The sequence below is a fragment of the Erigeron canadensis genome, chromosome 9, assembly GCF_010389155.1.
Source record: "Erigeron canadensis isolate Cc75 chromosome 9, C_canadensis_v1, whole genome shotgun sequence".
In the NCBI taxonomy this organism is placed as follows: domain Eukaryota; kingdom Viridiplantae; phylum Streptophyta; class Magnoliopsida; order Asterales; family Asteraceae; genus Erigeron; species Erigeron canadensis.
The window spans coordinates 2,341,340-2,623,809 of record NC_057769.1 but is presented as its reverse complement, the minus strand read 5'-3'; the positions used below and the strand labels follow the sequence as shown (position 1 = coordinate 2,623,809).

Below are 282,470 nucleotides of genomic sequence, written 5' to 3'. Positions count from 1 at the left end.
TGTAAATGTATTTAATAAGATAAACCACTTGGTGACATGCGGACTCCATGGGAAAGTAGCCTAACAAATTATTGGCACGACCGGGTTCTATCATCGTCCTAGATCGGATTTAATTTTCATGTTGTGGTATCCGTTGAGGTGTTTGTATAGGTACGAATGCAATATCTATATCTATAATCATATATAAAGCATATTGTCTACCTTTTTCTAGGATTTTTAAGACTTAAACTTTAAGTTAAAGCACGATCTTAGCCGTTCATTTTTAGCATGATAGATCAAGACCATATATTCTCATTTTGTACTAAGGACAATATGGTCATTTGACATACTTTTAAATATAACAAAAAATTGTATGTCAAGAACATGACAAAGAGTTTATTAATATCTATGGTCCATGTGATCCTTTAATATTTTTCTCCCCCTTTCTCTTTCTCTTCATTTTCCTCTATCTAGATTTCAAAAAATTCGCCAGAATTGTAACACTCACCGATCACACATCTCAAAGTCTGGAGTCAAAAACATGAGTAAAAATAGGAACTATCCGCTGATATGCACGGACAATATTTTTAGTAAAAGATTAAGGACTCCTCTTGCTTATCCTTATCTAGTACTCTAATAAAGTTTAATTCAAAATCAGTTAATCAAAACAAAATCAAATTACTTTTAATAAAATCAAATTATTTATTCATATTACTGCAGCGGTGTAAAAAATACTCATGCCCAAATAACTTGACATGACCCTCATGAGTTTTGGTCAAATGTTTTAGTGAGAAATCAAATATATGTTCCAAAAATAGATCTCCTTTTAACATGATTTTAGTTATGTTCCAAGTAATGAGCTCATATTTTTAATGTTTCAGTTCTTTCGTATCAATCTACTCTAAAATTATATTTTGTTCTGATATATGAATATCTTTTCATTTTTATTTATTTTTTTAAACAAGCTAGTAATTAGTAGTTAGTAGTTAGCATTCAAGACACCACAGTTACATCTAATTGGACAGTATGCGGTGCTCGAACCATGCATGTCTGGGATGAAACCCAGGACTCTCGAAAACCTCCTAATAATCCACTCTTACAAATGTAGTAAGTGAGATTCGAACCCTGATAGATTTCCCAAAGGTCTTGGGCCACCAACCCATTGGCTATCTTTTCATATTGGTATAGTTAGGCGTTGTGCGAGAACTCATTTTATGCTGGTCTTATGGTGTTATGTTTTCTGCTTCAACTACATTGATGTTTTGTAACTACTACTGTTTGTTACGAGTTTGTTCTTGTACACGCTTACAAGGAACAGGCTTGCTTATGTTTTTCTGTCGTCATGTGGTATACACTGCTGCTGCAATTTGGTATTGAATCTTGAAATGAAAACAAATATGGTAGGCCATGGTCTTGTGCAAGTCTTAATATCATCATTGATAATATGCTACTTGAAACTGTGATATACAAATAGAAAAGCTTGAAAGTAAAAACTTCTGCACACAAGTTATGAATTTAAGATACATCGGAATATGATTGCTTCTAAGTTCTGAGCTGTTGTTATATTAGCCGAATCTCAAGGCCGCTTACAATAAGGCCGGACATGGTTCCTTCATAAGTTATGAATTTCAAATACATAGGAATATCATACATTCTACGTCCCGAATTTGAGTTAAATTTCCACACAAGAACCTCCATCCATCCATCATCCCTTGCTTTTGGAGACCCATCAGTATCAGGTAAGTTCCATGGGCTTGGAGGTCTAAAACAGATAAGTCTCATCTCTTTGTTTTTCCACTGTAAAACATTCCTTACTCTCACAGGACAATGCAACCCATGACATGTTTCTGAAAGTTTATATACAAGGTAACACATGTAATCTAAACCTGGTAACAACATTTGACATGGAATTTTGCTCTTAACACTAAAAATTTGTCGCTTTGAAAGCTCAATTCCCTTTTGAAATCTGCATGAACAATAATATCTCACGTGAGTACATAATTCTTAAAGACCGAGTAATGTTAATAAGATCTTGAAAATCCCATGAGCCGAGAGGTAAAACTTTTGTGATTTTTAAAGACCAGGGTATGTGAAATGTGTAAGTGTAGCAAGTGAGCATGAAAAAGACATAGGTTGATGTATCAATATGAAATGATCTATGACTTTACCTATCTTAGGTATTGCCATGTTAATAAAAGTTACAAATTAAACATTTAAATTTGATAAACATAAATAAACCTTCCTAAATTTTACATAATCCCCCCTAAAATACACATGTTTTACCTAAGATAAGTACTGCATGCTTTACCTAAGCTTTTTCCATATCATTACAAACTTTTACATTATTAATAAGGTAGTTTAGAATAACTGGAATTCAATTATATATGAAAGCTAGTTTATGACAAACTAGATTCAACATAAATGGATGAGGTAGATAGAAAATCCATTAGTTTAATAGGGGAGACACCAATGATCCTTGGTTCAAGTAGTTGAGGTGAGACACCCAATGACTCAATAATGGGGAGGTCATGGGTTCAAGTACCACATAGAACAAAAAATTATGGGGTATTCATGTTGGGTCAGGAGGTTTTCTCCCACCTATGGTGGTTTCCTTATGTAGCGTGGAAATGATCGGGTGAGCCCGTCAGTAATCAATATTTACCGTATAAAAAAAAAGATATATGGAATTTGTTCAACAAGCAAACCTGGAATCGGCTAGATATATCGTACGAAAAGGGTTTAGGCTTCTGTTTTCGAATGAATAAGAATAAAATGGATCGTATGGATCCTTTTCTGAAAGCATATAACATATCTTTTCGTAAAAATAATGTACTCCTACTAGCACGTACTCCTGTTCACCAAAATTGAGATACTTGATCAGCAAATCACAAAGACCTAAAATTATTCTCTATATAAATAACATCAAAAGATGTGAAAAAAAGGATATTTTAAACCTCGTTAGGTTTCTTGATTTCTTCACATTTTCGAGATTCCTGATATTTCTCGATCTCTTTAGACCCATCTTGTTCATATTCCTGTATAAATTACCTCGTTATACACTTATTATTAAAATTGAAGCCAAATATTGTATTATTTGATTGTCTAAAGAATATGATTACAAGAGAAAATATATAGAAAACAAAGTAACAACTAGCACCCTCTACTAATGACACATGTTTAAACCTAGCTCAACTTAGTTTAACAATATGTATAATCATAGTTTAATATTCCCCCGCAAGCTAAGGCCGGGGAACGACCTGCAGCTTGGAACGAAGAAAATTAAAACAATCAGTAGCAAGTGGTTATTGTAGGATATGAACTTGTACCGTGGCCTAATTTATCTACCATGTTCCAAAATGTGTGTATATATAGGGTAAAGTTCATGTGAGAACTATTCACATATGAACAGAGATAATCATAAATATAATTTGACAGTTCATATGTGAACGAATATGCTCACATATATGAACATCAAGTTATAATATAGAAGTTCTCATGGTTCTTCCAATTCAAATGGTTCTCACATGAACCTTTTCCTATATATATATAAATAAAAAATCAAGAATGGAAACAGAAACTTAGTTACTCCGGAACTTGCATTGTCTATGGTCCGAAACTCTATGCCTTCAATATAAACGCTATTTCCGCAATAGCTTCGTGAAAAGCTCTCCAGTAATACTTCGAATTCAGTATCTTCCTTGTAATTCAAGATTTGGCCCAATTCAATCATCATCCATCCGTCTTCTCTCCATGTGGCAAAATCTGAATGTAAATTATCGCTCCCCCTCTTGTACTTAAGGTTCACATACATCCGTTTAGCTAGACATTTTCCTGGTTCACGAAACTTAAAGACTAGATGAACCCCATAGTTATCACCTGGAAGTAAAAGTTGAGGTTTTATCTTGATTTGGACCTTGAGATTCGATATATCCAACATTTTCGCTACTACCTGAAACCTGCAGATGGTACAAAATTTTAAATTCTGTGACAGCCCTTTTTTCCCCGCGTACAAGCTTCTATTTACGAATTTTATAATTCTTTTAACCCAAAAAAATGTAGTATGTATTTTATCTAAAATTCTAAATTACTTCATTTTGTGCAAGCTTCTATCTAAGAATTTGATAGCTCTCAAATCTCAATGTAAAATCTAACAATTATCTAGATTACTTGATTGATTGTTGTCTTTATTCATGGCCAACAATTACGGACATCTATGGTGTGTTTGTTTTGGGTCAATGGCTTCAAAATGTATGTAACTATACAAAAATGCCTATAATATGTATGAACCTATAATTCTGTTGATTGTAGGTGTATACCTATCCTACTTTTAAGATTGTATGTATCCAGGTATGTGTGGCATAAATATATGCTACCACGTCTAGTGTCAGGTTAAATATTTGAAAGTTGGGGTAATTTTAACAACTGACCATTCAATGTAATGAATCGTTTTCTGACGAGTATTGGGACTTCAGTTGCCTAATACTCATTCATCGGAGACTTTTGTTTTGGGTCATGTGCTGCTGTGACAGTGGGTCACTCAGAGAATTTTTTATTCTCTTTCTAATCTTTGTTTGTTGATGATTAACAGCTGATGTTTCAGTGACACGTTCAGGATTTTCCTTTGTTTGAAGTGCAATGAAGTCCAGTTTGCTCCTACTGACATCAGCTGATCTCTGCTGGATCAACTGATCATTGCTGGATCAAGCATTTTTCAGCCTTTCGAGTTTAACAGCATGATCACAGATCTCTGCTGGATCAATTTGATCTTTATCAACTGCGGCTGCTGATCTATGAATCTTATGAGAAGATTTTGGAACAGGCTTGAGTCCTTCAGCGACCTCAAGATCAATTTCTTTGATCAAGGGGTCTGATCCTCTTCATCCTCTGCTCCTTCTGAGATAATTATAGGTGTTCTTTATTTTCTGGGAGCAGCAGCCTCCCTTGAATACTCGACATCATTTATTTTTCCATACAAAAAAAAAATATTACTTTTTTGGTTAAAAGTATCAGAGGGTCCTGGACCACCTCTCAGAGCGAGATGAGGGTTGATCATCATTTGCTGGATTTGTGTGGTAAATTTGTGAAAAAGTTTTTCATAATGATTAAGTGAAGAGCACCTTCAAACACTTTCTCACTTGAACTGATGGTCTGCGTTGTGGAGTACGTTTGAGTCATGTCCTTTTGGGAAGGCTCATCACTTGAATCCTGGTTCGTGATGAAAAAGGGACTGTGTGACCACTGACTTGTATGATCAGTTTAGGGAGGATTAAGATTGATGTATAGGCAACTAGAAGACTATCAAAGTTGCAAGACGATTGTCTTATGTGGGTGCTGGTGAATTGTCTGGAGTTACAATTCATAACTTGGGGAGATCTACTGCGTTTTGAATCTCTCCCCCAGAATTGCATTAGTTTGAGGTTGTAGATTGCTCACTGATGCACTTTCCAGGAATGTTGGCTGATTTCATTATTTTTACTCTTATCAAGGGAACAGATGCTCTTAAAGCAAGAAAGTGCCTTAAGGTGTTGGGTTTTATCTTGATTTAAGTAGGTTCAATTTTTTAAAATTTCAAGGAAAGACAACACGTAGGTATACTTTTCAATGGATAATTCTTAGTAAACCACTACAATATGGTGTCCAAGTGAGGGAAGCAAGATTTTAGGGCGTACACGATAACAAACGCATTCAGCTTGAGGTTGAGCTGCTAATGAATGATCGTGAGTTAAATAATGGTCAAGAAGGTAGAGCCAGATAGAAAGAGCATCAAGGTCAAGTTGCTTTGAACGCACAAAGGATGAAAGAAGCGGTGCTTACGTGGTTCAGGAAAACAAGTGTTGATGTAGCGGCTAGTGGCGTGTGCAGAAGGAGAGCTCAAAGTAAAAATGTTGTTAAGCACGTGGATTGCAAGTCAAGGATCGTCAGAGACGTACCCCACAACCACGAAGTTTTGTCAAACACCCCCCCCCCCCCCCCCCCCCACACACACACACACCCCCACCCCCACCCCCACACCCACACACAAAAGTAGAAACCGCATGAAACCATTCACTGAATTATACAGGGGTAAGATGCTAGTGTTGATAATCGTCGATGTCAGCTTAAAATAAGTATGCCAGTTTTAATTCTAAGTGTACCTTACCAAGAACTAATTACTTCCAGATACATGCAACAAATACCGATAAAGAAAAGGAGAAAGAGATTTGAACCTTGATTCCGTAGTTGATCGCCACTTGCGTTGCCAACGGTTAGTGTATGAAAGTTTTTTTGCTGATATCATCACATTTCTTTTTCCGTTGCTCCCCAAAGAAAACCACTGTTATACAACAAAGAAATTAAACCTAATCTTTATAGTAAAGCCAGTGCATGCATGATTTATGCGCAATCCTTTTTAGCAAACATTTTTGACAATTAATCTGTATTTAGTTTTATTGGTTTATATAGTACCGCTTTGCCTTCTTGAAATAAGAATCCATCACGTAGCATGTTGTAAAAATCCTCAAACAATAATATAGTTTTGGGTACCACAGAAGCACCTGACAAATAATCTAATTTTTCATAGTCCATGGGGAATTTGGGCCACCAGATCTCATAATCCTCCTGTATTTTAACAATTAAAACAATAGTTTAATAAATTTCGCTTTTATGTCATTCCTGATTAACAAATACTTTATATAGAATATTACCTTAGTACAAATCTAGAAAATTAAGAACGAATAACAGGTTGCAAATTAATCATAAATATATATATATATATATATATATCCTTTCTACATGTAACACATCTTACCAAATAATATTATCAAAAATCTGTGTGTTTGTGATGATGTAACATTGTCTCGATCTGAAGGCAAAGCCCAAATGACATAAACTATAAACAACGAACTTACTTGGTATTTCAATGCCAATGAAAGTCTTTCAACCAGCTTATTAGAATCTGGCCGATAATAATGATCATCATGAAGGCAATCAAAGGTGATGGCAGAATATTCATCGTATGATCGTCGCACAATTTTATCCTTTAAACCCTCAAGTATCCTCTCGTCGAGAGTATGTTCTTTATACCAGCTTTTAGCCAAATAGACAAAAGACTTGGAGTACTGACCCTCAAATTCCTCTGCGCACGCCACTTTCCCTAATAACATCTCCAATAAAACCACACCTAATGAATACACATCAGAATATGCATCTAAAAAACCCAACTTTTTGGACTTTGGGTCTAAGTAGCTCAATGATCCATATGAATTATCATCATCGATATGTTCAACTTTCTTTTGTTCCAAAGCATATGAGAACTCCTCAAAATTAGAAAGTTTAGCCCTCCAATCGCCGTCAAGTAGAATGCTACTACTTTTGATGTCTCCATGTATTATCGGAGTATCTTTTGTAATGCTAGTCGTGTGAAGATATATCAAGACATTTGCAACATTGAGGCCTATCTTGAGGCGTTTCATCCATGTAAGATCAGTAGCATTTTCCAAATGCTTATCGAGTGTTTTGTTAGACTCGTGCTTATAAACAATTATTTTTTCACCCATTTTGTTACAATACCCTACAAGACCAACTATATTCTCGTGCTTACGTTCAGATAGAACTTTCAACTCTCTCATAAATTGAGAGTTTCCTTCATCCGACCCGCTATCAAATCTCTTTGCAACAATGGGGGTATTTCCATTAGCATTTGCAAGTGGAATTTCTCCTTCATATAGTCTCCAGAATCTTCCTTTTCCAGTGCAGTTGCAATCACTGAAGTTTTGTGTCCCCAGTTTTATGGCTTCAAGTGAAATTTGGAGGTTGTCCGTGTTGTTATTCTGTGAATCACAATATGTACTGTCAGCTTAATGTATAACTCAAATGATATAATATATCCACTTCATATGAAACAACTATCTCCATAAAATGATGAATGCAAATGGTATTTGCTGGCTTATATTTTTTGTCGTTCAATTCAGATCTTCGTACAACCTCTTTAAAAAAAGAGTTTCAGATTTCAAACATCTAAATGTGAAAGAAAAGACAAACAGTCTGAATCTTGAAACCTCGGAACTAGATTTAAGAGGTTATTAAGGGTTTTTTTTTTACAAAACCAAACAAGGCCTTTGATTCATCCAACAAAAAAACTATTCATTCCAATGATCAAATTATCATGATAAGAAGGAATTTCTTTATAATGAAAACAATAACTTACTTGAAGGTTCAAAGATTTCTCAAGTTCTTTGATGATGACTTCCATTGTTGGACGGTCAACTTGAGCTTTTTCTACACATTGACTTGCTATTTTTAAAAATGTGTATAACGAATCCAGATTGAGCCCATCATTTAGCCCGAAAATATTTTCATCAGCTTCCTTCAAATGTGGATCTACCATTTTCTCTATAGTTCTATCATTAACGCATTGTCGTGCTACTGATGGAAGGCCCTTTGTATTGTACATGTCATCATATGCCAAGTTTCCAGAAAATATTTCACACAAAACTACTCCGAAAGAGTAAATGTCAGAGCTAGTTTTCAAGTTACCAGTTTTCTCATATTCTGGATCCATGTACACTTGGGTACCACCAATATTATGACTAATAAAGGTGCTACGTTGGTCATATGTAGGGTGTAACTTAGAGAGCCCAAAGTCTGCAATCTTTGTCTCCCACTTATCATCCAATAAAATATTTGCACTCTTTATATCCCTGTGTATTATGCATTCTTTGTCTTCTATAACTTTGTGAAGGTATTCTAACCCATATGCAATATCAATGCATATTTTTATACGTTGAGCCCAACTAAGATTAGTAATCTTATCACTATTTCCCAAATAATCTTCCAGGCTTCCATTAGAAGCATATTCATAAATTAGAATCATTTCTTGTTCTTCGTTTGAGAAGCCAATAAGAGAAACTATATTTGGATGCTTACATTTACTAAGCAGTTCAATTTCAGCTAAAAACCCTTGTTTAGCTTGCCCGTCTACCCTATGAAAGAGACGTTTAATAGCTACAGTGCTATATTTCTTTGGCAATTCAGGTTTATTCTCATCTTTTGTGGTTGTTGATGAAGTTATGCCGTCAAAATGGCCAAGTTTTACTTTGTACACCGTACCATATCCACCCGATCCAATGCAGTATGTGTCAGAAAAATTTTCTGTCGCTAATCGTATATCATTCAATCGAATTCTTAAGTGATCCAAATTTTTTACCTGCAAATTTACGTGTTACAAGAAAATCAAAGTGATGCACCATGTGTTAAAGAGTAAGCCCAAAATTAGGTTTGGGGTAAATGTTAATGGGGGTGATTAAAATGTTTTAAATGTTGTTTATTATTGCTTTTCTTTTTTAACAACAAGCTAATCTATTAAATTACATGTAAATCTGGGCCGGACCCAGGACTCTTGAAAAACTCTCCCCAATAATCCATCTCTACAATTGTAAGAAGTGGAACTCAAAACCTGGTGGATTTCCCCAAGGTCAAAGACCATACCAATGAGCCACGAACCTCATTGGCTTATTTTTGCTCTATTAGTATAGAGATAGTTAAGAATACATTTTCACTTAGTAACCCAAGTATTTTCAAGAAAAGATTCCTTAACATTAACTACTTTACATCAATTAACTACACTACTCGCTGTTATCACCACCACCACCATCAGTCGCCACTACATCGCCGCCGCCGCCGCATTTACAGAATACCTATCTATAGTTTCATTATAAAGATATCTCATCCCATGTTGAAATGCTGATCAATCATCCTAAACATTAACCTAAAAATTCTCCAAAAACTACATGAATGTGACACTTAGATTCCACTAAATCTCTTTCTTAACTTTATCCTTTAATTTTCTACATGTCATTAGGAGGATTTTAGACAGATAAATTAAAAAGATGAATTATTAAACAATATGTAACTTATAAAAGTCAAACCACCAATAAACTATTTGTGATCTTTAAAAAAATCTCAAATAATTAGATAGATAGATAGATAATGGGAGAAATTAGAATTATCATCTTCAATGACATGTTGAAGATAATTATAGATAAGTGTAATGTAATTATTGTTTTGGAAACTCGAGTTCCAGAAAAGCCCTTTTTACCATGTCGTAACCCGAAATGCAGATAAAATATACATCAGATAATTAATATTTACCACAATAAATCTTAATAAAATCAAACCATTACCTTCAAGTGGCTGGACAAAGTACGTTCTGGATGTTCCTATAATATCATCAATCACCAAAGTGGGAATTAGCTTAGCAAAAATATATGTTATTAAGTAGAGTGTGGTACCATTTCTTATATGAGATGGCAAAAATATCTCGTAATCCATCCTTCCTGCTACTCTCTCTCTCACAAGGTAAATCATAATATAGAGAGGGGAAGATAATTGGGGGGGGGGGAGAGAGAGAGAGAGAATGGGACAAAGGATACTCCCTCCATTTTTTTTTTTTTTAGTGAACTGGATTATAAAACCATATAAAAATAATGTGGACATATAAAAAGCTGGTGAAAAAAAATAAATTAGAAGTTATAAATAAGGGAAAGAAAAAATAAACCTTAATGAGAAAAACTATTTTTCTTTGATTTATATTTTAATTATCTTGTATTGTAGAATTGGAAAGTAAATATATATTAGAGTAAATGTAATAAACTATGCACAAATATTTATGTTATATCCCTTTATCCCATTATAATTGTATAAAGTTTTTTTCTTTCAATTTTGACGGTAAAAATCTTTGTTTGTGTTATATATTAATTGATAAAAGTTATATCAATGAAAACTACATTCAAAACTCAATCAATTCATATATGTTATATTAATTGTTATTATATAACATAAACAAAAACATTTACGGTAAAAGTTGAAAAAAAAATGTCAAAAAATCAAACTAGGACACTTAATATGGAACGGATGGAGTATTATAAACTACTTGGAATTTCAATGTATGTAATGAGCTTGTTTTGTCCATTTGATATAGTGATGCCTACTTGGCACCTACATGGCTTCTATATGACAGTTAGATCAAATGAACAAAATAACGAAGTACATACAATAAACACTTAGAATAGTTAATTGCAAAACATAAATATTCGTCTATAGCTCATTACTTTCAAAGTTTCAGGACACTAAATCGCTAATCCTTAATAATAATTATAAAAGGTAAAGAAAAAAAGAAAAAAAAAAGAGAGAATTAATGGACTTACAAGACTTAGATCATGTTTGTATTGAAGTTCCAATGTTCGCTCAAGTCGTTGTAGAACTTTTTTTGTATCTGGACGTTGTGACCTTTGTTCCTTCAAACAAAAATACGCCGTCTCGGAGAAAATGTTTAATGATTCCAAGTTCATTTGTTTCCGTAGCTCGGGATCAATCTTCCCATCCAGTGTGTTCTCTTCGTAACCGGCTCGGGCCATTCGAGCAAAATACCAATTATCATTGTGCTCTGGAGTGCTTACAACGGATGATGCTACCATTCCAAACAGGACTTCAAACAGAACAACACCAAAGGAAAAAACATCAGACTTATTAGTCAAACCTCTAGTGGTTTCATATGCTGGATCCATATATAATAATGAGCCTTTATATTTATCCGTAAGGTAAAGCTGATTCCTTTTATCTCTAACAGCGAATCCAAAACCATGTAACTTGGGTTCCCAGTGGTGATCAAGTAATATTTTGGAGCTTTTGATGTTACCATGTATCACACTATGATTCTCATGTGCATCATAATGAAGATAAGTCAACGCACGTGCTATCCCCACGCATATATGCAGTCTCCGCATCCAACTCATCGTTGAAGTACTACTTAAATGTTTGTCTAGACTTTCATTCGCCTCGTACTTGTTTATGATCATTACATTTAATGTATCATCAACATTCTCAACGATTTTAAAAATAGGAACGATATTTTTATGCCGGAGATCTTTTAGAATAATAAGCTCGTAGAAAGCAATGGGTTGTTGGATACATGTCCGTACAACAATATCGACTAGTAATTTTCTTGATGATCGCGTGATGAGTCGTGCTTTGTAAATTTTGGAGGAAGAAGTTTGTGAAACAAGATTTTCATCAGAAAAGATGTTGGTGTGAGATTGTATCTCAACTAGTGAGATTCTAATACGGCGCATATAATCATCTAGAGACATAAGAGATGTGTCGATGTTGGAAGATGAATAAGACATGATGTTTGTAAGTATTGATGATATGTAACAATTTGAAGTTTATTAGAAGAGCACAATACAGGGTTTGGAGGATATACAATGATTGAAGGTAGGAAGGAAGAATATATCATCGAATCAACACAACCACAAGCACGACATAAATGTTCTCTCTTTCACACTCTTTTCCTGCTTGTAAACAAAAATGAAAGTTTTTGATGACTTTTTATAAATTTAGAAGTCAATTGTTTGAATTCCGATAACAAGTAATAAATTCGAAAACAAAAATGATATTTTGTATCTCATATTATTTTATTGGATTTTCTTATTGAGTATTGCTATATACACCCTTAGTTAAAATATTTTTTTACCTACTATAAATTTTAGACGTGTTAATATGAAAAATACAAATTTTTAAAGAAAATGCACAACTTATAACCCATTGATCTAAAAAAAAAACCCACGCAAGCCCCATGGGTGGCTCAACAGTACTATAGAACTAGGCGATCGCTTTAGGTCCCAAAAATACAGAGGCCTCAATATTTTGTATACTAAACTTAATGTTTGAATTTTGGATAGTACCATTAATATAATTTGCATTACATTAACACTTTTACTGGTTTTTGCATCAACATTTGTATCTTTTCATTAGTAGTAGCTTAATAACATAAGTCGATCTACTTTTTTTTTTGTTTACTTTGATCTATATGCTAATGAACTAGACCCCCAAAACTGACTTTGCTTAAGGCCTCTAAAAAACTTAAGTCGCCACTAACAAGCCCATATGAGTTTAACCCCGTTTTTAAGTAAAAACCTTCCATGATTAATTGACAATTGAATAAGTCATCATTTTTACAAGTTTGACACGGGCTTACTTTGAATTCTGAGATGCTTAATCTATACAACTTATCAGTTAAAGACTACACAAAATAATTCAACTAGAATTATTATATGCCCCATTGCCCCTGCTTAATTGACTTCAACATGCTTTGGAGCTCAACTTGAATATGTTCATAAAATAATAATGACATCCAGCTAACTCATTGTCTAGGAATATAAATACTTTCACAAACATATTATGATCCTAAATATATGTACAATGTACATGTTTAACTTGACTCATTCTACATAAATACATCACACCAACACAAATAAAGTAAAACAAGCAAATGAAAGTGACGAAGTTTGTTAATGACAGTTTGTATGAATCCTGGCTAATATACCAAATAATCGTTACATACACCAGTACGTAGCTGTGAAGCCAATATACCAAATAACAAGCCAACTAATCCGGATTGACTTAAACAACTTTTTCCTGAACTGTACATATAACTTTGAATGTATGAAACAATAACGAGCTCATAGCTTTAGTGTAATATTAACGCTATATGTATATAAAGTGGGAATTCATTACTATTCCAATTTGGGAAAAATAATATATACATTCTCAAAGTAACCCAATTACAACAAATAAGATTTGACATACAAATAGAACCCAGAAGTAGAAACTTGAGTTAATTGCATTTTTGGTTCATGTGGTTAGTATGCTTTTGCAGGTTTGAGACCTTTTCAGGTTCCCAAAAATAGGGACCAACAATGCCAAGAAACCTGAAAAAGTCTCAAACCTGTAAAAGCATACAAACCACAGGGACCAAAAATGCAATTAACTCTAGAAACTTAAAAATATTTGCACCTATTAAGATGCAATGTAAAAAAATGCTTGAAATTAGAAACTTATCAGTATTGTGACAGTCTACATGGGGATGGGCAGAATACACGGACAGATGCTCTTACATTGGCCGAATCTCGAGACTGCTTACAATAAGGCCGGACATGGTTCCTTCATAAGTTATGAATTTCAGATACATAGGAATATGATTGCTTCTCAGCTCACATTTTGAGTTGAATTTCCACACAAAAACCTCCATCCATCCATCGTCCCTTTCTTTTGGAACCCCAATCGTATCAGGTGAATTCCATGGGCTTGAAGGTCTAAAGCAAATAAGTCCAACCTCTTTGTTTTTCCACTGTAAAACATTCCTTACTCTCACAGGACAATGCAACCCATTACATGTTTCTGACAGCTTATATACAAGATAACACATGTAATCTTTAGCTGGGGACAACGTTTGGCTCTCTATCTTGCCCTTAATACAAAATACTTGTCGCTTTGAAAGCTCAATTTCCCCTTGAAATCTGCATCAACAATAAATCATGTAAGTACACAATTATTAAAAACCGAGTACTGTTCGTAAGATCTTAGAAACCATATCAGTGGAGTGGTAAAAGTTTTATAATTAGTACATACCAAGTATTTGAAATGCATAAGTGTAAGTGAGAACCACAAAGACAAAGTTTGATGTATCTGATACGAATCAAGCTGAAAAGAGAAGCTCGGCCTAATTGGTCAAGGTTTTTAAGGGCCGGATACTATTTTTAGTTATTGCTCCGTATTATTATTATTATAATTAATAATATTTCAGTGACTTGATGAACAAATTAGGTTAGGGATGAACAAATTTGGTTAGGAGTCTGTTATTTAAATAAGGGCATTAGGCCACCGTGTTTAGGTATGGAGAAATATGATTAATTGTACTTAGGAACTTAGGGCCGTTGGGGCATTAATCCAGATTATCTTGTCTTGTTCTTTCTTTATTTTCTGTATATTCTTATCAGTTCTACTGGTATTATCATTCTGTTGCTATTTTCAGGTCTGGTTTATATCAGTATTGTTAATGAAATGCACATGCTTTGCTGATTTTGTTCCTTCAATTTGTTTATATTGATTATTACAAGTTTCACATCATTACTAAGGTAGTACAAATTAACAGAAATTCAGTTATGAAAGACAGTTTACTACAAAACTATATTCAGTATATATGGGATATGTAAATGGAGAAACCCATTAGTTAAATAGGTAAGACGAAATGAAGATTGTTCAATAAGCAAACCTCGACTCAGCTAAATATTTCAAATGAAAAGGCTTTTCTTTCGAAGACTTGTAGGGAGCTTCCATTTCTGAAAGCATTAAACATATCTTTTCACACTGTATTTCTTTTAGCAAGAGCCCCTGTTTACCAAACGTTGAGATACTTGAATACTTAATCAGCAAATCATACGAGAGTAAGTTAAGTATACATTCTATAAACATCATAAGATATAGAAAAGGATATTTTAAACCTCGTTAGCATTTCCCGGGCACTTCATTATTTCCTTAGATTCAACTAGAGAGTGTTGTACTTCCTTCGGCTTCTTGATTTCTTCATATACTCGAGTTTCCTGATATTTCTCAATCTCTTTAGACCCATCTTGTTCATATACCTGTATAAATTACCTTGTTAAAACTTAAAATGTTGGACATGAACTTGTACTTGAATTATCTACCACGTTCCCAAACAAAAAACAAAAAGAAAAAATATTGGAAATAAAAACTTAGTTATAGTCTGAAACTTGCATTTTCTATGGTCCGAAACTCTATGCCTTCAATATAGACGCTACTTCCACAGAAGCTTCGCGAAAAGCTCTCCAGTAAAACTTCGAATTCAGTATCTTCCTTGTAATTTAAGATTTGGCCCAATTCAATCATCATCCACCCGTCTTCTCTCCATGTGGCGAAATCCGAATGTAGATTGTCACTCCCCCTCTTGTACTTTAGGTTCACATACATGTGTTTAGCTAGACAATTTCCTGGCTCACGAAACTTAAAGACTAGATGAACCCCATAGTTATCTCCAGGAAGTAAAAGTTGAGGTTTTATCTTGATTTGGACCTTCAGATTCGATACATCCAACATTTTTGCTACTACCTGAAACCTGCATATGGCACAAATTTTGAATTATGTACCTGTTTTTTCCCCACGTAAAAGCTTCTATTTATAAACTTGATACTTCCTTCCACCCAAAAAAAATGTAGTATGTCTTTCATTTCATCATCGTTAACAAGTTAGGACATCTCCACTTATAAAATCTATATGATGTGATTGTTAATGCTGGAGAAAGAGGGAGCAAATGGTGTTTAGTTAAAAGGCTATATAAACAAATAGCTAGGGATACAAGGGTGGTTCGATTAGCATTAAGGTTTGTTGGTTTTCTTCTAATAGATCAATGATTTTAGAAACCACCAACAACTGCCAGGACTATCAAAAAATCACCCACTACTCTGTGCGACTGTCACAAACCTTCATAAACCACCAAGTTTCATCAAAAACTAACCACACATACAAAAAGCGAAACCACTTGAAACCATTTATTGAATTACAGGGGTATAATGCTAGTGGTAATAATTGTTTAGCTAAAAAAATTCACCAATTTTTATTCTAAGGTTACCTTATCAAGAAAAACTTCCTAACCTTATGAAAATGCATATAAAGGAAGAGGAGAAACATAAAGGAACCTCGATTTTCGATTCGATCGCCACTTGCGTGTCTGTATTGGTGTCAATTTCTGACCACACGGAATCTCCATTGAAAATTTTCCATTTTTGATTATGTAATGAGAAGATCTTGCCTTTGGCACTACTCTTATTTTACACGATCCATGGTTGATGTATGAAAATCTCTTTGCTGATATCATTACATTTCTTTTTCCATCGCTCCACAAAGAAAACCACTATCATACAGCAAAGAAATCAAGCTAAATCTTAATATTAAAAGGAGGTGCATGCACTATCCCTTTTAGCAAACATTTTAGCTTTTAATATGTATTTAGTTAAAGTAATTGAGACAAGTTTAGTGGCATTCATGGTTAGCTTAGTACACTCTTAAAAGAACTAGCAAGTGGGTTAAGAAATGTAGATGAATGGATCCGGATTGATCCATCAGTGGCAGAACCAGGATTTAAATTGACCCGAAGCACATATTTTTATCACTAGCATTGTATCGTCATAAAGTAACCATAATGACTAGATTGTAATGATTTTCAGCAATTTAAACATTTGTTGGTAGTTTTCTCATTTAGTTGTCCGATTTACAAATATTATTGTTAGGAAATACTTTTAAAGTTTAGAGTTAGTTACATTTCACATATCACTTTGACCAGCAGTACTAATTTTTGGGATTATTACCAATGAATGTAACTAATTATGATCAAATGTATATGTTATGTAAATAACTCGAAAAATGTCTGTGTCACGTAATGAACTTTCAAATCTAGGTTATTGGATGTACCCGAGTATATGTGGCAACCATATAAGCTGTCACTCGTAAGTTTTTGATTAATTAGGTACATCCAATAACCGAGATTTGAAAGTTCATTACATGGCATAGACATTTTACGAGTTATTTACATTACTTAAACAATTGGTCATAGTTACATACATCCATAAGTAATAATCCCTAAAGAAAAACAGTATTTTTCAAAAAGAATTACACTACATCGATCTAGACCGCCTCCTAACTACAAAGTAGTTCCGCCTATGATCCATATAATAATGGATCAAGAGCCAATCCATTCACATGGAGCCCAACTCTCCAAGGGCAAGCAACCCATGTAGTTAAACATGCATAATGCAAAATTTTGATAAGGAAATAGATACGTGAGAAAATAGAGTCAGGGGCTCGACCCTCACCCCATGCAAAGGTCAGAGGTCATTTTTTATCATTTAGATTGAACCTCTAAACTCTCTACCTAGGTATAGAAAATCTGTTTGTTTCTCAACCTTCCCCATACCCGTCGAGGTATTGGGACCAAAATCCATGGAAGATGGCATTGGGTGTTTACTAATACGAACCCATTCCATAATAAGCTCGCATCATGCCATAAGCTAAGTGTAGAACTCATTCCCAAAAGCTAGCTCAAAGAAGGAGAGGAGACCTTGACTTATAAACCACCAACCAATCCCATACTTGGCCGATGTGAGATCATATCAATACCCCACCCTTTGAAGAGTCAACGTCCTCGTTGGTCACGGCTATGTTGGTTACGGTTGATACCCTTCTCCTTGGGTCTAAGCCACCACTCCGAGTGTTGGAACATCGAAAGGTAGGGCTGGCTCTGATACCAATTGATACGAACTCATCCCATAATAGGCTCGCATGATGCCATAAGCTTAGTGTAGAACTCACTCCCAAGCTAGCTCAAAGGAGGAGGGGCACCTTGACTTATAAACGATCAACCAATCCCATACTTCGCCGATGTTGGATCATATCATTTACTTACTTACATTTCTCTATGTGAGAAGATGAAACTAGTCAAACAAAATAAATGCATATAATTTTTCTATTGTCTCCTAATCGATCATCTTTATACTATATAACAATAATAATGAAATAATGAAATGCCTTGTCCGTTTAACTTTTTCGTCTTTAATCTATATCCAAATATTATATTATAATAATGATCTTATTAAAAAAAGATATCTTATAGAATATATATCATTATAGCTATAGTACCAATTTGCCTTCTTGAAAGAGGAATCCATCGCATAGCATGTCGTAAACATCCTTAAACCTTCCCGAAATAATGGGAACACCTGACATATATAATAGTTTTTCATAGTCCATGGGGAGTTTGGGCCTCCATATCTCATAATCCCCCTATATTTCAAACAATTAAACCATTACTTGAATATGTATTGCCTTTATTTTGGTACTAACTAATGAATACTTTATTTTTAAAAAATAAGTAAATACCTAACTAAAAACAGCTTTTAGATTAATCACAAATAATGAATTGCATTTCGATTTTTGTACATTTTGGGATTTTCTGTGTGTTTGTTTATCTGTTTGGAAAAGAACAACGCAGCCAATATCCATTTTTACACATCTTTTCTTAGATAATTTTAAAAGGTGTATATATTTTGTTAACTTATTTGCATTTAGTAACATGGTACCGACGTAATGCGACGACGATGACGACGGTCCGCTAGTGGCGGTGACTAGTGGTGGTGGTGGTAGCTTCGAGTGATGTAGGTTGATGTAAATGTAGTTAATGTAAAGGTAGTAGTTGAGATATTTTAAAAGATAAGACTTTAAAGTATAAATTCGTTGATAAAGGTTTAGGGTGTAAATTAGTTAATTAAAGGTAAATTGGTTAATTTTTCCTTCAAGAGGTTATTAAGGGCAATTAAGTCATTTCCAATGTCTCAAAATTTTTTTTAACTATTTCCAAAAAAGGAAGAGGGTTAGAATTTTTATAAGCTAGTATAGATAAATGAATGCAAAATGTTTACATTTTTGAATTCTAGATAACTAACATTGTCATTGTACAGATTATATGTATGTACGCACTTATAAATGTGGAGATCAATGTTTGACACATGAATTCATTTTCTCAACCTAAAGAAAGTGTGAAGATATTGAGTGCCAATAATTGATCTAATTTTTTAGAAATGTATACAAACATAATATTTATAGATATATGCACTTATAGTAGTATACTTTATTAATTGATTGATCATAAAATCTGGAATTTACTATACAGTTGTAGATCATATCTGGATAGGAATGAAATTGACAAAAGATAATTACTAATTTTGTAGAAGTATGAAAACAATGCACTTACTTGGTATGCCAATGCCAACGTAAGTTGTTCAACCAACTCACTAGCACCTGCCCGAGAATGACCATAATCTTCAAAGCATTTGAAGGTGATGGCAGAATATACATCTAATGATCGTGGCACAATTTGTTCCTTTATACCCTCAAATATCCTCTCATCCACTTTGGCCAAAGAAAATTCCTCAATTTCCTCTACACAAGTCAGTCTCCCTAACATCATTTCCAATAAAACCACACCCAATGAATACAAATCTGACCATTTATCAAAAAAACCCCACTTTTTGTACCGTGGGTCTAAGTAGCTCAGTGAGCCATATGCATTATCATCATCAATATGTTTAAGCATCTTGCGTTCCATATCATATGAAAACTCCTCGAAATTAGAAAGTTTAGCCCTCCAATCAACATCAAGTAGAATGCTACTACTTTTGATGTCTCTATGTAGTATCCGAGTATCTTTTGTAATGCCACCTGTGTGTAGATATTCCAATCCCCTTGCAACATCAAGGCCTATCTTGAGGCGTTTCATCCATGTAAGATCAGGATTGTCCAAATGCTTATCGAGTGTTCCGTTAGACGCATGCTCACAAACAATGATTTTTTCACCCATTTCCTTACAATACCCTACGAGACCAACGATATTCTTGTGCTTACACTCAAAAAGAATTTTCAGCTCTCTCATGAATTGAGAGTTTCCTTCATCCGACGCAAATCTCTTTGCAACAATGGGGGTACGAACAGTAGAACTTTCAAATAAAATTTCTCCTCCATATAGCCTCCAGAATCTTCCTTTCCCAATGCAGTTGTAGTCATTGAAATTTTGTGTGCCTAGTTTTATGGCTTCAAGTGAAATTTGGAGGTTGTCGTTCCCATAATTCTGTGAATCACAACAATCTAAGCTATAATGTATAACTCTAATGATTTAGATATCCACTTCAAAGTTTCTTTAATTATCCAAGACATGTCTTTATGTTTCACTAATTATCTATTGTCATATAAAAATAGTAGGTTCATGTGGTGAATAGAATATTCCCTTTGAAAGATCAAATCATGATGAAAAGAAAAAAAGGTAAAATGAAAAAATTACTTACTTGAAGGTTCAACGATTTCTCAAGTTCTTTGATGACGAAATCAATTGTTGGACGTTCAACCTGAGCTTTGGCCACACATTGACTTGCTATTTTTGAAAATGTGTACAATGAATCCTGATTGAGCCCATCATTTGGCCCAGAATTATCTCCATAAGCTTCCTTCAACTGTGGATCTACCAACTTCTCTATAGTTTTGTCATTAACACATTGACGTGCCATTAATGGAAGGCCCGTTGTATTGTACATTTTGTCATATGCCAAGTTACCAGACATTATTTCAAACAAAACTACTCCAAAAGAGTAGATATCTGATTGAGTTTTCAACTTACCTGTTTCCAGATATTCTGGATCCAAGTAAACTTGGGTACCGCCAATATTACCACTGATGAGGGTGCTATGTTGGTTATATGTTGGGTGTAGCTTGGAGAGCCCAAAATCTGCAATCTTTGCCTCCCACTTATCATTCAATAGAATGTTTGCACTCTTTATATCTCTGTGAATCATGCATTCTTTGTCTTCTGTAGCTTTGTGAAGGTATTCTAATCCATATGCAATATCAATGCATATTTTTATACGTTGAGCCCAAGTAAGATTAGTAATCTTATCACTGTTTCCCAAATAATCTTCGAGGCTTCCATTAGAAGCATATTCGTAAATTAGAATCATCTCTTGCTCTTCGTTACAAAAGCCAATAAGAGAAACTATATTTGGATGCTTACATTTGCTAAGAAGTTCAATTTCCGCTAAGAACCCTTGTTCTGCTTGCCCGTCTACCCTACGAAATAGACGTTTAATAGCTATTGTGTTACGCTTCTCTGGAAATTCAGCTTGACTCTCGCCTTTTGTGGCTGTTGACGAACATATGCCGTCAAAAGAGCCAGGTTTTGATTTGTACACTGCACCATATCCACCGGATCCAATACGATATGCATCAGAAAAATTGTCTGTCGACAGCTGTATATCACTCAATCGAAATCTTAAGTGATCCAAAATATTCACCTGCAAAATTATGTGTTAAAAATAAAAGCAAAGTTATGCACATTGTGTTACTTTAATATACCCACGTATTTAGAATCATAAGTCTTGCACAGACTAGGCCCAAAATTAGGTATGCGTGTAAATGTTGATTGAAATTAACATGATTTAAAATGTTGTTCATTTACCCCTTAGGTATAAAGATAATTAACAGTACATGTCTTATTTATCATAAAATCATAACAAACCTCAACATATTATCAAGGGAGGGAAAAGGGCAAAGAGAATTGAAGTGGAAAATATATACATCCTGAGTAATTACCATGTTGTAACCCGATATGCGGTAAAAATATACATCCTAAGTTATTATTAACGACAATCATTTTAACCTTAATGAAATCAAACCATTACCTTCAAGCGGTTGGATAAAACAAGACTTTGATCATGCTTGTATTGAAGTTCCAATGCTCGCTCAAGTCGTTGGAGAACTTTGTTCATATCTGGCCGTTGTGACCGCTCCTCCTTTAAGCAAAAATAAGCTGTCTCGGAGAAGATGTTAAACGATTCCAGGTTCATTTGTTCTTGGAGATCGAAATGGATCATATCATCCAGTGTCTTCTCTTCATAACTAGCTCGGGCCATTCGAGCAAAATACCAATTATCATAGTGATCTGGAGTGGGAACAAATGATGCTACCATTCCAAACAGGACTTCAAACAGAACAACACCAAAAGAGAAGACATCTGACTTATTTGTCAAACCTCCCGTGGTTTCAAATGCTGGATCCATATATAATAATGAGCCATTGTATATATCTGTAAGGTACAGATGATTTCTTCTAGCTCTAACAGCAAAGCCAAAACCATGTAACTTGGGTTCCCAGTGGTGATCAAGTAAAATTTTAGAGCTCTTGATGTTACCGTGTATCACACTATGATTCGCTTCGGCATCATGATGAAGATAACACAATGCACGTGCTATACCAACACATATATGCAGTCTCTGCATCCAACTGAGTGTTGAGCTATTACTTAGATGTTTGTCTAGGCTCTCATTCACCTCGTGCTTGTTTATGATCACTAGAGTATCAGCCGTCCCACATATTTTAAAAGTAGGAACAACATTTTCATGCTTGAGATCTTTTAGCATAATAATCTCGTTGTTTGCAATGTGTCGTCGCATAGATATCCGTACAACAATGTTGATGAATTCTCGTGACGATTGCATGAGTTGTCCTTTGTATATATTTGTGGAAGAAGTTTGTGAGAGAAGATTTTTATCATCGAAATTGTTGGTGGCTGATTTTAACTCTTCAAATGGGATCCAAATACTGTCAAAATACTCTTCTCGGGACATAACAGATGTGCAGAGGTTGAAAGATATAGAAGAGTACATGATATAGTAGTTATAGAAGAGCACAGAAGATATAGAATATGAATGATTGAAGATTTGAAGGTAGAAAGGAAGGAAGAGGAAATAACTAAATCACAACCACAACGACATAAATATGAATCCTAATTACAAACAAAGATGCTTTCTCTTTCATAAACTCTTTTCACACTTCTAAACAAAAAAAAAAAAAAAGTTTTTGTTGACTTTTTAATACAGTTAGGAAACAAGTGTTGAATGCCGATAACAATTAACAAATTCGAATAAAAATAATATTTTGTATCATATATTATGTTATTCAAGAGTTTTTTTATTCTAAGGGTCCTATATTGACTGCACCATCAAATTAATGAAAAATTCGAAGGTTCCTAACTAAAAATCACAAACTCTTTACACGCTTGTAAACAAATGAAGAATGTTTTTGTTGACTTATTTATACTTCTAGAAGAATACAATTATTGAATGACAACAATTGATAAATTCGAAAGGAAATGATATTGTATCTTATATTGTGTTTATAAAGGAACCTTGAGTCTGCAGTTGGTTGCCACTTGCGTACCCAATGATCTGTGTATGCAAATAATCTTGCTGATACCCTCACATTTCCTTTTCTTTTACTCCCCAATGAAAACCACTGTTACACAACCAACAAATCAAACCCAATCTGTATCAAAAAGAGGTAAATGCATGACTTCCGGGCTATCCGTTTAATTAGCCAAGTTTTAAAATACTTAAGTCAACTGGTACTTAGTTTAACTATGTGTATAAAACCATCTGTAACAGGTCAGGGTTCACCTAGGTGAAAAACAACGGGTCGGTGGATTGTGGCCTATAAGTGGTGGGTCGGTGGTCATGACTTCGATAGTGGCTATTACTAAGCAGCGCATCTCATCTACAAGTACTAGTTGGGCTGCATCTATATATATTTTATTAGATAGTCTTATTACTGAAATGATAACTTGTAGCATATATAATTCAATACCGTGTTTTTTTGTGGTTTTATCATAATTAGTTTTTACTACCGAGTCATTAAGCCCGAAAGGAGCGGGAGAAGGAAAAGGGCGAACCTCTAGCCACATCGGCGAGTTCGCCCTGGGTTCGCCCGGAACACCGCACCGGATGGGCGAACCGGCGACCCACACAGCTCATCCTCTTTTCGTTTGACTAGCTCGCATACGAATACCTTTTCCGATCCCCCATGCAATGTAAGCCTTTTTTTAATATGGAGGTTTTAAAATAAGAGTTTTGTTAATGACCGCACTTTCAATATTAATTAATTTGATGCATTAAAATTCAAATTGTTTTGCGAAAATTCAGGACACGGTTATTGATATATAAAGTACTACATTTTATGCATGTAATAAGCTGTTAATGACAACCCTCATTATCATTTTCCAAATAAATAAAATCATTAGAAATGCCACATGGCCTCAAGTCGCTTCACTCTTAAAAATCTACCTATTTTCCCGGGGTTACAAAGGACAACTCTTTCTACGCCATATCCACATGGCACAAGTCGCGTCTCTCTCCCCCGTCACCACTATTCTTTCATTAAAAAAAGAAAAAATAAAAAAATATAAATAAAAAAACCCACCAAAACACCCTCACTCCAACGTTTCTCTTCAATTGCCCAAAATATCCCATGGTTCATTCTAGAACCCATCTGAAATCAACCATTCATTTAAAAGATGTAAACCTACACAAAATTAGAAAGAAGAGTTTGTGACTCACTTTATTAGTTTCAGATTCTGTAACTTTTTTTTCTTGTTTGGGCGTCGGTGGTGGGGCGCTGGGATCTGAGTGGCGCCAGTGGTCGGAAGAGAGGATGTAGAGGTGAGTCAGGTGACAGGGGAGTGGCCGGAGGTGGGGTTGGCGGTTGCTGGTGGTGTAGTTGTGGCAACTGGTGGTGGGGTACCCGGATTTTCGTTGTGACCGGTGGTGGAGACTATCAAAATATTCATTTCTTTGAAAGTTCAATCTTGATCTGTGTAAAGGAAATGGCAGGGATTTATAAATTCATTGAATTTGCTTTTCCTTGGGTCAATTGTTTAAAGTATTGGCATTGGAGCTTAAATTTCATTTTTCGCCACTTACTTTCTAACTAATTACTTTATCTAATATTATATTATAAAGCATATTCCTTATTTTTACATTTAAGTTTTAATAGTTACTTTTTTAAAATGTTCATATATCAATTATATATTTACCTAACATTTTTTCTCTCTCCTCAAATCTCAACCAATCATTTTTTTTTTCGCTCCTTCATAAATCATTTATTCCTACAATTCATTCAAAATCTTTTATCTCAGAAACCATACATCGATAAATTATAAAAATTATATGGGTGTTCTTGAAATTTTATGCTCTTTCATTAGAGATGTCATTCGATATCTTTTCTGTGAATTTTTAAATCCGAAGACGGAGCCCGTACGGTTAAGGCATTTGACTATCACACTCTATGACCTATCACCCTTCACCCCCACCATCTCACTACCGTAACGCGCAGGTACTTACTCTCGTGTTACCTCATTCACTACTTATTCAACCATCATTCCATTATTTTGATCAACTCACTCGCCACTCACTACAATTTTTAATTTATTTAAAAATTAAAATTTCATTCAACTAAAATTACATAACAATATTAAAACATAAAACAATACATAAAAAGAAAAAGTGAGTGTGAGATTGTTACACACATAACTTAAGTGAAAACCTCTCGCATACTATTTATTAAATATCTTTTTTAAAATGAATAAATGAATGGGTCCGTAAGATCATTTCGAAGCCGAAGATGTGTCTACTCGTCTCATGTCTTCGGTAAGGCGTCTCGGTCACTCCTCGGATGGACAACTGGATCCCCTATATGAATTGGGCTGATTGCATGGCCGCTATCGTGAATAATCATGTCGTGCATTATCACACACGCATACACCAAGTTCCTTATTATTTTCAGTGAGCGTTGTCGAAACGGTCGAGCAAGGGACCCCATTTTTGCTTAAGAACACCAAGTACCCGCTCAACATCCTTGCAAGCCGACTCTTGTACCTTTATGAACATTTTTTCTCTTGAATCGATAAGATATTTGTATGCTTTAGCAAATGTAGACCACGGAAGATATATGCCATCAACTTAATAGTAACCACATATATACGTATGGCCATTTATAGTGAATGGGCAATAAGGAGTTGTATGTGCCCATACGTTCGGGGAGGAACACGGGAGATTGTTGCAACACATTGATGTCGTTTAGGAAACCCCAAGGACCAAAGAATGTGTGTCATATCCAAGGTTGTAGAACTCGTGGATCGGGATCGGTGAGGTGGGGAGACGAGAGATTTTAAAAAATCGGGAAGATATCGGATTGAGTGAATTGTAAATAATAATAATAATAACTTATGGAAATATATGTAATAAAAATTTAGAGTATATTAAAAACTCATATATTTTATACTTTTGCATAACTTATTTAAAAAATTGACAAATATAAATAAATATAAATGTGAATATAAAGGCTAGTAGCTTGTGAAAAAATATATATATATAAATATATTATATATATATATATATTGACTTTGGCCCGATCCAAGCCGATATTTGACCAATATTTCGAGATTTGACCCGATCCAACGATTTCTCCAATGTTGACCAACGTTGACCCGATCCGGCTATCCCATCTCCTTGATTGCCCAATCCCGAGATGGAATCCGATATCTCGACCAATACAACCGATATTTACAACACCGGCCATATCCATAAATACTGAGACGTTGTCGCTTCCAACATAATAATGAGTGTTCATGATCACCCTTTTTATCTTGACCCCTTAACTCCATTGGACACATTTCCAAGCAAGATGTATACAATCTAGACTACCGAGTATCATAGGCAAGTGATGTCTCTCTTTGTGTGCTTCTAACAAACATAGAATATCATATCTTGTTGGTCTACGCAGGTATTCGCTACTACTGTATGTCTGAACAACAGCGTCACAAAAAAATTGAAGGCATTCACGTGATGTTACTGGTTGCGAGCTGCCTAATTGCATATGTGCATTTTTGCCCGGGGTAAAACTTTTTGCCAACTGGGCATCATACGAATCCTGGGAATACTCGTATCTGGACTCAAGATCTTGCATGATCTTTAAAAATAAACGTTTAGGCATACGATAGCTATCTTCAACAAAATCTTCGTCGATTTTGGTTTCTTCACAGAAGTAGTCATGATGCAACCTTTGTGAAGCGGACCAAAGGTTACGGTTCACGACTTTACGCCTCGAATGTGTCGTAGAACTTTCGACGTTAGCCTCAATCGTGTCCGTAAACACCTCTAGACCACTATCATTGGACCATTCAAACGGTTCATATATGAATATAGTAGAACCAACACGTTTTTTCTTTTTTTATGTGTGGTATGTTGTTGGTTTGATATAGATTTGTGTAAATTTGGAAAAGAAAGTGTGTGTATTTGTTGTGTTTGAATTGTAGTGTGTGTGTGTGTGAGTTTAGTTGTATATATATGTAGGAAAGAAAGAACATTAAAAAAAGGAATAAAGAGTTGTAAAGGGTCAAACTATCCATTCTTTTTATCTTTGGTGAAGAAAGAAGCGCAATCAAATGGCTCAAGAACAAATAATCAAACAAAGACAAAAACCATAAAGGTTCAAAAACAAAGTTCTTTAAATTTTTATAAATCTCATAACTGTGTTACAATGAAAAAGTATTTAAAGGAAAACAAATTTTAGATAAACTAGGAAACATATAATATAAAATAAACACTAAAAATAGATAAACTTAAAAATATATTAAAGCTTCACCACCAAGAAAACACATCCCCATAATATCCGCATCAGCCTCGTTCCCCATAATATCAAGTTCTTTTTTGAAAAATTTGGATGATGTAAATGATTTATATATAAGGTAGTATTGATAAAAATGATATCCAGCTGGTTGTTCGGGCATATATACATGACAGTTTTGTATGAATCATGGTTATCTCTACAGCCAATCTGCTTAAAAATTGGCCCTTTGCATATCATTGACAGTGTAGACGATCCTACACTTCCCCGTTCTCCCAAAAGACTTTTCACAATGTGTACGAGACTTACACATCAATAGATGATCGACAACCTTCCAAGTGAACATCTATTGGTTGACATGTGTTCTCATCTCTCTCTCACTATATAAAACAACACATTGCCTTACCATTTTTTGGTTGGTGTGTTCCATATTGTTATATACTTTGTGTGTGTTTTTAGTTTACATAAGTTGTATAAAGTTAAGTTTTTTGCATGTCGAAAACTTAACTATATAATATTTTCTTCTATGTTCTTGTATGTTCAAGATTAAATTACTCGATTGTATATTCACTGTTTAATCAATATTACTTATGATCAAACTTGTTTACAATATTGTGTCTTTACTTTAAGTAATTTACATTAGTTGTTTAATCTTGGGAATTTCATGTAAAACTTGTATATACGTGGTCCCAAAACAAAAGTCACTTGTAAATGTACTAATTTATATGCAAATCTGTTGGCCGGGAATTATTTCTATCAAAAACAAAAATCAATTGTGCATGCAGTTCTAAGGAAAAGGAACACCGATCGATTTGACTAACTTTTTCCTTAATTATATTGTACCTAACTTAAGATGTAACCTTAACATTAGATCTATGAAACAACCCGTATTAGGATTTTGAGCTCAAAGCTTTAGTATAAGATTAATGCCAAACCTTTTAATATACTATTCCATCTTGCGAGAAAGAACATGAACCTTCACAAGGTAACGGTCATTTTAATTGCAACAATTAAGATCGATGTACCGTACAAATAAAAAAGCCCGAAAGGAGAAACTTAGTACATTTGCAATTATTAAGATGTGACATATAAATAGAGAAACCTGAAGTAGAAACTTGATATTATGACGACTCCACGCACGGATGGGTTTTCTGAATACACATACTCTTACATTGATCGAATTTCGAGGCCGCATACAATAAGACCGGACATGGTTCCTTCATAAGTTATGAACTTCAAATTCATAGGGATATGATCATTTTTAAGCTCGGAATTTGAGTTGAATTTCCACACGATGACCTCCATACATCCGTCATCCCTCTCTCTTGGAGCCCCATTAGAATCTGGTAAATTCCATGGGATTGGGGGTCTGAAACAAATGCGTCCAATCTCTTGATTTTTCCACTGTAAACCATGTCTTACTTTCACCGGACAATGCAACCCGTTACATTTTTCTGAAAGCTTAAATACAAGGTAACACATGTAGTCTGTGTCTGGTGACAACCTTTGACTTTCAATCATCCCCTTAATACCAAATACTTGTCGAAATCTGCATGTACAATACATCTTGTGAGTAAAGACCAAGTAAGATCTTGCTTGGCGCAGCATTGTTATTATAATTAATGCTACAAGTGTATCAAGTAAGAACGACAATGAAGAGGCTAGGATTGATGTATTAGTGATGCAATTTATATGTTTTGCTGATTCTGTTTTCTCAATTCTATGTTATCTACATCAATAACAGGAATATATTGAAGTACGAAATGAAGTTTATAACAGTCTATTTCCTTACAGAACCTCTCTATTCGACATTAGTGGGAAATGTAAACGGAGATGTCCCTTAGTTGGATAGAGAAGAAGTAATGAAATTCGTTCGAGAATTAAGCAAACCTCGACTGGGCTGAAGGCATGATAAACGATATGGATCCGCCTTCATTTCTGCAAGTATAAAACTCTTGTAACAGAGAATTGAATGGATCTGCTTTTATTTTTGAAAGCATGAAAGATATCTTTTCATTCTGCATGACCCCCTGTTCACCAAAAAGTTGAGATAATTTATAAGCAAACCCCAAAAGAATTAATTAAGTATATATCCTCTTTGTAAACATAGTACGTAAGAGATCATAAAACATATTTTCAACCTTGTCAACGTTTTCAGGGCCATTCGGTATTTCCTTTGGATCAATTGGAGATTGTTGCACCTTACACATGTTTGAGCACCTTTGAATCAATCGGACTTCCTTTAATTTCTTGATATCTTCATATTTTTGAGTTTCTTCCCATTTCACGATATCTTTAAGCCCAAGTCCAACTTGTTGATATTCCTGTAGATAATTAATTTACATTGTTATTTACTTGCAATGTAGTAGAGCATGAGAACATATATACCCGATTCATATACCCTTATTCTACGACATAAAACATATGAATGAATAATCAAAGCAGAAAATTATTCTACAAACTTGCTTAATTAGACTATGGCGTTGTCTTACTAACGGCTTCTAGCTAGGCATCAAGTTTCGGTCAAGGCAATTAATTATGAGTCGGTTTTTTAGAGGAAACTTATGGTGCTGTCTTGCTAATGGCTTATCGGTACCACATGCTTCCAGATTTGATGCATTGTTTCTAATATCGCTTATTTTCTTAGGATCACAGTGGTGATGCATGTACCCTATCGTGACCTTTTAACTTATCATTCCAAACAAATTAAATATTGAAAAATGCTACTCGTAGTTCTTAAGACTTCACTTAAAACTAGTGCATAAAAAATTTGTACATTTCCATATCAAAAGCCTACCTATGAATTTTATAGTAAGTGTCCAAGTATTTAATGCATCTTAATAAAAGCTCTTAAGGTTTCGTTTAACAAAATCCTAAAATATTTAATCAAGAATGTGTATGTTAGAATATGAACACATAAAACATACAAGATCACGAGTAAACGCAACGGAAGAAATCGAAACATATATGCAATCACATTAATTAACAAAGAGACAATTGAGACGTGTACCTTATATGCAAAGATCCAATTGAGATAATAATAATAAGATTAATATTAATACTTAGGGTTTAAAGCAAAACCCCTCCACGATCGCACACTAGACACCCCGAATAATGTATGCTAGTACCCCGATCACGAACCTAAACAACCCTTTGTTTAAAACCCTAAACTTAAAGTCGAAAACCGAAAACCCTTCTTGGAGAGGGGGTTCAGTCGAACCAAAGAGAAGAGGGAGAGAAGAGAGGATTTTTAATGTGAATGAATGAATGAAAACCTTGGAATTAACCCTTGTATTTATAGGGCAATATTAGGTTAACAATAACTTGGAAACTAAGCAAACATCAAGGCTATGGAAAGCCTTGATGAGCCGTCCCATGTCATGGACCTAGGTCCAAGTCCACTTTTCAATTTTCACATTTTAATCCTCTTTTTTAATCAATTAAATATAATTAATCATTTAATTATGTTTAATTAACTATTTCGTGATCAAACTAATTAATATATTACTTTAATATATCAATTGTTATTATCGAGTTACCGTGTCATTTCGTGTGACCCCGTAGGCTTAAATTATTCCAGGACATGCGACTTATAATAATATGATCATATGCCAACAGTATCTAGCAAAGGCAGGAAAAGTAGATTTAATATAGAATATAGAAAAACTTACGGAATGAAAAGGCCCCCTTTTGAAAGTTCGCTTTGAGACCCCAAGCGGCTTGAGCTGCCCCTGTGCATTGTCTATGGTCTGAAACTCAATGCCTTCAATGTACACAGTTCTTCCACAATAAGCTCGTGAGAAACTTTCTAGGAAAACCTCAAAGTCAATATCTTGCTTGTAATTCAAGATTTGACACAATTCAATCATCATCCATCCGTCTTCTCTCCATGTGGCAAAATCCGTATGTAAATTATTGCTCTCCCACTTGTACTTTAGGTTGACATACATGTGTTTAGCTAGACATTTTTTTGGCTTAAGAAGTTTGAAGACTAGATAAACACCATAGTTTTCGCCCGCAAGTAAAAGTTGAGGTTTTATCTTGATTCGGATCTTCAGATTTGAAATATCTAACATCTGTGCTACTATCTGAAACCTGCACGCGCGTAGCTTTAATTCATAGCTAATTCGCAACAAAATGATAATTCTTTCTACCAGAAAAAGTATAATGTTTAGTAATTTCTTTTATTCTCCTGTGGAGGAGAGCTCAAAGTCACAATTTTTATACCTGTCAGCATAATATTGTACACGTACTATTCTAAGTGCGAACAAAGAAAGAAAACACACGTTTTAAGTGACTACTTTAATGATATTTGTAATTGTGCTACCGGGACTAGGGTTCCCTCCATTACCCCTTTTATCCAATTCAAAATACATTTAGGGTGTGTTTGTTTCGTACCGAATGAAATCATTCAGTGATAAATGATGATTCGCTTAGCATCCCATTTGTTTGTTTCCCACATCTGGATGGAATGACGGTGTTGAATGAAAAATAAATGATACAAAATGGTTCACCTTTAAAACACCTTCCTAACCATTCAGTAGTTACATTTGTCTTTAATGTCCTTTTCTATCCTTCGGCCCACGCCACTTGCCTACTATGGACTTTTCTTTATTGTAATTTCACAATTAAGATTTTATCCTCTCATATCTACATGGTTCTTTTTTATTTATTTATTTAATCCTCCACATATCGGTTTTTCTTATTTCGAATTGTTCTAATATCATTTAATTTTATGATAAACATTAAGGATTTTTTTTTTATTAATATGACAATATATAATTTGATTATTCTTTTTTTTTCCTGCAGAGCTACTTGTTTGTAAGCAAAGTGTCATGTTTATTGTTGAATCTTATAATCTTTGTATACTGTAATTTAAGTTGTATTATTTATGTTATCTGATTAAAGGGTAATACAGTAATTTTACATTATTCAGAGTGATCATCAAAAACTTTTATCAAACAATATTTTATCATTGAGAACCATATTCATTTAGATTATTATTGAATCATTCAGTACTTTGATTCATTCAGCACTAAATCATTCTGATTTATCAGCCTTAGTAACTTATGTGGCACCAATATCACTTCTCTATGTAGACACCTCATTTTCATGTTCGGGTTTCAAAACTCACAAACAAGTTCTCATATTTGTATCTTCTTATCATTTTTTATACTTTCCTTGTAATTTGTTATTGTAAAATCTGGTCAAAATCTTGGTGACCACATTATTGTTCTTTGTAAAAAAGTTTGAGGTATTTTTTACTGGGTTCATTCTATCGTTTGTGATATGATATTGTGTTTCTGGAAAAAAAATGTGAATCTAGAAAGAGACTAGGCGAAGAATTTAATGTATCGATTCGCTTGACCAACCCAAGCCTTCGAGCCTATTATTATTTAAAAAAACTATACCTGAAGGTGATTAATTAGTCATTCTAGGGAGGCAAATTAATAATCACGGTTGAATATGATATATTGGTGGAGATTAATTTACAAATTAAGAGAATGGGTACCTTGATTCCGAAATTGATTGCCACTTGTGTATTGAACGATCAGTGTATGAAAATAATCTTGCTGATATCATCACATTTCTTTTTCCTTTACTCCTCAATGAAAACCACTGTTAACAACGAACAAACAAATTAAATTAACCCAATCTCTTTTTGAGGTACATCCATAAGTTTAGGGGAGTGATATTCTTATAACATACTTATGCCATCTACAACAAATATACAAACTTTATTACACAGGGTTAGAGTCGGTCCTGAGTAATTGGATGCTCGATAATCAAAATATGCCCATTAAAATTTCTTAATATCAACAACTTATTTTTGAGAGTTAAACCTAATCAACTTACATAACTTGTTTCAATGTATATTAGATTTAAATGACTTGCCAAGAAAAAAAGTTTATTGAGGTCTTACATATTTTCATTATTTACAAACATACTAAATTGCTAACATATTCTCTTTCACCACCGTACAAATTTTTATTAGTTGTTTAAGAATTTTTATACCTTTAACACATGTATTTTTATGTACTAAGATTTTGATGAATTTTAGTGTCTTTCATATTAAAAATATCCCTTTTAATTAAGTTATACCTGATAACAAAAAATATACTTTAGTTGTAAATATTATATTCCATTGATGAGTTTAATATGTTCTTTCACACGGAATTATGATTAAACCCAAAGGTAACAATATATCTATTTATTTTGGAAACAGTCTATTTTTTATATCAAACAAGGGAGAAGAACTACAAAAGTACAAAGTCAAGGAGTTATATTCGATCATGTACTAAAAAAGAGGGACTTAATGAAAAAAGGTCATAAAGTGTGTCAGGCAACTAGTGGCAAATAGGCAGCCACACACAAAAAGTAATATTTGCAAATTGCAAACTATCATCTTCTTCGCTGCCTCACTGGCTCACTCGGATTAAAAGACAATTTCTCAAATCTCCATTAAAACACAAGCCTGAAAGTTTTTTATTTATTTCTATATTAAGTTAGTAATTTTCAACCTGCAGTCAAGTGTATTTTTGATCTGCTCGCATATATATGCATTAGGTAGATCAGAAAATGTTGCCCTTTACTTGTTTGCTGCTCAGGTTCGTCGCCCGCTTCGCCCGATACCAGGGCCGGCCCTGCACAGGGTATAACTGCATAATGCAGAGATTGTTGTAGATTGCCAAATTGTGTTGTAGAAATATCATTTCCCATAAGTTTATGTCCAAAAATTATAATCTTATTAGTACACTTTTACTGAACTTGAAATTGGCCGGGTTAAGAAATGTAAATCGATTGCTCCATGTAATTAAACATGCATAATGCAAAACTTTGATGAAGTAAATGGATTCGTGAGAAGGTGAAATTAGCCTAACTAAATAGATGTTTATGTCTAGTTTGCCTCCTACTACTAATTAGGGGTGTGCACGGGGTTGAAAACCGGCCCGACCCGGCCCGAACCGTCATGACCCGTAACCCGAAAATGCTTGAAAAGTGGAACCGAAACCCGGCCCGTTGAACCTCCGGTCGGGCCGGGCCCGGGTTTTAGCGGGTCGGGTTCGGGTTTTAAGGGTTGACCCGAAAATGGACTTTACTTGTTGGGCTTCTTTGATCTACATGTATTTCTGATGATGGATATACATAAAATCAGAAACAATTATTGCTAGAAATGCAATACATATTACAGAAATGTGTTTTTGGTGGTTTTTTGTGAAGTGGGTTAACTAGTGAAGTAGTGTTTTTCGTAACTAGAGAGAAAGGAGAAATTGGATTTTGTGAAATGTATGTTATGTGCTGGGGTGGAAGTCACGTTCCTTTTAAAAGTGGAGTAGGTGTAGGTTGATTATTTTCTTTTTTTTAATGACAAGTAGATATAGATAGCTAGATAAAGGTTGTAAATAAATATAATAGATTAATTAATTGATATTGGAAATTGCAAATAAAAATGTGCAGGAAGTCATATGACTCTTTTACACATTCAAACAAAATTATTTTATTGACTTTATGTAATTCTCTGAATATTAGTTTCTCTCTCACTTATAAAGTGTATATACTTTGCCTTTTTTTGCTCCAATAAATTTTTCCCCACCCGACCTCCACACGGCCCGCCAATATCATCACCAAATTATAAATCTTTTGCACTTATATAGATTTTCCTTTTCCTGATCTAATATCACAGACATACCAACTATATATCTATACAAACATAAATAAAAGCTCTGGTAATGTTTCCTGATTTCATGACTTTCTTCTATCCTAAAATCTTTTCTTTTTTTCCCTTTCTCTTCTTCTTCGTGGCATAGCATTAAAACCCCCCAAAAAAAACTTATTTTCAAGTTTTGTTGGGTTAGCCGGGTCAAACCGGCAACCCACGGTTTTGACCCGGCCGAACCGAGAACCGAGAAGCACTTAATTTGTGAACCGTGAACCGACCCGTTTGGGTGCCGGGCGGGTCCGGCACGGGCGGGTCACGGGTTTCGGTCTAAAAGCTCATCCCTACTACTAATCATCTTCATCTTTATACTATAATACGTACTATATGAAATATGATAATGAAATGAAACCTCAGTACAAAAAAAATGTCATTTATTCACACTTCCTTTTAAGAAGTGTGAAAAAATTCCTTAATTTGTTCACTCTTAAAAATGTTTAAAAAGTATACACATTTAAGAGTGTGAAGAAATTTTATGAATTATAATTTTTTTCACACTTATATATATGGAAAGAAAAAATTCACACCAAAAAGTATGAACAAATGTTAAACATATTCACATTTAAAAGTGTAAAAGTTAAATTATGATACCTAAATTCTTCACACCTCTCTTGTGTGAAGAAATATAGTGTTACAAATTAATCCTCATATTTTTAAGTGTGAACAATAAATATACTTTTACACACCAACTTTTTTTTTCCACATATATAACTGTGAAAAAATTATAATTTTTCAAAATTCTTCACAATTTTAAAAATAAATACTTTTTAAACTTTTTTAAGTGTGAATAAATTAAACAATTTTTTCACACTTGTTTTAAGTAGGTGTGTATAAATGATATTTTTTTTTGTAGTGCGTGTTGTCCCTTCAACTTTTCGCAAGTAATCTATGGCCAAATATTAATGTTATTGATAAATTGACACTTGGTTAACATATTTAGAGATAGTACCGCTTTGCCTTCTTGAAAAAAGAATCCATCACATAGCATGTCGTAAAAATCCTTAAACCTTCCACGTTTAACGTCTTCACCTGAGATATCATATAGTTTTTCGTAGTCCTTAGGGAGTCTGGGCTCCCATATCTCGCAATCTTCCTGTATTTTAAACAATCAAAACATTAGTTGTTGAATAAATTTCACATTATTATTTCGGTACTAATTTACAAATAAATCAAATTATGTATACTAGCTAGTTGTTTTTATTTTTTGGTATACATGACAAAATTGAAAGTTACGATTAACTAGTCTAAAACCAATACATATCAAAAAGGTTAAATTAATCGAGTTTTAGTGAAACTTAATTGATCTAATTATTGTAATTAGGATTGAAATTAATAATTTAATTGGATGTCGTGTAATCGATCTATTAAAAAGAAAGGTTGTTTAATTCCTTAAAGTAGAGATTGATAAAATTTGGAGTACACTATATGTATATTTGTTGATCCAATTAATTTGGTACGAATGCAATTAATGAAACGAGTTGAAACTACCAATTTGTAAAAGTACGTACGAAAACAACATCACTTACTTGATATTCCAGTGCCAACATAAGTTTTTTAACCGCCTCACTAGCATCTGGTCGATAATTACCATTATATTCAAGGCATTTAAAGGTGATGGCAGAATATGCATCCAATGATCGTGACACAATTTGTTCCTTTAATCCCGCAAATATCTTCTCGTCCAGAGTACCTTTTTCATACCACCTTTTAGCCAAATGGACTAAAGACTTGGACGAGTGACCCTCGAATTCCTGTGCACACGCCAATCTCCCCAACAACATCTCCAATAAAACCACACCAAATGAATACATGTCAGACCATTCAATTAAAAAACCGTACTCTTTGTATTGGGGGTCTAAGTAGCTCAGTGAGCCATATGGGTCATCCATATGTTCAACTTCCTTGCGTTCTATAACATCTGAAAACTTCTCCAAATTACAAAGTTTAGCCCTCCAATCACCGTCAAGTAGAATGCTACCGCTTTTGATGTCTCTATGTACCATCGGATTGTCTTTTCTAATGCCACCGGTGTGAAGATATTCCAATCCCCTTGCAACATCGAGGCTTATTTTGAGGCGTTTCATCCATGTAAGGTCAGGAGCATTGTCCAAATGCTTATCGAGTGTTCCATTAAACGCATGCTCATAAACGATTAGTTTTTCACCCATTTCATTGCAATACCCCACAAGACCAACGATATTCTTGTGCTTACGCTCAAAAAGAAATTTCACTTCTCTCATAAATTGAGAGTTTCCTTCATCCGAATAGCTATCAAACCTCTTTGCAATAACGGGGGTACGTCCATTATTAGCATTTGCAAGGCAAATTTCTCCTTCATACAACCTCCAGGATCTTCCTTTTCCAGTGCAGTTGCACTCACTGAAGTTTTGTGTACCCACTTTTATGGCTTCAAGTGAAATTTGGAGGTTGTCCTTCCTGTTATTCTGCGAATCACACAACATGCTCGGCTTCAGTTTGTTTCTCTAATTTGTGTTAATACTTCACTTATAACTTTCAATTAATTTTCATATAATTAATAGTAGCTAGGTTCATGGGGTGAACAAACTAGCTATTCCCTCAAAGGATAAATAATGAGTATGATCATCATGAAATGAAAAAAAAGTTAAAATGAAAACAGTTACTTACTTCAAGGTTTAAAGAGTCCTCAAGCTCTTTAAGGATGAACTCCATTTTTGGGCGATCAGCTTGAGCTTCTGCTACACATTGACTTGCTATTTCTGAAAATTTATAAAACGAATCACTATTGAGTCCGTCATTTAGCACAAAAGTATTTTCAACGGATTCCTTCATCTGTGGATCTACCAATTCCTCTATAGTTCTCTCATTTAAGCATCTCCGTACTACTGATGGAAGCCCCATTGTATTGTAGATATTATCATATGCCAACTTTCCCGACATTATTTCACACAAAACTACTCCGAAAGAGTAAATATCTGAGCTAGTTTTCAACTTTCCAGTTTTCTCATATTCTGGATCTAAGTACACTTGGGTACCACCAATATTACTACTCATGAGGGTGCTACGTTGGTTATATGTAGGGTGTAGCTTCGAGAGCCCAAAGTCTGCTATCTTTGCCTCCCACTTATCGTCCAACAAAATGTTTGCACTCTTTATATCTCTATGTATTATGCATTCTTTGTCTTCTGTAATTTTATGAAGGTATTCTAATCCATATGCAATATTAATGCATATTTTTATACGTTTAGCCCAAGTTAGATTAGTAATCTTATCATTTCTTCCCAAATAATCTTCGAGGCTTCCATTAGAAGCATATTCATAAATCAATATCATCTCACGTTCTTCGTTACAAAAGCCAATAAGAGAAACTATATTTGGATGCTTACACTTGCTAAGCAGTTCTATTTCAGCAAGGAATCCTTTTTCTGCTATTCCATCTACCCTTTTAGAAATACGTTTAATAGCTACAGTGCTACGTTTTTTAGTTAATTCGACTCTTTTCTCTCCTTTGTTCACGGTTGGTGAACTATTGCCATCAAAATGGTCAATTTCTGCTTTGTATACCGTTGCAAATCCACCTGACCCGATGCAATATTCGCTGGAAAAATTGTTGGTGGCCAACTTTATGTCTCTCAAACTAACTTTTATGTGATCGAAAGTTTTCACCTGTAATAAGAATGCTAGCTAGGTTAGTCTTGCAACTTTTTCTTCTCCCCTATAAGTTATAAATCATCGAACTTATTTTTTTAATTCTTCCTTAGTCAACGAACGGATTCATTTTGTCTAATGCGTCAACTACACTTAATTTTTTGTCCTAATTAGATTGTCCAGTGAGGCAGTGACCAAATTAAATGATCCAACTGGTAACTTATTTATTAATTTATTTATTTTTAACTACATGCAGAGTGATATAATCGGTCCATTTGTGTCATTTAGTATAATTTCTTTTTCTAGAATATATACCCTTGTGTTTTCAAACAAATTTGTGAAATTCACAAATTCATACAAGGCTATTTTGAAGATTTTGAAAAAGAAATTTTTCCACGACATACATTTTTATAATATTTTACATTTGAATGGATTGAACTCTAAAAACATGTGATCCAATACAAAAATTAGGAGTTCTCACGGTTATTACAAAAGTTTTGGTTCTTGAAATAAGGAAACTAGGAAAGTATAATATATTGGGGGTTGGTAATATAAATTTGTTCGATACCTAAGCTTTGGCATGTAATATTCACATACTAATTTTTTTAATCTATAAAATTTATGGGGCCTAAATATTTATTTATTAATAAAAAATAATAAAATTTTAGTATGTGAGGGTTCTACACCTGAACTTAGGTGTCGGATAGTCTTAGAGAGATAGGGGGAGGGAGAATGAGAATATGTTACTATTAGATACCTAAACTTGGATATATAATCTCTCATATCTTAATTTTTTAATTTATAGAAAACATGAGGCTCAATCATTTATATTTATATATATTATATAATAACTATCAAAAGAATGAATAGGTGAGAAGTTTTATACCTAGGTTTAGGTATCTAACAGCCATATATTCACTTTCCTAATATATATATATATATATATATATATATATATATATATATATATATATATATATATTTAACGTATGCTCACACGATACAGTGGCAATGACGGTAGGGGCTACTGGTGGTGGTGGCGTAGACGTGTAATAACGGAGTCGATGGCGACAATGGTGGGGTAATTATTAAAATATATGTTTTTGATGTAAAAGGAGGTAGCATAGTTATTTTATAGAATGAGAGATATATATTGTAATTATTTCATTAAGGATATTAAATGAAAAGGAAGAAAGGAAAAGGGGGGGGGGGGGCTCTTTTTATCTTTACTATCTTCTAAACAAAAATAACCCCCAATTTAAAGTTTACACGGGAGAAATGTTTAAAATACATTTACTGATTATATTACACTATCATTTATTTATCTTTTAAAATCTCTTCATTCACCCTTTACATCAATTATCTACACCACTTAACATACTGTCAATAGTAATCCCTCACCACCACACCATCGCATTACACGAATACCGTGTTATTAAGTATTATATATATAGGGAAGTGAAAGTGATGTTGTTACACATCCAAGTTGGGTAAAGTCCCTCTTACATGCTCAATTTTTAATCCATAAAAATACATAGGGAACAATTATTTATTCATTATACATTAAACATTTAAAAATTAGGATGTGAGTTTTATTTCACCCAACTTAGGTGTGTGATATCACTACCCTCACTTTTCCTATATGTGTGTGTGTATATGGGGAAAGTAAACATGTGACCCGTTTGACTTTATGTGTAAATTGACTAAAAGTTTTATTTAGTAACATAATTTAATGCTATTTTATGACTTATTGACGTGTTATATGCTAGACGGGGTCATCTGGACCGCTTAATTGATAATACGATACTTGTCGATGCTTAAATTACTTAGGAAAGAGAAGCGAGTCAACCTATGGGTCAAACCCATGACCCATAACCCACAAGACTAACCAAACCCTATCATCCCAAACCCTTACGTCACCTTCACCATCCATTCATTTCATATCTTATCTTTCTCTCTCTAGCTTGTTGCAAGACACACACACTCCATTTTTCTCTCTCACTAAATTCTTGGAAATTTATTGTAATTTGAGGCAAACTTTATACAAGAAACATCAATCTCATCATCATTTTAACAAAATATCAAAAATTAGGAGTTAAAGGTGCAATAAAACTTCCCAAACTGGGTCATTTTCGGGTTGAGCATCTTGTGGAGGTTTTGAAAGGTATATTCTAACTCAGCTATATCATTTCAAGTTAATAATATTGTTTCTAGGTCAAATGAAAGAGTTCTTGTTCGATTTGGTTTCAAAATGAATTTTTAGGTTAAAATTAGGGTTCTAGGTTCTTGATTTTGATTTTGGTCGACTTACACCTCGATTGATGTTATGAAACGAGAGGTTATGTTGGGTTGTGTTTATTGTCGTGTAAGTACGTGTCAAAATGAGTTTCAAAGCTTCCTTAGTGGATTTTAGGTTCAAAAGTAAAGAAAGAAATGGGTTTGGGTCGTTTTTTGTGCTCCTAAACTGCTGGTGCACGACTTGCTAAGCTTCCACTGTCTGGTACGGTCCTCACTAGCGTTTGTTATGCTGCCTTGCAAATGCATAGGCATCTGGTATGCCAGCTTACACCGTAAGAGACAGTGGGTGCTGGTGTGTGGCGTCTAAGAGGGTATGGCCATCGTTTATTACGGTGGTCTCTAAATGACTTTTCCCTCCCTTACGCTTAAAGCTCCTGTTTTATGTTGGAGCTGGGTGCATGAGACGTTGGAAATGACTAAACCAAGGCACCATCCAAGACGATGGAACCCAACGTCCATGACGTTGGGCCAACCCAGCCCCACTGTTCTTTACGCCAGCACCTAGCATCTGGGACGCTGCCATGCTTTGTGTGGTTTTCTGTTTTGGCTAGTTCTTGTTCAAATTTCATAGCATCGAGCCAAGCTTTCTTTTGGGTCCTCCCTTAGCTTCTATGGTGTCTTTTTCAAGTCGTACAATATGTTTAAAGTTAAGAGTTCACTTGTGATGTTCATATGAAAATAAAGGGGAACCGAATTGTTGTATATTAATATATATGTAAACATATTGATAGGTGGTGGCCACGAGACGATTGTTGAACACTTATAATCCAATCTTAACTCGGTTATAACTTCTTATTTCCAATCAAGGTGAATTCCGTAGCTCTCTACTCGATTGAGATTTAGGCTGAAAAGTGTACATACTTAATTGATTGTTTGATTGATTGATTTATGGATTGATTTATTGTTTGATTGATTTCGCACACAATTATGAGTTTATATTCTGATTGGGATAGTAGTTCATACATGTAAGTTGATTATGTCTTCAAAGGGTTATATATGTGGTAGGTAGGCTGCAGGTGACCCTATAGATAAACATCTATGATTCATTGAAAATAGAATCGTGCCGAAGTATATGTACGTGTAGCTTTGGTTGATTTGATGGATACTTGGACTTGTGGTTGAGATGATTGGTTACACATTGTTACACTTGACGAGTTGCCACACATTTGAAGTATTGTGATACTTGACGCTTATTATTGAAACGCTAGACGTCCCATTTAGGGAGCCAAGTACTTCCAAGTACTTGATGCCAAGTATTGGCCACACTCGATGACTTGATGCATGACCCCAAACATATAGATATATATTCCCTTTGTCGCATATTAAGTGTCATAGTTTGACTTCTTAACCTTTTTTTCTTTTAACTTTGACATCAATACTTTTGTTTATGTTGTATAATACTTGATGTAACATATATGAATTGATTGAGTTTTAAATGTACTTTTCATTGATATAACTTTCATCAACTAACATATAACAGAAACAAAGATAATTACGGTCAAAATCGAAAGAAAAAGACATGACCAGTCAAAATAGGAGAAATAAAATGAGACGAAGGGAGTATATGTTTGATGATTTTGAGATGCCACGTTGATCTGGTCGACGACATCGTGAGTATCTTTGCATTGATGGTGTAATAAGACTCATACGGCACATGCCTTGATTTTGACATCACATGTGCATATTCATTACACGCATTTGCATTATTTTCGTATACTCTTTGAATTGATTGACGTGTGATACTTAAAGGCTACTTGTAAGTGATTACTTGCCTTTACTTTGGACATCTTGTGATTATTGATGATGGTTCATTGTGAACCATTACTACGAACTCACCAACCTAGTGTTGACTTATTTAGTACACTTTTCAGGTAATCAGGTGAACCAAGGACGTGAAGTTTGATTGATGCTTGCTGTAACACCCCATAATATATTATTATATTCATAAATCATAATATTAGGGAAGGAAAGGAAAGTTTCTCGTCACAGGAAGGAAGTTATGGAGGCGTTTAAGTTTATTCAGAACCCGGTTCCCACTGATTCGCCTAGAAAGAAGATGAAAGTGCTTCTAAGTTATCGTAAGTCTTTGATGGATCAGTTTGGGGAAGACTTTGTAGCGATGGGTGAAAGCAGTGACGATGAAGATGACGAGTAGTTTGTTTTAGTTGTGTTTCGTGTTGCTTTGTGTATTTTCAATAAATTTTCGTTATTAGGAACGTAATGTTTTCTTACTTAGTGTTGTATTTTTTTTTAAAAAATTAAATGTTTTTTTTTTTTTAATTTTTAATGTGTTTTTTTAAATAAATGTGTGTTTTAATGTTAAATATATAGTTTGGTTAAATATATTTAGAGAAAAATAAATGGTAAATTAATTGATGACGTGGCGAAGAAGTCATGAAGAAACTTGTCTTATTAGCAAAGAGAGTCTTGAGTGGTGTGATGCTGACGTGGCAGTAAAGAAGTCCTGAGGACGGGGCTCTTATAAAATCTAACGAGCTGATTTATTTAATCAAGCGTCTGTTTTATTTTCATCTATAAAATCTAACTAGCTGATCTGGGTAAATCTTTTTACCTAAAAACTAATTATATACTGAAAAACAAATCTAACAGGTTTCATAGACAAAGTTAAGTTTATTATTTTAGTATGTCGGTTACCTTCAACTGGTTAGATGATGTACCTTCTCCAGCCATTGAATGTTCCTGTAATATAATATCAATAATCACAAAATTCAGAATTATTAGTTTAATAATTAAAATTATACGTTACTATGACAAATATATGCTCGTAGTTGATAAAACTAAAAAGTGAAAACAATTAAGTATTTGACGGCCGGATCGATTGATATTGGTCTTACCGGACTTTCATGTTTGCGCTGAAGTTCCCATGCTCGCTGAAGTCTTTGGAGAACTTTTTTCATATCTGGACGTTCTGACCGTTGTTCCTTTAAGCAAAAATAACTTATTTCAGAGAAGATGTTCAATGATTCCAAGTTCATTTGTTTTTGCAGATCAGGGTCAATCTTCTCATCCAGCGTCTTCTCCTCATAATGGACTCGGGCCATTCGAGCAAAATACCAGTTATCTTTGTGATCTGAAGTAGTTGGAACATATGCTTCCATTCCAAACAGGACTTCAAACAGAACAACACCGAAGGAAAAGACATCTGACTTATTAGTCAAACCTCTAGTGGTTTCATATGCTGGATCCATATATAATAATGAGCCGTTGTATTTATCTGTAAGGTACACCTGATTCCTTTTAGCTATGACAGCATATCGAAAACCATGTAACTTGGGTTCCCAGTCGTGAGCAAGTAAAATTTTGGAGCTCTTGATGTTACCGTGTATCACAATATGATCCTCGGTTGCATCATAATGAAGGTAACACAATGCACGTGCAACCCCAACACATATATGCAGTCTCCGCATCCAACTCAGCGTTGAGCTATTGCTTAGATGTTTCTCCATACTTTCATTCGCCTCGTGCATGTTTATCATCATTCCAGTACTACCATCAACCGTCTCAGAGACTTTGTAAATTGGAAGAATATTTTTATGCCTGAAAACATTTAGCATTACAACCTCGTTGACTGCAATGTGTGGCTGCATAAATGTCCGTACAACTATATTGACATATTCTCCTGCGGAATTCTTGACTCGCCCTTTGTAAATTTTTGAGGAAGAAGTTTGTGAGACGAGATTTTCATCAGCGAAGTTGTTGGTGGCTGATTCCACCTCTTCATATGGAATTGATGTTGGGATAACAAATGAGTCGATGTCGGAATATGAAGAAGACATGATGTCTGTATTGATAAGTAGTAAACTACATAAATAATAGACTATATGTGAAATTTAAAGGAGCACAAACATTAAAGGGGATCGGGAGATCGTAATTGGGTTTAATCTTGATGTTTGGTTTTATTTATTACGAAACGGGTACCCGCGCAATACGGCGGCCGGTGATGGTGACGTTAACGTGTAGTTATTAATGTAAAGATAGTTAATGTAAAAGAGTAATGTAGTCTAGGGTAATATAGGTATTTCATGGTGTGAGTTTTAAGCAAGGGCGGATCTAGTATATAACAAGGTAGGTCCTAGGACCTACCTAAATTTTGAAAAAGTTTTAGAGATAATGTGGTAATTTTTCTAGGACCTACACATAAAATTGGTCAGGACCTACCTTCACATCTTATTTTGTATACGAGGATAACATTTTGTTAATATGTTACTGGAAATAATATATGAAATGAAGAAATAAAATTTTTCCGGCCGGCTACGTATTGAGGAAGACGAAGATGGTAGATAGCATAGTTGTTAGACTCTTACGAATCGAGTCGGTTTATACCAAAAACGAGGTGACTCGCTGGGTGACTCTTTTTTCTCCCGACTCTTACGAGTCGCGATGTAAATTGTCAACGAGTCAATATGAGTCACAAATTTATGTTTGTTTTAATTCGATAATATGATTATATACCATATATCATATTTATGCTTACATTATTTTGTATGTTATATATGTGTTTTTGATCATTTTCGTACGAATTTGGAGATAAACCGTAAAGTTATGACTCAAAAGTATCAAATATGTGATATTTTGGTAATATATTAAGATACTCAACTTATTATTTGTTTATAAATACGTCACATATATATAAATTATACAATATTATGTAGTATATAAAAATGTGTTAAGTCTGGGATTCGCTGAAGAAGACTTGCTCGCTGACACATGTCGTCAGCAAGCCTTTAGCAAGTCATCAGCAGATGAAGAGATGTCTTCAGCAAGTTGAATACTCCAACATGGTGGTCATGGCGGGAAGAATTTAAATCAAATGAAGACAAAAAGGTCACATGGTGGTTAACCAACCGTAATATGCCTTGAATGGCAAAGATACATGTTGGGACCAAAGCAAGGGTTCTCTCTCTCTTGCCCGATTTGGTATAGAAGACAAGGGCACATGATTCAAGTACCATGAGCCAATTGGATGTCGACAACCACTATCAAGTCACAATCAAAGCAGGCTGTGTTGCCCCAAATCTACTCCTATATAAAGCAACACAGCCACATTGTATCAAGTGTGTTAGTCACCTTGAAAGTGTGTTTCACTTGTAATTGCTCAAGTTTTTAGTGTGTCTAGACTTAGCAATTATCTTTGTTCTTTTGTATTCTTGTAAGTCAAGTGTATAAGATCAACCATGTATTCATCGTTTAATCAATGATACATATGATTATCCTTGCATTGATGTATTACAATTGAACTTAACATTGTTCTTGTTATTTACTTGTTTGCTTACTTTCTTGTCTAGTTTAATTAAAACATAAGTTGTGCATTCGTGGACCATCAAAATATCCTGACTCTTACGAGTCGAGTCACGTTTCGAGTCACGAGTCAAAAATCAAGTTTTTGAGTCGAGTCAAAAGTTAGGAAAATGATAATGGTACCATTTCTTTTAATTAATTTACCAATATCATGTATTAAAAGTTTGTACAGTATGCTTTAAAAACTGTACAGTATGGTAAATTAATCAAAAGAGATGATACGGATATGACTTCTCCAAAAGTTATTAGTAGACAACTATGGCAGATAGTTGTGTGATTCGGTACTTGTGTGGTCAAAGTTGTTCAATATCTTATACTTTTTCTATTATAATTTTTCATTATACCCCTAAGCTAATTATATCTTTCCAGAACAATTATATAAGTTTTACAAATTACAATTTACACCCTTTACTATTTCATGACTATTATATTTAAACCATTGTGTTTTTATTGTTTAGTACGAGCATGGTACCCGCACGTTGCGGCGAATATCATTGACAGGGCGTCAGGGTCGAGGGGTGATGTGGGTCTTATGGAGACGTTCTATGTCGGTGATGGTGTTGAACGAAGGTGGAGGTGATGGTTGGGTTTTGAGGACAGCGGTGGAGGTGTGTGTGTATTTTTGTGGCAGAAAGAAAACAATAGGGAGAATAAATGTAGAGAATAAGGGAAGGAATACGGAGGGGTAAAAGGGTAAAATCGCATGTCTCAAATCATGTAAACTTTCAACAAGGGGTGATAATTTTTAATAGGGAGTATAGATATTATGTTTTGCAATCTGTTTTTGTTGTTTGGACAAAAACTTTTATTAGAAAATTATGTGTTTAGCATATACAAACAAATTGGGTCTAAATAAAAGGGTAATTGTTAATCCTCTTAATCAGATGATAATATGTGGAAAAAAATCAGGAGGCAAGATTAGGAAAGAGAATTAGTGGATATCACATGTCACCTTTTTAATGTTTTAGAAGAATTATTAGGCTATTTGGTTTGGAGGATTTATCATTTTCCATTTAATATATGGTAAATGATAAATCCTCCTAACTAAATAACCTAAAAATCCTCCTAACATTTTAAGAAGGTGACATGTGATATCCACTAACTCTTTTTCCTAACTTTGCCGTCTGATTTTTTCACATGTCATCATCCAATAGTTAAGAGGATTTTTAGGCTATTTAGTTAGGAGGATTAATCACTTCTTTGATATATATCCCATAGGCTTTCTAGCTCTATTTAGTTAAATTATTTGATTCGTTATCCGTATTCATTTGTTGTAAATATATGTTATTAGACAACTCATTATTTATTTGATTTGTATAACAAAAATTACTATTTTGGCCCAATTTCTATGCCCAACTTATTTTTACTTTCTCGGGACAATCAATGCATTATTAACAATAAAAACTTTCGTATTATCGAACACAGGCTACTTATATTTGCATATGTGTTCTTATATGTTGCTCCAACTATATTATTTTTCTCATTTGCCTCAACAATGTAGTCAAGTCAAAAATCAAGGATCTATCTAAGTTGGAATCCTAGATCCACCACTAGTTTTAAAGATAGTTATATTAATAAAGGGTATTTTCGTCTTTTTAAAGAAAGTTTAAGGTGAAAAAAAAAAGGATTTGTTTTATAAAGGTAATATATATAGATTACTAAATTAAAACCCGTTACGGTTTTCAAGAGAAATTGTATACAATGTTTGATATTATTAGTGTTTATTACTTTATTCTATTAACGTTAAATATTTTGCATAGAATTGAATAGTACGAAATGAAGTTATAATACGAAGGATTGAGTAAGAAGCGGTATTAGAATGTTATTAAGAATCCAATGATGAAAAAATATCTATATATAACTAAGAGAGAATATTTTAGGACTTATGTAACATTCATTTTCTTTTGACAAGTAAGTTTTTCTTTGTATCATTTTATTGTTAATTTTCTCTATTTAATTAAAAAATCTTAAAAATTAGTTACCATCAAATCACAATTTGAATTGTTACCTAAAATTTAGGTAACAATATAATCATATGTATTTTGAAGTTCTAATAGTCAAATGATTATACATAAGCCATCGGAAAAATATGATCATTAGATTAGATTTGTTTTGAATTAAATATTAGTTGACAATATGATTAAATTTGTTACCAAATTTATTTATTCATTTATACCGGCAGAATAAAATTATAACTTTTAAATTCATTAAATTTTTTAATTTATATATAATTCTCTTCAATTTGTGTTTTCTTTATACAGTTATATTATACTATTTTTATTTTATAACTATTATCTCTTATATAAATAAAACAAAATTGTCATGACATCAATATTTATTAAGAAAAACTTATTTGGCATTATTAGACTCTTTCTTATTAATTATTTATTTTTTATCTAACTAAATTATGACATCATCTTTAAATTTTAATTTTTAGTCTCTTAATTTGAAAGTTTTAAAACTATTAAGCCTAATTTAAAATTATCGGCGGTGGCACCTTATGTCTATAGGGGTCAAAGGATATTCGTTCCACAATTTTTTAATTTATGTACTACAACATACAAGTTTTACAACTGACTGTATAAACTAGTAATGCATATTTAGATATTTTTATTTATGTTATCGGTCCGACGCGGACATCGTCTGAGCTTAATCTAGTATTTTTATATATCTAAATCTAAATAAATAAATAAACATGAGTAGAATTAAAAATCGAAAAATAATCTAGCTAGATTACATGAATGGTTCTTAGAAAACATATAATTTGTTTTAGACCGATTGATTATCGTAAAACAAGTATTAAATTAAAACAAATAAAACAAGATTTTGACCCTTGGATCATGATAAAATTGATGCATGAATATTCACGAAACAGAAATATATATATTGACAGATAATGATTTTCATGATACACGGTGATTTTCAGTAAAAAAAACATATTATTTATTTGTCTTATTTTAATAACTAGAACCTATATGTGTACGATCTCTATCAGATAAAGTGATATAGGCAATCTATATGAGTAATAAAAAAAAAAATGATGGACGCATTTCAAAATAAAAAATTTAATTATTTGTGAAAAGAAAAATAATACAAGTAAGTTTGTTTTAAACATGACAACAATTCAACAAACACAGCTATGTTTGCCAAAAAAAATTCATGATGACTTCACGCGCTAATTGATTAGATTTCATGTAAGAATTAATGTATTACTCATTTACTCGTACCATTTAGTTACACTTTGCCCTCATTGAGTTATCTCACGACTGTGTCAGTCCAATAAGCGTAGAGGTTTTTTTTTTTTAAGTGAGGTTTCCCACCTTTTTTTTTTTTACTTTAATTTTATATATATTTAAATATTATAAAAAACTTAATAAATCATAAACTCTTGTCATAAAAGAAATAGTTCTAAAAAAAATATTTTAAAAAAGTCATAAAACCAAAAGATGAAACTAAAAATAAAAACGATAATAAAATATATTTAGTTAAGGTGACTTTCAAACATTAAAAAAACTATAGGATTAAAACTAAAAATTGATAATAATAATACAACTTAATAATAACGAGCATAATACCCGCACGTATAGGCGGAATTTGGTTTTAGGAGTGACAATTTGTTATAAGGGTAGATACGGTAATTCAATGGTGTAGTGTACGGAGAACCATTTTGAGAACCATATATAGTGAAAGGGGTTTTTTGAAAGAAAAAAAAAATATGCTTAATTTTTTAAGACATACCATAAATAAAACTTCAAAATGCTTTATAAGGGAGCATAGATAATAATAATAATAATGATAATAATAATAATAATAATAATAACAACACCCGCCTTACCTTTCTTCTTCATTTTAAATACCCATTTTTTACTTTTATACGGCCACCATCACTCATAAATACATATACAGTATATATAAATACAATATACACACACATACACACATGTATATATATAAGGGAAAAATAATTATAATACAAGCATTTAAAAAAGTACAAAAAGTACAAGATTTTTCCTCCTTCCTTCCATCTCCGACCAGCACCACCACAACCATGCATGATCATCTCCGATCACCACCATGATCCTCCAGCGACGACGACCATCTCCAGCGAGACTTACACATGTGTAAGTAAAACTTTTTTAGCATTTTAGGGTTTAAAATTTTTAGGTTTTTTCCTTCGCGAGACAGACACCACCAGCCAGCATCATCTCGGACCACCCCAACCACGACGCCGGTTTCGTTTATTATATACGGGATTTTTAAGGTAATTTGTTACGAACAACTATCATAATGATATCTATTAGTTGATGGCTATGTGGATTATGTGTGTGTTGGTGATCTTACTAAACATAAGAATATGTTTTTATTCCTTATTTCATTGGGCTTACCCACTTATCTGTAAGTGTGAATTTAGGGCCGGTTGCAGAAGACATGTTTCACTGGCAAGCTACAATTATGGGGCCTCCTGATAGCCCTTCTGTTTTTTATTTTTATTTTCATACGTAATCATCTACTATTTATATAAGTATCTAATGTGGTATAAAACTATTTTTCAGTGAAATTTCAATGTGATATGAATCCAATTAAATGTGTTCGATCTAATTGTGTTTTTATTATGTAATCTAAAAACACATTGTGTTAAGTTTTAAATCACAGTGTGTTTTTGATAGCGCGTGAAAATCAGAAAATTGTTAAAACACACTGTGATATGAATTTAACACGATGTGTATTCTAAAAATACATTAAAAATACATTGTGTTAAATTCAGATCCCATTGTGTTTTGGTTAATTTTTTAGTTTTTACAAAAATTTTAGTTTTCAACTGGTCATAACTCATAAAAAATAACATACAATTTTAAAACCAACAATAATAACTTCTTGTAATTTAAGCCTCTCATCATAATTCTTATAATTATTATACGTAATCAAAATCAGTTTTAATAATATTTTTATATTCAATAAAACAAGATTGTGATGACATATATATTTTATAGAAATTACTTATATGGCACCACTTGGGAATAGGCTTATTCCGTTTCGTCGCAACTTTAATGACGAAATTCAAGCATAACATTTTTGGTGATGTTTTATTTTTTTATTATACTAGTTAATCAACCCGGGCATATTAATTAAAATTTTAAAATATAAAATAAATTAAATTTTTTTATGTAATATCTGTTTTTAAAACATTATAACTTGATATAAATCTAATAATTCAATTAAAACAATAATTATATAGTTAATAAATCAACTAAATAAAAAAAATATATTTTATTTGTAATAATAATATAAAAGAGAGATTTTTATTCTTTAAATAAATGATTGATATTTTAATTAAACATGTAAAGAACTATTTCTATTATATATATATATATATATATATATATATATATTTATATATATATGACATCATAATTAAATAAAAAGAATTTTTAAGTGAAATATGAATTTGTCACATCAAAATCTTTCTAATAATACCTATAAAAAACAATCTTGTTTTATTATATATAGAGATTTTTACTTTCAAAATTACAAGTTTTTTTTATGTATTTAATATTATCTTTAATAAATGATAACTACCCGGTTATTATCATTATCATTATTATCATTATTATTATCATTATCATTATATATAATAAAAGACAACTGACCTAATAATTTTTAATTTTTTCAAATTAAATCATGCTGATGTCCTCTTTATATTTACAATTTAAATTTTAAATATAAATAGTTAAATATAATACGTATCCTTTTTAGCTAACTAATATCCAAAATACATAATGTATATCTACCTTTCATAACTATTATCCCAAAACAAATATATTATATCATCTATCCAAAAATCATTATTATTATATTAAAGTACCAAACAAAATTGAACCAAACAACTTTTAAACCTTTTATTTGAATGCTTTGGAAGCAGTCTTCTCAAATACTTTGGAAGCAGTCTTTCTACTGTTGAGAAGAGGTAAGACTGTCTACAACTTACCTACCCCATACCTCATTTATGATTGAGTCTTGTTGTTTATTGTTTTATTTATTTATTATAAACAAAAAGATTTTTTCAATGACAAATTTGCATACTTCAATTTCAATTTAGTTTTGAAAAAACCTAAGTCTTAACAACAAAATTTAAAGTTTAAACCCAAAATGTGAAAGTCTAAATCCATCTATTAGACCGTGAGAAATAGTCCGTTCTCTCTATCTTTTTTTGTACGCAGCGCCTCAGAACGCCCTCTCTCGGCCCCAAGGGGCGTTCCCGTCTAGTTTTTTCTCTCTCCTTTCTGATTTTGAACGGATTTTTCTTTTCTTTGGCTTTTTCTGACTTTCTCAAGATAAGGAGGGATATATAGGTTTTATAAGAATAAAAAAAATAATTAAAAAAGTAAGAGAATGCCTCTTAATGGAATGTTCTACTCCTAAGAAATTGAGAAAATACCCCTTATGATTAGTGTTAGACACGTATCAAACAAGGAGGGGCATTCAACTCTCCCCTCGTCCTAGTCTTACTAGTTCATTCGTATCCCATTTGAAAAGCCATTCATCATCTCACTTTTTTTATTAAAAAAAAAAAAAAAAAAAGAAACATAAACTACTGTAGTACAGAAACCAAAACAAGGAGAGTATACATAGATCATCACACACACACATATATATATTATATATATATATATATAGGTGAAAACAGTATTAGATATAAACGACTTTTCACTCACTTTAGTTTCAGATTCTTTAACTTCTTTTTCTTGTTTGGGTGTCAAAAGTGCGGCGCTGGGATCAGGGTGGCGCCAGGCAGAGAAGATGTGGTGACAACTGGTTGTCGGTTAGCCAGGGTGGAGACTATCAAAAGATTCAAATTTTTGTAAGTTAAAAAATATATAAAATCTTGATTTGTTTTTGTAGGTTTATAATCATGCTCATCAACAGTTGATTGAGTAAAGGAAATGGCAGGAATCAGCTGCGTAGTTATTGTGATATTAGTTGACTTTTCTTTTTATCGTTGCGATATTCGTTGACTTTTTTTTTTTTTTTTTTTTTTATCATTTCAACATTAAATATGTTTATAGAATAATGATATTCAGCTAATTGTCTAGTAATTTGTCCTTTGAAGCTCAACATTGTATATCCTCTATTATCAAGCAGTTGATTTAATTTGATGAATTAAACTAGATATACTTGTTTAGAAGTTGACATGTGCCTCTACTTAGCTTCTGAGATGCTTAATCTACGCAACTTATCAGTTAAATACTACTACTAATACTATATATAATTGATAATTCAACTTGAGTTTAAATAGGTGTCCCTGCAGCTTAATTGACTTCGAGATGCTTTGAAGCTCAACTTGAATATGTTTTATAGAATAACAATAACGATATCCAGCTAATTTTTATGAATGCAGCCAATTTACGTAACAAATTAAAATGTGCCTCAAGTGCTGAGTTCGCCTCTAACAACTTGTTCCATGTATCCTTGGCCTTTTGCGGGTCAGATTTTTTCCATGTCTTGACAGCACCAACCATCGACGGTGTAGACGATCCTCCACTTCCTGTTTATCCCAAAATCTGCAAACATGTTTGATGATCAATAATGCATCTTTAATTAATGAAAGTGAGCAGATAACTTGTAGACTCTTGCAAATTTAGTGTTTTGAACTAAACATGACAAACAATATAAAACTGATTACTTGTAATATGATACGGTTTCAGACTTTCAGGAACATTTCTATTAGTTATTTAGTCCTTCATGATCCCTAATGCCTTTCACGACTTCACCTAATGGTCTGGTAGAGACAACTTCCTGCAATGATGAACTGATATTGTGTTTTATTCAATAACATCAAAATATTATGGATCAAACTTTAGTCAAATATATATTAACTGGTCTCTCTCAGGATTTAGGACTAAACATGGAAGATCAACGACCCCAAGATATCTTCGTAAAGCAGCTACTAGTCTACTACTGCAGATGGCCCTAATCACTAAGATTCCGAGTTACTTTCGATAAAGATCACATACATATCGTTGTAATTGGCTTTCACGCGCCCTTTCTAAATCTCAAAATTCCACAAAATTCGTTGTTTTCTATCATATATACACCAGTAGCTGTGAAACCAATGTACCAGATAAAAATACCAACTAATTCCTCGTTAACCCAAAAACCAACATGAGCAACATTAATCAAGTCACAACTTACAATCCTTACTAACAAAAAGAAAACTAAATTTGACTCTAAAATAGATATAGAGAAATGCAGAGATACCAGAGGTTCACTGTGACTAAAAATTTCCAAATTTGGCTCACAAAAATCATTAAAAGGTAATCATTTCACATATATAAGATAAAAATAAATCAAGAATTTCCTCAAACAGTTGGAATGTATTCACATTTTTCATTAAATATATTCCACTTGGTTCTACAAGACTGCCATCAAAACCCAGGACAAAGTTCATAAAATATTTGACCTTTTTTTCAAAGGGTATTTGTGACATCTGTCACCAAAATCATTATATTATAATAGTCTCTAACTTGTATTAGAAATCATAATCCTATTAGAACTCTTGATAGATTATATACTATTGTATCGTAATTATATTCAAACTCCAAAATACTTATCTCCATAATAAATATAAAGTGAATATCTTAAACAAAACAAAAAAAAAAAAAAATTAAACCACAATTGTGATTTTTGCTCTCTGCCGTGGAATACATCACCAAAACCAAAATTTTATAAATCATATATTTAAGCCTACATCCTAAAGATTTATTGGATATTTACTATCTAAGAAGTGATCTTCAATCTTTGGGGTAAATTACTTATCTTTTCTTTTCATATATATAACTATATTTTTTTTATTGATCTTTTATTATAAGTAGCCTATTTGATGAATATATATTATGACAAATTTATAATAATGAATGAAAGGGGTTTTTTTTTTAGGTTAAATCAAAAGCTTGAATTATAAATCATATTAATGTTAAAAGTTTACGTATTTATTTTAGCATAATAATTAATGTAATTAAAGAAATTCAATTATGAAGGCATGGAAATCATAATAACAGATGTAAATAGGTGTTGGAAAGATTTGAAAGTTTATATATGTATATTAGTTGTAGTAGTCTTTAAAACACTAAGTTTGAGTTATTTCAGAATCTGGACAGATTCGGTTTGTTAACTTTGAAAGGTCGTATCTTGGTCATGGAAGATGGTTAAGTCACGTTTTTGGTGTCTAAAATTAAATTCAGGAAGTCTACTTCCTGGTGGAATTGGTTTCGTGTAAAAATATGAAGTTTAAGGTTGTCAAACGAATTTTATAACAAAACTGCGCAAAACTGAGTTTTCCGAAAAGATTTAGGTCGATTTCAAATAGTCATATCTTGGTCTACTTTATGAACTGGGAGATTATTTTTTTCCAGAAACATTTTTAAGATGTTAAGAGTGTACAGTAAAAATTTGGATTTTTTTTGAAGCTCTGAAGGCCCTTAACTTTTATAAAACTTTTTTGCGCGCAAACAGTGAATTTTCTGACTAGTATGTGATTATGGAATTTTTAAAAATATTTAACGTGCGAAATAAATTAAGTAAAAATTCATGTAAGTTTATAACACTCTAAGGTTACAGTAGTTAAGATTTGAAAACTTGAATTGTTCGTTTCATCCTAATAAAAAATAGATAAAGTTACCAAAAATTTTAGTGAGTATGAACTTGTAAAACCAATGGTACATCATTAAAACAAATACACTATATTAAGTTATGTGACTTGTAACTTAATAATACATGACAAAATCAATTGTGAATATTTTGAAAGTATCCATATATGTATATCATCAAATGCGGGTTACAATGGACGGTTATTGACCATGTCCATAATTGTAACTTGTACATGTATATGTTGTGTAGATTTTAGTGATCTTTTGGATTTTGCACAACTGCTTGCTGATTGAGGTCAGTTTCGTGGCCCCTTTTTATATTATTTCTTTGGGGGGAAATGATGCTCAAAACACTTTTCATTTCTTTACTAGTTGTGCCAAAACTTGTTTGTTTTCAAGGACAAATACGTGTAATTATGAAATGTGTATGTTAGCTTGCTTGTATTGATTTCTTTGATGCAATAGATGTCTTTTGATATCTATTGAAGACTATTGGAAAACTATCGACCAACTTTATACTCCAGCTGGTAATTGTTGGTATTTAAAGCATGATTGAGTTGTTGGCATGAGTGATGGGGATTGTGTTGTTGGATAACTATGATGGCATTGATCAGTATTTAGTATGCTACTACATGTTTATACTTACACTATTGTCCAAACTTGATATATCATGCACAGCAAACTCATTTGTATTCCTTTAAACCTACGAACTCACCAACGTTATGTTAACATTTTCGAGCATTCATTTTCAGGTAATAACAATGCTTAGGGAGATTGAGCATAAGGACTTTAGGAAGACTAATAAAGAGATCATTCATGGACTCCTAGTTGCATTTAATCATTGAACTCTATTTGCTATTTGTTATATCTTTTGCTATTTGAGGCGTGTTGCCTAGACTTATCTCGCTTGTGGGAATTACATTTTTTGGATTTCATTTACTATAACTCTATTACAAATTCCATGTGCCATTGCTATATCTTTTCGTCATATCCTACGATTCCGCCTAAGGTGGGGTGTAACAGTATTCAACAATTGCACTCATTTTCTTTGAAAACGACAAAACGTGAAAACCATTGAAGCTAATCTTGAAATATAAATTGCATAATCTTGAAACAGAGCTTTGCAGAAGATTTATAGTTCTCCTTTTGTACATGTAAAAAAAAAAAAGGTTTAGTGCGCTGGAATGCAACAAATTATGCTCAAAAGGTTATAGTGTGCACGAACTAATGTTTTTTCTTTATTGTATGCATAAACTTAATAAAAAAGTTTATATCATGCAACTTTTTGTGACCGACCAATAAAAACCTTACACGTGGCCTGTTAAAAAAATAATAATTTACACGTGGCAGCTCATACGGGCTGCCAAGTATACACATTGCATGATTTGAACATTTTTACTAAGTTTATGCATACAATAGAAAAAAAAACGTTAGTTCGTGCACACTATAACCTTTTGGGCATAGTTTGTTGCATTCCGGCGCACTAATCCCAAAAAAAAGTTAATAAAATTCACATAATAACGTTTTATAATTTTAACTAGTTTCGTCACCCGGGCGTTGCCCTGGAAAACGTAACGTTTGAAAAAACTAATTAGATGATTTAGTTCAAGTTCAACTTCTAATATTTGTAAGGTTGGAATAATAAGGGATTTCGAAAGTCTCAGATACATTCCAAGGCAATTTAGGAGTATTCATGTTAATAGTAAAATATTAATAAAAACTTCTCAAACATCAATCGTTTAATAAATAGTATACTTATGAATTATTATATAACATAGCAACAATAGTAATATAACAACATATAATTCTATTTTCTATTATTTAAAACATGGTATTAACAGAATCATAAAGAATCTTTTGACAAAGTATAAACATGTGTATCATAAAATGATATGAATTATGATGATGAAAGGTTTAACATATAAGCATCTTTTATTATATAACACGAATTAAAACATAACCATATTAAAATAATAACATTTAAAAGTAGTCACTGTTATAGGTTAAGTATTTAAAAAATAAGTAAAATCGCAAAATATTTTAATAAATAGATGTCAATTAGAAATTTGATGCAAAATCCATAGTTTTATGATACAATCACACAAACACTTTAAAGTTGAAAAAAAAAATGCAGGGAGGACTCGAGGAGTATTCATAAATTCCAGAATTTGGTTTGAATTTAAAATTGGGCTTACCACATGGGCCAAAATATAGGGAAAGTTTGCCAGCGTGAGACGATAGACTGGGACAAAGAAGCAAAAAATATTAAAATATAGTTGAAATGTGAGAGGCACAAAACCCGATCACGGTTTTTAAATATATATAGAGAATACGATTTTTAAGCTATAGTTTTCTGTACTACACAAATGTAGGACTGTACAAGGGTAAAGTTTTTAAGCATCCGCCCCTCCAACTTTTCACTTTTTATCCATGATTCTAGGCTTAAAGGGCACGTGGTGGTAAGTTTATATTACAGACAAAAGGAAATATTTCTTCAAACATTTGGCAGATGATTTCAATAAGATATTCCATTCATTTGAGTTAATTCTACAATATTTTTATGTTAAAACAACTCATAAAATATTTTCTTTTTTCAGAGAGAATTCAATAATTACACTCTTTTTATATTTAGTGTTATTAATAGTTGCCACTGAAGCTAATCTATGATTAAATTTCAAGTTAATAAAGAATGCTTTCAAAAGGTTTTATTGTTTAACCTCAAAAGTTTGATCTAGACACAAATTGATGTGTAAAAATATCAAGATGAACTATATGTAGAGTTCAGTAAAAACACCGAGATCGATTCCAAAATCAAATAATAAGTTATTTAGGTCAGATTTGAGTCTTTCCCTGCTTTTCCTTGGAAGCCAGTGACCAGTCTTTTGATTTCTTGAATTTAAGATAAGGGGAGACATACAGCCAACGAATTTGATTTCATTTTTGGTCCTCAAAAACTAAACATGTACTTTCTGTTAACAAGAATGGAATCAGTCACAAATTTCTGTTAACATGGTATCAGAGCGGTGTTCCTGATCCTTGGAACTAGCTGCTTACCGATCACAAAATCCCCAATACCCTCCTATATTTTTTTTAGGGGGGGTATAGGCTCATATATCAAAACCACCACACAAATCAAGCCACCATGTCTAACGACGGTGGCTTAGTCAGCTCAAACCAATAGCTACCATGTCTAAAGGCGGCAGCTCAAAATCAACGGTTGCGATGTCTAAAGGTGTCAGCTCAAAACCAATAGCTACCATGTCTGAAGGCGACAACTCAAAATCAACGGCTGCCATGTCTAAAGGCGGCACCTTAAACAAAAAAAATACCATGTCTGAAGGCGGTATCTCAAACAAAATTATGAGACTACCATGTTGAAGACGGTATCTCAAATCATGTCTACCATGTCTGAAGATGGCGGTAGCTCAAATCAAGTCTACCATGTCTGAAGAAGGCGGTAGCTCAAATCAAGTCTACCATGTGAGGCGGTAGCTCAAATCAAGCCTACCATGTCTGAAGAATGAGGTAGCTCAAATCAAAAAACTACTATGTCTAAAACAAGGTGGTAGCTCAAATAAAAAACTACCATGTCAGAAGAAGACGGTAGCTCAAATAAAAAAACTACCATGTCTGAAGAAGACGGTAGCTCAAATAAAAAAACTACCATGTCTGAAGAAGGCGATAGCTCAATAATCAATCAAAGGTTTCCTTGTCTGAAGAAGACGGTAGCTCAAATAAAAAACTACCATGTCTGAAGAAGACGACACCTCTATAATAAATCAAAGGCTTCTGTGTCTGAACGCGGTGGCTAAAGTCAAACTCAAAACCAAAGCCAAAAATCACCAAAACCAAAAATCGAAACCAATTCAAGTTGAATATTGGAAATCCCACTATTCAACTTGGGGGGAGTGTTAACAAGAATGGAATCAGTCAAACAGTCAAAGTCAATGTCAACGGTTAAGGTCAACAGTCAAAGTCAACAATCAAGATCATAATTAATCACCATTCCAAAAATAGCTTTCATAATTCATGTATAAATAGGGACATTGAGCTCCTTTGTAATCATCACAATTTGAATAACATAACCAATTTACAATAATGTTGTCCTATATCAATATGTGTTCTTTAAAGGCTATTCAAAGCCTTGCTATCTTCTATCTAATAATAATAATTCTTCTATTTTTCTATATCAATTGTTAACACTCTCGATTTGTATTTGATTTTTAGGTAATACATTAAAAATGCCTCTAAAGGTATCCAAATTCTGAAAGGATAAGTAGATAAGTTGGAATTTCTGAAAGGATAAGTATCCAAATTCGGAGCTCATAGCTTTAGTGTCACATTAATGCTAAACCTCTAAAGGTACCTCAGTTGCAAATTTTAAGATGTGACGTATAAATAGAAAAACTTGAAAGTAAAAACTTAGTAAGATCGATGACAAACTCCATGGGTGGCATACACTAACACATGCTCTTACATTGGCCGAACCTCAAGGCCGCTTACAATAAGGCCAGACATGGTTCCTTCATAAGTTATGAATTTTATATATATAGGAATATGATTGCTTCTGAGAGCAGATTTTGAGTTGAATTTCCATGCAAGAACCTCCATCCATCCATCATCCCTTGCTCTTGGAGACCCATCAGTATCAGGTAAGTTCCATGGGCTTGGAGGCCTAAAGCAAATAAGTCCAACCTCTTTGTTTTTCCACTGTAAAACATTCCTTACTCTCACAGGAGAATGCAACCCGTGACATGTTTCTGACAGCTTAAATACAAGGTGACACATGTAATCTGTATCCGGCGACAACACTTGACTTTCGATTTTTCCCTTAATACCAAATACTTGTCGCTTTGAAAGCTCGATTTCCTTTTGAAATCTATGAACAATAATATATCATGTGAGTACATAATTCGGAAAGAGCGGGTACTGTTAGTTCAACCACATCAGCCGAGAGGTGAAACTTTTGTGATTCTTACAGACCAAGTATTTGAAATGTATAAAGTGTAGCAAATAAGAACAACAAAAACTAAGGTTGATGTGTCACTAATGAAATGTACATGCTTTGCTGATTTTGTTTTCCCTAACAATTTGTCTATATTTACGACAAACTATCTCCCGCATAAATGGGACATGTAAATGGAAAAATCTATTAGTTAAATGGGAAGATATAATGAAAATTGTTGAAGAAGCAAACCTTGACTCGACTGAATATTTCAAATGAAAAGGCTTTTCTTTTGAAGACTTGTATGGAGCAGCTTCCATCTCTGACAGCATAAAACATATCTTTTCACTCTGTAGTTCTTTGAGCAAGAACCCGTGTTCACCAAAATTTGAGATATCTTATCAGTAAATTACAAAGAGCAATTCAATTATTCTCTCGATCTATAAACATCGTAAGAAATATAAAAGGATACTTTTAACCTTGTTAGCCTTTCCTGGGCTCTTCAACATTTCCTTGTAATCAACTAGAGAGTGTTGTACTTCCTTTGGCTTCTTGATTTCTTCATATTCCTGTATAAATTACCTTGTTATAAACTTTATAATAATGTAGGACATGATCTTGTACCTGATGATCTATCTACCATGTTCCAAAATGTAAACAAAAGAATTAATCAAGAATAAAACAGAAACACTCAACTATATTAGGACTTACATTGTCTATGGTACGAAACTCTATGCCATTTACATAGACGCTACTTCCACAGTGGCTTCGCGAAAAGCTCTCCAGTAAAACTTCAAACACAGTATCTTCCTTGTAATTCAGGATTTGGCATAATTCAATCATCATCCACCCGTCTTCTCTCCATGTGGCATAATGTGAACGTAAATTGTCACTCCCACTTTTGTACTTTAGGTTAACATACATGTGTTTAGATAGAAACTTTCCTGGTTCACGAAACTTAAAGACTAGATGAACACCATAGTTATCGCCCGGAAGTAAAAGTTGAGGTTTTATCTTGATTCGGACCTTCAGATTCGATATATCCAGCATTTTCGCTACCACCTGAAACCTGTGGATGTTACAAAATATTTGATTAAATTTAGTCACAACCTCACTTTTCCCCACATACAAGCTAGTTTCTATTAATTTAATAATGTTTTCAACCAAAATGTGGTAGTATAGTGTATGTATTTTATATCATTATTGTGGCGAAGAGCTTAAATTCAAAAAAAAAATCACCGACTATATATAATCAGGAAACAGAAAGGAACGTGTGTGCCTTGAAATATGATTTGATCGCCACTTGTGTAGATGGTAGTTTGTGTATGAAAATTTTTTAGCCGATATCAACACATTTCTTTTTCCGTTGCTTCCCAAAGAAAACCACTGCAAAGAAATCAAACCTAATAATCTTCAGCAAATTAACATTTTAGATAGTTAATATAATTGATGAGACGAGTTTAATGGCTTTCTTGCTTTACTTATTACATACCGCTTTGCCTTTTTGAAAAAAGAATCCAGCACATAGCATGTCATAAATATCTTTAAACCTTCCAGAAATAATGTCTTTTCCTGACATATCAGATAGTTTTTCATAGTCCATAGGGAGTTTGGGCTTCCATATCTCATAATCCTCCTATATATACATATATATATATTGAAGAATTAAAACATTAGTTCATAAATTTCATTTTCCTTATAGTTTCATTTTCTGATCTCATGAACAGTGGTATTTAATTACTTGGTATGCCAATGCTGACGTAAGTTGTTTAACTAACTCCCTAGCAGTTGGCCGCAAAAAACCATTATCACCAAGGCATTTAAAGGTGATGGCATGATATGCCTTGAATGAATGAATATCAACATGTTCCTTTATACCCTCAAATATTAGTCTATGATCATCGATTTTACCCGAAGAAAATTCCTTAACAACTTCCTCCATTTCCTCTACACACACCAATCTCCCCAACATCATCTCCAATAAAACCACACCTGATGAGTACATGTCAGACGCCGCATCTAAATAACGTTGCCTTTTGTACCGGGGGTCTAAGTAGCTCAGTGAGCCATATGCATTATCATCATCGATATGTTCAACTTTCTTTTGTTCCAAAGCATATGAGAACTCCTCAAAATTACAAAGTTTAGCCCTCCAATCACCGTCAAGTAGGATGCTACTACATCTGATGTGTCTATGTATGATCCGAGTATCTTTTGTACTGCCACCTGTATGAAGATATTCCAATACCCTTGCAACATCGAGGCCTATCTTGAGGCGTTTCAACCATGTAAGATCAGCGGCATTGTCCAAATGCTTATCCAGTGTTCCGTTAGACACGTGCTCATGCACAATCATTTTTTCACCCATTTCGTTACAATACCCTAGAAGACCAACAATATTCTCGTGCTTACGCTCATAAAGAACTTTCAACTCTCTTATAAATTGAGAGTTTCCTTCATCCCGCCGGCTGTCAAATCTTTTTGCAACAATGGGGGTACGCCGATTGGTATTATTTGCAAGTAAAATCTCTCCTTCATACACCCTCCAGAATCTTCCTTTTTCAATGCAGTTGTCCTCACAGAAGTTTTGTGTGCCCAATTTTATGACTTCGAGTGAAATTTGGAGGTTGTCCTTCCTATTATTCTGTAAATCACAACAATCTTAGCTTTAATGTATAACTCAAATGATTTGAATATCCGCATCAAATTAAAATTCGTTAAGTTGGTGTCATAAATTTTACTCTACATATATATATCATCAAATTCATGCCAACTATTTGCTGGTAGAAGTATTTATTGAAATGGGAATATAAGAACATTATTGAATTTATAAATCAAAATTCTTATTTGTTCATAATTAACATTTAATCTGTTAAGCTCAAGGTACTTTTGGTGATAGAAGCAGTTGTACCCCGGGCAACATCAATTCTTGGTTATTGGATCAGATAGATCAAGAGAAGATTAGGTCTTTTTTGGACCAGGAAGTGCAGCAGAAGGAGAGATCGAGCAGGCAGCAGCGTAGCAATTTTCTTTCTGTTTTTTTTTTAACAAGACAGCTCAGGAGGAGTAGAACGTTGCCACAACCTAGAATGGGTTTATATTATAGCAAGCAAAAAACTTGAGCCTTTTTACAAACTTCTTAATGGGGGAGAGCGACAGGACCAACAACAGGCCCGTTAGGGTCCGCAAGCTTCGGGTACTTAAAGATTAACGACTTACATAGAATAAGTACATGGGAACCAGATTAAAACGAACCAATTTCGGGGCAATTTTGAAAAAGGAGTCGTTAACTTAAAAACAAACAGCTAAAGTTATACTCCGTATATTACAGTAGACATTATATATATATATATATATATATATATATATATATATAAAATGATAAATCCTCTTAAAAATTAGCCGAAAAAATCTTCTAAAACCAATGAATGCGTGTCCATTGCCCAATGACTTAATGCGACCATCCCATCTCCCCCATAATTTAATTTTACCCAATCAAATTACTTCACCTCATTTTAACTCTTTAACTTTTTTTTCAGCCTTTTTTAGTGGCAATCATCACCTTGTAGTGGCGGTCTCATCAACCCTCCAATCCTCCATCACCCTGCCACACACTTCTCCCATCTCCCTCTCCCCCAGCTCCCAGCCGAAACTTTCTCTATCTCCTCATCTCCCTCCTCATCCCTTTACACACTCCCTTCCCATTTATTATAACTATTAATTCAAATAAATGATGAGTCACCAAATTACTTGCAAACATGAGACAGTGTCACGTACCGAAAAGAGAGTATGCAATGTATTTTTGAAGTATATACATTACTAAGTGTTTTGAGTATAAGAACATTTACGGATCAAACTTTTTCTATTGGTTTGAAAGTCCAAAGGGTATTTTAAGCAGTACTATGCGTAAGTATTACACAAGTTTCAACATTTACAAAAATAAAAAGTTATTTTTTTATAATTTAATATAAATAATATAAAAATACGAATACGAATGTAAATATAACATATAATTTTCAATTTATTATGCTGCCTAACCTAAATTTATATTCATATTCATATTGACAATAAATTAAAGAGATGTAATATAAACTTTAAAAATTAACTTAAAATACTTTTTTTATATATAGGATATTTTGGTCATTGTTTATTGATTTTATTCTATCTATACCTATATATAATATAAAAGTTAAGTTTTCACATCAATGCTAAACCAACATTCATCTTTCTTCATAACGACTCTTATTTGTGATTTTTGATTGCTAACAATTATGAAGTTTGTTGTGGAACGTATTCATTAGTCTTAATTGAAGCTCACTAGATGGTTCACTAATCACAAGTTATGATCGATATCAAAAAAGAGAAACGGTTTTGAAATGCTTGATATTCTTCACTAAAGAGGAATCCATAATTACATGGTTCATTAATATTAAATGCTTAAAATTCTTCATTAACGATGATACATTTATTAGGCATGCTATTTTGCTATCCTTTTGTTGCTTAGAGCATTCACAATGGGTTCGGAGGTGAATTTTTCTCAAGGTCTCAGGTTCGAGTTTTGGGTTTATCATTTCAAGGTATTTTTTATGAGGAGGGGATTGGGGGTCCAACGATTTGTTGGTTAAAATTGCTTCCAGCACGTCTAAGTCGAAACTAACTTTACAAAAAAAAAAAACATTCACAGTGCCCAGGACTCATTCTCCAAGGACCAGCATCACATCAGCTCCACATCAGCCTAAGGACTAACCAATGACTAATCCTCAAAAACACTCAATGTCAAGACTAGTCTATGACCCACTATTTATTTAATTTTACACTTTTACCCAATAATAATAATAATAATAATAATAATAATAATAATAATAATAATAATAATAATAGAAAATAAATAATAATAATTATTATTAATAACATAAATAATATAGTAAACATATTTATTCTAGAGTGATTTTTAGAATTACATATAACTATAAGAATGAAAATTGAAAATTAATAATAATAATAATAATAATGATAAATAAATAAAGTGGTCTTCTTCTTCGTTCCTTTTCCCTTCGCAACCGCCCACCACACAGGTACCTCACGCCGGAAAAAATGGTTATGCCTTTTTTTTCACAGCCACCACTACACACCGATATATACATGCATAACACATTTATGTATACAATATACACAGATAAAAATTAAAAAATAACGCCAAGTTCCTTCATCTCTGTGCAGACGGACCAACCAAAGCGAACCTAAGAACGAGTCACACCTAACGGTGATTTTTTGATTCGTTACATACCCCTTACCTTAATCAACGTTAGTATGGCTCCGTTAACCCCTAATCCTTATATGTGAAATGCACATGAGGATATTTTAGTTATTTACATGTTAAACAACCTCCCCCTTCTTCTTTCTTCTTTTTCACCAGCTTCTCTCTTAACAATCTTTCTTACTTTTCTTGCTACTATCTCATCAATCCACAAATCATTAACAAAAAATTCTAACCAAACTTATTTTCAGACCGTCATCTAATAAGTTCATAATCAATTTACCATCATAAAATTTGTATTCTTCAAAACTAAATAACAACATAAACAGATCCATGTAAACCCATTTCATATCACAATAACAAACAAATAAATAACTACAATCATTATTAAACAAAATCAGATAATTAGTTATCTAAATTTTCAAAACACACCATACCTTCATATATGGAAAATCTTCCAACTCAACATCTGTTCACCTTACCCGCGTTTATCGATAGATTCTTATGTTTCTTTCTTTTCTTTTTTAATAAAAAACAAATCTTATCAAACCCAAGAAACTACTTTTTGTTTACAACCATAAAGATGAAAGACGAAACCCAACCCCAAACGCGACAAAACATGATGGTGGTGGTTTTCGGCAGTGGTGATTGTTTGTCACCGGCGGTAGAAGTGGAGAGATATAGATCTAGTGATATTAGAAAGTTGATTTGATTTATGTGTTTTGTTTGTGTTTGTATAGATATAGATATACACACACACATATATCTATATATGTATTGTACAGATATTGGTTTTGGGATATATATCATCATCGTAGTCTTGAATTCATTTCGTATTCTGTTGAGTTCGAAAGTAAGAGACAAAAGTTTGCTTGGAGGACTTGTTGGTTTTGGTTTGCAAAATCGAAGAGAGGGAAATGATAAATATGATGGGTATAATTAATTGCAGGAAAAAGAGAGAATAATAAATATGATGTTGGTTTATAGATTTTGTAAGCTCAAATAAATATGCGAAATTTACCGATATGGCAGGCTAACGTGATGAATTGTGTTGGATCAACTAGCTTGGTATCCGCGTAATACGGCGGTGGTTGTGGCGGCAACGGTGTGATGGTTGGGGCGATTGTTGGTGGTGGAGGTGGCATCGAGTGGTGTAAATAATTGATGTAAAGGTAATTGGTGTAGAAGGTTAATAGAGATATTTTAATAAGACTGACATTGTAATTTAATCATTAATGGTATTATAGATAATTACTCCATAACATTTAAAGAGAGAGTTGTTTTATTTATTAAATAGTATAAAAGTATAGATTATGTGTATATAGGAATTAGGATTAAGAAATAAAGGTATTTTGGGTATAAAAAAGTGCTGAATTTCTTAAAATAAGAGAGGTCAATATGTTTTATAAGGGGTTATAAATATCGCATGCTTTTTTTTTATCGAAAAAGGACGTGTCTATAGAATTTCTCTGTTAGGTAATTAATGATCACATATTTATCAAAATTCACTCATGTCTATAGAAACTTTCGGGACAACATATTGATTTTAAGAAAATAAAATGAAATTCAGAAACCTATAAGTTCGGAAACCAAATATATATTATAATAATGGAAAAAAGTTAGGTAAAACATATAATACCTATTTTAGGTAAAACATGAGGAAATTATGTAAAATTTATGGGGTTATGTATGTTTATCAAATTCAAAAGTTTAATTTGTAACTTTTTTTAATGTGACAATACCTAGGCTTAGGTAAAGTCTGTAGTACGGATTATTTTCCTTATAATAATATAAAAGTTTAGTTTCGAAATCAATTCTAAAACCACACCATCTGTCTTAATAAATTGTAATTTTAAAAGCTTCTTATGTTAAATGAATTTAAAAAGTCTATTATGTACAAGAAAGTTAATTAGTTCTTGCAATGCAAAATGGAAATTATTTGTGTAGGAAATGTTAATGACTTGCAAAAGTTCTTTTGAAAAACCAAGAGTATTAGTCATTATTTCTAAATCTTAAAAGTTAATTATGTGTGAAGTGAAGTTAATTACCTATATGCATGAAAGTTAATTACTTGCGATGCAAAAGGAAATTATGTACGTAAGAAAGTTAATGACTTGCAAAAGCTGTTTTAGAAAACTAAGAGTATCAATATTTATTTTTAAATTTTTCTTTCTAATTACACATATACACAATTAATTTGTTAAACAAATTTCGAGAATTAATTGGGGTGTATAAAGAAACAATATACCAAAACATAGATTAAATCAAATTTATTCAAAGTTATATGATATTAGCATAAAGGCTGAGAAATCGTGTCTTAACAGGTTCGGTGCGCACAAAATTCCCAGCTTTCAAACATGAAAACGACTCATTTAAAACTTGTCTTTAATGATTTGAGCGTGACAATTATTCGTTTTATGTATCAAAAAAGTTAAATGTTTAACTTTGAAATATTAAAAACAATTATTTTTAAAAATACAAAAAGTTGCATAGTATATTTTTTGCTTAACAGTTACTTTAACATGTTTTAACAGGTTCCCAATTGTCAGCCTTAATTAGCATGCATATGTATCTATATATATATATATATATATATATTGTTATAGATTATTTTTTTTGGAATTCGATAGGTCTTTTTATTTTATACATTATTTATTATCAGATATATCATAATATGTGTGTGCATATTATATTTTTAACTAGTTGAAAATCATTAATATAGATGGTGTTTGGGTTGCTTAACCGTTAGAAGGAATGTGAGTAGGTTGTTGATTAATAAATAACTTATTAATGAGAATTGATGATCATGATAGTTTTTGAAATGCTTTCATCTGTATATCCTAATGTTTTTGTATTTGATAGAGTCTATAAATAGACCAATGCATCAAAACTTTCCTCACTACGACCTTGCAATTTCTATAGCATTCCAGTGTTGAAAAAACTAACCTCATCAATGGGAACTGTAGTAGAAGTTGCAGTAAAGCATAGTGAACCTTTGTTTTTATACCAACTCCTGTTTAGTAGACAAACTAAACATTTACTCGGTATAATTTAACTTCTTAACAAAACCAACTAATTAATCATGAAAACAACTTCCTTCATCCCCGTCATCCAACGGACGGGTTTTAAGCCCTCATAATTATATGACAACCAAACATAACAATGCATAGTAATGACTCATTCAATTACCATTCATTCTATTAACTCATCCATTTTCATCCATAGCTTTTTCATTTGATTCTACCAAACTTACCCCTGTCTCTTTCCAATATAAATGTAATTTGCTAGTAATGGTAGTCATCTATTCGCTAGTATAGGATTATGTTGGTTCGTCTGGTGTTTATGTAACTAACATTCTTGTTTGTTTTTTTTTCTCCAACGGGTTTATGTAGCTAAAATTGATTATACTGTCTATTGCTTATCTTATTGAAACTATATTTTAATTTCATACAACATTTGGTGTTTTCTTAGCTATTTTTTTGTCTTAATTATTCATTTACCAGTTTCATTTAACGGATATATAGATTTGAATAAATGATTGGAAAAAGTTCATGTAAGAACAATTTAAATCGGAAGAACCATGAGAACTTTTAAATTATAACTTGATATTCATATATTAATATATATGTGAACAAATTCGTTTTCAAATGAGCACATCAGGTTATAGTTAATAATAACCATATATATTTATATGTGAACAGTTCTCACATGTATTCTACCATAAAGGAATTGAGTATAACCAAAAAGATAACGACGATCTGACATATATCTTTAATATAAGATTAAAATAACAAATTTAATTTTCTTAGGATATCTTTCATTTAAGGAAACTGATATTAGATAAGGATTATTTATAAAAACAAATATATATAAAATTAGAAAGTTAATTGGTAGATTAAAATACAGTTGTCGCTCTAATAATTAAAATATCGAGTGTCGCATAAATAATGTTACAATCATGTTTTAGTATATTAGTAGATACAATGTCCACATGACCCGTCCTAGTATAGTTTTAATTTGTGCTTTAGGTATCACTAAGTTATAAAATCTATCCATTCATGTATTTTATATACAACATATAAAATTTTCAATTTGTGCTTGACATTTCACTAATTTGTGTTTAGGTCTCACCAAATTTCAAAATTTAAATTTCATATAAAAATATATAGTAGGTTCATGTAATGAACAAACTATTCCCTTGTATCATCATGAAAAAGTAAAAAGTTATAATGAAAACATTTACTTACTTGAAGGTTCAAAGATTTCTCAAGTTCTTTAATGATGACTTCCATTGTTGGACGGTTAACTTGAGCTTTTGCCACACATTGACTTGCTATTTTTGAAAATGTATATAATGAATCGTGATTGAGCCCATCATTTAGCCCAGCTTCCTTCAACCGTGGATCTACCAATTTCTCTATATTTTCGCTATTAATGAATTGGCACACTATTGATGGAAGGCCCCTTGTATTGCACATCTTATATGCTAAGTTCCCACACATTATTTCATACAAAACTACTCCAAAAGAGTAAATATCTGAGCTAGTTTTCAAATTACCTGTTTCTAGATATTCGGGATCAATGTAAACTTCGGTACCACCAATATTACCGGTAATCAAGGTGCTATGTTGGTCATGCGTGGGGTGTAACTTAGAGAGCCCAAAGTCTGCAATCTTTGCCTCCCACTTATCGTCCAATAGAATATTTGCACTCTTTATATCCCTATGAATTATGCACTTTTTGTCTTCTGTATCTTTGTGAAGATATTCCAATCCATATGCAATACCAATGCATATTTTTATACGATGGGCCCAAGTAAGATTAGTAATCTTACCATTATTTTCCAAATAATCTTGGATGCTTCCATTGGAAGCATATTCGTAAATTAGAATCATTTCTTGTTCTTCATCACAGAAGCCTAAAAGAGAAACTACATTTCGATGCTTACATTTGCTAAGTAGTTCAATTTCAGCTAAAAACCCTTGTTCTTCTTGCCCATCTACCCTACGAAAGAGACGTTTAATAGCCACGGGCAACTCAGTTTTATTGTCGCCTTTTGTGGCTGTTGATGCACTTATGCCATTAGAATGGCCAAGTTTTGCTTTATAAACCTTACCATATCCACCGGATCCAATACATTTTGTGTAGGAAAAATTGTCGGTCACCAAACGTATATCACTCAATCGAAATCTTAAGTGATCCAAATTTTTCACCTGCAACTTTATGAATTAAAATAAAAGCGAAGAAAAGAGAAGCAATGAACGATGTGTTACATTAGACAAATGAAAATATCTAAAATTCATGTACCTACGTGCCACTTTATCTTACCAACCTTTTGAAAATTATAAGTCTTGCACACACGCTCGAGGCCCAAAAGTAGGGTTATGTGTGTAAATGTTGATGAGGGAATGGAGGATATGAATGATTTAAATGCTTTTTATTTTCCCCTTTCGTTAATGATCATAACAAATCTCAACATATTATTAGAGGAGGAAAGATATCAAAATGTAGGCTTTTGTCTCACAAAGTTTTTGTGTTTTAAAGCTATCTTTTGGTAAAATGATGAAATTTCCATATGTTGACTCCATAAAAACATTAAACTAATTAAAAAAAAAAAGGTTTTGCTAAATGCGGTTTTTAACGTTGCAGTTAAGATGTATTAAATTGTTGTACACATATCATAAATATCAGGGGTGGACTTTTGATATAAAAAGTATAACTTTTTTATTTACATTAAATGCACCTTGATCATGTATATGGTTAAAATCTACACTCCTTTATAAAAATTATTCACTCCCTATAAATAGATTGTGTTACTCAAATGTTACATACGAAAGTACTAAATTGCCCTTAATAAACATCCACTGTGAAATTTTTTTTTATAAATTATCAAATTTGTCCTTAATGAATTAATTTACACCCTAAACTCTTGTTTTAATAATTAACACTTTAAGCCATAATCTATTTTAATATTTCACCATTAATTTTACATCAACCTACACCACTTGACACCGTCACCATCACCAATAATACTGTCACCAACACCACTAGACCGTCATCCCCGTCACCGCCGCTACATTGTACGGATACCATGCGGTATTTGTTAACAAGAATTGTATATGTACGAAATATATAAGTTTATTTATGTAGGCAAATATATGACAAGAAGTAATTATATATAGCCAAGTCAAACTATAAATGTTATAAGCATATACATATATGATATATTTATCACAAATTTGGGTTAGTAGTCAAAGAGTCCAACTCTTTGGCCTTATCAATGAAAAAAGCCCAATTAAAAGACCAACTCCTTGGCAAGGGTCTTCTTATCTCAGTTGAAGGATATTCTCAACATCATAAGATTTTTGATACATTTTATATCCATCAGGATTGATCAGGAGAATTACTTTCATTTCACTACATTACAGCAATGTCTACAATCGATTATATCAAATCTTAAAACATCCTTCTAGGATATCAGAGATCACCATATTTCTATCTTAGGACAACATTACCTTAGACCCGTAAAAAGCTTGTTAGGTTTGCACAATATATTAAGGAGACGTGATGGCTGTCACGGTTAAACTCCATCGTGATTGAGCCCGACCATCTGTGCTCAAACACACCCTTAAAGGCTGCATTTAAAACTTTTTTTAAAACTAATTGTTTTATTAGATTTTACCTTTTTGAAATTTTTATTTGCTCTGCCCCTTCTTATTATAGCTGTTTTAGTTCACAAGTCTTGTTCAAACTAGGCTTAATGTAGTGCTAGTTTATTTCCTTTTTTAGTTGGTGTAATGTCATGAGAGTGTAATAAACGTTGATCGAATTTTTATTGTATGAATGAGCTTTTAAACCATTCATTTGACATAAGGAACCTGTAACCGTTAGATGAATAACTTAACAAGAACTCCATTAAATAGTAATGATTGAGTCAGATTGCGATAGTTTAGTTTTGTTGATGGCCATTGACTAACACCGTAAAAATATTTAAGTCTTTGACTTTTAATTTGAGTCAACTTGGACACATCTAAGCTGAGTTAGCTAGGTATTTACTATCTTGTTTTTATTGTATAGTTTTTCAAGCTACACCAACATGGAAGATAGCATTTGGTTTGAAATGAAGTTGAAGATTAAAATAAAAAATTAAACAAGAAGTGGAAGTCAGCTTAAGCTTACAATCAGTTTTAATGAACAAAATTCCGACTTGAAACTTCAAAGTGTCCCAAGATTTTCTTATCTATTCTGGATAATCTATCAATGTTAAGATTGGATAAACATGGTGATAAAACGTATGAAGTACTTTGCAGATCTTTGAGTTTGGTGGTTCTCCTTATTCTATTAGGTGTCTTTTTTTTATTGGCTAGCACATGAGCATGGAAGGTAACCGATGAACAAGAACAAAGGTAAATTACAATGTTAGTCCTTGAAGTTGACGGTTTTTACACTTATAATTACTAAACTAAAAAAATAGTAAAAAGCATCTCAATCTATCCATTTTTTCACTTTTGGTCATTGCGTCCAATTTTATTATTTTCCCCCTTCCCACAGATATCATGATTAAAAATAATAATAGGTCAGGGTTGAAAAAACTAAAATTTTTGAACTACTAAACCAAACCAAATGTGAAACCATTTTCTAATTATTTTATTAAAACAAACTAAAATTAAAAAAATGAATCACAATAGAGGAAAACTAATGAAGTAAAATGCAATGAACAAAAATGAAAAAAGTGGATAGTTTGAGATGTTTTCTGTTATTTTTTTAATTTAATGTTAAAATGCAAAAAATACCAACTTTGGTGGATAAAAATGTAATTTACCCAGAAGAATAGTGTTACTATCATATAAACCACTTTGTGCGGAGGCATCCAGATCGGTACACGTAGCTGCAATTGACACCATCCAAGAGGTGGTATCTTCTTATAAATGTCATACTTGGTGGCTGGTAAATTGTGTTCGCCTTAATCAAGTCTATTCTCACAACATTTATGTCCGTTAAGAGAAATCCGCTTTAGGACGTATTGCGTTAATGCGTTCATATACTCGGCTGAGACTAATAATTTCTAAAGAATAGATACGAGTATATATAACAAAATTGTAACTTGTACTCAACCAAGTAGTTTGATTTAATAGGCATCTTTATTTCTCAATTGCTTGTAATTCTTGTTTGATTCATCAATAAAGAATTAGTTAAAAAAATCTATTAGGTGTTTTGTTTAAGTCTGCACTCTGCATACTTTTAAGTGGTTCAATATTTTTCTTAATTTCTAACAAGATTTAATAGTGAACTGGTTTGAAAATGTTATTGAAAAATGAAATAGTGGTATTTTCAAACCTATAAATCAAACATGTTCAACCCTAAAGGAAATATATATATATATATATATATAGGGGTGAGTTATTTAGAGTAAAAGTAATCCAAAAAATACAAAAAGTATAAGGCACTGTTGGATCTTCTTCCTCATTCTTCCTTGTCTTCTGCAAGACTGTCGCCACCAGCCACCACCTTCTTCTCAGGAGACCGCCACACCTTCTCCTTCTTCCTTCTTCTCCGGCAAGACAACCACCGCCACCACCTACGGCGACATCTCCGACGACTTTTCCGGCGAGAATCAGGTTCGCTTTCAGGTGGATACGTTACGAGAGTTGCCCTCATCCGTTCTACACTGGTTGTCACGGGACGCATATGGGAATCGTATGGATTTGATGGGCGGCGGTCCAATAGATGGTGGCGGTTTGATACGGTACGGACGGAGCCCTTGCTGCCGGCGTCGGCGTCGTAGTTGGGGTGGTCGGAGATTATGGTAGTGGCGGTAGTTGTCTTGCTGGAGAAGAAGGACGTGGTGGCTGGCGGCGGCAATCTCGCCAGAGAAAAAGGAAGAATAAGATATTCCCTTGTACTTTTTGTACTTTTTGGATTGCTTGTATTCTAATTATCTCCAAATGATTTTTAAGATAAAAAAAATATGTATTTGTAAGTTATAAGAACCTATAAACATGTTAAGGAAAATAAAATAAAAATACTACTAAACCAACAAAGACTTATAAGATTTCCCGTACATACTTATAATTGTAGAACACAAATACTTAAAAGTGTAAATTTTAATTTGTTTCTCATGATTTTTAAAATGGAAGTTCAATATAAAAAATTGGTATGTTCACTAATGCACAAAAGTTTTATATTTGTATATTGATGATGTACCCTATACGGAGCTCTACCTTCGTATTACGAAGGTTGCTTAAGGATGCTTTCTGCCAGAATTACAGAGCTCACCTCCGTCAGAACAGAGCTCATCCGTTAGAACAGAGCTCATCCGTCAGAACGGAGCTTCGCCAAATATGGAGGAAATCTCTTATTTTCTTCCTCCTAAAGCAAAGGTATGTTTCCTTATCTTTTATTATTATAATATATCTATAATATGATATGTAAATCCCATAAACATGTCTACCATATCTTGTACCCACATAACTAGGGTATCCCCCTAAAACCCTAACTTATTCCCCAAAATAAGTTAGTCCTATATAAAGAGGTTATCCCCTCACGAATAAAGGCATCAAGTTCTTTCTATGAGATACTAAGCCTCATTCACCCAAACACCTAAGGTGGCTGTCTTCTCTACGGAGTCGTCTCCACCGCCAACACAAACACCTCCAATCTTGTGGCGTTAAGTTTCTCAAAGCTTTACACCGATAGGGAATCGCCAACGAATCGGTCAAAACCCCCTCCTTGTTTCGATCGGAGGACCATGCGGTTCTTTGATCAAACAAATTGGCGGCATCCGTGGGACCATATTCTATACGTCCCATCTCTACCGCCGGGTTAGATCTCCAACAATTGATGCCCATGAAATCCAACGATACCGGATAAATCTTGATTAAGATAAAGCCCAGTATATATGTCACAAATGAAGCCTCGTCCATGGCAAAATCTTGTGTAAATTATCACAGACGAGTCTTTGCGACCCAGAAGCTCAACGAGGTAAGTGTTGTGCTGATTATCACAAACAAAGCCTTGGCGACAGAAGGATCAATAAGACAAGTTTTGTGCAAATTTTCACAGACAGAGAGTCTCGGCGACAAGGCGAATCTTGTGCATATTTTAGCCTTATAGGATAGTCTTGCAAAGGTAAAATAGCCTCATCGGATCTACCAAGGAAGACATCAATCACGGAGAAACAACCACAGCTTCCGCAAATTCGAGGACACTTTCTGATCTTCGAAGGTATGCTTTTATTTGTTTATCTTTAGCAGTCTAATGCGATCTTCTGCAGATAGAATCTCCCATCAGACTAGGGGGCTTGATGATGTACCCTATACGGAGATCTACCTCCGTATTACGAAGGCTGCTTAAGGATGCTTTCTACCAGAATTACGGAGCTCACCTCCGTCAGAACGGAGCTCCGCCAAATATGGAGGAAATCTCTTATTTTCTTCCTCCTAAAGAAAAGGTATGTTTCCTTATCTTTTATTATTATAATATATCTATAATAAGGCATGTAAATCTCATAAACATGTCTACCATATCTTGTACCCACATAACTAGGGTATCCCCCTAAAACCTAACTTATTCCCCTAGATAAGTTAGTCCTATATAAAGAGGTTATCCCCTCATGAATCAAGGCATCAAGTTCTTTCTACGAGATACTAAGCCCCATTCACCCAAACACCTAAGGTGGCCGTCTTCTCTATGGAGTCGTCTCCACCGCCAACACAAACACCTCCAATCTTGTGGCGTTAAGTTTCTTAAAGCTTTACACCGATAGGGAATCGCCAACGAATTGGTCAAAACCCCCTCCTTGTTTCGATCGGAGGACCATGCGGTTCTTTGATCAAACATATATAAACTTATGAATATAAACTAGCACACTACTCGCACAATGCCGTGGTGGCGGACGTTGAGTCGTGTAGATAACTGATGTAAAATAATTGATGTAAAAAGTTAGTGGAAATATTTTAGAAGATAAATGAGTAAATGTTTAACTAATCATTAAGGGTATATTGGTACATTTTCTTATCCTAAAATGTAACTTTTTGACATTTATGGTGTAATCTTTATAAGATAATATAGATGTAATTATGGTTTTTTAAATTAAATAACAATTTATTGTTTAATTTTGTTCCTTATAGAAAACCTTTTATTATTTAATCCCATTAAAATTCTAATAGCACGGCACCCGCGTGATGTAACGACGGTGGTGGCAATGTCGGTCTAGTGGTGCGGCACCTCATGGTGACGGTGGCGAAGTCGGTTTTGGTCCAAAGTCGGTTCGGTTTCTCTGTTTTTTTAGTTTGGACCACGATATAAACATCCCTAGCTAGCTAGTTAGAACCTTTATAAAATAGTATAAATAATTGCCCTAATTTAGTTTTTCAAGAAAACACTTGTTCTGTATCTACCATTTTGTAACTCGATCGATATGCAGAAAAAAAAAAAAAGTTCCATTGTAAGCTACGTAGTATTATTTACCGCAATGATTTTAATGTAATAAATCAAACCATTACCTTCAAGTGGTTGGATAATATACCTTCCGGATGTCCCTGCAATATCAAAATCACAAAAGTGAGAATTTAGTTAAAATAAACTTATATGTTATTGAGACAATGGTATGAAATCATATGAAAATTAATAAAAGGTAAAAACAAGAATGTAACACTAAATAAAAACAAGAATTGATGGTCTTACAAGACTTTGATCATGTTTATGTTGAAGCTCCAACGCTCGCTCAAGTTTTTGGAGAACTTTTTTCATATCTGGACGCTGTGACCGCTGCTCCTTCAAGCAAAAATATGCCGTCTCGGAGAAAATGTTTAATGATTCCAAGCAACTCATTTGCTTTCGTAGATCAGGATCAATCTTCTCATCTAGTGTCTTCTCTTCGTAACCGGCTCGGGCCATCCGAGCAAAATACCAATGATCTGCTTTGTGACCTGGTGTTGGAACAACGGATGATGCTACCATCCCAAACAGGACCTCAAACAGAACAACACCAAAGGAGAAGACATCTGACTTATGAGTCAAACCTTCAGTGGTTTTATATGCTGGATCCATATATAGTAATGAGCCATTGTATTTATCTGTAAGGTAAATCTGATTCCTTTTAGCTCTAACAGCAAATCCAAAATCATATAACTTGGGTTCCCAGTCGTGATCGAGCAATATTTTGGAGCTCTTGATGTTACCGTGTATCACACTGTGATACTCTTCCGCATCGTAATGAAGGTAAGTCAATGCACGTGCTATCCCGACACATATATGCAGTCTCTGCATCCAACTTAGCGTATATAGATGCTTGTCTAGACTTTCATTCGCCTCGTGCTCGTTTATCTTCACTAAAATATCTTTCCTATAAAAAATTTTCAAAGTAGGAGCGATATTTTTATGTGTAAGATCTTTTAGTATATTAACCTCGTTGAGTGCATTGTGTGGTTTCAAACATTTCCGTACAACAATATTGACGTATTCTCCTGATGATTGCATCAAGAGTCGTCCTTTGTAAATTTTTGAGGAAGAAGTTTGTGTAACAAGACATTCATCTGCGAAATTGTTGGTGGCTGATTCTATGTCGCTAAATGGGATCGACATACTACGAGTATACTCTTTTAGGGACATAACGGAATCGTCTACGTTGGAAGATGAACAAGACATATGATGATGATGTCTATATGTATTGATAAGTAGTAAATTAAACTTTGAAATCTAGGAATGGATGATTGAAAGTAGAAAGGAATTAGAGGAAGAATATATATATAGACTATATAGTTGAATCACACAACCACAACCACAACCACAACCACATAAATATAATCCTAGTTAATTACCTACAAAACAAAATGCTTTCTCTTTCACATTAAATTGTCACTCAATTTCCCCAATTTCCTGTCAATTTTTTGGGAGATATTATATATGGAAATTTCCAGGTAGGCTACTTATAGTTTTTCTTTTTTCTCAAACTTTTGCATTCGGCCTATTATTCGAAGTTTCGAACTACCCGTTTATTGGGCTCTAGATACAATGAGTTGCTTACTTGCTTAAAGGATATATATTTTTTTTATCTCACACTCGAGCGTTTTCATAACCATTTGTTAATAAATAGATTATGCTTATAAAATGAAAAAAGATAAATGCAATGGTACAATGATGGTGATCCTGATGACGGCCCGCACCGATAGCAGGCTGATCCAGGCTTTTATTTGGCTAAGGCAAACTTTAGACTAATAACTTTTAAATATTATAAAACTTTGACAAATATAATCAATTTATTATTTAATTTTATGTCTGAGAAGATTATTAGGCTCGACATTATAATAAAAAAATGTAATATTTAGTATCGTTTTTAATGAGTTTTGAGTCTCAATATGTAACGGAACATGAGGGTTGTTAAAATGTTAACTAGTATCGATTATTGTGTCTACTTATCGATTTTATTTAAAAAGAAAAGTGAGTATGAGGTACGTTGTTATGCATTCAACCTGGGTTAAAAACAACTCACATATTAATATTTTAATATTTTAAATAAATACTTGGCTCCTGTAATTTTTATAATTTAGAAAAAATTGTATGTGAGTGTTTAACTTATATTCTCTCCCTTTATTTAAATAATGGTTAAAAAAATGAATAATTGAACCATTGACACAATATATCAATGTTAATTCCATTGCGACTCAAAACCCTTAAAAAATTCCTCTGAGGATTATAAACCACCTCCCAAAAATTCAATCAGCCCATCGACATCCTTCTCCGGCCGCCATCCACCACCGTCCAGAAACTTGCAGAGAGAATGCAAATTAAAAACTTTGAAGCCATTTCTTTCAACAGAATCCCAAACCCTAATAATACTATTTCCACTTCGAATACAAAACACAAGTTTGTAACTTTACCATCATGGGTCAGCTCAAGTATGTATCTTTCTACATTTTATATTATCTTGTTTATATATACATATATATACACACACACACATTATACATCATTACATGGTTTGTAATAACTTTAAATGTTTGTGATTTAGTAAAGAAAATGAATCTTGAAATGTATTAATGTGACAGGGTCTCAATGTTTATCTATTAGATGTGGAGTTAAGTTTCGCCCCTGTATCGATATACACAAGGTTTGTTTTTCTTTTTAATAGGTGTTTTGGATTAGTGTTTTCTGTTGGCTTTTCGGGTTCTTGAAGTTTCAGAAAGACGATAAGGTTTTTTGTTGGCAGCCTTATTGAATTAAGTTTTTTGTATGTTTGAGCTGGTAAAGTCAATTGGCCCCAATAACATGAAGAGTTCTTAGACTGTACTTGGGTGTTCGGAAATATACTACAAAAGTTACTATTATCTATGTTTTGTTCGGAGAAATTCAACTTTTACGGTGACCTGTATTTGAAATTGCGCATTTGCAAACTCAAATGCAAACACCCCGATCAATTTTTGTGCCGAAAACAATGATAAAGTAAACCATTCCATTGCCGTCTTTGGTATTTGTTGATAGTTTAGTGGGATAAGGTTGGAAGAGCTAGAAAGTATCAGACTATTTTTGAGATTTGAAGTCATTTTTGTTTTTCAGGGGAAAGTAAAGCAGATTGTTGGATCTACCCTTTCGGATATAAAGGAAAGTGGGTCAACCCTTGTGACAAATTTTGAGTCTGATAAATCGGCTGCAGAGTATGCCACTATGTATAAAGAAGATGGTCTTGTAGGTGGTCATGTTATCATGCTTGGAGCAGATCCTCTAAGTCATGAATCTGCAATTGGCGCCCTACGTGCTTATCCGGGTAGGCTTGTTGTTTACAATACCAAAGCTCTCTCTTTTATTGTTCATAAAGTTTATTAACAGAATAAGGAAAAATAGTTCGAGTGATACATAATTTTAATAAGCAACGGTGGCTGCCCTTGTATTTTATCTTGTCACAATTTTGGATATTTCTGACAATCTTTTAGTGGTGTCTTGTTTGACACAAACCTACTAGTGTCATTGCCTCTATTAAGTCTCAATAATCTTGAACTTTTAAGATGATGGATTAGAGTGATATTTTCTCCCGGTACCCTTATATCACTAATATCTTACTTTTGGGTAAAAGTGATGGCAAACATATTGTGTATCACGTAGCTGTCCATCTTTGATGGTTGATAATATGAACTTACAGATATTTTCCTTCGCTGAACTTACTGCGAGGACCATATCATTTAGGTGGTCTGCAAGTCGGAGGAGGTATTAATTCAAGAAACGCCATGAGTTACATTGAAGAAGGAGCTAGTCATGTCATTATCACATCAGTATGTTTATTTTTTTTCTCTCCATATCCTGTTCTTGCTATTACATATGTATGGATCGAATTCTTTGACAAGGAGCCACTAAATATTGATCTGTCTTTCCCTTATCACTACTAATATGATCTGCCACTAGATAGCTTATAGCTATATGCCTATATATTTTATATGTAAAACGGTAATTAATCAAACTTCACAGCTTCTTTTGTTTATATCTATTTTTAAATTTTTGTAACACATTATTTTAGCGATCTCCAATCTCCGAAGTACTTTTTCCTTCTATTTTCTTGCAAACGTAATAAGAGCTGTAGAGGCAAGGATGGTTTAACAACCTTCACATTATCAAGTTGGCTTTGTATTTAAGTTGTAAGTCGGAGGTCTTTCTGGAACAGTCTACTCTACATCGTACTTTGGACATGGGTATGACAGTCTAAATCATACCTCCTCCATACCCAAACACACGTGAGTTGGGTATAGTTTCTGTTGTTATTTCAATCAGTCCTATATCTCAGTTTGGAAAAGAGAATGGCATGAAAATGCGGTTCAGTAACCATACAAATCAGTTTGATAGTGGTAGTGATAAAAAAAAATGGTTCTGCTTAATAATGTATTCAAATAATGCACACGAAAGGAAAGGTTTAAGTAGTTAATTGCTTGTAGTACCCTCTTAAAACACATTGTAATACAGAGTTTTGGCAACTACTTACTATGAACTGTTTTGAATGATCTATATGATGCTGTAATAGTTAATGATGACTTAGTTGGAAACTTGTACAATTGTAGTATGTATTCAACAATGGAAAAATGGACCATGAGAGGCTTAAAGAACTACTTCACATTGTTGGAAAAGAGAGGCTTGTCTTGGATCTTAGTTGCAGAAAGAAGGTATGTATCTTTTGTAGTTGTGGAGAGGCTTGTCTTGTATCTGTCCCATTAGTAGTATGTATTCAACAAACCAAGAGAGGCTTGTCTTGTATCTGTCCCATCTACTTTGCTATCTAATTTAGTTATTTGTGATTTTGGTTTTCAGGATGGTAAGTATGCGATCGTGACAGATAGATGGCAGAAGTTTAGTGATGTATATCTTGATGAGGGCATACTAAATTTTCTTGCCACATATGCTGATGAATTTTTGGTCCATGGTGTTGATGTTGAAGGTAAAAAGTAAGTAATCAGCCCCTTTGTCTTCTCAGCTGTTGACATGCTTTGGTTATATCAAATATGTAAAGAGTAAGTAATAAGGTCTTCGGGTAACCGCAATGATCAACTATCTAAAATGCACCTAAGAAAGTTCCCGCCAATAACATGTCCCTAATAACTGTTATAATCTTTTTCTTTCCACGTGGCATGCAATATGCTTGGTTGGTTTAGGTTGGCCACATGGCATGATATAATTGGGTCCCCAAGTTCCTTTTGCAAAGCTGTGAAATTTTGTGCCCTACAATAAATTTTACAAATTAGAATGTGTTGCATTTGTTTTAGGAAATGGGAGTACTCCATTTTGGAATGTGTGTCGTGTTAGTCTTTTATTAATTTATTTTCTTATTAATTGTAGACTTGGCATTGATGAAGAACTTGTGGAACTACTTGGCAGACACTCCCCGGTATGTGCAAGTTAAATCATCATTTTCTTTTACTTTTATTTAGGACAACTATTCATTTCAGCCAAAAGAGATGCCATGGATTCTTTAAGCTCATATGAACTCATTCTTTACTTCAGATCTATACATATTTGAATATACGAGAAAAAGTAGTTAGCTGTGTTAGACTCTATTAGAACACTGCAATTAAAATCTGTATCATGTTTTAACTTGTTGACATTTATGACTCAAACATCGATCTTTCTCTGTATAAAAAACCTGGTTTACAAAATTTCATAGGTTTTTAAAGATTCTCACAGTCAAGATTTTATTCTGCTAGCATTTTATCATTTAGCCCGTTCATAAGTGTATGTGTGGTTCAGAATTCACCACCTCGGCTTGTAAACTAACCTATACATGCCTTCAGATTCCTGTCACATACGCTGGTGGTGTAACTGTGATGGATGATTTGGAGAGGATTAAAGTTTCAGGAATGGGACGTGTTGATGTGACCGTGGGTAGTGCTTTAGATATCTTTGGTGGCAAATTGGCTTATAAAGATGTTATAGATTGGCATTGCCAGCAAGAAGCCTTACCATCTTAGCAAATTTTTACAGATAGACATCTTTGCGAGTCTATTTTTTGTTAATTAAGATCTGTCTGCGTTAATTGAATTATCGAACTTGACCTCTACCAGAGTACGAGTTGTGTGGAAAGAATGTGGGTTATGTATGAACTAGCTTAGGGGTTTTGTGATGGCCTTGAATCTGTGTGATGGTAATTGCCGAGGGGTGCTTTGGCAGCTGCAATGATTGATTTATGGCCGTTGTCTTTTGGTCTTATGTTGTATGGACAGTGTTCAAAAACCCGTCAAAATGGGACAATTCAACCAGCCATTGTTATTTTTCTTATTTTGAAGTTCTATAAATAACTAGAGGATAATGTTACAAAACTGAATCAGATGATTTCATAATTATGCAGTGAAATATAGTTTGATGGATTTCTTGTGGTTGAGCATATACTTTTTATGGATTTTTTGGTTCATATTGTTTAGGTAGAGATGGGATCTGTTTTTAGAAACTGATATGCGATCTAAGGCTGAAATTGCAATAGTTAATTTTCAGAGTTTTGATAAGCAAAATGTAGGATACCCTAGTTAAGCAGGGTAAATTTGCATCAAAGACTTGTTAGCTGCAGATAACTTAGGGAAAACTTTTTTGTTTAGGGTAGATGCTCACTTATGGATACCCTAGAAGTTTTTAAAAATAGCTTTTAGAAAGTTTTCAAAAATAGATTTGAAAATGTCAAGCGGGTCAAAATTGGATCGGATATTTAAACACTATAGATCAATTCATTTGACATGAGCCAAACAAGATTGGCCCATGGGATACCCTAGGGCGGTTAAGAATCCCATGGGATACACTTGAAGAGTCTCTTGACAACATTATGCTTGAAATGTGACACTCAAATTACCATTATCTTTTGATGTAACCAATAAAACATTAAATTAATATGATGAACATTTTTAACAGAGGTCTGGACGGTTAGAGAATGTTTGCTTGTGTCAAGACTAAAGCATATTGATAGTCCTCCAATCAGAAAGCTGCAACAGGCCCGAAGGTGGTTTCCAGATATACGATGGTCTCAAAGTCAGAGCACCCCCAATGGTCCTCTTATCAGCGTCACATCAGCAAAACCTCATTACAATACATTTTCCTCAATTCACACCCAATACCCAATACATCTAATACTAACCAATACACTCCAACATATTTTTTTTCAAACTTTTAATAAATAAAACCACAAATATAATTTATAAAATAAACACAAATATTATATATTTTCACTTTTAGTCCCTCAACGGCTAAGTAATTCAAAATACCATTTTATTAATAAAAACGAGTACATTGAACAGTAACGGCTAGTTTTCAAATTTATAATTTTTCACCTATAAATACTTTCACCCTTTCATTCCACAAACCACACACTATAACCACACAACTCAAAATTTCATCAAAATCCACAAACCACACAGTATAACCATGAACTTTGGGCGAGGGAGAGCACGAAATGAATCAACCCGTCCTATCGGACAACCGCAACCCACCCGAGGCAGAGGACGAGGAAGAGCATGAGACGAACCAACTCGTACCCCTGTTCAGTCACCCATTCCACCACCTGTTGAACCACGAGTTCAACCTAGAGGACTGCATCCTCGTCGTCTGGATTTCATCATGACGGCAGAATTTTCAACCCGCGTAAACCTGCAATCAACAGACGACTTCACTGATGAAGAATTGAACGAGGTATGGGATTCTACCATGGCTCAAATCGAAAGCGGACAGCTTAGGCCATGTGCTCCAAGGCAGAACCGAATTCACGATGACGGGAGACCTGAAGGATACGAGACAGTTTTAATTGTGTTTTTTTTAATATGTAATGTGTTTGTTTAAAAGGTTATTTGAATAAAAAAATATTAAGTTAAAAAAAAAAAAAATTTATGCAAACTAGCCGTTAACAAAGGAAAAAAAAAACAAATCAACAAAACCATCCGTATTCACCACCACGAATGCTCCAATACAGAGCCCAATACACGACCAATACAGTACACACCCAATGGTATGTACCGTATTCAACGTTGAATACGCCCCCAATACTAGCATATAATGGGTAGTGATAATGAGTGTGATATATAGATGATGAAGAATTAATCACTTACTAGCTAATTATCATTAAAAACTATTTTAAATCAACAATCTTCTATAAAAATGATAATCAAAGTAATCGGCATTAATTATCATATAACTCAATGAAACGAACCATTTGATATGATAGAAAGAAACCGATTAAGCCGCCGATAATAAAACCGATGATGAACCACAATACCACATAATCAGGCACTTGATACACTATAACAAAAATGTCATATATTCACACTTACTTTTAAGAGGTGTGAAAAAACTTTTGAACTTGTTCACACTTAAAAATGTTTAAAAAATATACACATTAAAAGTGTGAAGAAATTTAAAAATTTATAATTTTTTCACACTTATATATATGGAAAAAAAAAAGTTCACACCCAAAAGTGTGAACAAATATCAAACATATTCACATTTAAAAATGTGAAAATTATATTGTAACACTTAAATTCTTCCCACTTCTCTTGTGTGAAAAAATTTAGTGTTACAAATTAATCCTCACACTTTTAAGTGTGAATAATTAAGATACTTTTACACACTTAAATGTGTGAAACCTTTTTTTTCACATATATAAGTGTGAAAAACTTATAACTTTTCAAATTTCTTCACATTTTTATAAGTGAATACTTTTTACACTTTTTTTAAGTGTGAACAAATTAAACAATTTTTTCACACTCGTTAAAAGCAAATGTGAATAAATGGAAATTTTTTTGTAGTGGTATCACGACTACACATCGCCGTTGCCGTGGTGTCGGCTTCATCTACATGATGATCACCATCCGTAGTAGTAGCAGTAGCAGTAGAAGTAGTACTACTACTATCCATATGAAGATCAATCCGATGCTTCCTGGGCTTCCACCGGTTATCTCCTCCTTCTCCATCGACCATCTCGATCTTGATTGAATGGTTTATTCTTTACGTACAGAAATTATTATTATTTGGAATAACAAAACAAACAAATTGTTATGAACTTTGCTGAGAGAAAATTATTATGTACGCGTATATTTTTGTGGGGTTTTGACGAGAGAAATGAAAATTATTTGATGATATGATCGACTTTAAATAGTCATCAATCAGAATACAATACTAAGTCTTCTTCTTCCCTATAAACTAGGAGATATAAACTCAAAGATATACATGACTAGGATTCTAATAGATTTTTTTTTTTTTTGAAATGTAATTACGATCATATACCTAATACCTTAAGAAGAAAACCCAATAAATTTAAAAACACCTTGTGGTGAGAATCGAACCCGCAATGTATACACAACCGGAAGCCCTTACCACACCTGCCTAATGCACTGGGCTAAAGCCATTAGACAATATCGTTAATGGAGAGATGATGATTACAGAAAATTTGTTCAATCTGATGGAGCATCCGATATATATGTACGTGAACCTGACATATGTATATATATGTCAAAAAATGCTTTTTATGTGCTGTTTTTTTTAAAACAAAAAAAAAAATAGGGTACTATTTTCTTGTGTTCTTTTAAAAGTTATGGTGGTACGGAACAAAAAACTGAAAAAGTTCAATAGGATGGGTTGATCTGACCAAACACGATGGTCGGGTACTTTGAATGCTACATATACAATTAACAAAAGAAATTATAAATGCAAGTCGTAGGTATAATGATCGATGCCACATACTGTAACGTTTATATATAAGAGACGATGCTCGTACATATTAATTTTATTGATGAAGCAGTAGTAGTACGAAATAGGATGATCGAGCTAGGAAGAATCAACTTGATAGATCTCGTAGGTTACATTGTGATTAATTCCGTGGGACGTTGAAGAACCGGATACGTATCTATGTATATATAGGTTAGTATCAGGGAAGGTGCTTCCGAGTAAGTAAGTAAGATCCTAAACCAAAGGCAATTGGTAGAGCGAAAAAGAAATTAAACCTGATAAGAAAGCGCATATCCTGTCGCAACATGACCAGCAGCTGCAGGCATCTCCTTTTTTATCCTTCTTTTTAGTCATCTGCAGGTCGTTATGTTTAATGGTAGATGACATCGCCTTCGCGTTGGCCGGTGACATCCGTAGTAGTAGTATCCATATGAAGATCAATCCGACACTCCTCAGTGACGGTCTCCCAAAAAAAAGGGGGGAAGGGGAGGGAGGGGGAAGGGGGATTTCTAAGGTTGATGGGAGGGTTTTAAATAGTCAATTACAATATTTGAATAACAATACAATACCAAGTCCCTTCTTAATAGACGTATAATTAAAATACCAAGTCCCTTCTTAATAGACGTATAATTAAAATAAATCTATACTGTATTATAAAGAAAATAACACTTTATTTTCAAAAGTGTTAAAAAATGTAGTGTAATATTTTCACTTTACATTCTTTGAAATATTTTCATTTATAATATATCCTTAACATTAATGATTAAATAACACTTATTTTTTATCTGTTAAAATATCTGCATTAACCCTTTACATCAATTATCTACGCAACTTAACGTCTCATCTACCACGAACAATCATCCCCACCACCACATTGTTGCCGCCACAAACTTATGAAATTTGCTTATTTGTCAAAAAGTTAGAATCGGATATTAGTTATACTAATAATAATTATTAGTTGTATGAAAATAATAATATTCGCAATTCCGTCATTGCTAACAATACGTGAATTGGATAGGCACAACATTATTTAAAATTTTATTGAATACAAAATTCTTTTTAACACATCAAACTCGATCATGTATGAACCATGCTACGATTGTTTTTGGCTATCGTATATATATAAACTAACTTCTTTCTGGTATGCTTTCTAAACAAGGCTTCCATTTGCCATCATCTTTGTCATCGACAAGATCATCAGTCTCGATCAAGCTGCCACTTTTTCCAAATCGAGAAACCAAATCATCTATACAAACACCCCCTTCCTTTATCATGACTTCCAACTCCGACTTAGTTACCACCAACTTAACTCTCACGCATGAGTTTCGGTTCTTGACTGATTCTAGCGAAGACATCTGAGGTGGAAGTAGACTGACTTTAATAAGCGGTTTGCGTTCAAGAACTTCATTATTTGTGTTGGTTATTTTGATAACTTTATCTTGCCTTATTAAGCAGTTTCCCATGTTCAAACTCTTGTTTTAATTAGTTAAGAACTTAAGATTGCTTGGCTTAGGTTTCTATTAATGCTATATTTATAGAAATAAGTTAATTAACTATGAGAAATGCCCCTCTAGTTTGATTTATTACCAAAAAAACACATAAACTATACTTTGGACCCACATTGTTGTTGGGTGCTAATGTTTGGTATCTTATTGGAGAGTGGAGATAGTGATCATTCGTTTTAGTTTAAGGAAAAATTTATCGACATCAAACTATGAGTGTGAAAATGTTGTTATATTTGCATGCGTTTGTTTATACATATGATGAATGACTAATATAGTGTGAAAGTTTATACACTTGGTTAATAGTGATGCATATGAATTGCTTGAACATGTGAATATATAAGACCATAACACTTCTTAGTTTTAATTTGTCACGTCAAGTTTGTGTTAATGACAACACTTCATTTTCGGACCAACGGATATTTGCAGATAGTTTATGATGGTGGTGTACTGATGGTGTAGTAATGAAATTTTGTTATTGAATGAGATTATAAATTCGATATATAAGATGCAGAAGTTAAAGATTGTTGTAGTTAAATGATAAAATGTTAGTGACTTTATAGGGTTTTGAAATTAATAAACATAGAATGTAAAAAAACTACATGGTTAAAAAGTCATAATTATTCAAAAAAAAAATATGTTTTTACAAGCCATAAAAAGAAAAACAAAGTAAATATAGCCTTAACAAAGACCTAACTCAAGCAATCTTAATGTATATTGTTCTTGCAAAACATTGTAAAAAGCTTTTTTATTAGTGTTTAGCCACCGATAATAATTATCATGATTATCATGATGATTATGATCTTTAACCCTTATTTTATTTGTACAATGTTGACTATATTGTAGCAATCTTCCTTTTAGGAAATTGGATCAAAACATGTAGGAAATTTCCTCAATATTGGTGTCACTCGTGGATAAGACAATTATAAATGAATCAAATCAGGTCGAGCCTTAGGAGTTTTAGGCTTGACTCATCTAAGTTACTATTCAACTCGAGCTTGTCAAAAGCTCGAATAACTTTGTAAAAAGTGTATTCATATCTGAGCTCGACTATTTAATTATTGTACAAGCTCGAACTTGATATTCGTGTATATATTTTAGCATTTTATTTAACGATATTTCAACGTCTCGACTCAACATCAACATACTAGTCTGTTACCCGAGACCGAGTTTAAATAATCTCGTTTAGATTATATAAAGCTAATCTTATACTTAAAAACTCATATAACTCATAATTAAAACTCTCTTTGACTAAGCTCGTTGGACTTCTGTAACTCGTAAAACTCGAATAGATTGATCGACCCAAGCTCGGGCTCGAAAATCACCATGCTTGAACTTGACTTAAACATGCCCGGACGTTTAAACCCCATGTCGATGACATGAATATTTGGTACACACCATTATATGTTAAAATTTAACCTCGTAATAAAGATGAGCAAATATCTTGATTTATTCATATAACAGGGTAAAAGAATGTATTCGCTACAAATGATCATAACTTATTATCCAATTAGAATTGTATATCCATCAAGTGGATCAATCTTATCAACCATCAATAGCTAGGAAAAAGCTTACAGAAACATCGCATTAATTTGTAGGTGGTCAATCTTATCAACGACCCTATTTATATTTTATCATTATTTGTCGAAATCGAAACATATCAACACATCAAATAACTGTTATTTTTACCAAATGATTTTTGTCTCGACAATATTTGAGATGGTCTGTCATTTTGTAAGTTCAAATTTCATTATAAATAGTTGTGTGTTATGTCAATAGTTACTACGGAGTAATAAATAAAACGAAAGCTATTTTTTAGATATTATTATAAGTTTAAAAAAAAAATAAGTGGGTTGTGAAAGCTGAATTAACCAATACCATGTCCTAAAACTAGAAGAATAAAGTATATGCTAGTGATATGACTAAGATTGCACCCACGCTAAGCACAAATGATGTTGGTTTGTAAGTTTGAGAATAAGAAATGATGATTAATGGGGTTGATAAATGGTGTTTGTTTCGAATGAATTTCAAAATATGGAATCAAACACTCAAACGAAAGGTTTTCCAAGCCATTCAAGGAGGTGGGTTTTAACTTTTCATTTCATCCATACTCATTTCCTCTACTAATTAAACCCGTAATCAACTAATCATAATCATTGCATACAATAAACCAAATGCCATCAAAGGTTTTGATCATCTTAGGGACAAGGGTATAGGCGGCTTGTTTTATCGGCAAGAACCATCGGCAAGCATCGGTTTTTCGGCTATACTATAACATGTACATCGGCTTTTATCGGCAAGTTTAATCGGAAAACATTGACAAAATACATCGGCTAGTTTTGACCGATTAAAGTGAACGTTGAGTAAGGCCACATGACCATTTTGGCTGACAAAGGCATGTGGGAGTGTACATTTTGTTTTTTTTTTATATACTTTATTTTTGCCAAAAAAATTGGCAACAAACACACTACACCATGTTTTTTAGCTAGTTTTGGTCAGTTTTGGCTTGTTTTTGACTTGAACACTTGGCATGCTTCTATTGGTGGAAAACTTGCCAAAACTTGTCAATTTGTCAAGGATTTGGCGCTACACCCTTGCTTCTTATGATTTTATTTTTCTTCTTAAAGATAGATATTTTACATGTATCATCAACTTTATCGTGTGTTTCTATTTAAACTTGACCAACAGCCTCTTGGTTGAAGATTATCACGAATACTACTACACTAAAGATCTTCTAATCCATATACGTAGTATTCTTGTTACTGTGAATTCGTCAAATAGAAACGATCTACCTGAATTACCATTGCTAGAAAGCAAGTCCTTTTAGCTGTTAACAATGAAACGAATTTTGTGTCGATACCATTATTGAAATGAGCTTTGATTTCTAATAATGGTAATTGTTGATATATCATTTCTATGATAAAGTTAAATGAGACTTATTTTTTTTTTAACGGCAAAAGTAATTAGTATTATTAAAAATCATAATAATAATTTTGATAGATCGTTTTGAACGGTAAATGAGACTTATTTTTTAATAATAATAATAATTTTGATAGATCGTTTTAATTAATCATAATCGGATAAATATTAAATTTTGTTAATATTTATTCGTAACAACTCACATTCATGTTCTTTTTAAAAGCGAATTATTGTTATACTTGGTTCCAAAATATTGAAAACATATTTCGATTAGGATCTCCCCTTCTCTATTTGTGGGTTCCCCAAGTAGACAATGGGTTAGGGTATATAATGTAAGTTACCAAAATTATTTAAAGTAGTTTTCTCTTATATTTTGGCTAGATAAATACGAGTAGAAGTGGGAGAATTAAGATCATTCCCAATGAATTTATACAGATTTCAATACGGTTTGGATGTGAGCCGTATTCATTTCGTATTTGTTACGAAATATTATTTAATCCATTTAGGGATAAGATATATCAAAAATTAAAGTTATCTTTAAGAGTAATTTATTTGTTTGTCTTAAAAATGAAAATAGTGTTACTTCTTTGTAAGTCGTTTGTATACTAACATTAAAACTTCTTATTTTATTAACGTGTCACATGCTTTGTCGTTTTAAAAAGAGAAAAAGAAAGCTAACGTAACACATTCTTTGTCCGACCACAGACCACACTACAACCCTTTTCATGTGGTCTACAACACTTACAAAATCTTCTTTCAAATTTCTTAAATTTTGTTAACATCATCGTCACAAAAGACAATCTTTCAGTCACACGCCGGACAATAATAATATAAATGGCCGGCGTTATAAACTTCACATCATTGCCACCCATTTCCAAACCCATCAAACATTTTCACAAAACAAAACTGTCATGTACCAGAATTTCTGTTATAAGAGCATCAACAGAAGTTTCTGATGATACTTCTGTTAAAGATGAAAAACCACAATCTGGGCCTTCTGTGATCACTCCTCCTCTTAACTTTAAAGCCCCTGAACCGAAACGCTTTTCGGTTCGACCCGATAAGGTTTTCGACTTAATTGGTGCTAGTTTTAATCTTTTGTTTCGGTTAGGGACTGGTGTTTTTGTTGATGGGTAAGTTTTTGTTTATCATTTTAATATTTTTGGTGATTCTAGTATAAGTTAAGAGCAAATTTCATGTAGATTTGTATCTGAATGCTCTGATTTTATCCACAAGAATCCATCATTTTGATAACCCCTTTAGTTTACGTAGGCAACAACATTATTTATTAGATTGTTTTAGTAGGTGTGACATTACATATAAATGGAAGGCAAGCGGGCAACAAGCTGCACCGCTAATCCCTTTTGTATAGTAAAACTAAGACAGTGTAGTTCTGCTGTAAAAATAAAAATAAAATATAGGCAGTGTATTAGTAGTCATTCAGAATTCATATTGTAGTATAGTGATAACTGGTAAGCAACTAGGTTTGATTTCAGAAAATGACGCCAACATCGTGATGTGTTAAATTAGATATTGTATGATTGTATCACACATAGTAGTGTAACTACCGTGCAATAGTATAGTCTCGGTAAGCTTGAACGATTGTCAGTCTCCAAAGGAACGATTGGTTAACTATATTTAATCAACTAGTTATTTAAACTAATGAACTTAATGAAACCAAGGGGTAATTCCTCTTTTTACCCGGAAACTAATGAACTTAGGTAATTTGGAGTCAAGTGAAAGAAAAGCTTAACTTGACTCCCTTTAACTCTGGTTTATCAGGAATCACGAATTTATGATTATAATATATTCTGAAACCCACAAGTTTAACCACTAGTTCTCGCTTTCAAACTTGACATCTATAATTAATTGAAGTTTTCTGAATTAATTCTGGAGCAATTGTAGGCTTTTAATGATGTTGTGATTGTTTTTCTGTATTTAAGTTTTTGGTTTGTGAATTGTAATCTATTAGGTACTCGGTTTCTTTTGTTCCCAAGAATGAGTATCCATCTGGTCAGTATGGTCTTGAATTTGGAGGTAATGATATTTGTTTACCTGTTGTTTTTATTCATGTCTTCACCAATCTCAATGCTTATAACATCTGTTGCCTTATCAATATGACTGGCTTTACATCCCAATCAAGTTGAAGTATGTAAAAGAGAAATTCTGCAGATTATAGTTTATATGTAAGTATCGATTGGTAATGTATGGTGTATGATATGCTTGCAGGCTACGTAGCAAAAGAGACCTCAAAACTAGGCCCCAGACCCGCCAAGCCTATTGAGTTATACGAATTTGAAGGGTACCCCTTTAAGAAAATCTTACCTATAATGTTGATATCTTAGTCATTCATACCCAAAATTTACACTTGCAAACATGGATTTTTTCTTCATTTTGTTATGCTTTTCGTTTCTGATAGAATCCTGACTTAATTTGTGTTTATCTCTCTACTCACTGTGATTTGTTGCTGAACCTGTGGAATCTACAGCTGCCCTTTCTGTCGGAAAGTAAGATATTGTATGGATTTTATACTTTATTTTTCATAATGATTCTTTTAAGCATAAGTATTGTCTTTAAAGATGAATATAAGTAAAACAGTGAGGCTTATAACCGAAATGATGCATCAAAATGACCTTTTTGTTTGTGGAAATTCAGGTAAGGGAAATTGTTGCGGTGTTGGATCTTGATGTATTGTATTATCCTTGCCCAAGAAATGGTCCAACTTTTCGTCCCAAGGTTGGCCAGATGGGTGGGAAACAAATGTTTCCTTACATGGTATGATATACATAGAATGCACTAGAGGTTCATAAAGAGTCTTTCTGGGTGTTATAGATCAGATAAAAATCACTATCTTTATATTGCCTTTTGCTGCAGGTAGATCCGAATACCGGAGTTTCCATGTATGAATCAGATGACATTATAAAGTATCTTGTCCAGAAATACGGTTAGCATTCTTTCATCTTATTCTTCTCGTTATCTCTTGAATTTTTCTTATCTGTTCTTAACAACGATCCTACAAATCGTTGTTGGTTCATTTTTTCAGGTGATGGAAATGTGCCATTATCTTTGTCACTTGGCTTGCTGACAGTAAGTAATATACCACTCAAATTGGATCCTCCAGATTATACAAGAACAAAATGTGCATCATATGCTATATAAGTCTGGCTGACTAATTCTTTTAACAGACTTTAAGTGCGGGGTTTGCCATGATCGGACGTATGGGGAAGGTACGATTTTCACCCTTCTTGATAGCCATTACATGCTTACCAGCAGTTTATAAATATTTTATTAGCGACCCCGGTGGAGCAGGTACAAACATCTCTTTCTCCATACATTAGCAATCATGTATCTCATCGGTTTAAAATGATGACTTCATTAGATATGCTGCTACTTTAGTTACTTCACATTATAGGCTTGCATTGAACATATCTCGAGAAGTGACTATTCAACACATATGAATGGGTTGATTTGAGTCATTTGTTATCTTTGACTGTCCAAATGGGCCAGTTTGGAATTATTAGTCAAAGATTTAAGGAGTAAATAGGTCGATTGGCTCCGATAGTTACCCAGAGTGTACTATTAATGCATACAATCTCCCCATTCGTTTTTCTAAAGGTTGAATTGATATTATAAAAATATAATTTCTTCCATCATAATTAACACATTATATATGAAACAGTTATAAATTAGGGAAAAAGTGTATTCATCACAACCCAATTGACAAACACTACCTAATTTGACCTATTACCCAACCTGAACGCCCCATCCCTTTACCCCCTCTAACAATTTCATGACGTTATCTTTGTAGGGGAGCATCTATACCAAGGCAAAGATGCCACCACAACCTCTTGAAGTGTGGTCGTATGAGGTAAGATGACATACTTAAAGCTTGTTTGAGCAACTCAGGTGTTTATGTTACAGTTCCGGTGTTGATGTGCTAGTTATCTCTGCATATCTTATACTTAGCCACCTTGTTTCCATATCTGATGGTACATCTTTTGTACAGGCATCACCCTTTTCCAAACTCGTGCGTGAAGTACTTGTAGAGTTGGAGCTACCACATATTCTTCACAGGTAAGGTCTTATAGTACTTGACTTATGTCTATATAAATTGATCATTTGCATGAAAATATTCACAACATGTGTGCAAATATTGTTTGTTGCATCTGTTGGAGGAAGGAGAGAGTGTATATTAATTGCGCATACAACTTAGTACACTTACTTTCTGTTGTGATTATTTATCTAAATTTAAGGAAATTACACAACAAAACGACATCTGATAACTAAATATTCTCACATACTCTTCTGAAGCAGTAAGTCAAATCCCTTTTGGATCTTTTTTCTTTTTTTTCTTCATATTTTTGTGTGTATGTGGGGTGGAATTGGTTATCAAGTGATCCAGGACATCAATTTGTCCCAGTTTTCAACAAAACATGTCATGTGGCAGTAGCCTCTAGAGTGTGTGTTTTGTTGGTATATTAATGCTGATGTGTTCAAAATTGTTGTAATCTGTATTTTACAATAAGGACTTTTCTTTTTTATACTCTGCATATAGTATAAGATATTTTAGAATTAGTAAATGACAAGAGATTAGTTCGTATCACGTAGCTGATTGGCAAGCCATATCTATGTTCTTCGGTATTACATGATGTACACATGTTTGTCAATGCATGGAACTTCTTTTCTTTCAGTTGTGCTCGTGGCAGCCCAAAACGGCAGGATTTATATGCAAGGGTTGGCCACTTCCAGGTACTTTTGTCTCCTGTTATTAAAGATTGATATGTCATTGGGTAATGATATGCTAGAAAGGGCAATATGGGCGGGTCAGACAGGTGGGAATGGGTCAAAATGAGTAAATTTTTACTGGTCATCTCTGGTTGATGCAGAACACTTTTTGTCCCAAAATATTGATCTTTGCTTACAAAGGCTATCTTATATCAATAATCAATAAATAATCCAAGTTAAATTTAATGATTTATGGAAGGTTTATGCTTTAAAGAAAATATTATTGGGGCGACTTTCAGCCCTTCTTCTTGTAGCCTAATTAATTTTATTTAACTAGTTTGACTCATTCGGGATGAAACATTTAAATCAACTTGTTCATAAGTACATGAGTTGAAATGGCCACTGCTATGATATACATATATTTTCTCCCACGAGATGAATTCATTCACTTTCATTGACAGGCACCTTATCTAGAAGATCCAAACACGGGGGTGAAAATGTTTGAGAGTGCTGAAATCGTGGAATATCTAAGAGCTACTTACGCTCTTTAAGGTTCTTATTGATCAACTCTTGCTGTAAGCAGTTTAAAAGACCTTGAAAGAACACTTTCTTGCAAAGCTATATAGCGGTAGAAATATACTTGAATAGTAACATCAGAGGGCATTTGTATGAAAAGTTTGAAGTTAGTGTCTACAAGTTCCCACAAATACAATGTAATGATGTATGTATAGATGAAAAATACTTGAAGATAGTTCTCATATGATACTGGATTTAAGTTAATGTTCATACTTGACTATATCCTTTTACTAGTTTATCATTATTTATTTATTATCTATAGATCATTTGCCTCACTTAAATGAGGAAAATAATATGTCATCATTTCATGGTAGTGCGGTAGTGGGACACTGGGACTACTGTGGGAGAAAATGGGCCACTTTTTTGATGTTATAGATTGATGACATATGCGATTAGATATTCTTATTAGACAGGACTACAGGAGGATTTATCCTTTGGAAACTATCACGAGACCTTTACAAAAATTCTTAAATTCGAAAACGATATAGATAGTGACCGAAGGGTTCGAAAATAACCAAAATCAATCCCAGTTATGCCGTGAACATATAAGTCTAACAGGTTTGTACTCTCCGAATAACCTAAACAGGATAACCTCATCCGTTTATCATTTAACCAACAAGCCACGAATTATCTTTACACGCTTAAAAGCTTCAATTGCACGTTTAAAAACAGAGGGTGGAAAGAACCAAAAGTTGGTGGAAGCTTTTAGACAAAGAAGTATGAACTCAAATAGTAGGAAAAATTTTTCGCTTTTTCGATTTAATACTAAATTAACCAAATTACAAAGTTAAACTTTTTCTTAATTTCATAGTTGGGTATAAGGTCAAAAAGTGTTTAAAGTATTGTTAAAACATTGTCTTTAATCTTTATATGTTGGTTTAAAAATCAAGCGTCTTAAAAAAAAAGGTAGATTGGAAAAATCAACGAAATCAAATGGTCAAATTGGAGGAACTCCTCTTTCCAAACCCACCCAAAGAGGGAAAAAAGTACAAATAATACTTTAAAAAATAATTAAAATAGTGTTTTTTTTACATGAAACCACGAGCTAGGCTCTTCCAAGAGAATAGAGTCAAAATTGTGGAATAAAATGCAAGTATTTGACCAAATTAGGTACAATGTAAGGACTGCAAATTTTGTTTCTTCGCAAGTTTGATCTTCAATGCCTGCTTGGTAAGTCAATTATTGGAGTTAAAATGAATGGGTATTGGAAAGATAGGATGGTTGAGAGTAAAACTAAAAAGTGATAAAGTATATGTAACGTGCATGTTTGAAAGATGAGGTGTTTAAAAAAGTATGGTTTAATGAGATCATTTATTGAAATTTATAGACCAAGAATGTTGATTTTGCTAATAAATTATCAACAACTTTGGATTGGTGAGATTAATTATTGAACTTATAGACCAAGAATGTCGATTTTGCTAATAATTTATCAACAAGTATGGGAAAGTAGACTAGATATAAGCAAAGTTAACTTGTGATTCGAATGATCTATATCAGTTATTTCGTTAACTAATATAGGAGTTGGGGACAAGATCATATAACAGTTTGTAGACCAGCCTCTTCCACAAACCCCTATAGATACACACTTCAAATCCTCATTTGAGGCATGACACTATTTAGTTACCCAAATTACTTGGTGGTGTGGACTATTTATCCATTATCGGAAGAAAAAAGAAACCGGCAGCAAGTATATGAAACACCCCATCATTTTTCTCAATAAAATTAACCCTCGTTACCTAAGCAAGATCTTCTTAAACACCAATATTGTACGAAACTGATCAAATTCATTGTTACCACACTGACTCTCTCTTCCTATATACTATTATGGTATCGAATTTGTTTCGCCACCCCCTCACAATTTGGTATGGTTTAGATATTAGCATGTGACACCATCTGATTGGTGGAATCCATACTGATTTTTCAGCTAATTGGTAAGGACTCTCTTCGTCCCAACTTCACTTCATCAAATAAATATCATATTTGTTGGTGTTACCTACCCAGCCTCACTACGGAGCCTACACGCAGACTACCTTGGATCCAATAATTATGGAAAGGATATACATTCTCCCAATATGAAGATGTGCACTTTTCTCTTAAGAAGCTGGATAGCTACGAATCTCCTCAAAAGAAGGAAACAAATCTACTCCAATAGGGGAAAACCCTACTTGGAAGACAATACACTTTCACCCTATAAATAGGGACACGATATACACAAATCAGATCATTCTCTACACTTTCAACACACATACTACACATAGTTGGCGTACAAGGGAGAAAAACTCCTACCGAAATGGAACCGCCAACATATAACCATAAACCCTTCATCCTCCCCGTTCTAGGACCAAGGTTCGGTGTACAAACAATATTGAAGAACCAAAGTTATAACTTTGATTTGTTTGTATTACTTAAGGTTTTTTAGATTATTAAGAGAAATTAGGTTCAATGTTGCTTTTGCTCATTCATGAACAGACTCAAGAGTCATTATCAAGTTAAAAGATTTCATGAGTGCACGGAAACAAATTAAGGATCTATATGACCATATACATGTAAAGGAATGCGAACAAAGATTTGAACACAATTATTATGAACGACAAACCACATGAGTGTTATGCACTCATTCAATTTATTACTTTTTTTTTTATATGTTCCCATTTCTCTGCTTAAAATGGGTAAATTCCTTATAGATAAGGCTCTACGTATAGAACTATAGATTATTGATAGAAAGGAGCCTAAGTATCTATGGCAACTTTGAAGTTTTATCTTAATTTAACAAATTGGTAAATGTTGATCCCACTTTAAATCCATCTATCTTCAACATTATTGTGGTAATAAATTTTAAATCCATTGCATGATATACCATAAAATTCAACACATAAAGTCATAAACCAAGAATCACAAGCACATACAAACATTTAGATAAAAATAATGACAATAATACAAATAACGCTTCTAATATAAAAACTTCCCATACAATAATAAGTACACACACGTTGTTACTTCTCCCCAAAACACACATGTTGCAAAGTATGTACTTAGTATGCAAAATAACATAATTTTAGTAGTTTGTTTTTGTTTTTTTTCTAAGAAAAACAAACAAAAATCATCCATATAATTGTTTATTGAACGTGTGAATTATAAAAACTATATATTTGCTGTCAAGACGTGATTAACATGACATTTGTAAGTGGATATGTTAGGCCACCTTATGCTTTGAAATTTGATTCTCGCTTTTCTTTTTGTTCTTTTTTTCGGATTTTATTTAACGATAGTGTATAGAAACCGTCTTTTTCCCTTATGTTAATAGAAAACATCATTTACCTACCCCTACCTTAATTAATTTCTAAGTAAGGGATCCCGTAATCTTGTATATAGCTTGCCAGCTCCACCAAAAACTTCTTTAATCTCACAATTTCTTTTGGTTGTTTTGTTTGTTGACATTGTTAGTACGTAATAAATCAATTATAGCTATTTGAATATTGGAAAAGCTATAAATTGTAAACATAAATTTTTTTTAAGAGCTTAATCAATAATATCTTATATTATTGTATTCTGCATCGATTTAATTCTTAGTACAAATAGCATAAATTATTTCACACAAAGTTAATTGTCTATTAATGTTTGCATAAAATACGAAAAACATGATACCAATTATAACGCATGACATTCTGTTATAAACATGTCACCTAGACAATATAGTAGAGTGTTACATTGCTATTAATAGAATAATTATTCAGAAACCCAATTAGTTTTTACTGACAACTTAAGGTTATCATTAACAAAACCCTAAACTTTAAACTAAAATATGAACATTAGCTATAAAAACTACAAATCAGCTTTTTATACAATATTATTCATAATTTACAATTCACAATTACAAACCATAAACAAATAAAATATCACTACGACATATTTCCAGAGTAATGATTTCCAAACTTTATATAATGCTACTATATAAATTAGGCCATATAAATACTTTAAAACATCACACTTAAATAATGTTGATTAATACGAAGTAACTTGTTTATGCAGCCAATAATTTATATAATAACACTTTGTAATTTTCTGTAACATTAAAGTTTGTTAATCTAACTCCGGAAGAAAAGGATTATCTCACACCCAAAAAAATCAAAAATCAAAATAAAAATCAAACCTAACTAGCCATAAAAACCGCTGTACGTTGTTAACAATAAACAGAAAGTAAAACTTTGATATTTATCCACGTGCCACGTCATCTCAACTAACTTCCCACGCATTTAGTCAACGGTAAGTTTTAACAGCCTGTACTGCCACGTCAGCTTGTCGACCGGCGACCTTCAACTTCAATATCCTCAGACCACGCCACCGATCTCCGGCCAGAGGCAAACCGATTCATTCCACCTAAAGCCGGCGGTTCCGGCGGCGTCGCCGGTTCGCTAGTCACCGGTTTCACACTGTTTTTCCTCGAGTAAGAATTCTCCGTTTGCTCGTTGACTTTGACCGCCGCTTTACTACCTTTCCTCCGCCGGTTACCGTCCGATCTAAACAACGACGTTATCTTCGACATAATTCCGGTTTTCTGTTGGCTCGCCGGTTGTTTCACCGGCGTCGGCGCCGTCGACCGCCGGCGGCTAGCACACCTCTTCGATCTAACTCTACCGATACACGAAACCTTAGGAGACGACGGTTCCACGACGGTTCGACCACCAGAACCTGACCGTTTCGGAAACAACCGTACATTTGCCGGCTTACACTGCCGGCGATTTGAATCAACATGAGTATTCTTTTGCGTTTTAGGTAAACCGATAATAGCAGGTTTTGATTTCAGATTAACTGAAAATTTCTGAGAATTAGATCTAGAATAGCTTCCATTAATATTCTGATTCAAATTTTTCGAATTAGAATTAGAATTTGAATTACCTTTTGTTGATTCTTTTCTTTCTAAGAAAGCATTACGATCAAACCAGTCGTATTCGGAGTCTTTTGAAAGCCAAAAGGATTCCGGTGGAACGAATTCGGAACTTTCTGGAATATCTGGATCAGTTTCTTCTGTATCTATAGGTTTATCGACACATACAGGATCCATTTGTTTGTGTATGTATTTGGTGAAATTGGTGTGAAAGTTTTTTATTTTTTTGTGCGTGTGTGAGACAGAGAACTTCTTTGAGAGAAGGGGAATCAAATGTGTCAAAGAAAAGAAAATATAAAGAGAGGTTTTTGGAGTTTTTTTGACTCAGTGTTTACTTTTTTATTTGAACATACAACTTGTTATGCGTGACGAACAAGAAACTTCATAAAAAATTTAGTAGGCGTTGGATATCCGCGAGAATCAGTTTTCAACCCTGGAAAATACTGATTAGTAAATTGTGAAAAAATAAGGATTTTGTTAAATGAAGACCAAATGGTTTTCGTTAAGGTGTACGACAGCAAGTACTCGTGCGTTGTGGCGGTGAAATGGTGGGGTGATAGGTCATAGAGTGTAATAGGTCATAGGAGGTGATAAGTCATAGAGTGTGATAGTCAAATACCTTAGCCGTACGGGATCTGCTATTGGATTTAAAAATTCGTCGAAAATATATCAAATGACATTTATAATGAAAAAGCATATAATTTAAGAACACTCATATAATTTTTAGGATTTATCGATATACGATTTTTGATATAAAAGATTTTGAATGAATTGGAAGAATAAATGATTTATGGAGGAGGAAAAAAATGATTGGTTGAGATTTGAGGTGAAAGAAAGGGTAGTAGAGTTACTTTAGGTAAACGAGATAAAGTACCCGCGCGTTGCGGCGGTAAGATGGTGGGGGTGATAGGTCATTGAGTGTGATAGGTCATAGGAGGTGATATGTCATAGAGTGTGATAACCAAATGTTTTAGTCGTACGGCTCCGCTCTCAGATTTAAAAATTCGTCGAAGGTATATCGAATGACAATTCTAATAAAAGCGAATGAAATTTTAAGAACACCCATATAATTTTTATAATTTATCGATGTACGGTTTTTAAGATAAAAGATTTTGAATGAATTAGATAAATAAAATGATTTATGGAGAAAAGAGAAAAATGTGATGAGAGAGAAAAATGAGTGGTTATGATGTATATACATTTATTGTACATTTTGTATTAGTAGATGTATATTGTTGAAAAGTTGAAAAAAATCAGAGGGAACAAATGTTTTAGTAGATAGGTAATAAATATTGAAACTTAAAATTTAGACATGGTATTTTGTTTTATAAGATGGTATATTAAATAGTATACTTACAAAAAAATTTAAGGGATGAACTTTTGATATAAATACATACAACTTTTTTATGTATGTTAAGTGAAACCCTTAACATTTTTAAAAAAAAATTAGGTTAATAGATTTTCTAAATAATGCCTTTGGGTTACCAAAATAAAAATTAAGTATTTATGATTTATAAAATGGTAACAATTAACTTAAATATAAAATGATAATGGTTATTAATAATGCATTATATTTGGTTGAACTAGATTTTAGACCCGTGTCCGACATTGGACACGGGGTTTACGATATTATCAATATTAGATCTTCATACATTTAATTCATAAAAACTTTATAATCTGGAAGATATACGGTTCTAAGTGATATACTTTGCAAGTTGTAGTACAATAACCACATGTTCATCACAGTCATTATTAGCTGATACACATTGATGAGATGTTTATAATAGTCATTCCACAAGGCACATGCTACAATAATTTCTCTATTATATAATTTTTTGAAACCAATTGTACTCATAATGTGATATTATTATGAAAGATTATTATGAATTAAAATATAAACATACTTGTGATCCCGTATTTGACATTCAAGTATACGTGTTTGATCATGCTACGACCCATAACATGAATATGTTTATTTTCAACCACTGTCCAATGATAATTAGATAACAATTATGATTGTTTTCATATTGTTTGATAACAATTAGGACTTTTGATTTGAGTAGCAATTGTAACTTTTAAAAAACTAAATAAAAATACTTTTTGTAACATTTTAAAAAAATTTAAGAAAAACTTCTCAAATTGATGGCTAAAAATAAATATAATTTTAAGTATTTAGGGTTATAAAGTGTAAATTATTGATGGAAAACAAAAAAAAGTGTAAATTAATAAGACTTTTTTTATAAATTAATATAAATACCAATATAATAATATATTTAGATAATGATTATTAGGATTTCTAATTTATAGTTAATCTAAATGATGACATAAGCGATAGTCAATTTGATACAATTGAGCGATTTGATTGGTTAATAAGTCATTAGTTCAACTGTCTTATAGTATATATAGTATAGTATATATAAAGATTAAAATTAAAATTGTACAATTACTACTAAAATCTTAGTATATTTACAATAAATTTAATTTATTTTTATATAATTAATTTTATATATATGATAGAACATATTATTGGATATATATAGTTATTATTTTATTAGATAAATATTAATTAGTATTTTACCGGATATATATAAGCTATTATTATTTATTTATTATATTAAAACTATTGGGTAAAAAGTGTAAATTTGTGATGGAAAACAAAAAAGTGTAAATTAAAGTCAAAATAAAAAAAATTCAACATTAAGAAATCAAGAGCTGTGATTGGTCAATAAATTATTAGAGTAACTATGCTTTAGTATAATAAAACATGTTAGAATTAGGGGATTGAATAAAAGCAACTAAAAATGGTAACAATGTACCTAAATATGTGCAAGCCGAATTATTTGGTTATGGATGAGAATCAAGGCGTGGATTTAGGTTTATCTATGGTGAGTGTATTTTAATTATAGTATTTTGGGTAAAGATAAAGAAAGAAAAGAGAAAAAAAGGATCGTATAAATGTACAATCCTTTTTAAATAGTTGTTTGTTTTACAAGTTAGCTTTTAATCAGTAAAGAAAAAAAAAAGAAAGTTAGCCTTGATTTTCTTTTTGGAGTGATTCGATAAAGTTGTACAAATTATTTTGTAGTGTTAATTTAAGAAAAAGAGAAATTTACATGTTTAGTCCCTCAACTTGACAATATTCATAATTTTTGCCCCTAAGTGAATTAATTACAAAAAAAACCCTGAAGTTAGTTTATTTTTTCACTTTTCACTTCGGGACCAGACGACGTCTATTTGGTCCGTTAAATGAGGGGCAAAGTCGTCATTCCACCATGCTTTTCTTCTTCACCATTCATTCATCGCCCGATTTTCTATAATACAAAGAAATTGGAAAAAACCCCCAATTTATATCTTTATATTCAATCTATACACACATACATATACACATATCATAAATTTATAAAATAAAGCAAGGGTGATGATGGCTACTCCAAATTAAAACCAGAAGGAATCAAAAATACTTATGTCTATCTATATCTATATCTATACCTATATATATATTTCTCCGTATAGCAAAACACCAAAAATTATAACCCTATATCCTAATCACAAAAATTATAACCGAAAAAACACACACATATTTGGCTTGTAACGTATCGTGAATCATATCCCAAATACATATATTGACAAAGCCCATGTAATAACTTATAAAAACACAAAAAAAATAAATAGAAAATGTGGTGGCTGGGAGGGTTAAAGGTAGTGGCTAGTAGTGATAGGACTAATCTAGTGGTGGGTGGTTGAATCTTTGGTGGTGGTGCGATAGTGGTTTCCAAATCCAAAGCGGTAGACGGATCTGGCGACGGTGGTTGAATCTGTGGTGATGGTGTCAACAATGATGGTTGTCGGATCTAAAGGGGTGGCTGGATCTAGAGCGACGACGGTTGAATCTGTTTTGATGGTGCCGAAAGTGGTGGTTGTCAGATCTAAAGGGGTGATCGGGCTCTTGTGGCGGTGATGCTGATAGTGGTGGTGGTAGCCCTCTCCTCAACCCTTATTATTGTTACACATATACGTAATCTGATCTACATATATATACAATTATACATAATATGATGATATAGATAAATATTTATATATAGACTAACACATAACTTTATGGGTGTAATTTTCTTTGTCGATGATTATATACTTAATTAGTATAAATTTTGTGAATTGTTCAGAGATGCTTATATGATTTTTATAATCTATATGTTTCTATAGTTAGTTGAATAGTTATTTTGGGATATAAAGTGTTTGTTTGATCGGTGATGATGAAATCTGGAGACGAAGAATGATCTTATGAAGATTTTAGCGATGAATGAATGGTGAAGAAAAAAAGCATGGTGGAATGACGACTTTGCCTCTCATTTAACGGACCAAATAGACGCCGTCTGGTCTCGGAATGAAAAGTGAAAAAATAAACCAACTTTAGGGTTTTTTTAATTAATTCACTTAAAAGCAAAAATTGTGAATCTTGCCAAATTGAGGAACCAAAAATGTAACTTTCTTAAAGAAAAATGTATGATCGGAAACATTTGTTGTACGTAATAAATAATCTCTTAAATGTTAAAAGGATTTTTTTTGTGGTTAATTTTTTAAGTGTAAATTACTTGTGAGGGGGGAGGGAGTGGTCACGGGGAAGGTGAAGCGGGGCCGTGCGGGCACACCGCCGCCGGCGGTTACCCGCAGGAGAGAGAGTGTTTTTTTCGGTGAAGAACCCCGATGGGGGGAAGAGAGGAAAGAGAAAGGGGGAAGGAGAGATGAGGGTGTTGATTGGAGGAGAAAGAAAGTGGTGGAGCCCAATTTTTTTAAAACTTTTTTTAGTTTTTATAGATTATGATATTATATAGTAAATGATGGAGTGGAGATGGGGCGAAGATGAGGGAAAATGTCGCCAGTGATTTGGAGAAGATGGGAGAAGATTGGGGAAAATTGAAGTGTCAAGTTTTTATTGGTTAGTGTTGAGGGAGGATGGGTGACCACTCCCTCCCCCTGAATATTACAAAGTTTTGCGTATATTGTTTGTATTGGTTTCACGTTATTCGTATAATATATTTTCAATTTAAACTCTTTAATAAAAAAATATATTCATCCAAACAAATTAGGAAACTTGAAATAAGGATAACTCTTGAATAAAACAATATAATATACAAAATATCGTCTTCTTTCATGTTTATTAATCTTTTTTCAACATCCAATAATTGTTTGACTTTCTACTTTATAATGCTCACTATACCAATCATTACATACCATATAATACTAGATAAGAAATGTTTTGTTTGATCCATCGTGTGCATACAACGATATAAGGATAGTTCAATTCCACTTCATCCTAGAGATGAACAAAAATTTTAAAAGAAAAACTTCACAAATTTCTTAATTCACATTGTCGAATTCGAAACCTATGAATAAATATCGAGGATGCATAAATCAATTAGACTAACATCATTTGATAAAACAAACTATACCGAAAACCTAAATAACTAATTATAACTGATTTTTTATTTAAAATGTGAATTATAATCAAATAATATAAGTTCTAGCATCCAATTAATTAATATTTAATTCCGAGAAATATCTTACAAATTTTGTTTAAAAACGTTTGTCATACATGACTATAATAAACAATTTGATTTATATGCCTAATAACCTTGATCTATATATATATAGATTGCAGGCAGAGGCAATAAAATACACGCAAAATCAAGATTTTAGTTCACACAAATGAAGAAATGACACCCATTACATATATAAGCTAATTAGTAATTATATAAAACCTAATGTCTTCTATGAATTTTGAGTCTCAATGCTATGACAATATATAGAAAATGTTGTAGAAAATCTTACTTTGATCTAAAGTAGAAATGTTGTTTCCATGTTTCATTAAAGGTCATTTCCAATGGCAAAATCAATATTTTCGAGTATACCGACCATCTCGACAAACTGTTTGAGCATATTAGAGATATCATAGTGAACTCATTTTCTCTCTAACCTAATATGCTAAAACATCAAGATCTCCATCATATTAGTATCCATATTATAAAATATATATTATATTAAATATACATACACTCACATACATTTACAATAAATTAAAAAGACAAGTCTGGCCCACACTTTCAATAGGTCTTCAATATGTTACTAATTTATCATGTGGGGTTTGCTAAATCCAGCCCTTAGGGTTATGTTTAAAGTGCATAAATTATTTGTACATTTACTATGAAAATCAGGGGACGGACTTTTAATATGGAAGATATAAATGTTTTTATGCACGTTAAATACAGTCCTTAGAGCTGTATTTAGCATTTCCCTTACTATGTTAGCAAATACTTTGGTGGAACATACTAACTAGCATTTCGAAGTTCCAATGAGAAATATACCGAAACTTTGATATGTTTGGTTAACATTTTAAATGATGTTTTGGTCGGAGATGACCTAAAATAGAAAAGACCTTTGGCCTACAAAATATAGGGATAAACTTTTGACCTCTTAGAAACAAATGAATTAACGAACTAATTCTAGTATTCTACCTTGTTGGTTGCCCGTTACTTCAGTGAATTTCATGAATGTTGAATAGAAAGATCTACCCTACATATAGGTATATAAAAATTATTTGTATTATTTAAATCTACAAATCTATATAAATAATATACAATAATAGGGGTGGCTTAATTTAGGAACATCTTAAATTATGGAACATTAAAGACATTTAACTTACACGTGTAAGTTCTAACTTACACATGTGTAAGTCATGGTGGCGGTGATCACCATTGCCGGATGATCATGGTGGTGATCGGAGATGATGGTGGTAGTGGTGGTGGTGGTCGGAGATGGTGAAAAATGAATGATTGCGATTTATCTCTAATGGTCTCTAATTTAAGATATCCCTAATTTAACTTTTCCCTACAATTATAACAAAAGAGAAGAATATGTGTGTGTATATAACTTGTCTTTAGCTACTATTGTAGAAAAAAAAAACTTTGTTTTAGTTCATTATATGTAAGTTTGTCTCAAAACTGAATGAATTGTGTAAGAAATCGACTGGATACTAACATGACACCATTAAACATCTGATACGTGGCCTAATGAGAGACCACCACATCGGCATTTTGCAGATTATTTACACGATTTGTTCAGTTTATCAACTTAGTTACATATACAATGAACCAAAAAAAGTTTATTTCCTGCAATATTAACTGAAAACAAATTACATACATACACAGATTATTTTCCTTTGTAACAATAACAAGAGAAATATATGTGGCCTGCCAAATCTTCCTATTTAGAGTTAAAAAAGAATATGACCTCCTTTTTGGCGAGAAAGTGGTCCCTTGTGATGTTGAACGGGTAAGCCAAATCCACTTTAATTATTTTTCTTCATTGTTTCTTTTCGTTTATGATAGTTAGGGGAGACAATATCTAGCTTGTCTTCAACATATTTTCTTTTATGGAGCCAATTTTGGTTTACGCTTTATTTTATACAAAGTGGTATATAATATACTATATCTATATATCTATCTATCTATATATATATAGGAATATGAGACTATTAGGCATTTAACTTGAGTTAAACCCATCACATCCTAATTTTTAATACATAAAATACACGAGGGTCCAATCATTTATTCATATTATTAAAAATATAGAATGTGAGTGATTTTTCACCCAAGTTAGATGTCTAACAGTCTTATTTTTCTTTTTCCACATATATATATATATATATATATATATATGGGACCCTTATTTTAAGAACCAATTTTTTTGTAAGAACGTTGATAACTCTTAAATTATGTATTAGATCACATGTTTTTTTTGTTCATTCACATGTAAAGCGTTATAAAAATATATGTTGCAGAAGAAATTTTTTTTCAAAACCTTATATTTATACCCGTTTGTTTACATGTTAACGAAAATGTGAACATATTTATTCACAAGTTCACAAAAGAAAATTTTGAAGGTTTTTTTAAAAAGTTTATTCTATAACATACCTTTTTATATCATTTCATATGTGAATGAACAAAAAAACATATGATCCAATACATAATATGAGAGTTCTTATGGTTCTTGAAAAAAAAAATAGTTCTCAAAATAAGAAAAGTCTATATATGTGTGTGTATATATATATATATAATTTTTACTAAAAGATATCATATTAAGATGCTATTAATTAAATCGTTTTAACATTTGAAAAGGAAGATTTTTAATATAACTAAACTGATTTTTACAGATGTATAGAAATATAACATATAGTTTTAACAACTTCATTTATCATTCTCGTCTGACCACCTTAACGTACACTTACAGTACAACGGATCGATGATGACTATGCAAGTGAGATGGAAATCGACATATTTATTTCTAATGAGTTGAAATAGCGATGCATTGCTTCCCAATTGGTCATGATTATGACATTTCAACTGTTTAGTGTTTAGTTTTTTATTTAAAAAATGTCAATAAAAGTCGCATAATATAACTATTACCATCAACATACAATTGATTTACTAGTGCCAACCATTCGAACATAACTAATATATTATGTACTGTAATGCATTTGATACTTTTTTAAAATTAAATTTTAAACTCACGATATCATACATTTACAATGCACCAAATGTGTATAAGAAATGCTTACAAAAAGAAAAAGTTGAAGTTCATCAAAAGAGTAGCAACAACCTTACGTAGATAAAACTAAAAAAATAGATATATAAATACTAGATTAGATTAGAAACGTTGCGACTTAAACATATATACTATAACAAAATAAATAATAAATGGTTATACTTACCTAGAAAACTATAGTTGTTACAAATAAAATGGATAGTACTCCGTAATTAGTAAGTAGTGAGAAATCGAGAAGCCGTCAAAAAAAAAAAGATTCTAGAACACTTTGTATGAGACTGATCAGACAATGAGTCTTGGGATCGAGGCATACGGCCCATTTTCAAATCACTGGGAGCCCGTATAAGGCCTACAACACATACAAGTCCAATAGCAACTAGGAATTTGTAAAAGAGTAAAAGTGTAACACAATTATGCAACCACGTAATAATTTCCGTAACTAGTCAAAACTTGTTATTGTTTATTTGTATACTAACTAAAGTTAACCCGGATTGTTTAATAAATAATTTGAATAGTGAGAAAAATAATAATGATTATATATATTCATGAAATAATGAAATGCTAATTAATTGATTCAAATTTTTTTATATTGATTGAAAAATATATATTTTAAGAATATGCATAAAGATATCAAAAGTATATACTTTAAGAATATACAAAAGATATTTATTAAACTATATGATAGGAATTTTTAAAAGTATATAGTAATAAATTTAGTAATTTAGTTTTAATGTTGCATGGCTGGTGTAGAGGGTGGCCAAAGTGGCCGATGGGTCGATGCCCGATTTTTTCTAGTTTTTATTGTTATGTATATACGTGTGTAATTATTTAAGTCTATTATAAACTCTAACCATAATCTAAAAACTAAAACATATAATTTAACCCACAAAAAACCCCACGTATATACCTTTTATTGGATTAAAAAAAAAGAGTTATCATTACTTATCGAAAACTCATAACTCATCAAGCGGCGCCTATTGTCTTTTTCAATGCTGTCTTTTTATATGTATGTATAGAAAATAATATATTATTATCAAATGATATATAAAATATTGATATTATTATAAAAACAATAACATAGCGTAGGAGTTTGTTACTTGTCATTTATTTAGGTCTTTTTATGTTGTTTAAACCTATCAAAATTTTATTTATTTCTTTAGGTTTTAGAATTTATATATTGATATAAATACTTATTGTCGTTTTTAAATATTAATTTATATAATATAATTTGTTGTGTTAGCTTATGGGTCCTTATTTTTACGTTTGGCTTGGATTCATAAACTTTCAGAGACGGCCCTGGTTATAATTTTGTCATAAGTTATTTAATGTAAAAGGAAATATATTTTTTATAAAAAGTTTGAAGTTGCAAGTAGGATATATAGATAAAATGATGATTTAATCACAATTATTTTTTATTATATATAGAGATAGAGATATAAGAATAACAACAATAACTATTTATATTAGAAACAATTTTTATCTATTCTAAAAAGCAAGTTGAATGACCAAACGAAAGTGAAAAATCAGTGGCTTATCTCTATTACACTATAAATCATTTGTTTCCTTCAAATTTTTTTAACTTTCAACTTTTCAACCACTCATTTTCACCTCTCTTTAAATTTTAACCATTCATTATTTTCTCTCTGCTCCATAAATCATTTTATTCCTATAATTCATTCAAAACCTTTTATCTTAAAAACCGTACATCGATAAATTATAAAAATTATATGAGTGTTCTTAAAATTTCAAGCTCTTTCATTAGAGAGGTCATTCGATATACTTTCGACGAATTTTTAAATCCGAGGGCGGAGCCCGTACGGTTAAGGCATTTGGCTATCACACTCTATGACCTATGACCTCCTATGAGTTATCACACTCTATGACCTATCACCCCCACCATCTCACCACCGCAATGTACGGTACTTACTCTTGTATTATTATGTAATTATAGTGTAACAAATCATTGGTCGACGACAACAACTAGACGTACTGAGATAGGGCATTGAAGATGTAAAAATATGGACAATTATATATATATATATCTCGAAAATTAAAAACTCCTTGATGGGGATGTTGATAGTTGTTATAAAGTTATTCACCCCAATTTGTTATCCATGATGAGTTGAAAGTCGATAAAAACAACAAAACAAATTAACAATATATGAATTCACCCGAAATGGATTAAATTTTTACTTGTATAAAGTACTCATTCAACGAGGGAAAGTAATACGCATACAATTTGGGTTTTTAAGCTTGTAGCTTTCAGACATACGTGATATACGATCATTGACGAGATAATGACAACTCTAAATTCAATTTACTAATAATTGACTTATGAAAAGAACCCTAAAATCTATCTAAACCTATTTTCACTTGAATAGACCGAAACAATTAATCAATTAAAACATAATGACCAGCGAAAAGGTTGTGATTCTCACGCGTATCTAGTTTTTTCACACTCACTCACCCGCGCATTTCCAACAACCTACCATTTTTACCACCCAATCAAAACCCACCACGTCATCGAAAACACGCCTTCCTATTGGTCACCACACAAACTAAAACACTGTGGTGCATCACATCAGATAACACTTCTGTTATTTTCACACGTGTTATATCTATACACTAAACAACACACAATCACAACCGTTATATCATCCATCTATCTCTATTATTATTATTATTATTACACACAAAAAAACACACACAGAAAGAAAGAGTTTCATTTTGGTGGTCGTTATGGTTAAAAGGAAAAGAAGGAGACTCAAATTGTGAGTTTATATATATATATATACACATACTGTATATATTATTTATAAAGTTCGTATGTATAATTTGTATAAATAGATTGTTTTGATGTGGTTTATTATGCAATTTGATTGATTTTATGTGCATTTGTTGGTTTTGGTTGGGAATTTATGTAATTTAGATAGATTTGTTAGGGGTTTTGCTATAAGATATATAGATTGTTGTTATATATTGTAAATTTGTAATATATTTGTGATGGATCCTATGTGACAAGTAAATTTAGATTGTTGTGATAGTAGCCTAGTGGTGATGTGGAAGAATGCCGAATAAACGCAGAGGTCAGGGTTTCAAATCCTGGTCCCATATTCCTTGTAATTAGGGAACTGATATTCGTAGCATTTATTTTGCTACTTTTACCATAATCGTGCATTACTAACCTGTAGAGTCATCTAATTATATTGTACATAATGGTCAATGTATCAAAAGAATTCGGTGGAAAATAGTTTGTGAAATAGGTATGGGTAGAAAATAGACTTTTTTTAATATGCATTTGTTTTGATGTCTTTGAACCTAAATGATTTGTTATAGCGCGCTTCAATTGGTATGTTTTTGTGTTTTATAGGTTAGCGTTAACGTTTAGGGATACAAGAGCTGTTTCGAAAAAGGGAAATGTCAATGAGGGGGAGGAGGTTCAGGATCAAGAGGAATGGTCGTCTTTTCTTCCAGTCGAACTCCTTGAATATATAATATCACAGTTAACTTTAAAGGACAACATTCGCACATCTGCAGTTTGCAAAAGATGGTTATCAGTAGCTTTATCAGTCCGGGTAGCCAACAAGCCACCATGGCTTATGTATTTTCCAAAGCTTGGTGACCGGTTTGAGTTTTATGACCCGTCACAGCGCAAAACATACTCACTTGAGTTACCTGAGTTACATGGATGCAGGGTTTGTTATAATAAAGACGGGTGGTTGTTGCTTTATAAGCCAAGAACACAGCGGGTCCTTTTTTTTAACCCCTTTACTCGAGAAATGATTAAGTTGCCTAGATTTGAGATGACCTATCAAATTGTTGCATTTTCAACGTCGCCTAAATCTCCTAGCTGCATAGTATTTACAGTTAAACATGTTAGTCCCACTGCTGTTGCTATCAGCACTTGTCATCCAGGAGCCGCAGCTTGGACTACTGTCAATTACCACAACCGGTTGCCATTTGTTAGTAGTATTTGGAATAAGCTTGTTTTTTGCAACGGACTATTCTATTGTTTGAGTCTAACGGGGTGGCTGGGGGTATATAATCCAGTTGAGCTCACTTGGACCATCCGTATTGTGCCTCCACCAAGGTGTCCAGATAATTTCTTTGTTAAAAGTTGGTGGAAGGGTAAGTTTATGGCTGAGCATAAAGGGGACATCTTTGTTATATACACTTGTTACAGCGAAAATCCTATTATATATAAGCTGGATCAGGCCAATAAAGAATGGGTTGAAATGAAAACACTTGAAGGCGTGACCTTATTTGCCAGTTTTCTGTCATCCCATGCTAGAACTGATCTTCTTGGAATGATGAGGAATAGCGTTTATTTCTCTAAAGTTCGTTTCTATGGCAAACGGTGCATATCATACTCTTTAGATCACCATAGATACTACCCCCGGAAACAGTGTCATGATTGGGGAGAACAAGATCCGTTTGAGAGCATATGGGTCGAACCACCTGAAGACGTTTCGACATTCAGCTGGGAAGATTAATAAAGAAGGTAAGTTTTTATTTGTTTGCTAATTGACCTAAGTGTCTGTATTCTGTTTATAAGTGGCAAGATGAGCGGGTCGGCGGGTTGGGTAATAAATAGACTTCTGGAGACTATCAACTTGTTTGACCAATTCATAGTATAACTGAAATTTTTGAATCGTCTTGGTTCCTTCTAATTCTATTTTTCAACCGACCCATTGCAAATTAAACACAACCCAAATCAACCTATTCATAACTAACAATTGAGTTGCCACTGGTAGTCTGGTAGTATTTTAGTGTGATGGTCAAAGACTCTCTTCAACCAGGATCTAGATTCTCGGTCAAAAGCTATATACAACAATACGTATTATCCCAATTCGATATGTGTGATACGCAGACTATATAGGGACTATTATTGTATTCAGGAAGTGATGATATCCAGACTTGAAATACATTCCCACTTCACAGATTATTTCAACAGCCATCTCAAAATTTGTTAATGAAATATTTACCATTCAATATTAAAACTTTCTTACCCACTTTAATGTTTTCAGACGAATCGTGACCTATCTGGAGGGGAGTCTACGGAATAAGAAACTACCAGAAGTTCATCGCCGGTATCTTCGAACTCAATAAAGATCGAATCTATCATGAGAATAAGAGGAGAAATTATGTATTTAGGACATTAAGTAAAAATCCTAGCACATATTGCATGTTTACTAGCATATACAGTAGTAAATTTTGTATCTGTAATAGGCAACTTAATGTAATGATTTTCACCTAATAATCCATGAAATTGCTTGATTAAACTAGAAACATAATGTTTAGAAGGCAGATCAACTTATAATACTGCATTTGGTGCCCACTACCGTTATGTTATAAATCTCAGCTCATACAATGGCAATCTAATGTTACATGAAACTTATCATTTTCTTTGAAAGAAACATGGTGATCATGAGGAAAAGAATGCATAATGGCTAAACATCAACAACAAACAGAGTATTCTACTAACTTACATGTTACTTACAAGATATATATTTTCTGAAAAAAATACTTTCAAAAATATTTCTAACAAAAAAAATCCCAATTTTTTTTTTTTCTATTTTGAAAGCCAGTAAGTATATATATTGTGTATGTGAAAAGTGGCGGTGTGTGAACAGTCCACATATGAATGTGGAAGGGTCAAGGCCCACCTCAACTTCCTTATTAACACTATGTGTGAATGTAGCTTTTATTACTCATTCTTTAGTTTTGACCGTCTAATGTATAACTCTTGGCTTCGCCACTATGTGTGAATGTAGAAGTTTGATGATCACAAACAAATAACCCCTCCTATAATCTGTGAGAAACGGAGAGGCATAAAATGAAGCAAAGGAATGAAGGATCAAACTACAAACTATAACATGGGCTTCGAAATGAATATTAAGAGTAGAAAGGACAAGGAGAAAATGAGCCAACAAACTGTTGTAGCAAAATTCACATACAGCCATATAGCCACCAATCTAGGTCAACAAAAGGGATTAAATTAACCTTGGATGTGTCCGAATTTCATCAACAATATCGATTCAAAGGCAAATCGACTAAAGCCATCCTAAAACACGAACATTTCATCATACAAGGGGTTGGGGAATACGCCCATTCTATCCATGACGACTTAAACTTTTTAGCCCTCCGAGATATGCAAAAATGAGATATTAACTGAAGTACATCACACGTTTTAGCAGAAGACTTGAATGAATTTTGGAACACCATCGCATTCCTTGCTTACCAAATCAAATATAGCATGCCCTATACTATATACCGCTTGCCAAACCTCTTTTTGGACCTTGTTAAAACCATACACCCGCCATCACGCCATCATGAGTGATAAGTTCATCTTCCGTTGTCACATTAAAATTTCCTAAGTTCCACCATCTAAATATACTGAAAAAAGAAGACATTACAACACAGCTGCATCTCTAGAGATGATTTAATCGATCTATCGCAATATACATGCCTTTGTTTAGTGTAAAGAGTAGTTCTTTTATTGTAAACAAATATCATATCCCTTTTTTATATAAAAAAAATTGTTAATTTCTATGGGCTTGTTAGTTTATACAAGTACACAACACAAGGTCTTTGTTACCAAGGAATAACTAGAAGCCAATATGGAAACCTTAATTTGGTGCTAATAATGATTTTTTATAAACCTAACCAATATGTGGTAATATACTTAAGAGTATAAAACAGTAAAACTTAGAGCAAGCATGGTTTTAAGGTCTAGAGATCTTGAAAAAATAAAAATAAATTAAATACATTTCAATTATTTGTTAACAACTAATTATATCCTAATCCTAATTAAATCACATTTCAAACTTTTTTATTTATTTTTACATATCTATACTATCTAATAACACAAACCACTCTTTTTTCCCCTTAAACTTTTGAGTTTTGTAAAACCAAAAATACTCTTCTCCTTTATGCACTAATATAAACATGTTCATATAATATACGTTATAATACAACCAACAAGGAGTTAGCCCAGTGGTATGGAAAACACTTTGTGACCTTAAGGTCTTAGGTTCGATCCTGCTTCGTACAAAAAATAATTTCTTTAAGGTACCCATTACTAATGAAGTCTAGACCCACATGTGAAGTTTAAATACGCGGGTTTGATCCTTTAGGGTGCCCAGATCATGTGGGGATTAAGATGGAGGTATTGTACTGGCATTATATGGTTCAGACGGGATGAGTCGATGGGTATCCAATTATGGTACCGGGGCTAAGGTTTCCTCCATTACCCTTTTTTTAATATCTTTAATAAAATAATTTACAGTATAGATCCATCAACACTTAAAATAAGTAAATAACACCTTTAATATTAATTACTTTTATTTTCCCACCACCGTCGCCCCCATCACTACCCCCATTGCCGCCCTCACCACCGTCGTCACCACCACCTTTGTCATTACTATCCCCACCGTCAATGCGACATTCTAGTGGTAAAAGATGAATATATACCGTCTTATTAATAAGCAACTTATTTCATCTGTTCCTTGACATTTGATAAAATAAAAATCTTTTAATAAATTCTAAAACTAAACTACAGACAGACAAAATCGCATCTCGCTTTTCTTTTCTCCGCCACTGCCAGTGTCACTCCCCGTCGTTTCCGCCTTGCTGCTGCTAGTCCTCAGGCAATGCTCCTTTTTTATAACACGAATATTATCAATTTGTGAAATTGACATGACATGCGTTTTATGTGATATAACTTATTATAATGCCTTCAATCTGTTTGATAAAATGCTTCACCCAAAACCCACCACAATTACCATGACTATCTGCAGAATTTCACTTAAATATCAAACAATAGTGATTCTGTAAAACGGGTAAACCGAGCCTTTTACCTGGCCATCCCAAGATGTTTAACTAGTGACTCTTTTTTGAGACTTTCATGAATAGGTCAACTTAGATGGTTGACTCAGTAACAAAACAAATGGGGAATGTTAGCATGAATTAGCTACAACTATCTTACTTAGTCTTCATTTGCTTGTTTTGCAGGGCGTTAAGGGACGTAAACCATTCGGAAGCTTGAAATTACCTTTGTAGAGGTTTAGTAACAGAGAAAGATAGTAGTAATCAAGATAAGTTTTTGGCATCACATAATACTTTTAGGTTCTTAATGGTTAAAACTTTTGCAAGAAAATTTTAGACTTAAGTGCTTTCGTTGACTAAAAATGGCCTTCCAAAAGAAATTCCCAAGACCAACACCACTCTGGCGCCCTCCTGCACCGTCAACCAACACTAATCTCCTACCCCCACCGCCACCTCCCGACACATCAATTACTACACCCCCGACCCTGTCTTTCACACCCGCCACATCGACCACTCAATCCCAACTCGCTAGCTTCATCAACTCCCACCTCAAAAACAACCTCACCCCTAACGACCTCCTTTCTTTTCTTAAGAACCACCTCCACCATCATCCGAAATACGCTCACCTTGACCTCCATGTCTTCCGCTACGCTGCCACACTAGACTCCTTCCGTCACGACCACAACACCTATGAATGGATGGTCCGAACCCTTGCCATCACTCACCGCCTTGACTCCCTATCATCTGTCCTTGATTTCCTTGTTTCCAACCCTTGCCCTTGTTCCGATGGTATATTTTCTTGTTCTCGGACGGAACCTATTTTTCGTTTTGCTATCAACTCCTTCTGTAATGTTGGTAGGTTCGATGATGCACTTCATGCATTTGATAATATGCTTAAACTAATTGATGGCAAACCCAATTCAGCTATATACAATACAATAATTCATAGTTTTGTCAAGTATGAGAAACTAGATAAGGGTTTAGAGTTTTATCGTAGAATGATTGTTGACCACGTTAAGCCTGATGTGGTCACTTTTAACATATTGATCAATGGGTATTTTCGTAATTCAAAATTTGGGTTGGCACTAGAGGTGTTCAAGGAAATGAGGGTCAAGGGTTGTGTTCCAAATGTGGTCACTTTCAATACTTTGATCAAAGGATTTTTTAGAGAACGTAAGTTTACAGAAGGGATCGGAATGGCACATGAGATGATCGAATTGGGATGTGGTTTGTCATGTGTAACCTGTGAGATTTTGGTTGACGGGCTAACCAAGGAGGGGAAAGTTTCAGAGGCTTGTGATCTTGTGCTTAGCTTTTCAAGAAAAGGAGTTTTACCAACAAATTTTGATTATTTTGCCTTGATCGAGAGGCTTTGTGATAAAGGGTATGTGGTCAAAGCAGGATCAGTAGTAGACGAAATGTGGAACAATGGAAATGTGCCAACCTCTATCACTTGTACTATCTTGATTGAGGGTTTTAGGAGGATTAGGAACATTGAATTGGCACTCAAGTTAATGGATAAGATGCTTAAAGAAAGTATTGTTCCCGATAGTGTGACTTTTAACTGTCTTCTTGACGATTTGTGTAGTTTAGGAAGAACAGTAGAGGCGAATAATTTGAGGATATTGGCTTCTAAGAAAGGTGTATGTGTTGATGAGATGACTTATAATATATTAGTAAGAGGGTATGCAAAGGAAGGGAAAAAGAAAGAGGGAAAGGTTATAGTGGATGAGATGTTGGATAAGGAGTTCATACATGATATTGTTATGTATAATAGGCTCATAAAAGAACTTGGTATTAGATGAAATTGTACCTCTGGAAACAAAGAACAGTTGCTGCATTTTTGGTGTTGTGACTCATTGGATGTGGACCCTGGTTAACTTCTTATTTTTTTTTTAATTAAAAAAACCCCTCAATAATCCACCCCTACAAATGTATGAAGTGAGATTCGAACCCTGGTAGATTACCTCAAGGTCAAAGAATGTTTCATTCATAGGCTGCTCAAGAAACTTGAGACTGAACTTAAAGAAAGAAACTAATTGATTTGATTTGTGTGATCTTGTGACAAGATTCTGTCAATGAGCAAGGACTTGATGTACAAGATTGTAAATGCAGGAAAGCTAGCTTGGTAGGTCGGTTGCAATGGTTCTGGGACTCTGGAAGCCTACACATGTGAGTCATGCATAAAGGTATGTTCCAGAGTGTTGCTTCAGTTGATTCAAACAGCTAGTTGTCTCATGGATTGGTATATATGGGTCTTGTCTAAACCTAATGTACTGTTTGAACATATTATTCACTTTGATTGATTTGGCCTTTGTTATGTCTTTATGTCGATGCAAAATGAAATGATATCTGAAATTGAGCTACTTATTTTCCTAGTTATCGACTCGGTATTTTTGACTCGACTTGAAATCTGATTTTTTAACTCGTGAATCGAAATGTGACTCGAATCGTAAGAGTCAGGATATTTAATAATATATAATTTTATGATTATATATAAGTTTTTATTGTAGAAATATAGTATTTTATTGATATATTATGCTAAAAATAGTAAATATTATTAAAATAAAATCAAATTTGAAAGCATATAAAAGAGTTATGTTATAAAAAATAAAAATAAACTAAAAAAATAAAAATAATATTTTTGTGACTCGTGACTCAACTCGTGACTCAGAGTATGACTCGTACCGACTCGTAAAACAAAACACGAGTCATGCTACGAGTCTGGAGCAAAACGAGTCGTCCACCGAGTCGCCTCGTTTTCACTTGATTTTGACTCGACTCGTACGAGTCGACTCGTGACTCGTAATGCTTAGTTTACATGTGCGATGGATGATCTCTGATAGTTAAAGTGAATGCCTAGCAATCTATGTATTTGTCACTGGTTTATGTGAACTTGCAGCATCATCTTTGCTTTGTTTGCATTAATAAGAATCTCAAACAAAGTCCATCAAACTCTAGTTAATTATCAATGTAATGATAGTTTGTTTGACCATATAACAAGGTGAAATTGTTGGTTACCACCTACCAATAGAACTTGTAGAAATGAATGTGTCATTTCCCTTTCATTAGAGTTTGTACACACTACACACTATATGGTGGGAAAAAGGATGGGTTGTGTAACTGGGTGGTAACAGGTTTGAGTTAAAATGCCCTCATTTGAGACATATTGTCAAAAACATGATGTTTTTTTCAGAGAAAATAAGGCCCATCAACTTAAAATCAATAAATACACAAAACATAACAAAGAACTGAGCACTGATAACGGATGACAGAATGCCCAACTTATGTGAAGGTTAATGAAGGTTTCATATACATACAGAGATATGAAAGTAAAAAGTCGTACTTCCTCCTTATGTGATCAATACTATTCTTCTTTAATTTGAAGGAGAGGGATTTGGGAGATGATAGGCCAGTACTTTCCTTTTTTTCCTCTACTACACTTTTTTATCAGTTCCCGGGAAACGCCACTCACATTCAAACTTGAAAGTGAAGGGAGTCGTGTCTTTGGCAGATCTCTTAGCTTTGGGCAATTATCGATATCAAGTATTTGAAGGCAGGTCAGATGCTGCATTCCTTTTGAAATTGATTCCAGTTCCATACAATTCCAAATTCTTAGAGAAGTTAGAGATGATGGAAGTAAAAAAGATGATGATGCAGCACTATTCTTCCTGCTATCAGACTTTGCAAATGACACCAATCCTGAATCAGAGCCTCCTAAATCTAGTTCAACAAGTGAGTTTGGATAATTTTGCATTCCCCATTCTGATATCGGCTTCTTCACTCCTTTTATGTTTAAGTATCTCAAAAAAGGAGGCCACATACCACAAGGGAATGAGCTGTCCATGCTTGGACAATCAGTTATCCACATGTCTTCCAAAGACGTGAGATTTTGCAATTGCTTATGTGGAAATGACTTTAGATTCTTGCAATCATCGATCCGTAGATATCTTAGGCAAAGATGGGGAAGAAATCCAAAACCTTCCTCTGGAATGGATTCTATGTTTTCACAGCTCGAAATCGTCAAGTGCGTCAGATGAACTAAGCATCCTTTAGGTAAACTCAAATTCAGCATTCCCCAAATGGTAAGAGATGTAACTGATGATAAGAAGTTGCTGAGAAGCCAATTCATCCCCAGATTCTCACAATCATCAATTTCAAGAATCTTCAAAGTAGGCGGGAAGTCATGCTGCATTGTTGGGAAGGTCAATGACGTTGTTATCGAATCATAATTGGATATCTCCAATTTCTCAATACTACTTGGACACTTGTAACTCTCCAATTTGTGACAATTGTTAAGTCTTACTTTTCTAAGTGATGATAAGCTAATCACTGACTTCACCTTTTTCTCTCCCAATCTTACCAAATTCTTACACCAACTTATGTCCAACTCCTGTAAATTGACAAGATTCATGCATTCTTCATCTTCGGATTCCCACAAGTATGTGAGTTCCTCACACCGTGAAATGCTTAGATATTCTACTGCCTTAAGATGCTCTAAAACTTCTCCATGTAGCTGTCTAAGTCCTTGAATATTCTCCATTGTCAATCTAGTAATCAATGAAGACACACTGATCATGCCTTCCAACACCACTGCCGGAGATTCTTCTATATGCAAAACTCGAAGTGACGGGATTGACTGATCGATTGCCACTAGACTCAGTTTTGGACAGTTTACGATAGAGATCTCACTTAGACAAGGAAATGATGCAGTATCACCACGAGTTGACCATTCCTCCCAACCTTCCATATCTTTAAATTCCAAAATTTCAAGTGATGGAAATGCAATACCATTGCAAGATTTAGCATTTCCAAGTAGCTCTGAGCCCACTCTCTTCAAGACGTTCATGCTTCCAACAAACAACTTTTGAAGTGACGGTAGATGCCCAAGTGTTGGTAAGCATGTACAACTTCCACAGCCACGTAACCTAAGCTGGGTTAAGCAATCGAATGAGGGATCCCCAACCCAACTTGGAAATTTCGTTCCCATGTAATACAGAATCTTGAGGCTGGTCAATTTCTCAAAAGGCCTTAGTCCTTCAAGCACTTCATATTCAGTTATTTCATTCCGTGAAGTATCATTTACATCTCTCCATTTCATCTCCAAATCACAAAGACCCCTCTTTTGCTGTAAATTAGCTTCCTTTGCGTGGGCTGCATTCGTCACTTTATGCAGTCCTTCAATGGTAAGCCGACCTCGAAGATGTTGTAGGTCCTTAAGATGGGATATGTTAAACCCATCAGCTTCTTCAATAATGATTTTGGATAGAGTTTCTAGACCAGTCAACTCACCAATTCCTATTGGCAGCTTGTTCAACCGCCAAGTATCAGTAATGTCAAGATGTCTCATGTTTCTCAGCTTTACAAGACTGTTTGGCAAGCTAGATAAACTATGACAACCACAAACCAACAGGCTCTGTAGATTATAAAGGTCACCGACTTGTTCTGGCAAACATGTGATACTAGTTTTTGAAAAGTTGAGGTAGCGCAAATGCTTGAGACTACCAATGGATTGTGGTACCTCCGTGATTGAATAATTAGCTAGGCTTAGAACTCTTAGGAACTTTAGCTGAGGAAGTACTTCTACAAGTACCTTCTTCGATAAATAGAACCAATGCAGATAATTATCAATCGTAACTGATAATGCTAAGAAAGTTCTCAAGCGTCGAGCTCTTTGTAATGCATTGAACGTTTTGTATAGACCATATTCTCGACGAATAAATGAAAAGTGGTGGAACTTGTCCAAAGCTTTGTTTTTGTCCTCAACATCCATGTTATCACCCAGCATAAAAAAGAACTCTCCGGCAACACTCATGGCCATATTATTAATCAGTTCATGCATTGTATATCGTGATTTTTCACTAGGTGAATGTTGGAAAAATGACCTTGACTCTAGCTCTCTAAAACATTCACGACCAAAATTCTCCATTGAAGTGTTGCCATTTGATCTGTGCAAGAACCCCTCCGCCATCCACAGTAGGACTAGTTCATTCTTGTTAAACATGTAATCCTTGGGGAATAGGCAGCAATAAGCAAACATATGCTTCAAATGCGGTGGGAGATCATAGTAACTTAGCCTTAGAGCCGGAAGAATCTTACTTTCGTTATGTGAATTCCATATCTCGCTATTCAACAATATCTCCCACTCTTCATCATGTGATTTTGTTCTTAACACCCTCCCCAATGTTTTCAAAGCCAAAGGTAATCCTCCACATTTCTTCACGATAGCTTCACCTTGCAACTTTAATGCAGGATGTGAATCAAAGTTTGGTTTATCTAACGCATTTTGAGCAAGCAAAGATATAGCAGCTTCATTTGACAAAACCTCTAGTGGGTAAGCTTGAACAGAGTCCATAACTGTTGCAACCGTATTTTTTCGTGTTGTTACAATAACTTTACTTCCTTGTGCCCCAGCAGCAAAAGGGCGTTGGAGGAGCTCCCACTTCGTGTAGTCTTCATTCCAGACGTCATCTAGAACATATAGGAACCTTTTCTTTGAGAGTTTTTCTGTAAGGGCCACTTGAAGCTGATTTAGAGTTTCAAAATTTGTTTCCACCCCACCCACATCTTTAAAAATAGCCTTGCTAATAGTGAATACATCAAACTCCTCAGAAACACAAACCCATGACATGAGGTCAAAATGATCCTGCACTTTCTTGTCATTGTACAAAACTTGTGCAAGAGTGGTTTTGCCGACCCCACCCAGACCAACTATGGACACGAGACCGAATTTACGACGACTACATGATTCATTTCCCAACAACTTCCCCAACAATGCCTCTTTATCCCCTTCACGACCCACAACGCTGGACACATCAACCAATGAAGTTTCTTCGGATCGTTTACTTTCTCTTTTTGACCATTTAACGTTATCAGTTAAGCCCAACATGTTTTTTTCCTCAACAAGAGCATGTAGTTTAGCTGTAATCTCATCTAATTTGAAACTCATTTTACGACCATATTTAAAAGCATTAAATTTGGTTGGGATAATCTTCAATACCTTACTAGTGTTGGTGCTGCAGTTAGAAGATTCTTTATTCAACTCGCGTCGTACAGCTTCAGTTGTCAAGTCATCGAGAACATCATCAATATCATATGCCAAATGTTGGAGTTTGTTAAGCCACAACTGAACAGATGTCTGTCTTAAGTGCTTGTGGCCTGCATCAACAAGGACAGCTTGGACCTGGGCCAATTTGTCGTTCCATTTGATGAGCTCAGCATAGATACCTGCAGATTGAGCAAGCCCAATTAAGTCACCAGAGGTGAGCTTCTCAAACAACACAGTGATGAATGCACCAAGAAACAGTTCAGCAATAGCCATCTTAAATTAATTAAAAGGGAAAAAGATTGTTTGGTTTTGCTTATGTTGGGGTTTTGAATTAATTAAGCAACTAACGGGGTTGACCAATGCAAATACTACAATCAAAAGTCACCCATTGTATACATACATAATGATTGCATTGAGCCTAAAGTTTTCGTGTGGCTTTCCTCCATTTGGAAACTTTGTACGTACATTCCAAATTTTCTTTTTTGTCTTCATCTTCTTGATTAACTTTGTTTGGACTGTGGAGAGTAGACTTTTGACTATAACATACCTGGCTAGAATTGTACCCATAAATATATGCACGGTGATATATGGTTTCTCAAAAAAGAAAAAATAAATAAATTTCGATCAAACTTAATATTTAAAAAGTTAAGAGAATGATTAATCATCCTAACTAAATGACCCAATAATGAATATTATATGTCATCTTTTTAATGTATTAAGAGGATTATTAGGCTATTTGGTTAAAAGGATTTATCATTTTTCATTTAAAAATAAAGTTCATAAATTTGGGCCGCCGGATTTGATTATTAAATACAAGTATATGAAAATTATGTTTGCGGATGACTTAAAATAAAATAAAAAATTATGAAAGTTTATAATGAAAATGATTAGATGAAATATATAGATTAATATTATAAATATACAAATAGTAAGTTACTAAATTAAATCAGTACGATACACACAGACTATATATAAATGTACATACATAAAAAAAAATAATTATATAAAGACTGATGCCTACAAATACTTTTTATGTTATAAATAAAATAGAATTAAAAAAAAACATTAAAGTAATATATAATTCAATGAAAATTAGATATCTCCTAATACTTTTTTAAAATTATGTTAAATTTCCATCTTTCTTCAAAACTACTGTAAAATTTTCAAACATTTTTTGATATTAACTTTTGAAAAAGCAAAAATTGGATTCTTTAACAGTCATTAGCTAATACATATATTGTCAAAGTTGAATATATAACATAGAGTGACTATGTTATACGGGTCGAAATGCTAGCCAATGACGAAAGCCCAAACATCCCGGATGGAGGTGGCTAAGATTAGGGGTGAGTATGGGTCGGTTTTTGCCTAAAACCGAAACCTGAACCGATACATTTGGTTTTTAAAAAACCAAATCATTGGATTCGGTTTTTGTTCGATTCGATTTTGTCAGTTTTCCGGTTCGGTTTGGATCAATTTTGGTTTTTTTTATAATTGTTTTTTTTACTTTTTTTGTTTATTATGTTATAACTTTAACTTTCAATTGTTAAGAAAAATAATATGATATAGAAACTAAAATATAGAGATGTTTTTTATTAATTAATTATATTTTTTAGGTGTTAAATTTGATATAACTTTTATAATACGAATTAATTTTATTGTACGTTTTCATATAAAACATACAATTTATAAAGATTTGTACACTAAAAACACAAAAAAAATTTAATATATTAACACATTTACGAATTATAAGTAATATTTATAAATGTGATACAATATAAATATAAAATACATAAAAATATATTTGGTTCGGTTCGATTTTTGATCGGTTTTTTGGTATATGAAACCGAAACCCACACCGATCCGTTCGGTTTTAAAAAAAATGAAAACCAAACCAATGGATTACGTTCGGTTTTGTTGGTTCTTTTAGTTAATGCAGATAGCCTAATAACGGATCCAGATAGCCTAATAACGACAGGTACTTTATACGTAACATCCAAATGGTTAAAGATACGCATCAAACCTATTGAAAATTTGTTTTCAAAACAGTTATCTGATCTTGTGGATTGGGTCGATAGCTGGCCCAAAACCTTTATAAACAAAACTTCCGAAACATTAGATTAAGATTAATCTAAATACAGATTAGAAAGTGAATTTTATATACCCAGACACCCTGTTACCCCACCACAAAACCGGTATAGGGTTTTAGGCGGGAAGACCATCCTCACTTCTAATAATAACAATGATATTTCTAATCCACTCATCATCACAATCTTCATTTCTTAAACCAAACCCTAATTTCAAATTCCCCAAATTCAATCCCCATTTCACAAAGCTTCATACTTTCCGATTCAACCCACCAAAAAGACTAAACCCCATTTCATGTTCCATAAAACCCACCTCAAATTCCCTCAATTCAATCAAACCTTACATCCAATCAGAATGGAAAACCATCATCAACGGCTGGCTCTTCAGTGCGGTTTCCGTCTATTCGTTATCAAGAATCGTACCGAAACTAGGGAAACTATCTTGTATTAAGGATGTTGGTTGTTTGAGAAATGAGGGTTTGATCATTGGGGTTTTGTTTTTGGTTCGGTTGGTTTCGAGTTATTTGCAGCAGTCTTTTTTATGGGAAGCGTCGTTAAAGGCGGTTTATAATGTCAGGGTGGATGTGTTTAAGAGGGTTTTAGGGAGAGAGTTGGGTTTTTTTGAAGGTGGTGATGGGAAGTCGGTTGGTGATATCGCTTATCGAATTACGGCAGAGGCTTCTGATGTTGCTGATACGGTTTACGCTGTTTTGAATGTATGTTTTTTTTCACTTGTAATTATGCTTTTACCATTTTTTACACTTTGATGCACCAAAATTTAAAAAAAAAAAAAAGAAGCAAACTTTGATGTACAATTATCTCATTACATTGCTACTGTATGTATTAATGTATGTGCTGACCTTTTCATTTGGTAATCTGTATTTTTGTTGACGTGACGGCACTATAGGTTGCCATGTCGACAAAATTGTCGCCACATGACTGGTTTACTAGCTATAAGATGTCATATAAGTCAAATGTTGATTGTTGAAAGGTTAAATGTCTTGGTACATAAGAGCAATACGTGACTAGGTGAATACATGTGTATGTGTGCTTCTCTGTGTTTTCACTAATGGATGGTGATTGTAGGTATAGATGTACAATCTTGTTTGAGTATGATTCATTGACTTGATATGAAAATGGTAATAGTAGTATAGGGACTTTGGTTCTCAAAAGAGGTTTGTATCTTTTGAGAATTTAGTATCATTGAAATCTTTAGTTTGTACGTATTTATATGCAAAATATAAGCACATATGCATACTTCTCTTGCGTATGTAGCAGAATGTGTGGGAAATTCCAAAGCAAGTTTGGAAGAAACCTAAAGTGCTTCGATATATTTATTTTAAAAAATAAGCATCAGATACCCGCTTTCACAAGGTTGAATTTTTTTTTTTTTGAGGTCAGTGGATATTTATTTTTATTTGCATTTTGACATTGTTGGATGCTAAGATAAGGGGGTAAACCGGAAAAGACCTCTTAATCCATTGTATCGCATTGGTACCTACACAACCACCCTGCAACTGCAAGGTTTTAGTGTAAGAGGTAAGTGTACCTGAACGGATATCACTACATGGAGTCGATTAAATCCGGTCTAAGTCGAGGATAGAAGCCGCTTTAATTTTTTGTTAGGCTCCCTCCACAATAGTTTGTTGGATGCCAAGATAGTTATAAGATAAATGAATAAACATATTAGGTTTTCCCTATTCTGGTTATCCAAAAAGGCGGATATAGGTGTTGTTTCATATAATGCTGGTTTATTTAGTTGGAGTTTGTATCATGTTCTTTGGCTAGGAATGGACCACTGGATAATTGGGACATTTCATCTTATTTTCATGCTACAGCGGATGAATCTCATTTTACTAAGTTGATGTAATGATGTCTATAGCCTATGATCATTGTGGGTCTAATCTGAAGATGCAAAACAATATTTTCCTTTGGAAAGAGTTAGAGTTATGTGACCTCTGTTAGTTTTAGGTACGAATGTGGCTGATTAGGGTGATTTATATATGGTTGAAAGTTTTATGTAGTTGTTTGGAATTGATACCCTATGCGTAAATTATTAATCGACTATGGCTCAGTTCTGCTTAAAAACAAGTAGTTTGGGGATGAAACTGCAATTATGCAGGACTTCTCTTTTAGCTTTCACTATTTCATCTCCAATCTGATTACTGTCGTCAAAGACACTCAAAGTTGTATATTCAAATCACCCATTTTGGATGTTCTGTATGCATGTTATTTTGCATAAATGACTCTATGTTTCTATACTTCTTACTATGCTTTCAGTAGTCTGTGAAAAGAGATTCTCTGAGTGGGACACATTTTACTGCTCTTAATATTTTTTTTTCACTTGCTTTTGTATTGGTAGACCATCGTACCCAGTTCACTGCAACTATTAGCAATGGCAACTCAGATGGTGGTAATCAGCCCGATTCTCACGTTAGTTTCTGCGTTGGTAAGCAGAAGGTTTATTCGATTGTTCTTGCTTTCGCGTTTTTGACAAAAGTAATAGAAATGCCTTGTGCAAAGGCTTTCCTCCCGGCTAAAGGTAGCAAACTGGGTGGGTTGGGCAAGCTATGGCCTATGGGAAAAGAGCCAAATCAGAGTTTGGTCAAAGTAGATAATACGAGTCATTAGTTTTTGTTCAGGTTGGTTGACCTAAATTACTTTTTAATCAAATTTTTTAGAATTTTTAGCAAATAATTACCATCAAATATGAACAAAAAAATAATGTTCTCTCTAATTATCTGAATAAAATGACCTGAGAAAGTTTTATACAATATAGTTACTCTTAGGGTGACTTTTGACCCGTTTGACTTGATTAGTTCATCTGGCTCGCATGCTATCAAGCTATGATTTGATGCAACTACCTGGTTGACTCGTAGAGATACAACATACCCTGTATGGAATCATTGTAAGTTAATGGGTCAAAGTTGCCAACTCTACTTCCTACCATCACAAAGCCAAAAAGACTTGGTCTACTGTCTTTGCTCTTCCATTTTGTTGTGGGATGTGTTTATGGTTTTTCAGCTCTATGGTAATAATGTTTTGAGTATATGTAGGTGATTCCATTGATGGCCTTGGTAAATGGATACTTTGGTGAAGAGCTTCGTGATGTATCAAATAAAGCGAATTTAAGTATTGCTGCTGTCTCAGCTTATCTGAATGAAGTATGCTTTCATGAACTCTAGCAGCTTGCTTACTTTCTTTTTTCTCTTCTATAGTGGCTTCAATCATAACTTCATTGGCCCTTTTCTATTCTTTCACTTTTCATGAATCGCAAATGTTGATGTGCTACAGGTTCTGCCATCTATATTCTTTGTGAAGGCAAACAATGCAGAAGCCAGTGAGTGTATGAGATTTGAAAAGCTTGCTCATTCTGATTTATATGCACGTTTAAATAAGAAGAAAATGAAGGCCCTGGTTCCTCAGATGGTACAAGTAACTTTATTTGGGATGCTACTTCTAATTTTCGTTGGCTCATTGGTGGCTAAAAGTGATTTATGTAGTGTGATTTCGTTCATAACTTCATTGGCCCTTTTGATCGAACCAATTCAGGTCATTCTCTCACCCTTCACTTGCCCCTTTTTTTTTCTTATTTCATTACTTTACTTTCATTTTATTTTCTCAACATAAACACTCTTTCATTACTTTAATTTCATTAGTCTGAGTTAAAGATATGCAGGATGTGGGAAAAGCTTACAATGAGCTAAAACAAGGAGAGCCTGCTATTGAACGCTTGTTTCAACTATCAACTTATAAGCCCAAGGTAAACTTTATATGCACCTATCTAGTTAAAAGGCAGCCATTTTGTCTGTTAATAAGCGAGTACGATATCTGCATAGGTTATTGAGGAAATGAAAGAAGTTGATGTAGAGTCTGTTGCAGGAGAGGTTAAATTCTGTGAACTCTCTTTCAGATATGGTGAAAATATGCCTCACATTTTAAATAAGTTAAATCTCCATATTAAAGCTGGAGAGACTATTGCTCTTGTGGGTCCCTCCGGGGGAGGAAAATCAACTCTTGTAAAGTTACTTCTTCGTCTCTATGATCCTCTATGTGGTAAGCATCTGCAAAGTCAAATTGAATGCTGGCTTCTTCCCATTTACTTATTAATGGTCAAAGAAGTCAAATTGCTGTTCGATGTATCCGATTTGGGTAAAAAATCTGACCTAAAAGGGAAGGTGGTCAAAGAAGTCAAAAGTTGCCCAGAAGTGTATCTTCAATGCATAAATCCTAAAAAAAAAAAAGTTAGAGTCTTACTGAAATAACATAAGTTTGTGATCGTATATGACACCCTGATTGTTTATAGAATTGGGTCAACCCAAATCAACCCGTACCAAAATTTACCCTTTTAGGTTTGTTACTCAACTTGCTCTACCTGCTAGCTCCCTCAAAAAAACTGACTTTCTGCTGATTTTGATTATATCTTTTGGTTTGTATACTTACTGATTCAGAATTATCTTTGTTATAGGCCATATTCTCATTGATAACCATGATATTCGAGGTATCTCTTTAAAAAGTTTAAGGACACATGTTGGATTGGTTACTCAGGACACAGTAAGTACCAAAATCGTTTGTGGATGCATTATAAGGTCTTGTGGTGATAAGTACTTTATTAATTTCTGAATCAAAAACTACGGTTTAGTGGAAAACTGGAAATTTGTACTTAAAAGCGAGATTACCATATTAATATCAGAAATCATGTTTAATTTTGTGAATGCAGTTACAGTTTAAGCTTTAACTCTGTATGAACTGGTGAAGGGGTGATTATCGTCATATTAAGCATACTCATTTAAATTAGTAATGAACATATAATTACGATATTAACGTGAATGTAGTTTTGCTTTGCTGACATATGTATTGTCACCAGACACTTTTTTCAGGAACGGTTACTGAAAATATTGGATACAGAGATCTGATGACTGAAATCAATATGGAGAGAGTGAAGGTTGCAGCACAAATTGCAAATGCAGCTGAATTCATTGAAAAACTCTCTGAAGGATATGCGACTAATATTGGACCTAGAGGCTCGCTTTTAAGTGGAGGCCAAAGGCAAAGGTACCATGCTTAATATTCCGCCTTAATATTGAAAATAATACAAGTTAATAATTGTTTATTCTTGGACTTATTTTGGACAGTAATACTTTGATCTCCATGTCTATTTTTTATTGTCCAGGTAATTTGTTAGATTACCAACACTTTTAACGTTTTGCTTGTGAACAACAAACTTACACACCTATTTAGGTTCATTTAGTTATGTTTGTGAAGTGTGCATGTATATATAGCACGGGATGAAAAATGGTTTTACATCTTACATATCCTAACATACTACCTAAGCAATCGATACTACCCTGGCTAAATGGAGGAAATGCAAGAAAAAGAAACCAACACCAATGGAAAGGTGATTCAAAACAAACATGGCACACATCCCTACTCGAAGATAAGATAATAAGTAGCTCAATAGGAAATGGGTCAAAAGTTACCCAATGTGTTTTGGGTCAACCCTACTATGCCCACACCAAAAAGTACCATCTTTTGACTCGTTTGTTTTGCCACCTATACTTTTGATATTATAGACGTATTTTGCATTTGTGTGTACATGCAGACTAGCTATTGCAAGAGCTCTATATCAGAATCCTTCTATACTGGTTTTAGATGAAGCAACTTCTGCTTTGGATTCGAGGTCTGAAATGTTGGTGAGACAAGCTTTGCAACGTTTAACAAAAAATCGTACTGTAAGTAAAAACCAATGACTTCTCAACTTATTTGCTCCAACTTTTGCCATGGGCCATTGCTGAAGCCCGAAGGAATTGGCTAAGTTATTAATAATGTATCATGTAGGTTATTGTCATTGCTCATCGTTTGGAAACTGTTCTAATGGCGGAACGAGTTTTTTCTCTAAATGATGGAAAGCTTGAGGAGATATCCCGCTCATCCCTCCAGATTGCTCAGAATGATCCATTGGCATCAATAGGCTTCTGAGGTTTATGCCAATGGTCTCATCACTTCCTTCACTTTACAGGCACAATTGGCAGTGTCTTCCTTTGGCTCGTCAGTTTCTTTTATTCAGTTAGGCAACGAGGCAAAACTGCACGCATTTTACATTCTTCTTATTCTCTACTTTTTGACATTTCACCCTTTTAACCCATTAGAGATAAAGTATTAACATCATTCTGTAAGACAGGATTGGGACCTATTAGTTGCTCTTTTTTTCTGTTGAACTGTTGACCCAATCTCTTAGAGCTGATAATTGTTTCAAACACACTTTAATTGGCCCGTGGCTTAACAAGTTCAATGAAACTATGCAACATATTTACATATTGATGGGTCGTCTCGAATACTGATCGAATCAAATACATTAATATTTGATAAGCTTCTTCTCGTGTAATGTTGCTACTTTTGGTCAATTCTTCCAGAATCCATTATTTTCTAATTGGTTACAGCTTTTGAATATTCTATATGGTTATGGCTTTTTGGTATGATACTGGCATAACTATTGCTGAATGGAACATGGGATGATGGGATATTGTTGATCGGCTTCTCACACCTGAAATGGCGCTTAGTAATGTGAAGGTTAGTTATGAGTTTCATAAGCCACCGTTTCAACAAGTCTTGAAATGAATGACTCTTCATATTATTAGAGGACAGATTATGTAATTTAAAGTTCCCAATTGTGGTAATAAGTTTAATTTGCATGACCCATGAATTGTGGTAAGACATGAATTGTTATTCATCCGTTATAGGCAATAATCAATATAGATACGTAAAAACACAAATTTCATTTACTTTGATTTGATTTTGGTACCTTTTGCCTCTCTTTTTCTGTCACAAGTATGATCAAGTTTTAACGGCAAACAACTCACCACCCTTTGTCCCTTTCGGAACCACCGAGACAAACATCTGATGATGTGATTACAAATGATACTGGTTACCATATAAGAGATATGAGAGACGGATAGAAGATGCAAGACAAACAACATTCATGTTGGGCTTTCTGCTCACAACCATTTGCATAAAAATTAAAGAAATAAAAAAATAGAAGTTGGGAGATTTAGCTATTTGTACCACTATTTTTTGACCGTTGGTGGTGTACAGTTAAAAGTTGGTGGTGTACAAATCACTACCCTTAGCTAATACGTTATCTTTATTATCGGTTTTTCCGTTGTCCCTTAAATAAATGATTCTAAAATTCAATACTTCGAGCATATTTGAATTTAGTGGTTGTTTAGCCTCCTTACTTTCGCTAGTATTTGCTAATAATAGTTGCATCAAGTAATAGAGTCGAGGTAGAATGAAGCTTAGAGTCGAATTGAGATTCTTACATTTGCCTATGTTTCACACAGTTCTTGTCAAGAAATCAAAGGACAAAGAGCTTTAAAAACATTACATGTCCTCAATTATACAAGAACACAAAAACATATACGGAATGGGAACCTGAGTGCAATTTTTAATGAATAGAATTCATGAAACAACTTTGTTTTCTTCAAATGCAACTATGTTCAACAACCTACTTGATTACTTGTATAAAAATTACCAACACTTGACCACCTATTGATAATATTGACCCATTACCCAAGCACCTACCCTGCTCATTTTGCCAACTCTTTAAGCATATTATTAAGATTTTATAGAAAGTAAACTAGCCAAGAAAACAACATCAAAAGTCAATAAGGTTGAAGTCAGGAAACAGTCAACACAACTTGTTTGCACTAAACAAGCAATTGGAGATAGATTACTGGCTGCAAATCTGGTTTAAGTTGATTTCAATTCACTACTAGATCTCTTTAGAGAAACAGAAATTCAGTTACAGAATACATCAATATCATACTCATACGGGGTCTGGAATCATTGACTTCTAGCGACTGGCTCAAGTGCTTCAACAGTGACCACACTATTCCCTCTTATGACCTGTTGAAACAAGACATGAAGGTTATTTTCAGTTTGGGAATATCAATTAAATATTTTCTATCTCTAGTATTGAATACAAAATACTTACCACCATGCCAATATCATTTTTCTCGTCACCGTTAACTTCCACTGTGTTATCAATCACGAGGTTCATGAACTGGTCAAAGCCACGAAGTGTTCCAACCACGGTCCTGTTAGCATTCAGCTTGACTGCAAAAGAATATTAAGAATGTTATTCTTGCATCATACCACAATTTGATTTTCTAGTTGTAAGTTGTGACCAGACCAATGAAAATTGTAACAGTGCAACATACACAGTCGCATAGCGTGAATGCTTGTTTCAGGCAAGCCAAATAGACAGCAACTCGTAAAATTAGTGTCATGTCAAATGAGAATCGGTAGAAGAGTCATGCAGGTTCTAAACTAAGTAGCGTAGTGCCAACTTCTATATCAATATCATAATTCGGTTTCACTTAACTTGACAAAAGACATGATTTGTACATCAATGAAAATAAAATGAATGTCATGCCAACTCTGAATCAAAAAATCAGAGTAATATGGGTTCTCAACTAAGTAGCGTAGTGCCAACTTCTAAATCATACCATAACTCGGTTTCCCTTAACTTATGAGTTGTACATCAATGAAAATCGATTTGCATACAACTAAAGTCCAGGATCAAGAAATAGAATACAGATAAATCCCTTCCTTTAAGACACAACATACTTCAATCGGCTATAACAACTTAGTAAATAACTAAACTACAAACTAAAACTAGTACTAAAAAAGATTCCCAAGCAGGCCATGGACCATCCGACCATCCATTTGGGTACACCAAATCACACTAGCCTTCGGTAACAGCTTTTTAAACTTAAAGAACAAAATTTTGCCAAACTAACCTTAAAATATATACGAAGGATACTATATACAAATGTAGTAAATTCGACACTCCCACGACACATTATATTCGACATCTATACTTTCGACCTTTCTTTACATACCATTTTGTTAAAGTTATATAATTTATGTCATTAATTTAACATCATAATCATATTCTCACCACCCGGCGCTACATACACCAACATGCTCAATGAATTTGTCATTGGTACATTATTTATAAAACTATATCCTACCGGTTCAATCAACAATATGTCTCATAAATTAAATTAAATTAAACTAAAATAATCAATATTAACAGTCAGCAACAGATATAAATACATCAACTTATTTACTGAGTATTAGTTTTTAGCCCTAATTTAGTGATTTGATAAAAAAAAAATGATAGATTAATTATAATATATAAATTGTCGAAAATAAAAGGGAAAAGACTTACTCTGGAGTTGCTTGTCCATGTACCTGTAATATACAATTATAAAAGATAAAAAAGTAAGAAAAGTATAGAAATATAATTAGGTTAAAAAAGGTATTGAGAAACTGTAAATAAAAATTTAAAAAAACTGTTAAAAATAGAGAGAGAGATGGAGAGGTATTTACTTTTTGAGATCTGGAGGTTGACCTGATCTGCTCATGGCGAAATCCTAAAAAAGATAACAAACGAAAACACAGAGTAAAAGTGAACGAAGAAGATGGTGAGGAGATGAGTGTTTTGTGAGGTTTATCGGCTGCAGAAACCCTAATTTATGTGCGCCTGCCTTTTTAAGTTTTTATTATTTACAAAAAAAATAATAATAATAATAATACGAAAATCATAAAATATATTGGCTTTTTTATAACAAAAGTGTTTAGTTTTCCTAAAAAAGAAAGTGACTTAACGATTGCGAGAGTTTTAGGCTTTTAGCATATACTCTACTAAAGTGACGAAATCAAAATTGAAGGTGGCCTGTAACACAAATTTTTTTTTATTGTTTTCGTATCGACGTCAAGTATTATTAAAGTCTAAATTCTTATGATTTTTAGCATTTTTTGGAGGTTTTTTCCTGATTTTTGACGAGTTTAAAGAGTTTTTGTTAAGACCATCTTTTGAAAGTTTAAAGTTAGTTAAATTGACCAGTATCCGATATTTATTTAACAGGTTACATCAATAAAAAGTTCAACATTTTTCAAAAAAAATATAGTATAAAAATTAACAAAAACGTAGCCCGGGCTACCTCTCCTTTCAATGTGATTCCACCAGTGTTGTAACATTTGTATCATTTTTAACTAACATAAAATTTCATAGAGAAACACAATACTTTTTTTTATGTAATTAACTAATAATCAAGTATCAATTTAAACCAAAAATAAAAATAATTTAAATGAGTTACCTTAATTATAGTTTTATTGTTTAAGTTTTATTGTTATGTCTACAATTAAAGATGCTATTTTGGAAGGGGAACATTGGAAAAGGGAATAGGCCAGACCATAGTTATCTAATTCGCACAACTACCCACGAACTTCAATCTGGTACAAGCGTTACAATTTGCGGATCAGACGTGATCGCGATGCACCTAGGTTCGCGATTTTAAGTTTAGAAATGACGCATCAAGCTGAGCGAATCCAACGATCCTCAAGGCTATGGGTTCAGTGGATTTCTCCATCCAAACGCAATTGAAAAGGTGTTGGTTCAACGAACAGTTAAATGATTTTTATATATATAAAATCATTGTTTTCATGTTGTTCTACGGTGGTTGTGGATTTGCAAACATTAATGGAAAATAAATGATATGTGTGTTAAAGTTGTTTTTGATTGGAAAGAACTAAGAAGAAGAGAGTAATAAGAACAATGAGCGAAAGAAAAAATACCACGTTTTTAAATAGTAAATGCTTTAATAAGTGTGTTGGAAATTGACTTATTAAACATTTTTACTAACTGCTTACTTTTTTTAATTTACATAGACATATATTTCTATATTACTTTGATTTAGTAACCAATTTCCCTATATAAATAGGTTTTATTTAGGTTTTATTTATTTGTAGAAAGTTAATTAAACCGTACCGGTCAAATCAAAAAGGTGTTGTGTCCCCCGTCATCCTTTCCATCGTATTTGAAAGGTTTTGTGTCCCCATCGTCCTTTCTATCCTATTTGATATTTCTGAATTTCTCATTATTTAGATGTCATCTCGTCAAAACTCATAAGGCAGGTAAGTTAAAACACAAGTTGGTTTCTGGCAAGTGTTTAAAAGGTTAAAACACCAATTCAAGCTTTTTTTCCATATATATATATGGTGAAGGGATCAAATAAGAACCACATATATGGTAAGAACCGTGAGAACCATTGAAAAATCATCTCTAAGGGCTTTGCCCTTAGAATTAAGGGCTACTCCCGTACCGTAACAACTGTTATCATTTATTGGATCGCCGTCCATCAAATCCATACCATTCTCATATGCATTCGACGACAACCCCTTTAGAATGGATGTAGAGCAACGCCCGTACCGTATCTATACATTTGCTTAACACGTACCTCATATGATTTTTTACAAAAAAAAAAAAAAATTAATTTTTTTTTGGAATGGGTTTTTGTTAAAAGAAAATAAAAAACAAAAAAAAGTTTCAAAAAATGAAAAATAAATAAATAAAAAACTATACAAAAAAGAAGAAGGAGGGAAGGAAACTAGTGATTATCATGGTTCTCTCCATATTTGTGGTTCTCACGCAGTGTTGTAAATATCGGATTTATCGGCCCTTCTCCGATAAGAAAAACGACTTATCGGGCAATTTATCGTTTTGATCAAATTTCGGTCAAACTCGGCTCTTATCGGTCAATATCGGCACTTATCGGTCAATATCGGTTAAAAAAAAAATTTTTAACCACTTTTTTTTAAAAAAAAAAAACCTTTTTTTTTTTAATCAAATATTAGGGTTTATTACTTTCTTTAGTTCAATTTCTCTAGCTAATTTTTAATTAATTCTTTAATTTTTGAGTTAATCTTTTAATTTCTAGCTGTAAATTGTAATTACTTTCTTTACTACCGTTTTTCTCGTTTGAATATAGTCTATAAATACTTAAATTTCGAAACTTTAATTGTAACCATTTTCTTTTCTACAATTTTATATTCTAATTATTGATGTATTGCATTACAAATTGTATATATTGTTAATATATATATAAATTTAGATAAATTCTTTTACATTTTAGGGTATCCGATATATCCTATTTATCGCTTATCGGGGGTCGGACGATAATAAACCGATAACCGATATTTACAACCTTGTTCTCACGTTAACCCTACCACATATATATATATATATTATATATATATATATATAAGGGGAAGTGAAGGTGGTGCTGTTATGCACATAAGTTAGATGAAATCCCTCTCACATGTTGATTTTTTTAATCCATAAAAAACACGGGGGGCAATTATTAATTCATTTTACATTAAATATTAAAAAATTAGTTTGTGAGAGATATTTCACCAAACTTGGGTGCATAACAGCACCATCTTCATTTTTCCCTATATATATAACCCGTGCGTGAGTTTGCGTGCATCTCACAACCCTTTTCTTCTTAATTTTCTTTTTGGTTTTCTATTATTTGTCTGCCACATAAACGTAAAACACACAAACATATATGTACACGTTGACAACCTTTCAATAATTTAAGAAAAAAACACTGACAACAACTTCGGCATTATACATAAAAGCAACATGATTACATCGAAGTAGCCAAAAACGTTGATGAACTGGGGTTGTCGCCGACAGTTGAATAATTTTGTACTAGATGAAAGATAAATAAACTTGCTAATGCCATTCAAATGTGAGTTTACAATCTACCAAAAGAAAAAAGAAGAAAGATGGGGTGGGAGCTGGAAATCAGACTAAATTAACGAGCAAGACATGTGGCTTTGCTCTGCATATTGCTAGACGATTGATTCAAGAAGAGAGAATGAGAGAGAAACAATGAAAGTGATTTTTTATTCATAACCGGTTTTACAATGAAGAAAATTTACATGAGGAAAAGTGACAATAGATGGACATTGCAAACCAGTGAACCACAATTTGTTTGCCCCTTGCACATGTCTATCTTTTTTGAAAGGTGTAGATCATTTGCTCGCAACAGGAGATCTAACTTACGTTGTTTTAACCGGGTCCGCGCTAGAGAGTCTTCTTACTCTCGGTACCTTGTAGGAGGAATAACCCCCAACTAAATCACCAAAAGTCACAAAATTTAATTGGGATAAAACCTTGCCCTCTTTGCAATACTCTAACCGTCTTAAACTCGAGACTTCCAGCATGTAAAGATGGTGCTCAACCATTGAGCTATATTTTCTTTCTTTCTTAAACTGACTTAATTTTTCCAAACAAGTAAACTATATCTTGCAGTTTTGTTATTTACAAGTGAAATATTCGGATTTGCAAGCCATAAAGATTTTGATGGCTATTGCAAACTATAAAAGTGGATATGTATTTTCACTTTTTTTTTTTAATTTATCTTTTTATATATATACTTTAATTTTAATGTGATAAATAATTGTACGGTACGTATTATTTATTAAACATTAAGGTGTATTTACGATTGAAAAGACGGAATTAGGAACAACCCTAAAAAGGCACTTTCGTCAAAAACTTATATGAGTTTGGCCGATGAAAACTATCCACACAAAAAGTTTGTTGTTCATGGTAATTTTTTTGTTTACATCACCTTATTATAGCTTAACCTAACAAACCAACTTTCACATTAATCATAGTCCATTTGGTAAATCAATCAAATATAGAAAATGCATTTTATTTTCATGTAAAAACAATCTTTTCATACAAACAAAATTCATAAACGCAACCTCAAATCTCTCTCTCTCTCTCTCTCTTGAATCAAATCTCGCACAATATGTCTGAACAACCACCACCGTCATCCTCCGATCACCACCGTCCCGTCGGCGGCACAGAATACAGCTGGTGCAGGGCGGTGCCAGGTGGCACCGGCGTGACCGTATTATCTCTATTATTCACCAAACCACCCAACATTCAAAATCTTCAAACCATCATTCAAAAGCTTCAAGATGCACACCCAATTCTGAAATCCAAAATCCAATTCAACCCTTCAACAAATACTTTTTCCTTTTTCGCCCCCTCATCTTCCCCACCTCTCCAAATCCAGTCCCTCAATTCCCAAAACTCCTTTTACCAAACCCTTGAACAAGAAATCAATACAAACCCATGGCAGAAATATGACCCTGAATCCCCTTGTGATGTTTTTTTCGTTACTGTGTATAATTTGGCTGGTGGGGATGGCGAGAAATACGCGGTGGTGTTGCGGTTGCACACGGCGGTGTGTGATCGTGCCGCCGCGGCGTTTTTGTTGAGGGAATTGTTGGATTTATTATTTGGTGATGGGAATAAGGAAATTGTGAATGAAAATGGGTTGGGTTTAGCTATTGAGGATTGTGTGCCAGCTGGCAAAGCTAGTAAACCGTTTTGGACACGTGGCGCGGATATGCTTGGGTATTCGGTTAATTCGTTTAGGTTTTCGAATTTGGAGTTTAAGGAAAGCGGGTTTCCGAAGGAAACGAAATTCGTTAGGTTGAGGATCGGTCGTGAGGATACCGAACGCATTCTCAATGTAAGTGTTGTTCATTTGAGTTTACATTGCTCATTATTATTCATATATATATATGTGTGTATATATATATATTTATGTGTTTATATATAGAATTTGAATGTATGGTATGTTTTTAAATGAGAAATGTTATAGTTACGAACGGTTTACAAATGCATGTGGCATGTGAGGTGGTCGTATTGACAATGAGGGAGAGCAAAAGTTTGACACGTGTATTTGTGAAAATTTGTTAGGAAGTATAGGCGTATAGCATTTTTCGTTTTAAAAAATTAGCCTAGTGTCCGCGCGTTGCAGTGGCTGGTTTCTAGCTCGTGAGATGTCGTAAGGTTAAAAAAGATGCAGATAAAGCAAGAATTCTGTCATCAAACTACTGAAGAAAGAGACATGATAGTATTGCTCTAGTAGAGAGTATTGCTCTAGTCGACACTCTCAATTTTAGTACATAGTATATTGCTCTAGAGATGATACTATCCGAAGTACCAACATTGTCTTGACTTGACGGAAAGACTCTAGGCTACTTCAGTTAGTTTTTGCTCCTTGACATCTTTAAAATACTAATACTAGTACGAAATTTCAAGACTGTATATATAAATAACTTAATACTACTAAATTGAGCATAATGCCTTTCACAGCAAATTAAAATTACAAGAAAACCCAAAACAATACGTTATAGACAATGACTCAACATGGATGATGATGATAGACAGAACCTATAAAATGCACTGATGTCACCCAAAACAATACGTTATAGACTATGACTCACATGGCAAGCCATCCAAACCACCACCAAAATCAGATTATACAAAATCTGAGGCCTTGACAGTCTTCTTGGTGCAGTAGCTGCACCCTGAAAAAAGAAAATAGGGATCCCTTTCCGCTTACCCTTTATCAACAATTCGGCGTTAGGACATATGACATACCAACATGAACACTACTTATAACATCAGCAGACTCTATTATAAAACAGCTACCTTGGCTTAGGCAAACGAAAAATGGGACAACAAAATGTTTGCGTGTCAACCAAACCCAACCCAGCCCATTTCGACGTCTATAGACAGAAACTATAAAATGCACTGATGTTTTGCAAAATGAACAGATTGGACATATCCGTTGATGGATCATAATAAGTCAGTTCAAATTGACCCCAAAATGCATTTGTGTCCATTTTTTTGACTTTATAACTAACACAAGTATACCTACAATTCTACAAAAACAATATACATACAACGAACTCTAAACTTAAAAATTACGTGATTTTGGGAATTGTGTGCTTTGAAAATACGCTTTGGACATATTTGAACTTCTTTGAAAAGTTTACTCGTTGACAGAAAAATTTAATTCATCTGCCTAAGACCAAAAATAGCCCATATATGCCCATTTTAAAGTAACTGAACCTAAAGTGCCACGTCTACGTTTGGGAAATCTGGAGGAGAGTATGCCATCAAAATATGCGTTTGAAATTGTATAGCACATACTGGTAAACTGTTAAGAAGACTGAGCATCAACGATACATCGAAAGGTATACTTGACTGGTCCATCTGTGAATGTATCTCTCGATGCACCACCTACACCAAAAACTCCTACAATTGACCCGCATGATCTTCGTGAATGTCGTCGATAATTGTCAGATGTCAAACGTAGTTATAAATGTACTTTTTACTATATTCAGTTTAAAAGATCCAGGATAAATACCTTTAGAATCGGAGTGCTTCAGGCCAAGTTTAGATACCTGTCAAAAAAATAGGTGGACATTCAACTATGATTCCCATAAAATATAAAAATAGCGACTAAATTGAGGCTAATACATCTTTGCAAAAAGAACAAATAAAACCTTAAAAAGAACTCTATATTCTAGCCAAGCTTCTTTTACAATGAGACAGACAATGTTCACGAGCACAACCATTAATCATAGGAATTTCCTTTCTAGGGAATAAGTTATAAATGAGCAAAGACAACCAGACAGGCCCATTTCGACCAACACTAAAGGTGAGTGAACCATACATGTCGAATCCAACATGACTTATAATTCAACAAACCCGACCAGCCTTTTTTTTCACGTCAGAAACGAACATAGGACCTAATGCAGAGCTGACTATCAACTTTTACCAATCCACTTTTCCCTAGCCATCCATTTCTAGCTATTTGCGGCACAAAGGAATTTGGTTGGCATGTTAGGCCCATTTGGATACATATTATTACTCTACCTATTATCTAACCATTTGCTAAAAATTGTGGTTGCTAAAAACAAGTTGGAATAGTTGGAAGAGGAAGGTAAGATGGGTAGAAGTATAGTCCATACGGGGTATAATTTGGAGGATAATGTGGTAAATGTAACCCAATTAGTTGTCTGAACATGGTAAGTGGTTGGACCGGTAGTAGAGTCCGACCTGCAAAGATGGCTAATGTCGTGGGACCAGCAGCAGGGTTCCACCTGTTAGAGCCAAACTCAAATTGTGAAAATATCACCATAAAGATACATCTATGAAGTTTGTTTTTTCTGCTCTTCATACTCATATCCTGTTGTAGTCTTGATTGATGATAAATGGAATATTTACAATCGATAGATCAAATATTATTCTAAAATCGGACCAACAAAATCTCTAAAACAAACTTTGGCCTGCAACATCGAAGCAGTGAAGTCATTTTAACCAGAACCGACTTTGGCCTGTGACCCTACTTATAGTTTGAACATTGACCCCTCTCGTTTGACATTGGTGTTTTACATCCATTATGCAACTGTGTTGTCTTCACTACTTCTTTGTCAACATCTTTCTTACCTTCTACAAAACAATACATTAATATTATATTAAGACAAATAGAAGCTTAAAAATGACAATTGATCATATAAAAGTAAGCATGAGGTGAAACTTGAAAGTGACAATCAAAATCAAAAGAAGTGGAACTTGGAAGTGACAAAACTATAGAAGAAATCTCAAAAGAAGTAAATAATCTTACGATATTGTGATGGTCCCTTTTTCTAGATCGAGTTGGATATGGATCTCCAAATTGCCAGCAATCGCAAGGAAAGACAGTCTGTTACTCTTACGAATCTTAGTTTATCGAGGACATCACTTGCATTACTGAATTCAAATGAATGAACAATGAAAAAATTTAACACTACGGATTTCTCTACTCTATGTAACATTGCACTAAACTCATAAAATTTGAGCATACAGATTGAAACTCAGAAACTTATAACAAATACGTATGCAGCCAAAATGATTAAAAGCCATATTCATTGCATAGAATATCTATAAACCTATAGCACAAAATAATGTCTTTTACCTCACAAGCTCCCTGAGGAAAATTTCGTTGTGGCTGTATAAACTATGAAAGTTAGATTCATCGATCTAGAAACCTGCATCCATAATTTCAAAAATGTTAAGTCACTTAGTACTAAAGAATGTACTAAAGAATCTTTAAAAGCCAATGTTTTGGTTGTGACCAGAGAGAAAAGCGAGAAGTAAACCACAAAAGATAAATAAACCACAAAATCATAGATCTAACAATAACAAACAAAAATATACATCTATATCAAATCGGTCAAATAATAATCCAATAACAAACAAACAGATGTGTATATACGTATCCATATCTAACGAAATAAAAAAATTATTACTAACCAAATCAAATAATAATGATAATAAAAGGTTAAAACAGGAGTTAGATGTATATTTTCGTTTGTTGTTGTTAGATCTATGATCTTTCAAATCCAATAACATTAGATAAAAACCAAAAGAAGAAGAAGACACCTCATCTTGAACCCGTGGATGGGATCTGACTTCTAAGAGAGATGGGAATCAATTTTGAATTAAAGGAGCTGGGAGCGCGGTATTTGAAATTTTGTAGCCTTTTCAAAATTTTAAGACGCTTTTAAGACCATACGCGTTAAGATCCTTGTACACACGTGACACGTTAGTTTTAGTTGTATGCGTCTTAAATATCTAAAAATACCGAGACTACCCCTGTTAAATGCTTATATTAGGAGTGTAGATAGTGACTAAAAGGATGATGGAATGTGTGGTTAATCTAAGTTACAATGTTATGCAATATATGTGTGATATAGACTAGCATTGGACCTGTGCAATGTGGTGAATATTGCTAAAAGGAGAAGATGGTTGAGTTAGCGGTAACATAAGGATGGTTTGATGTGTGTTTATGGTGTGTCAGTGTGCGTAGGGCGTTTGATTTTTGTAAGTTTAGAAGGTTAAATGGTTGAGAATGTTCAATGCATGATCCAGTTCTCGGGATCCCCCCTCAATTTTTAGACCATTTTGTTGATATATTGGGAGGCCCACAAGACAAATGCTCTGTATGGTGTTTGTTCTTACAAGATATGTAAGAGCTAAGAGCCATGGTCACTCTGGAATTAGATAGCCATGTTGAGGTCAAACATAGTGTACTTCATATCTAATCTTAATATAATCCGTGACAAATTTTGCCACAACACTTGTAGAGTTTGTCTTGACGTCTAATATTGTAGGTTGCTAGTTTTCCCAAGATTCTTAAAAGTTAATATGAAGTAGTAAGGTTATGCATACCTTGTTTGGTCAAAATGACATCATCATAAGTTATGGTATACTACGAAAGAAGAATGGACTGCTCAAATGCCAAAGAACATAGATCGATTTTAATTCTAATATCATTACTTGCACATTTACTATTTTTTTGCATAGGCTTAGGTTTCCTCCTGTTCTTTTGGGTCATTCTCTTCACTTACAGCCATACAGCCAGTTCAAGGGAAATTCGGTATTCTATTGGTCCTTTGTTATCCCAAGTAATCTCATGATCTGTGGTACTTCTATTGTGGCATTTTTTTTTCCAGGGCTGCAAATCAAAAGGGATTAAACTATTTGGGCTTTTAGCAGCAGCTGCATTTATCTCTGCTCATTCTTCCAAAAACCTTCCTAATGAGAAGTGGGAAAAGTACTCGCTTGCAACTCTGATTGATTGTCGATCACTTCTTGATCCTGTTCTTAGTGATCATCATGTTGGTAAGACTAATTTTCACATGTTACTTATGTATCATGTTTGACGTGTGTGTATCAATGTATTCATACATTATGTGCCAAGAGAACTAAAAGGCTAAATGAGAATGTTTAGCTGTTGTATATGTCCTCATAAAAGCATAACTGGTATACGTTAGTGTGTGTGCACGTGGTGGCTGAAATTGAAGGTGCACAATAGGATGTTTGGGTAACGATGCAAGACATGCTTCGGTAGTTGGGTTAACATGGGTAATTTCGTGGGTGGGTCTGGTTTTGGTTGACCCAAAATACTCATTTCCAAATATATAAGTTTCATTAAAATAATTTGTTTCATTCATCAAGATTACACGTTGGACAACTTTCAACCCATTTGACCCGTCTCCTATCGAGCTTATTCGTGTTTCTATAACAGTTTTAATTTATTTCACCTACCTGACAGAATATATAACTGACTGAGTCATAAGCAATTGGATTGAAATTACCACCACTACTAATATAGTATTAGTGATGCAGGATTTTACCATTCTGCCATCTTAAATTCCCATGACGTGAAGGGAGGTGAAGATTTGTGGGATCTAGCACAGAGAATCTATACGTCCTTAGAAACTGCAAAGAACAGCAATAAGCATTTCACAGACATGGCTGACTTAAACTTCCTCATGTGCAAAGCCATAGACAACCCTGGTTTGACTCCTTCCTCTTCATTAAGGACTTCACTCATTTCTGTATTCGAAGAGCCCATAATTCAAAACACCAATCAATTTCACAAAGACATTGGTTTATTGGATTGCATTGGATGTGCTTCGGTTCATGGTGTGAGTCCTTCGCTCGCAATCTTTGATACAGTTCGTGATGGGGAGTTAGATTGTGCTTGTGTATATCCATATCCAACCCACTCAAGGGAACAAATGCAAGATTTTGTGGATCATATGAAGAAAATTCTTCTTGGGTCCAGTGATCCTCAATGAATATTGTTGTAATTCTAACTTCCTCTGTTAGGGATTTTCAGGTAATTTGGGGCTCGCTAATCTTCATTAACATGCGATACGCAATTGAATAACTTGGCAGGCCTCAAACTGCTGTTACATTTTATTGATTAGATAAGGTAATGGTAGAACAAACATTGTTGGACTTCCAACTTGTTTTGCCGTTTAAGTTGTAATGGTCCCCCATTCATATGCATACATAAGGATTACCGTCACCATATTTATAGGTTGACAGGGAATTATAAATGTTTTCCATATATGTCAAGGTACATAAAATCTTTGTCCTCTAATTTTATGGTGTGTTTTAGTGCCCGCATCCAAAGCTCTTTAATGGTTTGTAACTACTGTTCCAAAATATTGACATTTTCTTTTGGATAAATGTCAATCCAAATGTACTTTATAAAAAAATACGATAGCAAATACCCGCGTGTTGCGGCGGTAAAATGATGAAGGTGATAGGTCATAGAGTGTGATAGGTCATAGGAGGTGATATGTCATAGAGTGTCATAGTCAAATGCCTTAGCCGTACGGGTTCCGTCATCGGATTTAAAAGTTCATCGAAAGTATATCGAATGACATCTCTAATGAAAGAGCATGAAATTTTAAGAACACCCATATAATTTTTATAATTTATCGATGTACGGTTATTGAGATAAAAATTTTTGAGAGAATTAGAGGAATAAACTGATTTATGGAGGAGAGATAAAGTTGTATGCATTGATGTATGATATATCATGCATTATCATGTATACATCGTTGAAATTGAATGTTGAAAGTTAAAAAGTGAATTTGCTTTATAATATAGTATAGATATAGATTAAGTAGCTCACTGGTGTTGAATCTATTAACTCACAGGAAAGTGCGACTTCTTGAAGTAAGAATTTAAACCTAGCTATGGTTGGGTAAGTTGAATAACTTGTAGTACCAATTTTGCAGTATTACAAATATACCAGTTAGCCAAGGTCAGAATGTGAGGCTTTGGCACCTCAAATTCCCGTCACATGAATATACATTAGCATAGTTCACTTATGATGTTGACTGCATTTATAATGGACCAAGTTGATGAGTAGAGTTAGAGATCAACAACGTACTCACTCATTAGCTTGGTCCAAATTGTGACCCACGCTGTTGTCACTGTTTGGATTTTTTAGAAACCACTGGGTAGTTGTGAACATGGTTAGATACTTAGATGTCTAGGTCTAGTTACAGTTTGTATTTTGTAAGTTATAAGATGACATTATTAGGCAAATAGGCAATTAATACTAATGACTCTTGTATAGAGGAAGAAGATGCATGAAAAATATACACACATACAAAAATACTCTCTTGCAACCAAGCTCTTGGATTATGTCAAAATTAGTAGACGGTCTTTTGTATTATCCCAAAACGTGTTCATGTAAACCACCAATTTATGGTTGAATTGGTGTTTGTGGAAATTTATAACACGATTTAGAGCGATACCCGGCTATTGATTTCTTACCTCGAAGTTTCACCAATAGACATTAATGGAAAATGGAGAGCATAACATAAAGATTCAGACAATCAAGAGTTACAAAAATAGCTTTGATTTAGTTTAGTTCTTAACTTGACACAACCCCAAAATGCCAAAACTAGAACAACAAATTTGGAGTTGCTTCAAGTAAGGAGCCATGATTAAATGTGATATTTTTGTCATTTAATGAACTTAAGCTTAGTATATACCTTTGGCAGATAACAAACATGTACAGTATATGTTAAAACTGCCCATTGCGTCTAGCCTTTGATTCTATTTTATTTCTTTTCTGGCAAAAAAATAAAATAAAACTAAGTAGAGATAAGACACGTTACAAGTAAAGAGAATATTTATGAATAAAAACTTTAACAGATGAACACCCTACAACAGTACAACTTCAAATGTATTTAAGTTAAGCAACACAAAGAAAAGAAGGCCCAACATGTTTATTTAATATTTACCTAATAAATCACACTAACACACTTATAGTATCGTAAATAAGTTTAAAAATACCCGAATTTAGATTGAGATCAAGATCTAAATGCAAAAACATACAAATTTAGTCGAATTTTCTTAGTTTGCCTAGCTAGAAGTTGCTAAAATGTATGTTATGATAGCAATTTTCGAGTTATTATAGTTGCAAGTCGCAATAATCAGTTTCAACTGGGCAAGTATCTCACTAGCTAGTTATTATTGAGTTTTAGAATAGAAATGCATTTATCATAATATTATAAATTATATTGATAATAATTCATAAGTAGTTACATACATCGAAAAGGATATATCCGTCGGCTAATCAACTAATTATTAATTTGCAGCAATTATATATTTTCCATAGGATTTCCACTTGATGATCCATTCGTGATGAATACGTAGCTCTACATGAACTTCCTTTTAACATGAAAAGGCACCAATATATACACTGGAAAAAATGGTTTGCAAACACAAACCTGTGTTGTGCTCAAACTAATGATTCTACCAAAAGCGCAGACCTAATTTAAGAGGGATTCCAAGTTTTCAACATACAATAAAACCTCTATAAATTAATAATGTAGGACTGTGATTTTTTATTAATTTGTCAAGATATTATTATATCGATAAATTAATAAAAATTAATTTAAAGAGGTTCATGTATGATCTTCAAAATTTTGATGTACATTTTACATTCACACATTAAATAAACTTGTCAAAGTTCGTTGTTTTGAATTAAAGATAGTTCAATGTACATGATTCTAATTGATTAGTATAAAATGTCCATTGACAAGTTTTAAAAAAAAGATGTAAAAAATTCAACCATGACCAATCAACAATGAAAACGGTTATACGAGTATAAGAGAGATCACCAAGGATGCACTCAACAAGATTTGGTGCATTAGGTTGACAAAACTTTTAATTTGAAAGTTATTCAAGGAACAATCAAACACTCTCAATATATCATCGGAGTTCCTATCAGCCGACTTTGACCAAGACAGATGTTCCAAGCGTCACAAAACAGTCGAGTACCCGAACATGGAGAAAGTTATTTATGAATGTTTTTTACTAGACAATGTTAGAAATTTGGAATATATAATGAATTATTAATTTATAGTTTCACTGAGATTGATATATTTATGTTGGGGGTTCAAAAAAGTTATTATCTTATTATTTTATTGATTGAGTCCAATTTTGTACTGGTCCCAAGTTAGAACCAGACAAATTATTAGTTTTATCGAGGTTATTAATTTATCGAGTATTAATTTATAGAGGTTCTATTGTATATTTAATATTAGGGGGTGTTTGGCGTTGTGATTTCAGAACAGATTTTACGTTTTTAAATTACATTTTAGAAAAACATGTCCCTACTTGTTTTTTCTAAATTGCGTTTTCTCTTTATACAAATGCAAATAATCACTTTTAATACCAAACACTTTTTCTAATAATTTGTGTTTTACAAACACAATAATTAGATAATTTTTTCTAAACGCAATTTCAAAAAATCCCTTACTTGATCGGTACCGGTTTTTAAACATAGATCCAGTATATACTCTTTCAGTCTTTTGTACATTCACATATAGCACTGGAATAATACAAAAAAATGAAAATCCTATTAGGTTGGGTTTTGCTAATACTCGTAATAGACTTTAAGGTTGTCGGTATAAAGTATTTGAGTGTATTAAAATTTGTACATTGTTATATAAAAAATGAAGAAGTGGTTTTTGACATGTAATGTACTAGTTTTTATGCATATATAATAATAAACAACTAATGATATTTTTAAAGTGTTGTTATCATTTTTCATTTTTATTATTATTATATCATACTCCGTATGTTAATATTATTAACATTTAACCTTATCCATAAACGTCCAATTTTCTCTCGATAAATACCCCCTTCAAAGTTCAAACCATCTTTCACATTTGTAACTCCCCATAACCTCTCATATTTCTTCATCTTTCTTCCAAAAAAACAAAAAAGCAAACACACATTTTTATTTTTCGTACATTTTAAGACATAATTGCAAACACTAAAACAACAACAACAACAACGTTGAAATAATGAATACGGTTAGCAGTATATGTGTTAGAGTTTTGTTATGTTGCTTCCCAATAATCTTCAACACTTTCAATAATGGTGCAATGGCTTTCCATAATGTCTATCCAGATTATCAGTCTCTAATTACTGTAAATGTAAGCCTTGTTCATAAACCTGCCTACCATTTTCAGCCTAAACAAAATTGGATCAATGGTACGTACCTATCAACTGTCTCTTCATAGAGTTTTTAACCATATATTCTATTTTTCACACACCAAGCACAATTAATCACATAAATGCATGTGTGCATATGTTAATTATACACTTAATTATACAGCATTAATTCTATGCATGCGTGTGTATATATAAGGATTGATTGTAATTATTAAGACATTTTTTCCAAAGAAGTGTGTGGGTGTAACACTGTAACCAAACACTAGAAGTAGACAAGTAGTACTGTATATATGAAGTAGTATATATGTATATAAATAAAAGTGTCAAGTATGTATGTATCATGCATGTAAATATCGATATAAAAGAAGATAGATGTTGCACTCACTATTTAGACTAAAGAATCGACTGACGTTAAGTTATAGTCATTACTAGTGATTAATATTACATTAAAATGTGTAGTATTATATACTCGTATTTTGTCTTTTCACTATGCATAATAGTGCGTGTATATACAATGACGGAACTACAAATAAAGGAGGGTAGTCTGGGGTACGGGTGAAATATATATGGGATACCGGCCAAAACTAGTTTATTTTTGGAAATATTGTTTTAACAATATAACTTATAAAGATGTATTTGTGTAAATAAATGTAACATAAATACGGTCAAAACTCAAAAGTACAAAAAGCTTTTAAAATCCTAAAAAATAACTAAAAATTGTAGCAATCAAGACGTTTGTACTCGATGTCGAAAGGCTTTTTAGCGTGTATATGATTAAGATAGCGTAAGCTAGACTTCTTGATATTCATGAATACCTTTAAAAAAAAGTAATTAATTATCTGGAACATGTGAGTCTTTGACTTAGACTTATGCTTTCTAATTGAGTATTTTTGTAAATTTTCCTGTATTAGACTTTCCTAACTGTTTCAAAAAATATTCGAAATTAGGACCCGATCGATTGAAGGGCACAAATGGACTGATATTTAAATATTATTGCTATAGCTGATCATGTCTATACTTTGAAAAATTAAATTATATACTCTAATATAGATATAGATATTGACTTACTTAAAAAAAATGGAGCTTGGAGACCCATGAATAAGAAGAAACCAGGATGGAACAGAAACGAGACAGTTGCATGCTAATTCGGGTTATGCCCAATTAGGTTACATGCATGTTTCAGTCGTCTGTTTTGTCTGGGCCCATAACTACCAAAAAAACATATGAAACCAAGTGAATCTGTTATATACATTTTTAAAGTTATTTTCTAGAATGATTGGACCAATACAAACTTTTTCTTAAGCTTATGGCGTGGAGAAAACTTTAAGAGAGTAAACCGAAGAATAATGTTGTTATTTTGGACAGTTTCTATCCAATATACGGAGATCAATACTTTGCCCCAAATGAGTGCACAAATAAGGGTTTTTTTTTTCTCTATTTAAAAGTATGATGATATAACATCAGCCACCTTGGAGATTAAACAATTTTGAAGTTACTAATTCTTAATCCGACAAAGATTGAAACTTTCTTGGTAACTAAAAATAAGATAAAATAATCTAGAGCTTTTTATGCTAAAAAAACGTATTTACAGGTGCGCAATACACATACAGTGTATACAAGTCCTTTTTTTTTTAATCCAGAACGGATTGTCTGGGATAGAATTTAGGACTTTTAAAAAACCCTTAATTAATTAATCCCTCACAAATGTTGAAATTGAGACTCAAATGAAAGAACTGTCTCAAGAATAAAATTAATAAAACCAGAAGTTTAGGCCTCCAATTTTTAAATTTTGTTCATATTAGGAAAGAATTGATTTTTAGTTAATCCAGTTAAAGTTACTTGTTGTAAAGACAGAACTGATGTGAGAAATGCAAGTTGCTTTACTATATTTAGTTGAACATGACAAAGGTTACCCAACTTAAAGATGGAACATATATTGATTTGAGAAAAAGAAATTAAACAGAATCACATATTGACTGTTTTTGTATGCAACTATGCAAGTGAAATTACATTGCAAGCTATTAGATGCTCTTGTAAACAGTGTCATAGCCAGGAATTGAGGTCTAGGAGAGCCGGACAGGAATTTGTATTTTGTTGTGATTGGCTAATTAATTTTGAACTAAACTAATACATAAAAATAGTACTGAAAATATAGAGTTTTATAGATATCGTGGGTGCACCCTTTGCCATGGCTTCACCATTGCTTGTACTTACATGTTTTCTCCTATGATCAACTTAACTTATTTATATGTCGGATCTTTTTGCGGATGAGCTAATACTTTTCGTCTTCTGACTGTCTATTGCATGATGGGCGGCTCAATATGATAACTACTTGTGCAGATCCAAATGGTAAGTTTTTTCAGAAAAATAAGATCATACATCATACAATATGTTTTGATTACATTATCTAAAGCTATTGAAATGACAATTAGTTAATGGTTTTTATGTCATGTAACAGGACCAATGTATTACAAGGGCTTTTACCATTTCTTCTGCCAATACAATCCGAAAGGTGCAGTGTGGGGCAACATTGTGTGGGCCCACTCTGTATCGCAGGATATGATTAACTGGATACCGCTAAAACCCGCAATTGTACCATCAAAATGGTTTGATAGGTACGGGTGTTGGTCGGGGTCTGCCACAATCCTCCCAGGTGATAAGCCGGTCATTTTGTATACTGGAGTTATAAAAGAGACGCCAGATCCGGGTTACCAAGTCCAAAACTATGCCATACCGGCTAATTATTCGGATCCATACCTCCAAGACTGGGTCAAACCCGACAATAACCCGATCTTGAAACCCACTAGAGAGAACGTTTCATCTTTTCGTGACCCTTCAACAGCTTGGTTTAATAACGGTCAATGGAAAATGTTGATCGGTAGTAGATACTATGATCGAGGCATTGCATACTTGTACCGAAGCAAAGATTTTGTCAAGTGGACCCGGGCTGAGCGCCCGTTTCATGAGAAATCAGAAACGGGCATGTGGGAATGTCCAGACTTTTACCCGGTATCATCTCTTGGTAATAGAAATGGGCTGGACACTTCAACTTTGAGTAAAGACACTAAATATGTTTTCAAGGTGAGCCTTGATGAGACAAGAAATGAATACTACACTATTGGAGAGTATGACGCAATAAACGATTTGTATCTTCCATATAACACAACTATCGACGGTTGGGCGGGTTTAAGATACGATTATGGGAACTTCTATGCTTCTAAAACATTCTTTGACCCCGTCCAGAAACGAAGGATTTTGTGGGGTTGGGCTAACGAGTCAAGCACTAACGACGAAAATGTTGCCAAGGGATGGGCAGGAATTCAGGTATTAACTCTAAATTCTTTCATATATGATTTCTTATGGACCCAAAACAAATCCAGCCCGTTTTGGGAAAGAACATACACGACTGTAACTTGATTTTCTTTGAACTAATTTAAAATCTTGTTAACGTACTGTTAGTTGATTCCGCGTATGGTTTGGATGGACCCGAGTGGGAAGCAACTGTTACAATGGCCAATTCGAGAACTAGAAGCCTTAAGGGGTCAGAATATGAATGTACAGGATGTAAACCTCTATAAGGGAGATACCATGGAAATAAATGGAATCACTGCTGCTCAGGTTTGTTATTTCAGTATTAACTGTTAAAACTTGAATCACTAGAAGAAAATCAACAAAAAGTTTGCTTCTTTATGTCAAAGCATAATAGTTCAACATGGATTGTCTCTTAAGGTTCGTGTTTATTTGCATTTCCTAATCACTTGAATCTTTTAATGTTTGACACAGGCCGATGTGGATGTTTGCTTCAAGTTTTCAAGGTTGAGAAAAGCCGAGGCGTACAATAGAAACTGGGACAAACTTCCACAACAAGATCTTGCAGAAGATCTATGTGGCATCATGGGTGCAACCATACAAGGTGGACTTGGCCCGTTCGGGATTTTAACACTTGCCTCCAAGAATCTTGAAGAATATACTCCAGTTTTCTTTAGAGTCTTCAAGACTCGTGTCAAGAAGTATAAAGTTCTCATGTGCTCTGATGCTACTCTGTAAGCTGATCCATAATCATCATTTGTCAATTTTTACTCAACTCGCCTTACACAGCAAAAAAAGAAAGCAACTAATGAGTGTAAAATGGGTCGGGTTATATAATTTCCAATCTAAACTTTACTAACAGCATATCATTGTCTCTCTGAACTTGTTTCATTATGAATACAGTTCCTCGACTAATACACAAGAATACAAGCCATCATTTGGAGGGTTTGTGGACGTTGATTTAGCTGACAAGAAGCTATGTCTTAGGAGCTTAATTGATCACTCGGTAGTGGAAAGCTTCGCAGAGGGAGGAAAGACGGTGATCACATCTAGGGTATATCCGGAGCTAGCAGTCGGTCTTGATGCACATTTGCATGTATTTAACAATGGCACTGAACCTATAATTATTGAGAGACTGGAGGCTTGGTCCATGAATACACCTATGATGAACTGAATTAGGTTTCATATTATTAGATCATAGAGAGACAGAAAAATAAGGTTTAGATGGTATTTGTACTATTGTATTATCTCCTATATGTTCTTATCTAGAAAACTATAATAAAACTATCATCAATCAAATTATTATTATAGAATCAACACAAAATTATATGAAAATTGTAGTAAATAATACAAAATGATAAATAATATGATGGAAACTGTGACTTAAAGTGTTGGTTTTACACACCATATGACCATAATGAAATGAAATACATAAATAAGTTGTTCATATTTCATGTAGCATTATCTCCCTTGAAACAATCTTTACCACCACCTCACAACTCCCTCAAAACATTCATCACCACCACCTAATGACTCCCTTTTCTCCTTCATTTTATAAAGATCTCATTAATTTTCTTTTTAATACTCTTGATAAAATACTAATCACTTTCCACAACCAAAGCTCTGTTATTCTATATAAAATTTTATATTTACTTAAAATAAAAAGGAATAATGGGGTATTTCAATGTGTTTGTTTGGGGTTTGATAGGGTTGGTGTATTTTTTTCCAATGTTGAATAACTTCAATGGAGTTGTCATGGCCTTCCACAAGGTTTCTAAACGTTTACATGTTATGGCTTTACAAGTCTTAGGGCCTGTTTGTTTTTTTACCCATTAAGTGACTGAATTGATTAAGTGATTAAATGGATAACTAATGTCTGTATGGATTAAGTCAATACAGTTGTTTTTTGTTTATTAAGTCAGGAAACAAACACTTTTGATGACTTAATGGATTAAGTATTTTTGATTAAGTCATGACTTAATTTATTAAGTCCCAAACAAACACCACCTTAGAAGATCATAGAACTGGTTATCATTTTCAACCCAAACATCATTGGATTAATGGTATATATGTCATATTATGTTTTCTTTGATACATATATATGCATATGTTCCACAAATGTTGATTGTAGATAGGTTAGACCACAAATGTGCATACGCATGCATGGGTGTTGATTGCTTTTCTCTTATTTTTGTGCATGGTTGGCTAATGGAATTGATGGATATATAGATCCCAACGGTGAGTTTATGATCTTTACAAAACATTTATTTACTTAATTTCTAAACAAAAATGAATTTCTTAGTTTAATTTGCAAATTGGTCATATGTTCCAGCACCAATGTATTACAAAGGATTATACCATTTTTTCTACCAATCCAATCCAAATGGTTCTGTTTGGGGTAACGTTGTATGGGCCCATTCGGTATCGGAAGACCTAATCAACTGGACCCCACTAGATCCAGCAATCGAACCATCGAAACCATTCGATAAGTACGGTTGTTGGTCGGGGTCCGCTACGGTCCTTCCAGATGAGAAACCGGTCATTTTGTACACTGGAGTAATAGATATGAACCCTGAACCGGGTTATCAAGTCCAAAACTATGCAATACCTGAAGACTATTCGGACCCGTTCCTAAAGAAATGGATCAAACCGGACGATAATCCCATCATAAAACCAACCAAAGAGAATGTGTCTGCTTTTCGTGACCCCACAACGGCTTGGAGGCTCAACGATCAATGGGAAATGACTATCGGTAGTAAGGTAAAAGATGAAGTTGAAACTAGAAAATTATGTTAACAGATGACCCATGGAACATTAGAACATTGTCACAAGATCACATTTCCCAGGCAAAAAAATGAATGTGTAGATATACAAATAGGACCCAGAACCCGAAAGAAAGTGGACACAATGGCTCTAAAAAACAAAGAGGTTGCCCATATGCAAATACTGTTTGGATAATACCTTGACTACTAAAAGAAAAGACATGGGTATATCAATCACGACTCGAGCTTAGGCGGTTAAACATCCCCTTTAAATTGGGTTTCACAATTCATTTTGATAAAGCTCATCGCCTTGCATATGGGAATAAGCAAGTCTGCGCTTAGCCTTTGTTCTCATATATGCTCATTCATCAGGGACTGAAGTTGAGAGAACCAGAGAATTACTGCTTGACAACGCATTTTTTAGGTTCTTTCTCTGCTGCATTTTTATTATCTTCACTAATAAATTAAAAGGGATAGATTCAATAGATATGCTTATCAAAACCAGCTGAAAACCAGGTAGAATAAAATAAAATCCAATAAATCAAGGTGACAATTTTGCACCGAAACTTGTAATTCAATTAAAATCTTTAACCGAACAATCAATAAAATCTGCTAAGTGCCATTTAAAAATCATAATTAAAAAGTATTTACATGTAACCAACTTAAACATGCATACACACGCCTATCTAAAGTTGACAAAGCCATGATCCCAACTAGTTCCAATAGGGGTGCAACAAGTTACCTAATGTTGAAACTGGGACATTGATATCTTGGTCCCCTTGCTACCCGTTATTCAAAAACTTCAACATGACAATTTTAGCCTAATTAGTAGCATGATCATCTATTCTAGATCACATAGTAGACACAGTAAATAACACCATTTGGTCAAAATGAATTAAACTTAGTGGGTAATAGTTTATGATCTACCAGATTATTGAAGTGCTAATTATCGTCTGTGATCAAAGAATCCTATATATATATATATATATATATATATATATTAAACTATCATCTGCAAAGAGTGTATCGCGCAGACACAAAGAAAAGTATGAAAGAGCAACAAATGAGCAAGAAGGGACTTCAGATCTACATCGATAGTGGCTTTAAATAGAGCAGAAGACGGCCATAACTTCAATGGTTTATTCAACATATGCATTAGGTGATATATAATACACATTGTTATATGGCTTAACAAGTATATTTAACAAGATACTATAGCAGTCACGTCTGATTGAGTCCAATCAGACGCTATTTAACTGCACTGAGCACAATAGAACCATTAAACAATTGAATATAAACCAGTACCAGAAAAATCCAGATTACAGAATACCCAAATCAATGCTTAATGAATCCAGAAATTGATCTACTGAATGAATATGCCAACCTAAAATTGACACAACTAATAACTTTGATAAAGACATAAACTCACAAAGTGCAATACTGCAGCCTAAGTAGAAAGACAGCTTAAGGCGGATAGTAAATTGGAACATGCATATACATGCCTTGCTAAAATTAACAAAGTTGTGACCCCAACTAGTTTAGCTAGGGCAATCGCCTACTATATAGCATCAACTGAGCTTCTGTCAGCAACCAAAATGAAAACAGCCAAAATTAAAACATTATTGATTTGAATAATTCACTGTCAACAGAGGTCAAAGCTACATCAATGGTAATTCTATAAATTACAATCTCTCTACCAGAAATCCAAAATTCAGGACATTAAACAGCTTACACGATACGTTGACCATGTCAGAACAGAAATCTAAACAAAACTTGAAATAACCATAACTTCCAACTTCAAACAAGAGAGAGCTGTGGTAAACATTAACAAAACCAAAAAACAAAATCTTACCCGGTAATCATCGTTCCAGCCCCTTCATCGGTAAGAATCTCCAAAAGCAAAGAGTGTTCCAATCGTCCATCAATAATACTCGCAGTCTTAACCCCTTGAGCCAATGATTTCACACAACAATTCACCTTTGGAATCATCCCACCAGCAATCTTCCCATCCTCCATCATTTTCTTAATTCCTTTCACATCAATCTCCTTCACTAAACTATCGGGATCCTCTTTATTCTCAAGAATCCCAGCCACATCCGTCAACAAAAGCAACTTCTCCGCCCCTAAAGCCGCAGCCAGCTCCCCTGCAGCCGTATCAGCATTTATATTATACGACTGCCCCGTCCCATCTGCAGCCACTGAAGCAATCACTGGGATCAGATTGTCATTAATCAACGGCCTTAACACCGACGTGTCCACGCTTGAAATTTCTCCAACAAACCCTAACTGAGCAGCATTCGCAGAAGGAATAGGCGTAAATATCCTTCCATCAGTTCCACATAACCCAACTGCGGTCCCACCAGCTTTATTAATCAAACTAACCAACTGTTTATTAACCTTCCCAACCAAAACCATCGACACAATCTCCATAGTCGAAGCATCCGTTACACGTAACCCGTTAAGAAAATTAGGCTGAATTCCTAACCTATTTAGCCATTGATTAATTTCAGGCCCACCCCCATGAACAAACACAATTCTAAGACCAATGCAAGAAAGAAGCACCAAATCAGCAATAACTGACGACTGCAGCGCTTCAGATTTCATCGCTGCACCGCCATATTTCACCACAACAGTCTTTCCTCTAAACTTCTGGATAAATGGCAGGGCTTCAGAAAGGATTTTGACCCGGGTTTTTGCAGGGGCGGTCGATAAAGTTTCCGTCAAAACGGATTGAGACGATGACTTGACACAAACCGACGAGAATCTTGACGGGTTTTGTAACGGTTTGATGCTAGGTTTTAAAAGTTTTGAGCTTTGTGGGATAGACGACGGACCCGAAAAAAGGGCTTTTGCTACCAGCATATTTCTATTCTATTCTTAAGTTACAAAAAATGCAGTTTTTAGCAGAACCTAATTTATACAATGGGCTGAACTTTGAGTCTTATTACAAAACTACAGCAGTAACTTTTGATTTTATCATTTATTAATAACTGGGTATCTATACTGTAATCAAATAATAATACCAATAAAGTACACAAAATAAAAAGTTAACAGACAATAAATAATTAACAATTAAGTGAAAATATATATGTAGATAAAATAGATTAATTAACTCACTTTGGTTGAAATCAAGATTTGCATGAGAAAAGGCGGGGACTCGCCGGCGGCCTTTGTGTGATGATGATGAGTATTTCGATTAGAATGCGACAAAAAGTCAAAATCAGTAGTTGGGTTGTGAGACTGGTGTTGATGGGCTTGGGCTTTGTGGGTTCAAGGTAACGTCTTTTATGTGGACTGAGGGGCACATTTATCGACTAGTAGAGGTATAGAGTAGCCCGTCGAACCCAACAACAACAACAACGGAACTCAAATCTCAACGAAAATGGAGTATAAGGGAAGTATGATGTAAACAATCGTACCCTTACCCAAAAGTAAAACATACTGTTTCCTAAAGAACTTCCGGCTTAAAGCTTTTTCTTTCTTTTTTTTCTTTATTTTATAAAAGGTAAATGTCAATATTTACATAATATACATTTTAGAAATTGGACATCTCTAAGTACCCTATTCCACACAAAAATTTATGCAAAATTTAACAACCTGCTACAAATTGTAACCTACATAGAGCAATTCACATCAACAAAGATATACAAACTAACATTTATTCAAAAAATCATGATGCACTAGAATAGAACCAAGAAGGATCATCTTTCACGCATTATCTATTCCTATTCGCACATGCGTACGTTGGCTTAACTCCCGATTTTTTGAAAGCCTCAATTACACTAGAGCGGTTCTTTTCACTTTCAACCTCACAAGTCTAATGGAATTAGTGATCGATGCATTCAATTATCCCCTTCTCACTTCTGTTCTCCTGTAAACAGTTTTTTATTCCTTTCTTGACAAATGAAATACACTTTTGCACCCAACATAATTTACGATATTGTTATCTAAGTTTATAATATTAATAATACGAAACATTTTGTAGATTTCTAAGAAAATAGCGCTTTATGTTGTTTACGTGAAGAAGTCGGTTTGTGGTTTTAGAAAAATAAATTATCTAACACCTTTAATTTATTTTACGGTCAAAGTTGAAAGTAGATAACATGACTAGTCAAAATAATTTAATATGGGACAGATAGACGCACGACAATCCTCTCGTTGTTTTTTTTTCTTGGACATACCCTTTGAAGTTAAAGGGTCCAAAAAGCAAAAGAAAATAGAAAAAAAAATGCCCCATAGTTGCCCAATTTCAAGTTCAAAACTTGATGGATGAGATATGTAATACAAGAGAATTGAAGTTGGTCAGTAGTATATAAACAATTATTTTTTCACTGGCTTTGCCCCGAAAGGTATAATATACGGAAAATTTACAATGCATATAAGTTTGTTACTACATTCATAAAAATAAGCTTATATTACAAAAATATATTATGAGCTATGTACAAATATCTTTTATTATATGAAGACACGAATCATGAAATAAAACAATGTTAAAAAAAGCAATAAAAATATCATATTATTTAAGATGAATTGTATTTCTTAAAATTTCAAAATCACTAAAGGTTAAAAAAAAAAAAAAAAACCTAACATGACACAAAATACGAAATAACATCAAAAAGCTTACTAATATTTATTACAATGTGTTTTGTTTTTTTTTTGGAATGACATTTACTACAATTTGTTAATTACGTTATACTAAATTATTTTTATTATTATTATTTTTTTGTAGTTTGACTGTTTTTTGAATAGGATATATTAAATATTTTTAACTGTAATCTAATTTAAAATTTTAAATCCTAAAATAAATACATATATTGGAGTAATATGGTGCAGCCCACATGCAGTATCAAAAATTCCATATATTTTCACCACTATAGATTGATTAAATTTCGGGATCAAATTAAACTTGAGGGATAAGATATGTAAATTATATGAGATACATAAATAAAGATCAACTACGTACCAACAATTAGCAAACCCTAGAATAGATCGATCGATCGATCAAATCGAATTATTATTATTAAAGCAGATTGATATATATTTGTATTTAATTTGTTTTTGTTGGAACTACTGCTAGCTAGCTAGCTACTTTTGTTAGTTGGGGTGGTTGTTTCTTGTTTTTTTTGTTTTTGCTAGCTAGTACTATAATTTTTCATATGCTCATACATACATATAATTAAGCTCTAATTTTCCATGCATACCGATCAAATCTCTTGTTTTAATTACCTTTTCCATATATATCCCCTGATCAGTAGACAAGTTATTGATGAACGATGTGTTGTATTTCAAACCCCGGATTTTTAATTGGTACTGTTTTGTGTGATGTGTTGGAACCACGTTAGTGTGACCGTCACTGATCATGTGTCATTCTTGATATGATAATTGACGATAATGAAATCCCTATGTCTAAGTAAATATTCGATGGACGTATTTACTCTTAAAGACATATTATAGGGTTTCCCATTAGGTGATTAGACTTGAGAGGACTAATGAGACACGAATTAAACACCAGAGGGACTTAATATGAAAATACTCTCCTTATATATATAGAGAGTAATTAACCCTAATTGAGGGTTAATCACAAAAAATTCACAGCCTCAAAAATCATAAAATTCGTCCATCTTCTCTGTTGAATTCATTAGAACCGAATTCATCACTCCATCCTAAATCAATCATCTTATTTTGGGAACCCGAAATCAATGGCAAATATGTTTAATGCCTTTACAGGTTCCTCTGGATCTCACGGTACGTGTATATTACGAATTGAATCATGTTATATTACAACATGTGGTATCAGAGCGGGTTGCGAAGCTATCCCTTGATTTGATTCGTTTTCGTACCCTAATTCGCGAACTGAAGAAAGCAGAAGCTTAAATTCGTATGCTTCTTACGAACTAAAGTTCGTTAGAACTCTAACTTCGTGAGAACTTCCTTACGAACTCTAAGTTCGTAAACAAAATCACTAAGTTCGTAAGAACACTCTAAGTTCATAAGGCTTATATGTGTACAGAACATAACTTCTGCTCATCTTCACATTTACTTCCTCACGAACTTACCTTATTTTCGTAAGCTATCTTCGTTGCTTATTTTCGTAAGCTATCTTCGTTGCTTATGTTCGTAAGCTATCTTCGTTTGTTACTTACGAAGATAGTTAACTACTTACGAAGTTAATCACTATTTACGAAGATAGTTAACAACTTACGAAGATAGTCAACTACTTACGAATTTAATCACTACTTACGAAGTTAATCCTTACTACGAACTTAGCTATCTTCGTACCGTGCTTATTTTCATGGATTACTGATTAACTTAGTTGATTATCATGTTCGTGCTTACTAGTTTTACCTTATAATTTCGATGGCTAAATTTGTCTCTTAATTTCGAAAATAATTTTTTCTGAGGCATTTTTACCATAGCACTTCAAGGGTAAAAATTTTTGGGACCCCGCCAGGGGCTCTGCCCCTTGGACCCAGCCAGGGGCTGCCGCCCCTTGGACCCCGCTCCCAGGGGCGCTGCCCCCGGACCCTCGTAGTGTGTGGGGGCTTCACACAAATGTACATGGTTTCATCATCTGTGCCCAAAGGTCAGATGTGATTCTCATGGTGTGTTCTTTTCCTTTTAGATAATGAACACTAAGTATATTGATTCTGCCCAAAGGTGATTTAATATACTCTGTGTGCTAAAAGGAACATTTTTCATGCATAAGATACACGATTCTTAATTTTGTGTCCAAAGGTCAAAAGATAAGCGTTGTGATGCATGAACCTAATGCTCATGTGTACTTAGATATTAGTTACTTCTGCCCAAAGGTGATGTAAATCTAAGTAGAGCCTTATGTTAACTTATTGTTTTAGTGTTTACAATAGGTTACCTATCACTAGCTTCATTAGTATAATGGTCTTAGTCTCATTACTTCAGGAACATTACTTTAGCCTCTTACGTAAGGAACATTATTGTTAGCTCTTAGTTAAGTTTAGGCATTACTTTAGTTCCATTAGTTTTATAGATATTACTTAGTCTGCCTTAGATAGCTAATTATGTCACTATAATCTCATTGCCCTTAGTTTTAGGGATTACGTTATTAATCTTCTATTACTTGTATCCTAAATCTGTATCCTCCTTATTTCCACTGTAGTACCTCCCATTGGCATTTAGCCACTTACCGGTGAAAACTATGCTTCATGGAAAGATCAGTTAGATCTTACTCTGGGGTACTATGACCTGGACTACGCCATTCGTCATGATGAACCCGCTGCCATTACTGCAACCTCTACTGCAGAGCAGATAGCGGCATTTGAGAAGTGGGACAAGGCGAATCGCTTGTCACTTATGACGGTCAAAAGCTCTATTCCTCTTGGTCTCCGAGGAGCTATTCCCGAGTCTGATAAAGTGAAAGATTACCTCAAATCTGTTGAGGACTACTTCAAGGGATCGTCTAAAGCGCATGCAAGCAGCTTAATGCTAAAGATGCTTACTCTGAAATACGATGGAAAAAGCGGTGTCCGTGAACACATAATGAAAATGAGCGACATGGCGAACAAGCTTAAGACTCTCGAAATGGAAGTCTCTGACAATTTTCTTGTGCATTTCATAATGACATCATTGCCTGCTCAATTTGATGCCTTCAAGATTAACTATAATGCTCAGAAGGACAAATGGAAGATGAGTGAACTGATTGCAATGTGTCAACAAGAAGAAGATCGCCTTAAGCTCGAGCAACCTGAAGCTGTTCACCTTACTACCACTGCTAATTCCAAAAAGAGGAAGGGTAACAACAGTAACAAGAATGGAAAGAAAGCTTCAAAGATGAGTCCTGGTGCAGTTGCTTCTAGCTCTAATGCCTTGAACATCAAGTGTAAGTTCTGTCGTACTCAAGGGCACATTCAGAAAGAGTGTCCTAAGTTCAAGGAATGGCTAGCTAAGAAAGGTAACGTACTTTATGTAATATTTGATTCTTTTACTACTGATGTTCCTGTTAATACATGGTGGGGTGATTCTGGTTCTATGGTCCATGTGACTAACTCAATGCAGGGATTCCATACAATCCAGAAGCTACGAAAGGGCCAAAGAAAACTTAGAGTTGGAAGTGGTGATCTTTTAGATGTCGAAGCCATGGGAACTTATATTTTACATATGAGTACTGGAAAATGTATTAGACTATTAGATACCTTATATGTACCGAGAATTACTCGGAACCTCGTATCTATTTCTAAACTAGACATTGAAGGTTTTGTAATAATTCATGGTTTCGGCAAGATTACTATTACTCTTAATAATGAATTGCTTGGTCGTGGTTTCTTGGATGGAATGCTGTATAAATTAGAACTAGATCATAATTTCTCACAATCTTTGTTGTCTTTTAATGTTGATGATATAGCTAAGACAAAGACAAAATCACTTAAGCAACAAGAGAATTCCTCCATGTTGTAGCATAAACGTCTTGGCCACATCTCACGAGATCGCATGACACGACTCGTAAAGGATGGAATCTTACCATCTCTTGACTTTAGTGATTTTGAAACATGTATTCAATGTCTCAAAGGCAAAATGGTTAAAGGGAATAAGAAAGGAGCCACAAGAAGTTCCAACTTGTTGGAAATAATTCATACTGATATTAGTGGCCCCTATCCCGCTTCCATTACAGGACATACTTCATTTATTACATTTATTGATGATTATTCACGTTATATGCACCTTTATTTGATTAAGGAAAAGTCTGAATCCTTACAAACTTTTATTGATTTTAAAACTTTGGTTGAAAACCAACTTGAACGAAAAATAAAAGTTGTAAGATCAGATAGAGGAGGTGAGTATTATGGTAGACATATTGATGTTGGTCAAGTTGCTGGTCCTTTCCATGACTTTTGTAAGGAACATGGCATAATTAACCAATACAACATGCTTGGTTCTCCTCAACAAAATGGTGTTGCTGAAAGGAGAAATAGAACCCTAATGGACATGGTGAGAAGTATGCTTGCCAACACTAACTTACCTACTTTCCTTTGGACTGAGGCCTTAAAAACAGCCGTTCATATACTCAATAGAGTTCCTTCTAAATCTGTCCCTAAAACTCCTCATGAGATCTGGACAGGGAAGAAACCGAGTCTTAGATATATGAAAGTATGGGGTTGTCCTGCCGAAGCTAAATTCTATAACCCTAACTTAAAGAAACTTGATCCTAAGACTGTTACATGTTTCTTTGTCGGTTATCCGGATAACTCAAAAGGTTATCGGTTTTACTGTCCTTCCCACACTATTCGCATCAGTGATACACAGCATGCCACTTTCCTAGAGAACTCAGAGATCAGTGGGAGCACAACAAATCATAACTTCGATTTGCAAAAAGTACAAGAAGCGGGGGGAAACGATTCGTCGGTTAGTATTATTCCTCCGATAATTCCTCTTGTACAGAACGTTGCTCCGAATGTCACTGATCCAACTCCTCCTAATGTTAATCATGAGACCACTAATGCTGAAGGATCTTCCGAAAATCCCGAAAATCAACTCAGGAGATCATCGAGGTCACGTAGGGCCACCAATTTTGATGACTTCATTACTTATCTCACTGAAGTTGAGGATGTTGGAAAGCTTATTGATCCTATCTCCTATAAAGAAGCCATTAATAGTGATCAAGCCACTTAGTGGAATGAAGCCATGATTGAAGAGCTTAATTCCATGTAACATAATGACGTTTGGGAATTGGTTGAACTTCCTGAAGGATCCAAAACTGTTGGTTGCAAATGGGTCTTCAAAACCAAATTAGACCCGAAAGGAAACGTCGAACGATATAAGGCCAGATTGGTTGCGAAGGGCTATACTCAGAAGGCTGGAGTCGATTATCAAGAGACCTTTTCTCCCGTGTCTCGTAAAGACTCTTTAAGGATCGTTATGGCACTAGTAGCTCACTTTGATCTCGAGTTACATCAGATGGATGTCAAAACATCTTTCTTAAATGGAGACTTGGAAAAAGACGTATACATGTGGCAACCTGAAGGATTCATTCCAAAAGGTAAAGAGCACATGGTCTGCAAGTTAAAGAAATCCATATATGGGTTGAAGCAAACATCAAGATAATGGTACCTTAAGTTTGATGAAGTCATTAAAGAACAAGACTTCATAAAGAATCAAGTGGATCAATGCACCTATCTCAAGATCAGTGGGAGTAATTTTATAATCCTTGTTTTGTATGTAGACGATATTCTACTAGCAAGTAATAACTTGGATATGTTGCATGAGTCGAAGCGGATGCTTTCGCAGAAATTCGACATGAAAGATCTCGGTGATGCCTCTTATGTTATAGGTATCGAAATACATCGGGATAGGCATAATGGTATTTTAGGTGTTTCTCAAAGGGCCTATATTGAGCGGGTTTTAGAACGCTATAGCATGCAACATTGCGCACCCACTGTAGCTCCAGTAGTTAAAGGAGATGTATTCGGCACTTTCCAAAGTCCGAACACTGAGATTGAAAAGGAGCAAATGAGGGTGATACCTTACTCATCAGTAGTTGGGAGCATTATGTACGCTCAGGTCTGTACTCGTCCAGATATCGCTTATATCACCGGTATGCTAGGACGTTACTTATCTAATCCTGGATTAGCACACTGGAAAGCTAAGAAAGTTCTACGATATTTGCAAGGGACCAAAGACTACAAACTAACGTATAGAAGAAGTGACAATCTAGAAGTAGTAGGCTATTCCGATTCTGATTTTGCCAAAAGCAAGGAAGATAAGAAATCTACTTCTGGGTATATTTTCATGTTAGCTGGCGGACCTATCTCTTGGCGGAGTCATAAGCAGAAACTGACTGCAACATCCACCATGATGGCTGAATACATTGCCGTTTATAATGCTACTTGCCATGGGATGTTAATTAGGAATCTGGTCAGTGGACTCAAAGTCGTCAACTCCATTTCTAGACCATTGAAGCTTTACTGTGATAACTCAGCTGCCGTAACTTTCTCGAACAGTAACAGTTCAACTGGTGCTGGGCTGTATCTCGATACAAAGTATCTGTTTGTACGCGAACGGGTTGAGGAAAATGTTCTTTGTATTGAGTACATAAGTACAAATGACATGCTAGTGGATCCGATGACCAAAGGTCTTCCTCCTAATGTCTTCGTAGGACACGTGTCGAAGATGGGACTTACTAAAGACTTAGTTTAATTTAATAGCATATTGTGCTTATTTGGTCATTAGTATTACTGTTTAAAATTTTTCCTCCTTATTCAGATTTTGTTTGTCTATTAATCGCACTTTGAGTACTCGTATTAGTGTGTTGACATTATTGTGACAAAATTTGTCTTAGTCAATTGATCATTGTTTATTAGTTTTAAATTTGAGTCATAGTTTGACTAGTGGGGGTCCTGAGTTGATGTTCTTCTCTATGACTGTACTTATTGGCTATGATTTCGGTTTAAAACAAAATGAGTATTATTCCGGAACTTATTTGAATACTCATAGATAAATGATCGCTCGGTCAAGTGGGAGAATGTTGGAACCACGTTAGTGTGACCGTCACTGATCATGTGTCATTCCTGATATGATAATTGACGATAATGAAATCCCTATGTCTAAGTAAATATTCGATGGACGTATTTACTCTTAAAGACATATTATAGGGTTTCCCATTAGGTGATTGGACTTGAGAGGACTAATGAAGCACGAATTAAACACCAGAGGGACTTAATATGAAAATACTCTCCTTATATATATAGAGAGTAATTAACCATAATTGAGGGTTAATCACAAAAAATTCACAGCCTCAAAAATCATAAAATTCGTCCATCTTCTCTGTTGAATTCATTAGAACCGAATTCATCACTCCATCCTAAATCAATCATCTTATTTTGGGAACCCGAAATCAATGGCAAATATGTTTAATGCCTTTATAGGTTCTTCTGGATCTCACGGTACGTGTATATTACGAATTGAATCATGTTATATTACAACATGATGAACTTAATTAATGTTGGATTACATACTGCTCTAACATATATACAGCTGCCTGTCTTCTGTTTATTCATGTCCCCCGCGCTCGCTCAACCCACGTTTGACTTCTGTTTTAATTTATTACGTTAACACACCCGGTAATGGTCGTCCCTAACCCCGACGCGTGCCGAACCTTCCTTCTCTGGTCAACAAGTGGACTACCCCTTTCATTCTCATGCATTCGGTTTTTTGTTACACGCGCCACCTCACCAACAGCAAGATCACGAGTAGCTAGCTAGCAGCTGGGGTCTCTCTCTCTATCTTATAAAATCGCTGAACTTGCTGCTGCACAATGTAAAGAGGTAAATTTTACATGATGAATCTTTCCATTTTGTTATGTAAAGATCTTGAAGAGGTGATTCAGTGGAGGATCTTGAAGAGGTGATCAGTTGGTTCTTTCTCCGGTCTCCGATGCTTTTTTCTTTCTTTCCAGATGTACGTGACTTCATTTTTCTTTTAAGTATAAAATAGAAAACAATCCCAATTATATATAATTAATTGATTAACCGGTTAAAACTAAAACTAAAAACCGATTATCGGTTAACCGATTAGGAATCGGTTTTTGGTTTTGAAAGTGCAAATCGATTACTAACCGGCGATTTTTTCTAACCTATAATCGGTTTGTACTGTATCGGTTATTAACCGGTTACGATTATAGGTTAACTTTCGAATCGGTTCAGTTAACCGGTTTTTTTGTGCACCTCTAGACACCGCTTCCTAAAGGACTTCCGAACTAAAGTTTTACACATTATAATATATATATTAAAAAACAAAGTCTCAAAAATCGTGTGAATAATAGTATATTTTTAATTTTTTTTATTTTCACCACATAAGTTTCAATCTTTACATTTTTAGTACTAAACTAATATACTTCTTAATAAACTTTTTGTTCTATTTATTTTCACCACAAAACTTTCAATCTTGACACTTTTAGCACTAAACTACATATTTTTTAGTAATAGTATACTTTTTATTCTTTTTACTTTCATCACAGAAGTTTCAATCTTTACACTTTTAGCACTGAACTATAATACTTTTTAGTAAACTTTTTTATTTTTTTTTAATTTTCAACACAAAACTTTCAATTTTTATACTTTTAGCACTAAACTATAATATTTTTTAGTAAACTTTGTATTTTTTTTTATTTTCACCATAATATTTTAAATCTTTACACTTTTAGCACTAAACTTTCATAGTTTTTAATTTTCTTTTATTTTAAAGTACGGGAAAGCGTGTACAGAATAGTATACCTTTTATTTTAGTTTTTATTTTTACCACACTAGTTTCACTCTTTACACTTTTAGAACAAAACTTTTATAATTCTTAATTAACTTTTTAATCTTTTTATTTTCATCACAATATCTTAACTCCTTACACTTTTAGCACTAAATTTTTCTACTTTTTGATAATCTTTTATTTTAACTATAACATTTTAATCTCTTACACTTTAGCAACAAACTTTTTAACACATATTAAAAAGAAATGTACGGAAAAAGTTGTAAAGAATAATAAACTTTCTATTCACTTTATTTTCACCACAACATTTAAGTCTCTTACACTTTTAGCACTAAACTTTTACGAGAACAACTTTCACTTTCACACAAAATTTTACAGTTCATTTTTTAACTAACAAATGTCAGTTTTTAATAATTTGAATAATATATGTTTTTTTCAAAAAGTTTATGGCACATTATCTTTTAAATAATATTTTTTCTAAATCGTTAACAAATGTGATGTCTCCCGGGACAACGCCCGGGTGACATATCTCGTTAGAATTAATCTTGTTTTTGCTTTTTGTTATAAAATAAAAGGTGGGTGTTAGTGTTTATTATTTTTATCACCTTCTATATATATATTTGATAACAAAAAGCAAAAAACAAGGTTCTAATGAGTAAGTGATGTAATAAGATTGCAGCCGGTGGGTCTCAAAGTGGAGGAAGAATAAAAAAGTTATACAGGAATTTAGGAAATAGAATGTGCAATCAAGTTTTGTTTAAGGAATTATAGCGATTGTATACTTTCGGTTTGGTTAGGGTGTAGAATTGTTCAGGTTGAATTGGAGACTTAGATAGTCATTTGGTCATGTCCAAATGGCTGTAAGTGTTGTTTGTAATTTGGTTTTGTGATTAATATATTTTTTTCCTTATATTATTGTTATTATTATCTATAGTTTTAAACCATTTACGTCATTAAAAAATAACCACATTAATTAATTGGATTTTGTTGTTTATGTTTCTTGTTAGTATCCTTAAATTGTCTCATTACAACATTTATAAAAGTTGTTCGACTAGAAAATATACATAATCTCATATGATCAAAACCAAGTTATTTTAATGTTAATTAGGTTAACAAAATATTTACAAATAAAAACACCACTTAAATATGTTAAGTTGGTCAAGAGTATCTTCTAAATCTACTATGTGGATATTGGAGGTGAGTTTTACCTAAAGTTTCAAGTTCGAGTATTGGTTTCTCATCTCAGGGTATTTTTCATAAAAAGGAAGTTGGAGGTCTAATAACAAATCGCTGGTTAAATTTGTCTTCTAACACGTCTAATCAAATCAAAACTAATATAAATAAATAAATAAACATTTATAAATACATATGACATGGTCTAATTCAATAAATAAATAGAACTAAAAAAACACGAGTTTATTGGTAAAGTTATGGTTTTAAAATATTTATAAACCTAAATTACTTTACAAACTCTTTTAAAAATTAAAACTTATTTAATACTCTTTTAAGTCTTAACCAATCAAATACTCCACATAGACAATAAATTAATATAGTGACTATAATTATTTAAAGTACAAATCCTATTGGTCTTTTGATTTTGATGCCTGAAGCTAATTTTTTCTCTACAACGTTTTAAGCAAAACGTTTTAGAAGATTTCACAAAGAGCTAGTTTGCCCGAGAGGTTAAGGGGGAAGACTTAAGATCTTCTGCACATTAGTGCGCATGGGTTCGAACCCCATAGCTAGCAATTTATTTTACTTTAGCTTTTAAGTATTTTAAGTTGCAAACAATAATAAAAAAGTTTTATCAACACTATTCGAGTATTCGTTACTTATTTAATTAAACTACTCGATAGATAATTAGATATCTAATCCGATACACTTTCAAGCGAAAGAGTTGTATACTAATTCTAATTCTAATCTTACTACAATAACTCGTAAACCCCTTATATTCGATATCTGAAAAAAGTTCAATATTACTAACTAATACTCGTAATAATAATTAACGAACCCTAACCATAATTCATATGCACTGTCAATCAATATATTCATATCACTACAAAATACGCACGTGTATATGATCTGAATTTTTTTTCGAAAACTAATGGAACAGTTTCGAAAAATAGAAGAAATCGGACGTGGAGCATATGGTATTGTATGGAAAGCGATAAACAAGCAAACGAATGAAGTAGTTGCGATCAAGAAACTCTTCGAAACCTATTACACAATTGAAGAATGCATCAACTTAAGAGAAGTTAAATCACTCATCAAGATGAAAAATCATCCAAATATCGTGTCGCTTAAACAAATCATCAGACAAAACGATACGTTGTTCTTGGTATTTGAATACATGGAACGTGATCTTTATAAAACTATACAAGATCGAATAATGAAACCTTTTAAAGAAACCGAGATTAGAGACATGTGTTTTCAAGTGTTTAAAGGTCTTGCATATATGCATTCTAATGGATACTTTCATCGTGATATTAAACCGGGGAATATTCTTGTATCTAAAGATGTTATTAAGATTTGTGATCTTGGTCAAGCTAAAGAAATTAATGGTGAACCACCATACACCCCTGAAGTTTCAACTTTGTGGTATCGAGCCCCTGAGGTTTTTCTAGATGCACCGGTTTATAATTCTGCGGTTGATATGTGGGCAATTGGTGCAATCATGGTTGAATTGTTTACTCTCGAGCCGTTGTTTAAAGGTGATTTGGAAATAGATGTGATGTATAAGATTTGTAGCGTGTTAGGAACCCCGACGAAAAGTACTTGGGACAGAGGACTTGATCTTGCTAGAAAAATAAATTATGAGTTTCCGAAAGATTTTCTTGGTGTGAAGTTTTCTAAATTGTTACCAAATGCAAGCTCGGACGTTGTTGATCTTATTGTTTTGCTTCTTTTGTGGGATCCAAATATGAGGCCGACGGCCATAGAGACGCTTCAACATCCTTTCTTCGATGGTTGTTACAATGTCCCCAAAACCGTCTTCATCAAGAAGTCGACGACAAGGAGTTTGGAAAGTGGCTCAAGTGGTTCGGAAACAATAGCATCAAGAGAAGACCCGATCAAGTTCTTTACGAAAAGAGTAGTTGATCCAAGGGAAGATTCAATCATTTGCTCACAGAAAATCCATAATTTGACTTCTAAGATGTAATTAATAGTTGTTTTGTTTATTCTTTTAAGTCAAACTAATGTATGTTATGTTATATATAGTTTTAGCTATAATAGAGGTATCATAAAATAGACTAGTAATTGATACACGTTTAATATGGTTTGGCTTATTGGTTTGTTGTTTAATTTTCTAGACGATATATGAAGAAGATCAATGCATAAGCAAATTAATCGATTGGCTAAGCTCAGTCAGATAGTTTGTAAATATCACAAATTTTGCGTGTATAGTATATGCCATGGTTAGAGCCATCTTGAAATTTTTACAACATTTTTAAGTAAGCACGCATAAGGAGTGATTAGTAGAGGTTTGTAAACAATTACCCTTTTGACATGACTTGTACAAAGATGAATCATTAAGCTTGAGGTTTTGATTTCAAATTTGAGTGTGAGTAAAATGTTTTCTTGATGCCCTTTATATCTTTCAGCCGAATGTTGGTCATGGAGTCGAAACCTTTGAAAAACATATTGGGAAGTCCTTGCCAATGAGGTGAGCCATAAATGTTTTCTCTAGCATTTAACTGGTTTCCTCCATGTAGTAAGAATTTCATGGTCAATCTCTACCGGACGATGAAAAGATATGTCGCTGAGTCCAATCACCACCGATGTTAAAAAAAATATATTTTCTTGATAGAAGATACGGGTTTAGTCTCAAAGTAACTATATAATTAGAATTAAATATATAAAGAGTCAATGAACTAACATTAAAAAAAAAAAAAAAATAAAAAAATAAAAATAAAAAAAAAGTCTACACAAATTAATACTTGAATATCTATTAAATTACATGTAGTAGAACACACTTTTTTTTTTTTTTCTTTCTTCCTTCTCGTGATACCTTGAATTTTATGGGCTGAAACCCAGACCCATTTCGGGCTAACAATCCAAAAGACTATTCATACAGCCGTATATAGTTATTTATTATTTGGATTTAATTTAATACGAATTGCATAGTTGCTTAGCTGGTTTGCCCGAGAGGTTAAGGGGGAAGACTTAAGATCTTCTGCACATTAGTGCGCATGGGTTCGAACCCCATAGCCAGCATCTTTTTTCCTTCATATTTATTTTACATATTAAACTGCCGCCAAGTACAAATTTAACAAAGGTACCTTTGAAGTTGAAATACTCGCAAAAGAATCACGCGTTGTATTTTCTTCTACTAACATTTAATAAGTGAAGCTTTTAGTCTAGAAAACAAAACTTGGTAGGTTTTATTTGATCTTATTGATTTTCATGAACAGTATAATTAATACAGTATTTAATTGTTTAACCTATGAATGTCACTTTTATTTAAATTAAATGATCGATTAAAATACTGACTTGGATTAATTTGAAAGTTTAAGGACGACAAATAGACTATTTTGTCACTACACATATACTACATGTTAGGCTATATCCTAACTGCAAGAATTATATATGATGGAAAATGACATAGACGTTCGCTTAACAACTTATTACATATTCAAAAACTAATACATTATATATTAAAAATCAACCTTTGAATTTAACAACAACAAACTATAAATTTTAATACACCAAGTTAAATTTTACTGACGCGGTAAAAAGAACTGAAACATAATTCTCCGACGACGACATTGCACGAACAAGATTTTTAAATCTGTAACTTAGATTTCTCTATGAACTACAGTACATATATATTATGTTTATGTTTACTTAACTAAGAAATGATAAAAGTATTCCCAAAAGATAACAACTTGAATTAAAACCATCTTTTAATATCTTCCCAGTCCCACGAAGATTGATCAACAGTACTCTCCATTGGCAAGTGAGAATGATCAATAGTTTGGTCCTCTGATGAGTTATAGCTGTGATCAGACGAACTCATTGTCCTTTCCAATACGGAGGGAGGGATAGAAGAAGTCGATGTGGTTGCATGATGTTCGTCGTTGTTTTGAATGAGTTGCGGAACTAGTAGTTGCTCGTTCATCATCGCTACTCCAGGCCTTCTGTCAAAAGCCCTCAAAGAATTTGATCTCACATATACTCGGCACAAACTAAATTCTTCCATTAGCTGCATTTTATTAGGTCAAAGTTGAAAGAAAAAAACAAGGGTCAAATCAGAACATTTAAAATGGGACAGATGGACAATATAAATAAATGAAAAGCCGTGTATATATGCATGATCGATCAGTTCCTATAAGTACACAGTGGATCGAATGAAATGTTAGCTAGCTACCTCAGGTTTTTGGTTAGTGTTTGTGGAGACAATGGTACTTTCTTGAAAAGCCTTGTATTCATTCATCTTCCATGTAGTCTTTGTCCCGGTGGGAGCTCTACCATTGTAGAAAACCATGGTTCTTTTGATCCCAATGGCCCGATTACTCGATGAGTAAACGAAGCTTGGAGATCCAGTGGCCTTCCAGTAGCCAGAACTTGTGAGGCGGGATGGTCGTCCCCCTCTTGCTTCTTTCTCTTGTCTAGGAATGAAAAAGAACCATTGTTCGGGGTCTCCTTGACAACGCTCTCCTGCATATTCTGCTAATTCAAAGATATCATATATACATATAAGATCAACTAATTATATATGGATCGATGTTTTATAGATCCAATATGTATGATCAAGCTAGCTAGCTAGCTAGTACATATATATTGTGCATTTTGTTTTATTTAGTTAATGCCATTGAATAGTTTGTAACTTTGTATCACATGTACAAACAAAATCATACATTTCATATCATCATCATCTAAGAAATTAAATGGTGTTCTTGAGTAATATATGCTTTTAAAACTCTCTCATGAATTAATGGTTTTCAAGTCGAAACATCTCAGCTCCTTTTGGTTATGATATATAAACACATTAAAAACTAAAAAAAAATTGATAAAGGCCGGGTGATAACCATAACTAACTAAGATAATTAATTAAGTAGATCATAACTTTTTTTTCTCTCATGAATGATCATTTCATGACAACCTAGCTAATCGAGATTCGAGAGGGGCTAATAATTAATTACAGAAATTATATGGATGGAGATATATATCAGGAAAAAAAAAAAAAAAAAGGTAAATGCCCAGAATGGTAGTTAATTAATTAATTAACGTACGAGGGAGATCCCAGGGATAGAAATCATAAACATGGAGTTGGGGTATGACTCGATCGATATGTTGCAGCAGTGCAGTTGATGATGTGCTGCCGCCGCCATGTAGGATCTTGTTCTTTAAATAGAAGGTTATCAGCTCTTCTTCCGTCGGGTAGAATCTGAATCCCGGCGTCGTCACCACTTCTTCATCATCTCCCTCCATCTTGTTGAATATATCTCTCTATTTGTTTTCTATTGATGATGAGCAAAATGATAATTAATTAGAAATGAACTTAACATATATACCATAGCTTCACACTATATATATATAGTTAATATGCAAATACATGTAATATAATTTGAATGTTTCAATATATATTATTTTGGTATAGGTATATGTACGAGCTAGTGTGTAAAGATATATAGAAACATAATACGTATGGATCGAGTAATATTTAGGTGTTGTGGCACTAACTATAGCTAGCTAATCTGACGACAGAATGAGAGGGAAAAAAAAACACTTAGAAAGTTCCATGCATTTTCTTGGAAGGACCATATATGGTTAGTTAATGATTTTTCTCATCTTTCTTTGTCTAGAAATGTCTTCAAAAACTCATACAAATCAATACTTTTGTCACTATCACCATAAAACCATATATATGAAAGTGAGTACTTAGCTTAATTACAAGTAAACTATGATATAAACTGATAAAGAGATTACGATATTCTTCATTGACATATTGATATCATGTTTTGTGCAGAAGAATTAAAAATACTATAATTATCTATACCCGTAATATGCATGATGATGAATGAATTTTTTTAAAAGAAGTTAAATTGTTGTATAAATTAAACTAGATTAAACCCGCACGTTGTGCGGGATTGACTGAGAACGTAAATAAAAAAATTACTGATAACTACATTATTATTCATAATTAATGATAATATAAAAAATAGTCAATTTACAACTGATGCAAATAATAAAATTATAATTTATAAATATATATACTTATCAAATATGTTAAAACATGACTAATGAAACGTAAATATTTATAAATCATAAAATTCTTTTTCTATGATCTATATATATTAAATATAATATAAAAAACAATCTCTCTTAAAACAATGATCATTATTTTTTTATTTTTTTTAGAACGACACAATGATAATTATCATTGAATTAATAAAAAAAATACGGTCTAAAAAATATATAAACATCTTTGCACTCATATATTATCAAAATACAAAATTTTAGTTATATGAAGATAAGTTACAAACATAGATTTAAATATCAAAAATATATGTGTGGAATTGATAAAGTAAATATCTAATTTAACATTGATAATATAATCGGGTAGTAAAATATTAGATGTAATTACCAATATAATCTAGTCTTATATTATATTAAACTATATTATATTCCACGTATAAAGATAATTAATACAAAGGAAGATAGAAAAAGATGAGTTACAAAGATCGACAATATATTATCAATATCTTTTAATTAGTTTTAAAATTCAATAAATATTTACCGTAGTTTGCAAAATATAAACAAATATTAAGTTAGATCAAGTGGTTTGTGCATAATATTAAAAGTTAAAGGTCATGAGTTCTAATCTTGTATTTGGCTTTTTTATTTGCTATTTAAGATTAATTAAAAAAAACAAATGTCCATGTAGGCAAATGATGACGTGACAAATGAAGTGCCACATGAGCATTAAAAAATATATATCTAATTGTCAATATCTCTAAGAAAAACTTTAAAGTTATTAGAAAATGACATCTAAGAAAAAAGTCGAGTTAACAAAAAAAGAGAAGTGTCACCTAGAAAAAAATATAGAGATAGAGATATTTTAAAATAAATAATGAGAGAGAGATATTTTAAAATAAAATTTTCGTACAATACAATTAATAATGAGGCAATGGCTTTGTTGACTTTTGATTTTATATAAGTGAATCCTTATTTGTCAGAAATGTATATAAGATGTAAATGTAAATGATTAGGCATTTAGGCAGAATAAATATATAAAGGGTAAGATACATAATTAAGAAATAATATAGTAACTTCCTCGTACCAAAAATATTAAAGGACAAAGCCGGATGATTATAATTAATTTATATGGTTAATCTAACAGCTAGATATAACTGATTTGTTTATTTGTGAATATCATGTTGGCTTTTTTTTTAAAGACAATTTTAAGTAGTAATTTATTGGACCTTCAACCCTGTTTATGGAAAATATCTTGATGAGAAACCAAGATATTTAATAATAATACTTTATGTGTATCTATTTTAATTATGTTTTTTTATGTGCATGTATCTATATCAAATATGTATTTATGTGATTTTTATATTTAAATATATAAAAAAATTATTAAAACAAAATAAGTTAGGAGTAATTAATTAGATGATTTAGTTATAAAAATAAAAATTTTGACTAAATGTCTAAGGAATTAAACTATTGGTTAACTTTAATGTGTAAGGGTATATATTAGTACTCCAAGTATCCGTCCCACTAAATTAGTCTATTTTTAGACTTTGCGAACTTTGACCACAAATATTTTTATTTGTATTATATAATAGTTGGGGAAAGTTATACCAATAAAACACACATCTAAAACATAATCAATTCATTTAACTTTCATCAAATATTATACAACACAAATAAAAATATTTATGGTCAAACTTCAAATATTTAAAACTGGACAAGTTTAATTTAATCTTGAAATGTTAAGAATGCAAACAAAGATATTTTTTTTTAAAAGGTGAATTTTGCTAGAAATCTCATGTCGTGATTTGACAGCGGGAGGTCTAGCATACGTTGTCTTAACCAGGTCCACGCTAGAGAGTTCCCTCAAAGTAGAAATGCCTATTTCAAATACCCGTTGGGGGAAAAACCCCAATTAATCCGCCTGAAGGTACGATAATTAATAAGGGTAAGCCCTGCCCCTCAAACTTGAACCTGAATATACCCAAGCCAAGCGCTAATAAAGGGACTTTTTATGTCCTTTCAAAGCTTAAACATAAGATCTCTTGAATTAGGGAATAACCTTTCAACCTTTCAATTAGCTATATGATGTCAATACGTATTCTTTTAACAGCTAGGATATTAAACTGGTCTTCTATTTCTGAAATTAAACTGTCCCTCAAGGTATATATTTTTTTAAATATAGTGAAAACCTTCGGCAAGGGTCCAAAAGATTAAACTGGTCTTCTATTTCTGATCAGCTAAAATTAAACTGTTCTTATATTTTATTAATAAATATAATAAATAAGATGTCAATACGTATTAAGATTAACAAAGATATATGATGTCAATACGTATTATCTATTAATTCATATAAACTGATCTTCTAGTTGTTGTAACAAAGTGATGATGATGATGCGTGCGTGACATGCGGAGTTATTGGGGTGAAGATGCCCAGATTAACAATTGTATGGATAATGAAAATTAAATTATATATTTGACATAGAATTTGTACAAACGAGCATTGTCGACAGTACGTAAGAGATATTTGCAACAAAGAGATGACGTCGTACGTACGTGTGTCAAATTAAACATAACCATGTTAATTAGTTTTGTTATCACTAATTTGTTGCTTTATCGTCTTAAACGGTAACACGTTTTGGTGTTTATATATATATAACACAGTAACATACTATATATCTCGATCAGAAGTCTTGATGCATGGCTTTCTCTATGACTACTTCTTGACAACGTGTGACAAAGAAGACAAAATGGAGTTCACACGGAGCCCATGTTTTACTTTCCATGAGACCATGACTCTATAATAAAAACAATATATTCCAAGTCCTTAAGTAAACCATGAATTGAAAGAAAATAAGAATAATATTCAACTCCGTTTAATGCTTTCAATTATATCGTTTGTAGCTATGTGGATTCATGATTATTAATTTACTTCTCGCGTTTACGAAAATTAATTGGATATTAACTGTGGTAATTTAAATAGTTGAAAAGTTTTATACAAAGTCGCTATAAGTGTTAATTAAATTGTGACAATTAGAAAAATTTTTGCTAAATTGTGAATATGATTTAGATTTTGTGCATAGTGAAAATGCAAATAAAAAAAAAGAAAATGTTAAATGAAGCCCTTAGAGCTTCACTTAACTTGCATAAAAAAGGCTGTACGTTTCCATATCACAAGTTCACCCCTAATTTTTATGCTAAATGTATAACTATTTATTGTACTTTACAAAAGCCCTTAGGGCTTTGTTAGCAAAACCCATAAGAAAATAGCTTAGGTATTTTCACGAGAAACATTATTCTAAAATCGCTTTTTTTATTATTTCTCTGCATCAAGTAATTTATATGCACATATTATATTATGGAAATGCTTAAATGAAGCCAACGTGCATAAAAATGTTATACATTTTCATATTAAATGTTGGCTCCCTGAATTTTATGATAAGCGTACAACTCGTTAATGCATCTTAACGAAAACTCTTAAGACTTTGTTTACCAAACCCATTAATTATATGATATCCTTTATTTAAAATGGTTGTGAGAAAAAAGCATCTAAGTTAATTTCTTCATCTAAATAGTGTTATTGTTCCAATTAGATAGTTATGGTGATTTTGTTTAAAGTTGTGTCATTCTTATTGACTCGGTGAAAAACTTATAATTTTACTAAATGGATACCCGCACGTTGCAGCGGCACATGTGGAAAAAGAAATGTGGTTAAATGTAGGGGTATCATGAACAAAAAATAATGGGTTGTATTGAATAGAAATACACGTGATGCAGCTAATAATTTTAATCGAATATAGAAATTAAACTGAGGTTTTGTCTTTTACATCAACTAACTCTTATCAAACCAGCGTTATAAAGATTAAAATAAAATTGAAAAAAAAAAACTACTTTCAATCTATATGACTATACATAGTGAACAACCTGCAAACATCAACATACCACAATATTCATTACCTAAACGCACAAACATCTCTATTCCAAAAAAATGAATGATAGATACATAGATGCATAGGATTTTTCTAAGGGTATTTTAGAAAGTTCAGGAATAAAGTGTTTGAGAAAGTGTAAATTATAAGGGTAAAATAGAGAATTTAAAGGTAGAGTGTTTAATTTGAGGAGGGGGTAGTTTGTTTAAATAGGAAATATAGATAAACGACAAGCTATCTTTATATATTATACTAGGTTTTTGACTCGCACGATGTGCGAGCTGTATAAAAAACTATATAATACACTTTATATATGAAGAAACGATAGCGAACATATTTCATTAGAATTACGTGATGTGAACTATATAAATCGTTTAGTAACATTGAAACATATGGTTGAACAGAAATAAATTCAACCAAAAGCTTGACAAAATATGAACTTAAAGAGATAAAAGGACTTAAGCTATTAAGCTATACTTTAAATTATCATTAGGAATTTAGTAATATGTTTTTCTTCTAATAATTCTAGTAATTTGCCTCTTGTTGCCACTAAATAATCTACATCTAGAACATGTATCATGTAGTCATCTTGTCAATTTGATCCTTAATGTAGAGTGACAATTCCATTACATTTCTCTCCAAAGAAGTTAAAAGTCACATGAAAAATTACAATTGGCTGAATATATAATTCAAAGAGGATAATTTGACTATGCCTTATGTGTTGAATGTTCTTCTTAACATCCAAAAAGTAAAACACTTATATTCATTTGAAGGTGTTACTGCGATTTTTAGAAATGAATTATCAACACCATGGTGGTTTTAATTTTTGTTTAATCTAATTGACTAATCCAGAAGAGATAGAATATGTCGTTCCAAAAGAGAAAGAAAAAGAAAATTATGATGTAGAATTTGGTTTAAGGGTGGGATAGGTCTCGGACTCCAGGTGATTTACAATTACTTGAATTTATATGACTCAATTTTTTTGGGTTTTGCTAAACGAAACCCTAAGGGTTTTTGTTAAAGTGTATTAATTAGTTGTACGTTTACCATAAAACCCATCTTATTTGTACTTACCGGCTATTGGCAAAGAAGAAGGTATACACCAAGGTAGTTTTTATACTTAAAAGAGGATATTGTTTATTAAAACAAAAAGTTTAAATTTAGAACATATATTCAAGGTGTAGTTAATATAATGTTAAGATTTATGAGTTTCGATGCTATTTTTTAACTAATTAAAACTATTTTTTACACTTAATTTGTTTTATTTTTGTATATTCATATAGTTTTGAAAACTTCCATATAATCATCATAAGAAAAAAAGAAAAGAACTTTATGTAATGTTGAATAAAAAAGATAATGAAATATCATTAGGTATAAACGTGATTTTTTAGTTAAAGAGAAGATATCATTTTATCTATTGAGAAAATCTTAGATTTCTACAATATATTTATTTATTAATTAATTAATATATATATAAGTTCATTTTTTTTCTAAATATATAGTTTATTTTTGAAAAAAATATGAAGTTGATACATAGGATAAAATCTTATGTGGCATTTTTTCAATATAGTTAGATTGCAAGAGGGCTTTAAAAAGCTTGGTTAACTACTTTTTTTTAAAAGAGTTATATATATATATATATATATATATATATATATATATATATATATATATATATATATATATAAAATCACGCTTAGAACACATGATTAAATTAAAAAATCTTAAAAGAGTAACGATTCATCAGCATGAAGGTCAAACGATACAATATATGAGTACTTGTAGATACTTTGATTTTAGAGGGTACATACAATACAATGTAAGCTAGAGTAATTTATACCTATAAAAATAAGGTTCACTAGAGATATCCCTTCCTGATCGAATTAATCCCGCAATAATTTCACTTGGGAAAATGACAAAATATTTGAAATGGACTGGAGTGAAGATGCTACACGCAATTCCAGCTCTCGCTTTTCATCGACCAGAATAAGACTTGGCCAGAAATACAAAACGAAAATTACCACGAAAGTGTTAATGAAAATGCATGTGAGTATTTGTTTCGATTGATTGATTGATTTATATTATGTCATTATTATGTTAAGACCGGTGTGTATATACGGACTACGATGTAAACAAAATCTTAACGAAATTTTGTTAAATTGATTGTTATGAGAAATATAAAATCGAGTTTGTTATTTACTATATCTTTTAGGCACAGTAAATTAAAATATTATATAATCATTTTTAAGATAAGATTTTTTTTTCATATGCCCAACATTTTACTATATATTGTACAACCGGCAGTCCGACTGCACGGTTGGACCAACATTTTTAAGATTTACAGTTCAATAACCCCCGGTCCGAATCCTGTCAATGAACCGTTTTGAACCGCCCAGTCAGATAAGAACCGGGCCGGCCTTTGAGCCGCTTTGGACCGGTTCAACTCAAGTCAAACATTTTCTTCTCCAATTTCCTTCTAATTTTTAAAGGAAAAATCAGTGTTGGGGCTCCTGTGACGGGTTTGTTGGAGTTCCAGTCAGAGGGGAGAAAAAGGTGCAGATTTGGTTGAGTTTCTTTCTTGTCTTTTTTTCTCATCACATTTTTGAGTATGAAATAAAATAAAAAAGCATACTTTTATTTTTTTGATCGTGGTTGTTGGCTTGCTTCCTTTATCTTCTTTGAGTTTGATGTTAGGAGAGAAAGAAAGAGAAAAGAGCTCTTCTTTCTAAATGAGAAGTTTAACAATATGCGGGTAATCCTAAAACAATGTTTTGAAAAAAGTTGTAGATATGCAGATCGAAAAAGGAGAAGATCATATTGTCTTGAAAAAGATAAGACTTTAATATGGAATAGCCGAGTAGGTCTACAGATAAAGATAAGGAGATGTGATATTCGTACCATGATTTTTTATTTATGTACTACAAGGTATAACTTTTACAGCTGACTGTACAAACTAATATTACACAGTTGTGGTAAAATCTATCAAAAGAAGTAGTACAGATATCACTTTTCAAAGATAAGTACTAAGAGTTTGACTAAAAGATATGAATATAGATATTTAAAAAAATAAAAAGTATATACACCTATAATAAAATATGACGGCTGTGAACAAATTATCACACACTATTGTATAAGTTTTGATTAAATAACATTTCTAAATGGTATTATTTAGGGGTGAGCACGGTTCAGTTTAAGTTGATTTTGGGTTAAAACCGAAAACCAAACCGAATCAATTCGGTTTTTAAAAATCAAATTAGTTTGAATCCTCATAGAAGAATATGCTTACTTACATTAGTCTGAATCCTCATCCAGAAAAAACTCATCGCAATACTTTTCAACGGCTGGAAATTCAACCACAAATAAAAACATTGCATATTACTTCCTATTTAGCTTAACATACTAAAACAGTTAGGGGGTGGGAATGGTTTCCCTAACCCCAAAGTTTCCCAAATATCCACATCACCATCTTCCAATAAAAACTCTCCACCTCAAACTTCCCCAATTCACCCCAAATCATCCCAAAATGGTGGCGCTACTCACCCCAACCCCAATTTCCACATCATCTTTTTTATTTCCATTTATTTTTACTTAACAAAATCACAAATTATTTAAAATTAAAAACATACCCTTTTATTATATTAAAACAAAGAAACATTACATAATACTTAAAAAAAATAAACATTACATAATACTTAAAAACAATAAATATTAAATAAATACTTAAAAAAAAAAAGAAACATTACATAATACTAAAAAAAAACTAATCATCGAGATACGCCAAATCTTGAGCCCATACATGCTCCGTAAGATCATATCGAAGGCGATGGTGAACTTCTTCGTCAATCAACTCCGCATACACACTTTCATCGAACACCGGTTGCACTGGCGGGTCCATTATATGGACCGGTGAGATTGCCCTCCCGTCCCTCTTAATGATCATGTTGTGTAAGATAATACATGTATGAACATACTTTCCAATTTTGTCTTTCGTTAGAGGTCGAAGAGGTCGTTGAAGAATTTTCCATTTACCTTTGAGGACACCAAAAGCTCGCTCGACATCTTTTCTGGCCGCCTCTTGTTGTAGATCCCATCACTAAGATAGTAGCCACGTTTATAATATCGCCCATTCACGTGGAATGAAGAATCCGGAGCCGTTCCGTTACGCGCTGTGACATACAAATCGGATTGGTTCAACACGTTGATGTCGTTGTTCGACCCCGGGACACCGAAAAAAGCATGCCAAATCCACAAATCATGTGACGCGGTGATTTCAAGCATAATAGTTGGACCGTTGTGGTCACCCCTCGTGTATTGCCCTCTCAAACGTCTAGGACATGCCGACCACTCGACATGTGTGCAATCGATGCTACCAAGCATCCCAGGCATATGATGACGAAGCTCGTGGGCCTCGAAGATGCGTGCAACGTCGTGTGACGTCGGCCTGCGTAGGTACTCTCGGCTATACAACCGAATGATGGCGTCACAAAAATAATCAAGGGTCTCTCGTGCCGTTCTGGCTGCCATGCACAAATACTCGTCATACTCGTCTGGTGCGTTACCCGTCGCGAGTTGCCTAACGGCGGATGTGCATTTTTGTATCGCCGTAAAACTTTTTCTTCCTCTTGCATCGTAACGTTCTTGGAAATACGGGAAGTTTGCTTCAATGTCGCGCACGATATCTAAAACATGGTCTTGTCCATTCGAAACTTCTTTCGAAAGTAATCGTCTTCGTATTTTGGTTGTTGAACGAACCAATCGTTCAAAAAAGTATCAAGACCAATTTCCCGATGCCGGTCCGTATACCGTCGAGTTTGAGGAGCACTAGAAGTTGCCGTATCTTCAAGAAAGTGTAACGCGTTAACAAAGAATTTCATAGAGCTATCGTTTGACTCGTCAGGAGAGTCGCTCGAATTATCCAAAATACCGGAAGCCATATTTTTTGGTGTTGGGTGTAAGAAATTAGTGATGAAAATGTTGGGGTGTTTGAATTTTATAAAAATGTAGTGAAAATGAAAGTAGTTGTGTGTTGTTTAAAGAAGAAAAGAGTGTATATATATAGAGAAAGAGGTAAAAAAAAAAAGCCAACGGCTACTTCCTCCGCTCCCCTCGCCACGTGTCAAGCCACCAGTGGCTCCTTTCCTGCGCGCGGGCCCCACGCTCCTTTCTCTCTCCTCGGTGAACCTTCCCCGTTTTCTTCCTTCCGTTCCCCACCCCGACCCCCTGGCGGCGGTGTTCCCAGGCGGGGCTGGGGTTCACCGATAACCACACCACATCCATCCCACCCCCTTTAGAATGTTTCCACACCCATGACTTCGGACCACGATTTCCTTTCTTGTCATCAACGTGTCCTTCACCAGTCACCCTTTCGTTATCATTTTCATCCTCTAAATTCACATTTGGTGGCTGTTCATCAATATTTTGGTTATCCATTGCTTCCATCTATAAAAAAACAAATAATGAAACAATACATGACTTTCTTAAAGAATGAATAAAAGTTCCTCCAAATACTAATAATAATACAAGTATCATCTATAGACTATAATGATAAAAATTAAAAAATAAAAAGCCCTCCAATCTAGCTGTGCTTCCTAGTTCATATATTAGATATACATGATACTTGTAATACAATAAAGATATGAGGCTACGAATTCACATATAAAAGAGGATAAAGAATTAAGGTTAACTCAGAAGTCAGAATCACATATATAAAAAATTAAAAGTACTTTATATCCATCTAACAATTACTATCACTACCAGACAATCTAATTTATGTAAAAAATGAAATTTTTTATGCTAAAAAAATAGTCATCACATATATAAAAATACAATATTGTAATCATCAAATGTGATGTATATATATTAAAGAATATGAATATTTGATACAAAGAATCATACCTGAAGCAGATATGTATCTTGAACAGAGAGGATTTTGATGCAGAGTATTGAAAGTGATATATGATTTTGGAGTGACATAATCAAGGTATATATGAACTATATATATATATATACTGTAATCTTGAACTGACATAAATTGAAAAAGAGAACTCAATCGGTGAAAGAATCTACTCTCAAGATTTTTCCCTAGAAAAATGAAAAGCCTCTTGGGAAAGGGGAATAGTAATAATACTAGTAAACCTAAATATTAATAATAGTAAATTACTAATGACATCGGAATATGAGCAGAGAAGAACTAAATATCTAATATCTATCGTCTATATTGAATGTACAACTTCAGTTCGGTTTTAATCACATGGTTCGGTTATTTCGGTGCGGTTTTATAATGAAAACCAAACCGAACCGAAAAAATTCGGTTTTTGAAAAATCAAAACCATTGGGTTCGGTTTTTAAGCGGTTCAATTATTTTGGTTCGTTTTTTTTTTTTGTTTTTGGTTCAATTTTTGCTCGCCTATGGTATTATCTATCTTTTTGGCTTGCATTATATTATGAGTAATATCATCACTACATTAAAATAAAAATAATATACAATATATATGACAGTACTATATACTTTTATGTTAAGTTATATACGTATGTTGAAAACCCGGTCAAACTCCGGTCCAATCGGACCGACGAATAAAATATTATGAGACCGGTCCAATATTCAGTCTGGTTTTTCAAAACATTGTTTCTTTCTATTAAAAGAAATATCTTTAGGTTTCAATTGAAATTGATGTTATACGTGTTATGCAAACTTTTAAAATTGTTTGTTAGAAAAAATATAAAATGGACTTTCATATTTATATCTTTGGATACATTAAAATGTTATACATGATATTCGAATTATTTTTGAGATAAATTCATATGTTTAACATTTTATTACATGTTATCCGTAATTTTGAAGTGTCTGGAATCTGGATTATCATTTTTTCAAAAGCATATAAATGGACTCTAAGTAAACCATTCAGTCCAATAGGCTTTTTGTCGTTGGGCTTTTCAACTCAATCAGCCAGGCCCAAATCAAAACACTTGCATATGATCTTTATAAAACCCTAAACCACATAGCAGTATAGCATTCCACTTTCATCTCTGTTTTCACTAAATTAGGGTTTTAATATCAATCAAATTTCCATCAATCTTTTATGTTATTTTTATTTTATTTGATACAAATTAATAATTATTATGTGTTTATATATGCGCAGCCCTTAAGATCGCCTTCCAATAAAATCAAAATGGAAGCGTTTTGAGTCATAGCCGCGCTACATAAAAAATCTAATATATACATACATATATATGTATATGTATGTATATATTATCAGGGTATCTCTATAGGGTTTTCCTATTGAGATTCTCTTCCACCCCACAAAGAATTTATTTATTCAAGCTAATTTCACTGTTTTATAAATCGATTAAGAATCTGGAACAATTTTATGATAAATATTTGTTTTGTTTATTATTATGTTGTTTTAGATTGTTAAGAGATTTAAAGTGGTTTTGTATGGCTTGGATTTTCTTGTGGGAAACATTATTAAGTATTTTTAATATAGTTTTTTTTATTAAAAAAAGGTGTTGATTAAGAATGATTTTATAAAGTAATGGCAAGAATGAGGAAAAAGTATGATTATGGGAAAGGAGTAATTTCTTGATGAATTTAAACCATTAACGCTTATTGATATTCTGACTTGCCAATCCTTTTTATTTCGACTAATTTTTGTTATACTTACTTTTACTGTATGTTATTTTATTTAAAAGTTATATATAATTGGTTGTTTTCCCAAATGATTTATTGCATTTTAATGGTTATCTATTAGCGCAGAAGAAACTTTTAAAGTATGTCAATCGAGCTAGTAAACGTATGAAACAAAACTTGTTCTAAGATTAATCTCTGCTTAGTTATGTTAAAATTTCATTTAGTTGACATGATTGATATATAAGATGAAGTTGTAACAAAACTATTAATTTTATTAATCTAACCATAGGTTTTTTTACTTGATTTATATGTTGAAAATTGAATATATTGTTTTTTATTATAATGTATCATTTTCAATTAGAAATAAAATTATTTATTAATATGATACTAGGTGAATATGGTTCGTGGCAAGGTAAAACGGACCATGTTTGGCTGACCCAACTTAACTTTGAGTACTTACCATGGTTCTGAAAACGAGACCAGGCTGACCAGTTTAACTGCAACTGGTTTTCCAAACAATTTTATATAGCCCGTTTGGTTCAACTTTAGACTATCTTTAATAAGGTGTTTTTAGGCGTCTTTAGATACCCTTGGATATTTTTGTTGTTGAATCTTGTCTAAAACTAAGGATTTTTTAAAGGACGTCCTTATTTAACGGTATGTCCTTATTTGTCTTTACCTAATATATTTTTGTTTTTTAGTTGGAGGTAAATGATATGTAAGGATATGTAAAGATTTTTAGTTGGAGGATATGTAAGCAACAACAACAAAAAAGGAGGAGGAGGATATTGAGTGGTTATGAAGATAAAAGGAGCAGATGGAAGTTCTTTCGTACGTGGTTATATAAATAAATCTGATTTTTTCTAATGAGGTTATAGTTGTAAATTTATGGTTTTTATCCTTTCTTTTCCGATCTACTTTTGTAACTCAAGAATGCCTTTTTTTCATATGATTTTCTATTATTTCTTTCTCTATTCAATCTTTCCCTTTCTTTCTTTTAATAAAAACTCAAGGATATAGTATAAATGTATGTTTCCGTGTGTATGTTAATACCGAGATCCAACGGTCGTATCCTCAAAATTGGTGTCATGTAATTGATTGACAGTAACGATAAAAGTCAATAGATTCTTTAATTTTCATTTAAGCTAGGGATTTGGTAACATGAGTCTCAACAATTATGGTTTGCGAATTGAACTCGCCTAATTCCCATGGAAGTTAGTGAAGCCGGCTCAAATGGTATGCATCCCTGGTTTTTTCATAAGTCTTGGGTTCAACAGCTTTAGAGTGAGAAATCTTTGGTTTATCTTCTTTAATCACATGTAACAGCTTATGGTATACATCTCGTAATTTAGAGTATGTATAGTAAGTGTTTTTGATGTCGAGTATCAAATGACCATTCAAAAAAAGTTTTCGTAAATAGTTGTCTGCAATCATAAGTCAATTCTCATCTATACTCTTTTATAAAAATTATCACACTCCTTATTTTTAGAAATAGTTACTCAAATATTACATAACAAATTATTAAATTGACCCTTAATAAACTCGCACTTTGGATAAAGTTTTAAAAATTACCAAATTTGTCTTTAACGAATTAATTTACACCTTAAACCTTTATTTTAATAATTTACATTTTTAAGCCTTAATTTTTTAAAAGTTTTCATTATTACAATTACATCAAATTACACCACTTGACACCGCCACCACTACCAATAGTACGATCACCAACATCACTAGACCGTTTTTTTCACCACCGCCGTCGCATTATGCGGATATCATCCTCGTTCCTCGTAATACACAAATAGTTAAAGTTGATCAAATTATGTTGTGCACGGGAAAAGGTTGCTACTTTCACCCAGGTATCATCACTTCCATCCTTCCAAAGGTTACCCTCCGAATATTGCAAGGAAGTGAGACCACTCCGCGTAAGAAAAAAATAATCTAGCTCGTGAATATAAATCCCATTACAATACGAACCACACAAGTGAATGATGCCGTTGATAACAACTAAACTCTCACGAAAACACGTATCACTTGAAATTAATTAGTGGGAATTTAATATCTCTAAACTTTCCGATTTTACATCAAAACTGACAATCCATCTTTGACCTCCAATAATGCTGACATCTCTCACCACTAAATAAAGAGTTTAAGGTTGTCTGCGACCAACGACACTTAGGGGGTGCTGGTAGAAGTGAATCAAAGAGAATGAAAATGTAATAGAGAGATCGAATATAGTAGGGGAAAAAATGGATTTCGTTGTTTGGTATGAACAAATTAATACGTAAAAAATACAAAGTTTTAAATAATTATTAAATTTAATACATATAACATCACTTCTCTACACTTCTCTACATTCCCATCAATTCTCTACATTTTATAGAAAATTGAGGGAATGGAATTAATTCTCATTTCTCGAATCTTTTTCTCATTTTCTATTACAACCAAACATGAAAAGTATTTCTCATTTGTTTTCCACTCTTTCTATTCCATTGTACCAAACATCTGCTAAAGATACCTAGGTGGTTTCCTAAACATTGAATTTTTCTCCACGAATTTTACGTGCTCGATCCAATAGATATAAGCCTTGAAGAAGCTAAATAGAAACCAAAAGCGATGATACCTTTTTATGGAGTACCTTGAAAGCATCGTCATTAGAAGAATCTAGATAGAAACCAACAGCGTCCTTGTAAACTCGTGTCAATGGATTCCAAAATACTAACTACTTACTTCTTTCAATGCCTACACATACCAATCTATTCAAAGTTGCTAAAATTTATAACATTGCAAGGATCTGCTAGAAATGGCATAGAACGTCATTTCGTTAAGCTATAATCGAGGGTTAAAAAATAAATAAATTCTTTTTCGTATGCTTAAGGTTGGATATTAGATGACACTTGGAAGCTTCTCATTGGTTAAGTTACATCATTACCATTTTACCAATTCGATCTATACCAATTTGGTAAGCACACATTTTGACCTAACAGGTTAAGTTTTTTTGTGGTTTGTTAAGCCCATTAAGCAAAAAGTATTATCAAAAACTCTTTTAGTTCCCTACATATATATGTATCCCAATCGGAATTAGAGATAAGAGGAAATGAACTCCTACAATATGGCGAGCCGCCTCTGTGAGGATGCTTTAACCAACATCTTCAGTTGGCTACCCTCGAAACAAGTTGGCCAGCTGAGGTGCCTCTCTAAACCCTGGAAGGCTCGTTTATCTGAACCTGTTTTTCTAAAATCCCATCTCGATCAAGCCCTGCATCTCGACAAAGAAACTTTATTATTGGGCTTTGACGCTAAACTCTCTTTCAACCATGAACCATTCAAGGTAATAAGCTTTTCATCAGATCCTCGTCCGATCGTGAATAATAATTTCATCAAACTCCCTGCAGCTAATAATATACCATCTTACGCCACCTGTACTGTTATTGGCTACATTGACGGCCTAATATGCTTTCGTCATCCTAGTTATGATCATCAGATTCTTGACGTCATTAATATTTGGAACCCCTGTCGCTCCAAGTTATTGGTTCTCCCAGATATTACCCTGGGCGCTACACCAGTCGTTATTATAGGAGTACCTTTTTTACGTTTGGATTTGATCCCAAAATGGATGATTACAAAGTTTTAACTGTTATATTCAGCCCTGATAAAGACTCAACTGATGAGTGCTTGCTGGTGGAGGTTCATACTTACAGTATGAGAAAGCGCTCATGGAAAGTAATTAGTGACAAGTTTCCGTCACACGTTACAAGGATTCATGATCATGTACAGGTTTGTGTACATGGACATCAGGACCACGTTCATTGGGTTGGTGATCATGAGGAGAAGACAACTGATTGTCGACTAACAATAGTGGTATTTGATTTCGGCGGAGAGACTTTTACGGAGATGGCTCTTCCAGGTTCTATAAAAATGTCTATCCAAAAACCAGGAATTGGTTTGGGTAATATGGCTGGAAAGATTTGTTTGATGTCACATGTTGGTTATGACGAATGTGAGGTTTGGGTGATGGATATGACTACTCAATCATCATGGGTAAAACACAATAATGTGTTTTTACCTATTAACAATATAAATCCAGATGGTAATTTAATGGATAGTGAGGTCATTTATAAAGTGTACCGTAATTCTCTAGCTTTTTATGATCCAATCGCGACCAAGGGTAAACCCCATAAGATCATGGCTATACACATTGGAAATGTTAAAGTTGTGCGGTACGTAGAGAGTCTTAAGTGGGCAGCACCGGCTTAATTACCAAGTACTCGATCGATATCTCCTCATTGAAGTACTCTGAAAACAAGGATATCGGTTAAACGTGGTATAATAAAAATGGCTTAATTACAAGGCAGGCATATAATCAATTCCTAGTATCTTTTGTTACTACTAGCAAGTATGGATCTAATCCTTCATTATTTAGCTTTATAGCAATCGCCTTTTCAATTTGAATTACAAGTAGATTCTCTCTTCTTTCTTGATGTATGTGACAAGTGAGATTAGTTTTTTAGAGGAATCACATAAAGGTAAAAATGAAACATATTTGGTCATTGCAGAACCATGAACAAGTGATAATATGCTAAATTGCTAATTTAACAGTTCACAAATTCCTAACAACAATGAAAAAAGCAGATTGTGTAGTTTTCTGCAACTGTTATGACCTTCAGTTGCTACTACACACTATAAAATTAAGAGAATAACATCGAAGATTGCATTGCAAGATCAACTTGATCAACTTGCAAGCAAAGAGATGGTTAAAATGCTAAAATGCAGACACACTATCAGTTGTGAGATCTACAAATTGTATTTCCACTAAATCTAAACAAATGTTACATTCCGTATGAGCAATTATCTTGTTTTGATACTTTATAAGTAACATACATACACAATGTTACAATCCCAAAAATTACTCTGACATCCAGATTTTTCCCAATATGTGATAATGGGCTAATGGCAGATGCAAAAGAAATATAACAAGACTGCAATCAATGCCTAGATTGAGAAGAGTGAAGAGAAGACTGATCTGAGTGATGTCCCAAGTCTGAAGCATACGGCATGAATTACCTACTATATGCACCACCTACTTGACACCAAATACTCTTCATTTTGCATACAAACATGGCAGCAAATCAGCAATAACTAGCAATGTTGCTCAGTGCAACGAATCATTGCATAAGTTTTAACCCAGATATATGCATTATAAACAAAGACAAAAGCACCATTACATTACACTAAAGGCAAAACAAGTGAAAGTAAAGAGCTTGAGAAACAATTCGATTTGCTGTAAACCTCAAGCCAAAATATTAGACATACCATGGGAGGCAAATGTCAGAAGAACGATCATAACTAAAGCAATTCACAATTTTCTACATGAAACAGGCATTTATCTCTTTACCCAATTCCACTTCAAAGAAACACCAAACCACTCATCTTATTACACAGTTACACTTCAAAGAACACCAAAGCATTCATCTTTTTACCCAACTCGACTTCAGTTTTGATCATCTTTGCGAAAACCCATCTCAACAAAAATCAAACTTCAAACTTTATAAAAAAGCAATTCAAACAAACAACATGAAATGCAGCAAATATATATTTATCATTGCCCCCAATTTTTATGCACATTAAAAACCAACATAAACTATGTCAAAATAGATTCATCAACATTAAAAAACTTGATCATTATCCAAAATTAAAAACATAATCCCCCACCTTTCTACTAATCACTACTACTAATACTGATACTAATATTTATAACCTTTTTTAAAAAGACTGCAAAAGCTCTAATAAAAAAAAACTTCAACTTCACAGTCCAAATTGCAGGCAGGCAGGCAGTTGGGAAGGTATCACAAAAACCATCAGGAATCAATCAAAACACAAAATTCTATCAATCAATCAAGGAAACCGGTTTTTCGCCAAACAGCATTCCTCACCAATCTCAAATCCCTGCCTTTTAAAGTCCTTCCAGCGCCTTCTAAAACCGAAAAAGTCGTATGAGGCGAATTCGACCCTCTTGCAACGATTTCATGAGGCGGAAGCATCTCCTCTTCATCATCTTCACCAATGTCCACGTCAGCAAGCTCTCCACCACCTGTTCTCGGTTTCCTCGCAAACATCGGAACATTCACCGGCGCCGACTGCTGGAATTTCAACGGCATAGACGCTGAAAAATCTCGATCGTGCTTATTAGGTCTAGGAATTGACGGAATTAACCGCGACGACGACGGCGACGTTATAGGATTTCCAAACGTCGGAGATCCGATTGAACTGCTAGGGTTTCGACGGTTTAGTACCGGACGATTAACTTTCCGGCCGTTATCTTCCGGTAACGCCGCCAGAATACCGAACTTATCCTGTTGCCGGAATGACGGACTGTAACTGGCAACATTCCGGTTTCCGTTAACCGGATCTGACGACTGACGTTTCTGTTCCGCGAAATCTCCTGTCCAAAACACATCGTCTTCACTGAAATCATCTCCGGCGGCTGATGAACCACCGGAGATCACTCCGGTAGATGACGGCGGTGAGAAGACACCTAAGAACCGGTCGGACGACGGTGATCGACGGTGACGGTAGGTAGCAACACCGTTAGGCTCCATCAGAGAATTATATAGATATATAGATACAGAGTATATTTTGATGTAGATACAGAGTATAGTATATTGAGATTAGTAGAAGAAAAGAGGAATTATCTGGTACACACGAGTTAATATAATCGGTGGATTATTTTAGATGGACGGTTAAGATTTGATTGAAGTGGGACCTACCGGTATATGTGGGTATTCGGTTTGGTGTAGTTATCTTCGAGGATTATTATATTTTAAGCTTTTATAAGTTTGTTAAGATGATGACGTGGCGGATTGACGCCGAGTGAGGACGGAGAATGTGATCACAGTGTGGACAGGTGGGGTCTAATTTTGACTATGACTATGATAGAGGACAAAACGCGATAAACATTTTTTTATTTAAAACGGCAAATTTGGATTTGAAATTTTGGATCATATTGCTTATTTTTATTCAATTTTAAATAAAGTTAATTTGGAGAAACTTTTGTTTCAAATCATGAGTTCATTTTGCTAAGTTAAATTTTGATCCAAAACTGAACAAAAACTTATATCTCTGAATTAATTTCAATTAATCCAATATATTTAATCAGAATTTAATCAATCTAAATTGATTAAACAACACAAAAAATTCACTCCTGCTAATCAGTGGTGAATCACTAACTATATTGTTGAATGTATTATTACAATTTCAATTGTAATCTTTTGAATCTAATCAAACTTATGAGAGAATGAGATACACAATTATACAGAAAATATGAGAGTATTTGTTATGAACCCTAATCGGGTCATAACCATCTACTTATACATTTTTTTTATTTAATCAGCCAGAATTTAATCAATCTAAATTGATTAAACAACACAAAAAATCCACTCCTGCTAATCAGTGGTGAATCACTCAACTATATTATTGAATGTATTATTATAATCTCAATTGTAATCTTTTAAATCTAATCAAACTTATGAGAGAATGAGATACACAATTATACAGAAAATATAAGAGTATTTGTTATGAACGCTAATCGGGTCATAACCATCTATTTATACATGGGAACTTTCAAACAATGTCACAAAACACCCCTGTATTTCTCTTATTTCCTTCTTGTACATCTTTAGTCCTTTAGAAAACAATATCTTGTACTCTCAGTCCAGCAGATGTAATCTTGAAGTTCAAACCATAAAGTATGTTTAATTGATCTTCTTATAAACCTGAAAATAAGCTAATCATACAATAAGTAACCATCTTATTTGAGAATAGGATTATATTTCTCAACAAAAACATCAAGTTTTACATCCCTAAAATACTAAATTAGTAGCTGGTAAGAGATTAAGTTCGATCTTTAGGTAGAACAAATTTTGGGGTTTTTCCTTTCAAATACATGTAACTGTCTATAGTCCAATATCTCATTGTTTTGGGTACGCATAAGATTTCACGAGGTTTTTCTGATATATTACCGATCGAATATTCAGAAAAAATTCTATTAAGTGTTACTCTTATCACTATGCTGATTAAAGCTGAACACATTTAACTGGATTGACAACTAATTTGTCTTAAATAACACAACAGATTAGCGATAAAAAAGTTTGTGGGTTTATGAAATACCCATCAATGTTATTTTACATTACCTACTTACCAATGTCATTGTTTCGCTTTGAAATGGATAAAAAAAAATCCAAATCATAATGCTCACATCAATATGACAAACTTTTTAACAATGTCAACATGTTTAAATCGTAATTCTCAAGGAACTAACAAATTTAAAATCATTTAAAACCATTCCCTAAACGACACCAACAGTTGGTAAACAAATTGTGTTTATATTTTGGGTATTTCAAAAATAAATATTCCGTATTTGTGAGATGTGTATTGATAATATTTTCTCTCGTTTCTCATTTTAAAAATACAGATTGTAGTTTTAAAAAGTTTATTGCATGTTAAAAACTACAAATGCATTGAAGCTTTGTTTGCTTGTGAGCTCCAGAAAATTAATACAGTAAATCGTTTCTCGAATGCAAAACAAGAGGAAATAACTTTTTACTTAATCGGAAATGCGGGGTACCTCAGTACCTGTTTTTAGACTCAAAAATTTCAAAGACAATATTTTCAAACACAATTTTAAAAAAATAATATTATCATGTTTGAGTTATTACGTAAAGTTGGGATAATCTTGATCGTTAAATTAAAATAAAAGATCAAAATTTAAAAATAATTATAGAATCTAGACTTTTGATTTTAATCAAAGGTTATGACCACCTTAACTTTATTCTTAACTAGATTTTAGACCCGTGTCCAACACTGGACACGGGACTTACTACATTACTAATATTAGATATTAATATATGTAATTCATAAAAGTTTATAAGTTCAAAGTTGAAGATATAAGTAGATATTAAGTATTCAATTCAACTGCCAAAAATGTTAAGCTAACAGAAAAAAAACTAATGTAATAAAAGAACATTTGAAGCATATACCCTCCTTCATCATTTGAAAGACTTCTATATGGACGGAATTTGTTGTAATGTTTTTTGTCATCTCATCTTTAATAATTATTTTAGTTATTTGTTTTTATTAATTAAATAAAATTATGTAAAGAACTAATGATGACATCACGAGAGTCAACTTGATGAAATCAAACGATATAATTGGTTAATAAGTCATTAGTTCAACCGTCTTTTGATATATGTTGAAATTAAAATTAAAATAATATAATTACTATTAAAATCTTAATATAATTACAATAAATTTAATTTATTTATAATTAATAATTATATATATAATAGAACATATTATTGGATATATATTAGTTATTATTATATTGAATAAGTATTATCAATTATTCTATTGGATATATAATAGCTATTATTCTTTATTTATTATATTAAAATTTTTGGGTAAAAAGTGTAAATTTGTGATGGAAAACAAAAAAGTGTAAATTAAAGTCAAAATTGAAAACAAAAGTCAACAATAAGAAATCGAGAACTATGATTGGTTTATAAGTTATTAGAGCAACTGTACTTTAGTATAATAAAAGATTTTAAATGATAAAAGTAATACTACCCTACTAAATTACATCGAATATTAATAAACTATCTCATTTTTTATATTCAAATGTATTTTTGTTATTATCCATTACTTTTAGTAGACATATTCTAAGCATGTATGGTATTATGGTTGACACATAATTATTTAGGTATTGATAGAATATTTTCTTTAAAATATAACTCCAAGCAATCCATTCACACAGAAAAAAAGTCTAATATCACTATCTTTAAGGCTGCATTCTTGAGTTTTTTTTCCAAAAGAAAAAAAAAGAGGAAAAGATAAGAAAAATCACCTTTTTGCATTCTTGAGTTTTTTTTTTCAAAAGAAAAGAAAGTGAAGGGAAGGAAAAATCAAGGTTTTTTCCCCCAAAAGTTTTCTGGCCATTTTGGCCTGATTTGGAAGGAAACTCGTGGAAGTGGTGGTTGCCAAGGTGGTAGTTGCAGATTTCCGGTGGTTGTTGCAGGTGGTGGTTGCAGGTTTCCGGTGGTGGTTGCGTGGAAGGGGTGGTTTCCGGCGGTGGTTGGAGGTTTCCGACGGTGGTTGCAAGTTTCCGGCGGTGGTTGCAGGTTTCCGGCGATTGTTCCGATTATTTTTCTTTCACTTTCCTTTCAAACTCAAGAATGACTTTTATAAATCTAATCTTCTATCCTTTCTTCCCCTATCCAATCTTCCCCTTTCTTTTCTTTTAAAAAAAACTCAAAGAATACACTCTAAATAACATTTAAATGACATCTTGTGATCGAAATGATGCCATTGGATAGCAAAAGCAACCAAACAGAAGAAACTTCACAATCAACTAATGACCCAAATGTACATCTTCATCTTCTTTAGGCATTAGTAAGCACTAAGCAGTCTCTAAATCGATTCCATTTTGCAACAGTACTAATTGCCCATTAGGCTCATTAGCTTATCATCAGTATCTATCGCAAAAACTTCGCTAAAACCATTAAGCTGTGTCTAACTAGTAATATGATCATTCTGCATATATTGGAACTGGATATATAGTACCCATTTGGCTCATTAGCTTATCAGATCCAATACTACTTATAAAATCCAATAAAGCAAAAGGTGAAATAGCAACAAGACATCAGATGTAAGAATAGTTGCTATATTCTAATGATTACACACTTCAAGTTGGACTACAAACAACCCATTTTGCAACTGCAAATGTGTTTTGTTGGATACAGAATATGATATTTCAGTAATCCGAGTAGAAAAAAGATATTACGAAATTGTATAGAATCAACATATCATTTACCATTATTAATATAGAAAAAGTTACACAGTACATGACCAACTCACCGGTACACAATACACAGTAACTCAAATGTTAAGTTATACAACACTTGTAACATTCAAATATGGAGGAAGAGAAGATGCATGAGTTTCACATTATGGTCTTCCTAATTCAACATGCTACAAGTAAATTGGCCATTCGATAAAACTATTCTCTCTGCTTTGACAACCATGTCAAGGGTGAGAGGAACGAAACTTCGAGATGGGCCATAGAAATGGGGAAAGATATTTGAACCATCCACATCTTCATAAATCAATCCATCTCCAAGCTACAAACACATATCAAATCACAAAAAAAACATTCAATTGGGTAAACGCACATTCGTGACTCCAAACATTATTGCATACTGACATGACAAGTTGCTAGAAAACTCTGCCATAGTTATATATTGCAAAATGCTTCTATCACTACCCACAAATATGAAACTAATCCAGGCACATTAGCATGTGAATCTCCAACAGCTGACCCAAATACATTAGTGAAGATTAGAGGTGAGGTAAAATGGATGGGGTGGGTAGCAAGTTAAAACGACGTTGGGTCAAAATCATTGATTTTCAGCTGTTTGACACACTATACATGTTTTCTTGTGAGCTTAAACCTTCTGTTTGTGTCTAATTTGAGCTATTTGAAATAGCACATAACCTGACCCAACCCAACCCATTGATAAGTGAAAAAAGGTCAAAATTTGGCACATAAGTGATAATGTAACCTATGGTCATGGTACTTACCTTCTGACAATCAATCTGCAGCAGGAAAAGATCCATTGTAGTATTCGAGTAAAACCGTTCTAAGGTTGACTTTACCTGAAGCAAAAAAGCATAAACCACAACACTCGTGAAAACAGTGATTACTCAAGTCCTTGATTCTAGTGAATCGATTTAAAAGTATGGGTTTATTGCACGGATATATAATGAACTTTGGCCAGAAACTTACTTTCAAAAGGTTTATCTGATGTAAGGAACAAAAAAATCGTTATGTTATCAATGTGACACCAGATTTGTACCTAGAACTAATTCAAAGTTATCTCAACATATAATACTATACTATTGATACAATATATTAAAGGAAAAAATCCATAAAAGGTAACCTTTTTACCTAAAATTCCTAATAAGGGGAACCTATTTAGTTTTCGTCTATTAAAAGGAACCCGTTTCTAAAAATTTCGCAATAAAGGGAATGTCGTTAGTTTTTAACATCAACCCTCCGTTAAGTGACATATCACCACTGCCACGTCATCAAAATAAGCTTACGTGGACTTTGACTGGGTCCATATCTATATAGAAGCACACAAAACACTAAAAATAATACATTTATATTTGTATCCATTCGATCTAAATTACAAAAACGAATTAAATATATATATATATATATATCCATTCATTCAGTAACTCTCTGTTTTTTCAATCACATACAATTTTCATGATCAAAGATTTTCAATTTCCTCACTAACCCATTTTCCTAACTAATCAATATTTCAATTCTAGTTCAAACCTTACAAAGTTTCCCACAATACAAAACCCACGTTTACCACGAATGAGACATTACGGTCACCATGGCACTAATCAAAACCACCCAATCGTCATGTGATGAAGAATGTCATTTATCAACTTCTGAAAAACTAGGTATGTCGATATGTGATGCAGATGAAAACTTTGTAGCTGGAAACAACCCCCGCCACCCACCCAATCGAAAACAACCAAGCTCTGACCACAACCGCCGCCACCCACCTCTGTCCCAAACCGCCGCTGCCCACAACCGACACCCACGTTGATCTAAGTTTTGTCCAATCGGACTCCATGTGCTCCGATCAAATTAATTTTGTAACAGAGGATGCGAAATCTTTGATCTGGGATTCCGGTCAAATTACTAAAACAATTCATGGGCACCGTCATTCAATCATCAAATCAACACCAGACTTCAATGAACACAAATAATGTTATCATTCCATGGAAATATCACGACGTGTAAGTAATCAATTTCACTATCACGAGGTGGTGTTTGGGACGGCGGAAGATGTCCACCGATTGAAAAAATAGTGTATGGAGAAAAGGGGAGGGAACGGGGAAAGAGAAATAGGGTTTATGTAAATAGATATATAGTATGGTGAACACAGTTATATATCCAGGTGTATGTACAAGTCAGCTTTTTTAATGACGTGGCAAACCGACATGGCACTTAACGAAGGTCTGTTGTTAAAATTTAACGATGTTACCTTTATTGAGAAATTTTCAGAAATGAAATCCTTTTAATAGATGAAAACTAAATATATTCCCTGTTGTTAAGATTTAACGATGTTACTTGTCCTTTTAATAGACGAAACCTAAATATACGACCTTTTTCGCTTAATACTGTAGAATACATTGGCGTATCAAACCTTTTATAGTTTTCAAGTAATAATTAACATAAAGCAAAAACGAAAACCAAAAAGATGAAATTTTTTGACACGTTACTAATTTAACGAAGCCTTTGTTAAGTTATACATCAAAGATAAAGATTTATATGTTCTTTACATCAAAAGAACATTTTTAAAGTTCATTCATACAATAAATATTCAGTCAAAGTTCATTACATTCTCATGTCATTGCGGCATTGCCTCTTAAAATATCTCACATAGCAAACACCGCGATTTTCTTTTGGAATAAGTAGAGATTATCATAAACAAGAGTAACTACAACTAATACTAAGGCATTTCGGAATTCGGATTGCTAACTCGAGAGTTGAAAAGAATAAGGAATTTAAAATTAACAATCACAAACTATGAATTGATATTAAATTTATTTAACCTAAAATTATCCCCAACTGTACTGAATCTTTTTCTAAAGGCACAAGATTGCAGAAAATGGGGTTTATAAAATATTAAATTTGTGAGATAAAGGAAGGAACCTGATCAAGGTTGCTGAGATGGATATACTGAGAATCCTTGTCGAGTTGTTGACCGAATGTAGATCCATTCTTTTGCAGTTCTGACCACTCGTCTGCGGTACTTATTCTGTATACGAATTCATTGTTTCCGGCCATTTCTGTATACGAAATTTTGGGGCTTTAGTTCTAAGGGTTTAGTTTCTACTTATTAAAAGTGTTCAGTCAATCTGAATGAAGTGTTTTATTTGATTGATTTGTATATAGATTTGACAAAATGACAAGGGATATGGTTTGAAATAATAATATTAAAAGAAAACAAAAATAAAATACAATAGGATTTTTAAGTTAGGGATTTTGAATTTTTTTAATGTATATAAATTATTGTTATGTTATTTTTCATCTTTATTCTCTGCCCATAGAAGTGATTGATACATTTTTTTATATAGAGATTTATAAGTCATATCAAATCATTAAAATCTGATGTGATAATGTTATTTGAGATTCAACTTTATAAACAAGATTTATATTTAAAATTTGAATATTTGCATAGTTTTTTAATGTATAAATTAAAACATTATGTAAATCTATAATAATGTATCTTAGAAAATATTTGACCTTCTTTTAACTTTAAAATTTTGATCTATTTATTTTAACTTTTATAAGACTATTTATCTCTTACAATAACTTTAAATAATGTCATAACAAATGATCTATTTTACAATTGTCAATCAATATGTAAATCCTTTTCATTAAAAAGAAAACTTTATTATACTTATGCATTATCACCATCATATGCCCTACCATCACCATCTTCCGTCGTCACCACTATTCTGTCATCTGTGACATCGCTATCATATTTTCCATTTGTTCCTGCCATATTGTATAGATACTTTTATATTTTTGGTTAAATACTTTTATATAACATAATTTACTTATTTTTGAAAGTATTTTAAAATTAATAGAAGCATTATTTGGAATTTTGGATATATACGATCATAAACAATATATGAAAATTTAACAACGTTTTATAGTTTATTTAAATTTAGATGATATTATGATAGATGAAACATTTGAATAAGGAGTTAATAGGTTGATAGTTTTTGTTAAGTTTTTTGATATTGAAAAATGTATCTGTATTCGAATCTCAGCCATCTTAAATTTTATCATTGATACGCATGGAATTTAAAAGTAAAATAAAATGTCGTTAAATAAAAAAACTTCTAAATAATCACATTTCATTTTCCATGAATATATCAATTATTTTATGATTACCAACACCATGACAAAATTAACAACAAAGTATATCGTTATTACTTATTAGCAAATCATCTAGGTTAAAATTAAAAGACAAAATAAAAATATAAAAAAATTAAATAATATTACATCTAAGTTTCTAACTACGAAAATCATTTTTATCACCCAATTGACACGAAACCCATTTATCTCCAGAAAATAACAAATAAAATAAATAAAAATAAAATAGAATAAAATTACGTCTCCTCATCGATCTCCTCGACACTGAAACAGAAAAAATATCCATACTTTCAACAATTTGCAGCACAAAGAGAAATCATGATCACAACGGTAAACAATCAATCAATCTCAGTTCAATATATATCCTATAAATAATTAATTATATATCTACCTATACATATATATATATATATATACATATATAATCAATTCATTACATGAATTAACTAATTTCAAATTGAATGATTAAACATGCAGCAGACAAGAAGTGGAAATGGCGGTGGAGGATTACAAAGCCCTAGATCTCCTCAACAACAATATTTAACTGTATCAGTTACTGATCCTGCTAAAATGGGAAATGGTGTTCAAGCTTATATCTCTTATAAGGTCATCACTAAGGTAATACAAATTCTGTATCTATATTTTTGTATCTATATGTGTAGCTGTATAATTAATTTTTATTTATTTAATTTGATTATTTATGTAGTAATTGATGACATTGTTGACTTATTGATGATAGAATGTATCAATGTAATGTAATTTAGGTCAAAGTTAACGTGTTTTCGGTTTATCGATTTCTGAAGTCAAAATTAGATAATGAAGAACTTGGAATTTAATGAATATGTATCGATTTTGATGACTTTTTTTTACTAGTAGTTAAGGATTTACGTTTGCGATGATTTTAAAGTTGGTTATTTGTTACTAGTATGGTATCTTGGCAATGTGGTTGCGCAAATAGATTTTCGAAGGTTTTTTGTTTGGCGTGTCTAGCATTGGTGGTGTAAGAGAAGGTGCCGAATATATAAGAGCATGCAGTGTGGTCCACGGAGTTTTTTTGGTCACATTACTTTTTACCGGTATCGGATCTCTCTCAGTTTGTAATTAATAAAAACTCAATAGCTATTTGAACCTAACGTTGTATAAGGCTGAAGTGACGCCAAGGCGTGATGGAGTGTCCACACTAGTGTGCTCTAATAGTATACATATTCATCAGCAGCAATGGAGAGTTTGATATTGACTGTATGGAATATATGTTTGAGTAATTCATTATCCTCTTGCTCCCTGTTCAACTAGAGAGCTTTTATTTAGGAATAGAATCTCTGAATATATTTTGGGAGATAAGGTCATTTCTTATCTTTCCAGAGACGGGCTCTTCAATAGTGTTCATGTCTTCAGTTTGATCTTTCCCTTGAAAGCTTTTATCATTATCATCAGGATGCAGTGAATTTTGTATCAAAACCATAGTATTAGACTACTAGTGTAAGTTCATGAAATGCTTTTTTTTGCAGACAAACTTCCCCGAATATCAGGGACCAGAAAAGATTGTGATTCGACGATATACAGATTTTGTTTGGCTACGCGATCGTCTGTTTGAAAAGTACAAGGGTATCTTCATTCCTCCACTTCCGGAGAAGAGCACTGTAGGTAAGATGTCAGTGTGATCCTTTAGTAGAAGTTATGGCATTATTCCTTGTTATCTTCTTTAAAGATCGAAGAAGGCGATAATATCGTCTGCTATTATTATTATCTCCTATTATATGGCCAATCATGTATGGTTGTTCGTGGTTCTGCTTCTTTATCCATATAATTTATTGACATTGCTTTCGTTTAGTAATTTATGGTGTGGCTGTTTGGAAGTTATACATTTAGTCTCCTCTTCTAACTTTACTGTTCTTGTATTAGTGCAAAAGCGTAGGATTTTCCGTTCCTTGTCTGTGATTCCCCTTTGATCATTTTGAAGTTTGTGCTGGTCAACAGTTGTATCATACAATGTAGTATAACAATATTTTCCAACATTTGGGTAGCACACAGTTTAAATCAATATGATATCTGATCAGAATGCTTTTAAACTTTGGGTGGTTAATATGGAAAATCATGACAACCTTAAAGTGCAGCTTTGTAATTAGGTTACGGGTCATGTCATAGTTTCCCCTAGTCTCATGGAAAATGCAACACATGACACTGTTTTTGTGGATATTGTTTGACTGTGTGTCATTTATAAACTTTTTCAACAATTTAGATGAATTGAGGAATCTTGTGGACCTAAATCTAGAAATTCACTTTGTAATAATGCTAATAGTTAGATAGGTTTCTGTAATATGAATATTTCCCAATGAGAGAAATGTTGCAGTTTTCATTGGATGATAGAATTATAGTTAGTCAAGAGCAGAGATGCTAATTTTAGTTTGCCCACTGTGTACCTCATCATTAGTACTTCTGTTAATGATTTTAACATGTTTAATTAGTCAAGAGCAGAGATGTTGATTAAAAGTCGGCCCACTTTGTACATAATTATTAGTGCTTTTGTTAATCAGAGACATGTTTTCAAGGACCATGCCTAACATCGTTCAAGCAATTGTAATTTTAGTCATGAAAGATTAATTGCATACAGTTATCCAGATGAACCGTCTTTATATGACTAACGATGGTCTCTCTAATGCAGAGAAGTTCAGATTCAGTACCGAGTTCATTGAGATGAGGCGTCAAGCACTGGATACATTTGTCAATAGGATTGCATTACATCATGAACTTCAGCAAAGTGAAGACCTACGAACGTTTTTGCAGGCTGATGAGCAGGTATTGCTGTGACCGTTCAGTTTAAGAAAATCACACTTCTTCATATATGCACTGATTTATCGTTGATTACTTGTCCTAGCATCATAGATTTGAAGATGAAAAAAAGCTTCCCTTGTTCTGATGCATGGCTTTCATTTTCCTTTTTATGTAGAGGTCACCAGGTGACCAGATTGCTGGGCTGAGTAAAAGTACATGTATTAATATTGGTTGAAAATGTCTAGGATGGGTCAGCGAACACTTATTGGTCCCCATATCTTAGTGTGTTGTATAAATAGTTGTGTTTATTATGAGTTTAACACAATGAATTTAAACGATTAGGAGGTTATATGCATTGAAATAGACTTTGAACGATTGTCAACACAATGTAGCTCAGTTCTATTCAACCCATCGACTTGTTTGAGACAGAACACAACCTAAATCAACCCATGTAGAGTAAATAGGTTGAAATTGCCATCTCACTACTACCACTTCTCTTGTTTGCATGCACGTTGTTTGATCTTTCCAGTAGTTCTTATATTACTTTTGGTTGTTTTGCAGACAATGGAAAGAGCAAGGTCACAGGATACTGGAATCTTCAAGAAGAAGCCGTCTGATTTGATGCAGATATTCAGGGTAAGCTTAATATTGACTAAAAGCGATTGGAGTTCTATTACGGAATGAAAACAAATAAAAGTTTTAATTGTCTACCACATGGTTAGAAAAAAAGTATCCAGGAAATAAAACCTTTTAATTTGGAAAACCAAATAAATTGCATTTTTAGAAATATTAATACAGGGAGCAAACCTAATGGCTTGTCCTCCCTTCTAGTCTTTTATATCCAACTTTCTAGCATATTTACCCAATTTATGGATCCCAGAAATAAGTTTATTGAAGGCTAATATAATTCTACCACACTAGCAGAAGTTAAAAATTGGGTAGGGCAACTTAAAATGTGAACTTTTCTTTATTTTCAACCATGATGATTTTGTTGTTGTGCCATATTAAGATACTATTAGTTTCCATATTATTATCAGTTTACATATTATTAGTTTCCATGTATTAGATTATTAGACTCTATAAATACAACCTCTTGTAATCCTCATTAATTCAATTCAATACAATAAATCATATGGTATCAGAGACAGGTTTTCCAACATCACTTGTTCGAACAGAATTAAGAAAAAAATCCGGCACCAAATCCGGCCACAATTCCGATCAATAACCCTAATTTTTTCCAGAATCTGTCCAACTCAAATTAACCCTTTAAATCCTCGAATTATACAACACCACCACCACCATTAGCTGCGGATTCACAATACGTGAAATCCCACAAAAATTCGCCGCCTCCGACGCTCTCACGCGCCCCCACGCGCCGCCGGTAAACTCGCCGGAATTTTCGAATTTTGGCAATTACTTTGTTTTTCCGTCGAATTAAGCTCCACCGCTGCCACCATCTTAATCCTTGTCAAATTTTGAACAAAACCCATAACTTTTATTTTTTCATCCGCCACTGTTCACCACCGTCGCTGCCGGAAACAGCCGCCGGAAACCACTGCCGGAACCCAAATTTTTTTCAGAAACAGAAAAAATAACCTAATTTTCTAATGGCAATGCTTGCTTCTATTTCCACACAAGACAAAGCAATCCACAACTCCCACAAATTTGCTTTCAAACTATCTCCGACTAATTACGGATATTGGAAATCCATGCTTGAAGCTTTCTTCACCACACATAGTTTATTTGGTTATATAAGCGGCACAATTCCATGTCCGTCTCCAACAATAGAATCAGAAACTGATAAAGGTAAAGACAAAGATGCCACTCCATCAACTTCACAATCAAACCCGAATCATCCGATTTGGTTATCTAATGATGCCCATGTACGTATGCTCGTTATGTCTACCGTGTCTGAAGCATCGTTTTAGCATGTACAAGGAGGTACTTCACACAACCTTTGGTTATCCCTTGCTCGCGCATATGCCCCACAAACCTCGTCTAGGGAATATACCCTTAAGTCACAACTCCTTCGACTTCAGATAAAAGAAGGTGAATCAACGTCTACTTATCTTACTCGAGCACAAGAGTATGCTGATGCTCTTGCAAATATTGGCGAACCAGTGAAAGACAAAGACCTTGTGATGCACGTTATTACGGCTCTTCCCGATGATTACAATAACTTCAAATCAACCATACTTGGCCGACCAACCCCTTTGGCATTCTCTGAGCTGAACGGGCTTCTCTTGGATCTTGACTACATGGTCAAGAAACCCGTGGCCGATTTAACCCCCGCTCAAACTTTCTCGATTGCTACATTGCCACAGTCTTCGAGACCTAGTGGAAATTCACCTTCGCTTCCTAATGATACTATGGAAGCCCTTCAACAACTGGTAGCTCGTCTTGGTTTTCAGCTTCAACCATCATCTGCCCAGTCACCTCAAAATTTTTACACAAATCAGCCCAACAATAACAGAGGTAATAATGAGAACAATCGTAGAGGTCGTGGTCGTGGCAATTATCAGAATTCTCAAAATCGCAGTGGAGGTAATCGAAATCCATTTTCTTGGGCAACTAATCAAAACACTATATATGGTACTTGTAGCAAGTATGGAATTAGTCATGTCCCGTCACAATGCCCAAATCGGGACCCTTCACAATTCGTAATAGACAGCTGTATGCTAACTTTACTTAGACCAACTATGCTGCTAATACTCGCTCTCCTGCACCAACTTCATGGCTTCCTGACTCAGGTTCTAATTACCATGTTACTCCTAATTTCTCTAGTTTTGACACGTTTCAGCCATACCTTGGCGATGACAATGTTCATGTTGGCAATGGTAAGGGTCATCCTATTTTACATATTGGCTCTTCAACTTTTTATTCACCTAATAAAAGTCTTTCTTTACGAGATATCCTTCATGTTCCTGAAATTAAACAAAATCTTATTTCCGTTCAAAAGTTTTGTTTAGACAACAATGTGTTTTTTGAATTTCACGCAACTTTCTTTTCTGTGAAGGACAAGGTTACCCGTTCTACCCTCCTCACTGGTCCAAGTAATGGAGGTCTTTACTCCTTTTGTCTGCCACGGTGTCAACCTATCCGAAAATCTGTCTTCACCACTGTTTGAGTCTCACCGGACGTGTGGCATCAAAGACTTGGTCATCCTCATTCGAAATTGTTTTCTTCCATGTTAACTAGATTTAAGTTACCACTTTCTAGTAATAGTTCTTTAAGTCATTGTACTGCTTGCTCTATTGGCAAGTCTTCGAAACTGCATTTACTGTTATCTCGCAATAAAGCTTCGAATATTCTTGATCTTATTTATTGTGATGTATGGGGTCCTTCACCCGTTCCATCTCCACTTTCTACATCTGTGATTTTGTTTAATGGTGATAGTACTGCTTTCTCGGATCCAGTAAAACACCGAAGTATTGTTGGGGGTCTCCAGTATGCTACTCTTTCTAGGCCTGATATCGCATTTGCTGTGAACAAAGTGTGTCAATACATGCATTCCCTGACTGAGAATCATTGGTCAGCTGTTAAGCGTATTCTTCGTTACTTACAAGGGACATCCGACTACGGATTACGCATCTCTAGCAGCTCATCAACTCAGTTACATGCTTATGCCGATGCCTCATTCAATGCTATTAATGCCTACTCTGATGCTGATTGGGCCGGTTGCCCCGATGACCGTCGATCCACGGGGGTATTTGCTATATATCTAGGATCTAATCTTGTCTCCTGGTCTGCTAGAAAACAACGCACTGTTTCTCGATCATCCACAGAGGCTGAGTACAAGGCCATGGCTGACACTGTCGCCGGACTTACATGGCTTCAATCTTTACTTCAAGAATTGCGCATTCCTATACATACCACTCCAACATTGTGGTGACAATATAGGCGCTACTTATTTGTCAGCTAATCCAGTCTTTCATGCTCGCACAAAGCATGTGGAAATTGATTTTCATTTTGTACGAGAGAAGGTTGCTCAAGGAAATTTGTCAGTAAAGTTCATAGCTTCAGATGATCAGATTGCTGATGTTTTTACGAAGGCGTTATCTTTAGATCGGTTCATGCTGTTGCGATCCAAGCTAAGAGTCGCACAACGGCCTTAGCTTAAGGGGGCGTATTAAGATAGTATTAGTTTCCATATTATTATTAGTTTACATATTATTAGTTTCCATGTATTAGATTATTAGACTCTATAAATACAACCTCTTGTAATCCTCATTAATTCAATTCAATACAATAAATCATATGCCAGAATCTATTATATATATATTTTTAGTTTCATTATCATTTATATTTGGTGGGGCAGTTACATAACACTATAAGATAGTATAATATTATGGTATTAATGTTGCAGGATGTTCAATCTAAAGTGAGTGATGTAGTTCTAGGGAAAGAAAAACCCGTGGAAGAAACAAATCAGGAGTATGAGAGACTGAAACGCTATATATTTGAGCTTGAAGATCACTTGGCTGAAGCTCAGAAGCATGCATACCGACTAGTCAAGCGACACAGAGGTATAAAAGCTTACCAGTTCTTGAACCTTCATCCTCTTGTTTAGCTGTCAGAAATCCGTTGTTTTAGATGAAATCATTCACAACTGGCAATTTGAAAGAGCAAAAAGAACAAAGCTAACTTGAATATCGATTATCAGTTTAATTTAGTTGCTTGTGGTTCAGCAGTATGCTAGCGTTACTTAGACATCAATAAGTATGTCATGCGGTTGAGTTACGGGTCTAATGGGGTTCCGGTCAAAATGGGTAATATTTGGTTGGGTTGGGTTTGGTTGATCCGGAACACTTCCCTTTTACCAAGTTTTGTTTTTTATGTTATTTAATTTATTTACGATTAATCAGTGTGTAAAATATGATCAGATGATACAACTTTTATGCTATCTCAGTAATTATAAAATATAATCTAATAAAATAATTTAGGAGTTTCTATCCATTAAATTAAAAATATACACTTTGCAGATTTTTTTCTTTTTTATATTTTGATTGTGTTAGTGAACAGATTAAACTCCTTTGTAACGACATCCGCGGCTGTAAAGGTGTTGCACTTGAGTTGCCATAACACAATTTATCTCTTTTACAGAGTTGGGGCAATCTCTAGCAGATTTTGGCAAGGCAATCAAGCTTCTGGGTGCTTGTGAAGGTGATGCACTTGGTACTGCATTCTCCGAGCTTGGAGCAAAGTCAGAGATGCTATCAATTAAGCTGCAAAGAGAAGTCAGTTTCTATTATGTCTGGATTATATTGTAACCAAATCAGTCAAAAGTATTGGACATATATATTAGATCCTTGAATTTATTTGTATCTCACAGCTTCTTTATGTGCTCTAATGCTTAGGCACACCATCTTTTAATGAATTTTGAAGAACCTTTGAAAGATTATGTGCGTGCTGTGCAATCTATCAAGGTAATTATTGAATTTCCAAAGCCAGTTGTCAGTCGAATGCAATTACGGTTTGGTTTCTAGAATTTTGCTAAGTTCTGGCTTTTGATTATGAACAGGGCACAATAGCAGAGAGGGCTAATGCTTTCAGGCAGCAGTGTGAATTGATGGAGACGATAAAGCTAAAAGAAATCGATGTGTATGATTTCTGTTCTTTATTCCCTTTGTGCTACATTTCATGACCATCTGGTTTGAATAAGTTAGAGGTGGCAATATGGGTGGGTTGGGTAACATGTCAGAACAGGGTGGGCTGACCAGAAACACTCTGTCCTCCTCTTCTGTATGACCTATTGAACCTTTGAAGATACATAACTTTGGAAAAAAAGATTTATGACGTTTTGTGCATGTATAATACACAATTTTGGTGCCCCTTGACCAGTTGAACCTTTGAAAATAGAAAATATCCCAGATTAACACAACCATAAGTGAATGGGTTGAAATTGGCACATTATCATAAATGGTAAGCAAACATATCTGAGAGTAATTATATTTCTAGAAGTTCATAAAATAATTCGTCACTGGTTTTTGGAATTTGGTGTGTGATTACTATCAAAATAGGTCGAAACAGGGGACATGACTAACTTTATATCCATTGTTTTGTGGAATTCAGAATGTTGCTATTGTAAAATAAGCTTATAGTCATTATTAATTGAACCTTATGGAAGCAGTCTTTTTACCTTTGGGTAGAGGCAAGATTGTCTACATCTCACCTCCCTCATACCCTGCTTGGTGCAGGGATTGGGTACTGTTCTTGTTGTCATTATTATTTGGACCGAAGAACTTTATACAATGTTTCATTTTTAATTGTAAGGATGGCGCTTAGCAAATGGCTTATTCGTCACATATCTGATTTACCATCAATTGTTTTTAGCAGTTGCGTTCTAAAAACATAATTGTAGGGAATCTGTCCTTTTCTTTTATAGTTGAGTTATTTTTTACAGATGTAACCTATGATAAATTGATAATGTCATCATCATTTTATATTAACAGAATTTGCTAAACCAAAACCCACAAGTCAAGAAATCCTTATTTTATTTCTTCTAGAATCCACGAGGCAGTATTTTTGAGGTCATTACTGAACACTGCTTGAAGTGTTTGGATTTGGTGGGCATTTGTTGATGCAATTCATAATGTTTTTTGCTTGTGTAACAGAATGCGCTGAACTACATGCAGTAATAATTGTCTTGATGGTCTACTTTGTTTTGCATTTCTGTTTCAGAAACAAATTGAGGCTAACTCGATCGGAGAAAATGTTAGATGTGGAGCATGAACTAGAGGAGGTTAGTATGATTATATATCAATTCCTACCCTGGTCTTTACCTTTAAAGAGTAAAATATGAGTGCAGACTCTCGACTGGCAAACAATATGTAAGAGAATTTGAAAACCGTGGAAAATAGTGTCGGGATATATGATAATGAGATAATCAATCAGGTGGTTAAGCGTTTTGGTGATTTTATAATTATTTACGAAACTATTAGATTAAGTTATAGAAAACAACATTTTGTGAATAAGTAGAGATAGTTGGTGAAATGTAATAATGCAAGTGATCTTTATGTTATCCTAGCAAAATCAACTGCAGCTGGTATGAAACATTGTCTAAAGCTAATGGCCAAATAAACATTATGTTTATGCGAACATTTATAACTGATTATTATAATAAGGTATGTGCTGGTATGCGTCGACTTATCTGGTATTGTTACGGTTTGCAGCTGAAAGCTGCTGCTGAGGAAGCAAAGGGAAGATTCGAGACAATAGTACGGTTGATGAATGAAGAAATCGTGCGTTTCCAAGATCAGAAAACACAAGACATGGGACAGGCTTTCCATGAATTTGCAAAGGGCCAAGCACGCCTAGCCAATGGTATTGCTGATGCTTGGAGAAGTCTCATTCCAAAACTAGACTCTCTCTCTGCCTCGTAACGTTGCTTTAAGCTCCAAGGCATTTGACTTTGAGAATGGTATCTGGTCATCTGTCGCTCTCTTACGAGTTCAGTTTGTTCCTACCCTGTCTGTATCTTAAGGTCCAACATGTATGAGTATGAAATCTTCCGGTGTACTTCTATCTAACAAACAAACGGAACATTTGTTTTTTTTTTTCATAGATTTTTTTTTTTTTATCTTTTTTCATTTGCGATGAAAACTTTTTCTTTCACCCTGTTAGGTTTTTAGGGAGTGCTTGGATATACGTTTTGATAGTATTTTGTAATTTTGAATATTCAGAAGAATTATATAATCAGTTGTAATAAGAAGAGTTCATAGAAGAAGCTTTTATTGCTAATTAAAATTCTAATAATACGGTAATCTTGTCGTTTATAAACTTTGCATTTTGCTTCTCTTTATGGGTATATAATGAATGATATGTATATGGATGTGTATCATATACTACGTGCATTGTGATTGTGTGATGATAGTAGGGCAAGAGGGAAAAAGAGGTGTTTGCTTAATCTCTTTTCTTTAAGGCGTGTTGGTGTTTATGCAGACTGATCAATGATCTAATGGTCGGATTTCTCTAATTTTAACACCCAATTTTATGATCATTTGATTCAATTTCTTTTTAGTTATATTCGGTATGCTACACATGTTTTTAGTGACACAGCGGGGTCTTTATTGACATCTATAAAGTTAAGGGTTGAATTGTGATATCTCTTTTAGCCGGGTTAATTTGGAAGGAAACTTCATTTGGGGTTTGATCCACGGAGGTGTTTTGGAAGTAATTAAGCCCTCTGCCTTTGGGTAAAGTTAAGGTTGTTTACATCTTACGTCCCTATATCTCGTGGAAGACATGATTGGGAAAACTCTTACATATTTGTTGCACGTTTTCGTTGAATGGAGTCGTCTCAATGAGTTTCTCTTAAATTAAATGCAAGGCTTAACAAGATAAATCCATGTTTTATATATATGACTTTCTTATGTGGAATTTAGCATACTAAACTGTTTCCATATTGAACTTTAACAACTAATTGACCTTTAACATACCATTTCGATAGGATGTATTAGGATGTGCTTAATCATAGCAATCATGCCGTACCTTTATCGATCAGTTTGTTAATAACCCATCTTTGCATCAAATAGCCCTTAATCTTCTTTCTGGGATGGTTAACAACAATGGGCTGAAATTATAGTTAACTGATAGTTGAGGGACTACTTGCATACCACACCATAAATAATCAAAATTATCTGTTGTGGAACAGACCAACACCCCAAAAACCATATCCTGCAAATAACTAAATATAACGACCACTTTTCTCATTACTCAATTTCACTAGTCATGACTACAATATGTAGCAAGCAGCTTTTCCTGCAGCAGCTGAAAGGAGTCGTGAGCCCGAAACTGCAACTTTCGTCGAATCTGTTTAGTCCTCGGATTCAGTTATCTGAAAACAGTAAAAATCGCGGTTCTAGGCTAGTTTTAGGTGGTGATTTTTCAGGGTATGTTGTTAGTAGAGCATCTCCATCAAACAGTAGCATTACTCCAGCTGGTGATGATGAAGAAGGTGTTTCATTGGGTACAATGAAACTGCCTATGAATACTGATCTTGTTAGATTCGAGTCGTTGCTATTTCAGGTACTGTATGTTTTACATATAAAATGCTTGTATTGATAATCTGAAATGAACAGCATGCTTAATTTGGATTGAAAAGTTTATTAATTGTAACTCTAGAATAAATGTGTAACATGCTTATATAAATGGTCTACTTTTGTCGATATTTCAAAGATTAATTGTAACAATTGATACATTTCAGTGTAATTCATAACTTTCTTTTTGTCATTATGTTAGTTACACAATTATGATTTTCACTTGCAATCTAGATGGACCCGAAAAATATTTTATGAAAAGTATCCACACAACGTGATGACTCTGAATAGTTCCCACCGTGCTCTCATATTTTGGTGTCTCTCTGGTTGTGGTCTAAGTACAAAAGTTCATCTTATACTACTTTGATATCAAGATTATGTGTGTATTTGTTGACAGTGGGCAAATAGTATGAGCCAAGGTGCCCAGCTACCACTTCCTATGCCTCTAAAGGTTAGTAGTTTCTCCCCTCTTAACAAATATAACATGATAAAAAAAAAAAAAGTTTATAACGATTGACTCATGGAATGTTGATGTAAAATAGGTTGACAAAATTGAAGGAGGAGTAAGGCTGGGGTTCATAACAATCGGTGATGGTGTGACTGAGGTCCCGGTGTACATTGACTGTTTGGTATTTCCTGCAGCGGCTGGATCAACGCCTTTTTTCAGAGCTGTAAGAGATGGGCCGATGAAAGACAAGTCACCTCCCGGTGAGCCTAGAATCATGAAAAGCCTTCTTGCCGCCCTTAAGAAGTCGGTTGAATTAGCTGCCCTTTGAGAAGAATGTACATCTTATTTTCTTATGAATATTATGATATATCTTGGTTTGGAAAAGTGATGGTAACTGAATGTTACATTTGTTTGCATTGAAGAATGACTATGTTATGAGTTTCAGAATTAGGTTGAACGGCCATATGTATGATCCTTTAAAGAAATATTCAAATGCATAAAATCTTCGACTTGTTAGTTAAAAAGATAAAAATTTTTGACACTATTTATTAAAAGAAAAAAAATCAAATACATTGACCAAAAGTGATTTGGCTCAACCCAGCAATAACCACACTATTGAGTTGACCATGTAATCCGTTACCCAACCCGCCTGTTTTACCACCTTTACTTTGATCTTATAGACCAATTCATTTCTATGTATATATGTAGACTAGCTATTGCAAGACCCCTCTATCATAATCCTTCTATTCTAGTTTTAGATGAAGCAACCTCTGTCTTGGATTAGAGGTCTTTCGTTAAATTAATCCAGTTCTTCTGAATCATTTACAGAACTCCTACTTCCTTTTCTCTTCAATAACTCACGCTGCGTTGCCATTTGGAATTATAAATTTATAACTGGTCCTGAAATTAGATATGAAATAACACCACCTGGTTTATGGCTGTTGGTTGTGGAAAATGGTAACAGTTATTACAGAATGGACGTTGAAGTGCTTCCAAAGCCGCTGGCCTCATGCATGGATGCCAATAAAGCAATGAAGATATCATATTGACTGCATCCACACTTGCATACGGAAACAATTCTAAAATTTTAACAATAAAATCTGGAAACTGATAAACCAAGTTTTTTACAAGATTAGATCTGCTCTCCAATTACTTACTGCTGGGGTGCAAAGCTTATAAAATCGTATCTTGTTCAGAAGAACCTTTAAATAATGGCTCGAGGGTAAACAACTCAGCCATGATTGCACCCATTGCTCACATGTCAACAGCAGAATCATACACAGAAGAACAAAGAAGAAACTTAGGGGCACGATACCATTGTGAAATGACATAATCTATATGGCTTAAAACGCACACATTGCTTAAAAAGCCTCTTGTGTTTTGAAATGATCTGTACTTTAATCTGATTTAATAAAAATGTGTATACTAGCTGCTTAAAACTATTGACTGAGTTTTAAGCAAGAAGTCCACTTTCATCCGGCCGATCAAATTCAGTCCACAAAAAATATATATATATATATAAAATATTATATATTCAGCTTTCCACTTTAATTTTACTATAAAATCAAAACAAAGAAAAACAAACAAACAAAGCTTTCCGATTCAAACAAGAATTGATTAAAGGATAAACAACAGAGAACAAAACAGAAGATGTAGATGGGAAATTATTTGGAAGGAAAACAACATGAGATGCTATAATATAATAACTTCAACGGAATCAGACAGCAATGTATGTACATGAGGTCTTGTCCATCATAGTCATATGTCTCCTTTGATCTCATCTACACAAAGTCATTCCCTACTTCTTCTACAAAATTAATTTCCTTATAAACATTCTCACAAATCAAATACCAAACCAAACAATCTTTTTTACATTTACGATGGTTGTTGGTGAACTGTTTCTTGGCGCATTCATCACTGTGTTGTTTGAGAAGCTGGCCTCTGGTGACTTGAAGAGGCTTGCTCGATCTGCAGGTATTATTTCTGAGCTGGAGAAATGGAACCACAAATTGGCCCAGATCCAAGCTGTCCTTGTTGATGCAGGCCGAAAGCACATAACACTCTTTGCTGTTCAATTGTGGCTGAACAAACTCCAGCAATTGGCTTATGACATAGACGATGTACTTGATGATTTGGCCACCGAAGCTATGCGGCTCCAATTGAATCAACAATCCAATGCCATCACCAGCACTAATAAGGTATCGAAGATTATCCAAAACAAATTTCATTATATTAAATTTGGTCATAAGATGAGTTATAAGTTAGATGAGATAACATCCAAACTGGATGCTCTGGTTGAAGAGAAAAATATCTTGGATTTGAATGATAATGTTCAAAGATCAGATAGAAAAAGATCAGAAGAAACTTCACTGGTTGATGTAACCAGCGTTGTGGGTCGGGAAGGGGATAAAGAGCTATTGCTGGGGAAGCTGTTGGGAAATGAATCATGCAGTCGGAACTTTAGTGTCGTGTCCATAGTTGGGCTGGGTGGGATTGGCAAAACCACTCTTGCTCAAGTTTTGTACAATGATAAGAAAGTGAATGATTATTTTGAACTCAAGTCATGGGTTTGTGTTTCTGATGAGTTTGATGTGTTTAGTATTAGCATGGCTATTTTTATAGATGTGGGTGGGGTGGATACGAATTTTAAAACTCTGAATCAGGTTCAAGTGGCTCTTTCGGAAAAACTCTCCCAGAAAAAGTTCCTGCTTGTTTTAGATGATGTCTGGAATGAAGACAACAATCAGTGGGAACTTCTACAACGCCCTTTTTCTGTAGGAGCACCTGGAAGTAAAATTATTGTCGCAACGCGGAAGAACAAAGTTGCAACAATTATGGACTCCATTCATGTTTACGCTTTGGAACTCATGTCAAATGAAGAATCTCTGTGTTTGTTTGCCCAACATGCGTTGGGTAAACAAAATTTCAATTTGCATCCGACACTTAGGTTGTTTGGAGAAGGTATCCTGAAGAAATGCAATAGATTACCGTTGGCCTTGAAAACACTTGGAAGGGTGTTGAGAACAAAATCAAGTGATGAAGAATGGGAGGAGTTGTTAAATAGTGAGATCTGGAATTTACCCAATGAAGGTCATATTCTTCCTGCCCTAAGACTAAGTTACTATGATCTCCCTCCACATTTGAAGCAAATGTTTGCTTATTGCTGCTTATTTCCAAAGGATTACGTGTTTGGCAAGGACGAACTTGTCCTTCTCTGGATGGCAGAAGGCTTTTTGTACCACTCAAATGGCCGGAAGTCAATGGAGAGTTTAGGTAGCGAGTGTTTTGAAGAGCTAGTGTCGAGATCATTTTTTCAGCATTCAGCTAATAATGAATCACATTATACAATGCACGATCTCATTAGTGACCTGGCAACAAGTGTTGCCGGAGAGTTCTTTTTTATGTTGGGTGAGAAGAATGCCGTTAACTGCAGAAATGTAGCTCTGGAGAAGCTCCGCCACTTTTCGTTTATTCGTCAAAAATATGAAATATGGAGCAAGTTCAAGGCAATACACACAGCCAAGCACTTGCGAACATTCTTACCAGTGTCATCGGGAAGGATAGATAGATGGGAAAGTTACCGCTTATCAAGTAAGGTCCTTACGGAACTACTTCCCCAACTACAGTTTTTAAGGGTGCTGAGCCTAGCTAATTATAGAATCATTGTGGTACCACAGTCAATTGGCAGCCTCAAACATTTGCGGTGCCTCAACTTATCTAAAACTCGCATCACATGTTTACCGGAACAAGTCGGTAACTTGTACAACCTACAAAGCTTGTTGCTTTCTGGTTGTTTCATGTTATCTAGCTTGCCAGATAGTCTCATAAAACTGATAAATCTGCGACATCTTGAGATCACATTTACTCCAAAGTTGAAAGAGTTGCCCATGGGGATTGGTGGATTGACTGGTCTACAAACTTTATCCAAAGTTACTATTGGAGATGGCGATGGGTTCAAAATATCCCATCTTAAGGACCTACAACATCTTCAGGGCCGACTTACCATTGAAGGACTGCATAAAGTGAAAAATTCAATCAGCGCAAAGGAAGCCAACTTACAGCAAAAGAAGCGTCTTCATGATTTGGATATGGCCTGGGGTAATGTCTTTGATAGTTCTCGGAATGAGTTGATTGAGTGTGAAGTGCTTGAAGGACTAAGGCCTTTTGAGAAGTTGACCAACATCAAGATAAGTAACTACATGGGAACAAAATTTCCTAGTTGGCTTGGGGACACCGCATATGATTGCTTAACCCAGATTACGTTATGTGGCTGTAGAAGTTGTACATTGTTACCAACACTTGGGGATCTACCGTTACTTAAGAAGCTGTTTGTTTGGAGCATGAATGGGTTGAAGAGGGTGGGCTCAGAGTTACTTGGAACTGCAAATGGTAATGCATTTCCATCACTTGAAGTTTTGGAATTTGAGGATATGGCCGGTTGGGAGGAATGGTCAACTCTAAATGGTGGTGGCAAAGATGGAACAGCTACATCATTTCCTTGTCTTATTGAAATTTCTATCATAAACTGTCCGAAACTGGGTGTATTGACAATTGAGCCAATACATTCACTTCGGGTTGTACATGTAGAAAGATGTTCAGCAATGGTGTTAAACAGCATGATCGGTGTGTGTTCGACAATTACTAGTTTGACAGTGAAAAAAGTCAATGGACTTACTACTCAGCTAGATGGAAAAGTATTAGAGCATCTTGGGGCACTCGAATATCTAAGCATTACAGAGTGCAACGAACTCATATACTTGTGGGAATCAGAAGAAGAAGCATGCAAGATTCTTGTGAATTTACAAAGGTTGAAAGTAGAGGGGTGTAACAACTTGGTAAGATTGGGAGAGAAAAAGGTGGATCTGGTGACTCCCAAGGAATCTATTAGAAGTGTAAGTTTTAATAATTGTGAGAGATTGGAGGATTACAAATGTTCGAATAGTATTGAAAAATTATGGATAAATCGTTGTGATTCAGTCACATCATTGACCTTCCCAGCAGTGGACTTGCCATCATCCACTTTTATCATTCTTGTAATTGAACGATGTAAGAATATGGAGGTGAATTGGCTTGGGAGCAGCTTTTTGTCATCACTTACATCTCTTCACTTAGTTGCAATTCCAAATCTGAGGTTGTTACCAGAAGGAGGATGCTTACTTCATCTGACGGACTTGATAATTTTGGGATGTGAAAACATAGAATCCATTCCACATAAAGGTTATGGTTTTCGTCCCCATCTTTGCTTAATATCTCTTTCAATCTATGGTTGCGAGAATATAAAGTCATTTCCACATGAGCTGTTGCCAAGTCTCACATCTTTGAAAATTATGTGTATAAGGAATTGTCCAAGAATGGACTACTCGTTTCCTGGTGGTTTGTGGCCTCCTAATTTATGTTCTCTATCAATAGGAGGAATAAAGAAGCCGATTTCAAAGTGGGGAATGCAGAATTTCCCAAACTCACTTGCACATCTAACGTTAGATGGTTTTAATTCAGGAGGAGCGGTTTCATTTGCAAATGCAGAAACTACCAGCAGCAATACTGCTTCATCATCATGTTCATTCTTACTTCCAACATCTCTAACTTCTGTATGTGTTCGAGATTTTGAGGAACTGGAAACAGTTTCAAAAGGAATGCAACACCTCACCTCCCTTGAACTTCTTTCTATCTCCAACTGCCGGAAGCTAAGAGATCTGCCAGAGACACTACTCCCTTCTCTTTCAAGTTTGTGGGTGAGTGACGTTTCCCAGGAACTGAGAAAAAAGTGTAGTAGTGATGGAAGAAAAGCAAAGTATTGGCCCATCATCTCCCAAATCCCTGACGTGGCAATCCCTGATTGATTATGATGATGGACGGTAGTTTGGTGTGATAAACTGTTATGCTATTGTATAAACTCAGCTATAAAAGTTAGAAAACAAGTTAAATAATAATTAAATTAAAATAGTTATATAACAAATATATATGTATGTATGACTCAATCTGGGGTTTGCTTTTACTGAGTTTTGATTGTTTCTTTTTTTTTGTTTATGGGGTTTGGATTTACAAATAATTTGGAAAAGAAAATTCAAACCGTTGAAACCCAAATATTTAAAATATATTTCTTCCTTAGTAGCTTTGACAACATTCATAATACTAACTGGAATTTTTTTTTACTAAAAGTTGTACTCCAATACTCCATGGGCATAAGATTTGGAACAAGTTTCATTATGAGTTGTTTTATGTGAATTGGGAGTTTTTTGTTAATAAATACTTTTTTTCCTTCCCTTGTTTGAAATATTTAATAGTTTGGACTGGATGGACATGCTTATGTATATCTTTGCTATGGCATGCATAACATGCTAAATGTTGTAGCCAATAAAGAGGGAATTGGGTCGACTGTTTTGATTCGTTCTTTTGCTCCCATCACATGTTTCTTTGGTCTTTTAAGTAATAGTCAAGAATTTGTTGAACCACATTAGAGAAATATGTATTGGTTAAAATCTTGCTAGAAAGGAAGAAAAGGTCAAGACAGACTCTGACTTTGAAGGCCAACAAACTAGTCTTTAACTTTGAAAACGAAATTAAATTACTTATATTTATGTGGGATCTTTGAGAATCTCTTACTCTCCCAATGTTACATATTTGAAAAATGTCAGGTAATTAATTTCTAACTGAACCTGAATCAAGTTCAAGTCCAAAAAGTAATAGTAACAAGTTTGACCTCAGCAAGGCGGCCTCTTTCTTTGTTTAATGTGATGTATGCTGCTGTCTGATTGATATGAACTAACAGGGTTGGAAACTATCAAATAGCGCCGATGTTTGGATACCGATAAGCCCGTTCTTCTGACCAGGCCTGGCAAGGTCAGTCTCCATTCTCATAGAAGTTGATTTAACACATTCAATGTTGGATAGATTGAATTGAGTGTGTTTTATCTTGAATGTGTCAAATTAAAAAGTTAAGAACTTAAGATATAAAAAAACAGATCAAATGGATTAAAAGTTGCCCATATATTATTTTAACTCTTATGCATCATTCTTATAAAAAGATTCACATTACTTATCTATTAAATATTTTAAAATATGGAGAATAATGTATTGAAGACATGTGGTTCAACTCAACTGGGCTTGTCTCAACCATTATGTAGATAACCTGTTTGACCCACCCATGTTGCCCGGCATGCTTATCTTTTGCCATTTCTACAGTACAGATTATGCTTTGAAAAGTAATATTTACAGTGGATAACATCACTTAGGTCGACCAAGCACTAGGGATTTCAAAAGACTGATCTAACCATGCTCTGTTCACTTCTGGTAATGACTGATCATACATCTTGTTTTCTTTCTGTTTTCATATCTTGATGAAATTTAACAAGTGCTTAATTGGGATCTGGTCTTATAGGTGGCTTGGAGCTGTTAGACGGGCCAGAAGTGAAAGAAATAGTAGTGGGTCCACGCGTTGGCATCGATTATGATTTGCTTGAACATGTTAGTGCCTTATGGAGGTTTGCAATTTGAGATAGCCGTTGGATAAGTGCTCCTAAAAACACCCTCAAGGCACCTTAATTTTCAAATCATGGACATGACTGATGGAAGGAGTTTTTTTTTTTTTTCGGTTGACAATCTTATTGTTGCATATTTTGGTTTTTTGTGTGGGTCTTGAACCACAAGGCTGTGTACATACTGAAAAGGGTTGAAGTAAACTAATGGAATTTAGCTTTTACTGCATTATGCAAGTGCTTTACCATGAATTTGTAGCTACTGGATCGATATTATGCTGCATTTGAGTAGGGCGTTCATCTGAACTACTGAGCCACAGTAATATTATTTCTGTATTCAAAATGTCTGGATCATCATAGTACGCATTAGACGACCGGATGACACTCTCTAATATACCAGCAAGTTGAAACGAGCTGGATAGTATTAACAGGCTCAGAAAGCTCGGACCATTAAGTACTACCCCAACAAGAGATATCGTTCAATAGCAAGACAATGCTCCTTAAACCTGTTCTGATTGTAAACAACATCCATTAAATGCTTATTAACTTTTTTTCCTGCTTTGCTGACTAAGGACTCAAATGCATTGGTTCCCGGTCCCTTTGGCAGCTGCAGCTTGTGTTGCTGCTTCAGCCCAACTATGCCTGACAAGAGATGGAGTGATAAAAGGAGGAAGCATTGCAGATTCTACGTTTACGTATTGACCAAGGACAAATAACTCCAAAAATATATCTTCAAGCTCACTTTCCAAAACGAGGCGAACAGACTAGACGAAGCAACCGTTTCATAAAATCAAGAAGAAGAGGATCACCATGTTCTGCGTGCGTATGAATTGCCCCAGCCCTTGTGAAGTAATTCTTGGTACATTTGTTACTGTGAAAAGTAAAGGACTATATGTGCAATTAGTTTTAATTTATAAAGTAAAGGAGGATTCATATAATTTTGGATGTTTGAAAGTCATCTATGGACAAGTCTAAGTCTCCTCCTTATTACATCCACACAAATTCAATCAATTAACTTTACTTTCTTCGATTTCCTTTCCATCTACCCAAATTTCCATCTCCCATAATATTCTCTCAAATCAAAACTCATAACAATTAAAATTTTTTTTTCCCTTTTCGATGGAAGTGGTTCTTGGTGCCTTTGTTACTGTGTTATTTGAGAAGCTGGCATCTGCTGCCTTGATGAGGCTTGCTCGATCAGCAGGTATATATTCTGAGCTCATCAAATGGAACGACAAATTGGCCCAGGTCCAAGCTGTCCTTGTTGATGCAGGCCACAAGCACTTAAGTCAGACTTCTGTTCAGTTGTGGCTTAACAAACTCCAGCATTTGGCATATGACATTGATGATGTACTCGATGACTTGAGCACTGAAGCTGCACAACGCCAGATGCATGAGGGGTCATCTGCCGGAACTAGTAAGGTATTGAAGATCATTCCAACCAAAATTCATGCTTTTAAATATAGTCGTAAGAGGCGTTCTAAGCTCGATGAGATTACATCCAAATTGGATGCTCTTGTTGAGGAGAAAAATATGTTGGGTTTGATTGATAATATTGGAAGGTCAAATAGATCAAGTAAACGACTAGAAGAAACTTCTCTGGTTGATGTATCTAAGATTGTGGGTAGGGATGGCGATAAGGAGGCATTGATCGGGAAGCTGTTGGGCAATGAACCATGTAGTCAAAACTTCAGCGTCGTGTCAATAGTTGGTATGGGTGGGGTAGGCAAAACCACGCTTGCACAAGTTTTGTACAATGATCAAAAAGTAAAGGATCACTTTGAACTTATGTCATGGTATTGTATTTCTGATGAGTTCGACGTATTTAAAATTTGCAAGGCTATTTTCAAAGATGTGGGTGGAAATGACAAAAAATTTGAGACTTTAAATCAGCTGCAGGTAGCTCTCACAGAAAAACTCTCAAAGAAAAGGTTCCTAATTGTACTAGATGATGTTTGGAGTGAAAACTATAATGAGTGGGAACTCTTGCAACGTCCTTTTTCCGTAGCAGCACCTGGAAGTAAAGTTATTGTAACAACACGTAAGACCACAGCTGCACCGGTGAGGGACTCCATTCAAGCTTATCCTTTGGAAGTTTTGCCAAGCGTAGAAGCTCTATCTTTGTTTGCTCAACATGCATTGGGCAAACAAAACTTTCATTCACATCCGACGCTTAAATTGTATGGAGAAGGTATCATGATGAAATGTGGCCGATTACCTTTGGCTTTGATAACACTTGCAAGGGTGTTAAGAACAAAAACACTTGATGAAGAATGGGAGGAGTTGTTGAATAGTGAGATATGGAACTTACCGAACGAAGATAGTAATATTCTTCCGGCCCTAAGGCTCAGCTACTATGATCTCCCTCCGCATTTGAAGCAAATGTTTGCTTATTGCTGCTTATTCCCCAAAGATTACGTGTTTGACATGGATGAACTTGTCCTACTTTGGATGGCAGAAGGGTTCTTGCACAAGTCAAATGGCAACATGTCAATGGAGAAGTTTGGCCATCAATGTTTTAGAGAGCTGGAGTCAAGGTCGTTTTTCCAGCATTCCACTAGTGATAAATCACTATACACAATGCATGACCTCATTAGCGACTTGGCAATGAATGTTGCTGGAGAGTTTTTTTATACGTTAGGTGATGAAATGAGGGTTGATGACGGAAAGGCAGTTTTGGAGAATTCCCGCCACTTTTCTTTTGTTCGTCAGCGTTATGGATTATACAAAACATTCAAGGCACTACATAGGGCTCAACGCTTGAGAACATTCTTACCAGTGTCTGTAAGGATGGATACATGGCAAAGTTTCTACCTATCAAGCAAGGTCCTTACAGAAATACTTCCTCAAGTCCAGTTTCTAAGGGTGCTAAGCCTAGTTAATTACAGAATCACAATGGTACCACAGTCAATTGGCAGTCTCAAACATTTGCGATATCTCAATTTTTCTAAAACTGACATCGCATATGTACCTCAAGAAGTGGGTAACTTGTACAATCTACAGAGCTTGTTGCTTTCTGGTTGTGAGCAGTTATTTAGTTTGCCAAACAGTCTTACAAAACTGATAAACCTGCGACATCTTGACATCACTGATACTCCAAGTTTGAAAGATTTGCCCATGGGGATTGGTGGATTGACTGGTCTACAAACTCTATCCAAAGTTGTTATCGGAGATGCTAATGGGTTCAAAATATCCCATCTTAAGGACCTACAACATCTTCAAGGTCGTCTTACCATTGAAGGACTGCATAACTTGAAAAATTCAATCGACGCAAAGGAAGCCAACTTACAGCAAAAGAAGGGCCTTCGTCATTTGGAGATGGAATGGAGTGACGTCCTTGATAATTCTCGGAATGAGTTGATTGAGTCTGAAGTGATTGAGGGACTAAGGCCTTTTGAGAAGTTGACCAACATCAAGATAAGTAACTACATGGGAACAAAGTTTCCTAGTTGGCTTGGGGATCCCACATATGATTGCTTAACTCAGATTACGTTACGTGGCGGTAGAAATTGTACAATGTTACCAACACTTGGACATCTACCGTCACTTCAAAAGCTGTTTGTTGAAAGCATGAAGGGGCTGAAGAGGGTGGGTTCAGAGTTACTTGGAACTGCAAATGTTAATGCATTTCCATCACTTCAAGTTTTGATTTTTAAAGAAATGGCGAGTTGGGAAGAATGGTCAACTATTAATGGTGGTGGCAAAAATGGAACTGATGCACCGTTTCCTTGTCTTAGTGAAATTGGTATCATAAACTGTCCGAAACTGGGTGTATTGACAATTGAGCCAATACATTCACTTCGGGTTGTACATGTAGAAAGATGTTCAGCAGTGGCGTTAAGAAGCATGATAGGTGTGTCTTCAACAATTACCAGATTGACAGTGAGGGAAGTTAACGGAGTTACCACTCTACTAGATAGGGACGTTTTAGAGCATCTTAGGTCACTTGAATATCTAAGGATTTCAGGGTGTGACGAACTCACATACCTGTGGGAATCAGGAGAGGAGGCATGCAAGATTCTTGTGAGTTTACAGGAGTTGGTAGTAGATGGGTGTAAGAACTTGGTGAGATTGGGAGAGAAAAAGGAGAATTTGGGGATTAGCATGGAATCTCTTAGAAATGTAAGTCTTAGAAATTGTGAGAGATTGGAGAGCTACCATTGTGGTTCAGATAGTAGTATGGACAAGCTGGAGATATGGTGGTGTGATTCAGTGACATCATTGACTTTCCCAGAAGTGGACTTGCCATCATCCACTTTTAACCGTCTTCAAATTTGGGGATGTAAGACTGTGGAGGTGAATTGGCTTGGGAGCAGCTTTTTGTCATCACTTACATCGCTTGTTTTACATAGAATTCCAAATCTGAGGTTGTTACCAGAAGGAGGATGCTTAGATCATCTTACAGAATTGAGTATTGATGGATGTGAAAACATAGAATCCATTCCAAAGAAAGGTTATGGTTTTCTTCCCCGTCTGTGCCTGAGATCTCTTCGGATCTTTAATTGCAAGAATATGAAGTCATTTCCGCATGAGGAGTTGCCAAGTCTCGAATCATTGGAAGAGATGTCGGTAATGGGTTGTCCAAGCATGGACGACTCGTTTCCTGGTGGTTTGTGGCCCCCTAATTTAAGGGAGTTAGAAATAGGAGGATTAAAAAAGGCGATGTCAGAGTGGGGCCGGATGCAGAATTTCCCAAACTCACTTGTTCAATTATGGTTAGATGGTGAGAATTCAGGGGGAGTGGTTTCATTTGCAAATGAACAAGATATCAATACTACTACTTCTACTTCCACATCATCATCATGTTCTTTCTTACTTCCATCATCTCTGACTTCTCTTGATATCAGAAATTTTGAGGAACTGGAAACAGTTTCAAAAGGAATGCAACACCTCACCTCCCTTGAACTTCTTGAAATCTCCGACTGCTGGAAGCTAAGAGATCTGCCAGAGACACTCCTCCCTTCTCTTTCACGTTTGTATGTGAGTGTCGTTTCCCAGGAACTGAGAAAAAAGTGTAGTAGAAGAAAAAAAGGAAAGTATTGGCCCATCATCTCCCAAATCCCTGATCATTCTATCGGCCGATTTTTATAAAAAAAAATAATACGGAGTCATAATAATGAATGAATGAAGAGCGGAGTTGGAATGGATGATGATTGGTGATCGGTTATTGATTTTTGAGTGGAGGTGGGTGGTGGCCCATCAAGGTTTTATTTTCATTTGGAAAATTCAATTCAAAATACCTAATAATAACACTCCATTATTATTAGTTGCTCAGCTTTGGATTTTGTTAATTTTTTTTATTTATACTAGAGTGAAAACCCGTGCGATGCACGGCCGGGTATGTCGATATATCTAGCGTCTTGGCTTGAGCTCAAAAGACAAAGGTTATTAGTGGTATATTTCAAAGCACTACTACAGGCAGATATTGTGACAAAACAATACTATAAATTTAGTTACAACCATACTAAGATACTATTTTACACTCATCGAACTTGAGATAACAGAGAGGTTGTTTCTCCATTTCTCCTCTTGTAATTACATCACCCAAAGCAAACTAATGGCTTCGGTTGTAGGTTGCCTGCAAAAAACTTATATTATTCTACTCATGGAATTACCAACTTATACTGAAAAAAGTCTTATTTAATTATCTATAAATATTAAAAGATCGGAAGACAGCAAAAAAAAAAGCACACGCATATGATGCCAACTTTGCATACATTTCTACTGACTCGATTGTGCATGACCTTAGGCTTAATTCTGGATATATGACCGTTCTCCACCACTTTTTTCATAACCTCAGCGATGGTTTCCAAAGGCATCATACAAATCTTTTAGTCTCGTAAAACAGTAGTTCAGATGAGATATTATGTATCTAAAACATATAATGCCATGTATCCAGCATATAGAGGCCGCAAACATGGACAAACCTCATATTAATATAAAAAGAGCGCAACTAATGACCAAGTAGAAGTGGGGCTTGACCAATAAGCATATCCATTTCATATTTATTGACTGCGGGGAAATTAAAAAAAAAAAAAAGGAAACAGAGACTAACACGTTTGTCAAGATAATTGGATGACACACAAAAAGGCCTCCCTGGACAAATAGTTTAACTTTCCCAAATAAAATGAAAATCAAAAAATTGGCAGCTATAAGTGTCATTGCAGATTTGCAGAAACTACCGTTCAGTAGTCAAGACACAACTCTCTAATAATGTTGCAGAAAACTGTAACTTATTAACATCGTCACCCATACGAAATATAAAGACTTAAAGAAAATGTTGAACCAATTTTTTAAGTTCAAGAAAAGTTGCTTCTTTTCCACAACTTATCACTGAATATCACATGAAGGTAAAACTCTATTCATAGGACTATAGCTTTAACCATTAGCCCAAAAACACCTACAGGTGCAGGTGGGGTCTACTAAGCATGTTCATGACAAAAACTAAAGAGAGATAAGAAAAGGATGACCTTAACTGTTTTTTGATTAAGTAGATGATATCATGGGCTCACGGCTATCAATTGGGTTTGACTTATCTGGTTATTATCATAAGCTTCACCAACCTTCATAAACCACCCTATCAGGCTTCTTATTACATCAACCCATTCCTTTTTTGTAGTGTATTTTACTTTCTCTTCTTACTGATAAAAGAGTTTCACTGCCCAAGCTGTCCCTCAACGATAGACTAATGGAGCTGCCCTCAATGATAGACTAACTAAGCTATCCCTCAACGATAGAGGGACTGTGTAAATATGTAAGAAAAATATACAGTAAGAAAATGAATTAAAAAAAATATATAAATGAGAAGATCTTACCTAAATGGCTTTGCTAATTTATATAATACACTAACACGGTACCATTTTCAGCATACAAAGAACCTATCATTATCCTACTGCGGAAATAAAGAAACTGCGAAGGGGATGTGCACACAGATGACCAACCCAAAACATGGTAATACCAAATTTGGAACCACCCCTTTGGCACCATATATCCAACTTAACAATATTTTCACAACAAATAATGGCTTAAACATAAACCCGAAGCAAGGAACTTAGAGAACACAACAAATACTCCATAAAAGCAAATATAAAATAGGCTAAATACAGAATCATATACTTAATATACAGTTAAAAAAATTTATTTAACTAAAGCGTGAAAAGAAAGCTGACATTGTATTAGAAAGCTCCTCATAACCTATCCTCTTTCAACCCATATTTGTGAAGCTTTCCGGACCTATCCATCCGGTTACATATACTTCCCACAAATATTAATACCTTGTAGCCATTACTCTCGATATATAATCTACGTAATTTGAGTTCAGCTCAACATCACCGGTATAATCATTTACAATCTCCATAATATCAAGTGGATGTCTCTATTTTCTACCTTAACTTTAATTTCTTTTACTTCTCATGAAACATGTGGAATAGACTCAAAAAAAAAAAAAAAAAAAAACCTTTACATAGAATGTTGTCTAAAACGATATTAATACTAAAATAAAATAAAAAATACCTTCAGTTCGTTATTTTGTGTTTTTTCTGGTTCAGCTTAGCTGATCTAGAAGCATAATAGTATGAGCATCATGCCCACGTCCATTCATCACCCCATTTTTTTTACTCTTGTGTTCCCATTCAACCAACTCCAATAAATTCCATCATTATCATAAATATATCATCACACAAATAAATTTGTTTACTAAACGTAGGGCCAAGAGCATCAAAGTGTTCTACTTTCAAGTGGTTTTGGCAAAACTTCAAAAGTTTAATAACATCTGTTGGCCTTAGTCAAGCTAAGCACACCAAGAATTAATAAACAGTAACATGAGGTGTGTTGATGTCGTTTTGTTCACAATATCCATAAATCCGAGAAAACGTTTCCTGTCTCTTTCGATATTCTACCTGCTAAAATGGCCATCAAAGTAGTTTTTCCTAGTTTTTCCAGCAGCACTGATCTCCATTAGGATTTCATGGAATGGAATCTGTGAAAAAAAAACATGCAATGTCGTTGGTATAACCCCCACCAACTCTGATCTTTGAGACGTTACATCACCTATGTATATCTAGAGAATAAAAGAAGGCATACAAATTTGTGTAAAAACCACAAAAGGCCATAACTGGAGACTTAACTGAATAATTTTGGGTTCAATGGTCCTTCGTATTTATGGGCATTGGCTTAAAAAGTGGATAAATCTGGACCTAGTCTGATTGATTAAGTGTCTGTTGTTGTTGGACAGATAAAACCGCAACTGAAAAAGGTCCCGAGGCTCCCAGAATGAGGAAATACAAGCGTGTCACCTCATTTAATTCTAGAAAAGTTGCTTTCTGTTCTCAGTATTGTAAGTCCACAACCTATGATGCTACAACCCAGTTACTTGTATTCTACTGATTTCTGTTGTTTACCTTCTGTAAAAACGGGCCAGATCTTAAAGTTTGGCCGAAATGACAATGTGTCAAATGGGTTGAAAGTTGCAGAGTGTCCCTTTCAAAGCATTTGCTTTCTATTAAAAATGGACAAAAACTGAAAAAAAAATCCAAAAAATGGCCCATTTCAACTCATGCTAGAAAACTGACTTACAAAAGTCCAAATGACCCACCTGTTGCCATCTTTTGTTGATGTTGAGACTGGGCGTCACGTAGGTGTTTAATTTTATTTTCTTATTAGACAAAAGAGAATTATATAGGTGTTGCCTTTTGACCATGTTATGTTGAGAGTTGAATTACAATCAGCATCTCCTTGCCTTGACACTACTCTGTTAAAAGAGTTTTCATCAAACAATACTACAATAGTTTCGGTACCTGGTTTCTTGGGTGCCTCTAAATGCAATAACAATAGCATTAAGATCGTCTGCAACTTTCAATAAACAATATTACTGACTGAGTAACATAGCTAATAACGTCTACCATATACAACATTTTGGCCAAAAAATAGTTTAGGCAATCATATAAATCTGACCATTTGATCATTCACAAAAACATAGAAACTGGAATATTGTAAATAAGTTCGAAAATAAAACAACTAAATCGGGGAAAAACCACATCATCAAAAGTTAATTGGACAACAAACCATATAAATGGAAGCGACCTCGTATTTTTTTCTCATCACCCCTTTCCTAGAGATAACGATGGGTTGCAAGCTTCATATTCCAGTTACAAAAAATACGATGGGTTGGAAGCCTTATTTAATATACAAAAGATTATATTCCAAAATTGTAATGGAAATCCCACCATAAATTTAATCCATGTCTAAAACCCGCAAAACAAAACAAAACAAAATACTATAAACAATACTCCGTATTAGTTAGTATAAATTATAAATAATCCATAACAAATAAACTCCAAAACTCGATTTAAGCAACGAAAATTCAGAACTACTCCTGTTAAACAACTTTTTTGCTCTGGTTTTCTGCTTTTTAATTCCTAATCCAAATAATCAAATATTTTGACTAAACTATACGTGCAATGACAGCTTATACAACATCTTCAAAATAAAGCCGATTATCCATCTTCACAATTCAAACTATCATCCACCAACATCTACACTTGAAATTACAATCTTGGATTGAAGAAACTCTATATAAAAATCAAAAAAATCAACAAACATACCCCATATCTCGAATGAATATCACAGACCTGAGATTCCCAACCAATAAACCAGTCCGGTTAATAGAAAAAAAATAGAAGAATAAAAACAGTGTTATCTTTAGAATTAGAAAAAGAAAAGACAACCCCAAACTTCTTGTTATTCATGGGCTCATGGCAAAATCCTCAATTTCTTCATTCTTTAATCTTCCTGTAAAAATAATATATAAAAAAATGGAGAATATTGTCATCATAATCAGCAATATAATCAGAACTATTTGTAGCATATAACTGCTTGAATTATTGTAAATTTCTCCTTACACACACCCACAAACACACCAAGATATGCCTTTGATCGAGATTTCCTTTCCCTTCTAGCAAAACCATGTAACATTAAATTAAAATAAATTAGGAACAACAGTGAATTTTCTCAAAATTTAAAAACATATATAAAAAAAATCCGATTTGGAATTACCTTTTTATTAGGAGAATAAAGAAACAACTCCGGGTAAAGATGAAAGCATAAGTAAAAACCCGATTTCGAAACATCATGTAATTAGTGTCCCCCGGTGTGCTGGTGATCGATCAAAGGAGGCTCCTAGTTGCATCAAGGACTGGTATTTGATGATCGTCGAACAACGACTTTCCAATGAAGTCTTGGAGTAGATGATGACGGATTCTTCGACGATCAGACATAGGATGTGTTATGTGTATGCGTGTGTGAATGTGCGTGGATGTATAGTCTGTATACATACAGTTTATGGGTGGAAAATGAGAAGAAGGAATGGAAGTAGATTCAATCACTAACCGAGAGTAAACATTTATTTAGTATCTTTACTTTGGTTTCACACACACCAAAAAATCTGATATTTTAGTCCTCTTAACTCATAAGCATTTCAAAGGTCTTCATATGTTTTATTTATTATATACATATATCAACCCCATATTATTAACTCATCTAATATCCTATATTATTAACTTATGTATAATGCAAAATGCATAATAAAAAAAAAACACAAATAAATCACACCAAAATAATGAACCCCATTAAGTACCCTAGTAAACCCATTAAATACCCATCGATAAATCGTCAAGAATGCGCTAATTTTTTCACTATCATCATAGAACTTTTAGATATATATAGATGACTATCTGAATTTGGGTTTGATGTTCTTGCACTTGATTTAGGAGTTTTTTACTAAACTAGTGTAATGGAAAATTTTATTTACCAAATTAGTATAGTTTCAAAAATATTTACTAAACTAGTATAATTTTCAAATCTATTTTGTGTTTTTCCAAACTAATATAGTGGATAAAATTATTTATCAAATTAGTATAATTTCAAAAATTTTATGGTTATATCTAATTTAATATTATTATACTTATTAAGTTGAAAAATTAAGTTGAAAAATTTTATGGTTATATCTATTTTGACTTTCAAAAATTTAATTTTTTTCCATACAAATTTGTAACTTCTGGACCATCCAAAAGTTAAACCATACAACCAAAAAAAAAAAAAAAACTCTAGCTTTCTGTATATTAAGTTAAGAAAAATCATATATTGTTCCTACAAAAATAAGATACATGTGCATAAAATAAAAATTTAGGATTACATGAAAATAAACACGCTAATCTTTTAATTAGTGATTAAGGATCTTTTACTTATTTTTAGATATAATAGATATAATGTAAAATTAAATCAACCCATAATGGTAAATATTTTTAAAACCATACTATTTTGGTAAATAATTTTACCCATTATACTAATTTGGAAAAAAACCTCCTTGATTTAGCTTCCAAAATAGCTTACTTCTTAGTGTTGATAGTCTCCATGGGGATTTGCTAACTAGTGCCCCTAATGCACTGGTTAAGAAGTATTTAATAAACTCGTTATTTCCTTAATAATCAAAAATTATGTTTAATATGTATTAATTTAACCTAACGGTTTCCATTTTTAAATAAATAATTAATACATATATTTATACTTTAGGAAAGATAGCAATACTACTACATCTACATCATCATCATGTTCTTTCTTACTTCCATCATCTCTAACTAAACTATTCCTGAGAAATTTGAAGGAACTGGAAACAGTTTCAAAAAGAATGCAACACCTCACCTCCCTTGAACTACTTGAAATTTGGGGATCCCCGAAGCTAAGAGATCTGCCAGAGACACTCCTCCCTTATCTTACACGTTTGGAAGTGAGTGACGTTTTCCAGGAACTGAGAAAAAAGTGTAGTAGAAAAAGAAAAGGAAAGTATTGGCCCATCATCTCCCAAATCCCTGACGTGGCAATCCCTGATTGATTATGATGATGGACAGTAGTTTGGTGTGATAAACTGTTATGCTATTGTATACACACATATGTGTTTACCATATTACCTTACTACTTGGGCTCTACTCCATAATCCCTGATTTTACTTCTATATGAGGATGTATGTAACGTGATTGAGATACGAATAAGATACACACATTTCTTTCCTCTTTCCCTCTGATGATCGATTGTTCTTTCTTTTGTGTTATTAGTACTATATATTAATCTATTTTGAGAGAATGTTTGGAAAAACTTTGTTCGATCTAATTCATTTAGTTAATATTTTGGCTCTCATGTTGTATCATACTAGTATATAGGGCTTTTCATTTAACCACTACACCCGTGGTATTTTCAGAACCCGTAATAAACGATGTTTACAATGTTGATAATCATCTCATTAGGTGGAAAAAAAAAAGTATAGGTCATAATGTTATAGTAAAAAATGAAAAGTTGGATATATACCTTTAGAAACGAAAAGCCCTAGTATATATAGTGATATAGATACTAAGCTCAATACTAAAGAGGCACAACAAACTAATTTAAAGACATATTAACCATCAAATTGCCCACTAGGCCCGTGCCATGAATTTTGGGTGCCCAGCTCGATAATATATTAATGATGCCCATTAAACATCAAAATTTGTCATTAACGACTGAAGTATATTAAGCATATATAAAAAGGTATCAAAACATGCATATAAAATAACTATAGCAAAGTTTTCTAACTTATTTTTAAATGCATCAAAATTTAAGTTTTGATAATTAATACCATAAGTTGTTTAAGTCTCACATAAAAAAAATTAATCAAAGTATATAAATCAATATATATGTTTGAACAATGAACACTTCCAGTTTGCGTTATTTACTCTTTGCAACTATCTGCATATATTAATGTCAAGAAATATAGGATGAGATTATTATGTATGGTATAATAATAAAACAATAATATAATTCATAAGATATTGATGGACTAGTGGACTTTAATATATAAGATAACAACAACATCTTTTGCCTATAAATATATCTTTAGCAGCAAAATTAATTTAATATATCAATATATAGAGTAACTCAGTGACGTATTGTGTACAAAATTTGGTGCCCCTTACTTTTTGGTGCTCTGCTCAATTGAGTCTTTCACACTTGCCCAAGACCGGGGTTGTTGCCCACTATGTTAATTTTGTTAAACATATTGCCATTGCCTAAGTTTTAGACAGTTCAAAATCTATAAGTAGAACTTAACTTAAGTTTACCAGGCGAAGTCTCGTAGAGACCTAGAGCAAAAATTTAGAACGAGGCCTTTATAATACAACCATTTTGTTCAATTCTCTTTTTTTTTTTTTTAACATTTTGCTCTATTCTCATATCAAATTTATTTTTCCATTTCTTAGATACATAATTTTTAAGGTTGGACGGAGTGCCCCGGGGAGGGAACCGGTACCCGTTCGGTACCGTCCCATCGGTACCGGTAGGGTGGGGAGGAGATTGGGGACTATGGTGCCGGTTTTGCTGCCTACTCTTGTGACCGTTACAATAGAAAATAAATAAGTAGAAAGGGTGGAGAGGGGAGGGGGTGACGAGACATTCCTAGCGTTAGGGATCGGACGGGGAAGAAGAGAAAAACCGGGGAGGAGAGGGGAGGGTGGTAAGGTGCTCCCCCCACCCTAAGGGAAAATGGGCAGCCCTGCTTTCCCACTTACAATTAACTAATAATATTTCCCATGTGATTTCATAACCAAAAAATTATAGTAAAAAGGGAAAAAATTCTGGTAGAAAAGCAGGCAATTGCCTATTTGTTTCAGCAGGTATTATATCCTCAATTTTTAATTAAAATTTATTATCAGACTTAATTAATAAAGGTGCAAAATATGTATATTACGACTATTATCTATACACCAAACTTATTCTAAAAAAGGCAAATTAGTTTTAAAGCTACTATACTTGATAAATTTTTCTATTATGACTACAAACCAAAATCTCCCTTTATATTAATACTCGATCGACAGTGTAAATTAAACCTAACAAATGAATTAAAAATACCATTTGCCACGTATAGCTGTTTTGTCCAACCTGACATGGTGAGCCTAAAAAATATGTAAAATTTATCATCTTTATTATAATTCATATATGTATATCAAATACCCAGTAACCAAATTCATGTTATTCATATGTTCATACTACCGTATCAGGTTCATCATCTTTCCAATCAAGATTCACAAAAATTTTGACCAAGATAATTTCTCTATCACAATCATACATAAACATTCGCCATTTGGAGGTTAAAAATAAAGAAACTAAATACCTAGATCATAATCAACATTAGTTGACGAAGAGTTGGATGTATATTTCCACAAATTTGTAATATCAAAAACATTACACACACTACCAAAACATACATACAATCAATCAGATATAAAATAATATCTATATATCATTGGAATCTGGAGGTGATGGGCAGTGCCGGATATCCATCGGAATCTGGAGGTGATGCGGCGCTGCCGGGGTAGTTTTGTGAAAGAATTTTTAATGAAAAAAACACATCATCATTGTTGCTTCTTCCGTCACCGTTGATTTCACCGTCGCCGAATTGTTAGTTTAACTATAGATTTGTGGTTGTTTATGCTTCCAACTGGATTAGAGCTTAGACCGAAACTGTATGCGATTATGTTTGCCATAGCACACTTAACCGGACTTTAATATGCCTAGCAATTAGAGCTTTCTAGTCATTAGTATAGGTATATTAATCGAACTTAATTCTATGTGCTTGTGTAGGAACTAGTTTAGATGTATGGTTCGCCTTAATTCTTACACTATTTAATGTAAACTAGTTGCATGCGGAGTAGGAATATGAGTCATCTGGAATCTCTGACAAATGTCTATGCATGAATAATGTAGTATCTTAAAGAAAAGACAATCAGTAGATTAATTAAAGTTCAAATAAATAATAACGAGTAAAATCAATATGCATTAGGTTATGTCGCTTTGCGCGTGGGGAACCACCGACCTATCACCGTTGTCTTGATGTGAACTTTTAGTTGAGTTATGTCGCTTTGCGAGTGAGGAATCACCGAACTGTCACCGCTGTCTCAACTATTATAGAAGATAATATCATGTAACTGCCTTTGTATCTAGCTAGTAATCATGACTGTAGTGTAGGAGTATATCTAAGTAGTGACTCACAAGTACACAAACCTTGAAATGTGAAATGCCTTGTGTAACAACCGTCACCTGAGCGTTCGTCTAACTATACTTTTCCGTTCGAATAAGGTTAGTAACCGTCAAACATAAGTCTAAAGACGTGAGTTCTTATGGATTAAAGTATGATTAAGACATGTCATTTTATTGTATACTAGTGTTTTAGACTTTTTAAGACTTGGTGCGAATATTTGAGAAAGACTAGCTGTTTAACAGAATTGCCTAAATAAAGACTTAAAATATTTTCGTGAGTCAAATATGGTCATGTGACTAGTCGTTGTGTTCGTAATTCAAAAATATATCATAAAATATGATCAAATCATTTCTATGACATTCGGTATTCGCCCGGTAAGCAAAAAGGACTAAAACTGTCAGACGTTCCGTTAGTCTGACGGACCCCCCTCCCTTGGCCTTGCCTATAAATACAAGGCCAAGCCTTTTTCTTTTCTTTTCTTGTTTTGGTCGTCCATATCACCTCACACACATAGAATTTTGCTTTCAAATTCTATCTTGCAAAAATCGCTTGATTTCGGTTCTAAACGCATGCAAATCAATCAAGGCTTCAATCTTCAATCAAGAAACAAGTGTGTGTTATCATTTTCTTCATAAAAAACATAAAAAGATACTGATTTCCATGTTTTTAATTTGGACCTTAACATATTTATGTAATTACTTTTCGGTTCTTATCAAAAGCTAAGCGAATCATGTCTTTGATTGTTGATTGTGCAATTTCGGTTACAATTGTGTGTAAGAAACGAATTGAACCTTGATTAAGGCTTTGATTTGATATATTATGCAATCATGTAATTTGTATTTTGTGCAACTACAAAAATTGAAGATATCCTTTACTTGGCTAAAAGACTATAAAACTAGTCGATTCCGTATCGAAGATTAAGGTTGTGCAATTGTCGATCACATGATGTATGAAATCGGTCAAATTTCACCCTTTTTGTACTGATTTGTGACACTTTTGTGCAATCAAGACTCATGGGTATGAATTGGCTAGCCTTAGATCTTGTTATTTTAACAAAATCGCGTCAAAATTGTTCGTTTTTGCTCAAATCACGTATGAATCCGACCCCGTCCAGGTCTAGCTCGACCTCTACCTGGTCTAGCTTGACCTCTGGTGGTCTAGGTTGACCCTCTGTTGACTTTTATCGCTTAAACGTCACGTAAAGTTACTAGTTTGACCCGAAATGACTTGTTTTAACTGTCGGACCCTTAAGTATTGAGAAGAACTCATTTTGACCTTTGTCCAGATCGAACTAGACCTTCCATAGTCTAGTTCAACCACTTCCAAACTCATATAGTCGATTTCATTAGCCTTTCGTGTCCATACGCGCTTAATCGGTTCTTAAACTTAGACTAGTTTTCTCAAAAAGTGTAGTTTTGGTCCAATTGATTAACGTATGATTAAATGGTTTCAAAATAACATTTTTGGGCTGTAGTTGGTCGAGTTCAACCATAAGGTTGAGCTCAACCTCAACTCGTTTCGGTTTCGTAAGCTTTTCAGTTAAAATCTCCGGTTTCGTCTAGTTTAGATTAAATTCAAGTAAAACTTATTTTGGGCTATGTAATGATTTCAAATCAGGTTGTATTGATAAAATAATTTATTTTAAACTTAAGAAAGGTCATTGGTGTCAAATCCAGACTCTTGTTCGGTTTATTCGAGTCTTGTAAATTTTAACAAACGTCGTTTTCAAAGTAAAATAAAGACATATGGACTTAAAGGCATTTCTAATAGGCTAAGACTTAAGACAAAAGACGTTCCTTTTGACTTGTCATGTATTATTGATAGGTGTTGATTGTCGTGGACTTTGATTGTGCTTGTCGTGCTCTTTCATTATACTATCATAACACTTTTCAGGTGAGTTTCATAGCCCATCTTTTTACCCGTTTTGGGGTGACAAGTATACTCGTTCTTTTTGAACAGTTTTATCGATTTCTGTTTATGTTCAATATTGAGCATGTGCATATAGAGTTACTTATACCATTTGACGTGCTTCTATCTTGTTGTATGTATGTGATTATATGTTTGTTGTTGTGCTTAATTGACGTGATTTTTTGTGTATTGGAGACTTGAGACTTTGAGACTTTGGACTAAGGCAGGTACCGTAAGGCCGGACTTTGAGACAATTGGACTTGTTGTGGCGTAACTCTGCTCGTTATATATTGAACTATTACTTGTTTAGACTTAAAAGAATCGACAAACGACTTATTTCTTTTACTAGACTTTTGACATAAAACCTACGGACTCACCAACCTTTGTGTTGACACATTTTAGTATACTTTTTAGGTACTCAGGCTATTCAGGGATAAGGACTTTCATGCTAGGACTGGACTTTGGAGACTAGAGCTCCTTTAATTTTGTCAGACTTTAAGGCTGCATGCCTTGGTTTATTCCTTTTATGAATGCACTTGTAATAAGCTTTCCTAGCATTGTCATGACTTTGAACTCATGTTTTGGGAATATATTCATTATATTCTATTTCATATAGCAGTATCTCTGTAATTCCATGTCGTTCGGTACTTTTCATGACACCTCATGTTTCCGCCAACGGTGGGGTGTTACACCTTGCTAGTAGCTAGTAGTTCTGATTGCTATACAAACCTTAATTAAGTGCTTAACTAGTCAGCAGAAAGTAGTAAGATTAAGTTGTAAGACATGTGGAAGTATAGAGCTGTTTTAGAGGTATTAACACAAATATAAAGTTAGCTTTTAGTTTTAATTAACTAATTATCTCTCCTCTAGCTATAGCTTACTGATTTTGTCTAAAGCTTTCTCAAAACATTTTGCATGACTACTCTTTCAAATGATTTCAATATAGTAGATTACTTTAACACTTAAGATGTCCACTCATCAATTGTTTTATCTTTCTTGGACTATTTACTTGAGGACAAGCAAAGACTTAAGTGTGGTGGTATACGATGAACGTCCATTTTGTGATAAAAAACCCCTAGTGAAAGGCTTCATTTCTATGCCTAATAAAGTTAATATTCCAGAACTCTTGGTACTTAATGAAATGTATGTTTATGCAGGTTCACGGAAGATGCGAGAGAGGGTAAATGGCATCAAGTAACTCAAGAAGGAAGCCTATGAAGATTACAAGACATAAAGAAGTGATTTGCAGCTGAACGAAGACGCGAGATTTGGAGCTGAATGAATACGTAAGAGGTGCAGCAGGAGTGTCACACCCCGCCCAGGGTGGGCCCTAGCGGAGAGTGACTTCTTGAGATCACAATCACAAATTATAACAAACGACCTCTAAATGAGACGTTTTGAAATATTATTGATATAAAAACCAGGATCTTACATGAAGTGTACAGAATTTATTCTAGAGATTTTACAACATGATTAGTTTAATGAAAATGCGCTTCAAAATCTTCGTTCTTTAGTGAATGCATATGTCAATCTTAGAGTATCTCCATTGATCTACCTTAGTTTCCCTGAGAATACACACTAAAATACGTCAACAAAAATGTTGGTGAGCTCGTAGGTTTTTACCATAAACGTTCACATGGATCACAAGATTTCATTTTTTTTTATATAATATCACATGATATAAAAAGACCAATAGTTTCGTATGTTATGCCTTGAATGCCGATGCCTTAACCATTGCTACCCCTTTAGTTTGTGTTTCACTCCAACACTGTAGTTTCAAATATTATATGTTCGTTTAACCTAGCTAGCATGACTAGCCCGGACAGGGGTGTCAACCCCGATAGTACCATCCATAATATTCGCGCGTTTGTTTCACGGCTCAAGTTAACAAGGGGCTTTCATGAGTGATTGTATACATAGCCATACACAAACTATTAAAAGTACTTGTGTCCATAAAATTGAGCAGTGTATTCTCACCCCAAATTATAAAATATTTAAAAAGATAGGCTAGGAGACTCACCTTCAGTTTAACTAAGGCACGTAAGATAGAGAAGTTCAACAAGTACACGATATATGTGATAGAATAACTCAACGTCTACGAACATCCAAACCTTTGCAGATGAACACGGATTTCTTGAACGACTCGAAATGTACTCGAAACATCCTTACTGTTAGTGATGTTCATGATCATACGTACCAACTTGAAGTGAGCTTATGAATCTATTACTCCTCTCACACCCATTATGATCACGTGCCTCTATATATGTTGTTGTTCATCATTTTCCAGCCACCAGCAAGAAAAATGGAGAGATCGAATGAAAGTGTTTTGTTGATCATAATGAACTTGAAGGTTGCTTGAAGATCATATTCTTTCAAGACTTTGATGCACTTATTTTTACTTGAAACTTTTCTAGAGTGTTTATTCCATAAGAGGGAGATAGAAATATTGTTGGGTGCATCTTGAAACAAGATTATAAGCTCCTATTTACAGCACAAAGAAGAAAGGTACGTGTTGTTCCAAAACCGTGACTAGCAAGGAAGAGAAAAGAGAGGTACGTGTCAAGCTCCAAGATGTCCTTCGAAGATGGAGGTGATCTAATAAGCTGCTTCTTAGAATGCAGATTGAAAATTTGCATTTTGCTTTCTTTTGTGTGTGTATGTCGACATCATAGATAGATAGATGACCAATTAGATTAGTCTTGCAAGTTGATGAATTATTAGCTTCTCGTTATTCCTTTCTTTCATTTTTTTTTTCTACAACATTTATCAAGATAACAAAAGGATGGTTTTGTCTTTGTATTTCTATCAACTCACAATTTGATCATGCTTAAATTGTCGGCGTTTATGTGTAAAAAAATGTAATTAACTTTAAACATGCTAGTTATGGAAGCTTAATTATCTCATGAGTTTAATATTTTGGTTATTTAATAAGATGACTAAGCTATTTACACACCTTTAATACTTGTTCATCAACAATTAAACGTTTAGTATAAAAAAACGCTAATAAAAGGAATTTGTTTCACAAAAACGGAAATAAAAGGAACCAAAATTTGCCAGTTGTTACATTATCTACCCGTTAAATGAATTTCGTCCCGAAATTTGAATTGTGAGGTGAGATATAACTTATGAAAATAGATGATGAGGGTTATTTTTTTTTATATAAAAAAAAACGACATTTGTGTTTCTACATTAACTTATAACTTCTGCAAGATACCTGGTCAATGTGCTTGTTTCCTTTGCATACCTCTAATTGTCGGCATTAGACTATATATGTTTTAACTTTTGGATCTACGGATTGTTTTACAAAATGAATTTGACCGTTAACTTGAGTAAACGGGATGACAGAGTTTTCATTAGCGTATAAATGTGAAAGATGTCGTGAAATTTGATAAGTGATAGGATTTCACACTTCCGCTGCGCACTCTGATGTTGGAGTTCGACTATGATATTTATGGGTTATTAGAAAAGAATGAAATTGATTTTTAACTTAGATTATTGAAGTGATAGAGTTTCCATCGGATAAGTATTTCTTATTAGATCTAAGATGTTGTGAATGTTGAAAAGTGATGGAACTAGTTTATTCGAGTATCTTGGGCATGTGTTTTACGAGCCCAATGCGATTCTGCTACGCATACGGAGGTTAAGGTTTTTCTATATTTTAACAAGATAAAATTGATTGTCAACTTGAGATTCTTCTAAAGGGATGATGAAGTTTTCACTAGATAAAGATACCAAGTTCTAACTCTTGAGGTGTCCTTTAACAGTAAGTGAGAGGATCAATTTGTTCGGAGTCTTTAAAATATATGTGGGAAGGCATTTTACCTAGAGTCCCCCAAATAGTCCGGGTCTCCAATTTTATTTGATGGGCTAGTGTCATGGGTTATGACTAATCACGAATTCCTATCTATAATTAGTATTTAAAAAGATATAAACAGTGCAACCTCTTAGTTATTTGGTCATCCCCTACAAATGTTTCAGCCGTACCTATTTGAAAACTGCAATTTTCTTACTCTTAATAAACTAAATCACCGTTCACCTCCCGTGATTTAAAACTAGAAGCCCAATGATTTTACGAGGTTCACCTTTTTTTTTGTGACAAGTGTTAACTGATGTTTATTACATGGGCGTGTTTGGCATAAGCGTTTCAAGGAGCTTTGACTTTTAATCTAAATTAAAAACTTCTATTTTATTAAAAGCTTTGTTTGGTAAGAAGTATCTATAACTTATAATTTAAAAAAAAATCCATAAATCAAACACTATTATTATTATTATTATTTTCTTAAGTCTCATTTTAATTGCCAATGTCAAACTCGATCCATAACTACTGTAGCCATTTGAAGGTCGATTTTTTTTCCCGCTAAATAAAATAGAGAAATTTGATTATTGTTTTTGTATTTTCTATAAGAAACTTAGAAAAGTGGGCAGGGTAGAGGAAGCTCATTCGTCGTAAAATTAAAATCTCAAAATTAGTTATGTTTAAAGTCACCCAAAAAGGTTGAGCCAACTAGGTCATTCTAGTGTTGATAACTCCCCATCATTGTCTTTAAATATAGTTTGAATATGTATATATATATCGGTATTTGTTAAAGACTAAAAAGTTTATCAAAATTTGCCTCACTTGAAAAAAAAAAAAAATTGAGCCGATTATGTCACTCTAGTGTTAGACATCTTCCCCATGTTGTCTTTTAAAAAAAATATTTCTTTTTTCTTTTTTTAACCGTGAGAGGGAGGTCATTCAGAGCCCGTTGGCTCCAGAACGAGAGGTGGTACCGTCTGAAGTTGCCTACTCCGCTCTCGATCAAAACGAGTGTGCGAGTTTATTATTATTATTTATATATTTTTTATTTTCGTTGCGACGATTTATTTCTTCCAAGAATAGAATTTCGAGTTGAATCCTAGATGATGACTTATAAGAACTTATCCTCGATGATTAGTTCAGGACGTTATCTAAACTAATCATTTCGTGATTACATTGTGTCGTTATAACAACGTTGATCGAGGGTTACGATAATAGCATCCTATCACTTACTTCTAATGGGCTCCGAGTACTCATTGTTCGAGTATGATGAAACGACCATTGGAATAACATCGATGTGCTTGCCCTCAGTGTTGTTTACGATAATTTACGAAGAGAATAGATATTTATCAGAGTTGTGAAACGAATTTGTTAACGTTGAAATTAGAGGGACTGAGAGTGACAATACTGAAACCACAAGGACCAAAATTGACTATATAAGATATGATGATCTCATCCTAAGAGTTTGATCGGACAAGTATCAATAGTGTCTACGTGGTATCTACCCGTTAAATTTAAGCATTCTTAAATTTAACTATTCTATTCGGTAAAACATGTCTAAGCATGTAAGCTAATGTGTGTAGGAGAGTAATTTGTCAGAAAACGGTTATAGTCTAAGTTCACTAATGTAGCCTAACTTAATCTTTCTAAGGCACACTAATGCAACCTAGTTCGCTATAACCTGTGGCTCTGATACCATTCTGTCACACCCTGCCCAGGGTGGGCCTTAGCGGAGGGTGACTTCTTGAGATCACAATCACAAATTATAACAAACGACCTCTAAATGAGACGTTTTGAAATATTATTGATATAAAAACCAGGATCTTACATGAAGTGTACAGAATTTATTCTAGAGATTTTACAACATGATTAGTTTAATGAAAATGCGCTTCAACATCTTCGTTATTTAGTGAATGCATATGTCAATCTTAGAGTATCTCCATTGATCTACCTTAGTTTCCCTGAGAATACACACTAAAATACGTCAACAAAAATGTTGGTGAGCTCGTAGGTTTTTACCATAAACGTTCACATGGATCACAAGATTTCATTTTTTTTTTTTATAATATCACATGATATAAAAAGACCAATAGTTTCGTATGCTATGCCTTGAATGCCAATGTCTTAACCATTGCTACCCCTTTAGTTTGTGTTTCACTCCAACACTGTAGTTTCAAATATTATATGTTCGTTTAACCTAGCTACAATGACTAGCCCGGACAGGGGTGTCAACCCCGATAGTACCATCCAGAATATTCGCGTGTTTGTTTCACGGCTCAAGTTAACAAGGGGCTTTCATGAGTGATTGTATACATAGCCATACACAAACTATTAAAAGTACTTGTGTCCATAAAATTGAGCAGTGTATTCTCACCCCAAATTATAAAATATTTAAAAAGAGGGGCTACGAGACTCACCTTCAGTTTAACTAGGGCACACAAGATAGAGAAGTTCAACAAGTACACGATATATGTGATAGAATAGCTCAATGTCTACGAACATCCAAACCTTTGCAGATGAACACGGATTTCTTGAACGACTCGAAATGTACTCGAAACATCCTTACTATTAGTGATGTTCATGATCATATGTACCAACTTGAAGTGAGCTTATGAATCTATTACTCCTCTCACACCCATTATGATCATTGCCTCTATATATGTTGTTGTTCATCATTTTCCAGCCACCAGCAAGAAAAATGGAGAGATCGAATGAAAGTGTTTTGTTGATCATAATGAACTTGAAGGTTGCTTGAAGATCATATTCTTTCAAGACTTTGATGCACTTATTTTTACTTGAAACTTTTCTAGAGTGTTTATTCCATAAGAGGGAGATAGAATATTGTTGGGTGCATCTTGAAACAAGATTATAAGCTCCTATTTATAGCACAAAGAAGAAAGGTACGTGTTGTTCCAAAAACCGTGACTAGCAAGGAAGAGAAAAGAGAGGTACGTGTCAAGCTCCTAGATGTCCTTCGAAGATGGAGGTGATCTAATAAGCTGCTTCTTAGAAAGCAGATTGAAAATTTGCATTTTGCTTTCTTTTGTGTGTGTATGTCGACATCATAGATAGATAGATGACCAATTAGATTAGTCTTGCAAGTTGATGAATTATTAGCTTCTCGTTATTCCTTTCTTTCATTTTTTTTTTCTACAACATTTATCAAGATAACAAAAGGATGGTTTTGTCTTTGTATTTCTATCAACTCACAATTTGATCATGCTTAAATTGTCGGTGTTTATGTGTAAAAAAATGTAATAAACTTTAAACATGCTAGTTATGGAAGCTTAATTATCTCATGAGTTTATTATTTTGGTTATTTAATAAGATGACTAAACTATTTACACACCTTTAATACTTGTTCATCAACAATTAAACGTTTAGTATAAAAAAACGCTAATAAAAGGAATTTGTTTCACAAAAACGGAAATAAAAGGAACCAAAATTTGCCAGTTGTTACAAGGAGCCACCAGCGCCGCTGGTCAGTCCAATTCAGCAGCCGACTTTCACCTCTATATATGTCTAACTAACCCTCAAAACCTTGAGGAGAGAGCCGATTCAGCAGCCCTAGCCGCCCAGCAACACCCCTAGGTCGATCTTGCAGATTTCCAGAAGGTTAAGGATATTAAGTTGTTACAATAGTTAGATTAGTAGATTGAGGTACAAAGAATTCGGGTGTGACAACCGATTCATTGGATCTCGTTTCAGTTATAGGATTCATACGGAAATTGATTTTGAGAAGTTTGGTGGTGGTTTCGTGGTCTAATTCAAAGAAATGAGTGAGATATCGGCATTTTAAGTTTTCCGACGAATTTTTCGACGAAAGTCAGCCGGAGAAGATGAAGATGATGACAACAGAAAAGTAAATTTCATTATTCTTCCCTGAACTTGTCATTTTTTGCAGTTTCAGTTCCTCACGTGTGTTGCATGTGTCCGACTTAACGACCGAAACTTAACGACGTTTAGCGAGGGACGATGATTGAAAAAATCTGTCAACTTTAAGGTCAAAATTGTAATTTTTTCACTTAAGGGATGAAAAGTGAAAAACGTGTCAACTTCAGAGACGAAAAGTGTAATTTACTCTAATTTTTAATAAGAGATCCTACAGATAGCCGTGCAAGAATCGCTTTTGGTAATATATTTGTAATTAATATTTTCTATTTTTACGCTTTTATTTAGAAAGTCCTGGTTATATATAGTGTGGTCCTTCCGCTGTCCGATGGGACCTAGCATTTAGTTATCCTTGAAGAACTTTTGTGTTTATATGGACCACATAGTACAATCCATATTATGTTCAAGTCATGTAAATAGTCCAACTAAGAATAATGAACTACTACTATTTATAACATAATGAACAACTTATTACTGCGTGATGATTATAAATATTACAATTCTACGTACCTTACAGATTTACTTTCATACTTTTATAATTTTATTTAATGTTGTGCTAAGGGTGCGATATGATGGACATGAAACATCATCATGAGACATTAACATGTAACGAGACCAGAGGCTGTATTAGCCGCCCTTGCCCCCCTTTTGGTACCATCATGTGACATCCTTGTCTATTATATATCGGTACCAATCAACATTCGACATGGTTTACTAAGGAAATTGGCGTCACCGTACCATTTCGATGTAGAGGACGTCAGGAGCGATTTTAGCATGTTTGTCTCATCTCTCATCTTATCTCTCGTTTTCTCTTTATTGACATGGCGATTTTACCATCTCTTTGATTCGGCATGTCTTAGACATGTTTTACAAGTTTTGGTTTCGGCGTTTCCCACACGTGACACAATATCATGGGTTATATCTATGTGAAATTTAGACACTGTGATAACTACACTTCAGTTTTCACTTTTGTTTTCAAGATTTTTGGGCTTTATTATGTTTCAAATATAACTTCAAGACTTTACCAAAAACTCAAAAAAATATTAAAAGTTATATCATTACCATCTCATTGGGTGAAGAAATATAAACATAAGAGCAGAGAAAAAAAAATACTAACAATTAGTATTGAAAACGATATCCATATCTTTGTTTCGATATTCAAACAAATATGTAAAGAAAAAACAATCATGATCATACACATACTTCATGAGGCACTTTGCATATTTAGTGTTCTTATTGAAGTATCATTGGTCAAGTTAATTGAAAACTCTTCATCATTTGTCGGAATGTCACAACTCACAACCATGATTGCTGTTGCCTAATTGTGCACTCTATTTTCATATACTGTACTTTAAGCGAAAATAGTTAATGACATAAGCAACGCGTAACTTTAATTGAAAGGCATGAAGAATTCCATCAACTAATCTACTATTTATTTATCTTTCAAAAAAAAAAAAAACTAATCTATTTATTTCTTTTCTCAAGAAATAGTATGTTAGACATGTCACCACAAAAAAACCATTGTAACACCACCAGGCAAAAAAAGTATTAGCGGCGACGTCGCCGCTAATATACTAGTCGGGTTGACATTTGCCCGGTGATGTTACCCTATGCCCTAAACAATTACGAATCAATTACATAATTTTTGGAGGAAAATGCCTAGAAGTAGAGTTATCATTATTTAGAACTTTAAATCCATCTGTATGTATAGTGACTTGACCTTCTTTTTCTTTGAGTTTGAAATCAAAAGCACTTATTACTGGAAAAAAAGTCAAAAAATCAATGGGCTAGACAACTGGTTCAAGTCAATGATGATTATCGCATGATTGAATTGTGCCTAAAGACTAAATGTGGTTGAGAAAAAAAAATAGTCTATCAACGTTTAATCAATTTAAAAAGTTTAAATATAACTAAAAAGGATATTCTACTAAGAAAAATGCTATGATAACTAACAAATTACAAACACCTTTTTTACTAATTAGTTGGTTAATTGGAATGACATGAAAATCCACATCAGGCGTCACATAAGTTAGTAAAAAAAAGTTTGTAAATGGTTAGTCACCGTAACCTTACTCTTCTTCTAAACTACATATGCAATTTTAAATTTGAGAAAACTTAAAAGATTAATGAATTCACTAATTAATTAAGATGACATGTAAATTCTTATTGTATGTGTTTAACTTAAAAATAGTTTGTTTTTTTTTTTGAACATTAACTTAAAAATAGTTATATTGTATGTATTTGACTTCCTATAAAACTAATGTAACGCTTCTTATGATGATGTTGGAAATTTCATGACAATTTAAATGAGTTTCACACCGTTTAAAAAACCAGATGACACAATAAAAAAACATGTTATGTATGTGGGAATTCATAATTTTAGTTTAACACATACGATAGCTAAAGGGTGTATTTTACGTTTTCGTCATACCATTTAATTTGTACTTGTTTGATTTAAATTTATGTAATCCAGGTATACATTCTTCATTGTAAGCCCCATTCATGTTCTGCTAGGTCCAAGTCCAAGAGTGTTTTTTTTTTTGTCATGTTACACATGTTGTGTACTTAAAACACTTGTTTGGTTCTGTTGTATGCCCATGTTGTACATGCTACATTTGTCTGTTAAAAAGCATGGGCATTTAAAGATTTTGTCACTCATTGTTATATTCATTTTGTTTAGTTGTCACTTGTCTCTGTTGATGTCCGCGTTTTTAATTTAATGGCATTGTTATAGACTTATAGGACGAAAAGGTTAAAACATTAGACATGCTTATAGCAATTCAAAGTAGAAGCAGACTGACATTGAAATTGAAACCGAAATGAAAGACAACCAAGGAAAATGTTTTTATCAACTATAATAAAATGGGCCCAAAAGTAATTTGTAGTGGGTCAAATATCTATATACTATATAAATTTATAATGATTAAAACGGATCCAGTTATATAATAACTTTGGCCCAATATCTCAGTTGAATCATCAATCATGATTCGTGAATGGTAAACAAAATGAACCATAAAATATCTTAATTTCTCAGATCTTTAACAATATAATAAAAAAATTGAATTTTAAAAACCTATTTATGAATCAACAAGAATAATTTCTATCCTCTAATGGGAAAACAATGTCACCAATTTTTAGTAAAGTTAAAATAAAAATATTACATTTTAACCAATTAAAATTTCCTACCATTAAGTTATCTTTTACGAGTACAATTTTATAATTGATTTTAGGGATTAATCACGGGAAGACCAACGTACTTTCCCATTTGTACACGGTTGCCCATCATACTTTTTTATTGATGAGGTTTACCCACATACTTTTTTTTTGTACACGGTTGACCAATATTACCGACTATCACAGGTAAACCGGTCAACTTTGGGTCAACCATGTATAAAAAAAAAGTATGTGGGTAAACCTCATCAATAAAAAAGTATGATGGACAACCGTGTACAAATGGAAAAGTACGTTGGTCTTTTCGTGATTAATAAAAAAAAAAGTAGTGATGTATGGCTAAAAAAAATATTTTATGGATGATCCCGCATACTTAATACATGCGAATATTTCTTACTAAAAAAGGACTAACGACCAAATATTTCATACGAAACCCAAAATACAAAAATTTTGAACATTTTGACGGTGTGGATGTTGCATATCATTGCAACCCAATAATAATGAATGTTGGTGCCCGACCTCAAAATTTGTTTTTTCTCTGTAACGAGGTCTTAAGACCCGTGCGTTGCACGTCCGGGATGAATTATATTATTTTCATTGTTAACGTGTTGGTTTAAAAATGATCTATATTAGAACGATGTTGAATTGTGTGTAAGAGTAAAGTTATAATATGGACATAATTAAGAAGATAGAATTTAAGGAAACAATTGACAATATAATATATAATTGTGTTGATTAAAAAGTACATGTTTACGAACGTTGATTAAAATTGGATTAATTACGAGAAGACCAACGTACTTTCCCATTTGTACACAGTTGCCCATTATACTTTTTTATTGATAAGGTTTACCCACATATTTTTTTTTTTGTACACAGTTGACCTAAAATTGACCGGTTTACCTGTGATAGTCGGTAATATTGGTCAACCGTGTACAAAAAAAAAGTATGTAGGTAAACCTCATCAATAAAAAAGCATAATGGGCAACCATGTACTAATGAGAAAGTACGTTGGTCTTCCCATCATTAATCCCTTGATTGTAATCAAATTATGGTATATACATTTACAGTATTTGTATAACCTTTATGTATCATTAATGTTTTATAATTTAAAATCAAATTATCATTTAAAAAATATATAATATGTTATCCAAGCTATAAAATAGAAATAATAATTTGTAGTCAATTGCAAAATTAAGATTCCAAACACATCATATATCATATATTATTATGCTTTTCCACTAATTTTGTACTGACTTCAAATATTTATCTCGTTTTGTTGGCAGCATCAATTAGCTTAGTTTTATTTTTGATTTATCTATATCTATATTTATACTATATTATAAAGCAGATCTCCTCTGTTTATATTTTAAGTTTCAACATTTACTTTCCCAAAATGCCTATATTTCAATTCTATATTTACCTAACACCCTTTCTATCTCCTCAAATCTCAACCAATCATTTGTTTTCTCTCTCCTCCATAAATCATTTATTCCTTCAATTCATTCAAAATCTTTTATCTCAAAAACCGTACATCGATAAATTATAAAAATTATATGGGTGCTCTTAAAATGTCATTCTATTTCATTAGAGATGTTATTCGATATACTTTCGACGAATTTTTAAATCCGAGGGCGGAGCCCGTACGGCTAAGACATTTGGCTATCACACTATATGACCTATCACCCCATCATCTCACCGTCGCAACATGTGGTTACTTGCTCTCGTATATCATAAAACAAATATGCATATATTATTTACAAATAAATTCTTTTTATATAAAAGTTAAATTGTATTAAGTATAGAAAAACCTTTAAGATTATACTTAACATGCATACAAAAGTTTATACTTTTTCATATTATAAGCTTACTCTTAAATTTTATGATGAGTATAAAATGAAAGTCCTTAAAGCTTCGTTTAGTAAATTAAAAAATTTTATCTTACATTCTTACATACCAAAAAAATGCATAAATCCCTACATTATATAAATCTCACTTCAAAATTTGTTAGTTATTGCCTATGTGACATGCTTAAAAATGCAAGAAAGCTCAAAAATCATTACAATATTGCTCCTTGGAAGGTCTACGGATTAGTTACTTTTATAAGAAGTTCAAATTTTCGAAAACATATTAGTTATGCTTTTAAGAAGTTCAAATACACCAAAATTTGAATATGTAACCGTTCGTGTATTGCTTGTGGCGGTTACTTTCTTGCATGTCTATGTCTATATAAGGCCACTTCCATTCAGTTTTAAGGCATTTTAAAACGTAAACACATAACAGATCAATTTTAGCATGGCTTCATTAAACCATCTTTCAATTAGAAATTTGCGTCCAAATAATAAGCCATGTACGATAACGGTTGGAATTTGCGGCTATGGAAGCAACCTCTATATGGAGATGTTAATAACATAGGTAGTATTGAGATGATCCTGATGGAGGAACATGTAAGTATTCATTGTTTGTGAATTTTTCTTTTTTGATTAGATTACTTTTTAACATAACTTTCTTTCGAATTTATAACTAGCTTTTTAACATTCTAATGTATAAACATTTTCTTTTTGACAGTTTGATAAAGTGGTTGTTGTTGCAACAATCGGTTTTATTCCAACCGACCAGTTATGGTATTCAATGGAATGTGTGAACTGTTCTCAAGAAGTTAAGTTGACCGATCTCTACATGGATGCAGTCGACATTATTGATGCTTTAACGGACAACAAAATGTGGATTTGTTATTCATGTAACAAGGAAGGGGTTCTCATCAATCATAGGTATATATTTATATTTCATATTAAAACTCTATAATCATTAAATTGTGTGGTAAAATTGTATCTTTTTTTTTGGTAGGTTTAATGTGCAAGTTAGGATTGTAGATGCCACTGGTGCTATTGGAGTTAAAATGAATGATCAACGAATTTCAAATCTTATACAAAGAACAACCTATCAAATTTGTGATGAAAATTATGAGGTATATATGGTTTATTTTAGTGTTAAATAAGACTTTTCTATGCATTTTAAGTCATTAATTTTTTTTAAAATGGTCATTAGTTGTAATAGGAGTACATTTACTTCGCTACATGCATGCTTGAACTGGTGTTAAAGAAATTATTTAAGGTTATAGTGCATCCACGTGGGTCTATATATCAAAGTGGGGGAAAATTCATAATACCTATCACATCCAGGTAACCAACATAATCCTTCTTATATGCGTCTACTATGGGCAATCCATTTTATAATTTCTATCCGGCGTGCAATGTACGCGTTTTAAGCCCTCGTGTATCATTAATAAATCCCAAGGTATATCTAGCATTCTTCTTCTTTAAATTAATCATCTCATAAGAATATTTTTATTATGTCCAACTCAGTTATATTTATTCATTGATACAATATTAAAGTTTAAGAAAAATTATTTAAGGTTGTCCGTGCATCACACGGGGTCTAAGCCCTGTTAATCTATATAACTGTGTTAAAATAAATCAAAATTTTTGATAAGAATATTATGTCCCTTGTCAAACACCCGCGAAAACCCTTGGAATCTCAAATCCTCTTTTCTTTTCCACCCAAATCTGTTCCCAAAATGAAAATCACAAAACGTTTCAATCGAGTTATTAAACCCCTAAAAACCATAAACAATCATGACCCAAAATCTCAAATCACTAAAGTCAAAACAAATTTAAAGCAAAAGTCAAAACAAATAGGTTTTTGGTGTAAACTTGTATGTATATAAGAACACTCTACCTGAAGTGCTTATATTTGTTGAAAATAAGTTGCTCATTTTAAAGTGATTGTTACTTTGAAATTAACAATCAATCAACTCTATAGCCTTTTGCATATTTGAGGGTGAAATATGAAGCTTTTGATAAACAGTTTTATTAAAGTAGTGATAGCCTAATTGGTAAAATGACCTACGCTTAAAATAATCAATGTGTGATTTTATATCATAATAATGATTGGTAATTTTACAGGTAGAAGCATATAGATCTAATGATTCAGCTTGTCATGGTCGAGTTGGAGTTACCTCAAGAACTGCTCCTCTTGTAAGATTATATGAAACGCTATTTCCGCTCTTTATTTTTGGTTGTTATTATAAGTTTTCTGCTCTTGGGTGATGACATGACGCCGCATTTTAAATATATGATGTATATAAAGTTTGTTTTTAAAATGTTGAATGGGTATATTTGTATTATCATCATAAAATTCTAGAAGAGATTGTCATGTTGAATGGGCATATTTCAAATACTTACATGGATGTTGATGAGTTAGTAAGTAAGCTCGGGAAATCGTAAGAGTCTATACGTCAGGCTAGTCATAAAATTTCCCTAGTAGCACCACATTATATTTCTCAATGTTGCATTTCCGGCTCATAGACTTAATAACCTGATAAAACATTTTATACCTTAAATTTATACTGTAATGTTGTACATGTCTAATATTTGTTAAAACTGAGGTTGAAAGTAGCCTTAGAGGGATCATTCTTTTCACTACAAGTAGTACTTCATGTGTTATGTGTATAAGATTTGGAACAAGTTTTATTATGAGGTGTTTTATGCGAATTGGGAGTTCTTTTTACATACAATTTATTTCTTTTTTCTTGTTTGGAATATTGTAAGTTTGGATCAGGTGGACATGCTTATGTATATCTTTGCTACGGCATGCATAACATGCTAAATGTTGTAGCTGACAAAGAAGGAATTGGCTCGGCAGTGTTGATCCGTTCTTGTGCTCCTGTCACAGGTAATGATCTATTTTTATTTTAGCAACTGTTGCATAAAAATTGCTTGTTTACTTAACAATCACATTTTTCTTTGATCCTTAAGTAATAATCAAAAGAATTTACTGAACCACATTAGAGTAAAATGTATTGCTTAAGATCTAGGTGGAAAGGAAGAAAAGATCAAGACAGACTCTGACTTTTTAGCCCAACAAACTAATCTTTAATTTTTGGAAACGAAATTGGATTTCTTACATTTATGTGAGATATGTGAGAACCTCCACTATCTGTACCCTATGTTACAAAATTGATTTAGGGCTTAAGGCCTCTTTCTTTGTTTACTGTGATGTACGCTGCCGTCTTATTGATATGAGTTAACAGGGCTGGAAACTATCAAACAGCGTCGAGGTTTGGATACCGATAAGTCCGTTCTTCTTACTGGGCCTGGCAAGGTCAGTCTCCATTGCCTTTCACAGCTCTCATAGAAGTTGATTCAATACATTCACTGATGGATAGATTAATTTGAGTTGTGTTTTATCTTGACTGTGTCAAAATGAAAAATTAAGATATAAGGAAAACAGATCAAATGGTGACATGGGTTAAAAGTTACCCATATATCATTTAAACTCTTGCATCCTTTTTATTACTCGTATAAGATTCACGTTACTTCCAAGTATTTAAAAAGAATGGAGAATAAAATATTGCAGACATGTGGATTAACTCTACCAGGCATGTCTCAACCATTCTATAGATAACCTGTTTCAACCAACATATGATGGCATGCTGCCCTGCCTGCCCTCCCGCCCATCTTTTGCCACTTCTACAGTACAGGTTATGTTTTGAAAAGTAATATTTACATTGGATAACATCACTTAGGTGGGCCAAGCACTAGGGATTTCAAAAGACTGGTCTAACCATGCTCTGTTCACTCCTGGTAATGACTGATCATACATCTTTTTTTCTTTCTGTTCTCATTTCTTGATGAAATTTAACAAGTGTTTAATTGAAATCTGGTCTTATAGGTGGCTTGGAGCTGTTAGACGGGCCAGAAGTGAACGAAATAGTAGTGGGTCCACGCGTTGGCATAGATTATGCTTTGCCTGAAGATGTTAGTGCCTTATGGAGGTTTGCAATTTCAGGTAGCCCTTGGATAAGTGCTCCTAAAAACACCCTCAAGGCACCTTAATTTTCAAATCATGGACATGACTGATGGGAAGGAGTTTTTTTTTTTGTTTTTGGTTGACAATCTTATTGTTGTATATGGTGTTTCTTTGTGTGGTCTTGAACCAGAGACATTGTACATATAGAAAAGGGTTTTTGTAAACTAATGGAATTTAGCTTTTGTAAACTAATGAATTCATGGCTACTGGATCGATATTATGCTGCATCTAAGTAGGGCATATATCTGAACTACTAAGCCACAGTAATATTATTTCTGTTTACAAAGCTTATCCATATACAACCAAGTTGTCCTCCGTTCTACATTTTTATTAAGTGACTGGGTTAATATCAAACATGTTTGGGTAAAAGTTGCTTTTGGATATGTTAACCCAAAATACTTTTGCCGAATTTTACTAAAACACATCCTAAAAAATTAACTGTCTGGATTTTATTACAGATATCATTTCTGTAGTTTGATGATATCATCGAAATCTTAGATATAAATTGCTTGTTATGGTATTCAGCCAAAAATTAATTCTTGAATAAATCATATAATAAGACTGTAATCTTTAAGAAATAGATTGATGTGACTTCCATAAAACCCTCCCAAAATATCCAAACCAATGAACTTTTAAGATCAATTAATATTTTAGGTTTTTTTTTTTTTAAATTTTCAATCCCGTTGCTACAAACCAAACGTATCTCCTCATCCATATGCACCCTTAAAAAGTCATATGTGGACATGAAGAAGTGTTATCTGATAGTTTATATATTGTCAAAAATCTACTCCTTGTACCATCCACTCAAATTCAATCAAGTAACATTTTTAACCCTCTTTTGGTTGCAAAATTTCCTTTCAACGATAATATTGTCTCAAATTAAAACCCGTATAAACAATCTTCTTGATGGAAGTAATTCTTGGTGCATTTGTTACTGTGTTGTTTGAAAAGCTGGCATCTGCTGACTTGATCAGGCTAGCTCGATCAGCAGGTATCTATTCTGAACTCAACAAATGGAACGGTAAATTGTTGCAGATCCAAGCTGTCCTTGTTGATGCAGGCCACAAGCACTTAAGACAGACATCTGTTCAGTTGTGGCTTAACAAGCTCCAACATTTGGCCTATGAAATTGATGATGTACTCGATGACTTGAGCACTGAAGCTGCACGACGCCAGATGAATGAAGCCAGTACCTGCACTACTAAGGTATTGAACATCATTCCAACCAAAGTTCATGCTTTTAAATATGGCCGTAAGATGGGTTTTAAGCTGGATGAGATTACATCCAAAATGCATGCTCTTGTTGAGGAGAAAAATATGTTGGGTTTGATTGATAATGTTCAGAGATCAGATAGAAAACGAACTGAAGAAACTTCACTGGTTGATATACCCAGTGTAGTGGGTCGGGAAGGGGATAAAGAGCTATTGCTGGGGATTGGCAAAACTACTCTTGCTCAAGTTTTGTACAATGAAAAGAAAGTGAAAGATCACTTTGAACTTAAGTCATGGGTTTGTGTTTCTGATGAGTTCGATGTGTTTAGTATTAGTATGGCTATTTTTATAGATGTTGGTGGGGTAGTCACGACTTTTAAATCTCTAAATCAGCTTCAAGTGGCGCTTTCAGAAAAACTCTCCAATAAAAGGTTCCTGCTCGTTCTAGACGATGTCTGGAATGAAGACAAAACTCAGTGGGAACTCCTCCAACGCCCTTTTTGTGTTGGGGCACCTGGAAGTAAAATTATTGTCACAACACGGAAGAATAAGGTTGCAACAGTTGTAGACTCCACTCAAGCTTACCCTTTAGAGATTTTGTCAAGTGAGAAAGCTTTATGTTTGCTTGCTCAAAATGCCTTCGGTGAACTGAACTTTGATTTACATCCAACATTTAGATTGCATGGTGAAGGTATCGTGAATAAATGTGGAAGACTGCCTTTGGCTTTAATAACAATTGGAAGGGTGTTGAGATCAAAAACAAACTATGAAGAATGGGAGGACTTGTTGAATTGTGAGATTTGGAATATACTCAATGAAGGTAATATTCTTCCGGCCCTAAGGCTAAGCTACTATGATCTCCCTCCACATCTGAAGCAAATGTTTGCTTATTGCTGCTTATTCCCCAAAGATTACATGTTTGACACGGATGAACTTGTCCTGCTTTGGATGGCAGAAGGGTTCTTGCACAAGTCAAATGGTGACATTTCAATGGAGAAGTATGGCCATCAGTGCTTTAGAGAGCTAGAGTCAAGGTCGTTTTTCCAGCATTCAACTAGTGATAAATCACGATACACAATGCATGACCTCATTAGTGACTTGGCAATGAATGTTGCTGGAGAGTTTTTTTATATTTTAGGTGATAAGATGGACGTTGACGAGGGAATGGAAGTTTTGGAGAAGTTCCACCACTTTTCTTTTGTTCGTCAACGATATGGACTATACAAAACGTTCAAGGCATTACAGAGGGCTTAACGCTTGAGAACATTCTTAGCAATGTCGGTTGAGACTGCTAGTTGGCAGGCTTTCTTCATATCCAACAAGGTTCTCATTGAAGTACTTCCGAGGCTATCATTCTTAAGGGTGCTAAGCCTAGTTAAGTATGAAATCAGTGAGGTACCACAGTCTATTGGCGGTCTCAGACATTTGCGGTACCTCAATTTTTCTGATACTGCCATCACATGTTTACCTGAACAAGTCGGTGATGACCTGTACAATCTACAGAGCTTGTTGCTTTCTGGTTGTACAAAGTTATTAAGGCTACCAAACAGTCTCGTAAAGCTTATAAACCTTCGGCACCTCAATTCTTCTAGAACTGGCATCACATGTTTACCGGAACAAGTCGGTAACTTGTACAATCTACAGAGCTTGTTACTTTCTGGTTGTCAACGGTTGTCTAGCTTGCCAGACAGTCTCATAAAGCTTATAAACCTGCAACATCTTGAGATCACAGATACTCCAAGGTTGAAAGAGTTGCCCATGGGGATTGTTGGATTGACCGGTCTACAAACTCTATCCAAAGTTATTGTTGGAGATGCTAATGGGTTCAAAATATCCCATCTTAAGGACCTACATCATCTTCAATGCCGGCTTACCATTGAAGGACTGCATAAAGTGACAAATTCAACTGATGCAAAGGCTGCCAACTTACAGCAAAAGAAGGGTATTTGTGATTTGGAGATGGACTGGAGTGACGTCTTTGATGATTCCCGGAATGAGTTGATTGAGTCGGAAATGCTTGAAGAACTAAAACCTTTTAAGAAGTCGACCAACATCAAGATATCGAACTACATGGGAACAAAATTTCCTAGTTGGCTTGGGGATCCTACATATGATTGCTTAACCCAGATTACGTTACGTGGCTGTAGAAATTGTATTTGCTTACCAACACTTGGACATCTACCATCACTTCAAAAGCTGTTTGTTGAAAGCATGAATGGTTTCAAGAAGGCGGGTTCAGAATTTCTTGGAGCTGTAAATGGTAATGCATTTCCATCACTTGAAATTTTGGAATTTAAGGATATGGAGATTTGGGAGGAATGGTCAACTATAAATGTTGGTGGCAAAGATTGAACTGCCACATGGTAGGTTGTTGTTGGTTTTGAGGTGGGATGAGTGATGACGGTGGGGGGTTGATAGTAGTTGACGGTTGGAGCAAGCATAACGATTTTCTTTTCATGGGAAAAACAGAATAGTAATACTCTCTATTAATTAGTGGCTTTTCATTTTCTTGTTCTTTTTGTTTTTATATATGTATGTATATAAAAAGTGTAGTAGTGATGGAAGAAGAAGAAGAAAAGGAAAGTATTGGCCCAGCATCTCCCAAATCCCTCATCTTGATATCGACCGATTAAAAAATAATACGGAGTCATAATAATGAATGAATGAAGAGCGGAGTTGGAATGGATGATGGTTGGTGATCGGTTATTGATTTTTGAGTGGAGGTGGGTGGTGGCCCATCAAGGTTTTATTTTCATTTGGAAAATTCAATTCAAAATACCTAATAATAACACTCCATTATTATTAGTTGCTCAGCTTTGGGTTTTGTTACTTCTTTTTTTTGTTTTTATATGTGTACCTGAATCTGAATTTGGGTTTCATGTTCTTGCACTTGATTTAGCTTCCAAAATAGCTTTCTTCTTAGTGTTGATAGTCTCTATGGAGATTTGTTAACTAGTGCCTCTAATGCATTACTTAAGAAGCATTTAATAAACTCGTTATTTCCTTAATAATCAAAAATTATGTTTATTATGTAATAATTTAACTTAACAGTTTCCATTTTTAAATAAATAATTAATACATATTTTTATACTTTAGGAAAGATAGCAATACTACTACTTCTACATCATCATCATGTTCTTTCTTACTTCCATCATCTCTAACTAAACTTGTCCTCAATAATTTTGAGGAACTGGAAACAGTTTCAAAAGGAATGCAACACCTCACCTCATTTGAACTACTTGAAATTTGGGGATGCCCGAAGCTGAGAGATCTGCCAGAGACACTCCTCCCTTCTCTTTCACGTTTGGAAGTGAGTGACGTTTCCCAAGAACTGAGAAAAAAGTGTAGTAGAAAAAGTAAAGGAAAGTATTGGCCCATCATCTCCCAAATCCCTGACGTGGCAATCCCTGATTGATTATGATGATGGACAGTAGTTTGGTGTGATAAACTGTTATGCTATTGTATACACACATATGTGTTTACCATATTACCTTACTACTTTGGCTCTACTCCATAATCCCTGATTTTACTTCTATACGAGGATGTATGTAGCGTGATTGAGATACGAATAAGATACACACATTTCTTTCCTCTTTCCCTCTGATGATCAATTGTTCTTTCTTTTGTGTTATTAGTACTATATATTAATCTATTTTGAGAGAATGTTTGGAAAAACTTTGTTCGATCTAATTCATTTAGTTAATATTTTGGCTCTCATGTTGTATCATACTAGTATATAGGGCTTTTCATTTAACCACTACACCCGTGGTATTTTTAGAACCCGTAATAGATGGTGTTTACAATGTCGATAATCATCTCATTAGGTGAAAAAAAAAGTATAGGTCATAATGTTATAGTAAAAAATGAAAAGTTGGATATATACCTTTAGAAACGAAAAACCCTAGTATATATAGTGATATAGATACTAAGCTCAATACTAAAGAGGCACAACAAACTAATTTAAAGACATTAACCATCAAATTGCGCACCAGGTCCGTGCCATAAATTTTGGGTGCCCAGCTCGATAATATATTAATGATGTCCATTAAACATTAAAATTTGTCATTAACGACGGAAGTATATTAAGCATATATAAAAAGGTATCAAAACAACGATAACAATAATGTCGTTCGAAAATATAAAATAACTATAGCAAAGTTTTCTAACTTATTTTTAAATGCATCAAAATTTAAGTTTTGATAATTAATACCATAAGTTGTTTAAGTCTCACATAAAAAAATTAATCAAAGTATATAAATCAATATATATGTTTGAACAATGAACACTTTCAGTTTGCGTATTTACTCTTTGCGACTATCTGCATATATTAATGTCAAAAAATATAGGATGGATTATTATGTATGGTATAATAATAAAACAATAATATAATTCATAAGATATTGATGGACTAGTGGACTTTAATATATAAGATAACAACAACATCTTTTGCCTATAGATATATCTTTAGCAGCAAAATTAATTTAATATATCAATATATAGAGTAACTCAGTGACGTATTGTATACAAAATTTGGTGCCCCTTACTTTTTTGTGCTTTGCTCAATTGAGCCTTTCACACTTGCCCAAGACCGGGGCTGTTGCCCACTATGTTAATTTTGTTAAACATATGGCCATTGCCTAAGTTTTAGATAGTTCAAAATCTATAAGTAGAAATTAACTTAATTAGTTTACCAGGCGAAGTCTCGTAGAGACCTAGAGCAAAAATTTAGAACGAGGCCTTTATAATACAACCATTATGTTTTTTTTTTTTTTTTTTTTTTTTACATTTTGTTTTATTCTCATATCAAATTTATTTTTCCGTTTCTTAGATACATAATTTTTAAGGTTGGACGGAGTGCCCCGGGGAGGGAACCGGTACCCGTCCGGTACCGTCTCATCGGTACCGGTAGGGTGGGGAGGAGATTGGGAACCGTGGTGCAGGTTTCGCTGCCTACTCTTGTAACTGTTACAATAGAAAATAAATAAGTAGAAAGGGTGGGGAGAGGAGGGGGTGACGAGACATTCCTAGCGTTAGGGATCGGACGGGGAGGAAGAGAAAAACAGGGGAGGGGAGGGTGGTGAGGTGCTCCCCCCACCCTAAGGGAAAATGGGCAGCCCTGCTTTCCCCCTCACAATTAATTAATAATATTTCCCATGTGATTTAATAACCAAAAAATTATAGTAAAAAGGGAAAAAATTTTGCTAGAAAAGCAGGCAATTGCCTGTTTGTTTCAGCAGATATTATATCCTCAATTTTTAATTAAAATTTATAATCAGTCTTAATTAATAAAGGTGCAAAATATGTATATTACGACTATTATCTATACACCAAACTTATTCTAAAAAAGGCAAATTAGTTTTAAAAGTACTATACTTGATAAATTTTTCTATTATGGCTACAAACCAAAATCTCCCTTTATATTAATACTCGATCGACAGTGTAAATGAAACCTAACAAATGAATTAAAAATACCATTTGCCACGTATAGCTGTTTTGTCCAACCTGACATGGTGAGCCTAAAAAATATGTAAAATTTATCATCTTTATTATAATTCATATATGTATATCAAATACCCAGTAACCAAATTCATGTTATTCATATGTTCATACTACCGTATCAGGTTCATCATCTTTCCAATCAAGATTCACAAAAATTTTGTCCAAGATAATTTCTCTATCACAATCATACATATACATTCGCCATTTGGAGGTTAAAAATAAAGAAACTAAATACCTAGATCATAATCAACATTAGTTGACGAAGAGTTGGATGTATATTTCCACAAATTTGTAATATCAAAAACATTACACACACTACCAAAACATACATACAATCAATCAGATATAAAATAATATCTATATATCATTCGAATCTGGAGGTGATGGGCAGTGCCGGATATCCATCGGAATCTGGAGGTGATGCGGCGCTGCCGGGGTAGTTTTGTGAAAGAATTTTTAATGAAAAAAACACATCATCGTTGTTGCTTCTTCCGTCACCGTCGCCGAATTGTTAGTTTAACTATAGATTTGTGGTTGTTTATGCTTCCAACTGGATTAGAGCTTAGACTGAAACTGTATGCGATTATGTTTGCCATAGCACACTTAACCAGACTTTAATATGCCTAGCAATTAGAGCTTTCTAGTCATTAGTATAGGTATATTAATCGAACTTAATTCTATGTGCTTGTGTAGGTTCTAATTTAGATGTATGGTTCGCCTTAATTCTTACACTATTTAATGTAAACTAGTTGCATGCGGAGTAGGAATATGAGTCATCTGGAATCTCTAACAAATGTCTATGCATGAATAATGTAGTATCTTAAAGAAAAGGCAATCAGTAGATTAATTAAAGTTCAAATAAATAATAACGAGTAAAATCAATATGCATTAGGTTATGTCGCTTTGTGTGTGGGGAACCACCGACCTATCACCGTTGTCTTGATGTGAACTTTTAGTTGAGTTATGTCGCTTTGCGAGTGAGGAATCACCGAACTGTCACCGCTGTCTCAACTATTATAGAAGATAATATCATGTAACTGCCTTTGTATCTAGCTAGTAATCAAGACTGTAGTGTAGGAGTATATCTAAGTAGTGACTCACAAGTACACAAACCTTGAAATGTGAAATGCCTTGTGTAACAACCGTCACCTGAGCGTTCGTATAACTATACTTTTCCGTTCGAATAAGGTTAGTAACCGTCAAACATAAGTCTAAAGACGTGAGTTTTTATGGATTAAAGTATGATTAAGACATGTCATTTTATTGTATACTAGTGTTTTAGACTTTTTAAGACTTGGTGCGAATGTTTGAGAAAGACTAGCTGTTTAATAGAAATGCCTAAATAAAGACTTAAAATACTTTCGTGAGTCAAATATGGTCATGTGACTAGTCGTTGTGTTCGTAATTCAAAAATATATCATAAAATATGGTCAAATCATTTCTATGACATTCGGTATTCGCCCGGTAAGCAAAAAGGACTAAAACTGTCAGACGTTCCGTTAGTCTGACGGACCCTCTCCCTTGGCCCTGCCTATAAATACAAGGCCAAGCCTTTTGCTTTTCTTTTCTTGTTTTGGTCGTCCATATCACCTCACACACATAGAATTTTGCTTTCAAATTCTATCTTGCAAAAATCACTTGATTTCGGTTCTAAACGCATGCAAATCAATCAAGGCTTCAATCTTCAATCAAGAAACAAGTGTGTGTTATCATTTTCTTCATAAAAAACATAAAAAGGTACTGATTTCCATGTTTTTAATTTGGACCTTAACATATTTATGTAATTACTTTTCGGTTCTTATCAAAAGCTAAGCGAATCATGTCTTTGATTGTTGATTGTGCAATTTCGGTTACAATTGTGTGTAAGAAACGAATTGAACCTTGATTAAGGCTTTGATTTGATATATTATGCAATCATGTAATTTGTATTTTGTGCAACTACAAAAATTGAAGATATCCTTTACTTGACTAAAAGACTATAAAACTAGTCGATTTCGTATCCAAGATTAAGGTTGTGCAATTGTCGATCACATGATGTTTGAAATCGGTCAAACTTAACCCTTTTTGTACTGATTTGTGACACTTTTGTGCAATCAAGACTCATGGGTATGAATTGGCTAGCCTTAGATCTTGTTATTTTAACAAAATCGCGTCAAAATCGTTCGTTTTTGCTCAAATCACGTATAAATCCGACCCCGGCCAGGTCTAGCTCGACCTCTACCTGGTCTAGATCGACCTCTGGTGGTCTAGGTTGACCCTCTGTTGACTTTTGTCGCTTAAACGTCACGTAAAGTTACTAGTTTGACCCGAAATGACTTGTTTTAACTCTCGGACCCTTAAGTATTGAGAAGAACTCATTTTGACCTTTGTCCAGATCGAACTAGACCTTCCATAGTCTAGTTCAACCACTTCCAAACTCATATAGTCGATTTCATTAGCCTTTCGTGTCCATACGCGCTTAATCGGTTCTTAAACTTGACTAGTTTTCTCAAAAAGTGTAGTTTGGTCCAATTGATTAACGTATGATTAAATGGTTTCAAATAACATTTTTGGGCTGTAGTTGGTCGAGTTCAACCATAAGGTTGAGCTCAACCTCAAACTCGTTTCGGTTTCGTAAGCTTTTCAGTTAAAATCTCCGGTTTCGTCTAGTTTAGATTAAATTCAAGTAAAACTTATTTTGGGCTATGTAATGATTTCAAATCAGGTTGTATTGATAAAATAATGTATTTTAAACTTAAGAAAGGTCATTGGTGTCAAATCTAGACTCTTGTTCGGTTTATTCGAGTCTCGTAAATTTTAACAAACGTCGTTTTAAAAGTAAAATAAAGACATATGGACTTAAATGCATTTCTAATAGGCTAGGACTTAAGACAAAAGACGTTCCTTTTGACTTGTCATGTATTATTGATAGGTGTTGATATAGGTGTTGATTGTCGTGGACTTTGATTGTGCTTGTCGTGCTCTTTCATTATACTATCATAACACTTTTCAGGTGAGTTTCGTAGCCCATCTTTTTACATGTTTTGGGGTGAAAAGTATACTTATGCCATTTGACGTGCTTCTATCTTGTTGTATGTATGTGATTATGTGTTTGTTGTTGTGCTTAATGACGTGCTTAATTGACGTGATTTTGTGTGTATTGGAGACTTGAGACTTTGAGACTTTGGACTAAGGCAGGTACCGTAAGGCCGGACTTTGAGACATTGAGACAATTGGACTTGTTATGGCATGACTCTGCTCGTTATATATCGAACTATTACTTGTTTAGACTTAAAAGAATCGACAAACGACTTATTTCTTTTACTAGACTTTTGACATAAAACCTACGGACTCACCAACCTTTGTGTTGACACATTTTAGTATACTTTTCAGGTACTCAGGCTATTCAGGGATAAGGACTTTCATGCTAGGACTGGACTTTGGAGACTAGAGCTCCTTTAATTTTGTCAGACTTTAAGGATGCATGCCTTGGTTTATTCCTTTTATGAATGCACTTGTAATAAGCTTTCCTAGCATTGTCATGACTTTGAACTCATGTTTTGAGAATATATTCATTATATTCTATTTCATATAGCAGTATCTCTGTAATTCCATGTCGTTCTGTACTTTTCATGACACCTCATATTTCCGCCAACGGTGGGGTGTTACACCTTGCTAGTAGCTAGTAGTTCTGATTGCTATACAAACCTTAATTAAGTGCTTAACTAGTCAGCAGAAAGTAGTAAGATTAAGTTGTAAGACATGTGGAAGTATAGAGCTGTTTTAGAGGTATTAACACAAATATAAAGTTAGCTTTTAGTTTTAATTAACTAATTATCTCTCCTCTAGCTATAACTTACTGATTTTGTCTAAAGCTTTCTCAAAACATTTTGCATGACTACTCTTTCAAATGATTTCAATATAGTAGATTACTTTAACACTTAAGATGTCCACTCATCAATTGTTTTATCTTTCTTGGACTATTTACTTGAGGACAAGCAAAGACTTAAGTGTGGTGGTATACGATGAACGTCCATTTTGTGATAAAAACCCCTAGTGAAAGGCTTCATTTCTATGCCTAAATGAGTTAATATTCTGGAACTCTTGGTACTTAATGAAATGTATGTTTATGCAGGTTCACAGAAGATGCGAGAGAGGGTAAATGGCATCAAGTAACTCATGAAGGAAGCCTATGAAGATTACAAGACACAAAGAAGTGATTTGGAGCTGAACAAAGACGCGAGATTTGGAGCTGAATGAATACGCAAGAGGTGCAGCAGGAGCCACCAGCGTCGCCGGTACACCACCAGCGTCGCTGGTCAGTCCAATTCAGCAGCCGACTTTCACCTCTTTATATGTCGAACTAACCCTCAAAACCCTGAGGAGAGAGCCGATTCAGCAGCCCTAGCCGCCTAGCAACACCCCTAGGTCGATCTTGCAGATTTCCAGAAGGTTTTGGAGCCTCTAACGCCTTCCGATATTCATCCTCGGTCTAGATCTAGCTTTTCTATTTCTCTTATTTTGTTTGAACTATGTCTTTCATATTTTCAGACTTTGTTATTCCATTAGAAATGCTAGGCTAATAGCTGAATACTTGTTTGGAATCGATGTGATCATGTAGACGTTTACTGTTTTATTGTGTTTGTTAGTTTACTGTTGGAGTGTGATTTTTACTGTTCATCGTAGATCCATGTTTATTAGTAGTTAATGTTGCTATTGGTTTTATATCTGAATATGTTAGTTTAATTCTGATGATTATCTATGGTCATACACTAGGATTAACATGTTAGGACAGAAAACAATTAGCCGGTCTTTAACTAGGAGTAAAAAGTACGTGATGATTCACTTGTAACCGAGGGATCCAGAACTATAGTAACTAGGGTGAATTGAACATGATGCTTAACAATACCATATGTGATCCTTTGACTTGGAAACGAGCACTGTGGTCACCGGAGGGAATTATATCTGGTCATGGCTTAAGAGCCGGGTAACTAAAAGATGAACCAGTAACACAAACTTTAGATCACTTAATGCTTAAACAATAAATCTAGCGAGAATTTGTTTATAGAGTAGTGTGAGTCTAGGGACAACACTAGTAACTTAGGCAAGGTGAATCTAACGATAATCTGATCCGTGATGAAGTTCCCAACAGTCTAACAAACCAGTAGAATAAGTATTTGGTCGTACCGTGAAATCTGAGATGTACAAACAAGTATTTTAATTTAATTACTGTTATTTGTTTTTCCTTTCTTATTTTCAGATTAAGCCTCTCGCTACTAGCGTTGTGGCTTAGATTTACTTTTCAGTCGTTAATTAATTAAAATAGGAAATCGTGACAAACCCCCAACCATTAGAATTACACATAGGCTTAGATTAGGTAGTGCAACGCGTCCCTACGAATGATCCTATAGCTTATCACTAAACTATACTACATCAACCGGGTTCGCTGCCCGTAAGTGTGGTTTTGTTTAAGTTAGTTAATTGTACAACATTATAAATTTAAAGACCCGTAAAACAAACGCACATCAGATGGTATGGCTAGTAACACCATTTAATGATTAAACCAAATAGATTTTGGCTGGTTTGGACTTTTAAAGTTTAGTTCTGCTTTTTTTTTACACCGTTAGACGAAAGTTTTTGGAAATCCATATTTTTAAATGATGGGTGTTACACTACCGGTGTGCTTTCTTTGTCACAGGTAGCACGTTGGACCAAGTACGGGCGGACCAACTTCCTCATTAAGCGAATGAGCATAATTTTCCTTCGTCATAGTCCAATGTGACCATGAATTTGTTTCTCCTAACCTAAGCCGTTAAGATACGCATAGGCTAATAAAACACTTGCCAATGTATATTTATCAGGCATAAGCATCGTATTCTTCAACATATTCGAAAACATATTAACAACTTCAATATCGAAATGGTGCTAATTACAACCCACCATTATAGCAGTCCATAAGAAGGAATCAGGTTTAGGCATTTGTACAAACAATTGGCGTGCATAATTAATGTTTCCCTGTTTTGGGGCATAAAGGTGTTCCAAGAAGATGGGTTTCTAATAGGCATTTCATCGAACAAATGACGGGCGTATACAAGAAATCCAGTTTTCACATACAAATTAATAAGATTGTTAATGAGGAACTCACCAAGATAGACGCCACCTGACTTGATTATTTGAGCATGAATAGATTTCCCCACACTGGTTCCTGTCAACCAAAGATATTTGAATTAATAAGGTGTAATCATCTGTTAATTGTTGGTTAAAAGTTTGCTTTAATCATGTTTTTTTTTTCTAATAGATTAAATTACAATTTTCGTCCCTTTAGTTTGTACTCACTTTCAGGTTTCATCCCTAGGTTTTTGAATTACGTATTTCAACCTTAGGTTTGGGACTCCGTTAACAACTTTGTTCCACGACTCAAACGGACATTAAGTTGGTAGTCACGTAAGAGGCACACAGAGGGCATGATAGTCATTTCCATTATGCTCTTTATGTCTTTTCTAATTGTTTGGGGACACAAATAAAACATTACTTTGGCATTAGTAACCGTCGCTAGAACAAAAAAAAGGTTTATGCCACGACTATTTTCGTCCCCAATGTTGTCTCTAAACATATGACGGGTAGTTTTTGTTTTTACGAAGAACGAAGAAAATAAATATTGCTAGGAACATTTTTGTAAAGTTCTCCACAACTTAATTTGGAAAGATATTGTAAAAATTGAGGAGACAAAATTTGTTTTTTTCCCTTATATAATCAAAGTTTTAATTTTTTATTTGTCTTTTATTGTCTTTTTCTCATCGTCAAAAAGCACTAATGCGATATTATATATACACTAAAATTTATATGAACTTATATGTTTTTAATCCATGAAATGTATAAGTTTTTATAGCTCATAATAATTTTTATTAATTTTCATTTTAATCTTAAAGTTTTTATATTTTAAACTAATTTTGTCTCACATTAAAGTTTCATTTTTCATTTTCTTAATACTAAATTTTTAAGTTCTCATATTTTCAGCAAACAAATTTCACACAACTACGAATTTACGTAAAACATTTGGTTTGGTTTGGTTTTATATCTCTTTTCCTCATAAAACAGGATCATAAAAGAAACACCTTTCAACAATCTACCACGTGGCAGCTGGCCATATCTTTAAAAAAAAATCCCCCACACAAACCGTGACCCATCTACCGTTCCTAAATCTCTTTTTCTTTTTTTTTTTCAATCTTTTTCTTATTTCTTATTTCCTACTTCTTCTTTTCTCTTATTTTCTTTTAGATCCAGAAATATCTATGAACATGACATTAAACAAAATTTTTAATGAATTATCTAATATATTTCGGATCATTCAGTGAAAACATGGATTCGGATCTCGATCAGTGACAAACGGAATTAAAGTTGCAGGTATTATGCGATAATGTAAGTCAATCTATTTATATTATGGATGAAATAGGGTTATGGTAATGATTTGATTCGGAAGGTAAACAAACCCGAAATTTTGAGATGATATAAATTTTGTTGTTTATAAAAACTGTTATATTAAGGCATTCAAATTCAAAGATGCGATGATATAAATTTTGTTGACTTAATAATTTTATTGATTTATAAATTTAGGAATTTTATAAAAACATGGACTGAATTGGTTGTTTATATAGAGACTAAGGTCATCTTTGTATTGGAGATTACTTTACAATGTTTTATTGAATTGGTTGTTTAAGCATAAAGTGGATGGCTTTAGTGCAGGAAACTTGGTTATTTCATGATGTGAAGGAGATAAAAGTAATTTCAAGAACCTGGGGCTTAGGTATTCAATTGCATTGGTTTGTCGAGGGCATATGGGAGTCCGGGACTATAATCTGTTAACATCTCTGTGGTTCAGTCTACGTTTGGTTAGTTTCAATCTTAGTACTAATTTTCTTTGAGCAAGTTAAAAGCTTTTTTTGGTAACTGTGATTTATGAACATTATGAAATTATTTGTTTAATACAGATTTTTTATGTATGTTGAGAATAACTGATGTGAATGAATGGGTTTTTAATTGAAGAATTAACTGACACGTTTGAAATTGCCATACATCAAAGAATATACTATATTTTAAGTTGCAACGACATGTCTGATGCGCAAGTGTATCTTCTTTATATGATAATAAATCTAGAAGATAAATATCTATACAGCCACAATATCAAATGATAATTGTGTATAGATCAACTATATAGAACTATAGATTCGACAGTTGAAAAATAAACTACGATGTGAGGGTTACTGTGTGAGTGTTTCATTAATCCTTGTCCCTAATCAAAGGCTTATTTATGTATTATCCATAATTCAAAATTTAATTTGTTTATAAGAGATAACGTTAATCTTCTTAGAGAGATATAGCCACCATAGACTAGCTCGTCCATAGGGCTATAAGAAGGCCAGGATTTGCAATGCTGTCTGGAGATTGTACCCTTGGAAGGAGTGCACTGATATTATCAACATAACAATTTTATTAATAAGAGGTTATATAGTCCTATTTATAAATACTACGAATTACTCTGCCATTCCATCATAAATAAATGCACTTTTTAGGTGGAATGTTTAACAATTTTTAAGTCCAGTATGTATATATGTTTGAACTTGCTAATGAGTCATTACATTGTTTTGGATATAGCAATGAATAGGATTTCGTTGGACGATGTGGACTTTGTATCGTGATAGTGTCCTTTTCTCTTATACAGTATGGCGAGTCCAAATTGAAGTTTTCTATTCTTTATGTAAGGTGTGGCAACTTTGAACCAATTTATAGGTAAATGGTTTGATTGTTAGTTATGTTTAATCTTTAACAGGCCACATGGTGAAGCAAAGAAATAACTTTAGATGAAATGTGTCAAATGGGTTAAAACAATTAAATATGTTATGTAATTACTGTTCTGTTTGGTTCAACATTATTTGATTTGATAAAATCACGGGATGTAAGGGAAACTCGAAGAGCTTCTTAATCTGGTCTAGGACTGGCAAAATGGCTGGTCTAAGTTGAGTAAAAGTTCAAGACAAAGATGGTGATGTATTTTTGTTGACATATTAGCCAAGTTGAGGAAAGAGGCCTTTTTTGATTTAAGTATAGAAGTTGGTACACTGTTATAATAATATGGATGTTTTGATTGTTTAGTTTTACATCGCAGGTTTCAGATCATGGGTCATGGGTGTTATAAAGGCGGTGTATGTTATTTCATTATGTTTGAATGTAGTGCAGTTATATGTTCTTCGCAAATATTTACCCTGCCAATAACATGTGGTCCAATATTATTACAAACTACTTTTCTAACTATGCTTATGATGTTTTGTTACAGATTTGAATCTTTCAGAAAAATCAACTTTGAAAAGCATTCCAAACATGCCTTACCCTGCCTACATTGTTAATGAATAATGATGGATCTTTCATTACTTTGATCCAACAAGAACTTATGTATGAGCCACCTATAATGCAAGAATTGGATGATATTTGATTATGTTTTTGAAGCTGATATACTTGAGATGTAGACAATGGATTACTTGATTCTGTTTTCAATAGCTGAAATACACCCTCATATGTGTCCTTTATTGATGGTTTTTCTTGATAAGAGTTATTTGACTATTGAAATGAATGTTATATACGTTCTTGTGAAATAGATGTAATGAACTAAAAATTAAAATCCCTTTGTCCTCCACTAGCATTATACATATTTTTCTTGCTATTTTCAGATATACTATTGTGCTATAATTAAGATTAGTGATTGATGAAAGATAAATGTATAAATCTAAATTAGAAGGAGACACAAGTGATGTTGGATATATATGATCAATAATTCAGGGTACAAGTTTTAAGATCCTATTATCGTTTTCTTATTGGACTAATGATACAAATCCTATTTAATGAAGAAACTGTAATCAACCGGAGAAATACTCGATTCATGATGAAACTCGAATGCTAACACTTCACAATTTTAAAAATTTGAATTAAAGTATGAAATGAAAATACAAGAGAAAGAAAGTCAAGTTAGCTGGTTATATGGTCATTCAAAGTTGCTTAAAGGAGTCGGGTTTTGCAATCTGGTCTTGCTAGCTTATGGCTATTAGACTAACTTAGTATTCGAGGATTTGAAGTCAAGTACATGTGGAAATTTTTTTATTGGTCAGTTCCTATATTACACCATGCGTAGGGTGACTTCTACTAATGTATTTTTTGGCATACGAGTGTTGAGTTATCAACATGTAATTATTTTAACAAGAATGGTTAAGTAATAGATTAGCTGGATTAAGAAGATGCAGAACATAAAGGTTACAGTTTTTTTTTTTTCCAGCGTAACCAAACATATTAAATTTTAAACAATGGGTTTGATGACCTATTAATAAGGTTTTTAATTGATGCAGTTACGTGTACATTCAAATGGCTCAAGACTAAAGATTAACAAAAAGACCGAAAACCATTGACAAAACGTCAATTATCTTATAACTCAATAATATTCAACTCCACTTTATAATAACCAAAGACCCCTATTTATACTAATCCTAACATGATTAAACTCGAAAATAAATCAAGCTATAATTATCTAATAAAATAAAGATAACTTATAAAAATAAAAGATAACAAATAATCATAAAAAGATTACTTATTAAAATAAAAGATAATTTAAATTAAATTCAATAGAGGTCGGGTTGTTCATGACTATCTTGCATCATTAATCTTGAGCTATTTCATGAGAATTCAAAATTCACTTCTTATATCTATAGAGTTGGATTATTGAAGAGTTTATATAAGTAAGAAAGATTAATTAGATTAAAACTTTTAACCAAAAAAGTTATAACAATAACTTTATATAAACTTTTCTAATCATGCCCAGGTAGTCACCCGGATTGATTAGCTAGTATATATATATATACACTAAAACCTTATGTGAATTTACACTTTTTTAATGCCAGCTGAGATGTACAATTTCTTTAGAACATCATAATTTTTACCAATATTCATAAAACCGCCTAAAGTTTATATCTTTTAAGTTTTGCCCTAAATCAAAGTTTTCATTTTCATTTTCTTGACACTAAATTTTTTTTGTTCTCATGTTTTCATTTTACGGGTTTACTAGCTTTTAAACATTGGTTTTGTTTATTTTCATCCGTCTTTTTTACAAATAATGCTGTTAATATATATACTAATTTTCATCATCGTTAAGTCTTACGTTAATGTCACATTTAAAGCATTAATATAGTTATTGTTTATGTTTTTATACGTCTTATTAGTCTTTAATTTTTTTATTATTATTATTAGTGCTACATGTTTAATTTTATTTTTTAAAATTTGGGTTTGAATATCTGACGTAAATTTCGGTCCAATACTTTATCGTGTAAAAAGTGTATTCCGCGACATGCGCGAGTACAATAACTAATTTTAACTAAAATGTCGTTTTTATCCTCAAGTATTAGTAAATGTTTTCAGTTTTATCTATGTTAGCTTAATCTTACTTTAAATGGAATTTTAATCATCTAGCTATTTTAATTTTGGGATGTTGGTTAATACTCCAAGTAAGTAGACTTGACCCGGAACGAACGTATACCTTAGAAAAATGAGTTTTGTTGGATTGTGGATTGACTAGATTTGGTTAGATCCTTGGTCCAATCTAATACGTACGTACTTTGGAGGCAGGTCCAATCTGCATATGCATGCGAGTGATAGAAATTAATGAAGTACGAAATTTAAAGGGGTATGTAGCTATCTAAGGTGTGAAACCGTACTGCTATCGTCTTCACACGTCTCTGGAAGAAACCATACTTGGAGTAAGTCAGCCTTCCAGCAGCCATGAGTTTAATTATTAATTTAATTAGATTCTTTCTTCTTCTGAAATTCAAAGTGGTTATTTTTTTCTCATTTCACTCGCCTTTGCATGAGATATATATACTAGTTAATTAAATTCCACACGTACTACTTACTATATATACACCCACTATGCATCCATCTATATCCCGGCCCCTTGAATAATATTCATTCAATTCATTTCTCACCCAAAAGTTCATATATAAATTTTACTTAACCCATCTTAATTGATCGAGAGTTAACTAATAAGAAAACTCATAATTAATTAATAAATATATATATTCTAGCTCGCGCGTTTCTTGAATATATATTTGATTGTTGTTCAATATATTAGAAAGAGCGAGACGTCGTCATGGAGGGAGGAAGAAGAATTGTGGAACCGGGGTTTAGGTTCTACCCAACCGAAGAAGAGTTGATAACATTCTATTTAAAACACAAGCTACATGGCACGAACACAAGCAACGTACTGCAACGTATCGATCTAGTGATCCCTCAGCTTCATATTTATGATTCATATCCATGGGATCTCCCTCGTACGTACTCCGATCTTAAAGTTCTTATATTGTATGAAAAGTTTAGGAAGCATGCACGCATGCGTCGACTTTTAGATTTCAAGTAGAACATGGATTTTTAATATGACAAAAGTAAAGATCAAAGAGCTAGTAGATTCATGACAAACAAAAATGTATAACTTTACGAAAAAATTAAAGATGATTAACAAAACGAATTAGCTAGCGTGTGTATATATATGTATATAGTTCTAATAATGATAATTAATGTTGTCTTTTGGCTTGTTGGAAATAGAACATGCAGGGGAGCTATGTCGAGGAGATCCAGAACAATGGTTCTTCTTCGTTCCTAGACAAGAGAACGAAGCAAGAGGGGGAAGAACTTCCCGCCTCACGACTTCTGGATACTGGAAAGCCACTGGATCTCCGAGTGTCGTATACTCTTCAGGCAATCGAGGTATTGGAATCAAGAGAACCTTGGTGTTCTACAGTGGTAGAGCTCCCACAGGGAGGAAGACTAAATGGAAAATGATTGAATATAAGGCTTTCCAAGAAGAGCCCTCTTCAAACACTAACCGTAACCCTAAGGTATATATCGATCTTTTAATTAATTGGCAACATTCAATCCGTTTATATATAAATTCCTGCATATATATATTCTTTCACAAAGAAATACTATAAATTGAAATGTACATTTCTCTTACATATATATAAATTAAATACATGCATGTACAAATAATAATAAATTAAATACATGCATGCGCGCAGTTGATACATGACTTGAGTTTGTGCCGAATATATATAAAGTCAAGTTGTTTGAGGGCGTTCGACAGAAGGCCATCTGGTGGAGTTGCGATTCGTGAGCCACAACGGCCAGTACTTCTACAAACCAACGATGACCATAGTGCAACCACGTCAACTCATGATTTCAACCTTCAACCAGTAGTAGCAGAGGGGGCAATGTTAACGACGACCTGTAGCTCACATGATGATCATAGCCGTAATTCATCAGAAACCATGGAGTCTTGCTTCACGATGGAGATCGATAATGATGCGAATTTTATTTGGGACTGGAAAGAAAGCCATAAGTAACGGTTATAAGAGCTTAATTAATTTGCTTTCAAGAAAAACAAGGATAGGATTATGTGAATTGTGTAATTACTATACGCTTCAAGTTGAAATAGAATCATGGGCTATCATTAAGTATCATCATCAATTGTAATTTATATAGATCCGAATATTTAACTTATTTGTTTTTATTTGCTTGGGGTCATTACAATTTGCATTATGTACGTATCTCCTTTCTAATGTTAGCTAGTATATGTTAATTAACGTGTGTACGTTATATTTATTGTCATATTGAGATACATATATAACTAGCTAGCTAGTTAGTTACATAATGTACGTAAAGGATGAATACATGCATATAAGTTTCTGGAAAATTATCGGAAATTATCAATATAAGTTTCTGGAAAATTATCGGAAATTATCAAAGATTACGGGCATATGAATTAGAATTAGAAAGAAAGAAAGCTCTAAAAAGATGGGGGGTTGGGGTGCATTTGAGTGGGCATTAATTTGTAGTGTTTTGAGGTGCATTTTATGTTTTTCCGGCAAGGTGAGCAGTGATCCGGCGGTGGGGGTGGCCGTTATCAGAAAAAGGAGGAGAAAGAGATGAGTGTGTGCAAGTCTAGATCTCATACTCGTATTATATAAAACTAAATTAAATAAATAGGGGCTAAGTAGGGTCCAAAGTGTACTATGGCAAATAAAGAGGGGTTAAGCAATAAAAGACTCCACATCATTTTTGCTCCCCATAATAAAAATTTTTTCTTTTTCTTTTGACCTTAAAAAAGGTATTTTGGATAAGTTGAAGGGTTTTTTTATTAAATAGTCCATGATTTTTCTAACTCTACCAAACTATTTTCTTTTTCTTTTTAATAATTAGACTAGATAACTTTTAAAAATATATATATACAAAAGAACATATACTATAATTAATAAAATTCTTAAAAATACAAAACATGCACAAAAAACAAACTATATACATCTAATATAATTATACAAATTAAGTTAGTTTTAAAATATATATGTATGAAATTTTAACATTTAAAATATTTAAAATTAATAAATAAATTATAATAAGCAATCACTTTTTGATCAATCCTCTTTTGTGTGTCTTGACTGTTCGTTCTTCCTATCTAATATATACACCATAATTACCTGTAAATATATATAGGATGGTTTTCAGTGAAATCAATCTTAAAATACAATAAGAACTCTTAAAAATTTCATTTTGATGCATTAAAAGTTCATAAAAAAAAAAAGTATAACTAATTATTATTATTTAAGTGTTTAACAACACATTGATTCGTGAAAACCGAAAAAATCACGTTTTTTGTTTGTGCATTGTTCTCATTTTAAAGTTGTTCTCACTTTTGATATCACGTGCAATGTGTTGAGTGAGCCTTAGCAACGTTATACCTATATATCTAACATATGGGAGGAAACGCTTTAAGGCGTTGCCAGGAGTCGATTCTGGTGCCCACACATATCCACACATGGGGTGTTTGTCATTTATCCGTGGTTTTCTTTCAGAAAGAAAAAAATGACAATGAAATAAAAGAGTAAATTAATGTTGCGGTCAGTCTAACAACCAAATGTTCTGGAGCTTCATGTAAATCTATAACAAAGTCTACTTTGACTAATCTAACATATTTGTTGGAGTGGTCATTTCTATATCTCCTAGCTCATGCAGTAAAGTATACTTTAATACTTGACTTTAATTTCTACTTATTTCAAGAAAGTAAAGCAAAAACATAACAAACTAGAGAGTACAAGAAGTAAATAATTAAAATATCCGGTGATACTTTTCATTTCTTTATTTTTCAAAATTGAAATTAATCCTTTCATAGTCCTCCTAGCTAAATTGAAAGTGAATAGTTGGTTATTTAAATTAACCGAATCTTGTTAAAGTTGAACAATAGTGTCAAAGGAAAAACTTCGCTAGCTAGCTAGGCTCCCCAAATTAATCAACAACGTAACTAAGTATGAATATAGTATACATGCACTTTACTATACAAGAGTCGAACACCGACTCGGGTCTCTATAATGTAAACGTTGTCAAACAAGTTTTGAAAAAAAATATTTGTGGAAGTGGTACATCCGGCATTAATATACCGGATTCGTCCACATAATTTTGAATTCATATGTGCCATCCATTTATATTACGATGGGAAGTTCAAATTTTAGTGGAAAATATATATGCTCTCAAGAATTAATGATGAATAATACAGAGTTTTATTTAAAAGATGAGTTTTTTTTTAAAATAAAATTTGATATATATAAGAATTATGTTGCATTGTCTAGATTATCCTTTAAAAGAAAGAGTTTGTATAATGCAAAATGAGTGTGGGTGCTACGGAGTATCAATTAATGAAAGCCGTACGTTTACAAATTGTCAGTAGTTGACTATAAATGCAAGTCAACCGTAAATCAAGCTTTAATTTAATTTGCTGTAAATAAATTTGGATTTTTCTCACTCAAAATAATACGTAGCAATTATAGAAAGATAGATAGTCGTCTCAAAAGTCCCACCTTGTATTTTTCTTGTTCTTGACTGTATTGTTTTGCATGTTTCGTCTTTTTCAAAGACTACTATATATACATATATTGTTTTTCATTGCATCTAATTTTTGACTCATTTGTCACTACTAGCTTAGCAAGTTAACATCTTAATGTACTTCCTAGAAATTCTTTAATAACTTCCATAGAGACTACATATCTTTCATGCGACTAATTGCTAATATTAATGTAGCCATGCAGCCATATCTTTCATATGACAATGCCCTACGTAATTCGAGATGCCTATATATAATTATATATATATACGCGAGTATATATATAGAAATATATATATATACTCGTATATATGCAACGACTTCATATTATTATATATATCTTGACGTCCATTGACATTAGAATATATATCTTGACGTCCATTGACATTAGAAAGAACGCAGGGTTTAGAGACCGCCAGACCGGAATACTTTAATACATGTCAATAGTTAAGCAATTAACGACGAGCGTAGAATTGGAAGACCATCGTACGTGTAACTTGATCGTTTTAAATTTTTCCTAGATAAAAGTTCTATAGACGAAACAGGCAGTGTACGTACGTGGTTTCACTACTCTTAAATCAATCAAGGACATTTAGACAAAATAAAAGCATTTTTTCCTCTTTTTAGTATATATTTCTTCGTTGTCTTTAATGTTTTCATATTGACTTTTTAACGTGTATTATATTGTAGCTGATATAAGTCATATTAATGAAAAATATATTTAAAAAATAACTTAAATATATATATATATTATATCAAGTATAT

At 33.5% G+C, this 282,470-nt stretch overlaps 27 protein-coding genes, 6 long non-coding RNA genes, 2 other non-coding genes and 1 pseudogene across 43 annotated transcripts; 20 read left to right on the top strand and 16 right to left on the bottom strand.

Moving 5' to 3' along the window:
• Positions 1-1,444: 1,444 nt before the first annotated feature.
• LOC122582258 lies at positions 1,445-11,602 on the bottom strand. Of its 3 annotated transcripts, none has more exons than XM_043754625.1 (10): positions 11,163-11,602; positions 10,140-10,175; positions 8,165-9,163; positions 6,867-7,787; positions 6,424-6,576; positions 6,186-6,292; positions 3,566-3,935; positions 2,934-3,014; positions 2,685-2,830; positions 1,445-1,945 (listed from the first exon to the last, which is right to left on the bottom strand). In XM_043754625.1, the coding sequence occupies exons 1-10, from the start codon at positions 11,520-11,522 to the stop codon at positions 1,540-1,542; spliced, it is 3,579 nt and encodes a 1,192-aa protein (XP_043610560.1). In that variant the 5' UTR covers positions 11,523-11,602; the 3' UTR covers positions 1,445-1,539. The 3 variants fall into 3 exon arrangements, with proteins under 3 accessions (XP_043610560.1, XP_043610561.1, XP_043610562.1); XM_043754626.1 differs by having other exon boundaries at positions 3,578-3,935; XM_043754627.1 differs by lacking the exons at positions 1,445-1,945; positions 2,685-2,830; positions 2,934-3,014 and having other exon boundaries at positions 3,750-3,855; positions 3,929-3,935.
• A 1,880-nt stretch (positions 11,603-13,482) lies between these two features.
• On the bottom strand, positions 13,483-23,158 carry LOC122580917. The gene is made up of 10 exons (XM_043753061.1): positions 22,089-23,158; positions 20,703-21,701; positions 19,704-20,488; positions 19,616-19,655; positions 18,505-18,648; positions 16,509-16,723; positions 15,571-15,928; positions 15,297-15,437; positions 15,068-15,186; positions 13,483-14,312 (listed from the first exon to the last, which is right to left on the bottom strand). Exons 1-10 carry the CDS (start codon positions 23,070-23,072, stop codon positions 13,907-13,909), a joined length of 4,191 nt encoding a protein of 1,396 aa, XP_043608996.1. The 5' UTR covers positions 23,073-23,158; the 3' UTR covers positions 13,483-13,906.
• A 309-nt stretch (positions 23,159-23,467) lies between these two features.
• On the bottom strand, positions 23,468-25,070 carry LOC122583021. The gene is made up of 2 exons (XR_006321298.1): positions 24,798-25,070; positions 23,468-23,700 (listed from the first exon to the last, which is right to left on the bottom strand). It is a non-coding gene; the product is annotated as an uncharacterized LOC122583021 (long non-coding RNA).
• Positions 25,071-60,870: 35,800 nt separating this feature from the next.
• Positions 60,871-79,375, bottom strand: LOC122581141. 4 transcript variants are annotated; one of them, XM_043753302.1, is made up of 10 exons: positions 78,357-79,375; positions 78,176-78,211; positions 70,919-71,884; positions 63,156-64,058; positions 62,907-63,050; positions 62,694-62,800; positions 62,126-62,483; positions 61,887-61,983; positions 61,667-61,772; positions 60,871-61,348 (listed from the first exon to the last, which is right to left on the bottom strand). In XM_043753302.1, exons 1-10 carry the CDS (start codon positions 79,317-79,319, stop codon positions 60,943-60,945), a joined length of 4,086 nt encoding a protein of 1,361 aa, XP_043609237.1. In that variant the 5' UTR covers positions 79,320-79,375; the 3' UTR covers positions 60,871-60,942. The 4 variants fall into 4 exon arrangements, with proteins under 4 accessions (XP_043609237.1, XP_043609238.1, XP_043609239.1 ...); XM_043753303.1 differs by having other exon boundaries at positions 61,667-61,764; positions 61,894-61,983; XM_043753304.1 differs by having other exon boundaries at positions 61,258-61,348; positions 61,894-61,983.
• Positions 79,376-80,312: 937 nt separating this feature from the next.
• LOC122581722 (1-(5-phosphoribosyl)-5-[(5-phosphoribosylamino)methylideneamino] imidazole-4-carboxamide isomerase, chloroplastic) lies at positions 80,313-84,511 on the top strand. Its single transcript, XM_043753986.1, has 8 exons — positions 80,313-80,569; positions 80,720-80,781; positions 81,228-81,435; positions 81,852-81,937; positions 82,715-82,816; positions 82,962-83,095; positions 83,487-83,535; positions 83,939-84,511. The coding sequence occupies exons 1-8, from the start codon at positions 80,452-80,454 to the stop codon at positions 84,113-84,115; spliced, it is 936 nt and encodes a 311-aa protein (XP_043609921.1). The 5' UTR covers positions 80,313-80,451; the 3' UTR covers positions 84,116-84,511.
• An 8,443-nt stretch (positions 84,512-92,954) lies between these two features.
• On the top strand, positions 92,955-97,811 carry LOC122582218. The gene is made up of 12 exons (XM_043754580.1): positions 92,955-93,399; positions 94,239-94,303; positions 94,496-94,568; positions 94,755-94,773; positions 94,922-95,041; positions 95,141-95,210; positions 95,310-95,353; positions 95,452-95,493; positions 96,075-96,134; positions 96,273-96,340; positions 96,958-97,015; positions 97,453-97,811. The coding sequence occupies exons 1-12, from the start codon at positions 93,101-93,103 to the stop codon at positions 97,540-97,542; spliced, it is 1,008 nt and encodes a 335-aa protein (XP_043610515.1). The 5' UTR covers positions 92,955-93,100; the 3' UTR covers positions 97,543-97,811.
• A 3,754-nt stretch (positions 97,812-101,565) lies between these two features.
• LOC122582145 lies at positions 101,566-102,732 on the bottom strand. The gene has a single exon (XM_043754503.1). It carries the CDS (start codon positions 102,627-102,629, stop codon positions 101,859-101,861), a length of 771 nt encoding a protein of 256 aa, XP_043610438.1. The 5' UTR covers positions 102,630-102,732; the 3' UTR covers positions 101,566-101,858.
• A 10,979-nt stretch (positions 102,733-113,711) lies between these two features.
• Positions 113,712-116,342, top strand: LOC122581660 (F-box/kelch-repeat protein At1g57790-like). The gene is made up of 3 exons (XM_043753906.1): positions 113,712-113,824; positions 114,424-115,554; positions 116,081-116,342. Exons 1-2 carry the CDS (start codon positions 113,793-113,795, stop codon positions 115,544-115,546), a joined length of 1,155 nt encoding a protein of 384 aa, XP_043609841.1. The 5' UTR covers positions 113,712-113,792; the 3' UTR covers positions 115,547-115,554; positions 116,081-116,342.
• Positions 116,343-119,071: 2,729 nt separating this feature from the next.
• On the top strand, positions 119,072-126,358 carry LOC122581255 (pentatricopeptide repeat-containing protein At2g36240). 2 transcript variants are annotated; one of them, XR_006320994.1, is made up of 2 exons: positions 119,072-121,069; positions 125,903-126,358. XR_006320994.1 is itself a non-coding variant. In XM_043753440.1 (1 exon), the coding sequence occupies exon 1, from the start codon at positions 119,243-119,245 to the stop codon at positions 120,683-120,685; it is 1,443 nt and encodes a 480-aa protein (XP_043609375.1). In that variant the 5' UTR covers positions 119,072-119,242; the 3' UTR covers positions 120,686-121,204. The 2 variants fall into 2 exon arrangements, 1 of the variants encoding a protein (XP_043609375.1); XM_043753440.1 differs by lacking the exon at positions 125,903-126,358 and having other exon boundaries at positions 119,072-121,204.
• Positions 122,248-126,201, bottom strand: LOC122581506 (putative disease resistance protein At3g14460). Its single transcript, XM_043753737.1, has one exon. The coding sequence runs from the start codon at positions 126,199-126,201 to the stop codon at positions 122,248-122,250; it is 3,954 nt and encodes a 1,317-aa protein (XP_043609672.1).
• A 1,718-nt stretch (positions 126,359-128,076) lies between the features above and the next one.
• On the top strand, positions 128,077-134,327 carry LOC122581254 (ABC transporter B family member 29, chloroplastic). Its single transcript, XM_043753438.1, has 10 exons — positions 128,077-128,728; positions 130,375-130,461; positions 131,069-131,176; positions 131,307-131,564; positions 131,692-131,775; positions 131,852-132,068; positions 132,481-132,566; positions 132,880-133,067; positions 133,615-133,744; positions 133,851-134,327. The coding sequence occupies exons 1-10, from the start codon at positions 128,168-128,170 to the stop codon at positions 133,989-133,991; spliced, it is 1,860 nt and encodes a 619-aa protein (XP_043609373.1). The 5' UTR covers positions 128,077-128,167; the 3' UTR covers positions 133,992-134,327.
• A 1,385-nt stretch (positions 134,328-135,712) lies between these two features.
• On the bottom strand, positions 135,713-137,561 carry LOC122582112 (probable small nuclear ribonucleoprotein G). The gene is made up of 4 exons (XM_043754469.1): positions 137,409-137,561; positions 137,248-137,270; positions 136,006-136,127; positions 135,713-135,917 (listed from the first exon to the last, which is right to left on the bottom strand). Exons 1-4 carry the CDS (start codon positions 137,441-137,443, stop codon positions 135,855-135,857), a joined length of 243 nt encoding a protein of 80 aa, XP_043610404.1. The 5' UTR covers positions 137,444-137,561; the 3' UTR covers positions 135,713-135,854.
• Positions 137,562-141,591: 4,030 nt separating this feature from the next.
• On the top strand, positions 141,592-148,675 carry LOC122582377. The gene is made up of 3 exons (XM_043754761.1): positions 141,592-142,414; positions 147,237-147,405; positions 147,913-148,675. The coding sequence occupies exons 1-3, from the start codon at positions 141,683-141,685 to the stop codon at positions 148,365-148,367; spliced, it is 1,356 nt and encodes a 451-aa protein (XP_043610696.1). The 5' UTR covers positions 141,592-141,682; the 3' UTR covers positions 148,368-148,675.
• A 3,788-nt stretch (positions 148,676-152,463) lies between these two features.
• LOC122581484 (beta-fructofuranosidase, insoluble isoenzyme 3-like) lies at positions 152,464-157,045 on the top strand. The gene is made up of 6 exons (XM_043753715.1): positions 152,464-152,601; positions 154,903-154,911; positions 155,021-155,886; positions 156,022-156,180; positions 156,346-156,605; positions 156,775-157,045. Exons 1-6 carry the CDS (start codon positions 152,493-152,495, stop codon positions 157,043-157,045), a joined length of 1,674 nt encoding a protein of 557 aa, XP_043609650.1. The 5' UTR covers positions 152,464-152,492.
• A 1,163-nt stretch (positions 157,046-158,208) lies between these two features.
• On the top strand, positions 158,209-158,667 carry LOC122581505 (beta-fructofuranosidase, insoluble isoenzyme 3-like). The gene has a single exon (XM_043753736.1). The coding sequence runs from the start codon at positions 158,209-158,211 to the stop codon at positions 158,665-158,667; it is 459 nt and encodes a 152-aa protein (XP_043609671.1).
• Positions 158,668-160,244: 1,577 nt separating this feature from the next.
• Positions 160,245-161,831, bottom strand: LOC122581649 (acetylglutamate kinase, chloroplastic-like). The gene has a single exon (XM_043753895.1). The coding sequence runs from the start codon at positions 161,493-161,495 to the stop codon at positions 160,482-160,484; it is 1,014 nt and encodes a 337-aa protein (XP_043609830.1). The 5' UTR covers positions 161,496-161,831; the 3' UTR covers positions 160,245-160,481.
• Positions 161,832-173,525: 11,694 nt separating this feature from the next.
• TRNAL-UAA lies at positions 173,526-173,608 on the top strand. Its single transcript has one exon. It is a non-coding gene; the product is annotated as a tRNA-Leu (tRNA).
• Positions 173,609-173,964: 356 nt separating this feature from the next.
• On the top strand, positions 173,965-175,020 carry LOC122581504 (cyclin-dependent kinase F-4-like). Its single transcript, XM_043753734.1, has one exon. The coding sequence runs from the start codon at positions 173,965-173,967 to the stop codon at positions 175,018-175,020; it is 1,056 nt and encodes a 351-aa protein (XP_043609669.1).
• Positions 175,021-175,992: 972 nt separating this feature from the next.
• On the top strand, positions 175,993-176,075 carry TRNAL-UAA. Its single transcript has one exon. It is a non-coding gene; the product is annotated as a tRNA-Leu (tRNA).
• Positions 176,076-176,550: 475 nt separating this feature from the next.
• LOC122582838 (NAC domain-containing protein 90-like) lies at positions 176,551-178,473 on the bottom strand. Its single transcript, XM_043755273.1, has 3 exons — positions 178,094-178,473; positions 177,229-177,527; positions 176,551-177,063 (listed from the first exon to the last, which is right to left on the bottom strand). The coding sequence occupies exons 1-3, from the start codon at positions 178,290-178,292 to the stop codon at positions 176,752-176,754; spliced, it is 810 nt and encodes a 269-aa protein (XP_043611208.1). The 5' UTR covers positions 178,293-178,473; the 3' UTR covers positions 176,551-176,751.
• Positions 178,474-186,716: 8,243 nt separating this feature from the next.
• On the bottom strand, positions 186,717-189,053 carry LOC122582962. Its single transcript, XM_043755399.1, has 2 exons — positions 188,882-189,053; positions 186,717-188,425 (listed from the first exon to the last, which is right to left on the bottom strand). Exons 1-2 carry the CDS (start codon positions 188,957-188,959, stop codon positions 188,075-188,077), a joined length of 429 nt encoding a protein of 142 aa, XP_043611334.1. The 5' UTR covers positions 188,960-189,053; the 3' UTR covers positions 186,717-188,074.
• Positions 186,747-187,920, bottom strand: LOC122581503. Its single transcript, XM_043753733.1, has 3 exons — positions 187,764-187,920; positions 187,016-187,665; positions 186,747-186,914 (listed from the first exon to the last, which is right to left on the bottom strand). The coding sequence occupies exons 1-3, from the start codon at positions 187,918-187,920 to the stop codon at positions 186,747-186,749; spliced, it is 975 nt and encodes a 324-aa protein (XP_043609668.1).
• Positions 189,054-196,254: 7,201 nt separating the features above from the next.
• LOC122582237 lies at positions 196,255-197,300 on the bottom strand. The gene has a single exon (XM_043754604.1). The coding sequence runs from the start codon at positions 197,207-197,209 to the stop codon at positions 196,502-196,504; it is 708 nt and encodes a 235-aa protein (XP_043610539.1). The 5' UTR covers positions 197,210-197,300; the 3' UTR covers positions 196,255-196,501.
• A 4,153-nt stretch (positions 197,301-201,453) lies between these two features.
• Positions 201,454-204,632, bottom strand: LOC122582507. Its single transcript, XM_043754912.1, has 3 exons — positions 204,397-204,632; positions 202,242-202,316; positions 201,454-201,781 (listed from the first exon to the last, which is right to left on the bottom strand). Exons 1-3 carry the CDS (start codon positions 204,529-204,531, stop codon positions 201,620-201,622), a joined length of 372 nt encoding a protein of 123 aa, XP_043610847.1. The 5' UTR covers positions 204,532-204,632; the 3' UTR covers positions 201,454-201,619.
• Positions 204,633-205,847: 1,215 nt separating this feature from the next.
• On the top strand, positions 205,848-216,127 carry LOC122581586 (sorting nexin 1). 3 transcript variants are annotated; one of them, XM_043753822.1, is made up of 11 exons: positions 205,848-205,959; positions 206,110-206,247; positions 207,138-207,273; positions 208,292-208,425; positions 208,963-209,037; positions 212,768-212,927; positions 213,505-213,638; positions 213,759-213,827; positions 213,923-214,002; positions 215,083-215,143; positions 215,574-216,127. In XM_043753822.1, the coding sequence occupies exons 1-11, from the start codon at positions 205,948-205,950 to the stop codon at positions 215,781-215,783; spliced, it is 1,209 nt and encodes a 402-aa protein (XP_043609757.1). In that variant the 5' UTR covers positions 205,848-205,947; the 3' UTR covers positions 215,784-216,127. The 3 variants fall into 3 exon arrangements, with proteins under 3 accessions (XP_043609757.1, XP_043609756.1, XP_043609758.1); XM_043753821.1 differs by having other exon boundaries at positions 206,107-206,247; XM_043753823.1 differs by lacking the exon at positions 205,848-205,959 and having other exon boundaries at positions 206,101-206,247.
• Positions 216,128-217,054: 927 nt separating this feature from the next.
• Positions 217,055-218,337, top strand: LOC122582018. Its single transcript, XM_043754362.1, has 3 exons — positions 217,055-217,428; positions 217,837-217,890; positions 217,982-218,337. The coding sequence occupies exons 1-3, from the start codon at positions 217,132-217,134 to the stop codon at positions 218,213-218,215; spliced, it is 585 nt and encodes a 194-aa protein (XP_043610297.1). The 5' UTR covers positions 217,055-217,131; the 3' UTR covers positions 218,216-218,337.
• A 1,430-nt stretch (positions 218,338-219,767) lies between these two features.
• On the top strand, positions 219,768-223,727 carry LOC122581499 (putative disease resistance RPP13-like protein 1). Its single transcript, XM_043753730.1, has one exon. The coding sequence runs from the start codon at positions 219,768-219,770 to the stop codon at positions 223,725-223,727; it is 3,960 nt and encodes a 1,319-aa protein (XP_043609665.1).
• Positions 223,728-224,656: 929 nt separating this feature from the next.
• Positions 224,657-225,492, top strand: LOC122581329. Its single transcript, XR_006321006.1, has 3 exons — positions 224,657-224,727; positions 225,070-225,177; positions 225,266-225,492. It is a non-coding gene; the product is annotated as an uncharacterized LOC122581329 (long non-coding RNA).
• Positions 225,493-226,481: 989 nt separating this feature from the next.
• Positions 226,482-230,453, top strand: LOC122581498 (putative disease resistance protein At3g14460). The gene has a single exon (XM_043753729.1). The coding sequence runs from the start codon at positions 226,482-226,484 to the stop codon at positions 230,451-230,453; it is 3,972 nt and encodes a 1,323-aa protein (XP_043609664.1).
• A 4,205-nt stretch (positions 230,454-234,658) lies between these two features.
• Positions 234,659-235,864, bottom strand: LOC122581033. The gene is made up of 3 exons (XR_006320954.1): positions 235,416-235,864; positions 235,268-235,314; positions 234,659-235,151 (listed from the first exon to the last, which is right to left on the bottom strand). It is a non-coding gene; the product is annotated as an uncharacterized LOC122581033 (long non-coding RNA).
• A 7,834-nt stretch (positions 235,865-243,698) lies between these two features.
• Positions 243,699-245,192, bottom strand: LOC122581035. The gene is made up of 2 exons (XR_006320956.1): positions 244,352-245,192; positions 243,699-243,896 (listed from the first exon to the last, which is right to left on the bottom strand). It is a non-coding gene; the product is annotated as an uncharacterized LOC122581035 (long non-coding RNA).
• A 2,698-nt stretch (positions 245,193-247,890) lies between these two features.
• Positions 247,891-248,965, bottom strand: LOC122581034. Its single transcript, XR_006320955.1, has 2 exons — positions 248,545-248,965; positions 247,891-248,088 (listed from the first exon to the last, which is right to left on the bottom strand). It is a non-coding gene; the product is annotated as an uncharacterized LOC122581034 (long non-coding RNA).
• A 7,787-nt stretch (positions 248,966-256,752) lies between these two features.
• LOC122581495 lies at positions 256,753-259,113 on the top strand (annotated as a pseudogene).
• Positions 259,114-259,963: 850 nt separating this feature from the next.
• Positions 259,964-261,523, top strand: LOC122581494 (putative disease resistance RPP13-like protein 1). The gene has a single exon (XM_043753725.1). The coding sequence runs from the start codon at positions 259,964-259,966 to the stop codon at positions 261,521-261,523; it is 1,560 nt and encodes a 519-aa protein (XP_043609660.1).
• Positions 261,524-272,927: 11,404 nt separating this feature from the next.
• LOC122581738 lies at positions 272,928-275,330 on the top strand. The gene is made up of 3 exons (XR_006321044.1): positions 272,928-273,166; positions 273,486-273,636; positions 275,079-275,330. It is a non-coding gene; the product is annotated as an uncharacterized LOC122581738 (long non-coding RNA).
• A 2,414-nt stretch (positions 275,331-277,744) lies between these two features.
• Positions 277,745-279,311, top strand: LOC122583835 (NAC domain-containing protein 90-like). Its single transcript, XM_043756216.1, has 3 exons — positions 277,745-278,109; positions 278,381-278,673; positions 278,854-279,311. Exons 1-3 carry the CDS (start codon positions 277,929-277,931, stop codon positions 279,175-279,177), a joined length of 798 nt encoding a protein of 265 aa, XP_043612151.1. The 5' UTR covers positions 277,745-277,928; the 3' UTR covers positions 279,178-279,311.
• Positions 279,312-282,470: the final 3,159 nt, after the last annotated feature.

What these genes read in the sequence shown, in the direction of transcription:
- LOC122581505 (XM_043753736.1), top strand. Translation starts at nt 158,209, where the DNA reads ATGTATTACAAAGGATTATACCATTTTTTCTACCAATCCAATCCAAAT.
- LOC122581649 (XM_043753895.1), bottom strand. Translation starts at nt 161,495, where the DNA reads ATGCTGGTAGCAAAAGCCCTTTTTTCGGGTCCGTCGTCTATCCCACAA.
- LOC122581498 (XM_043753729.1), top strand. Translation starts at nt 226,482, where the DNA reads ATGGAAGTGGTTCTTGGTGCCTTTGTTACTGTGTTATTTGAGAAGCTG.
- LOC122581499 (XM_043753730.1), top strand. Translation starts at nt 219,768, where the DNA reads ATGGTTGTTGGTGAACTGTTTCTTGGCGCATTCATCACTGTGTTGTTT.
- LOC122581586 (XM_043753821.1), top strand. An exon ending in CTTATAAGGTCATCACTAAG is followed by an intron (nt 206,248 to 207,137) that starts GTAATACAAATT and finishes TTTTTTTTGCAG; the next exon opens with ACAAACTTCCCCGAATATCA. An exon ending in ATTTGATGCAGATATTCAGG is followed by an intron (nt 209,038 to 212,767) that starts GTAAGCTTAATA and finishes TTAATGTTGCAG; the next exon opens with GATGTTCAATCTAAAGTGAG.
- LOC122582237 (XM_043754604.1), bottom strand. Translation starts at nt 197,209, where the DNA reads ATGGAGCCTAACGGTGTTGCTACCTACCGTCACCGTCGATCACCGTCG.
- LOC122581722 (XM_043753986.1), top strand. Translation starts at nt 80,452, where the DNA reads ATGCAAATTAAAAACTTTGAAGCCATTTCTTTCAACAGAATCCCAAAC. An exon ending in ACCATCATGGGTCAGCTCAA is followed by an intron (nt 80,570 to 80,719) that starts GTATGTATCTTT and finishes TTAATGTGACAG; the next exon opens with GGTCTCAATGTTTATCTATT. An exon ending in ATCTTAGTTGCAGAAAGAAG is followed by an intron (nt 82,817 to 82,961) that starts GTATGTATCTTT and finishes TTTGGTTTTCAG; the next exon opens with GATGGTAAGTATGCGATCGT.
- LOC122581255 (XM_043753440.1), top strand. Translation starts at nt 119,243, where the DNA reads ATGGCCTTCCAAAAGAAATTCCCAAGACCAACACCACTCTGGCGCCCT.
- LOC122581506 (XM_043753737.1), bottom strand. Translation starts at nt 126,201, where the DNA reads ATGGCTATTGCTGAACTGTTTCTTGGTGCATTCATCACTGTGTTGTTT.
- LOC122581494 (XM_043753725.1), top strand. Translation starts at nt 259,964, where the DNA reads ATGGAAGTAATTCTTGGTGCATTTGTTACTGTGTTGTTTGAAAAGCTG.
- LOC122582962 (XM_043755399.1), bottom strand. Translation starts at nt 188,959, where the DNA reads ATGTCACTCCAAAATCATATATCACTTTCAATACTCTGCATCAAAATC. An exon ending in AAGATACATATCTGCTTCAG is followed by an intron (nt 188,426 to 188,881) that starts GTATGATTCTTT and finishes GTTTTTTTATAG; the next exon opens with ATGGAAGCAATGGATAACCA.
- LOC122581660 (XM_043753906.1), top strand. Translation starts at nt 113,793, where the DNA reads ATGGTTAAAAGGAAAAGAAGGAGACTCAAATT. An exon ending in AAAAGAAGGAGACTCAAATT is followed by an intron (nt 113,825 to 114,423) that starts GTGAGTTTATAT and finishes TGTGTTTTATAG; the next exon opens with GTTAGCGTTAACGTTTAGGG.
- LOC122581484 (XM_043753715.1), top strand. Translation starts at nt 152,493, where the DNA reads ATGGCTTTCCATAATGTCTATCCAGATTATCAGTCTCTAATTACTGTA. An exon ending in AGGGATGGGCAGGAATTCAG is followed by an intron (nt 155,887 to 156,021) that starts GTATTAACTCTA and finishes ACGTACTGTTAG; the next exon opens with TTGATTCCGCGTATGGTTTG. An exon ending in ATGGAATCACTGCTGCTCAG is followed by an intron (nt 156,181 to 156,345) that starts GTTTGTTATTTC and finishes TGTTTGACACAG; the next exon opens with GCCGATGTGGATGTTTGCTT.
- LOC122582838 (XM_043755273.1), bottom strand. Translation starts at nt 178,292, where the DNA reads ATGGAGGGAGATGATGAAGAAGTGGTGACGACGCCGGGATTCAGATTC. An exon ending in CTATCCCTGGGATCTCCCTC is followed by an intron (nt 177,528 to 178,093) that starts GTACGTTAATTA and finishes TTGAATTAGCAG; the next exon opens with AATATGCAGGAGAGCGTTGT. An exon ending in ACACTAACCAAAAACCTGAG is followed by an intron (nt 177,064 to 177,228) that starts GTAGCTAGCTAA and finishes AATAAAATGCAG; the next exon opens with CTAATGGAAGAATTTAGTTT.
- LOC122582145 (XM_043754503.1), bottom strand. Translation starts at nt 102,629, where the DNA reads ATGGATCCTGTATGTGTCGATAAACCTATAGATACAGAAGAAACTGAT.
- LOC122582377 (XM_043754761.1), top strand. Translation starts at nt 141,683, where the DNA reads ATGTCTGAACAACCACCACCGTCATCCTCCGATCACCACCGTCCCGTC. An exon ending in ATACCGAACGCATTCTCAAT is followed by an intron (nt 142,415 to 147,236) that starts GTAAGTGTTGTT and finishes TTTTTTTTCCAG; the next exon opens with GGCTGCAAATCAAAAGGGAT. An exon ending in TCTTAGTGATCATCATGTTG is followed by an intron (nt 147,406 to 147,912) that starts GTAAGACTAATT and finishes TTAGTGATGCAG; the next exon opens with GATTTTACCATTCTGCCATC.
- LOC122582507 (XM_043754912.1), bottom strand. Translation starts at nt 204,531, where the DNA reads ATGGCCGGAAACAATGAATTCGTATACAGAATAAGTACCGCAGACGAG. An exon ending in ATCTCAGCAACCTTGATCAG is followed by an intron (nt 202,317 to 204,396) that starts GTTCCTTCCTTT and finishes TTTTTGCTTCAG; the next exon opens with GTAAAGTCAACCTTAGAACG. An exon ending in TGCAGATTGATTGTCAGAAG is followed by an intron (nt 201,782 to 202,241) that starts GTAAGTACCATG and finishes ATGTGTTTGTAG; the next exon opens with CTTGGAGATGGATTGATTTA.
- LOC122581504 (XM_043753734.1), top strand. Translation starts at nt 173,965, where the DNA reads ATGGAACAGTTTCGAAAAATAGAAGAAATCGGACGTGGAGCATATGGT.
- LOC122582018 (XM_043754362.1), top strand. Translation starts at nt 217,132, where the DNA reads ATGACTACAATATGTAGCAAGCAGCTTTTCCTGCAGCAGCTGAAAGGA. An exon ending in TCGAGTCGTTGCTATTTCAG is followed by an intron (nt 217,429 to 217,836) that starts GTACTGTATGTT and finishes ATTTGTTGACAG; the next exon opens with TGGGCAAATAGTATGAGCCA. An exon ending in CACTTCCTATGCCTCTAAAG is followed by an intron (nt 217,891 to 217,981) that starts GTTAGTAGTTTC and finishes GATGTAAAATAG; the next exon opens with GTTGACAAAATTGAAGGAGG.
- LOC122580917 (XM_043753061.1), bottom strand. Translation starts at nt 23,072, where the DNA reads ATGTACTCTTCTATATCTTTCAACCTCTGCACATCTGTTATGTCCCGA. An exon ending in TTAGATGTATATTCTGCCAT is followed by an intron (nt 19,656 to 19,703) that starts CACCTTCAAATG and finishes GGCAGGTGCTAG; the next exon opens with TGAGTTGGTTGAACAACTTA. An exon ending in TCTTTCAAGAAGGCAAATTG is followed by an intron (nt 16,724 to 18,504) that starts GTACTATAGCTA and finishes GCTGTATGATAG; the next exon opens with TGGTTTTCTTTGTGGAGCGA.
- LOC122582218 (XM_043754580.1), top strand. Translation starts at nt 93,101, where the DNA reads ATGGCCGGCGTTATAAACTTCACATCATTGCCACCCATTTCCAAACCC. An exon ending in TGTCACTTGGCTTGCTGACA is followed by an intron (nt 95,354 to 95,451) that starts GTAAGTAATATA and finishes TTCTTTTAACAG; the next exon opens with ACTTTAAGTGCGGGGTTTGC. An exon ending in CAAGGGTTGGCCACTTCCAG is followed by an intron (nt 97,016 to 97,452) that starts GTACTTTTGTCT and finishes TTTCATTGACAG; the next exon opens with GCACCTTATCTAGAAGATCC.
- LOC122582258 (XM_043754625.1), bottom strand. Translation starts at nt 11,522, where the DNA reads ATGGATCCAGCATATGAAACCACTAGAGGTTTGACTAATAAGTCTGAT. An exon ending in CATTGGCATTGAAATACCAA is followed by an intron (nt 6,577 to 6,866) that starts GTAAGTTCGTTG and finishes GTTAAAATACAG; the next exon opens with GAGGATTATGAGATCTGGTG. An exon ending in ATATATCTAGCCGATTCCAG is followed by an intron (nt 1,946 to 2,684) that starts GTTTGCTTGTTG and finishes TTGTTCATGCAG; the next exon opens with ATTTCAAAAGGGAATTGAGC.
- LOC122581503 (XM_043753733.1), bottom strand. Translation starts at nt 187,920, where the DNA reads ATGGCTTCCGGTATTTTGGATAATTCGAGCGACTCTCCTGACGAGTCA. An exon ending in GGACCGGCATCGGGAAATTG is followed by an intron (nt 187,666 to 187,763) that starts GTCTTGATACTT and finishes ACCATGTTTTAG; the next exon opens with ATATCGTGCGCGACATTGAA. An exon ending in AGCTTTTGGTGTCCTCAAAG is followed by an intron (nt 186,915 to 187,015) that starts GTAAATGGAAAA and finishes ATGATCATTAAG; the next exon opens with AGGGACGGGAGGGCAATCTC.
- LOC122582112 (XM_043754469.1), bottom strand. Translation starts at nt 137,443, where the DNA reads ATGAGCAGATCAGGTCAACCTCCAGATCTCAAAAA. An exon ending in CAACCTCCAGATCTCAAAAA is followed by an intron (nt 137,271 to 137,408) that starts GTAAATACCTCT and finishes TGTATATTACAG; the next exon opens with GTACATGGACAAGCAACTCC. An exon ending in AAAATGATATTGGCATGGTG is followed by an intron (nt 135,918 to 136,005) that starts GTAAGTATTTTG and finishes TTGTTTCAACAG; the next exon opens with GTCATAAGAGGGAATAGTGT.
- LOC122583835 (XM_043756216.1), top strand. Translation starts at nt 277,929, where the DNA reads ATGGAGGGAGGAAGAAGAATTGTGGAACCGGGGTTTAGGTTCTACCCA. An exon ending in ATATCCATGGGATCTCCCTC is followed by an intron (nt 278,110 to 278,380) that starts GTACGTACTCCG and finishes TGTTGGAAATAG; the next exon opens with AACATGCAGGGGAGCTATGT. An exon ending in ACACTAACCGTAACCCTAAG is followed by an intron (nt 278,674 to 278,853) that starts GTATATATCGAT and finishes GCATGCGCGCAG; the next exon opens with TTGATACATGACTTGAGTTT.
- LOC122581141 (XM_043753302.1), bottom strand. Translation starts at nt 79,319, where the DNA reads ATGTCTTGTTCATCTTCCAACGTAGACGATTCCGTTATGTCCCTAAAA. An exon ending in ATAAACATGATCAAAGTCTT is followed by an intron (nt 78,212 to 78,356) that starts GTAAGACCATCA and finishes TTGATATTGCAG; the next exon opens with GGACATCCGGAAGGTATATT. An exon ending in AAAGGCTAACAAGGTTAAAA is followed by an intron (nt 61,773 to 61,886) that starts GTATCCTTTTAT and finishes TCTTGCTCAAAG; the next exon opens with AACTACAGAGTGAAAAGATA.
- LOC122581254 (XM_043753438.1), top strand. Translation starts at nt 128,168, where the DNA reads ATGATATTTCTAATCCACTCATCATCACAATCTTCATTTCTTAAACCA. An exon ending in TATCAACTTATAAGCCCAAG is followed by an intron (nt 131,776 to 131,851) that starts GTAAACTTTATA and finishes ATATCTGCATAG; the next exon opens with GTTATTGAGGAAATGAAAGA. An exon ending in AGTGGAGGCCAAAGGCAAAG is followed by an intron (nt 133,068 to 133,614) that starts GTACCATGCTTA and finishes GTGTACATGCAG; the next exon opens with ACTAGCTATTGCAAGAGCTC.